Raw genomic sequence first — 235,219 nt, 5'->3', positions numbered from 1 at the left:
AATGACTTTTTAAAAAAAAGGGGTTACATTATGTTACTGAGAAAAACATTCATAGTGAAATTACATCTAAAAATACATTTAACAGTTGGAGTTATTGGTGATTTGATGATGATGACAACTCTAAATGTTGTTTGTAAGAAGTTTCTCACTTCTCTACAATTAACTGAAGAATGTTTTCAGCAGTGGCGTACCCAGTAAATTCTGAATGGGGTGGCCAGTCCTCGAGATAATGAGCACTGTTTTCATGTGAAAACGGGATAATTTATCTTGTAGTATTGTATTATAATGAAAAGATTAAGGTGAGCTCAAAAGTAGGCCTAAGTGTTACTATGTTACACCTGATTTTATTGATCAAAATAGACCCCATGACAGCTGGGGAGGGGCGTCATGGTGTATATGTGTAATTCTGTGAATGATTGATGGTAAAACTTAATTATCAGAAACGTCACAATTTCAACCTTTGTCCTACTTGATAGAAGTAAAATTGGATGTACTGAGCGATGGATGTTCCTCCATCTGATGTCAGTTTGCATCCGTTGCCGGCTTGACTCTTCTGAGGCCTTCCATTGACTATACTGGGATGGACAGTCGCCGTCTCCAACACCTCACACCGCCCCGAACACTGACAGCCCTGCAGAGTTCTTTGTGCGAAAGACTGCTACACCCAAAGTGTGGAAACCAGCACTGCTCCCAGTAGACCACAAACATGCTCAATAAAAGCCAGTATAATTTATTAATGTCCAAAGACATGCATGTTAGGCTGATTTAGTCTTTAAATTCTCGTGAGGAGTGATTGCGAGTCTGATTGAATGTCTCTCTGTGTTGGTTCTGTGATGGACTAAGAACAGCTCCAGCCCAATCGTGACCTTGCATTTGCATTTGTTGTTTTCTCAAAATAATGAGATAAATTATCCCGGTATAGAAAACAGTGTTAAAAAAAACATGCATGCCCAAAAAAATCTTCACAGACTTTTCTAATTACATTTGTTATTAGTGCTATAAAAGCATATTAAGTTATACTATGACTATTAAACATCTGTGGTATCATTACTAAATGAAAAGACACAAAAGAAAAGAAAAATCTGATAAACTCCAGTTTTTAATGCGCAAACATTGTTGGCCCGAAAATAAAAGTAATTGATGAGGAATAGGAACATAAGACTTCAGCAGCACATTTAAAAATGATTCACTTTAAACAAACTTTAAGATCATGTGTGTGAAGTCACTTCCTCTGCAGAAGGAGCAGAGAATTTACTCAATATGATGGTTAACAGTCAGAGCTCCTCTGCTCCTTCTTCTAGTTTAATTAACTACATAAAGAACGGTGAGTACCACACACACACAAACACACAAGCATCTTAAAAATAGTCTCTCTTAGCATATTAATTGGAACATCTCTCTCAGATTGAAATGACCATTAGAAAGGTGGAAGATCAGCGCTAATCCCTGCACACATACTGATTTGTAATTTGACTTTATAAAGTAATGGGAGAAAAATAGTCTTTTTACTATTATATAAGCTACACAATTTTAATATAGCAAATTTGCACAAGGGGTGCTGAGAGCAGTAACGAATGTAAGAAGTGGCAAAGCAGTGTCATTAATTTCTCACCTTTGGTAACCATTTTATTATGTTGTGAAATAAAATATTTGTTCATTAGACTTTTAGATGGCACCTTTGCTGTTCTCATAAATTATTACGTAAGTCATTATGAAGCTAGTTACATATAATGTATTTACAGTATGACTGAGTGTGACGGTCTGAGACATTTCAGTGCCTGCCAGCTCAGAGTTTATTTTTACTCTTTTCACTAAATTATTTATTTTGTGATTTTAAATGTTGGTCCTTCGTTTCTTCTAAATATTAGCCTATTTTCATGTTTCTCAACAATGAAACAAAAATCGCTCACATCATTTATAAATGATAAATATTTATTTAATTGACTTTAGCTGAGTTCAGTGAAGTGGTAGTAAGTCGGTATTATATGTCCGATTGTTCTGAAACTAAAACACCAGTGCATTTTTTACTGCTTTTGATATGAAGCTAATTACAGCTGTGAAATCCAAAATGGAACATTTTTCACAGAAAACTCGATAAATAAAATACAAAAGCAAAATGTAATAATGTGGAAAAAAAAAAGTATTTCTTTCTAAAACAATGAAATTACGAAATGGTTTGTCTGAATCAATATGTAATGTTTCCAAATGAAAAAGTATATTTTTTGCTGCTTTTCTGAATTAATTAGATACCTTAAAATTCCAAAAGAAGTCCTCAACCATGTTATCACCTAAAGACAGAATATTAACTTAAAGGAATAGCATTTAGTGTCTTACAGAACAATCCTTTAATTATATTGGATAATTTATTCTTTAACTGTAGACCTTCAACTCAACTATGCTGTAAGAAATGACAGCTAGCCAAGTTTCTGCACTACCAGAGGGGGCATTTTGACTCCTGCCACCATGTGATAAAAGACCTTCTCCTTGTTATTCATGAATGAGAAAACAAACACTATCAGTTTTCCCCACATCTCAAAGAGCCACGAAGACGCGAGGAAGATTCAAAAACCAGAAAATTCATTTACAATAGATTAATGATTACAAAGTGTTAAAGGAGTTCAGTTTACTTCAGGATAGGCCAATATTAAAATAACTAAACAAATCAAGAGAGTCCCTGTCCAAAAGAAAATAAAGATCTACAATTACATACCCTCCTGTACTAACAAAAATAGAAAAGAAGTGAATGAGATGAAAATGACAGCCCACCGACAAACTCAAGTTATCAGTGAATCAAATTACATCAAGTATCTCATATGTGGCAAACTGTGAGGCTGGTTGAAAGGAGAGGAAGAAGAATGAGTCATATGGCTCCATCTCAGGTTTTTAAGTTAGAGCTGTCATCCAAGAGCCAAACATCAGACTGATCACTGAATATATGCACTTTTATATCACACTTTTAACCTGGCCTTGCTTATAGAAAGTGCTTTAAATTGTGTTCTCATTCACACAGACACTTTAAAACCCCCTTTTTTACACTCTATTTTTTTTACTTACTTTAACAAGGAAAGTTAGTAAGAACAAATTCTTATTTAAAATGAGAAAGGCAAAGTCTTTAAACATGCACTCCATATATACTGCCCTTATACAGCTTTATCCTTGCCTTGTCCTACCCGACAGTCACACATGAAGTTACTGTTTCTCAGATTCAGTGTTGTGTGTTTATTTCTAAGAAAGAAATCACAACAAAGACAGACTCCCACTTATGGGAGCAAACAGGTCAGACACTGTTGTTTTGTTATCCCTATACGCGCCGTAAGCTTCTTGTTAGTTATGTAACCTGTCAGTGTTCTTTTCACTTGTACAGACACTTTTATGCACATTTGTATCATGATTTTCTTCATGCAGTTAAAAACTAGGGGGCACTTCATTTTTATTTCTTCATACAGTTAATGTGGTGTATATCCACACAATGTATTTATTAAGGATATCAAATATATGCATGTGAATGTTTGTTGAGTGTGACACTGTGTGACTGGATTTTTGGATTTATTACAATGTGATGTTTTTAAATGTTTCTTTAAAAAAAAAATCAATGAGAAGCATGAAAGATTCTTATTTTAAGTATATTGATGCTGTTTGCAAGAAGAGAGCAAGGACATGAGCATTTTCAGAACAGAAGGAGAATGTTGGCTATGATGTAGAAACAGCTAAATATTCCTGCACACCAACTGATCACCATGTGTGATGCCAAGTGAGGATCCTACCAGAAAATGATCAGTTAGGTGCTGGAAAATGCTGGAAGATTTCTCAGGTCTTGGCTTTAAAAAAACAACAAAATATTAATAATAATAAAAAACACAACATCTTGTTTCTGTCCTGGTAAGACCTAGGAGTCCTTTATTTAGATCCCCTGCAGTGGTGGAATGACAACAAGATAATGTTCCCAAAAATGAAAAATTTGTCCAGAAAGTCTTTGTAAATGGCTGCCATTAGTTCCACATCAGAGCATTTAGTACCAGCAGGAATGTGGTCACATGGCACCACTTAAGCCATTAATAGGCTTGTGTTTTGCCATGAAATCTCTCTGTTGGCACTGATTAGTTTTCACAAAAGCAAACCAATCAGAAACACATATGGTCCCATTCCTTCTCTGAAGTGCCCGATATTGTTTGTGGTTTGTACACAATACTGATTTTATTTGACTTTTTTTTTTTTTTAAATGGGTTGTTGTTACAAACATTGTCAAGTAGAAAAAGTGCCCTTGAACTTTTTGGGTTTGAGATGCCTCTTAAGGTTTCTTGCCTAATTGCTTTTGTGTTGATTTGGGTGTTTTTGTTAAAGGGGTTTGTCAGCTAAAGGCCTGCAATGTCATTAGTTTTATCTGTTAAACACTTATGTATCAAGCTGTCCTGTTCAAAATAAGTTAGCTAAATCTAATTTCATTGTGATTTTAACCTTTTTGTTGGCAAATAAAAAAAAAGAATTAAAAAAAAACTAACAACAACTTTTAATGTATCAACTTTTAATTTTAGTATTCACAGCATGATTTAGAGATTTTATATTTATTATTTATTTATTATACTTATTATTCTATTAAGATAAATGTTGTGTAATAAGGCATGTTTTAACATCTTTTTTCTTTACCTTCATCTATCTATCTATCTATCTATCTATCTATCTATCTATCTATCTATCTATCTATCTATCTATCTATCTATCTATCTATCTATCTATCTATCTATCTATAGAATTAAACACTTGTCAATGCAATAACACCTTTGCTTGTGTGGTCTTTGCTTTAAAGGGTATACATTTGTGTGAGACATTTTTAGATGCTACAAAACCCTGTCTCCTAGCAACTGTTTTTCTGTGTATATGATTGTTGTTGTTTTTTTCCCCCGGTTGCATAATTTATGTCTGGATATTGGAATGAATGAATGTTGTGGCCATAAGTGCTACACTTATTAATAGCAATATTGTGGGTATGAAGTGGTTGGTGTGGTATTTAGTAACAGAGCATCTATTCCTCTGAAGGCCTGCATCAATGTGGATATCTGTATGAAACTAAAACAGAGAGAAAAGGCTTTACTGTTAAAGGCAACATGGCCTTAAGGCACTTTACCACTATGTGTTTTATATTTTCGATTTACTGAGCAACTGAAATTGACAAAAGCAATAGCCAAGAAACAAAGAGATGGCCTTGAGGGCACATCTGCAAAGTGGAACTGAGATAATCTCTAAAAAAAAACAAAAAACAAAACAAACGAATAAACAAACAAGAGAGAGAAAAAAAAAGAACAAAATTTAATTTTTGGCTTAAGAGGAGCTTTAGGAGAAATAGACTCACTGATGTGGGTCTGTTTGTCATCTGGAATTTTCCCACACAATCAAGATTAGAAAAGATGAAGAAAAAATAAAAAAAAAATAAAGAGGATCAAGAATAAAAACAAAATAGCTATTCGGTTAAAGACAAATGTTGTCACACATTCAAAGGTATGTATCCTGTCACTTAATTAAATATACAGTACACACATACTGCATATACTGTACACTCACTGGCCTCTGGATGGATGGATGGATGGATGGAAGGATGGATGGATGGATGGATGATACACCTTACCAGTGCCAGGTTCAACCCCATTTTGCCTTCAGAACTGCCTTAATTCTTAATGGCATAGATTCAATAAGGTTTTGGAAACATTCCTCAGAGATTTGGGGTATATTGACATGATAGCATCATACAGTTGCTGTAGATTTGTTGCTGCATGATGAAAATATCCTGTTCCACTAAATCCCAAAGGTGCTCTGCTTTATGATCTGACACGTGTGTTCAGAGATGGTATTTTATGTACCTTGGTTTTAACAAGTGTTTAGGATTTCCTACAATTAAATGAAGACAAAACTGAGATTATTCTGTTTGGTAGCAAAGAGAAGAGGGTCAGCATTGACAAACACCTGGAGACTCGGGCTCTTAAAATTACCGACCAAGTTCGTAACCTTGGAGTGTTGATAGACTCAGACCTGACTTTCAGCGGCCACATCAAAGCTGTCACTAAGAAGCTTTTTACCAGCTCAGAAACATCAACAGAATTAAAAGTTTAGTCTCCCAGAAAGACCAGGAGAAACTCATCCATGCATTCATCTCCAGTAGGCTGGATTACTGTATTGTTTTTTAACAGGACTTCCTAAAAAGAGCATTAAACATCTGCAGCTCATCCAGAACGCTGCTGCTAGAGTTTTAACCAGGACTAAGAGATCTGAACACATCACACCAGTTTTAAAATCTTTACACTGGCTTCCAGTCAGTCACAGAATAGATTTTAAAACCCTTCTGATTGTTTACAAATCCCAGAATGGTTTAGGTCCAGAATACATCTGTGATATGTTCAGAGAATATAAACCTAGCAGAGCTCTTAGATCCAAAGACTCTGGTCAACTAGTCCAGACCAGAGTCCAGACTAAACAGGAGAAGCAGCATTTAGCTGTTATGCTGCAAACAAGTGGAACAAACTGCCAGTGGAGATTAAACTTTCACCAAATGTAGACATTTTTAAATCCAGGTAAAACATTTCTTTTCTCATGCGCCTATGCATGAAATCTGCATGTTTTTTTTTTTACTTATCTTGCTTTTAATCATTTTAATGTAATTTATTATTTTATTGTGATTATGTGTTGATGACTTTTACTATTTCTAAATATCTGTAATGCCTTTGTTTTATGTAAAGCACTTTGAATTGTCCTGTACATGAAATGTGCTATACAAATAAACTGCCTTGCCTTTATTTACAGTTTTTCTCAGTCGCTTTAGTGCATTTCTCACATTAGAATTTACATTCACATAACTATTAGTTCAAACTCAACGACAATTAGTCGTTTGAGCACATCAGAGTAGCATTTTCTCATTGCATTGATCATTGCATGTAGCATTTACTTTCATACAGTTCTCTGCTATTTCATGACATTATCATTTGCTTTGGTCATATTAGTCTAAATGAAATATACTTAGAGCAGCAGAATAGTCAATCTCCATAAAACTAATAGTCCTTGTTTCATTGCTTGCTTTTTACATACAAAAGAGTTAAACTAGTTATCAGAATCTGTCGAGCAGATTTTAAACATTTTGTTATAATAATCTCCGACTGTTCTCAGCTGGGCCACAGCTTTCACCTAAAGGTGGAAGGTGTACGACCAGCGTGCACATACTAAAACGGCTCTGCTAGCAGCCATGGACACAGGATGCAATGAGATCACAGTAGAGTAGAGGGGATAATTTATTCGCTGCAACGCAAGGGATGATATCTGATGCTATCTCAATAAAAATCTGTGGCCAGACAGACGGGAACATCTTGATGCACAGGAGTGCTTTGTTATGTTTAGACATACAGTACCATGTATGTACTGTTACAGTAGAGTACAGTAGAGTTAAAGCTTCCTGCTTTGCTGCCGTGCGGACGCTTCCTGCTCTGCTCTCCTTTCTGCTTGCATTTTTCTTCTTTTTTTCTTCTTTTTTCTTATCTTTACCGGCAAGAAATTTAGGAACAAGGACTCCTGGTCACTTATAAATCACTGGAACGAATATATTTTTTGATAAATTTAGTTGATTTCCATCGGAGAACTAGTGGAACGATGTCTCCTAACCCTGCAGTATCAGTGAGCTGCACTGAGTGTGAGCAACTTTCTTTGAGGATAACACAGCTGGAGAAGAGGATTGAAACACTGCAAGACATTCGTGTGAATGAAGAATTTATTGACTCTGTAGTAGCTTCTGTACAAGCTACTGAGTTGTCAAATGGATTGAGTCACATCTTCATACGCGAAGGCATGTCGAATGTGGAGCCTCCCGCTACAGACCTGGCTGATACACTTCCCTGGATGTGTTCAAATGACATTGGAATAGCTGAGGAAAATCCCAAACCGGACCATCAGACTGATCTCTCCTTCTGGAACACTGTTGGTGCCAGACCAAAGTCATCAACCCCGGCCAGAATCTGGTCTGATGTTGTTCGTCGCAGAGGTAAATCCAGCAGGAAATTTAAAGCTCCAGCACTCACTCCACCATCTGAAGTCTCACTGCATAATAAATATGATGTGTTGAGTCATATTAAAATGAATGATGATGAATGTAATGCAAGGATTTATCAAAATTCAAGAAATAGCCCTAAAACTCAGCCCAGGGCTAACCAGACCAGGAGGAGAGGCCAAAATCCCACAAACAGGAGGACTCGAGAAGCTATCGGCGCCTCCACACAAAAACAAATAGACACAATTCTGATTGGGGACTCTATAACACAGCATGTGAGGATGGCAAAGACGGAAAATCTAACACTTTTTGATACATCAGTCAGGGAACTGACAGAGATGTTGCCGACCATTCTGTCTTCACATCCAGATGGTATGAAGATTATTGTCCACACAGGGTCTTTTGATATTCTGAGGAGGAAAATTGGCTCTGAGATCCTGAAAAAAGACTTTTCTCTGCTGTTGGAGAGACTGTGTCAGTTTGGAGCACACCATGTTTACATTTCAGGACCCATTCCTACAGCGGGTAAAGGAATTGAACTTTTCAGTAGGCTTCTTGGCCTGAACACATGGTTATCAAACGCATGTATCACCCATGGGATGAAGTTCATTGATAACTTCAATATCTTTTGGAACTGTAAGGAGCGATTCAGACCTGATGGTGTGCATCCAAATCTAACTGGATGCAGATTACTTGGTGCACACTTGCGTCATGCTGTTGGGACGGCAAACCCAAACATGAGTGTACAGATAAGAGCGAAGGACACAGCAGAGAAGCGATCAACTGCCAGCTCTCCCCCCTCACCAGACCCTCTTCTCCACATCACCCAAGGTCTTAAAAGGATGTCTCTATCCAGGTCTGAACCCCAGCGACCACCATCTACCAAGAAATACAGGGCTCCCCCTCCTCATCCTCCTATTAGATCATCTGTCCTGACCGAGCAGGGCATGGGAGGAGGTTCCCAGAGCAGCAGAATTCACAACAAAGATAACATGCCATGATGCGTTCAGGGTCCTTGCTGTAGTTTTGCTACTACTGACAGCTGTTCTGAGATCAAGCCTGGACCCAGTAGGATTCCTGTGTTAGTTAGTAAAATAAGGAATCGAACACGGTCAGCTTGTGGGGTGAATCGATCTAATCTGTTAACTGTACCTTGTATAACTCAGAATACAACAGAGACCAGTGCAAACTTCATAAAGCTAGCTGTACTAAATGTTAGATCTCTGTCCAACAAGTCACTGTTAGTTAATGACTTCATCATTTCTCACAGTTTAGATTTTCTTTTTCTGACAGAAACATGGTTAACAGAAGACACAAGTGCTACAGTTCTTAATGAAACAGCACCCCCTCATTTTAGTTTCATGAATAAATGTCGAAACGGGAGGAAAGGGGGAGGAGAAGCTGCCTTATTTAAAGATTCATTCCAGTGTAAAGAAATGTCATTTGGTGATTTTACTTCTTTTGAATATCTTAGTTTTATTTTAAGGGGCATTCCTAAAATCCTATTTCTAATCATCTACAGACGTCCAGGACACTGTGTAAATTTTATTGATGAATTTTCTGAATTATTGTCGGTTATCTCTACTGATTTTAACCATTTCATCTTAACTGGGGATTTTAACATTCACATAGATAACATGACGGATGGTAATGTCAAGGAATTTTGTTCCATATTGGACATGTTTGGTTTATGGCAACATGTAAAAGAACCGACCCACATTCGAGGTCACATTCTGGACCTGGTTATTTCAAAGGGTGTTGATATTTCTTCTGTTGCGGTCACTGACTTGGCCTTGTCTGACCATTTTTGTATTTTGTTTGATTTACTGATCACTCAGAATGTTCAACCAACCTGCTTCTCCGTTAGGAAGAGGTACATTAATGAAAGAACAAGTGCTAAGTTTGTGGAGGCCATAGTGGTGTTACCAACAACCAGTGCAGAGTCAGTTGATAGACTCCTGGATAATTTCAATCTGAAAATCTTGAATGTAATGGATGCTGTTGCACCGATAAGAATCAAGAGCAACTTGAGCAAACAGAAAACACCATGGAGAAACACCACTGTGGTTACCAGCCTAAAAAGAGAATGCAGAAAAACTGAGCGGAAATGGCGGAAAAATAAACTTCAAATTTACTATGAGCTGTACAAACAAAGCCTGCGTAACTATAACAATGAGTTGTGCAAGGCCAGAGAGCTGCATTTATCTGAAATGATTAACAGGAATGTCAACAATTCTCGCACTCTGTTTGCTATGATTGAAAAACTTACAAATCCTCCTAAACAGATAAGCCCAGAGCTCCTTTCCACTGAGAAATGCAACCAATTTGCAAACTTTTTTAGCCAAAAAATTAAAACAATTAGGCAAAATATTAATTCCACACAGTCAAACAAGAAAATTAGTCTGTGTCTAAAACCCGGAAATAATTCTGATGTCATGTCGCAATTTAAAATGGTGAATTTAAAAGTCCTACAAGAAACAGTTTGGCATTTGAAATCAACAACATGCACTCTGGACATGATACCATCCGACTTTTTAAAAACAGTTTTTACCTCAGTAGAAAGTGATCTCCTACTGATAGTTAACAGCTCGCTGGCATCAGGCATTTTTCCCAAGTCACTAAAGATAGCTGCTATTAAGCCACTCCTAAAGAAAAGGACTCTAGACGCCTCTATAATGAACAACTATAGACCTGTCTCTAACCTCTCTTTTATTTCCAAGATTATTGAAAAAGTTGTATTTCACCAGCTTCATGACTTTTTAAATGAAAGTGGAAATCTTGATAAATTTCAGTCCGGCTTCCGACCTCATCACAGCACTGAAACAGCTCTGGTCAAAGTGTTAAATGACATTAGGTTGAATACCGATTCTGGTCAAGTATCAGTCCTGGTTCTGTTGGATCTCAGTGCTGCGTTTGATACTGTAGATCACAGAATCCTGTTGCACAGGCTGGAAAACTGGGTTGGACTTTCTGGAGCGGTCCTTAACTGGTTCAGGTCCTATTTAGAAGGCCGGAGTTATTTTGTTACGATCGGCAGCTATGAATCCGAACGAGTGGCCATGACTTGTGGAGTCCCCCAGGGGTCAGTCCTTGGACCTCTTCTGTTCAACTTGTATATGCTCCCTTTGGGTAAAATATTACAAAACTATAGCATTAATTATCAAAGTTATGCAGATGATACACAACTTTATGTGTCTCTGTCACCAGATGACTGCAGTCCAATAGACTTAATGTGTCAGTGTCTGGAGCAAATAAACACCTGGATGAGGGAGAATTTCCTACAATTAAATGAAGACAAAACTGAGATTATTCTGTTTGGTAGCAAAGAGAAGAGGGTCAGCATTGGCAAACACCTGGAGACTCGGGCTCTTAAAATTACCAACCAAGTTCGTAACCTGGGAGTGTTGATAGACTCAGATCTGACTTTCAGCAGCCATATCAAAGCTGTCACTAAGACAGCTTTTTACCAGCTCAGAAACATCAACAGAATTAAAAGTTTAGTCTCCCAGAAAGACCAAGAGAAACTCATCCATGCATTCATCTCCAGTAGACTGGATTACTGTAATGGTCTTTTAACAGGACTTCCTAAAAAGAGCATTAAACATCTGCAGCTCATCCAGAACGCTGCTGCTAGAGTTTTAACCAGGACTAAGAGATCTGAACACATCACACCAGTTTTAAAATCTTTACACTGGCTTCCAGTCAGTCACAGAATAGATTTTAAAACCCTTCTGATCATTTACAAATCCCAGAATGGTTTAGGCCCAGAATACATCTGTGATATGTTCAGAGAATATAAACCTAGCAGAGCTCTTAGATCCAAAGACTCTGGTCAACTAGTCCAGGCCAGAGTCCAGACTAAACATGGAGAAGCAGCATTTAGCTGTTATGCTGCAAACAAATGGAACAAACTGCCAGTGGAGATTAAACTTTCCCCAAATGTAGACATTTTTAAATCCAGGTTAAAAACTTTTCTTTTCTCATGCGCCTATGCATGAAATCTGCACGGTAACTTTTTTTTTTTAACTTATCTTGCTTTTAATCATTTTAATGTAATTTATTATTTTATTGTGATTATGTGTTGATTATGTGTTGATGCCTTTTACTATTCTAAATATCTGTAATGTCTTTGTTTTATGTAAAGCACTTTGAATTGTCCTGTACATGAAATGTGCTATACAAATAAACTGCCTTGCCTTGCCTTGCCTTACATTGTTTACAGCTGTGCACAACTCTACCCAAGCGCTGATACTCGCTTTAAGTTTGTTATATCTAAGTGAGTGTATGTTTTTTTTCATAATGCTGTGAAGGAATTACTATAAGACGGCAAAGAGCGTATGAAGTAAAAATGTGAAACAAATGTATTCTGTGTCATGTACTCAGTTACGCTACTAACAACAGTAATTTATAACTTTACTGTAGTGTTCTAATGGCTGTACATCTAGTGTGTCGTGCTCTCTTGGGCATTTTCAAGTAGTGTCTCTAAGATCTGAATTTTTTGTGTTCAGGAACATTTACAGACTTATAGATTCGAAATGAAAACATGACTAAGCTGTTTGAATACCTTGTTCGTACTCAGTGGTGAGAGGACCTTTCATTTTGATGGCTCTGACAGTTTTATTGACATAAATACTTACTTTTGAGGAATGAACTATCTATATTTAGCAAGTGGCATGCTTTTGGAGGTTATCCACCAGGTTCTGCTGTTTGTACTATTATTTTGAGAAAAGTTGCTGTGCAAATGCTAATTCTGATGTGAGAAATGCACCAAAGCGACTGAGAAAACTGTAAGTTAATGTTGCCTTTCTAGCATCTCCAACCAGTTTGGCCATTCTCCTCTGACATCACCAAGGCATATCTTCCAGAGAACTGCTGCTTGCTGGATATTTTATCATTTTTGGGCCATTCTCTGTAAACCCTAGAGGTGGCTGTGTGTGAAATCTCAGTAGATCAGCAGTTTCTGAAATACTCAGGTGAGCCCATCTGGGACAAACAACCGTGCCACGTTCAAAGCCACCTAAAATCTCTTATCTTTCCCATTCTGATGCTCAGTTTGAACTCCAGTAAGTCATATTCACCATATCTACGTCCCCAAATACACTGGGTTGTTGCTATTTGTTTGGCTGATTAGCTATTTGTGCTAACAAGCAATTAAACAGGTGTACCTAATAATGTATCCAGTGGGTGTAACAATATGAAATTATTATTAAATTGACTTCATTATACAAAACACCACACATTTTTTTTATTCTGTTGAAGATGTTGAAAAATGCACCTAGCCTGAAGGCATGATTAGTCATGATCTTCTCATCTCTTAAGGATCATTAGGCATTTAGTGTTGTGGCCCCAACAGTCTCTCTGATTTACCAGGCAGACTTTTTAGCTTTTAGTAGCACTGGAAATCCTCCAACAACTATCCAACATTATTGTTCATGTTGGTCATGGTCAGCTGTAAAACTATATAATGAAATGCTAACAAGCTACAGGAAAAGTAAGCACAAGCTGGCAGGAGAAGTTACTTCATAGGTTTTGAGCTTGTGATGATGACATGTTTTGTTTATGGCTGTAATAGCAGAAAAATAGACTTTGTGACCTTTCATGACTTACCCAAAAATGTTAAACTGCAACAGTAGCATATTCAGCCACTTCAATGACCTTTAGTGTTCCTTAAAAAATTAACTAAACAAGCTGATTTATAGCTGATGCTGTTCCACACAATAATCTGGGTGACAACACAACCATGAGCAGGCATATCCATTAACCATCAAGTTTATCTTTCAATGTGTTTTCTCTTGGTCCTAATAATTTCTAGCTCCTACTTTGCAGCAGTGAGTTGATCATGGGGCAGGCAGAACATCTCAAATGGCTCTTCCTCTGTGGTTTTATCAAACCACTGGACCCAGGCTTACGAACTCAGGTTGGTCTTTGTCAAAATGCCTCTCATAAGGAATGTGACAAATGGGGATGTCGAGAAGCTAAAGAAAAATCCCTTGACTTCCTCTAAGAAGAAGTAACAGTCATGAGAAAACGACAGGGAGGAGGTCAACGCCCTGAGACTGAAAAACGATGGAAAAGACAAAAGAATAGCATTAGTAGAACACAGGGTGGCTGACTTCGAACAACGCACATGAATGAATGATATTATTGTATCAGAGCTTATAGTTAAACCCAAGTTTAATGCCCAACATTAAGCAAGAAGTGATGATTCTGAACCCAATAGGATGGATGAACAATCAATCGAACAACAGCTCACAACTTTACTTCAATCAAGAGGAATAGTGGTAGATACAGGCAACACTGAGAACTGTCATACCTTTCCACAAAGAAAAACAAAGAGAAACCAGCCGTAATTATAAAGTTTACAAACAGAAAATATGAGATTATGCTGCTAAGACAGACAAAACAGCTGACGGCTAATAAGATCTATTTGAATGTGCAGAAATTCAGAAAATGCCAAAAAGCAAGATCATTGTGAAAGCACATCTATTGAACATGTAATATCTAATACATATTTCAGAAGATGCTTCTAAAGTTGATTTATTGAAAAGTGTATTTCCAACAGTCCCAAATGAGCCACTAATTGTCTATGTCAAAACAAAGTGATTGCATCATTTGTATGTGTGTGTGTGTGTTCATGTCTGTGTGTTTTAGTTAAAATTTGATTACTGCTGTGATCCCTTAAATCTGATCTGAGTTTTTTATGGCTGATTTGAAAGGCCCCTTTTGGGCCTTAAATTGGTTTTAAATTACAAGTGGCTTTTAGGATGTCTGTAAATGTGGCCCTTCTGAGCTGCAGACAGTTATCCTGGCATAAGGACAGGACAGGGCAGACAGGGAAGCTGACATAAGCTGGCCTGACCATCTGTATTGCACCGCTCTAAAGTGAAGGCTGAGTGGGTGTTGGAGAAATTTCCCTGTGTGGCAGTAAAAGATGGGAGCAGAGGTGGGTACAGATGAGTGTAACGGTGCAACAATATCCCTGGCACCATTATAAGGTCTGGTTATTGACAGATAAGGTAGACCATTAGATAAAGCTTTCCATGGAGGACTTGTGTGTCTTTTTTTATACTAACTAAAGGAGACCGGGTCATTATACCATCCTACAAAAAAGTGTAGTTTCACTAATTATTACCGTCACTGGTTCAGACTCAGCTCAAACACTTTGCCCAGCATGAGCATACACTGCCTACACTGCTTCTCAGAAAAATGCACCTAGCCTGAAGGCATGATTAGTCATGATCTTCTCATCTCTTAAGGATCATTAGGCATTTAGTGTTGTGGCCCCAACAGTCTCTCTGATTTACTAGGCAGACTTTTTAGCTTTTAGTAGCACTGGAAATCCTCAAACAACTATCCAACATTATTGTTCATGTTGGTCATGGTCAGCTGTAAAACTATATAATGAAATGCTAACAAGCTACAGGAAAAGTAAGCACAAGCTGGCAGGAGAAGTTACTTCATAGGTTTTGAGCTTGTGATGATGACATGTTTTGTTTATGGCTGTAATAGCAGAAAAATAGACTTTGTAAGCTTTCAAGACTTACCCAAAAATGTTAAACTGCAACAGTAGCATATTCAGCTACTTCAATGACCTTTAGTGTTCCTTAAAAAATTAACTAAACAAGCTGATTTATAGCTGATGCTGTTCCACACAATAATCTGGGTGACAACACAACCATGAGCAGGCATATCCATTAACCATCAAGTTTATCTTTCAATGTGTTTTCTCTTGGTCCTAATAATTTCTAGCTCCTACTTTGCAGCAGTGAGTTTCTTAGTGTTGTTCAAAGGATTATCAGGAGATTTTGCTCAGGCTTTCATGTTTCTATCACGATGAATTGTAAAAACTTTGGTCATTCTTCGACTGTAATTAAAATCTAAACTACTAACTTGTTTCTCAAGTTCAAGCTAAATTCATCAGTGTGTTACAGTTCAACCTGTCTGTAGACACTTTTTATCAAGGTGAACCTGCTGTATCTGTACTATCCTGTTTATCATGTTTAATGAGAGTTACTGGAACCCACAATCTGATTTGCTGAATGTGTCCATCACTGGCTACAAAAGTCCCTTACACTGAATAAGTTAAAGGACTAACATTACTTGTTTAATCTTGCAGTAAACCATCTGGATGGTAAGAGATGGCATGAGATTTGTCCCAGATATTCCAAGTGCTGAGGAATACATAAATAAAGGCATCAAGTTCTTCCTCTGAAACAGTGAATAATAAAGTGCTACATTGATAATTCATATAAGTAAAACTGGTGCTGCTCTGCGCATCATCATGATGGCAGATGATTGAAGAACAATCACTTCAGTTCATTAATATCTGCAGCTTTTACCCGTTTTTTTACCTCCGCCCACCTTGGCAGAGATCATGTATTTGGCAGCATCTGTCTGTTTGTCTGTTAGCTACATAACTCGAAAAGTTATGGACAGATTTTGATTCAATTTTCAAGAAATCTCACAAATGGAATAAGGATTAGATTTAGATTTTTTTATTGAGTAGATTGATTAGATTTTGGGGGTGATCAGGATCTTTTAAATTATTCTTTATTGTGGGGAGATAGGGATAATTTTACCATTAAAGCTTCTAACTCAAAAGCAATTGTTTTCAAATAACCTTTAATCATCAAAAGAAAAAAGTTTTCAGTGGAACTTTTTGCAGCCTCAAGTAAGCAACATCATCCTTTTCTATTTGTGACTGACGTGCATGCATTAAGTCAACTGATCAGATGAGATCATAGTTTAAGTCATCAAAATTTAATTTAGGCTGGCAGACAGGAGCCTGGATGAGAACAACATCTGATCAAGGAGATCGACAAAAGGAATGGGGGGGGAATTATGAAACAAGAAATCAGAGGAAAGAAGAAATTTGGTTTGATGCTATCAGTCTGCTTTGACAGATGGAGGAGAGTCTGTAACTGAATTTAGGAGCTTTTCCCTTTTCAAAAACTAAAGCACATGTGTGGTTTATAACACACATAAACTCATAAACTCACGCCACAGGTGATGGCATGGTATGTGTTTCAGTAAACGTTTGTTTATTAGGTTGTTTGCTTTATTACAATCAATTTAAAGAAAAGAGGAAAAATGTGTGTGGCAAACTTTTTGCTTTTCTACACACTGCAAAGATTTAACACTCTAAGCTGCCATGGAGGAATTGTAGGTGATGAGAAAACAAAGAGAAAGGACCCAAGAACAGGGCTTCAGACAGCTAAACTCAAGACTGACACAAAGTGATGCCATGCACGGCAGAATTAACAAAGTACATAACTAAAAAAGTGATGAGCATAAACTCGGCAATAAACACAAGACTGACTAACTGAGGAATGCTGAAACAAACCAGGGCATGACTGATGACCAAACAACAGAGTACTCAAAATAAACCTAAGACAACCAAGAACAGACTGAGGAAATTACACCAACATGAGGAAATGAAATTAGATACAGAAATCTAAGAAGCAAAGCAGAAACCAAAAATAGATCATAACATAAACCTCACCTTACTTGCTCAACTTAAAAGTCAGCAGGAAACAAAAGTTTTAATTTACACGGGATCCGTAACATGACACTTTAGAATAAACTTAGCAAGGAATCAAATGACACTAAACTATGAAACTGAGCATTTCTAATCACAAAGTGACCCATGTTGTAATTTTTTAGAGGACAGTATTCTGTCTCTCATTAAAAATGAATACTGTACATGTGCCACATAACACAAAAAAATCTGAATATACCATCAAATTTTGTGGTCTGATTAATTTTTGGCACTGCATTTGTGACACCTACAAATATAGGGTCACAATTTTTGTTTGATTTTTGTTCTTATCAATGAAGAAGGCCCCATCTCTTTACTTTATGTGCATTTATTTTACATTGTTGTAAGGCTAATGATGTTGTTTGCCAGCAGAGGAAGTTTCTCCTAAGGTGAGCGCTGGGTGTGGTGGTCTGCTGGGAAGCGGTCTATGCTCAGACCAGAGCCTGCCTGCCGACAGACCACAGCTCATGCGTGTTCTCTGTTCTTTCCTGCAAAAATACAGGACCCATTTGAGGCCTGTAACACATTCATTGTTAAGACTGTAGGAAACAGCTTAGCTATACATTAATGTAGATATCTTTTACAATGTGCCACACGCTTGCTAATATTACATTACATTGGTGATTTTTTTAGTTTTCATTTGTTTGGCTGGCTAAGTAATAACACATTAGTCATTGATGTGACTAACTCAGGAAGTAGATTTATCTCTGCTCTACTGCGACTTTAAGTCTTAAAACAGCAAAGATATTACTCTTCATTTTAGCTTTACTTAAAATGCAGGAAAATGTAAGTTTGTCTTGCCTCATCTCTGCTGTTTTTCCTGCATGCTTCCATCACTCCCCTTTTCTATATGCAAGGTACACAGTCACTCACTTGTTCTCTTGCTACAAGGAGACATAGTCAGAGCTGCTGAAGTGTATGTTTTCTCAAGAAGCAGAAGAAAACTCAAATCAGAAGATCCCAATGCTGTAAGATTTCCATAAGAGAGTATTAACACTTATTGCTAAGCTTTTACCAGCTGAGATCTTGTCAAGATTGCCCCTCTCTTCTGCTGCTCCTTGTGTAACTATTACCCCCAGTTTATGTTTATTTTGACATATATTCCTCAGACAGTGTGGATAACAGCCTTATTGTCTATGTGCAAAAACACTGTGAGCCCTTTACGTGATCACACCAAAGGCAAATAATATGTTGTTAAATTCTAATGCTACCAAGTATGTATCTATTTGCTGATTCTGACAAGCCTTATCCTGCCAATTTAAGAAACTGTTTTAGTTGGGTCCAGTAGTTTGGTCATTTCTTTTACTGATATGTCTTGTAGTAAATAAAACCATGACACAAACATGTTAACAAGATTTAAAAAACTTGCAATGTCAACATAGTTTACACTTAATTCATCCTTGATGGGTTTAAATATTGTGTGTCAATTTGGCATCCCAAATTACTGGACCAGTAATAGGTATAGGTACATGTATTGTATGTAGTCTGTAAAAAACAAAAAAAAAAAAGAAGAAAAAACTATCACCAACAGTGCTCATGCGTCATCATGATCATTTTACTTGGACACATGATATACAAAGACAATCAAATATACAAAGATAATCAAATAGTCACATTAATGGCACATGCATATTTAACATTGTATAGGGATGTTTACCAGGTAGTAAAATATCAAAGTGATATTTTAAATATGTTTCTGATTTTTTTGCCAGACCAATATGACATAACTTCTTTATTTCACCTGCCCTACATTGAAAGGAGAAAATTTTTCCACTTCAAAAGAATAAGCCCTGTGGCTACATTTGAACAAAATGAAAGCATGTTATTATTGGACCTCTAATTGAAATGTCCATTGGCACCAATGGTGGTGGTGAGCGTGGCTGTGAACGTTGCTGTAGCAACCGATTATTCACACCTGTGGCTCATTAGTGGCTGCAGCTTTAAAACATGGTTTGCAAGGCAAGTCAAGTTAATTTGTATAGCACATTTCATGTACAAGACAATTTAAAGTGATTTGCATAAAACATTAAAAGCATTACAGTGTTGTTTTGATAAAAGGCAGCAGATAGAACAGTTTTAACCCTTATTTAAAACTGCCAAGATTTTCAGCAGACCTGCAGTTTTCTGGAAGTCCCACACTGTTCCACATGTGAGGAGCATAAAAGCCGAACGCTGCCTCCATGTTTAGTTCTGATTCTGGGAACAGAAAGTAGACCTGACCCTGATGACCTGAGGGATCTGGTTGGTTCATAATGAACTAGAAGATCCTGAAAGTATTTTGGTCCTAAACCATTCAGTGCTTTGTAAACTAACAGCTTTTGAATTCAGTTCTTTGGCAGACAGGAAGCCAGTGTAAAGATCTGAGGACTGGAGTTAAATGATCCACTTTCTTGGTCTTAGTGAGGACTCGAGCAGCAGCTTTCTGGACTAACTTCAGCTCAACTTTTTAGGGAGACCTGTGAGGACAGCATTACATTAGTCCAGTCTACTAAAGATAAATGCATGGACAACTTTCTAAATTCTGCTGAGCCATCAGTCCTTTAATCTTCAATATGTTCTTTAAGTGATAACAGACTGACTTCACAAGTGTCTTAATGTAGCTACTAAAATTCAGTGCCTGTATTCCTGAAAATTCTGAGAATCCTCTCAGAGAGTTCCTAACTTAACCTAAAAATTCCTAGCAATGAGTTATAGCTTAGGAGTGATTCCAGAACATTTTCAGAAATAGTTATACTTATTTGCTTATATTAATTACCATGCTGGTAATTTTTGCACTTTCAACTTTCAACATTTCAACTTAATTTTGTATTGTAGTGAACTACTTGAAGCAGGTGATGTGGCAAAATAGCTGAGAGGTAAAAAGAGCTCCGGACGCCAGCTTGATGAATAATAAAAAATGGTTGATTACCAAAAGTGACATCTTAAACAGATCTGTGCATCTGTGAGGTCTCCAGGCCAATTTTGAGAATCCCACCAAGCATTCAAACCAGTGGACTTATATATGTTAACAAACAAAGACATTCCTGAGTTCACCTCTGGCACCTCCCCTAAGGCTAACCTTCCCTTGGGCTAACCTAAACTTATAGAGCATTTCCTATGGTTAATCGATAATTGTCCTTGCTGAGCTCAAGTGATATGTTCTACTCTGAAGGTCATTTTGTTCTCTAGATCCAAATGATACAGAAACATACCTTTATGCCTATATTTGCTCTTATATCTAAATCTAATTATACTACCTACACAATGCTAAAAATTAGACACTACAGTATTAACGAGCTTTCATCAATGTCTGTGATGCCTCTTGGTTGGCTTGCAAATCTACCACAAACCAGTGAACAGCAATGGAGAAGAAAAGAACAAGGAAACCCAACTGGACCTGAATCAATTGGTCAATGAGCATAAAAGTGTTTTGAGAGGTAAATTTGGCCCCAGTGTCACAGTACAAAACAAGAAGAATTTTGGATGATATTGCATTGTGGTATTGGTTTGGAGAAGTAGGTGCATCTCTAATGAGAACAACCACCAACATGATTCCTGCACGATCCAATCTGTAGCGTTTCATTAATTCATTGTTATCCAGTGTTTGGAGAAAATCTCTCCTTCCTCTTCCGTCGGCCATTTTTTCCTCTGCTTAGGGAACTCCTAGGCCACTTAAAAGTCCTCTATCCTGTTCTTAACATATCTCACCTTCGAAGCTCTCTTAAGAGCTAGGTTTCTTTGGGAATAGCTTTTATCTTTACTAGGATTTACTCTTCATTTTTAGGGGAAATTCTAAGAAAACATCATGATTCTCAGAATTTTCTTAGAATTTAGCCACTAGGAGCAATTCTTTGCACTAAGAATCTGAGTCCATGACAACTCCTTGATTTCTGGCTTGGTTGTCAGTTTTGAACTTAGCTGTTTGAAGCTGAGTACTGACTTAATTTTTCTTCTTTGGCTCCAAAAACTATTATTTCAGTTTTGTTAATTAGAGTTTTGGATCGAGCTGTAGTCTCCTGGTGAGATGGTTATGTAGATTTGTGTGTCATCAGCACAGCTGTGGTAACATATTTTGTTGTTTTTCATAATTTGAGTGAATGGCAGCATGTAGATATTGAACAGCAGTGGCTCTAGGGAGCCTTGGGGAACTCCACAGATTATATTGGTTCACTCAGTTTTATAGTTACCCATAGATACAAAGTAGTCCCTGTCTTTTAAATAGGATTCAAACTAATCAATTGCAGTGGCAGAAAGTCCTACCCAGGTTTTCAGCCAGTCTAGTAAGGTATTATGGTCGACCGTGTCAAATGCAGCACTGAGATCTAGTAGTACCAGGACTGAAATGTTTGCCTATCTGTGCTCAAGTGGATGTCAATAAAGATCTCAACTAGAGCAGTCCCACTGCTGTGGTGTGGCCGAAAACCTGACATCAACACAGTTATTTAGCATCAGGACCTTGTGTAGCTGAAAGACAGCTTTTTCTATAATTCTACTAAGAAAGGAGGTTTGATATGAAAGGAGGTTTGATATCAGCCTGTAGCTGCTCATGAGTGACGAGCTTAAGTTTTTCTATTTCAGTGGTCGCTTGATGACAGCAGTTTTTAGGGTCTGTGGGAAGACACCTGAAAGTAGAGATGTGTTTACAATTTTTAAGATATCTATTCTCGTGCATACTGAAACATTTCCAACTGGAAGGCTGTCAAGACAGCATGTCGTAGTTTTCAGATGGCCAGTGATCTCATCCAGGTTTTCAGGACTGATTGGAGAAAAGTGTGTCATGGTATTTATGTCTCTGAGCGGACACAGGGACATATGTCCTACCCTGGCATGGAAGCACTGACTGACTGCCTGATTTTCTGAATTTTGTCAGTAAAGAAAGAAGCAAACTCATTACAGGCCCAGTTGGATGGATGTTCTGGGATTTCTGACACAGGAGGATTAGTTAGTCAGTCCAACCTTATCTCCAGTTCCAATGTAAAAATATAATAAAAACAATCATAATTAACTGAGTTGATGTGTAGTCCCTCACTGACACTGAAAACTAAATATGACATGGTTTCCCATCAGCATCTAGTACCACCATATAACCAGATTAGCACTGCTACATAAGTTAATGCTAACATCAGGTTAATAGTTAATAATTCATAACATTAGCAGTTGTACATGCATAGGGAAAAACAAGAAATCTCTTCTAGAAATGTGCAGTCAAATGTCAATATTTTTCAGGGATGACTAACGAGGAAACCACTTCAAAATTTCCTTCAAATTATTGTAGTGAAAATAATTATTCATGCATGTCTGGAAAGGCCTTTCTCTCCTCCTTCTTTTGTCTTCCTCCTTTTGTTAAAGCTGTCAGTCTCAGCTTAAGGGTCCCACCTAACCTCATATCACAAGTGCTCTGAGCATGTCCAAAATCCATGCAGCAGCATGTCAGGAACCAAACAATAAGGCAGCAGGACACAGGAGTTTCATATGAAAATAGGTTTTTTGTTGTTTTTTTGTTTTGTTTTGTTTTTTTACCCCAGTAAATATGAAAAATGGTACCAAATCGAAAGTTCAAATAAACAGGCCAATAAAAGAGGTCAGCTTAATATAACTAGACTCAAAAACAAAGCTAAAGAAACTCAAACAAAGTAATGAACATAGACAAATTGACCTCATATTGATGAAAAATCAGGGAAACTTACCATTTTAGCAAAACCAAATGTAGATACAAAAAGGGAATCAAAATGAGCACAGTTTAAACCAACCACAAAATAAATCCCCAAACACCGCTATGGCGCTACAGCACACGGTTCAATCCAATAAGACTGGGAGGAGCTTCTCAGAATCCTCAGCCCTTGGCCATACCTTTGCTGCACCAGGAAGAAATGAAACCCAGGTAATTCATACGTGGCCTGTTGACATCCCGCATAGGATCTAGATCTGTTTTAATTTTGGATAGTCCACTCTTCCATCAGTGAAGACTATTAGAAACTATTAGAAAACCCAGGCCCCTCCAAAACTTCATTTAAACATTTGTGTAGAGAGGTAGATAGTAAGCAGGAATCATTCAGTTTTTGTTTCCCTTATTTAGATTCACAAAATTTAAATCTTTTGCTTTCTGGAGTGTGGATTATATTATCTTAAAGCAAAGTTTGTAGAATTCTTAATTTTGTAAATCATTTCCTTTCAGACCTCTTGTGTCAGTCTTGAAAGAAAAAGGCCGCCAGTGTTGCCAGATCTGGTGAGAAAAACAAGCAACCAGCTCGATGAAACAAGCCAAAAAAGAAGCAACTTGGCCCCCCAAAAAACAAATAAATAAAAATAAGTAAAAAAAATAATAATAAAAATAAAAATTTTAAAAATCACATTCACACTTCCTGTTGTGTAGCCAGGGGTTATTGCCTTCTTGTGGACTGCTAGGAAAAAATTAAGTTGATTTTATGTAGGAAGCAGGACAAGCCCAAATAGGCAACTCCATTTAAGAAAACAAGCCTAAAAACCCACAACCCACGACTGACAATGTTTCCAAGCAACTTTACAGAAAAATAAGCCCAAAGTTGCTTGAAACAAGCAGGCTTGCCAACACTGAAGCCTGCTTCAAAAGCAGGTCTCTCATGGGAATTTGATGTTCTTTGTTTTAATTGGATAATCAATGTGATGAAATCAAAGTTAGATAAGACAAACACTGAAAACTGTTCAAATTCTTTATTTTCAATCTGTTTGAGCTGCTAATCTATGGGCTGAGAAACATTTTAATGTTATCATGTTTTGCCAACTCATTTCTAAGAAGTCTCTGATTGGCCAATTTGAGCTAAAACATCACCCCATGCAAGTACTGCCAAGCAGTACTTCCCCATTCTGCAGGATTCTGGCTGCATGCCACTCTGACCCTGATTCCTGTTTTACATCACAGCACAGGTTTAAAGCTGCACTAGATTATGTTTAGCATCCTAATTACCAGTGTTGGGTATCGCGTTACTAGTAGCGCTGTAAATAAAGTAACTCAGTTACAGTTACCATGTGGTACGTTTGTCTGTTACTAGCTAAATTAATACATTTTGGCATCTTACAGCAGCTGCGAGCTTCTTCCTGTTTACATGGAAGTCCGCTTGTTGGGCTTGTGTTTCTGTGAAGTCACTTCTGTGAATATTGTCAATCGTGGGTTTTTGGGCTTAATTGTTGCGGTTTCTCCTCCTAATCTGAAGGTGGCAGCAGGGGTGGTATCAGTTGGTAAACTCACCAGGTTGGAGTTCTTTTGATGGTTCACTTCAGTTCCACTATGTATTTTCTGTTCTAAAACAGCAATGGTGTCCAGTACGGTTCAGTGTCTTTATTAGCTTGTGGAAGAAAACAAAGAAATAATTCGATCAGCCTCTTATCAACTTGATCCATTAGGTGTTGTTTTTAAAAATGGTGGTTACTACACAAATTCAGCGAGAAGATCCAGAAATCCGTAAACTCGTAATCCCAAATTGACCAATCCTAGGGAGTACATCCGCGTAACCGCCTGCGTAGCAGGGGTGTATGTCAGGTCTGGAAGAGGTGTGTGTCGAGCCTCTGCAGAGCTACGCAGCGCCTACAGCAGTGACACAGATGCCACGCAAGTATAAATCCACTTTTAGTTTTAACTGTAACACATTACTTTTTTGTGTAAATAATCAACAAAGTAACTGAGTTTTTTTAATAATGTATCTAGTAACTGTAACTAGTTACTTTTTTCAGTAATTAGCACATCACTGCTAATTAGTATTCTCATTTGGTCAAAGTCTAAACCTCAACCTTGATTCTTTCATTTTCAGGCACTCTGTTGTTCCAACTGTGCTTGGGATCATTGCTCAGAGTCAAATTTCAGCCAAACTTTAGATATAGCCTGACATTTGAATCTAGATTATTTTGGTATACAGAGGAGTTCATGGTCCACTGTTGTATTCCACATAGGCATGTGAGGAAGTGTTATGTTTGTGATGTTTTCCAGGTGACTTTAGGTGCTCCTCTTTCTACTAAGTGGTGGCTTCTTCCAGCCAATTAGTCAGTTCCGGGCCTTTATGAACACCTTTGCGGTTACACCATGTTTTTTTTGTGTAGGCCTTAGGTTTCTGGTTTTTTTTTTTTGTTAGAGGTTTATTGTATAATAAAGACGCATTACATAGCTTTTGGACCTTAAAACTGCGCGTTCTGGACTCCTTTGATGTCACATTGACAACTGTTATGGTATCACGAGAAAAATACAAAAGTTCTGTATAAATCTGTGCAGGTCTTCAGATATCATAACCTCTTCCCCTCGTTTTTCAGTGTAAAACAGCAACCAGCAGCTGATGAGGCACTGTTTTGTCAAAATTACAAAATGGATATCAAACATAAAAAGGTTGTAACAAGACCGGATTGATGCCCTCCTCAGAGTGTAATTTACAGTCGCGGTTAACAAACTTGTGTTTGTTCTTTAGGGTAGGACTGTAACATTACACACAGGAATGTGGTCAAATGTTGCTTTTCAGGTTATTCCAGGTGCTCGTCCTTATGCTAAGTGGTAGCTTCTCCCAGCCAGTCGGTGCCTGGAAGTGGCCGATGTGTTGCACTAGTGATGCAAATTCCTTTTTAACCTTTTTATTAATATCTTTTTTATATTCACAATAAACATGCACACTGTCTGCGGAGTTTCAGGAAGTGATGCAGAAATAATATAGTTCCGAAGCAGAAATGGACACAGAATGGGTCTTTTACATGGACAGTTAAGCTTTAAAGCTCTGCAAGATGGTTCTCTGGACCAGACTAAGGTCATTTTTATCTGCTGTCGATGTGAACTGAGTTACCCCCGTAGTACGTTGCACCTCAAATACCACCTGCTGTGCAGCACACAGCTGATTCAAAGAACCCTCCTCCTCTACAGACAGACCATGATGCTCCCAGCGGAGACGTTCTGATGATTCTACAAACAGCAACCTTTCAACAGCTAATCTGGATAAACTAAAGAAGCTGGAAACAGTGCTAGAACACTGCAGGTTATTTACTCCTGTTCATAATATTTTTGTTTCTAAATGAAGGTGAAACTGTCAGAACTGGTATGTGGTATGTTTTTGTGTGTGTGCGTGTGCGTGTGTGTGTGTACACAAAGTCATTTAACCTCAGGTGAGTAAATATAACAAGGAACAAAAGTACCTCACTCTATAACTGCAGGTACTAATAGGAGTATTAAAACCTAATAGATATTCTGTTATGGTTCATTTAGAAACAGAGAAAGAATCTGCAATTAAATTGCAATTAATTGTGAGTTAACTCTGGACACTTGTGCGATTAAACACAATTAAATATTTTGAATGACTGACAACCCAAGTATGTGTGAGTGCTTGGGTTTTGTGTGGGTGTGTGTGTGTTTGTAGGCCTAAAGTTTGTGGTGTCTGTTAGAGTTTTGTTGTAAATGAATCCTTGGTTAAGGAGATGTGTTTCCTTCATTCACTTGTTTATTTCAAACAGTTTTTCAGGCCTTGTAAGGGAGATGTGCTATTTTGTTCCCATGAGTGTCATTTTCTTCTGTTTGTTGAATTCATTTATAAGTTTGTTTCTTTTCCTTTTTTTCAGCTATGAGTTATCCTTTCTTAGATTTTGACTTGGCTCACCATGAAGCTTTGGTGCCTTTCTGTGTTTCTGACTGAAGCATGTTAACATTAAATGAAAGGTAAAGCTAAGACAGTCTTCTCATTGACAGCCTTCTGGAGTTGTGTTACTCCCTTTTTTCCCCAGACCTACCTAGGGACATCCAACCAATGACAGTAAGGTGTCTAAGTCAGTACAAATCATCAGCTCTCTACTATCATGACTGACAGTGTGAGGTGTTAGTAATATACTGTTTTTGGTTTTCTCTTGATGTGCTGCTGAACACTATGACCAAACATCTTCACTTTAATTTGATCTGTTCAAAGGACATTTTACCAGATGTTATGTGGTTTGTTCAGAAGTTGTTTTGCAAAGCTAAGCCATACTGTCATGTTTTTTTTTTCTTTTAGAGAGAAGAGGCTTTCTCCTGCAACCCTTTTGAACAAGCCATACTTGTTTAACCTTTTTCTTTTTTTTTTTTTACTATGAAAAACTTCCACAGTTCATTTAAGACCTGTAGAGTCTAAGGATGCATTCACACTGGCACTGTTTAGTCCAAATCCTGGTCCACTCTCACAGATAGTACGATTTGTTTGCAACAAGAACTTGCATTCAAACTCTGGTCCATTTGCAAGCTGCTGGTCTCAGTTGACTTGAAATTGAACCTTGGTCTGGTTTGTTTGCATTCACAATGCAAACACAGTGGACCATCCAGTGGACCTTGTCCTAGTGCCTTGTTCTCAGTATGCAAAACAGCCTTTGACACGAAGGACAGTTATTTTAAGGTTCAGGGCAACTTCTACCTAAAAATTGTTACTAGTCTTACTTCAGTTTCTGTTCAGGGCACAGGAGATTTTAAATGTTCGCACTAAGAAAACAAAAAAAAGAGAAAAACATTTCTTTGTATTTTTTTTTTTTTATTTATTTTTATTTGGACAATAGTAATAAATCAATGTTTTTTAACAAATAGTTGAGATACCAGTTAGTAATATAGTAACAATAGTTAAATTGTCAAAGCTTGAACCAGTAATTAAAAAAAAAAAAGCATTTAGTTTTTGGCTTCACATACCCAAACCAACTGGCAGATATAGCTCAGGCAGTTATGTTTCCACACATTTTTAATAAGATTCATTACTGTCAGTAAAAAGAATTGCTCTACTAAACGGTAGAGCAGACAGTTAAAACTTTAAAAGGCACTGGATCTCATATGAAGTTGCATATAGTGTCTCTGTTAGCTGAGATGCTTAACAAAATTTCCCACCTACACTGTCACAGTAATTAGTTATAGCATGCTGCAGTGGACAACTTGTTAACTGCACTCTAGTGTAATTTAATTACAGCATATTTTTATTTTATTTAATATGTTATTTAGTTGGCAGTTTTAACTAATGAAAACTGTGACCATTCCTGTATGAAGCTGCTTTGTTTTACTTGTTTTTTTTTCATTATGACTGGTCAGGAGCTGAACAGGTTCTCTGTCATAGTTAAAAAATTCAGACCTTCAGGCCTTGATCAGTGCTAGCTGAGCTATGGCTCTCACATAATAAGGAAAAGGCATGTCTTAAATCTCATAAAAATATTGGTTTCACTTGATTCATAGTGACATTATGATGCATTTTTAAAGAGCAGAAATACTGCGTGCTCTACATTTGCATTTTCATAATTGAAACTTGAGAAAACGCTGCAGTGTTGCTGACCCATTTTTAACAATTTTCTCTTTGAAACACTCAGAAGAAACAAGGAATGCAGAACAAAGGCAGACATCTACAGTGACTCTAACCCAGTATTCCTAAGTAGCCATTCCTTCCTTCCATTTTCATTGGTGATATGCTGCCACAAGGCAGTGACCACCGGGCCTCTGCAAGGCTGTCATATGCTGCACAGTGGGGTCATCAGGGAGTTCATCCTGGCCCAGTATCAGGCTTCATTACAGTGACGGCATCAGTCAGGGAGGATGGCAAGGCTCATCACATTCTCAGCAGAACCTTCTTATCAAACATTTGAATTCTCTTTCACACACTCCAAACCTTGATTCAGAACAGAAAAACATGCAGTTGTGATATCTGCCAGAAGCCCAGAACTTGACGTTTGAAAGTTGGAGAACAAAAAGATTCCCAAAGAGGGTTTTGTGTTAGAGAATTGGGTTAATATCAATCAGCTGCTGATATTCAGTGAATCCTGTTATCAATATTAAAACTGCATTTTTAAAGCTTTTTTTAATCTTCAGAAAGTCTATAAAGTAGAGCTCGTTTCTGTTCTCATATAGCTCCCTGCAGAAAGAGAACAAGAAGTCTTCATGCAAGGAGAGCTACGCCAGCAAATTTAATGTTTTATTCATGACTACTCCTCTTCATCATCTTCAGCACCCTTCTTTCCCCTCAAAAGTCTAGATCTCTCACCAAAAACTGAAGTGCACTTTTCTGACGGGAACTGAACCTTTTCATTTTAAATTTTTTTTATAACCAACCCTACCCCCCCATCCCCACCTTGTTCCACTTCATGACATATTCCCCTGTATTTGTATGCAGCATTGAGATGCTGTGATGAAGAAGAGAGCCCTTCCTGAAGAGGTACATTTTATGATACTCGGACCTTAAACAGCATCAGTCACAAGATGGATGACCACTATTTCTAATTCCTTCAGGGGAAGGTTGATATGGGGATATATTACCATCCATCCATCCATTTTCTATGTGACTTATTCCAATTCAGGGTCGTGGGGAGGCTGGAGCCTTTCCCAGCAATTAGCAGGCGAGAGGTTGCCAGTCCATTGCAAGGGCATATTACTATCTTTAATAAAGAGTTATTTGGTTTGAAAGCATAGTTTGTTTACATTCTCAGATATTAAACTCCTCCCCTTTAAAACTCTGCCCTCAAGCAAAAAAAAAATCCTTGCCTTCATGAAAATATGCTCTGATTCTCCACATCATTTCTCCTTTCTGTTATGTATGCACAAACACATTGGAGCTTTTCTCCTTGACCCAGGCTCTGCTCTCAGATTTTCATTTCTTTTACTCTGATCACTGTGAAACAATCCTGTCAAGTGAGTAACTGAAAACTCAAAAGTTTGTTCCAAGTTTAATCCGCTGTGAACTTCTCTGAGTGATGGCTTTTTATGAACAGCACCATTGCCTTGCAGCAAAAAAGATTTTTCCAGGTTGTGTGTGTATATGATTTTCGGTAAAGAAACACTCGGTACACAGCATGAAGTTTTGCATAAGTGTGTTTACTGTTGGATGAATGAACTGTTTTGATTGGTCAGCAAAACTATAAGAGTGAGATGTATAGATACCACTGACCAATAAATATAAATCCATTTTAATTATGGGTTTTAATGTAAAAACTAATGAAAAATGCCAGAGGGTAAATAGTTGACTTATTTTTGGTCACGTGATGCCCCAGTATTGAATACGCAGTGTTTCTTTTCAGCCCTGGGACACGGCAGGACAATGATAGTTCCAGGTATGTGCATAATGAATGTCAATTGGCCATCAAAACAAGTCAAAAGCAGTGTTTTTGGAAACTTGTGTAGTATTGTTTTATGGCAGCCCTGAGTGTTCATTCATGTAAATGATTGTTTTATGTTCCTTATAGTAACAGTATCTTGGTTGCTGTGTCAACATTAGTATCAGAGTACACTGCATCTCAAAGTGCTCATCTTCTAAATTTAAAAGTGAAGTTAGGTTTGAGGTCTTCTTTAGCCATGTTGCATCAAATGTATGATGCAATATGTCCTTACATCTAACTTGCAGCTAAATTTAGTATTATAATTGTAAAAGTATATGAAGGTAATGAGATTATGCTCTGTTGGACTAATTTAATCTCATGTTAGTGATTGCATTTGGGAGCAGGTAATTAATAATGTCTAACAGATTTAGTGAGGCCTGATGGCAGACCATTTAAGCTGCCGCAGCCAAGTCTGGAGCTATGGCGCCATGCTGGTGCCTGACCAAAGACAAGATTGATTTAAATAGCCTTCAGATATTACTGTAAACCCTACACAGCAGCTCAGCATGACTCTGTAAAATGACATAAAATAATATTAAGGTATTTTTGGCTGAGTGGGGTTTAAGATGAATTGAAATGGAAATAATTGAAAAAGATTGATGAATCATTTATGAGTGTGAGATGGGCCCAAAACTGCATCTCCAGGCTGGGACCGTTTTTGCATCAAGACAAGGCTGCAACACTGAGTGCAGGATTTCACTGTAATTAGTTGCCTCAGCTGTAGCCTGGTTATCACCCTCAGTGCCGTCATAAACTCATTGTATCCCACTGTTTGTAGAGCTGTTTCAGATCTGCAGATTATTAATTACTCAGTTTTCAAAAGACCAAATATAGAGCTCTAATAGCTTTGAATAGCATTTTATCTGCATGTCTTTTTTTCTGAACCCTGTTGTTGAATCTTTCATTCATACTGTTAAGATACCTCATGGGAAATTAGAAATTACCATCAAACTGTCAAATATGTCAGTGGATTCTTAGAAAACAAAGGTACATACAGTGCCTGATAACAACTTGGATCATCTTCATCCATATGAATTATGTAGCTGAGCTGTTAAAAGTTGTAAACAGGGATATGAATTGGGTTGGAACAGAAATAACATACAAGTTTATAAGAACCTGCAGTATAATAATTGTCAGCTACTAGAAGGAAAATTAGACTCCGAAACCAACTCAGCATACACTTCCTGTTAGAGGGCTCTAGCCATCTTAGTTATGCTGCCATAGGCTTAGACTGCTAGTGCACTGAGCACTTCTCTTTCATCCTTCTGCTCTTTTTCCATGTATACATTTATGACACTATTGATTGTTCAATAACTTGAGTTTCTCTTTTTTGTCTCTTGACAGGTCTCTCTGGCTGGGAGTTGCAGTGCTTGTTGATCCCTCTTTCCTGTCCTCTCCACCCCAAACCCGCTGAGGTGGATTGGCGCCCTTCCTGAATCGGGTGCCGCTAGAGGTTTTTCCTTCCCTTTAAAGGGGAGATTTTCCCTTACCACTGTCATCTGCCGCCCTGTGCGTGCTCATGATTGAGGATTAAATCAAAGTCAAGCTCCAATGCCGTCAGTTGGTCTTTGAAAGACCGACAACACCACCTGGGGTGTTAGGCCCCAGGAACTAGTAGGACGCAGGCTCGCTCCTGTTGAATCGGCAGAGACGTAAAGGTTTATTTAATAAAAAAAAGAATCTGTCTAAAACTGAAATCAGACAATTATTAAAACTCTATTCCAGCCAAAAACAATGGCTAAAGCTAAGTAGCTAAACAATAAGAGTAGCTGAGGCCACAAGTGGAGGGCAGCCTACAGGGAGAAGTGCCCAGGTGTGCCACCACTCAACTTGTGAACACAACAAACCTCATTGCCTCACCGCAAACTTAAAATGTGGAGCCCTCGTGTACCCAATACGACAAACCATGTACAAAGTGGGGATCCCCAACCACGAGTGCCTAGCCCATCCACCTTATGGCTCCCAGCAGTCTAAAAAAGGGAAAGCACAAGTTAAAACCACAACAAAATAAATAAATCCAACTTAGATCAACTTATACAGAAAAAGAAAACTACTACTAAATATAAACTAAACACAATTCTAACAAACAAACAAAGGAAACAAGCAAAACCAAATAACCAATACAAAACAAAGCAGCACAAAACAGCAGCAGGTAACCACCCTTAGAGGCAAAAGCAGACAACAAGGGCTCAAAAGGCAGCCACCACCACAAACAGCAATTACAGGGAGCAGAGGGAGAAAAGAGGTCAACAGGCGCCTTATATGCTGCTGCTCTAATTAAGGGGAGGAGCCAGTTCTTGAGCTACATGCAGGAAGTCATGTGCTCACCATTACAATCAGATTAGGACAGCTCAAATTCCACAATGACCCTGTAAAACCAGCTAGCTTGATATTTGATATGCTATATAATTCATCTCCGCATATATCAATCAAATACAATATTCATTAATGTACTTTTAATCTTTTCTTTAAAAAGACTGTTCCATGTATCTTAATTTGCTTTAAAATTGTATTTTCCTTTAGTGGATGTCAAATCCCACATTTTTTCAATATTTAATACACAGAATAATGTTAAAGTGTATTTCCAGAAAAATTTTTTATCATTCTTTCTTGTCAAAAAAGTTCAACTAAAGCCTAAACTGTTTTTTTACTGTTGCAATAATAATGATATGGTATCAGTCTGTGAAAAATACTGTGTTTTTATGTGTCATAAAGAGTAGACTCCACTAAGCTTTTCAAAAATAGATTGAACTCACAAAGTTTAATTGCATAAACATTACCATTACACTTTCAGGAAGCATTCTCAAGTGCGACATGGATATAATTTCAGTCCATTTAAACTCATTAGATACAGAAATCCAGTAATTTAATTGGCGTGGTAATAAGAGCATAGTTTATTAGTATGCATGAATGTATTTTTGTATTGAGCACATGCGTGCGCGTGCGTGCACACTTTCTTGCTTGGATGAATCATATGCAGAAGGAGTCTTTGAATCCCTTTCCGTGTGACTCTTCAATCCTCTGGAGAAGTGCCAAATGAGATCATGTGCAGTGAAATTCCTTTGCTTCTGGAGACACAAACACATCAATTACAGCATACATCTCTGCCCATCCTTGCTCTCTCTGTGATGCCTGCCAACCTTTCCTTTTCCCATCAACTCACAGAGCCTTTCTCCTCATCTTGATCATCTCCCTTAATAAATTGTTGCCTTGAGAGGAACCAGAGGGAATCATACCCACATTTGCATATTGCTCAAACAAGACTTTTCTTCCTGCTGTTTCCTATTAAAAGGACTTTAAATATGTTAATGATCTGTGTAAACATGAGAGTAGGGCGGTGTCTTTGTATGTTGAAACATGGCCCACATTTGTGTTTGCAAACATTTCACTTTGTGCAGTATTTTTCTGTTTGTGTTCACAAAACTCTGTGCTTTACATGCATGTTTGATATAACAGTGGTAATGATAATAATATAAATAATTATTATAAATGATTAATATAGTTATATAATGCATAATATATTATGCATATATAATAATGCAAATATTATTTTGAATATTAGGCATTATTATTAATTAGAACAACAGTATAATGTATAATGTTTTGCACAAATGTGAGGAAAATCAACAAAGTCATGATCACTGCTGCAACAGTTCTTCATTATAGTAATACTGGCAAATCTAGTTATTTGAACACCTTTTTAACACATGCCTGACTTCACCACAGTTGCTGATGAGAAAGCAAACTGATTCATTGTTAGACTGGTATACCTTTCGGCACATCCCATGTTAATTATATCCGAGATATTTTAGTGCTTAATGTGGAGGAACATACATTTACATAAATAAATATATGTGTAGCAGATTTAAGAGTAGGTCTGCAGCATTTTCCACCTACATGCTGTGCAGAGTTTATACAGCAGGTGGAGACAGAGCTGAGGGAGTAATAATCTGGATGGGGGCAAAGATAGCTTTAATAACTTAATATATTTTAATTCCTTTCTATATAATAATATATAATATTCTTAAATAATTATTTAAGATATTTATTGAAAATGTCTATATTTGCCATATACTTTACAAGTGTATTCAGAGCTACCTAGTATGTAATCTTTAATACAGTTACTTTGTGAACTGAAACAAAAACATCTAGTTCCTATTAAAGCTCCTGAAGCCTAAAACAGACTTTAGAGAACCTGTCACAGCACCCAAACTGTTCCCTCATACTGGGTGCAATGTTCCTGTGGTGCCAAAGCTTATGTTTGCATCAGTGTTTGTTTTGTTACTTTGACTTCAGTGTTTATATCCCTGCTGCAGAGCAGAATGCAGCCTACAACTGCTTCTAAACTGCAGTTTGTCATTGTTCCAAGTAAGCTGCCTAAAGCAACCTTTGCAAACAAACAAACTTCCCCAAACGACAAGTAACATTTTGCATAACATATTAACACAACAGTCAGCTTCAACTCCCAGTCTGCCATGGTGCACAAACTACCCCTTGTGACTGTTAAACTGCACACTCTACTGCAGTGTGAAGACCAAAGCCTGCATAAAATAAACATTCAAATATCTAATTAGACGCAGACTCAGACTATTTTATTGTCCATTTTATACACAAAATGAATATTGGTCTTTGGCTCTGGAAAAAGGATAGCTGTACAACACATCAACATAAAACAAGATGAAAAAAAACACCAATAAAAACAGAGAATAACAATAAATAAAAACAGTGAAGCAACACATGCTACTGATTTAAGTAAAGCAGTGAGGCAGAAATATAATAAAATGTTTTGAAAAATATACTATATATATATGTGTGTGTGTGTGTGTGTGTGTGTGTGTGTGTGTGTGTGCATGGACAGGCATGTCTGATAAGACCCTCTCTAGTCAAAGTTCACTGTTGCAGGGACTCCATCACTCGTGTATGGCTGAACCAGGAGAGAGCAGTCCACCGAATATTATATAGTGACCATACTGTAATTAAATAACAAAGGCTACTGTGGTCACTCACTGAGAGCCAGAATCATTGTTTTTTACATAATAAATGGCAAACCCTGCCAGAGCTCCTGGAGACTGGACAGATTGGAGAGACAGCTCTTTTCCTCACTCTGGAATTTGACCCAAAAACAGGTGGTTTGCCACTAAATTTATTTCCAGAACTGACACTCTTCCAGTCATTTCTCTGGGAGACACCACATATAAGAGGACATATTGTCCCTTTTTATCCTTCTTCCATTCCCAGCTCATCCTTTAAAGGAAAAAAGCCTTGAGGCCAGTCACAAACCATTTTTTATTTCAGGTGTGTACGTTATAGTCTGTGGCTTTTTGTTGGGTTAGTTGTGGTTCATTGCTTTTGTAAATTTCATGTTCTGGTTTGTGTTTAAAAGTGTGAAATTTGCATATACACCATTTTCAGCCTTATAGGAAACATGAAGTGGAACCAGTTTGTAACAACAAAAGCAGAGAGTGTGACCACTCATCCACAGAGTGGTCCCACTCAAGACAAATGTTAGTGTAACCTGGCTGCAGTCTTTCAGTTCCTTAGCATGTGTCCTTTTGGGAATTGATACTGGATATATGATACTGGATTCCTTCCATTGGTCAGGAACACCCCCAGAGTCTAGAAAGTGTAGAAACAGTACTTAGAAAACTCCACCTAGATTAGTGAAGCAGTCTTTGAGCACCCTGTCTCTGAACCTGTCAGGGCCAGAAGCCTTGTGTGGGTCGACACATGTGCAGTGTGCAACAGCTGCACATTGGTAGTGAGGGCTTAGTAGTGTGAGACTGGAGTTGGACAGTTCCAGTTGGTTGGTGTACTGCTGCTGTTGGCTGTAAGATACAAGCTAAACTCAGAGATGATGATGATGATGATGATGATGATGATGATGAATTGAAAATGAAAGTTAAACACATTGTAGTAATATTGATATGACATTAGTGAAAAGCTTATTTGAATGTGTGGAGAAATAATTTGTCTTTGAAAACAGGAGTTTTCCCAAATAAAATGGCAACAGACAAGGTCATACCAATATTTAAAGCTGGTGATGAACACATACTATAACTACCTGCCAATTTCTCTGCTTTCACAAGTCTCTAAAATATAAAATAAATAATAAATATTTTACGTAAGATTTGATAATTGCATTACTAATCACAATATTTTATATGAACAACAATATTCTATTGCCTTTAAAAAGGCATTTGATACAGTTATACATTTACAGTTACAGTAACTGATAACTAAGCTTACAACATAAAGAATAAGAAGAGTGGTACTTGGTTGGCTTATAAGTTATTTGTTGTTCTAAAAAATAGTGATACCTAAATAACAGAGAACAGTATGTAAAGTTCCACAAGATTCAGTTTTGGGGCCATTATTATTAGTTTGTTATTATTTAATTTAGCTATGATTAAAATGATTAGGGTTAGAAAATAGGAAGACTTGGTTGGTTGAACTAAACTCATTTTAAATTGAAATTAAACTAAATATATAACATTTGTGAAAAAATCAATCAACACAAATAATAAACTCTGGTTAAATGGTGTAAAAATTAAAAGTGTCTGAAATTAAATTCCTTGTAATAATTGGTGAAAGATTAAGCTAAACAAAAAGCATCAAATTACATCAATTTAAAAATATAAAAAATATAATTGCTATACTTTATAAATTCAAATACCTTTTAAATCAGTAATTGTATACTTTGTACTGCTCCTTCATTCAGCCATACATGACTTAATGTGTGGAAGTGTGGTGAAACAAATATAAGACAATAAAAATACAGTCATTCTTCCAAAGAAAAAAAATTTAGGAACCTGGTCAGTTTTAAAACTGTATAAATCATGCCAAAAAAAAAAAGAAAAAAAAAGCATCAAGTAACAGAGAACATACCATCTACAAAAGGGGTTAAATTATGAAATAGCTGCAGTGATAACATGAAAACATACAAATATCAAATAGGCTTAGTGTGTAATATAATGATTGTGATGTTTAAAATATCTTGATGGAAAAAAATTTAAATAAATTAAATCTGGTTCTCTCTTGTTTGCTTTCCTAGACAAGCTAAGTAGTCAAATATTTTAAAACTACAAAAATATTTGAATATATGTCATGCCTGAGGTTGAACAATCAATTGGACCGATAATTATCTGAATAACTTTTAATTTATGTGCTTTTAAAAATATGTTTAAACCTACACTGTTCTTTAATCCTGGAACTACATTGTGAGGTGAAAAGTTATACTTCTCCGCAGTCTCTGCTTTATACACGGGTGTAGCCTTTGATTTGGGACGCAGGTTCCCATGGAGACCCAGGGGAGGGGTTATAGATACCGGATACGGGTACCGCAGTGCCAACAGACAGCGGAAAGGAAGCAGATGTGATTTCTCTTTGAATTAATTTTGACTTCTGTTTTTTCAAAGAGTTAACCGGCTCCTGGTTGAGTCGCATGTCTCAGTCGTTGGGAATCAGCGGGGAGATATCCGGCAGCATGAGTGGAGTGATATGTGCGCAATTTGAGAAGGAAGTGGTTCGGAAACATCGCTCCGGCCTGGAGTAGGCTCCTGTGTGACGGACTGAGCGGTCCTGCCACCCCTCCCCTCCCCGCAATGATAAACCTTCCGTGTTAGCGAGAAAATCATCCCTCCTGACTTTAACCATGGAAGACAATTATGAATATCCTTAATCGGTATTATAGCACTGAGCCCGTAGTGTGACGGTTTCAGTATGCCCGACCGGCGGTGCTCCTTAAAGTTCTCTGTTGCCTGATAGTAACGGCACGAGCCTGCTTTTTCCATCTGGAAATTTCCTGGCAGGGGGGAAGCAGGCCAGTTAGCATAGCTAGCTTTAGCCCTTTCCGCGCTGCATCTCGCAACTTGGATGGAAGAGCTTTTTCCAAGACCACGCCACTGACATTTATGGCTCTCAATTCGAGGACATTTAACTCTTAAAAGTATTCTATGGGATTGATATCGGCGGAAGAGAAGCAGGCCTAAGCCAAAATGATGAATTGGAGGCGACTGCTTCGAATCTCCAACCGATCGTTCCTGGCCTTCATATTCTTCTTTTCTATGTCTACAACCTGTCTCTACTTCATTTATGTGGCCCCTGGAATAGGTTTGTACACACCCACTAACACTAAACGGCTTACGTGGTGGCAGTTAATGTAATTATGTCAGGATTAACATCTGCAGCCAGCAAGCATCAGCTTCTGCCGCTGTCCCAGACATCATTGCAGAAGGTGGCTAACAGCCTAGCTAGCCCCAAGCTCAGATTTTACCCCCAGCCACAATATGTTCCAGTCCTCTGGCATTTAGCCATTAGAGAGCCGCATGATCCCTCAAATTAGTTGGTTAATTAATATTATCCCCACGCCCTGGATGTGGGAACCATATGCACTGTAGCAGTTTAACGAATGAATAAAAGCTTGGCTTCAATGTTAACATGAATTTCTTTCTCAAACAAGATTTGTTGAACCTGCAGTAACCTTCAGTTTCAGCCTGTGTCTGATGTTAGATCTGCAGTAAATTTAAACCAGAAGTTCTCCAAATCTGTTGAGGTTCTAATAAAGTTTTAGTTGGGACATCAGAGCTGAATCTTGTTAGAGAAAATTCCTCAGGCATACTGATACTGGTTTAGCCGTCTGTGATATGGGATTCATGCACAGTACACACGTGGTATGTTTAGATTATGTTGTGTGATGTGTGTAAAAGACCAGATTTGATCTCGTATGTTCAACACAAAGCAAACTTCAAAGATTGGTGCCCGACACAAATCCTGAGCGTGGAAGTTAACACTGAACTATAGAAATGCAGAAGTTTGGACAGGATTTTCACATATGCAAAGCAGATATTATCAGGAGAGTTTGGTCTGGACATTTCCCACACTTGCTGTTGACACATGCTCTTCTCAGTGAGGGGGTTCTGGTGGACATCCTGTTTCACAACAGGAAACATGAAGGTGGGGCACACGAAGTGGGACATAATGTAAATGGTGCACTGGAGAAATAGCTGTATTTTGTTGACAACATGTTGAGGATGGTGGACGAGACTTTCTGATTGTTTATATTCTTACGACATGTATTAAAATGCAAGTGCCTTATCACTGAAAGAGTAGAACAGATTACACAAAGTCAACAAAACCTGCAGAATATGCTGCAGACTTTTGCTTTCTTTTGCTCACTATCACGTACCCTAAACATTTCCAGACTAAAGTCAATTTGTTAAAACTCTGTTATTATTGATTTATTGTGGTGATGATGGGGTTGTTTGTAGGAATTATTTTCCAATTGGACATGTTTCTGTTTTTGTGATTGTTATTATATCTGTAGTGTACTCAAAACTGGTCCAGAAACTACCACCAACTTCCAGGAGAAAAGCTTGTAGCCTGTGTCATGAAGGATGTAGAAAATTGGTTTTCAACCTAAGATTGCTGGTGGTATACAAGGTTTTTATTGCACAGAGGTTAGCAAAATTAGATTAGTAATTAACTGAATTAACGCAGTCTGTAACTTTTTAAACAGTTACTGATGAAGGCTGAGGGATTGTATAAAATATTGTGCAGGGCAAAGATGTTATTCATGCACAATCTGAAGTACAGAATTAGAAAAATGTCAAATGGAAAGTCACAACCTTTCCCACTGCAGATGAAATAGTTTGATGCCACTATGCTAACACCTTTACACACCTGACTTGCCTCTGAAACTATGAACCTGCTTCCAGAATAAAGTAAGTCACATTTTAGAGATGTTAATTTGTACTTCTCAAAGTTATTGTGTGTTAGACCTCCACATTCACACTGGATTGTGTGAAAAAGCTGAAATTTATTGACTTTTTACTTGTGTATGAAAATGTTTAAAGAATATATATTTAGGGTTTAAAAAACTTAACTTTTCTGGTAATAGAGTTTGTATCATGGTGCTACATTTTGCTCTGAGCTAGGGATGTCCGATTATGGCCAAAATGATAATCTTTTTAAATTATTTTACAATTATTTTAAATACTGAGATATCTTTTTTTTTTAATCATTATTAATATATATTTAAGTGAAAAGACTGCTTCCACATCTTCATTCTGCAAATGTACAAACCTTTCTACGATAAGAGATGCATCAACGTCATACAGTGCTGCTAGACCTCCTGTAGTATCCCGTCTGTACTGTGTGGCATGATTGTGCAATATTTGTTAGGTTCATGTGGAAATCATCATTAACCTCTACACTGTAGTCTACTCAATAATACAACTCACTTTGCGTGCTGGCATCACTTTGAAGAGCAACTAACTGGAGACCTTGGTTTTTTTTTTATTGAAGCCACTCTGAAACACAGGAGGGTGATTATGAAGTGTCAGGTGCGCACGTTTCTTTCCTTTCACCTGCTTTGTGTCACGTTGGCATTAAAAAATAAAAAATACTGTGTTTTTCTTTTCTGGCATTACGAACAGATAGTTCTTTCTTAATTCATTGTTACATTACATCAGCAGTTGTAATGCTGTTGAGTGTGTAAGCTATATTCAGTATTTAAAAAATGAAAATTATTTATCTTGACTGATTTTTAAAAGAAATGTTTAGATCTGACTGGACAGAGAAAAGCTGTCTCTAAAGCAACATTTGGGTCGTACGCTGATTTATGGAGGCTTGATTTGCTTCTGCTTTACATTCTGTTGGTGTCGCACAGATTTTAAATATTGAAAGATTGTGTTCATTTAATTGGAGAAAGCCAAAGTTGTGATTGAGATTTAATTTGGATTAATTGTGCAGCCTTATTCTGAGCCTGCAGGTCAGTGTTCTCTTCAACTGGATTTCAGCTAGAAATGATCGTGAGGATTGACACAAATGATCAGTATGAAAATGCTTAACACCCCTTAGTTTTAATTGTTGTATAAAACCACTTATGTTAATAAATTACAATGCACCATATTGTGTTCATATTTTGTGAGTGAACTGTGTGAAGTTCTGTGCAGAGAGCGCTAAAACATGAGGGCTTGTGTCCACATGGTGCTGGGAGAAAATTGCTTGCATGGCACTCTGGAGAACTTCCTGCTGGCATTTTGTTAAAAAAAATCTCTAATTTGTTCTTTGTTGTTGGTTTTTAAGTGTAAATACATCTTCACTTCATCAGTTTAACATTAATACTGGATATAAACCAAAACAAGAAGGTTGTTCTTTACATCTATTTTTTAATATTGCTTTGATTTAGTCAGGGTTGAGTGATGTTATTTGAGACATTCTTAAAGCAACAAGTGTAAAGTTTAAGAGCTTTCTGAACAAAGAAAACTCTGAACTGCCATTGCTTTACGTTTTGAGTTGAGTTTGAGGTTAATTTAGATGGAACAAAAACAAATAAAGCTTTCTATGTTTAATTCTCCTCAATCGTTGGCCTTAATCATTACATTGGAATTAAGAAAATGAATTTGGGAGGAAGATTGATGTGGAACTTTTTAATACAAAAGTGAAGTTAGGTGAGTCATAGTAAAAATAGTAACTTTTTCAGGTATTTTACATGTCTCTGTGTATTTCTTTTTTAGTGGCAGTTGGCAAATATAATAGTCAGTTATTTGATTAAAGAAAACTAGTGTTTTTTTTTTTGGTTTTGGTGTAGTATGACTTGGAAAACATCTTTTTAAACAGCCTGGAAATGTCCACCAACATATATGACAACTAGAAGTGGCAGCCACTGCAAAGATATTTACTGTTATCCATGTTTTTTCATTTATAAATCACCAGAATTATTGTTTACCACATTGTGAAAATAAGCACAAATCCAATATGGCAGATTTTAGTGCTCAAAATGGGTTTTGTCAATTGGGTTCTAGTGTAAAGATTAGATTAGATTCAGCTTTCTCTGTAGGCTGTCTCATCATTGTTGCTGATAAGGCCAATCATTGTGGTGCCATCCTGCACACTTGATGATGGAATTGGATCCATGCACATCTCTGCAGTCATGGGTAAAGATAGGGTGGAGGAATGGGCTCAGCACACTGTCTTGTGGTACACCAGTGTTGAGTGTGATAGTGGTGGAGTTGTGGCCTGACCTAACATGCTGTGGTCTGTTGGTCAGAAAGACCATAATCCAGTTGCAGAGGGAGGTGTTAGTGCCCAGATATTCAAGTTTAGAGATTAACTTGGAGGGGATGACAGTGTTGAATGCTGAGCTAAAGTCAGCGAAGAGCATATGTGTTGTAGTTGTCCAGGTGTGCACACAGAGTGAACACAGAGTGCAGCGCTATGGAAACGGCATCGTCTATAACAGAGGTCCCTAACCCTGGTCCTCAAGGCCCATTATCCTGCAGGTTTTAGACGTCTCCCTGCTGCAACACACCTGATTCAAATTAAACAGCTCTCTGACAAGCCCTGCACAAGTCTGCTAATGAGCCATTAATTTGAATCAGGTGTGTTGCAGCAGGGAGCCGTCTAAGACCTGCAAGATAATGGGCCTCGAGGACCAGGATTGGGGACCTCTGGTCTATAATATACTCCTGTTGCTGTACCAGGCAAACTGGTGTGGATCCAGTGTGGATGGGTGGGAGTTTTTTTAGGCATGTCAGGACCAGACACTCAAAACACTTCATAAATTTCAACTTAATCTAATTTTTACATGGGGTAAGAAGCAAAGTCTCTTAAATATTACATTTTGACTTTAATTGCAGCAACTGTGCACTGATATTTGGACTCATATTTCTTTAGCAGTAATGTGATTTCTAATATAAGTCTACAAATTATAAACAGGAATAAACTAAGTAAACAGGGATGGCTATAGAAGTTGCAACAAAAGAACATGAAACATGAATTTTAATCTGTCATTTAAACTGTCAAGTAAACTAAAATGAGTATTTCTGGTCTTCCCATCAGCCAACACATACTTCTTCATGGTGCAGGCTCAAGGCATCATGTTGAGGGACAATGTACGGACCATTGGCCAGATGATCAGATTGTACACCAACAAGAACAGTACACTTAATGGGACTGGTAAGTAACATGTACACATCCCTGTGTGGAATATATTTTGGAAGCTGATTGTGGGTAAATACATTTTTGAAGTTTCTACATAATTCATGGTGTTTAATGGAGTTCATTTATAGTATGTTGGCTATATTTTTTTTTTACCAGTTCAGCAATTCTATCATTTTCTGCTGATGAGGACTGGCTAAATTCTACCATACATGTTTTCATCAGACTTGGATCATATAAGTCAGGGCATTGTTAAGAACATTTAAATGTTTTCATGATTGCCTACATTTTCATTTGCATCATGTTTTTTTTTCTCTGAGCTCCCAGCAGGTAAAAGCCAGTCTGATGTTTACTTTTGTCTTGTTTCTTTCTCTTTCTGTTTCTCACTTTTTTCCAACAGTGTTGTCTTGTGTCTCTTTGCATGGTGTGTGTTCATTATATCCAAAGTGGTGACGGTGGTGGTATTTTTTTCCTTTTCTTCTCTTCATTTCTCTTAGATGTGTAGCCTTAATTGTTATGGAAGAAAGATAACTCAAAATCTCAAAACTGACCAGCCAAGGAAAATGTTTATTTATTCATTGGCCTCTGAAGTAACTAGAAACATGAAAAAAACATGTATTTTCAATGTGGCCCTCTGAGAAAAAAAATGGTTTCGTAGCCTTAGAATAATATTGATAATAATAATAATAATAATTCTACTAATCATTATTTATAGACCTCTTTATAGAGCCAACCTGATTTCCTTGCATAGGTTTTTCAAAGTCTTGGTGCCTGAACTCAGAAAGCTCCATCCCTCTTAGTTTTCCTTTAAGCGTCTGGAACAGAAAAAAGAGGATCACAAGGTGTGTGTACAGGGGTGTGAGGCGTTAAACGGTCAGAGATATAAAAAGGACAGAGTCCACAGAATGCTTTATATCTAATCAATAAATATCACTCTGGTTATGTGACTACAGCAGATACACTTGTGTAGTTTGTGAAGTGACGTGTGTGTGTGTTGCAAGGTCCAACCCACTGAGATTTCAGAAAAATATTGGGTCATTAGACATGATAAACACATTAAATTACCTTTAGATTTGTGGAAAGTGAAAGTTTGAAAGTGGTTTGAGTCTTACAACAAACATCCTATTACATAAATTCTTCCAGATGTTTTGTATTTAATGTTCAGACTTTTAATTATGAAGAAATACCTGATTTCTCTGTTTTTGTTGCAGACTATCCAGATGGCAGTAACTCCAGTGAATATCTGGCCCAGCCTACTACATACCTCCCTGAGAACTTTACCTATACCCAGAACATGCCCTGCCCTGAAAGATTACCTTCTATGAGTTAGTACATTACTATCTAACTAGAAAAAGTGGGGAACTTGGGGATCAGTTAATCATCTTTCAGTCTTTTTTTGTTGTTAGTGGTGTTTGACGGGGATTTCTTAATAAAATCATTCTTAAATTAAATCTACAGAGGGTCTTATGGAAGTGAACATGACAGAGATCCCCATGGAGGAGATAGAACTGAAGTTCTCTAGGTTTTTTGACATTCAATTTGGAGGCCACTGGAAACCAAAGGACTGCAGACCTCGTTGGAAGGTGAGTTTAAGCAAGTTTAGTAATTCATTATTATTATGTATTCATTTTAACTGAGACCGTCTGATGCTCCCCGAAGCTCTGTTTAACAGTTTGAGCCAGATAAATCCTGACTTTATCATCTTGGAATATGTCCATGTCATCATGGTGCTTTGCTCAAGACTGCTCTGATGAGGTTTTCAGCTTTTTGAGGCGGCTCACAGTTGCCTGGAGGATGCATTGGCCAGTATAAATCACTATCTAATTATATGTATCAGATATTGGCAGGTAGCATGTACATGATACTCTGTGGCAAACACAACTGTCACCTCTAATACTTATTGTTATTCATATTTACGGTATAAATTATTACCTTATATGCAATAGAATGTCTGTTTTTTTTCCCTTGTCACTCAAATTCATGTAGTTTTAGCTGATTGTATTGTCAAATCAGCCTAAACAAGAATATAATCCTAACAAGCCTTCTTCCCATGGATAATCCTGTATTAACTGGCTGTGCTTGTTTGTGTGAGAGGGGCTGAAACTGTGCACTACACACAGCTGTTCAGTAAAACAAGGTTTCAGTGTTTTCGAATATGAAGTATTATTAAATGTGAATGGCTTGCCAGATATGGGGTAAGATGGCTATCAGTAAAGATGTGTACCTTCCCTGACAGTACACCTCTATGACATGAACAGGATGAAACAGGATGGATGATTTAAAAAAAACTTTTAATAGGAAGAAATCTGACAGGATCAGACGTGGGTTGGGAAGGCGTCTGCCATGACTGAGAGAATAAATGAGCATTAAAGAACCACCATCACACACTGAGCTTCCGGTATCAAAGCCTCAGTGTTCTGTATTTATTTTGATTCTGATGTCTGCAGGTGGCAGTCCTGATTCCGTTCAGAAACCGCCATGAACATCTACCCATCCTCTTCCAACACCTTATCCCCATGCTGCAGAGACAGCGCCTGCAGTTTGCCTTTTATGTCATCGAACAGGTACAGTAAATTAGGGTGTCTGTCAACTGCTTCACAGCTGTAGTAAATTTGCAGTTACAGTTTTTGACTGATTAAAGGTTTTATGAGCTTGTGGTGTGTGGATTGAATAAAAGTACTAAACAGTAAAATACATTTTTAGTTAAAATCATTTACTGAATCTCTGTGCAATCATCACAATCTGTTTTATAACAACTTGGTGTTTCATGGTGAAGCAGAAAAAATTCAGGGGCTGTTGCAGCTGCTCCTACCAGTGAAAACTCAGGTTCTCAGTAACTTAATCACAAATGGCTTAAACTCATACTGACAAGTTTCACTGCAGTATGGATACTTCTACAGCTGCTAAACACAAAAAGGGAGCCACAGCGTACAATTTGTATGAGCTATAGTGTCAGGGCTGCCATTAAATGTAGCACTATCAAGCACTATTGCCGCTTGGGCCTAATGATTAATAAAAGATTAAAATCATGTATATTTAAAAACCCGACTGGCTAAATTCACTCAAAGTATGATTCATTCTGGGATTAACCATTAACTGGCTGTGTGATTACTTGTAAATATCAGTGTAGTTTTATTCAGTTACTCAGTTTTTTTTTTTTTTGTTTTTTTTTTTTTTGTTTGTTTTTTTCAGAGAATTTCAAAGCTATGCCAAAATAGATCCAAACAACCTAAAAGGGAGAGGGGGGATAGAAAGTCAGCAGACCTGCATGTGATGTGGTCAATGTCTTTGTTGGGAAAGGAGGTTATATAATACCACAAATTTTATCACTTTAAATCTGAACCTTCCTGTTAGTCCAGTGTTAATAAGCTTTTTAACCTGAGGAAAGGTGTCGTAGTTTACACCTCATGTTTGAATTCAGCTAAAGCACATGAAACTAGAAACATTTATTTCTGCTCTCTTTACTGTCTGAGTATGAAAGCTTGGTCTATTTCTTGCTTTTCTGAGAATTTTTTTTTGTTTCCATGGCCTGTATGTAATAGAAAAATGTTGAGTCTGACCTTAGATCTTCACATTTCTCTTCCAAACAGCCAGCCTTTGTTGTAATATTTTAAAGTCCTGAACAATAGTTTTCTAAACTTTCTGAATGTCTTTTCAAGTTTTCTTTGGTTTAGCTGCTGTTTCCTGCTCGTTTTTAGTCCAGTTCTTCTACCTGACATTTTCAGAGAAATGTGGGTTTGTTTGTCTGTCTGTTAAACTACTTAACACTCATCTATCAATTATTAATGCATCAATAAGTCTTACAACTCAAGTGATGAACCAGTGTTTCCTCAACACATAACAAACAACAGACCAATTTTAATAGGGTCTCTAGTCGTATCAGTAGTTGAACATTATATCACCATTAATAATAATAGTTTTCAAATATGTTTTTGACACTATCACAGCGTGAAAATTCATAGAGTTCAAGTTGATGTTCATTCAGTGAGCGTTCAACTGCAGTGTATTCCATCAGACCAGAATTGTTGAATATTGATCATTTTCCATCTAGTCAGATTTCTTTTATTTTTTATATATTTGCCAAAATCTGTGTTAGCTTTGTTTAAAGCAGCATCAGACTCACTGATATGTGAATATCCCCAGATCGGTAGCCAGCCCTTCAACAGAGCCATGCTGTTTAACGTGGGATTTCTGGAGGCCATGAAGGACTTGGACTGGGACTGCTTCATTTTCCATGACGTTGACCACATCCCCGAGAATGACCGGAACTACTACGGCTGTGGTCAGATGCCACGCCACTTTGCTGCCAAGCTGGACAAATATATGTACATGTGAGTGTGTTTAGAATGTGTTGATGTAGATTAGAAATATCTCATGTCCATATAATCATAATACAGGATTTTAATTTCACTGCTACAGATGCTGTGATTGATCATGATCTTGAACATCTCTTTAATTATTTTTTTTAGTAGTATTTCTTTATTGATTTATTAATGAATTTTCTTGTTTAGTCTCCCATACAGTGAGTTCTTTGGTGGCGTGAGTGGACTTACTGTGGGGCAGTTCCGTAAGATCAATGGTTTTCCCAATGCATTCTGGGGCTGGGGAGGAGAGGACGATGACTTATGGAATAGGTGGGTCCAGATAAATGGCATCAGTTCTTCACGGTTCATTTAAACTTTTTCATTTAGCTTATTTTCACTTTTTCTAAATTAAATTTAAATAATCCAAAACTGATAAAAAAAAAAAGTCCATCAGGTTCAAGATTGTTTAAAGAAACTGCAGGAAGATCAGGAGAGGACACACTTCTATCGTTTTCCTTACTATAGTTAGCAGAACATGACAGAAATCTTTGCTGTTGGGTAATATTTAGCTATTTTCACTTGTTCCCTAACTACTGTTTTACAACAATGCAGCATGATTTTTAGCTTGATGTGATCTTTTATGTTAAGAGAAAACTGTAACTGAGCAAGGACTTGCAGTTTTGAGTGGTGTCACAGCTGCTCCTCACACAATTTACAGTTCATAACTCAAGCTGTCACATGTGCTTCAGCATTGCAATGAATTAATCATTTCTCAGCAAGTTTCTACATGCAGGAAAGTCATTTTATATAGCACACTTCAGTCTGCTCTCACATGAACGGTGTCCCAGTGAGGATACATCGTGACTCTGAGTCAATAGTCAAGTTTCCATTCAATAAACAAATCTGAAGCAATGTCAAATCACTAAAATAAAGCTGTTTGATATCACTGTTGTTAGTGTTTGTTGTTCAGTAGAAGAAGTAGTTGTCCTGACCAAAAATCAAAATACAAGGAGGGAAAAGAACAACAATAAATGTGGTGAGCATCCACAGGAAGAAAATCAAGAAAGCTCGTCTTCAGATGTTATTTTTGTCTGTGTGAATATCTGAGGTACTCTTGTCTGAGAAGACGTTGGTCAGTCAGTGAGTTTTTTTGTTTGTCAGCTCAGACTGGAATCGGCTGCCGAGTCCTCATGTCTTCAGCTATCAATCAATGTCCAAATAAAACTACAAGGAATACTACCAAAAAGAACAGCGTCTGGATCACAGAATGCAGTCACATCTCCTGAACATGCTAAATGTTTTAGCTTTGGAATCATGTTTCCAGCTAAAAAACATGACTTTACATGATGATTTATTTCCCCTCAGGGTTCATTATGTTGATCTGAATGTCACCAGACCAGAGGGAGAGATCGGCAAGTACAAGTCCATCCCTCATCATCACAGAGGAGAGGTGCAGTTTCTTGGGAGGTGAAGCTGATTTTAGATTTTTATCTCACATCTACAAAATGATCCAAAATGTCTTTTGTTTTTCTTTAAAAATGTTATTAATATAAGGCAAAGAGTTTAGTCTTTTTCTTTATTTGAGCAACATTTTCATTGCAACTGAGTTTAATTTAGATGTTGTTCATTTTAGAAGTTTCTTATTTTACGAAGTAATAAAAATGAATTCTTATCCAGTCAAATTCAGGAGGTATTATCTATTTAAGTCCAGTTTTACCCAGATCAGTCCAGTTCAGTATGGTCCTATTTTATAAAATGTTCATCCAGCTAAAGAAATCAACTAATCACATTTAGTCTTCAGCTCAATTGAGTCTCTTATTCTGAGCATGAATGAAGTGGAGGGAAAGAGTCCCTGTTAACACAAACAGACCTGCAGCTGAACCAGGACCAGGAAGGGCTGCCACCTGCCTCATCCAGTTGAAACATAAGAAGACGGGTCAGGGTCACAAATAAAAAATATCTGGACAGGAACAACCACTACACAAGAGAAAAAGAGAAAAAAAGAGTACATGAAATTATTCATACACAAAGGGCTGGACGATACACAACAGAGAGAAGTCGCTGTCCATGTGACTCAGCTATATTTACGTAACATTTTATCAAACACACAAACACAATCCAAAGTTTTTTACAGATACGAAGAATGTAGAAGATTACATGTTAACAATAATTAAACAATTAACAAATAATAAAATAGTGATAACAGTAGCAAAATACTAAGAATATAAAAAGCAATAAATTAAAGGAAAGCTCTTTCTGATAGATACAATATTAAGCTTAGTCGCATAAGAGAGTAAAAACTTTAGATAAAAGAACCAAAACTGATGTTGGACTGATCGGTAATCTGGTTTTAAACATCTCCTCCTCTTCAGCCTGGGATGAAGAAATTTAAACATCAGGGTGTCATCTCATCGATGCTAACGCAGTCTTTCCTCTGCAGCCATGTTTCTGAGACAAAGTAAATCAGTGTGAGGACAACTAAGGCTTCTACTAACAGAGACAAGAGAGATACATGTTCATATTTTGTATTTTCATTATTTGCTCCTCTTGCGTAGACAGTTTGAGGTTTATGGAGTTTTGGCAGCAATTCATAAACTGAAGAGAAGCCTGTAAGATTTAATCCCAGCTCCCTTGTCTCAACCCTGGATTCTTATGGGTTAGGATGGCCAATAAATGAGAGCTGCTACATCCAAAGTGGAATGGATCCATTTTAATCTCCTCCCAAAACACCTTTCCAGTGTTTTATCTGTCCCACGTTATTTGTTATTAAAACACTTAAAGATGCAGGTAAACATGTCAGATCTCGTCTATATCAACATATCAAGGAAGTTGGTACTTTGGTGGTTGTGTTGAGTAAAAATGAATCTCTTCAACAGGCAGTTTCAGGTCTGTGAATGAGTGTCAGTGTGCAAATTAAACCAGTTAAACAGTTTTAAGATTCACACACATCTGTGGTGTGTGTTTGAACTGGTTATGTTGGATATGTCAGACGGATGAATATGGTGGATATTGTGAAGAGCATTAATAATGACATAACTGCATTTGTAGGTATAAACTGCTGAGGTATTCCAAAGAACGACAACACCTGGATGGCCTCAACAACCTCCATTACAGCCCTCACATCTCCCTCAGCAGCCTCTACAAGAACATCTCGGTGGACCTGTATCCTGACCTGGCTCCCATCACAGACTATTGAACGCAGCCAAACCTTCACTGGACTCCCCCCAGCTCAACCACCTCTTCCTGCTGGGGTCATGCTGCCCCCACCAGGATGTCAGACGTGGAGCTGTGGAGGAGGGGACGGAGACGCAAGTTAGGAGGGGAGTGCACCATGTGATGCTGCCAAGAAATCTTAATGTGGCAAAAAATAAATAAATAAAAAACAGATTTGGGGTTAAAAAAAAAACAATGAAACATGAAGGGACAGCAACAAGTCCCTAAAAGTGAACTGTTGATTGTGTTTGTCAGTGTGTGTGTGGGTGAGTGAGTGAGTGTGTGTGCGCCTGATGTGTTGCTGCATGTCTTTCTGCTCATTCTAGTGTAACTACAGTGGACATGAGTCTTGGTTTCAGTTGGGGGAGCAGCAGCATCTCAACACTGATGTTTACTGCAAAGCCTTAATGTGGCAGAACCACAGCTCTGCTCAGATCTGCACTGCTTCACTTCTGATCCATCACCGCCACCTTAAAGCCAACAAACCAGTTCTGCTTTCTTTCTATTATCAATCGTTTTATACATATCATTTTGATTGGTCGCAGTATTTCTTCAGGAAGAAAACAGTTGTATTTGTTCAAGATGTACATTTTTGTTTTTTTCTTTTTTTTTTTGTTATTTTTGATTTTCATACGTTGTATTTATTTTCTCGGATTCAGGACGTTTGAAAAGATACTCCTGTCTCTGTCGATGTATTTGCTGTTTGTTTTGCTGCACTGCTGCTGAATCCACATTAACATGTATGTAAATATCAACTTCTTAAAGCTCGAACACAGAACAGAGAGATGTAAATATGGGCCTTTACATGGTCTTACTAGTCCAGTGGGTTTGAATTTTGTTTTTGGCAGCTACATTTTGTTTTGAGAACTTAACAAGAGTGATGAGTTTCTTCCCTTATTAGGAAGATCTAACAATGTTTGACTCAAAAGTATCCAAATCTAAAGATATGTCATATTTTTTTGCATGCCTTAATTTATTAAGTTGACCTTTTGTTCCTTTCAGATAGGAAAAAAAACATCAGGTGGAGATGTGTATATTTTTAATGTTGCCTTTTGTTGTGCTTTATTTGAGGTGCACTGTGTGAAGTGTAGAGCTGCTACTCAGTAGGAGACGAGAGTGACTGCGTCTTTCCTACATGATTTTGTTAAAGGAAAAGAGTTGGACAATACAGGATGCTTTAGTGCCAGTTCATGGTCTCATGCCAGTGTATGTTTTTGTCTCAGATTTTTTTTTTTTTCTTTTTTTTTTATGATTTATTAAAATGGTTTTTAGTGCTGAACCATGTGATGAACCTCTTTATTGCAGCTGAAGGGAGTGTCTTGATTTGGACTGGATGCTGAGTGTCTGGACTCTAAGGAGTCAGAATGAAGGAGATGTGTGTTTGCTCCTGAGAGCCAACACTGCACTACTTCAATGTTGTGAGTGTTTTCTAAAGCTTTGAGCACTTGAAGGATGAAGGGAGACATTAAAAATAGGATGTTCTTTGTTCAGATCATCCCGTGTGTGGACTTTGAATTTGATCATGAAATATGTGTTTGGACATTTCTGAGATTTAAGTCATTTTTGACTTTCACCTCATTTCCTCACTGTTCAGTCTTGATCAGCATCATCATGGTTACATTAAACCTTGTTTTCCACTGGACATGTAAGAACTGACTGACATCTGCAGCTTTGCATTAAAGACTTTACTATGTAACTATTAGGTATGAGAGGACATGAAGTTATGAACAGCTAACTGATATTAGATTTTAATGAGAAATAATATTGATTTATTAGAAAAAATAAATTGGGAATGGGAGCATTATTGATACGTTACCTGTTTGATACCAAATCCAGTGATGCATAACCAAAGAGGGCTTTGTTTCTTGCTTAAATACTGTCTCCACTAACTGTTTCCTGCATTACCAGTTTCCTGGTGGTGGGTATGTTGGATCTTGTTGGAAGTTTTCCTAAAGCAGCTTTCACCAGGTGGAGCTGCCAGCTGGTGAACTGAATAGCCCCTTCTGGTGTTTGTTGCTCACTATCAGAACAGCTGAAGCTTACTCATACAATGTCTAGTATTTATTGTTGACAACCTGTAAACCTTACTCAACTGAAACATAATATTTATTTAATCTGAAAACTACTGGTGAATCAGAGGTGGTTAGACCGTCCTGTCTGCAGTGTTGAGATCAGATACAAGAGACACAAACACAAACTGAAACCAGGAAGGAGCCGAAGAAACTTTGCTTAGACTTCTAAAATCTGTTGAAAAGGTTTCCTTTTCAGTCCTCGAGCAGAAGAAAATAGTTTTGATCATGTTGTGTTGAAGTTAGGCCTGCAGATGGCAGCATAGTTGCATGATGAACATTAGGTCCAGCAATATGGCGACCGTCACTGTGGTTCACGTTAATCTCATTCAACTTTACTTTTCACGTCATCAGAATTTGTATGATGATCACAATATCTTTACATCCAGTTTCAGACAGTCAGCAATCAGAAGACAGTCTGTAGAAGATATATAGGCACCGCCCTAAACACCACACGATCCTGTGATCATTCTGTGTGAAAATGGACTCTAAAAGCGTCATTCAAATTCATTATTAAGGTATTAAAAGTGTTATTGTGAATATCAGAGGAGGAAGAAGTCTGGAGATTGTGGATTCTTTTTACTCTTAATAAATCCGATTAGTCCAACGTAGCTGAGGTTGTATCGGCATATAGCCTTATTCTATTTAAAGTGGCACTAGTAATCTTTGGCTGATTTTCACACTTTGACGACCCCTAACAAAGTCTGATTCAACATCCATCTTGCATCCTGCCAAGTCAAGTTTATTTATAAAGCACATTTCAGTTGACCAAAGTACTGTACAAGGCTAAACAAACTGGATATCGACACACGGGACATTTTAGATAAATGTTATGGTTGATTCAGCAAAGATATAGAAGCAGTGGCGGATCTAGAAAATTTTACATGGGATGGCAAAGGAGGGGCAAGATGCCTAAGCAGGGTTGCATTAGCTGCGTTTATGTGGAATACTTTTACGCCAAACAAAGGTTCAATCAAATCAGTAAAATGTTTACAGTAAAAAAATAGACTGACCTCAAATCAGTGCAGGATGATAGTACTAAATTGGCTGGTTGAGATACGGCTTTTTAAAATTACATTTTAATAGTCTAAATATTTTTTAAATTATTTTTTAATATAAGTATGAGCATTTTAGGTCAATAGGTCATGTGACCAACTGATCCAAAATCAGTGCAGGATCATGGTACTAAATTGGCTGGTTGAGATACACCTCTTTTTATTACATTAGCCTATGTATTTATTTATTACATTTTCATATCTATTTCACAGATATTTATTTCTTTATTTCTTTTTATTTTTTCATGTTAATATTAGCATTTTAGCAGAGTAATCTCCAGGTCATGTGACCCAGTTAAACAAAAACTGTGCTGGATAATACACACTGTACATTTAACTGTCCCCAATAACTCATCTTTTGTTTTATTATAATTTATCAGCCATCCCTGTGTTTTTACCGTAAAACTTACAATACGAGCACACTTGACCTTATAACACACCTGTAAGTTTATATCGAAAAGATGGTATATCATTAGTGTAACGTCTAATATCACTGCACTGCAGTTTATGCAGAGAATAAAAAAATGCCATGTAGACCAGCTGGAATAAAGGATTAATCCATTTAGACTTTTATTTATCTAAGAACTAAGACTTTTTAATTATCTAAGAATATGTTTGTTTTTGCTTGTTAGTTTTCCCCATCTTGCTATAAGGATGTCACCTGATTTATCAGCCTTATTGCTGATATAGATCCAACAGAACTGTCACTAAAGCATCAGCTCCTGAAACGAAGACTAAAATGTTTTCATATCGAAACTATTTAAAAACTGCTCTCCTCTTCACTGCGATCAAAACGACCAGGGAAATATGCACCAACAAATCGCACGCCAGTGAGTCACTATCGGCATTATTGACTCATCAAACCTCGATTGTTCGTTGCCTCCAGCAGCTCATTACACATTTAATTTAACTTCCAGTAATAAAACATCACTTCTTGAAACTGACTTCGGCTGGTGAAAGCTGGGCGGGTCCGTCTTTCCATTTCCAGGTTGCCAGGTCTCTGGGCGCGGTTCGATGCAGGGCCGTAACTACGTTTTTGAGGGCCCTAAGATTAAATTTATAATTATAATTTTTTTGTGAGTTAATCTTTTATTTCAGTGCTATGAAATGCTTTTGGACTTAAAGATTAAGTGTTTTTAGAAGTATAATTTAAAGAGAATGAAGATATTTCAGACAAGATAAAAAAAAATCCTCCACTAATTCCAATATTTGAGTTTTTATTAATGAAATATAAATTTCTCTCACAGGATGAAGATGAAAGCTGTCATTTAATCATAGCAAACATTTCCCAATCCCAGATTGCTGCAGACAAAAGAGAAATAAGCTTACATAATACAGAACGCCAATTTGGATAATCAGAGAATCAGCTTCTAACTCCATAAGCATTTTAAGTATTTATTTTGCCATTTTTTATGCTTGTTGCCCAACCATTTAGAGCATGCAAAAAGAAATATATTTTACAGCTACACAAGTTAATGACCAGAGTATCAAAACTTATTTGCCAGAGATCCATGCGTGTCTTTAATAAAGTAAACTAACAGTACATTTGCAATTTTTTAAGATTGCTTTTTCACATCTATCTTTTACATTTAGTCAATAGCTGATGTTTGCTGTCTGTCATTCATTTTGCTTTCTATGCCAGAAAACACTTAAGTAAAAACATTATTTTCAACAAAAAGTAATCCAGCCTTTCATCAAAGTACCTTTGAAAGAATTGGATTCTACAATGCTCTTTTTCCTTGTTCACTCTAATGCTGCACATAACTAGCAAACAATAATACACAAATCATGCTTAAAAAAGGTGAGAAAAAAATTATCTTTCATTTTATACTATTTCATCATCTACACTTTTAATATCACTGCATTGCTAATTTTAACCAGAGAAGCCAGAGTTTTGCAAGCACATCCATCACCAATAACTGTCTTGAATAACTTGAGTCTCATAAACTTCCCTTCACCTGCAGGTACAAAAAATAAATAGTCTTTGTGGTATCTGGGAAATGTTCACCATTGTACAAGCATCTCCCAATCAACGAACTTCTCTTGTCTCTTGCACCACAACTTTTCGGACAGTGGGGGTTTTGCTCACTTTGGTTGAAGAGGATGCGCTGCCGTTGCTGTAGACGCTTTGCAAGCCAGACACCTCACTCTTTTGGAGGACACCTCTTGTCTCCTGAATCTGCAGACCTCCACTGCTTGCTGACTCTCCAACCATCAGGACTCTTTGAGGTCCTGACAGTTCTCCTAGCTGTAGAGTGCCTTCCTGAACATGACCGGTTTGGATCCCCTTCACCACCTTCATTGAGCCTACAGGAACCTTGCTCTCAACAACCATCATAGGCTGGGAGCCAGAGAGGTTTGCTGTGTGAATCAGGTTGGTATAGCTTCCCTGGATCCCGCTGTTATTCAACAGCATTGTACCAGAGCCTTGGGCCTGTCCACTGGGCATAAATGTTTGCCCCTGAACGATAACTCTTTGGGTCGGCCCAGTCTCTGTGGAACTTACCAGTACCATGTCTTGAAGGTTGGTGGCAGGAGCTTCAGCTAGTATCATAGCATTCTGGAGCTGTGGCTGGACAACATAGTGCATTGGCTGCAACATAGGGGTGGTGGTGTAGTAAACAGGCTGTTGCTGCTGGAGTAGGAGCATCTGACTTTGATTTCCCAACTGACTTTGATTTACCAACTGGCTTTGATTTACCAACTGGCTTTGATTTACCATCTGACTTTGATTTACCATCTGACTTTGATTTACCATCTGACTTTGATTTCCCATCTCAGCTCTTGTTGAGGTCATCCCTTTCCTCACTGTGCTGTTGCTTTCCCTGACCACTTGTGAATGATCAACTACTTCATTGACCATGGTCTGCTCTGCTCTGGTGATGGTTGGCTGCCGCATGGGTGGAATGGGTAGTTGGTGGCCAGTTACCAAACTCGATTCTGTTATCAGAGTACTGGATGCAGATGCAGTGGGTAGTGGAGTGGGTACATCTTTCTCATCATTTTTCCCTCCGCATATCTCAGCAAGAGTCTTGAACTTTAGCCCAAGATCATTTAGAAACTGCAGGTCGTTGTCTGATTCGAGAAGGCTGCAGCAGCCCACTGAGCCAGCTGAGGATCCCTGTCCCTCATTGCCGTACACCAACAGACTATCCTTCACTCCGAGGTCCTCATTTCCACTGGTCACCTAAAGATGACATTAATGTTTTATCTTTAATGTCAAATAAACATAGCACCTTCAACAAGTCATAAAAAAAATCTTAAATTAAAATCCACAGTTCACAAATATTGCAAGTTGGTGGAAACACCAGACATGTGTTTATATAAGAGCCCCAAATCTATTCATTCACAGTAGGTTACTTAGTTTGAAGTGTGTAAACACTGCAAATTACAAACTTTTCTCACGCAACTTTAAATGTCCCATAGTTCTTTTGATTCCTCACCTGACTGTAGTATCCTCTCAGAAAGTAGTCTGGCAGAGCGATGCCATCAAAAATTCCTCCACCTCCTCTTGATTCTAAGCCATCAGACTGAGTGTACATGCCACTGCCCTCCATATAGCTCATCCCCAACATCCCATCTTTCTGGCCACTTGCATAAACATCTTGAAAGGCAGCACCATTCATTCCATTCATGGAAGCGACAGACTGCTGCATATCAAAATTTGCCCTAGGTGCCATTTCCAAGTTCTTATAAGCTGTGGCCATTTGTGATGGCATATTCAGCAGCGGCACCTCCTACAATAGAGCAGAGATCCAAATGTTAGAAGTGTTATTCTTAAAAGTGGTTGCAGAAAAATATAATGCAGCTTTCCAGCAAACACTGAGTAAAGTAGCACATAAAAGGTAAAGTGATCGACGTTTGTCTTACTGCATTGTCTCCCTGCTGCTCAGTGTGGTAGTTGATGAGGTGTGACTTTGTGTCAAAAGGCATCTCAGCAAAGACATCTGGAAAACTGGAAGCACCCCCACATTGGCAGAACAGCAGCAACAGAGGGATCACTATAAAAAATAAAAATAAAAGTGGTGTTAAGGAAGCACTAATTTTTCAGGGCTGTGTGTAGAGCTTTGTCAGGTAAAACAGACAGAACTGGTAATATTAGACATTGGGTTTGAAAAAGCAGTGGAACATCGATGGTGGTAACACCAAACAACGTACATCCAAGTCTCCTCACAGTTCTTGAGGCTACAGGTTTCTGCTTAACAGTGGTTGTAGAAAAAAGAAATAACACACTGCATTCTTTAGTGGAGGAGGAAGTGAATGTATTCGTTATATTTACATATAATACAACCCATGTTTATTTTTCTCTTTTGGAGCAAACTGGGAAAGTTGGAAGTGCAGACTTTTAAAAATTTCTGAACTCCATCATATTCGGTACAACAGAAAGGAAGCAGAAAAATCACATAATGCTTAGCAACCTCAAAATGTCACCAGGTTACATTTTTGCATTTCAGGATAAAGCCTGGTCCTGGTAGAAGTACAGCTGAGGTGGAAGGAGTTAAAACTTCTATCATATGACTTATCGTTAGAATCAGAAATGTGTCACACTTACATAGTAACAGTAGCAAGCCCAGCAGTAGTAGTCCAATGGCAGTAGGTCCAAACGCTGATCTTTTTTCTGGCTGACCACTGGAACCTCGTTTTCCACACACAACTCCATCCTCACAGGTGCAAACACTGACAGTCACCTTCTGTGGTTCTGAACAGGCCTGTCCCTGCTGGTCCTTCACCACAAGTTCCACCGTGTACGAACCAGGCCACATGGTGTTCTGAGCTCTAATAATGGCGGCAGTTTCTGCCATAAACAAGACATTTAATATTCATTATTCAAAGTCCACTTAATAGTCATTATAGTAAAAGTTTCATTTAAGAATGACCCATTATTTGTGAGGCTTAAAGCAACTCACAAATTACGAGTTGAATATTGAACTCAACTTTAACCCTTAAAAGACCAACTCTGTAACTTTTAAAGCCTTAAAATTCCACGTTCCATACTCGTTTGATGGCACAGCGACATCTAATATGTGCTTTTCTTAAGCCATTGCTGCCTAGTAGCATCCCACGGCTGAGAAACCACAATATGCAACTTTTTTATCTGGAACGCTGTGTGACATTAAAGCTGAGTTTCGCTTTGTGGACACATCACGCTAGCCAGAAGATGTAAACAAACCAGCCATTTAAAATGTGTACTGTGGCTGATTCAGCAAAGAAACGTTAGAAGACATTATCAGAGGGAGAGAGGAAACAAAAGAGAGCCAGAGACAAAGCAAGAGCTAAGACAAGAGTCAAGATAAGACTGTTTTTTAATGTCAAGAGAGAGCTCACAGTACAGATAGGATGCAAGGTGCCGAATTAGCCTACGATAGGGGGCTAATTTGCCATTGCTGAGAAAATGGCAAAAGTTAAGTAATACGTCTTTAAGCCCGCCAAGACCGCCTTAAAGGGTTAATAGTGTAACAGATCGGTCAGACAGTCTTTCTAAATCTTTTCAAACTTAATGTGTATTTGTATATTTACATCCAGCTATGACATATTTCAACATATTCTCCTCACCGTTGAGATGCTCCACTTGCCATTTTCCGTCAGTGCCTTCAGGGACGATGGTAAACTCAAAAGGAGCTCCATTAGGAAAAACATCTTCATCTACAGCACTAACAATAACACTATTCTTCTCTGTACACAGGCTCTGGAGTTTGCTGGTCAGTTCGGGGCAGTGATCATTAAAATCTTCCACCTGGATAGCGATGGTGCCAGTGGCTGTTTTAGCTGGTAGGTCTGTATGGAAAAAAAAAAACAGAAAAAACATACATTTCAGTCTCTTTATTTTCTAATGGTTCCTTGCCTTTTACAGGTTTCTTTATAAACATGGCTACACAGACATTCAGGTAAATTACTCCTATTAATAAAAAAAAAACTAGAATTTTTCTTTAACTGGATGACTAAGTTGAGATAGTTGTGAAATCCTGCTATATTATATTAATTTAGTAAATATATGCATTAAGTTGTAACCACATGGAGACATAATGATGACAGAAAATGAGGGTTTAAATATGGATCAAACAGGTAAACACAGTTTATTCACGAGTTGTGATAGTTAAATTTCAGTTTGACCTAGGAATAATGCTTTTGGTGATCTGCAGCTGAAAATGAGACTCTGCTTTATATCAAAGTCCTTGTAACATGCTTTAGTTAATAGGCCCCAATATCTTTAGTTAAAGGTGCTCTAAAGTGCTTACAAAAAGACTATTAACTTATTTAATTACTGTAACAAATGTAAAGCATCAATACTTGCATTAGTGCAATGAGGACATTTTTAGATAACAAGATACTCATTATCTTTGTTTATTCTTCATGAAGATTTTTACTGTTACTATATCAATAGAAAGTTATGCATGATCTAAAAACTTTTAAAAAATCAAAAACCAGTAAATCTAAGGTGGGAGCAGTGCCTTGATCATGCTGAACAATATGTTCTACTTTTATCAGGTATTTACTTGCTCAGCATTAGCCATTTTGGTTTGTTTGACCACCTTTTTGTTCACTGGTAATGTGTGATCCTGTAAAAACCACATGATTAATTGAAAGCAATTGAACCAAGTCCAGATTGTTTTAATGGTATGGTTATATCGTTTTTCCTCCAGATCCCTCCTCAACAAAAATGTTACAAAATTAAGAGGTTTAGTACATAATTTTATTAATGTTATATATCTATATGTACCTTCTGAAATGCAGAGTACTTGGGCAAAATATGTCCCGTTGACTAAGAATGGAGACTCTCTATCAGGTAGCTTGTTCAGCGAGATCTCAGCTGTCTTTGGGTCAATGGTTAGCCAGTTGTCAGGGTCAGATCCCTTGGCATACCTGAAGCAATAACACCATATGTCAGTAAGAAAGTGAAGATGACGTTGTAGTTTTAGCGATAAAGATGTGTGTGAGTGTGGGTGTGTGCAGACCTGACTTTTTCAGCTGGTTTCCCAGTGTCTCCGTCTAATGCAGGGTACTTGGCAATAACTTCCTTTATGTTGATGGAGTGGCCTCCTTCTGAGATGGGAATAGCTTTGACTTTGGGATCAAATTTTGCTCCCTCAGGCTGGTTCTTCACATTGATTTTGAGAGGATAGGTTTTGAATCCTCCACTTTGCCCAGATGATGATGATCCATGTATTCCTGCACCAGAGGCACCAGGCGCACCACCGCCGGTATTGCCACTACTGCCACTACTGCCACTACTGCCACTACTGCCACTACTGCCACTGCTGCCACTGCTGCCACCACCGCCACCACCGCCACCACTGCCACTGCCACCACCGCCACCACTGCCACTGCCGCCACTGCCACCACTGCCGCTGCTCGGACGTCCTCCCCCTCCAAAATTTAAGGTAGCTCCACCATTGGCTCCATCACCAATTAATGGAGCTTTGTTCCTCACTACAAGCCCCAAGTCAAGGTTCTGTATATTCTCATAATCCATAGGCTGAAAAAAAAAGAGACAACAACAAAAAAAAGGCAAGTTTTAACTCATACGAAACTTTTACTTATACAAAATCCAATGAAATGAGGGCTGATGCACAGAAAATAGAAATAGTGGTTTTATCTGCATCCATGTTTGGTCCATTTTCACAGACTTAATATAATTTATGGAAAGTAAACAATCACCAAAAAATGAAGGGTGCTTTTAAAATATAATGCACTTTTCAAAGTGGTAGGCATATCCTATTGATCAAATGGTAAAAACAAAAGCAAATATCTATTTTTATTCTAGCTGGAAGGCAACGAACAGGAAAAATAAAAAGTGGATGAATGCAGTTCCAAGGCACTGCGTTTGGTTTGTACAGCAGAAACGTGAAGAAATTTGTATTGAGTATTTCAGACCACATACGCTCTATGAACGACATGGAAATCACATGTTTTATGTTATTTTTATTTCACCATTATGATACTTTTTATTCATAAATCTGCATGTATGGTGCATTGATCCCCAATTTATTTAGGTAATTTCAATTATCAGCTGAACTGAATAAAACAGAAGTCAAGATTCCTGCAACCCTGATTTGGATTAAACAAGCATAGAAAATGGATGATTGGATGGACGGATAGATGGATAAATATTCTGGTAATACAATGTATGTAACTGCATGAGCCACAATCTTAGTTCTGATATTACATGTGTGTCCATGAGCAATGTAGTCTTTAACTCAACACTGGATCCTCGTGACATGTGAACTGCTGTCAATCCTCGTCACTTTCTTAAGTTCTATATTTGTGTCTTTTCAAAATTGGTTCAGTGCAAATGACAAGTGACTGAGCTAACAGAACATTTATTCTAATTAATAAAAATTACAGTACCTTTTCAAGCATGAGGATGCCTTCATTGGTGTTGGGGTCTGTTTTTATGCTGAAATATCCGGCCTCATTGCCTTTAACAATATCAAACACAGCTTCCCAGTTCTCTGTCCCCTGCTGGTCCAAGTCCTGTGCTTTGATTCTCATTACTTCCACACCGTATGTGTTCTCCTCAATGTTTCCTTCATACTGCAAATAAAACCCATTGCAAGATTAAAGAAATTGGGTTTAATACAGCAAAGTTCATTTGCAAAACACATTCTTAAAATAATTGCTGATATATAAGATCAGTAACATTATCATATCAAGATGTTACTGTATTCTTAAACACTGAAACCAACTGGAAACCTACATAAAAACATTAACTAAATGTACATATATACATAACAAAACATGTATATTTGTGTGTTCATTATAAGAAAGAAAACTACCATCTCTTTCTCCAAAGTGGGAGGATTGTCATTTACGTCACGGATATTAATGGTAACAGTGGCTTCTCCAGAGTTGCCCTCTTCTTTGCCATTTAAGTCTCGTCCAATCACCTTCAGAATGTATTTATCACAGCTCTGAAATGAAACACAACAATATCTACTTAAAGATTTTCTGGGCAGTGCAAAACTAGTTGAAAACATTAACTCAAGAATTTGTTGAATTTGTCAGTCAAATAGCTGAAATTATCAATAGGTATTTTATCAGAAAGCTACTCTTCCTGAATAAGGGGAACCTGCAAGGTTATTGGTCCAGACAACAGAGCTTAAAAAATAATTACAGTTGGAAATTGTAGAACTATCAGTGTCAGCCCTCTTTTTATGCCAAGAAGCCCTTTAGATCAGGTAAACATTGGGTTTTGAAATTAGTCTTAACGAATCTTAGCATGCTGTATTAGTTGCAAAGGAGGAACTGAAAACTAGTTTTGACTTCTCCTCCAATAGCACATTAGCTGTCAGTTCACCTGTCCGCAACTCTTTGGAGGTTTGTTTTCCTTACGGCAGTCTCCTATGAAAATTCAGTCTTTATCTAGGTACATGTACTAATCGAATCCTTCATTAACATTACACTACAACTGAAAGACTTCTTACAGGCTCTTCTTCTATTAATAGGTGTGGATTGTAACTGTGATGGTGAAAGAAAGAAACTGAAAGACACAGATACCCTACAGAACAGCAATTTAAGCAATAATGAAATAAAAAGGAACTGAGAAATGAGACAGACTCCATTCTGCCATTTCTAACTGTAAGAGTAACCATTTTTAAGTTTTTACTTTTCACAAAAAATGGTCTGACAGCAACTTCAGAAGCAAAAATTTGAAAAGTGCAAAAACTATTAAAGGGACATCAAGCTTTGGATATTCCAGAAACTTGGTATTACTGTTCTTCTTTCTCCTCGTGCCATTCTGCATGACCAGAAAATGAATGTCCAGTTATTGAATCCTAAAACCTGCTCCGAGTGTTGTTTCCAGTGTCTCATATGGTCTCTTTCCACTCTCCTTTTTCTAAAGGAATTGGTTGTGGCTGCTTCAGCCAGTTTCGTTGGCGATTTGGTCTAACAGCACTGACATGACTGGATGTAGAATTCCACTTCTTTGTTAAGACATAAGTATAACTACTAAGTACTCATTACTTTTTCACAGACATAAAAACACACCCAGTAGCCCATTTGTTGCGCTGGAAGTTGACACAGCCAGGCCCCTGGCTGCACCTGGGATACATCTCACACTGCATGTGACCTTAATTCTCCTCCATGCAGATGGTGAGCCCACATGGAGATGGTACTCTGTTGTTTCTCTGAGGTAGGAGGGAGACTTGGGAGCCAGGGTCAGCCACCAAGCACTCACCAAGAAGTTCCTCCTCCTCCTAGAGTTCCTCCTAGGGAAGTGCCCTAGGTTCCTGTATAGCCAAAGCCAGAGTTGTAATCACATTCTCACCACACAGTCTAAGTAGTTCATGGTCTGCTGGACCTGGCCAAGGCTGCCCCTTGTCACCAATTCTTTTCATGGTGTTCATGGACAGGACCTCAAGGCACAGTCAGGTGGATAGGGGTGCCTCATTTAGGTACCTCAAGCTTCCATCCCTGAATTATTCCATAATGTGGATCTATTTGATTCCTCAGGTCATTATCTGAGGGCGTACTGGGGCGGTTCTCAGCTGAGTGTGAAGCAAAGACAAGGCAATGAAAGAAGCTCATACATTCAGAGAGAGCTTGAGCTTGGCATGGAGGTAGTATGTATTCAACAAATGTCAGCTGAGGTGGTTCAAGTGTCTGATCAGGAAGCCTCCCCTTTGAGATCTTCCAGACACATCCTCCTGGGAGCAGATTCCACAAAAGACCCAGGACTCACTGGAGGAACTATACTGAACATCCCCTCTGGCCTGGGAATACCTTGGGATCCCCCAGGAGGAGATGGAGAGTGTCATTGGGGAAAGGGATTTCTAAGTTGTCCTCCTGAACCAGTTGCAGCTGCAACTCGGACTCATGGGAAGAAAACGGACAGATGGATAAACACACACACAAGCCACTGAGTCACAAATACCTGCTATAGCTCAATAATAAAAAAGAAAGAAAATTGCATGAATAAATAAATTATTTTAAAAGAATAAACAAGGAACTGCTGTCAGTATTATTCATACTTCTCTGTCCAATGTAGCCTTGTTGACGTAGATTGTACCATTTCGGTGCATTCCGAACATGTCATGAAATGGTGTCTGATCCAACAGAAAATAGGCAATTATAGAATTATTATTTCCTGGTTCATCAAGATCAGTTGCTTGGACTGTCATCACGGGAGTCCCTGTAAAAAAACAGCATTACATGAATCACTAGTAAAACTTTTTTATTCAGGCTCATGTTATCAGAAGAACAGCATGAAACTGTTTAACTGTAAAGTTTATCCAGAAGGCTTTGTTTCAGTTTTGTCTTAAAACATTACATTTTTTCCCTTTTATTCAACAAAAAAAATACACTTAAAAAATGTAAACTTTATTTTTTGCATGATAAACAGTGATCATTTTTAAATTCATGATTAAATCTATTTTCATTTGATTTTCTTTTTTATTTAAGCTTTATTTAACCACAAGTCACTCAGAAGAATTCTCATTCCATCACATATTACTGTGAAAATGTGCAGCACCAACCTATAGGACTGAGCTCATCCACGGCCCCCGGCGCGATTTCTCCAAACGTCGGTGCATTGTCGTTTTCATCTTCAACTTTGATTCGTAGGTCAATGCTTTGCTCAGCAAGGCTGCCATTTAGGAATCTAGCGACACCTGAGAGCTGAATGAGCAGCAGATTAAAAATGAGAGGTTATTGTCTTTGTCATTTGTCTCCACATAAACTGAACAGGGCATAGCCACCAAATATTTCTATTTCAAACAGGAGAATCAGCAATTTATGACGTTTGGAATAAGATAAAAAATAAAGTTAAATGAAATACCACAAAATATAGTTTGACACTTTAAAAAATAAACAAAATATTCATGCAATAATTTTCTAATCATTGAAACTGTAGCAGATTCTGGTGACAAAAGGGCCCAGAATGGAGAAGAGACAAACATAAAAGCCATGCTCTGGAATTTTATCAATTAACAACTGTCACAGTTGGATTTTAAACAGATGATCAGGAATTAGCTCTCCCTGAAAAAAGACACTCCTATTTACAAATTATGGGTTTGAATATAGAACGTTTGAGGCAATTTAGGAGAGGGACCCTCCTTAATCATAAATCTGCCAGTAGAGCCATGCACAATCCGATCAACTCAAACCAAACTGCCTTTTAGTCCCTAAGGAATCTAGAAACCCCTTTGGAGTTATAATGGGAGTCACATACTAATGGGTGACTCTCAGACCCCCCTCCAAACCCTCCTAAAAAACTACTATAATACCAGATCCCCTGGTGAAGATTTGCAGATTAGATATAGGACAAGACAGACATGTTACTTTTATATGAATCGACTTTTATGTAAATGTGTTTGTCTCTCATACAAAATAATGTACAAACAATATGTGTCATTTTTAATAGCTATATATATAAACTCACATTGTACATGGGGATATCCTCGCGGTCCAGGATTTTGGTCACACGAACATCTCCAGTTATATGGTCGACCACAAACACATGGAAGGGCATCTTGTTTGCTCCTATGCCTTCCAGGGAGTACCTTATAGGTTTTTCACTTTGAACATCTGAGCGAATCTGAAACAACAGAATATTTGTTCATTTCACCGAAAAAAAAAACAAAGCAGTCAGTTTTTTTTTGGTGCAACAGTCTGTTTTTTTTTAACTTTCTGACATTCTGGTAGCTGGTTATTGTTACCTTTCTTTGCAGATTTTTATCCGAATATTAGTTGCACAAGACTAGAGTTCAGAGGATCTGATGTCTGGATTTTAATTCCTGCAGATATGTGACTTAATCTGAGCTGCCTCTATCTCCAGATTTTAGAAGTGCTTACTTTTTGGAACTTGATTTCTTCCTATCTGTTCCTGTCCACTGAAAACAGTTTCTGTTTTCAGTATCTTCAGTTCAAAACATGACTTAGAAAATGTAAATCTCAACTTAATAGCTGCACACTAAGATAAAATTAAATCAACCTCAGTGACTCACCTTGGCAAAAGATTCCATTTTAGTGTAGTCCACATTTTCCTTTAGAGCTTTTGGAGGGAGAACCCATTCTCTTCTTTTTCTGATCAGATTGTTTTCGGAATTAGCCCTCACCTCAGCAACAACCTGGAGGTGTAATACAACACAAATTACTCCACATTAAAGGCACACCTGACAGGAAGTCAGCTGCACATCTTTAAAGGCTGAGACATCAGTTATCCCAGCCATGAGAACCATGAACACCAAACTTCAAAACTCATGAGCATGAATAAAAATTAAATTAAATCCTAATATTGATAAATACATAAATCGTAAATACTGATGGGTGCCTCTGATCCTGTTGTGTCTGTAGGATTTACGTTGTTAACTACACTTAAATCACACTATGCAGCTTGGTTTACTTAATGAAAGCTTTTCATTTTTCACTGATACAGACATTAAAAGGTTTTTAAGTATAGAGCTAAAGAGATATGGTGGTGTTGTCTTATAAAGGTTTTATTAAGTGTGACAAAGAAATGTCAAATTAGCATGAGAAAGCAGAGGATATTGTTTAGATAAAATGTCTATTGCACAGGTGTGATGATTGATGAGAAACTGAATTAAAAAATAATTTCACTTGTTCTTTGTTATAGTCAAACTAAAGCATTTTTAGTAGTGACAGTATAGATGTGCATCAGTGTCCAAGACATGGATTACTTCACATGTGTGATGGCACCACTGGTGCAGAGGTGGATTTTGGAACTTTGGAAAGACATTTGCAATTGTCAAGATGACGTCTGAGGGTATTTCAGCAGGACAATAGCAGACTTCATTCTGTACAGAGTGTGTGTGCTTGACTGATCTGTCTGTGGCCCAAATCTGTTTAATATTAAAATATATTGTCATATTTTGCTGTAATCTTTTGAAGTGGTCTTGCGCCACTTTCAGAGTTTTTCTTTGGACATGGTCTGATTTTTTTTACTTATTTTCTATCCAGTTCTAGTGCTGGACTATTTTCAGAGGAATGTGTTTTTTTCTCTTTTTTTTTTTTTTATTGTTGCTTTTTCATTTACTTAACATTTATGTATGAATCATTTATGTGTGAAGAGCCATGAAACAGTGACATATTGACATATATCAACTTAGCAAAGAACAGGTTTAAATAGGATCTTTAAGCTCTTTGTTACTAGCAGCCTATCGCAAAGAGACACTTTTTGTTCCCATAACTGATGATGACACCTATGAAAAATGACAAAGAAAGCAGAGTTTGACAGATAGAAAATAGTGTTTATACAGTAACAAACCTGGCATATCTCAACATGATGTGCATTGTGCCCTTAAAAAAATATGAGGGAACTGGACAAGAGGAGGACAAAAGAAGAAGTCAAGCCTAAAATCTACAGCAGATGATTAGTATCAGATTTGGTAAGTGATGCCCTTTTAACCCATAGGAGCCCGATATGACATATTTGTCACATACAGTTTCTGAGACATTTTGCTTCAATTTATGGTATAAAGTTTGCTCAAAATCCTGTTGAACACAATCTGATACTTTGTCCCAGAATAGATAGCCAGAAGCAGAAAACCATATTGTAATATTTTTAATATATCACATGGGAATAAATTATAGATATCCCCCCTAAAATATGTTAATTTTTTGTTACAATTTATTACAGGGCCTAATAAAGACCTCATATTTAAATAATTTGACTTTTTTTACTATTTTTTCATGGGTCGGGCCTTAACGGGTTAAAATAGGTCCAAATCCATCAAAGACCTGACACAAGCCTTGAGAGCTAAATTTGGACCATCTGTTGGCCAATGCCTCATCAGAATTTATCTCCACAGAAATGTGGCTGTCAAGAAGCCAATATTAAGGAAGCTAAACAGGTAGAAAAAGCTGATAAATAGTAAATGATACAAGAACAAGAGCAGTAGCAACATGTCTTATGAAGTGATGAATCATCCCCAGAGGCCAGACCTCAACATTATTAAGTATGAGATCAGAGAACAGAACAAAAGGCTGCCAACAAGAAGAGTTTTGGACAGTCCTTCAAGAAGCCTGGATACAGAGAGAAATGACAAGGAAGCTGGTCTAGGAGCATTCAGGTTGTGCTGAATAATAAAGCTGTTCAGAACAAATATTGGCTTTTAAACTCCTTATAATTGGATAAAAAATTTTTTCCTCATATACTGTATTTACATCTAGGTTTGCACGGTTTGATAAATCATTTAATCTATTTTCACATTTTTTCTAAAAGTATTTGAAAATAATAAAAAAAAGTATAGAAACATTTGTCCTACAGCTCTATGTGGTTCGACATGAAGAGGAGAACCAGATAATAATTGTCAGATTTCTGAAGGGTAGCTGAAATCTTGTATTCAGCTAGAAAGGACACCGATTCCTTGTGCAAAGCTGCTAATTTTAGTATCCTTAGTTCTCAACAACTGATTGGTAATTTAGCACGACTGGAAGCCAGTTTTTGTTGCATTAAAACAAATCCCATTTTCTGAAAATGGGGTTTGTAAATGGAACTAATTCTGATAACAACCATCATCTCGACCATGTGGGGATAAAAAACATAATTCTTTTAACAGGGTTGAATTATGTGAGAAAGGAGGAGTAAACTTTATATTGTCTAAGTATTCATCTGTAATTTACTGTGTGGCAGCCTGTGTGAACGAGAGGCCAACACACCCCAACTCTCCCTCAGACAACTATTTGTCTCCAAGCCAGCTGTGTAACTGTTCAGACAAGCTATTATTTTCTTCAAACTTACAAAGAAAGGAGTGGCCTTACAGTCGTTGAACTGTTAAATATTTCTTTAGCTTCTAGCTGTTTCCATTGTGGTATACAGAACTGGTGATTTCCGTAAAAGAAGCTACAGTAAAGACAGTTTAATCTGGAATTTTGTATACCTACGTCATGGTCTACACCAGGGCTATTCAATTCGGTCCTACAAGGGCCGCAATCCAGCAGGTTTTCCATGTATCCCTGCTTCAACACACCTGACTCAAATTAAATGGATCTAACAGCCAATCAAGTTCTGAACAATGACTAATTAATTTGAGTCAGGTGTGTTGAAGCAGGGATACATGTAAAACCTGCTGGATTGCGGCCTCGTAGGACCGAATTGAATAGCCCTGGTCTACACCTTAGTTTCCCACACACCTGATGCGTGAAATGTATGCCGATACATACCATAACAACTCTGACTAGTTTACTTCTTGTATGTCTTTATATGGAAATTATAATTCAAATACTGTATAATGCAATGATCATTGATAATGATCATTTTTTGCTGATATTATTGCTAAGAGTGGCAATAATGCTCATGCCTTCTTTGTTACTGATGACATGTGAACTAATCCTCCTGTGTCAGTAACTCTGGAACTTCCATCCAACTGGGCCTGTAATGAGTTTGCTTCTTTCTTTACTGACAAAATTCAGAAAATCAGGCAGTCATTCACCGCTACCAAGCCAGGGGCAGGACATCTACATGCTGCCACTCACTCAAATTGTGAAAAACAGCTAAATATATTATCACAGTTATGCTGATGACACACAAATCTACATAACTATCTCACCAGGAGACTATAGTCCGATCCAAACTCTGATCAGCTGCGTCGATCTAATTAAAGATTAGATTCAGTTAAATGAAGACAAAACTGAAATAACAGTTATTGGAGCCAAGGAAGAAAGATTAAAAGTCAGGTTTATTGTACTTTTTTAATGCTTCCTTCACCCCGTTGTCATGCTTTTAATGTTTTATGTAAAGCACCTTGAATCGTGTTGTACATGAAAATAAACTTGCCTTGCCTTGTCAATCTCCCTTTTGTTGATCCTGGAGGCTCCCTGCAGGTGTTAGACTCTTCATTGCTCTTACACATCCGATTCCAATTAAATCTTCTAGTTCTCCATATCCATAATATAATAATGGCCCAATAATCGGATCCAGACAAGTAGGGAAATATCAGAAATGTGCAGGGCAGGGGTCCTCCAGGAGACCAATTTGGACAGCCCTGATCTTAAACACTGCACACCGTACTAGCAAAAATTGTCACAGCCACAGTTTATTTAATAGATAAACTACTAATATCCTTGTTTTTCTTTTGTTTTTTCCATATATTACTCTTTTTTTTTTTTTGCTTTAATCATTTTGTGTTTCTATTATTTCGAATACTTCCATTAGACTAAGACGGTTAATGTTGAGGTCCACTGCCTGGTATGGGTTATGGAATGCTCTGCCTACAGGCCTTGAACGGAGAATGCTGGAAAAATTAGAAATGACCCTGTACTGTTGCCCACCTTATGACAGGAAGAATGGAAGAAAATAACTTTTCATCACTTGGTATCCTAAATGCCAGAACATCTTTAAAATTGTCAGGATAAGGAATGGAAACATTTCAATGGTAAAAGATTTACACAGTTTTTTGTTTTGTTTTTAATTTTTTGTTTGTTTTGTTGTGTGTTCCAATTAGTTTAAATATTAGAATTTGTGTATAATAACATAAGAGAATGGGCCTAAAATATAATCTACACATAAATAAGAGTGAAAGTGAATGTAAAAATTGTTAGGTTTTTTGTTTGTTTGTTTGTTTGGTTGGTTGGTTTAGTTTAGTTTTCTTAATCCACAAATAGGTATAAAAAAAAGAGAGAGAGAGAAAAGAAAAAGAAAAAGAAAACAGGCACACACAAAACATTTTCTTTAAAAAATAGTCAGATACACAAACTGGACTGAAAATGTGCAAAATAAGCTTTTCTACCACATTCGTGTCTTTCATATAATGCAGAAACAAAACCAACCACGTCTTGCTCTGCTTTTTTTTTTTTTTTTTATATATGCATATATACTTATAAACTGTTCAGAGAAAACCCCAACAAAAAACATTTCCTGTTTCTCTAAAAGCACTTAATAGGCTACTGTTTGTTGGTATCAGTGTAGATTATAAAATGAGAGAATGTCCCCAACAACAGAGGTGTAGATAGAGACTTCTATGGTAGTTAAACTGATGTGTTTACTACAACTTTCCTGTCAGTACAGGGAAAATGAATCTTTTCTCCCGGAGCAATGAATGTCAGTGGCTTAGGTGTCACATAAACGGACCGGTGTCTAGTAGGAACAGGACATTTAAAAATTCAGTAATGGTTTGTTTTTGTCGTTTATCTGACAGCGGAGAAAAATAATATAAAAATTTACATTCTGGACTCACCGCGAATAGCAGCAACACAAACAGCAACGAAGTAGCGCGAACCATGACGAGATAAAAGTCCCGAAGCAGCGACACTTCCCGTCTGAGCGGACTGGAGATGCGAGCCAGGTCTTTCACGGACAGACATCACACCCCGCCCCCAGGGCTTTACCGGGGAAAGAGCTAATTTACCGACATGCCTACACCTGTACAACAACCTAACAACAGACTAATAAACAGAGAAAAGCCATAACTTTTACCTCAGTTTAATTTATTTTAACTTTGTGTTCATCTTATTATCAAAATAAGTAACAAATTTGGGCAATATGTTGGACTGCCTATACTGGTGTCACTTTGTACCCTACGTCACGTTTTTGTCACCTTATTTTTACTTCATGTGACTCTATTTATTTACCTTAATTCATGATAGCTACTACACTTGCATTTAATACATGTAAGTGCTGCCGCGTCCCAAATTTCCTTCTTATTTATCTGTCATTATTTGATGTATACGGATTAAAACCCCATTTACATTTCTTAACTAATGTAACAAAGTGCTTCACAAAGCAATAGATTAAATTAAAATAAAGCAAAAACAACCAAAATACATAAAAAAACTACACTGTTTATGTAACTTAGAATCAGATAAGTAAGATAACAATGAACAAAAACTAGATCTATAAATGAAATAACCTCAGCCTCAGTTTCTTTGTCAGGTGATCAATACGTTAAATGAAAGACTTCCATTGATCGCAATTCTTCAATATGAATTCCTTCAGAAGATATAAGAGAAGGAAAATATGCTGGAACCTTCTTTTTATCTAACAACATAACCTTGGTTTTGTTTGCACTTAAAACCAGCCTGAGTTGAAGGAGCTGGGACTGGATACTGTTAAAGGCTGTCTGCAAGTGTTTAAAAACCATGGTAATTGTATGAGAACAGCAATAACAAATTATTTCATCATAAAAATTAACAAATACATTTATACTTTGTCCCACATTATTAAGATTAATTGCAAATAGTCAAAAATAAAGTTGTTGGGCATGAATCAAACAAATCAATACATAAAATCAGTGAAATCGTGTAGAATCTGGAAAGGCTGTCAGATAAAGATGTATAAAAGGAGACATAAACTCTATTGACTCCATCACCTCTGGTCTTAATATGTCTCTGAAAAGAATAAAAGTCATTTTCCAGAAGATCTAAATATCTGGAGGCTCATGTGGTTCTAAAAGTCAGATAAATAAGAGGGCGAAAGATCCTGTAAGGCTTTAAAAGCTATGAGTAAGATCTTAAAATGGTAAATGGACTGTACTTATATAGCACTTTGAGTACTGACAATACTTTTACGCTACATATCACATTCAACCATGCAGTACTGCTATTACTGTATACTAAATTAAACGTGCTGGGAAACTACAAAAGGTGTAATGTGCCCTTCCTGGTAGTGAGTTCTGTAACATCTGGAGCCGATTTATGGATTTTTGGTTGAAACGTATTATGGCTTTTAGATTAGCTGAGGTATAAGATGATAAAGTGTGTAAAATGGTTTATGTGTCTTTGAAAGAAAGAGTAGATCAAATAATTCTTAGTTGATGTAAACATGACTGCACAATATTTATGATGTGCCACAACTCAGAGTGCTTCTTCCTACTTTATCCGGCCTCACAAAACAAACCCTAACTAGCATGTAATATCTAATGAAAGGAGTAAAAAAACATACCTTTTTATTTTATTTATTTATTTATTTTATTTTTTCTTTGTTCGTTTTGTTTTGGGTTTTTTTTTTAACTTCCCATACACTTTCATTATAATTCAAGCACTGATTACACCAGACCTGATGAGTTTTTACTTTTTAAATAGCACCATATAATATGTTATATATCTTAAAAATGCATTTTTATTTGCTTTCTGCTTAAAATAACATTCAATTTGTGGGTCAAAGTAGTTTAGGAGAACATATAGGACTGTATGTTAACAGAGTGTTGCTTTTAGACACAGAGTATGAAAACTAGTGGGACGAGTGAGTCATAATAGCACTAATCCATTTTCATGTCGCACCCAGAGAAGACATGGAGCCTAACAAGTCTTCAAGACACTGCCGAACCACAATAACAAAAATGTTTTGCGCACACCCAGTCCAAGTTTCCCCATTTAAAACAAGAGCAGGTACAGGCAATGTTTTTCCATAATTAAATGTGCAAGTTTTCCATAATTAAATGCAACTGAAATGGAATATTTTATTGAATCAAAACCTATACACACCAGTTCAGGTTTCCTTTCATTACATGTTTCTGTTCCCAGAACTGATGTATTAGATCAGATCAGATCAGAAATACTTTATTAATCCCTTATTACCTGTTCTATCCAGTTTTATGGTTTTTGATGGTGTTTTTATCTAAATGTACACAGATAAATAAAGTCTCCCACATGTGAAAAGCAAACCCTGTTGGCCCCTTTCTGAACCTAGGCAGCTGAAGCAGTCATGCACCTTTTTTCTTGCTCTCCCCTGGTGTTGCTGTGTTTGACCTCTGGCTTTTCATTCTCCAACCAGTCAAACCAGATGGACTCTCCTGAGTCTGGCTCTGCTGGAGGTCTCCTGCTGTTAAAAATATTCATTGATTCCCTTAAATCTTTATGAGTTGGTATAATGCAGTCACAGTTAACTGGACTGAACTGGACAGTACTGAATTTTGTTACTTCATGTTTAAATTGCTGATAAATGACTTGATAAACCCACAGAATTAAAATGGAATTGCAGGTTAGTGGTTCTAGTGGGTCAACATGTTGTCTCAAGACAGGACTTATGTGGCTTTATGTGAAGCGTGAAATAACAGACATTGATCCAGTGCTTTGAAGCATCAGAGCAGCAATGAAAGTAGTATCGAATGCTTTCACTCATCAAGACGTCATCTTGGAACTTGCCAGTCTAACCAGCAGCGATGTCATCTATCAGGTGATTTCATGTCAATGGCTTTACGTGTGGCAGCAAACAGTGATGCAGGACTGTGAGACACCTCTGAGAGTAAGTGTAAATTACCAAGGAGGAACAGCAGCAAGTTAACGAAGATGTCTAGTTTCACCTATAAGGGAAAACTGATATGTGTAAAGGGCTTTGTGTGAAATTCCACATGTTTTGTCCCAATGGATTAATCAGTGTGTATGCATTCTTTCTTTCTTTGCTCTAGTTGAGCCTTACTTAGCACTAGTATGCGCCTCCGGACATCTAGTGATACAGTAGTTTAACATGTTGGACTAAAAATATGAGGATCTGGACCCATTTACTAGACAGATCACTGGTTCGAGTCTGCCTGGATGAGCAGCAAGTCAGCTGTTGTCTCTGTTTCACTTCCAGGAACACCTAAGCCTCTGCAGATGGTGTTTGGTGGAGGTTCCAGATTGTTGCTGGTGTTTTTGTTGTAGATTTTTACTGATTGCCCTTCATCATCTCTCTGTAGCTTTTGTGTGGAGTCTCACAAGGAAGCATACTCTTCTGTCCTGGTCTGAAAATCGGGTGTGGTGCGACAACAACCCTTCCAAAACAAGCTCCATGTGGTCAAACCGGTTTGCCAAGTTCATTAAACATTATTTGTCTGTCCAAGAACAAACTGATTTTTTCTCACCTGCAAGTACTAAGCCAACAAGCTACTGATGTGGTAGATTAGAGGGAAGATACCAGTTCACTGTCATGTTCGCATGGGAGATCTTGACCAACTGTGAAAGATACTGTTGTAACTGATATCCAGTGAAAAATGTGATCAATTTAACATATTAACAACATGAAGTGAAAATATAGAATATAGAATTAAATGTTTCAAACTAACCAAGCCAGTGATTTATAATATTCCAACAGGTAAAAGAAGTTTAAGTGAATTAAGGATCATGGTTTTCTATTTGACTTTTCAGATCTTTTACATGCACAGTAGCTACATAACTGGGAAAGGGAAAACCAAACCATGTTTGTTCTCATCTAAAGATTTACAACATGTATTGACTAAGGAGTGGCAGACAGGCACAAGCAAGTTAATGTTTGGGATGATATTTAACGTGTCTGATCATGTTTATTGGTTGCCATGTCAACAGTCTCAGAGATGAAATTAGACAAGATTTGTTCAAGCAACTGTTGTCTATTTGCAATAAACAACCTCTGGTTTGACTCCTTCAGGCAAACATTTAATATGAAATCCTTAATAAAAGAAAAAGTGATAATATGTTCTGTTAACAGATAACTAAGGTGTGGTTTTCTTCACCTGAAAATGGGTGTGTCTGTATGAGTCATCACTTCTGTTGTATTGCTGCTGCCATGTTTGCGCATGTAAAAAGGTTATGAAAGGTGACAGTGGTGTTACTGCCGTGGGAGTAAAAGTTCCTTAAGTAGATAAATCAAACAAAATCTCATCACTTATAGAAATGACAAGGATTACAGAGAATTTCCACAGAACCACCTGTAGATCAACGTAGATCAACACAGAGAAAACCCCAGTACCCCCCCCTATTACCAGTGTACATCCACGTACATTACCTGGTACCTGGGTAACTGGAAAGAAAGAAAGAAAGAAAGAAAGAAAGAAAGAAAGAAAGAAAGAAAGAAAGAAAGAAAGAAAGAAAGAAAGAAAGAAAGAAAGAAAGAAAGAAAGAAAGAAAGAAAGAAAGAAAGAGTTGAAAAGTGGAAAAAGTGAAAAAGAAAAGAATTACATTAAAGCATCGCAGTTCATATTATAAACAAAGAAGAGCAGTAAGAGGAAAATTCTTATTGAATCTACCCCTTTCTCAAATTTACGACATACTATCCACTGTAGTAAATTATTGTTATATACTTTAATTATTATAAATTAATTTTTCAGCATTAATTGCAAAAACATGAATAATTTTTTTAAAATTGTCACAATATCATTTTTCATTTAAAGACAATGAGGTGAACTTTAAAACTTGTTTGGCAAAAAAAAAAAAAAAAAAAAAAAATCCATAATTCAAAACAAACCACTGAGAAACCCATCCATTGTCCATAATGTTTAATATAAAACCTTTATGGTGAATATCCTCTGAGCTAAAGCAAACTATAGGAGATTATCTGGCAATACTTAATATTTTCTTTTGTATATAAGTCTATTACTCAGTTACATTTTTAAGTTTAAATATTCATGCCTCAACATTCAGTATTTATTTCTGAAAAAAGTAATTGTTTAGTCACAATATGAAAATTACTCAGAGCTTTTCTTTAATAGAATCAGTGGCAGTAAATCATCTCTGTGTTGTCCTATGCTCCCACACAGTAATTAAAATATAATAATAATTTGATAATACACCATTCTCCATGTGCTGCTATTTAACTTATTTTGGTATATTTTATGACTGAAAACTATGTTTTTTTAAAATGTGTCATTTATATGTGATGTATTACAAAGACTGTCACAAAGAGGAAAGTTTTCAGTCAGGATTTGGAGGTAACTAATATAAAAAGTGCAAGCACAGGGGTGTGTTCATGCCCTTTTGTTCAGGTAATGATGCTAGCTGCATTTTTTTAATTAGCAGGAAGTGATGGAGGAGTTCAGACTGATACCAAATTACAGTAACTTACAGTCATGTTGTGAAACTGTCGGGGCAAACGAGCCAGCAGGAGAAGACATACCTAAGAAGCCATGCTTTGGGTTTTTACATATCAAGAGGCTTCAAATTAGAAAATTAAAAAGATGACAGATTAGCATCTCCCAAAGAAGAATACATGACTGCTAGTATTTTCTTGGTTGGAGTAAAGTTTGAGCTCACTTCAGTGATTCATGAGCAAGTTTCAAGGGCCAAAATAAATTTTTATCACCTAAAGAATCAATAACTGTGAATACAGCAGGGATCTTTGATTCTTGAGACTCGTTTCCCCAAAACCAACTCTAAAAATTCAACTCCTGCTCCTGCTAAACTCCATTTAGAGCCTATGCTCTTTTCTTTGGTTCACAATTCACGGTTTTACTTTCATATTCAAAATAAACACTTCAGTAACAATAACATAAGAACTTTTATTCATTAAACGAACAAACCAGACAGAACCAAAACGTGAATCAACATAAGACTAAACTCACGTAAAGACTCAAACACTAACGATCAAGACGGAAACAACTAACAGCAACAAGCAATGAATAGACAGAAAAGGAAACCAGGAAGAAGATATACAGAGGGACTAATGACAAATCAGGAAACTATCACTTTTGGATTAGGAAGATACACACACACACACACACACACACACACACACACACACACACACACACACTGGCACCCGAGTTACACTTTCTAACTTTCAACCTTTCAACCCTCAGCAGCAGATGTCTTTGTCTGACTTTACTTGGAGGGCAAACTACATAATTAGTAAACTACAACGTGTAACGCTGGGGTGTCCCAAGTCAGTCCTCGAGGGCCGCTGTCCTGCAGGTTTTGGATGTTTCCTGCAGAACACCTGAATCAGATTGATGGGTCAAGATGCTTGGGCAGAACTTGACAACAACCGCTGATGAGAGCCATATGATTTGAATCAAGTTTGTTGGATTAAGGAGGCATCTAAAACCTGCAGCATTGCAGCCCTCAAGGACTGGAGCTGGACACCTTTGCTGTAATGCAGGGGTACTCAAGTCCAGTCCTCAAGATCTACTATCCTGCAACTTTTAGATGCAACCCTTCCCCAATTCATCTGAATCAAATGAATGGCATCTGCAGAGCTGAATGACATGTGGATGAGGGAATTGAGCCATCTGATTCAGGTGTATTGGAGAAGGGTTGCATCTAAAAGTTCCAGGATAGTAGATCTTGAGGACTGAACTTGGGCACCACTGCTGCAATGCATAAAATATTGTTATTTCATGCTCTGATAAAATGTTACCATGTTGAAGTCTTGAAAAATATGAATGTGTCTCCCCCTAGGTGTGAAGCATGAGATGATGACATGAGGAGAAGTTTTCCATGAAATGTAAATTAGGTAGGTTTTTTGACAAAACAAACGTGTTAAAGGATGATGTATGAACATTTCATTACATTTAAATGTTTTGTATCTACATTAAAAAAATCTATTAATTTTACACAAAAAGTTAACAATGACCAGCGACAATCAGTAGTCTGGGATTGCTGACTCAGTCAGTGCTTTGCTGAAATAGTTTAGGTCCACTTCTTAAAAGAGTTCAGTAATCAAGCTTGATGAAACACTATTAAACCCTACTAACACACATCACTGCAGATTTTATTTGGATAAGTTCAGGTGGCACCTGACATAAGGAAATCCAGCCCTAAAATTCTCTTTAACAGTAATTTAATTCACCAACTACCTTCTCCTCTTTGCATTTCTTTCAATCGTATCTGTTGCTGAAGACTTGAAAGGTCCCCAGTATTCTGTGAGGATCTTTGTTTGCGTTTCTGACCTGAGCTCTCATGTTCGTGTACCTCAGGCTCTCGTGTTACTAAGGAGTCATGTTTCGGTCAGGATTATCCTGAGAGTGGGAGGGAATGGGAGAATACAGATGAGGGCCACAATAACTTCAAAACTGGATTCTCAACACAGTCAGGACCTACCAAACACACCTTTTCTGTTATACAATTACTGCTCAACCATCCTGGTTTAACTAACTCACCATAACAGATTGAGCTATTGATGGTGCTACACCAGGTTTCATAACAGATGATTGTGAGAAACGTCTTTCCCCAGTCTTCTTCATGCTTCACTGACGTAGCAAACAGAGAGTAAAGTCTGTTATAAAAGTAGGGAAATTGTTAGAACTTATTTAAGTTTACCTTTGTTTTCAAGTTATGGAATTCAATACATTACTGCTTTGAGTTTGCTTTTGTAATGGTTTTTTTGCCCCATAAGTTGAATTCTTAATTAATTAAAATATATCTTTCATTTCTTTCATTTCATCTCTTTCATTTTTAGGCACACACAGCAGCAAGTCCTGTGATGGACTGATGACCTATCCAGGGTGTACCCTGCCTCTCCCGGCTAATTGCTGGGATAGTCTCCAGCTTCCCCGTGACCCTGAATTGGACTAAGCAGTACAGAGAATGAATGAATGGATAAATAAATAAATGAATGAATGAATGAATGACAACACCATTTCATCTGCAAGTGAACAGGGTAAAGGTGGATTTAAAAACGCTGGTTTAAAAAAAAAAATAAAAAAAATAAAGTATTACCACAAGGGGTCAGCGTTTTACCTGAAAAACACGTTTATATTTCTACCCAGGATAACTTTTTTGTTGTTTGTTTTGTGGTTTTGTGCTGTCTTAATGGCAACAATAGGGGAAATTAAACTATTAAATTTGTTGTTTGTCAATTAATCACTGGGTTATGTCATTTTTAGTGAAAAAAAACTTGTCATGATGAGACAACAGTTCACTCATAACTAATAATAAGACAAAAATACCCTAATTTTGATCTTACTGCTGATATACTGTGGATACTTTTAAATGTAGTTTAAATTATATGATTAGCTTTGATTTTTAGACAAATGTGGTTGTAAATATATTAATGCTAAGGCCCCTTTCACACATAATTAACACCTCATCGTTGCAAAAACACGTCTTTGTTAACATGATGCCATTCCTATTTAGTCACACAAAAAAAAGTGGGTAGCTCAACTGGTTGAGCATCCTCTCCAGCTTCTCACCACACAAGGTCTAGGTTTATGTCCTGGCCTGGAGCCCATTGCTGCATGTCATTCCATCCTGTCACTCTGAACCCTTTCCTGTCACTCTACTGTTACACACCAGATGGTCAGGGCATCAAAGCAAACATATTGACACTGAGATGGTCTAGGCTGGACCTCCAAAAGTTATGGTCAGTGTGTGTTACACCGATCAGGATGTGTTCTGGTATTCTGTCAGGGTTTTAGAAGTAAACTCAATGGAGTAAATAGAGAAGCAGGGATCCTGACATGATCTGCAGTTCATGCTGGACTGCCTCCAGGATCTCTAGTGCACACAGCAGCATCATCAGCAGGTTGGAAGGCTGCCTGTATTTATTCTGCACTGAACACACAATAAAGAAAACATGGGAGCCTGAAATTCGGAAAGACAATCATGCAATAAATAACATTGTAAATGTAATATTTTTTGTTGCACCCTGGATCGGTTGCTTGAATTTTTCCAAATGTCTTCCCATATTTGTTGTTTCCCTCTGGTTCTCTCTCCCAGGTCTTAGATTCTAAATTTAATTGAGGCTAATTTATGTACAGCAAAAGAGTAATTTGACAGCACTCTAAAACAGTATTACCTAGACTGAGGGAGTCTAGTTAATACTCTCAGGTGGTTTTGGGTTCTCCTGTCAGATTGTGGCATTATCTCTTTGGTTTCTTTATGTTACAATGGCTAATTTGATCAAGTTGGTGCTAGTGCCAACCTTGCAAACAGGACTTTTTTCATGTTGGCTCATAAATGTCAAGTTACCTGCTATCTATACTGAGGAATAAATATGTCAGTACATATTATGGAGCATACTATAACGATATAGAACTAAATGGTTTTTGACCAGACCCAATCAGACCTCAAGATGTGGCCAACTTGAAGAACAAAGTGCTTTTCACTGAAGAGTGGCTAGATGTTTCATGTCCAGGACATTGCTGTTGAGTTTGATCGAGCTGCTCCTCCCGCAGATTGAAGGATGGGAAGCTGTTATATCAGCACAGTCAGTTCTGTCAAAAAAGTTGCCTGACTTTCACACTGAGAAGGATTTTCTTGGAAGCAATACTGTGTGTGTAGGTGCAGCTTTATTTATTTATTTTTTTAACTTTAACCAAAAGCTGATTAATGTCAGTTAAAACATTTTCTTGGCTTTTTCTGTGGATGTGATTGGTTGTCTCGAAGGTAGATGTGTGACAACACCAGTTTCTTTTTGAAAGTTCAGAGATTTTCCATTTAAACTACTTGCAGTAACACACAGATGGTAGATCACGCTGAAAAATTATGTTGAGTCAACGGCTTTTCTATTTACATACGAAAAAAAAAAAATTTTTTAAATAAAACATTATGTGAGGACACAAGCCCATCATCTCACGAAGAGAGTGGCTGGATTTCGAGTAGTTAAGTCTTAACAAAATGGAGCAAGAAAGCAAATAATCAAAAAACTATATCAATCCAAGTAATTTTCACTAAATGCCAGTGCACTGAAAAGTTTCTAAAATGATGTCAGAATAACAGGAAGCCAGGGGTGCTAGAGTTAGACTTTTTCCCTCTTTCTGCACCATGAAAGCAGGCGAAGTTGTTCCTGAAACTCTCTGACTTTTATAAGATGTATTTCAAGATACAAAACCCATAAGGAAAATATAACTGTACATACAGTAAAAATGTGGTGGGATTCTGTCTTCCTACAGGACAGCTTTCTTCCTATAGGTACAGAAAGCATTTAATGTGTTAAATATGTTTTCTGTTTAAAAATAAGTGGTGAAAAGTCTTGACATTGGTCTCTTTGAGAAATTAAATTAGTCATTGCACCAATGACTCTTTGTATACAATGAATGTCACTGTGCTACCAAAATGAGTCAAAAGCAAACTCAAGAGTTTTAAGGTCAGAAACCTTGTATTGCTTTAAGGCACAGTGGTAATCTGAATCATGTTGTATGGAAACCAGCCAAACTTTGTTCACATAAACAAAATCGCTGATTCTGTGTCTGTTTTGCCACCATTTTTGACACAAGCTGACATGCAGTGTGTGGGAATTTTTCCACTTACCAGGTGTGTCTGTGTGAGTCACGATAACATTAAAAGAAGATCTCTGTGCTGCCTGTCAGTCTGTCTTGGAACTGTTGTTGCCACTGGCAGTTTCACGAATAAGTCAGTCAAGGTGAATTCTGGTTTGTATTTGTTATGCTGGACAAGAGTAATCACAAAAAAATCCGCACAAAGAACTGCTGTGAGGAAACAATATCTTGGGGATCTGTCCACACCGGGACCCACCATGACCGCAGAGGCCACCACCACCGTGTAGCATCCCCCTGAAGAAAACACTGGAATTAAAATATTAAAAGTAGAAAATCAAATAAGTATACATACCTTTATGTATACATAAGTATACATAAAGGAGTTAAAAAAAAAAAGCAACGTGCCTTGGTAGGTAAACAGAACTGAAAAATTTTTAAAAATTGGCATTTTTTAAATAAATGAGTACAGACTTAAATAATTCAAGTAAATAAATAAAAATAATAATAAAATAGACTAAACTGATTAAAATAACAATTCACTTAAAAGCTAAACAAAAAGGTAGTTCTTTTAAAAACAGCAGCTATATTTTTAACACATTAGGAGACTTGCTTACATTTTGTTTGATTGTATTTTTGGTTAATTTGTCATCATCTGGATAGAGGCTAAAATAATATAAAAGGTAATGATAAACCACTCTCCCGCCTGTATGGACATATGACAGAAAAAAGAAGTTTTCAGATCTTCTGAAATAAGGTGTTTGAATGTTGATAATCGTGAGAATTATTTGTGGCAAAAAGAGCTGCAGGACTTGACCTATGGTTACTGTTTGGTTTTACACTTTAAAGTAAGTATTTAGAGACTGTACAATTTCAGTGAGTATACTAAAACTATATTTTTTATTTTTACAATAGTAAGCATATTCTACTTAAGTAGAGTCTGCATGTACTTTTACTGTTTCTCCAAAAACCAAAAATGATTCATCTCCTTTCTTCTAACTTACTGATAGTCTGTCCTGTATAGCTCCAGACAACAAAGATTGCACAATGATTAAATATTCTTTATTAGAGTACCATTTTCTCATAAAGTTTGAGCTTTTTCTGCTGTGCATTCTACTTTACTGTCTTTGTGAACCTTCACACTCAACCCTGAGGCTTTGCCTTAAATTTTCAAATGACATGTCAACCACACCTGTCATAAACACACAGGTATGTGATAGTTGAAGCTGAAGTAAGGGGAGGAGGGGGGGGGGGGGGGGGGGGGGGGGGGGGGGGGGGGGGTTACTACTATAGTTACCTCTTTGGAGAGAAGGGAGAAGCAGAAGTGACATAATCTTTAGAAAAGGCTCATGTCACACATTTCCACTCTGAGAAACTGCAAGCTCGAATACACCGCAGCTCCACCGCAGCGGTTATGGCTCGGGTTTCCTTTGCAGAAATTCTCCTGCTTCTCCTGGTAGTGCTTTTCTTGGTAAGTACTTCTTTAAAGCTACTCATATTGTTCAGCTTAACAAATCGGGATTTACTGTAGTCCCTGAAAGAAAGTGTTGCAGAAAGAAATTCTTTTCATGTATTACACAGCATTGTATCAAATGCAACTCATCATAGGAGACTAACTGTGTTTTGCTCAACTTACATTAGTTTTGGAATTTAATACCTACATACACATCTGAATATAATATCTTGGTTTACAACACAGTGCACTGATATTCTAATATTCTAATATTCTTCACTGCAACTAGTTTGTGCAGCTTTCAGACGTGAGTGAAAGTAGTTTCACCAGTTCACCGGAACATGTTCAATGTCGTGATGGAACAGATAAACCACTGTAAAAATTTAACTGCTCCTCGCAGATACACCTAATTACAAAACCGTGATTAAAACTTGTGGCCTATATAGTAAAAATTGTCCTCCCACTCTTTGACCCATTAAACTTTAATTATATGTTGTTACATGTAGGTACATGTTGGCATGGATATTCATCATATTTATAAAACCCAAAACTGTTTAGAGAAATGGCAGAATTTGAAGACTGTCAAACATTGTCAAACATATTAGTTTATTTTAGATTTGATGGTGACAATGACTTACTGACTGATATGAAGCATGTTTGTTTAAATCAGATTAATGATCGTCTGGGGATGGCTGCACACAGCCATGTTCACCTAACCTGTGATTACTTGTCCTCATTTTATAAGCTTTTTTCTTTTGATCCACGCAGTCCAGGCAAGTTAGCTGTGCAGCCTCACCCAGCAAGACAGGATTAGTATGGACTTGTTCCTCTGCATATTTTACACAGAACATACAGACTGACTTAGCTTCTTTGATACTTTCAATGGTGCAGATTAAAAGCAGAAACCCTAAGCCATAGCACTGATGGCTGGTTGTGCTCATGCTGTGCCTTGTAACACTCCTTTAGACCTGCTAAAACGTTGACAATTTCCATTTTAGCAAAACAGACCTTTAACAACATTGAAGGTCAACTTTTAATGGTATTAAATCTGGAAAGTTGAACCGTGTGAAACATCCATATATATTATGTTTGATTAATTTTATCCTCCTTTTTGTATGGTCTTTAAAGGGATTATCCTTCCTCCAGAGTTTATTGAATTTCATTTTACTGTTTGGTTTATCTGTTTATTTTATCTCTACTATCACCTGCATTTTTATTTTAGACATCTTTAGCATCCTGTTTAGAATTTTAAAAATGAAAATTTAGAAAATCTTTGGATCACTGGGTCATTTTTCCTACAAAATCAACATCAAATGGTTCATTCAGTTACCAGACACTACATATTGTACAGGCCAACTTTGACCTGCACCTCACTCCCTCATTATTGTGTTAGCTTCTGTTTATTTGACTGCAAAAAAAAAAAAAAAAAAAAAAATTCAATAATATGAAGTTAAAAGACAACAGAAATTAGTTTGGGTTCATTTCTTTTCATTAATCTAAATAAGCAGACATGGAGGGTTTTTTTTTTCTCTGCCACACCAAGGTGGAGATCAATGCAAGGTTCTACATGTGGATGGGCTGAGAAACGAACTGCAGATAATCTCACGGGTTCAAGACCATACTGTTACTTGTCACTCACAATTGTCTCCTTTATGGTTTCAGATGATCAATGCTGAGGCGGCTGAGAAGAGGACAAAGAATGTGAGGAGAATGAAAAGAGAGTGGATCCTACCACCGACCAAGCTGAAGGAGAACACCGTCTACAGCCATTTGGATTTTATTGCAAAGGTATTTGGTTTGATTTAAAAAAAAATTTATTTTACTAAGACACATCAAAGTGTGTAATGACTTTCAAAACTTTCTTTTAAAAATTTTTAAATACACTGGCTGCTCTTCCACTAACCTACAGTGAACAGACCTGTTTCAAGTCTAAACAGTTTGTTGTCAGTTGAAACAGTCACACAGACAATTTGTCCCGAGGCGTCAAGCTGGCACACACTTCCAACGACATTTTGTTCAAACAGTCTGCCTTTTACACAAGAAACCACAAACATCCATCTCTGGAAAAAACCTACTGTACAAATAATTACAAATAAGTCATAACAGAGAAAAATGGAAAAAATAATGACAAAATAATGACAAAATAACACAAATAACGAAGAAGTTACACATGTCGATGTTTTGCAATGTGTAAAAGTAACTCTAGTCAAATGTAAATATAAGGGAAATAGATTAGAAGAGAAAAACAAACACACTAAATATATATAGTAGTAAATAACCATGACTATAACCTTATATTCATCATACTAACAAAATTTTTACTGAGGAATAATAATTATTATAATGACTTTTTAATGGAAATGTTTTCTTGTTGGGAATGAAAAACCTCATTTACAACAAGGTGGGGGAACACTATAACTAAGAATATTTCTCAAATACACTGTTTATGTTTACAGATTCGCTCTGATAAGGACAAAGACGAAAAGGTAGAGTATTACCTCTCAGGACCAGGAGCTGACAAACCACCCTTCAACCTCTTTGTGGTGGATCATGACACCGGATTTGTAAAAATTACTGACACATTGGACCGGGAAAAACACTCCACCTTTCATGTAAGCCATTTTTATTTTGTGTAAAACGTCAGTTGGTGTGATGATAGATGTCCATGTTAATTTCAGTTGCAATATAAAAATGTAGTCAAGCCATTAAGCAGAAAAAAGAAAAAGACAACATATACTAGATTGTGATTTACTGGTCTACATTTCAATCTAATTTTTTATACAAAAGACATTTAAAACAATGTCCTAAAACACAAAAGCTTGGAATTTTCCCACTGAGTATCTTGCCAAGCTGAGTTTACTGATGAACATGTTCACACCCTGAATATAGAGAGCTGTTGTAGAAGGTTAAATAGTAAATGATCCAATTTACACCTGTTTTTTTTCTTTGTTTTGTTTTTTTTTTTTTTTGTTTTTTTTTTTTTTTTTTTTTTTTTTTTTGCGCCATATGACACTTGGAAAATTAAGAACTATAAACAGTCTAATCATGTTCTGTCTCTTTGTGTGATCCCTGCAGCTAAAAGGCCTTGCTAAATACAAAAATGGGTCCATAGCAGAGGAAGAAATTCCATTGACAGTCATTGTCCTGGATGACAACGACAACCCTCCTTATTTTGAACTGCACAGTGGAAACATCACAGAGTCAAGCAAAAAAGGTGAGGCGAGACTTAGACTCGGGTGAAGAAAATAGGATCCCATGACTGCTATGAGTCATTAAATGGTTACCACCATTTACATTAAAATGTGATAAGAGTTGTGTTTTTTCTTTTCTTTTTTTTTTCCAAACTTAGTTTAAACAAGTAATAAGGAAAACAACTCTAGGATTGTGTTTGCTGATTAATAATAAGTTGTAGATGTTTGACGTTATAGAAGAGATAAAATGTAAGTATTATCAAACTGTAACATGAACCCATCCAAGGAGCCCTTTGGAGGAGGCTTTGCCTTGATCAGGCAGGTTTTCCTTTTGTAACATTTTTTTTGGGCTTGGGTGGTCACACCCCTTGCAAAAAAATGTTTCCCTGCGGTGGACAGTGTTATTTCAGTTCCTAATCTGCAGCCCTGCCCATAGACAGCCATGAACAAAAGTGTACAGTTTTTTGTACATAAACCTTTGCCTCAGAAAATATGATCACTCACACTTTGCAGTTCCTTGTGTGTTTTGGCTATAAAGTCAGCCAATATTTACTTAATCTTAATCTGCTTTAGAGTAAATAATCAAGGCTTTTCGGGCTAAGAACAAAAATGTCAAAAGCGGCATTCCCTCTACAGCTTATTGATATTAGCTGTTACAGATAATCATTGAATCAAACATCTGGGGCTAAACATACACGACTTAACAATTTATAGTGATATTATTAATGATCTCGAGGAAAGGTGGTGACTTCACAGTTGTTTGTAGCATCTCCCTTACCATATGACCAACAACATTTTTCAGTTTTCCATCGGAGTGGCAGCTTTAGCAAAGTTGAGGGCTGGCTGTCGAGGCTGTGCTCAGCCTGCAGGTGCTTCCTTGAAGGCTTGACATATGCAGGAGTGAATGAGAAGGAAGGAGGCAGAGAGAGTGGTCAAGGATTTCCTTCTTCTCTCTTTCTTACTTTCTTTTTTATTTTGTGGCAACAAAAAGTCATGGGCGGATTTGGGAAAATGTCAGCAGTAACATAGCACTTCTTTTGAGAAAGTAACAGGTAGTAGAGTAATAGATTGCTTGAATTAAAAAATACTAACCTGCAATGTTACCACAAAAAAGTCATTTGAATACTCTAAGATGTTTCACCAAATACTGTTTATGACCTGCTTAGATAACCTGGAATGCTGCTCAACAATTTTGCTCAGCAGTGGTATGTCTTTGGGTGTCTGCTCTTTATTATGTTCATTTGGTACTTCTTATGTGGTCTTTGTCTCTGGTTTTATTTGTTTTGGCATTCTTGACAGACATGAGAGATGTTCTGTTTCACTAGAATGTCCCAAAGGCCCTGGACTCCTAACAAGGAGAAAGTTCTCTTGCACCACAACTAAAAATATGTTTAAGTACATCTTCATTTTTCCATGTACCATCAGCTACAATCTTTGTTACCTCAGATCAGAGGTGGACTGACCATCTGGACATCATGAGTCAGGGAACAACTTTTAGGCTGTAAACATAATCTTTTATTATTACACAGGCCTTTAATAATGATTAACAACATCAGACTATGGAGTCAAGATCTGCACAACATGTGGATTGCAATGTGAATTGACGACCTCAGTAAAGCATCACATTTTTCATCAATGAAGTCAAGACTGGAAAACAATATTGTATCAGATATGTCCCAAGTTGTAAGTGCTGTGAAACTGATTTATAATCCAAATTTATAGCTGAAAATTAATGACTGGTGTGTCTTAGCAGCTGTACCCAAAATGCCTATAGCTGTATCCAAACATAAGCAATACACACACAGACACACACACACACAAAAGCACTGAGAAAGAGAGCTACGGTCTGCTGCAATTAATGCACTTTCATAAACTTATAATTAGATAAACACAGTATTGCAATAAAGGTACATTTTTTCTTTGCATTTATTTTGCTTATCATTGCATTCCTTATTTCTTTTTATTTGTTTGTTTGTTAAAACCAATTTCTTGCCAATGTAATTACTTTTTTGTCTCGTACTGCCTTTAGTGTAAACTGAATTGAGTTACACCTAGAATATGTTGATAATCCAACATCAGTGCAGTTCTCCTTTTCTTTGTTGTTGTTGTTTTTTTGTTTTTTTTTACACCATTTTAAATCATCCATGCTCTCTCCAACATACTTTTTTTCCTTCTGATCTTGTGGATTCTACTAAGATAATCTTTTTTGTTGTGATCTATTGCAGGAGCCTTCGTTATGCAGATTGAGGGTAAAGATGATGACCAGAATGGCACGCTTAATGCACAAATCTCCTACTCCATCATCAGTCAGGAGCCAAAGGGCACAGGTCACATGTTCACTATTGATGAAAAAACTGGGAAACTGTATGTTAAAGAGCCCACACTGGACAGAGAGGTAAAGCTTTCTGCACACTCAGTAAGACACGATGCACACATGCTTTAGCCTTTTAGTACAAAAAAATAAATTCTAATTATTTAATCAACAACTTAAATTTTTTAATTCATCCAGTTGTCAGTTTTATTTGTTGCAATCTTGTACAAAGTTTGAACTAGTCTCATGAAAAATACTTTGAATAATTTTTTATGCACTGATATTTTTTTAGACCACTATTGTTCCTGCACTGAGCTACATTTTTACCTTGAGAAGATTTTGCTCTTGTATTTGCTTGACATCTAATGTTTTCAGCTTTTCTCACAGGAGTTAGCATGAGGCTGTGTGTTGATGCCTTTTGTCTACTGGTTTTTTGGCAGACACATGACTTCTACAAACTGGTTGTAAAGGGAACTGACATGGGAGGGGCACCAGGGGGGCAATCAGGAACGGGAACTGTAGAGATCAAGGTCCTGGACATCAATGACAACATCCCCACGCTGGAAAAATCTGAGGTGACAAATTCAACCAATAATTTGTAGAATATATCAATGCAGCAAAAAGAGTTCACAAACCTGTTGTCATACCAAAAGAATTAGGTCCTGGACTATGGACATTGCCTAGCTGTGTGTCAAGGATCAACACACACGCTCATACCAAAAAACAAACAACACAGACTACCACACACACCACACGGGCTGCACAAGAAAAAAAGTGCAAGACACGTCAGTGCATATTAAATAAAACAAGCCTTCGTACATCAAACATTAGCATTTAAAAAAAATTTATATATATATATATATACATATATATATATATATAGCAGCCTGGGTGCTAATATCAAAGACAGATATTTGATAGATGTGTTTCTTCTCAATGTTTCTATGTTCTTTTTGTAGTATTCCGGCTCAGTGGATGAAAATGTTGCTGATGTAATAGTGATGAAAATTAAAGCTCTGGACAAAGACCTTGCACACACAGACAACTGGCTTACTGTCTTTACAATTGCCAAAGGAAACGAGGATAATTTGTTTTCCATTGAGACGGACAAAAAAACCAATGAAGGCATCTTAAAGTTGATCAAGGTAATCTTTTTATTATAATATATGACAACAAACATTTATTTTGAACTTTATTATTATTATTATTATTATTATTATTATTATTATTATTATTATTATTATTATTATTATTATTATTATTATCATCGTTGTTGATGTTGGGTCTCAAATTTTTTTTCACATTCTGTTATAATTTCTGTTCATTTCCCTCTGTCACCCATCTGAACCAAACAGCCAGTGGACTTTGAAGAACTACAAAACCTTGAACTTGGCTTGCTTATTGAGAATGTGGCTCCTTTTGTAGAGGGTGATGCTATACTTATGGATGTGGATGTTCAGGTTGGGGAAGGTGGAGGTGGTGGTGGAGGTGCAGGTGGAGGGGGTGCGGGTGCGGGTGCGGGTGCTGGGGCTGGTGTTGGAGTTGGTTTGGATGCAGGAGTAGACCTGGGAGTAGATTTAGGTTTGGATGTGGGGCTAGATGCAGGGTTGGACGCAGGTCTGGATGCCGGTCTGGATGCAGGGCTAGATGCAGGGCTAGATGCAGGGCTGGATGCTGATCTGGAAGGAGGTGTTGATTTGGGGTTGGATGCAGGGCTTCAGCCAGCAGGAGGGCTTGGCCCTGGAGTTGGGATCAAGCCTGGTGCTGGGCCTGGAGTGGGTGCTGGACTTAAGCCAGGCGTCAAACCAGGACCAGGACCACGGCCTAAGCCAAAACCAAAGCCAAAACCAAAACCAAAGCCAAAGACCAAACCACAAAGCTATCCAATTAAGATAGCAGTAAACAATGTGCCAGAGGGTCCATCATTTGTACCCAACACCAAGGATGTTCCTGTGTCTGAGGACCCAAATGAGATGCCTGAAGGTGGCGTTATTGCTGTGTTCAACGCTATTGATCCAGATACTGGGAAACCAGCTGAAGATGTCAGGTTAGTGAAGTTTTAGTGTTAGTATTATATACACTAGCAGTTCTCTGAAAGCATTGATGTTTGACATATTGTTATTTGTAATGTTTACCAAATTCAACTTTTAAAATTAATGCACTGTCATGCTAACATTTGTGACAATTAATGATCGAGAGAAATGTCATTGATTGGTAAATATATATTTTACACCACCAATATATAAAAAGTTTAAAATATGAATGATTTTCCCATTCCAATAGAAACAGTGATGGGAAAAAGTTAGCATACCTCATGTAAATTGTTGACCTTTTCAGTCATTCAAACAAGCAAACAATCAAAGACACAGACTTTTGATAAAATAGTTTGCTTAGCCAAGTGAAACCTCAACTGCTGCATAAAGAAAGCATGTAGAGTTTCTACCTGATCATACCTCTGCAGGCCATTGATATAAGGATATATGCTATATAATATTAATAATGGATTAGATTTATATAGCACTTTTCAAGGCACCCAAAGCGCTTTACATTGTGTATCCATTATTCATTGACACACACACTCACACACTGATGGCGGAAGCTGCCATGCAAGGCACTTAACCACGACCCATCAGGAGCAATTAGGGGTTTGGTATCCTGTGCAGGGACAACTCGACATGAGCTTGAAGGCTGGGCGTCGAACCAACAACCCTTGGGCTACAGGATGACCACTCTACCCACTGAGCCATGCCGTCCCTATATGTGTCCTTTATGAGATTACTGTGTATGCATCAAGAGAAAGTGACAAACTTGATCCCAAAAAAGGCATGGTGGACTTACTTAGTGCTACGTATGGTTGGAAATAGCAATAAAAATAATAAAATCTCATATCATTTGCTGACTCCTGAATTTAACTGTATCAAAAAGTTTTCATAGCAGAATTTGTGATTGTTGTTCATTTATATATGATATTGTATCCCTATCAAACATCGTTGGTAATTTCCTTGTCAGTGTCATTAAGCTGTTTTCTCTGGGTGACATTAAAACACAACCATTTCATTATGGCAATGGGTGAAGCACATTTACATTTGGTTCAGTACTTCTATTAGGTGTTATTAGTCTTCTGTGAAATGCTGCACTAATTTTGTTTGCACTGACAGAAAATTACCAAAGATGTATTATTACTTGACATTACATTACATTGTAATGTAATGTAATGTAAATATACAGTAAATATAATGTAAATATACAGTTTCTGAGACCTGTTGCCACCTATTCACCATATGGAAAAAATGTAATAACCACTATAATCAGTAACTTAATACCTGTTGTGTTCAGTGTAATTCTTGCCTTATGCCCTCTGGTGGATATCTTTTGCACTACAATAATTCTTATATTTTGTTAATGAATTTTCTGTCCATTATTTCTTGGGTCAAGAGCTAAGCAGAATGTTATGGTCCTCATTGTTTATTGTTCATGTTCCTTCAGTTATGCCAAAGCCTACGATCCAGACAACTGGTTTACTGTCGATGAAGAAACAGCAGAGATTAAACTCAACAAGCAACCTGACAGAGAGTCACCATTCTTACAGAACGGGGTCTACTATGCTAAGATTCTGGCTATCACCAAAGGTAAATACTACTGTCAGAAATACGCCTTCTTCTGTATAACATGCTCATGAGAGAACGTCTTCTTTTCTGATGAGTTATGACTTGTCAGCGCATGAGTTGCATGAGGAATTTAGCAGTATACTTTGTAAAGAGACGCTATAACATGAAACTCATAAATCATGACAGAACCTGTCAAACCACTTGGTTATTCAAACAAGTTTCCGCCTTTAAGATGAGCTGAGGCCCTGCAGCACATTTGACATAATTTTCCAGTTTTAACATATGTTTGAGAAAAACAAGACAAAATCAAGACTTTAAGAATCATCCTGATATTGGTAATAGCTATGTTGAAAGAAAAAATACTTTAACTTACAACAGGCTAAATTTAAAATAACACTGGGTTTGACACTAGAACATACTCAGTTTATTATTCACCCACAGGGTGAATGTTTACTGGTCACACATACACTTAACTCATGGTGCAGAACAGAACAGGGAGCAACACAAAGCAGTATGAAGTTTTTGCAAACGACCCGTCCCCAGAAGGCCAACTATCTATCTTCTTGCTATGATTGTTATTTTCCCTCTAAAGATTGCTGAGTCATTTGCATTGGGAAAAATGCTATATAATGTTCTCGTTAAAAGAACATTTTTTTCATTTCCTTGGGACAATATGAGAAAGAATCAATGGATTTTTTTATGTTGTTTTTTTATAGAAATGGTTGAGATGCTACTTCATGGTTAAATGACGAAAACTTGAAGAAGTTATAATTGCAAAAGCTTCATTATAGTAATTAAAAATGTGTTTTATCAAACAGTACAGAAGGACATTCAAGTTGAAGTCAGTTCAGTAGGGAGCAAAACTTCACCATAAGCTTAGCCTTTGTGGTAAAGACAAGATACTAAACTCAGTCACGCACTAATTTAGCTATTGTTTTCCTCAGACATGCCATCCAAGACAGCCACGGGAACAATAGCCATTCAAGTCGCAGACTCCAATGACCACTGTCCAACTTTGACCACCACACACACCAGTCAGTGCTCCAATGAAAGAACTGTGTATGTCACCGGCTTTGATGAAGATTCCAGTCCAAACGCAGAACCATACTCTTTCAGAATCATACCTGATACTACACAGGGCAAATGGGATGTAGAGCTCATCAATGGTAAGAAAATCAGTTTGAGTTCAGAAAATAGAGTTAACAAATACTTTCTATTTGCATTATTAAATTCTTTGACTTCCTTTAATTTAGAGGACAATCAGCCATTGGTACTACTATTTGCAATTAAAAGAAAATGATAAACACGTAGATACAAGCAATGATTACAGAGATATAAACATTATCTTAAGATGTTTTTGCACAGACTCAGATCTGCATTGACTCTTTTGCTTATTTCTTCTGTACTTTGTAATTTAATATAAAGCGATACCATTACTTGAGCTGCTTACTTATTACACAATCTCACAGTGTTCAGCTTGTCATCTCCTGCTTTATCTGAAGAAAATACTGAGGGAAACTAGGAATGATCAGAGGACCAACAAGTGCAGTAAATCACCATTTCAAGCACAGTCTCCCTGTAGCTGAAATTATTCATAAGTGTTAGTGAGCCTTTAAATTAATTCATATTATGTTAATACTGATCGTTACTTTATTTGTCCAGAGGTTAATTAATCATCAGTACTGAGTATTAAATTAATACAAATATAGCTATAATTTATGAAACCCATCCTTAAAGAGCAACCAGTTGTGTTGAACTGGTGTTTTTAGGCTTGCTGTAAATAAAAGTGAACTGAATTAATAGTAATTTCACCAGTAATATAGCTATTGAACTTATAAGACTTCCAAAATTACAGCTAATATTAATATATTAATTAATATTAGTGTGTGTTTTACATCTGTGTTTTTATGTCACCAGACACGACTGCTGCTCTTCATTCTCATGAGGAACTGTGGCCAGGCTCGTATGAGCTGCATGTGGAGGTGTTGGATGCTCAGGGTCTGTCCTGCCCATCCCCTGAGGTTTTTACTGTGGACGTATGTACCTGTGAGGAAGCAAAGTACTGCAGCATAAGAGGATCCAAACTTGTCTCCACATCATCTGGCCTCTCATTATCACTCATTGGCCCAGTCATAATGGCTACGTGTTTACTCCTGTGTAAGTTCATCTTAATACTATTAGCACATACAAAAATATACATAATTTGTGCATTTTTAAATGCACTTTAAAATAGAATATGCATCCTTAATTATTTATCAGTTATAAACCCTTGCCTCAGTGTCTTAGAGAAAAATCTTTCCATCAAAGAGAATGCTTTCCTTCGCTTTGCAGTCATCCCTCTTATCTTGCTGTTCTGCCAATGTGGAGGAGCTGGCACCATTTTCCCTGACCAGTTCACTGATCTGCCATTTGACACTAAAGAACAACTGATATCCTATCACACTGAAGGCATTGGTGAAGATAAGGTGGGTTAACTTCTTTTTTCTTCCATCATATGGAAAGAAAATAATACCTTGTTATTGTTATTTTGGCATAATGCATCAAATCAGTGGTGGGGAACCTTGACCCTCATCCTGCAAGTTTTAGATGTATCCCTGTTCCAACACACTTGATTCAATTACTGTGTCGAATTTGATAGGCTGTTGGATCTACTAAGACAAACACAGACTGAGTAGTTGTTCAGGTTATTTGTTTCATTCATTCATACTTTTCATTCAGATATTTTACTAGCTGTGATTGCATTATTTGTAATAATTTTTCTAATTAATCAAAACCATGCAAAATACTGCTTGCATAATGCATAATATTCTCTCTCTCTCTCTCTCTCTCTTTCTTTCTCTCTCTGTCTTTCTACGCAGGAAGTACCACTTTTAAGTGCTCCCATTATGCTGGGTACCAAGCAAAGCATGGAGACAACAGCAGCACCACATTTTAACAGCCTTTCCTCAGCTATCACAGAAACGTATCAGACACCGCTCTATTATGAATCTCTGCACAAGTTACAGGACAACAACCAGAAACTAATGGCTGATGGCACTTATAGGGTTTCAAGGGAGTCATACAACGGCATTGATATTACTTCATTGAGCAGACAAAAACAAAGTTTTGAACAAACAGCAGCTCTGTACGAGGAAATTGCTCTTCCTGATGCCTTACTTAATGATTACTACTCACAGGTAACATGTTGGCTTTGCAGGTGTACTGCACACATACGCATACTGTAAAGTTGTGTTGAAAATATTTTTGTAGTAATGTTTCTTCTCTTTCTTTGCCACAAACAGAAAGCAGCGTGTGCTGTGCCAGTGACAGACACTCTGTTGGTATATGATTATGAAGGCCAGGGCTCATCTGCTGGCTCAGTGGACCTCTCCAGCCTCCCAGAGTCTGACCATGGTCTGGACTTCCTCAATGACCTTGAGCTAAAATTCAAGTCTCTGGCTGAGATCTGTTCCCCTTCCCCACCAGTGGAACTCAAATCCTCCCTGATACCTAAACCAACAGGTGTTGTCAAAACTACAACTGATGTTGTTGAAAAGGTTATGAAGCCCAAGTTTCCGCCAGTTGTTGAGACAAAGCATACTGACGTGAAGACAGAAAAAGTTGTATCATCTACTAACATGTATTCATCATCATCATCATCATCTGTCAGTACAGTAAGCCCTACTTCACCATCCATGACTTTTCCTCACTCCAGGTTTTCTAATATGAGTCATTCAACTAACATTAGTGATTCTACTAAACTGACTTATCCAGCTCAGACAGTTGTATTACAACAGCAGCCGATTTATTACACTACCAGCTCTGTAGTGCAACCCCAGCACTATGTAGTTGCACCAAATCTACAGAGCACAGTTCTGGTAGAGGGTGGATCTCAAGGAACCAATTTTCCAGGCCTATTTCTAATCAATGGTCCCCAAAGTCCATCTGGACTTGTAATCAGTGGAGCCCAAAGCTCTCTTTCAGGGCTGGTTATCCAGGACACCAAAGGCTCTAAAAGTCTTAAAAGTCCTGTAAGCACTACAAGTCCAATCGGATCCACTGTGCTACTACCTAGTAGCCCAACTCTGACCCAGGGCTCTGCTCCTTTGGCATCTGGTCCTTTGGCAGGCTGGAAAATAATGGGACCAAATCCCAGTGGTAACTATATGTTACTAATGGATAAGAGTCATCCAGGTCAGGTAGATGAGTCTGACCCAGGTTCATCTCAAAGCATTTTGCTTAGAGATGGTATCCTGGCAAAAGGGGCTGCTCCCCCTCAGAGGGTGATAGCTTTGGCAGCCCAAGGGACTGTGTACACTAGCTTGTCCGGTCATGCTTTTGCTAAGCATAGGGGGATTGTTACATTGATAATTCACTTGGAGCAGATAGTGCAAATTAGTTTAGAGTCATTCACTGATCTGAAATTTCTTGCAAGACAACCTGGTGTGTGGAAAAGCCATGTGGTGGTAGTTACCTCAGAACACAGACAGACGAATACTTGGTCTGTTTGGATAAATAAAGTTCATCCTATTCAGGTCAGCATTAACTATTTCCAAGGAAATTATTCATTACAGCCAATTCACACTAGTTATACTCCAAAGCCATGTAGGCAAGAATTTAAAAAAAAGTACATGGTAGTTAAAATTTTGAGAAAAAATGGAGGTAAGAATATTTCTAAACCAAGACACACCATTAAGATAATGTGTCTTTTTTTTAGGTGGTATATCCTAAATAGATTATTCATAAAATCCAAACATTGTGAGCAGTGTGAGGTGGGCTTTTCTAGCATCTTAAATAGAGACATTTTAACTTGTGGTGTTGTGGTTTAAAGATCATTTTAACTCAGTTTTTTATCTTGATGTTTTCTCTTAATACTAAAGAACACCCAACCCCTGTTTTCTTTTCAACATTATATTTTTACTAATTTCTCTTGTCTTTTTTATAATCAGGAATTATTCAGTCCACTCTTTGTATTACAACCTATAATTAAAATAAGTATATTCTGGGATTTTATGTAATAAAACTACATTTAATTAAGAACTGCTGCTGCCAGTAATGTGCATGAGGTCCACCAGTAGTTTAGTGTGAAATCTAGGAGTCATGCACCCTCATATTATCAATATCTGTTGTTATAAAAGGCCCCAAAAGTCTGCATCCTTCAACAGCAAGCAGCATAATGAAAACCAAGGAGCCCTCCCGACATGTGATGAAGTACAGACTTGGGTTGGTTTATAAAAAAATGTAAAAAAAAAAAAATAAATAAATAAAAAAAGAGAGAGAAAGGGTTGCACATATTAAAATCTGCATACATATATGTCATATTGCTTTTTAAATTTATATTACTTTATGTAATCTTCTTTTATGGTTATTGGTGCTTTTATTTTATCACCACTTTTAGTGAGATACAGTGGTAATGGGTTGGTATTGGGAAAGCAGCATTGGTGATCCTTTAGTAATTAAACACTCATATTTTTTATAAAGCATCAAAGGTCAGAGCCAAAAACATCATGTGTACAGATTCTGTAAGAAATCAAAAATAATCCATATGAACCTTCTGGAGTTTTGTGCAAATCATCTTTAACAACTGTTGCATTCTTTCAAATGAACTGATGTTTGTTGGCCAACCTAATCAATAATACTTATTTTTCTCTTGTTTCTTTATTTTGTTGTGGACAGTTGTGTTTGTCATGTTCAAGTTCTGGAGGGAAATGTTTGCTTGTTGATTCCATATTATACAATATAATGAATAAAAACCCTTCACTGTTTTCCTTCTTTTTCTTGAAATGCTGCTAAGGTTGAATGCTTGTGTTCTTTGTGAGCCAGTTTCAGTATAAGTCATTACTGTAAATAATCAACAAGTGATCAATAAAAGAGATCCCAGGTGGCAGGGACCAGAACTTCTTTTCAACACACTAAATGATATATTTTTGCTTTATACAAACATAGTAAACAAAGGAAGAAATGAGTTTGTCCAAGATTATCCTTACTAACATTTCAGACCTTTAGGGGCTTAGGGGGAAAGCATTTTTTTTTTTTTTTTTTTTTGACAAAAATGTGTTTTGAATGCTTCAGAACATCCAACAAATAGTACGAGAACAAGTAAGGTGTCGCTCAGAAAAATCAAAATCTTCAATAGAAGATTTTTGGGCATAGCTTGATCTTCAATGAAAGCATGTTTAGCTCCTCTGCCCAAAAGGTTTGTAAATGGGGACATTCCCATAGACAGTGGATTAAAGGACCTTTAGTACCACATTCAGTGTATACATTGGGGGTATTAAATCAAATTTGTTCGGCAAGGTAGGAGTCACATAGGTTTCCATTAGCCATTTATATTGGATTAGTTTGGAATGAGAGTTATTAACTGTTTCTGGGCTTCCAAGCATGCTACCTCCCAGTCTTCAACAGAGATTTGACTGTTTATGTCTTAAAACCTTGCCTGCTAATTTTTTTTTTTTTTTTTTTTTTTTTTTTTTAGGAGGCTATCTTTAATTGTGTCATAAAAAAGGGATATTAAACCCCTCTTACTCTGGCAGTTTATTGCTATTTCTTCTAGGGTGGTAAGATTTGGAAGGTTAAAAGATTTTTGCGTTTTGAACATAAAACTTTTGAACGTAAAGACTGGATATCATATTTTTGTCTCAGGCCTTAATAAACACATGAGTGTGTTTTAAAAAAATAGATCTGCAGTTTCACAGAGACTTGTCTCAGCCCACTGTTGACATCCCAAGTAATTTTTACCAGGTGTGAAGGCACAGTTGCCCCAGATTGGCAAAAATTGGGACAGTGATGGAATTTCATTTTTATGTTTGTGAATCACAAATCTAAATTGTATTTTTGACAAAAGAGTTTTGTGAATTCTTCTTTAGTTCTATTAGTTTACTTGAGGACAAATATAGGTTAAGTGGTAGGGAAGATGTACTAACCTTTTTCATTTTTACCCAGGACAATAGTGTTGCTGTTGAAAACCAGCAGGGTGCAGCAGAGAGTCGAGACGCCCAAGAGTACCAGAGATTTGGAAGACTAGGGCTTCCATTGTCATAGGGGAGAGATAGTAAGTCTGGTCCGTTTGTTGTTGCATATAAAATTGCAAAAAATAGTTTTCGTTTTTGCAAAAAGTTTGGGGGGGGGATTGGAAAAGATAAAGAATATTAATACATCCAATCATGGAAATAGGTAAAGCTGACCACCTGTCAGCTGATTCTATGGCTGATTTAGTTACATTGTCGTAATTTGCAGAAACTAAATTACTTCTTTTAGGGGAAGTTTTTATGCCAAGATTAAATAAGGTTGTCTGTGGCCACTTTGAATGGAGTTTGAATTGGTGGTTTCTTTTTTTTTTTTTTTTTTTTTTTTTCTTTTAATGTCCTGTCCAGCATCATAGCAAGCAACATGAAGCAAACTTCCCTCTGGATGTTGAGCCTCTAGTGGCATTAGGCACCACCGCTCCCCTGGAGGTCCCCCAGGGTAAGACAGGCCAGGAGAGGCTGCCCCCCATGACCAGGCCATACAGGTACTGCAGCCAATGTGCCGCCACCGACCGCAGAAGGTACCCACACCCCACATCCCCACATGCCTAACAGGGAATGAGAGGACGGGGAAGACAGCGACAGAGCCCAGACCCACAGCACACCACCCCCAGACCCGCCCAGGCCCCCCCCACAGGTGCACTTGACCCCCTTCCCCCCCAAACACACACAGTAACACACGCACACACCTATATCCTTGCACACTTCCACTCATCCTAACACACACACACCTCCTCACCCACACCCACACAGTATAAACACACACAAAGCATACAAACCTCCCAATCTCACTCCCCAGCCACCCCTAACACCCCTCCTCCCACCATGCCCTGTGGGAGACGTCCCCGGCGAACCAAAGAATGGCAATCCACAGATCTGGCCCTCACCGCCATCCTCAGCCACCTCCTACCCAGATGTGGCCGACCTGGCATCCCACAGGATCAGCAGCCCCCCATCAGTGCAGCCGCCCCGGTTTCCTGGCCCCCAGGGCAACCACTTCCCCCCACCCGCTCCCAACGGTGCCCAGGGAAAGAGGGGTGTGAGGTGTCCCCATTGTCCTTCTCCTCCTCCCTGCTCATGACTGTTTGTGGTGAGTGTGTTTTTTTGCAAGTAAAACTGAGGGGCAGTGACCATATCTTGCTGGGAGCAAGGTTATATTAGTAGTCCAGCCCTCATGCACTACATGACACGCCCCCCAGAAGTTGTTTGTGTGTTGTGTTGTGTTTGTGTTTTGATTTCTAAGTGTAATTAAAACTGAGAGGCGAGTTGCCACTGGGTGCAGCTAAGGAAGCCACTTGGGTGTCTTGCTGTCTTTCTCCTTTTTCTGTCCCCTCCAGTCAGGTCCAGCAAGATTTTAAAGATTCCATAATTCAAAGCAAATAAATAACAGTAAATAAATAAATAAATGAATAATTTTATCAAGAGGAGCCTTATACCCATAAACCTCCCCCTGGCAAAGCAAATTTGTTCAGCACAACACAGCAACCAGACCGTAATTCTGTTTGCTACAATGCTAGACAGGGCATGTTTAAAAAAAGATATTGCCTGCAAATAGTTAAATTTTGTTGTGTCATTTATTTCAATACCAGTAATGTTCTGGTCATTTCTCATAGCGAGAGCCAGCAGCTCAATTGCCAGCACAAATAACAGGGAGAAACAGGACGGGATAAAGCACCTACCTATTGGGCAAAGATAAGTAGATATTTTGTGGTGGAAAAAATTTAAAGGAAAGTTGAAGAAATGGCACTGGTTATTACCATGGATGTCTTATAGTGGCCATTTCACACTTTTTATTAACAGTTTGATAGCTTCTACTTCATGGCACCATTTGACTGTGATATGAGACAACACTTCACCAAATTTATTAATGAAATTACAAAATATTATGTAGACATGTTGGGGATTAATTTGTTATTAATTTGAAGAACAAATTAATAACAACTTGGTGATTTATAAAGTTAAAGTTCCATGTGACTTCCTTAAAATTGAGAAATAGATCATATTAACTGAAAACAAATTTAATATAGGAAATTTCTAAATCATATTTAAATAATTAGTTAATTAATATTTGATTATCATGTGTTTGTGCCAATTCAATTTTTGGTTCCCAAATTATTTAAAATGTTCTACCTTTTACCCTCATGTTGTAAAAAAAAAGTCTAAAAGTTTTGAAGACATCTCTATATTATGCAAAATATCCCCAGAGAAACACATTCATGGTCAGTAGTAACAGAGCGTTTATATTGCAGATTTTTCTCCAAACTGGCTTCTCTTCTAGAAAGTTGACATTATTGTTTTCAGTCACTGGAGGTGCAGACTGAGAGGTCAATCCGCTCAGACCACAGAGCCACATAAGAGTTCTCTTCCAGGTTGGCTGAGGCAAGCTGTCAGTGTCAGAACTGACCGAGTTCATTGAGTCAGGAGGCATCTGGGGATCTGTGAGATCAATCCGTGGCTCAAGGCTGTGTCTTGACCACCAGGTCAGCCTGTACAGCTATACGGGGTAGAAGGAAAATAACAGGAATAGAAGTAAGTGACATGGTTACCTTCAAATCAAGGACACACACAGATTTCCATTCTACTGTTAACTGCTTTACACATCCAGGAATTTCTTTCAGTGCTGCAGATGGCCCAACAGAGGATGTCAGATAATTCTTAGAACAAAGACAACATCTGGTGTCTGGAATATAGTCCAATTTATTTATTTCTCATGAGAAATAACAGAAAAGAAATAGTTGACAATATTGTGTCTATTGTTTGGCTACCAAACTGCACCTTCCTCTGTTGTGTTTTTTTTGTTACTTTCTTCTTCTTTTTTTTTTTTTGCAATACTTTAATAAATAATTATGCAAACATTTTCTTTACTTGATTTGCTTTGCAACTGGAATTTGGCAATGAATGATCCAAATTAATGTCATGTAATGGTATGCTTCTGTGAGTATAATATACTGAATCATGGAGCTATTATTGAGGGAAGCTGTCTAGTCTGACGTCTTTACAGTTTACACTGGCATGCTGTTGTGTTCAGAGTATTGATGCATTCCTAAACAAAAACTGAAGCACGAGTTTTCTCTTTGCTTCTGCATTACTTGATAGGATGGCGATACTAGCAGCCTCCAAACTCAGGCGAGTTGCAGTGCTGGAAAAGTATTTCAGTATTCATCATCTCATTTTAAATATAATATTATCAAGATAAATGTATGATATAGTCCTTACATGTTCTTTGGGTACAGGGGGAGTTGCCAAGCTGACAGCAACAATTACAAGGCAGGTGAGGACCATCAGTATGAGAGCGAAGTAAAGGTAATGCACATCTTTCAGGACAGAAGGCCTGTGATCAGTCTGACCACAGGAAGGAGGCATATAGGAGAACTCCAGAACCATGCGGATCAGTCCAACCACCAGGCCAAACATCAGACCCCAGAATGCACCCTGAGACACACATACATGGACAAAAAATCAGAAAAAAAAGAAAAACAGCTTTTGCATCTGCATTGCTCAAACCAACTCAAAATCTAGAAATTGAAATACAATTTGAGACAATTTTATCCAAGAAAGTGCAACAAAGTCTAGAGACTGTATTAATATATTTGCTTGGGATCATTATAGAATACAATAAAATCCTCATTTTTCCCAATGTTACTGCCAACTGTCCCATTACCACTTTAGTTAAAGTTTCAAGCTTGTTCAAATTTAGTTAAAACCAGAAATATTTTTTTACTTGGAAACAAAAATCTGACTGCACACTCCCTACAAACATGAACTGATAGAATTTAGTCTTCACTGGAACAAAGTAATGTTTTTAGGGGTAGAATTTGGTTGGCACCTCCCTGGAGTCAAGTCTGGGTGTATGTGTGCCAGTAAATGCTTGCCAGTGGATAAGCCTTGGCTTCTGGTCTCTCAGTTGGGCCAGAACAATTAGTTGCTTTTGGGGAGAGGCATCAGGAGTGGGTGGTGGGGATACCCAGTTTGTGCTTATGCACAAAACAGCAGCTCAGAGTACAGGGTGTGTTTGTGTGTGGGTGTGTGTCCATCCTAATATTACCTTCTCATTGGCACGAGGCCAGAAGATTGCCATTAGGAAAACAGCAGTAATGGGTGGTGCTAGAAAGCTGGTCACAGACTGGATATATTCGAACAGCTGTCCACTATTAGCTGTCTGGATAATTGGAATCCATAACAGACTAATACACATCAAGACAAGGATGAAAATCCTGGAAATAAAGAAAATAGTATTATTTTAGGTAAGGAAAGTTTCAAATGGATGTGCTTGACAACATTACTTGCAACCAAAGGACATGGGATTACAATCATAATTAATTAACTAAAATGTCCACAGTGTACTTAATTGAAATTCATTGTAAATTAACTGAAATGAGCTAAATCCAGCTGGGTTTTTAATTAATTTGTTTATTTTCTTTTCAAAGTTATCTGAAACAGTCAGCCAGAGCAGGTAGAACTAAGGACAAACTGCAGAATGGAAAAAGTATTTAAGAAGATAGATAACTGCCACTTATTCTTGTTTTTGTTTCTTTTATATGAATTTGGTGTTGGATTTAAATCGGTAGAGTATTTTTGTAGCAGAATTAATGACTTGCATTCCCAATAAAAGCTGGTTGATCTTTTCACCCATACCTTCCAACAACCATGAGCTCCTTCTCAGAAGCTCTTGGCCTGGCTCTGTGATAGAGGTCCATAGTGAACAGGGTGGAGCTGCTGTTAAAAATGGAGGTCAGAGAGGACATCAGTGCAGCTAAAATTACAGCCAGCATGAGGCCACGGAGACCTGTGAGGAAGAGTTCAAAGGTGACTGCATCATGGTAAATAGTTAAGAGAATTATTTTGAAGATGATTCAGGTGTATTCTGGTTATTTTATTAATTAATAAAGCAACACATAAAAAAAAATTTTGATTGCAATACAAAAGAGCATTTGCAAGGTTTTTCCATTTAAATGTATCATATGCTCTGTTTCTCTACAAGTTACAGTGAATGAGGACTTTGAGCCTTCTATGCAAAGTACGACTTCAGGATTAACTAAATCTGCCATAACAGCTTGGCTGTTTGTTGCTTGCAGTGATTTCTAAATTTTGAAATGCATGTGTTTGTATTTGACTTACCCACAGGCATTAGTTCTACCACTAGTTTAGGGTAAGCAATATTAGAGCAGCCGACTGAGGCTCCACATATACTCTGACACAGTGCTGGATCCACACAACCAACCTCATCTACAAAGACAAGACAAGCACAGAGAAGGGGTGAAAAATTTAAACTTACACATAGTTGTTCAAGGGGGAATTACTTCACAATCAATCACATTTTCTGACAAAAAAATTCAGATCAGACTATGTCTTTGTTTGTACGGATGCTACAGTTATATGTCCTATTTCCCTGATACAAACAAACTTAATGTAGACTCATTATTGGATTGCATTAAATTATGTGGATTATTCCCAAAAATGATCAGTTGTTAATAAATTAAGAATAAAATTGGAATTGTATTTGAGTAAATATTTCAATTAAGGTAAATTAAAGTGTTTAGATCAGCAGGATTAAATGTGAGAAAGGATTTGACAAGACAGTCCTATAGAAGGGAGTAATCAGCCTTACTTGGGAACAGCGCTCGGCTTATCATGCCAGGCATCACAATGAAGAACATGGGCAGCACCTTGAGGTAGGCTCCCAAAACACTGCCTGCTTTAGCATGAGACAAAGATTTGGCTGACAGAGACCTCTGGACTATAACCTATACATACAGACACACAGCCACACAATTATCAAACAACTCTGATTATTATGATGTTCATCATATCCATCATTTATACTTTGATTTCATCTCTTCATTTCAGTGTAGTAAAAAAATGGTAATTTTACTGGGAATTTTTATTTTATTTTATTAAATTTACAGAGTTTACAGGGAGAAATGAGGTTTTTGTAACAACATATCATACACTAAACTAGCATTTTACTGAGTATAATTTTGGAAAACTTAAACTGTTTAATAAAGTGAAATGTAATCTTTAAAAATTATGATGTTGGATTTGCTTTTGTTGTAATTAAAAGTAATTTATAGTCATTGTGTATCACGGAAAAAAGGATATTGTTTGAAGGTGTGGATGTGTGTGTTTTATGGCCTTTATCCATGGTTGTGTTGAATATTAGAAAAAAATGCTATTGCTTTAATTCCCTGCTTTGATCTGCAGCTTGCACTATGAATGACACACACTGGTGAAGTTGCAGAGGAGGGTCAAATCAGATTGTTTTTTTTTACAAGATATCGTAGAAAATTTTAGCTTAGAATGCCTTGCAATCCTATGTCAGATAAAACTTTTTGCAAAGTCTTAATGATTTTCAGTTATCCTAGATTTTACACCTCTTGGGCAACATCATATCACACTAGGATTTCTGTTAGACTCGGTGCAATTGGGGACTCGGTTCAGCTGGGGGGTGCAGTATTCTTCCACACTGAGGCTGCTTTCACACTGCACTTCTCAAATGAATCAGACTTTTGAAATAACGTGTTTCATGCTCCACTAGGGGCGGCGCTGGATCAAGAATTACTGAAGAAGAAGATGAGACCCACAAGAAGAAAACGCTTTCATCTATTAGTTAATGCAAAACAACTTTGGTTTCTACTACATAACAGCTAAATATGGAGCTGCCTCAGATCCTAGCGGTCTAGGGTTGATCAGGTTTCTATCAGAACTTTTACCGAATTCTTCCATGTCAAATCATGAGCTATTTCTCCCAGCCAGAGCTGCCTCTCATCACACACACGCTTATGTTTTGGTTGTGTTTACTCACGACGCCATGCTCTGAACCCACAGTGCATTTTGTTTTGTAGTCTGCTTCTGGCATTTGTTCCACTTGAAGCGGACCAAGACCCATGTTTGTAGTTGGACCAAAACTTTTGATCCAAATCAGATTCTGTTTGTGCATTGACAATATCCAAACGAAGCAGACTTTCCATGCAAATGGTCTAGAAGTCAAACCAAAAAGGCTGTTGCGAATAGCCCTTAGTATCTGGAGGATAACCTCATAAAAGTCTTAATGGTTACATAGTTTATGTACCACCCATACCTCCCCCATGTCAAAAACGCTGTGGAGAACCATGCATGAATAATGTTTGTTAAGTTACCTGATCTGTGCACCAGCACCATGTAGCCAGTACAGTAAGCCCAAAAACTAGACCTGGCCAGGGTAAATCCCCTGTCACAGGATCTCTGAACATGTGAAATGCATCATTCCGGGGAATGTGGCAGGTAGTGTTAGCAACTATCACAGAGGGAACACTTGACATGTAGCGATCCACAAGGCCTTCATACCAGCCAACCTTGGAAAAAGCTGAAAAATATCAAAATACACACAAAAACTAATTCCATATATACATTTTGATGATAGATTAAATTTTATACGAACTTGTCAGTTGTGTCACAGAAACTGTTGTCTCTCATTTAAAAAATTTTTTCAGATATAAGTATGTGCTTGTTGATATTTAGTAAACTAACTTAACATTTCCGCTCATGTGACCATACAACATGCATATGTTCATACAGTACTATCTAAAATGTTGAACCAGTATCCGTTTTTTCCTATTTCTCTTGCTGCCAGACTTTATTACAATCTTTCAATGTTGTATTCAACAATAGTTCTCTGGAATTTTTGAAGGTCATTCAGAGTTTTTCTTTTAGCAATGAGTGCTTTTTGATTCATTTTCAGTCCAGACCATAGTCTCAAACTGGGAAAACAACAAACCTGAGAATAAGTTGTCATCTGCAGCTGCACATAATTGACAACTTAGCAAACAACCACATTTTTCTGGTGGTCTACAGAGAAATAAGAGCAGCTTAAGACTTTTAAACAGTACTACAAATAAAAATTTAAACTCTATATTTGTGTACGTGTGCTTGTGAGTGTGTGCGAAAGAGTGAGAGAGAGCAAAAGAGAGAGAGAGAGAGAGAGAGAGAGAGCACCTTACCTATGAACATTAATGAAAAGGCACCCCCAACCATGATCACAGTTTGGAGTGCATCAGTGTAGATGACTGCTGCCAAACCACCTAAATACACATAGATTTGTATGTTAAACCTGTTTAGACAAGAGATTTGCAAATAAAAAAAGAATAATGTTTATCTGTCTGTTAAAACAATGTTATTCAGTGTTCCTCTGGCTTCATTCAGACATGCCTGTTGTAAAGACAGATAGAATAAGCATAAATAAGCAATATCACAATCAGCTATCATAGGTCAGTTTGTTTAAAGCATTTGCTGTCTGCTTCACTGCAATAAAGAATTATAATGTTGTTTCATAACCATGATTTGAATTATGGGTTTTTTTTATTAGTTTCCTGATGTTTCTTAAAGAGAACAGCATTAATTTGTAAGCTTTGTGTGTTCATTCATCTGGTAAATGAATTGAATAATAAAAATTTCCAGACGATACAGCTGATCTTTTCCATTTCTTTTAGCGCCATGACAGCAGCATTGTTTGGTCGTTCTGTGCCGTGAGCCACACAAACAGCAACCACTTTCCATCCCTATATGAGATATTTCTGACCATATCAGCAGCATACAGTGGCAGCAGAATGCTTTTGACAGTAGCCATGTTTTGACCATGCTCATAACAGTCAGCAAACGGTTTCAAACAGTGTGGTAACACACCACTGATGCAACCCCAACACAGACTTTTGCAGCTCTCTCTGCTAACCACAGGACAGAATTTTTCTAGAAGAGTTGACATCCAGAGAACTTGGTGTTTAACATGAGCATATCATATTAGTTGCTTGTTATTTGTCTGAGGCAAAATTGTAACCCCAGTAAACCACATTAAAATCTGATTAAATGAACAAGTAAAGCTTAATACTCATTTGTTGTCATTTATATGCTAAAAATAAATGTGGAACAGTAAACTGTGTCTCCTGGCATGTCTCTGTGTGTGTGTGTTTGTATGTGTGTATACCTGCCACAGTGTAAGCAGCAGTAACCAAAAGCAGGATGCCTGTAGAAAGGTAGAGATTCCAGCCAAATGACACCTGGATGAACAAAGCACCTGAAAAGATATCTGTCTGCAAAACAAATACACAATTCATGCTGTGATTATTTATGTGTCCCCTACGACAAAGATTTGCCAAATAAGTAAATTTTATACATCTTACTGATATCTTGGTGAAGATGTAGAGTATAAGTGACAGAACAGACATGTATAAGCGTATCCTGCGGCCTCCAAAACGTTTGGCCAGATATTCAGGCATGGTTACCACACCAGCAGCGATATAAACAGGGATAAAAATCCAACCTAGAGCCACCAGAGCCCATGCTGCCTAAACAAAAATACATGACAACATATTATTATGTCTGGCTCTTTTTACATCATGTCATTAAATTCAGTCATTCACACTGACATATAAATAAGGTCAATGTTAAAAACACAAAATGCTAATTATTAGCATTATTTACAAAAAGAGTTAGTCCAAGAACATCAAAGCTACAAATCATTGGTTTCAAAACAACAAATTTAATGGTGTGCAGTGCAGGTTTGAAGTGGTAAGATTTAGTTTGTAGTATCAAAACAAAAAAAAAAAAACTTCTAAAATCTTTGTTATAAATATTGAGCATCGAATTGTTTATATCAGCTTTCTCCTCAACCCAGGCTTTCTTTGCCAGTTTAAGGGTCTAGCTGTGGCCTCACTTTTCATTTATGTCTCTTCCCCTTTTCCTTTGCGTCTTGTCTTTTTTTTCCTCCTCAGTCTCTGCTTTTCTCTTTTTATATAGGGATATATTACTGCTTTTTAACCAAGAGAGTAGTTTTTCTGTTTGAACACGTTTCTTCATTTTTTACTCAGATATTGTACTACTCAAATTTCTGCTTTCACATTCAAAAAGTTTCTGTTTGTATTTAAATATGTTGCTCTTCAATTAAAATCTCTGTTCCTCTCAGTTTTGGTGCTGCCATGCAGAGGTCCCGAATTCAAGCTTGCTATCCACTCAGACTTCTCTACTCTCACCAAAATGTTGGCCTTGTATTTTTTTTCAGCTTTTGGGCTGTTGTGAGTGGTTCCTGCAAAAAATTGATCCAGACAATAGAAAACCAGATACATTGCTGACTAATTAAATCATCACTTATCTACTTTTCTATATTTTAACTGATAAGATTATGATGAAAAGCAAAAGGGGAAACTTGGAAAAGTGGAGGTTCATCTCCTTGAAAGTTTAGAGGGTCACATTCTGATGTCCCTGCTGTAGATCCTGGTGGTGTTGATCAGTAGTGTGATGTCTTACTCGCTCTTAGCATGTGTGAGTGTGTGTGTGTGTTTGTGTGGGGGTGTGTGTGTGTGGCTGTACCATTTACCATCATGTATTGATCATATGTTAAACATACCCAAATTTACAAATTTTTTCATTAGACATTTTATTGATTTGATTTAAGGCCTCTTTTTCTTGCACATTTAATATATGGACGGTGTTTCTTACATTCCACTCAAATCCCCCAACAGCAATACCTCCAGCAGCTCCTGTTCCTGCGAGACCAATAAACAAACCGCTTCCAACATTACTGGACATCAAAGAGGCCCCAATCTATAAGTGAATACACAGTACAAACCATGCTTAGTTTAATGCTTTCAAAAGTGAGATTCTCACCATAAATAATGTATTCTGGCTGAGTCCTGTCCTTTGATAAAGACAAAGTTAAATTACCAACATCTAGTCTCACTTTCTTTCTTAAAATAGGGACAAAGTGTGGAAATTAATCACAATGGCTCTGAATGTTCAAAGCCTTGGGGACCCCCTGTGCTTATTGAGGGACACCTGAAGGGGTCCCAGACCCCAGGTTGGGGACCACTGCTATAAGAAATATGTGGGATAAATATAAATTATGTAGAGAACAGGTATGCTTGTAGCTGATGTAATACACTAAATTAGCTCATTTTAGAAAATGCGTGTTTCTCCTTGTCTGTACATTTGCTATACTTAACACAAGATACTGACATACTGTATACAGTGAGTTTAAAATGTTTTCCTCCAAATCACATGGTGTTTAATTCAGTTCTGTTTCAGGACTAGGTGATAAAATCCCTTGTTTAATTCTTGAGATGAGTGGGGGATGATGAAGTGTAGTGTATGTGAGGTGAAGGTTCAGGATTGACGAGGGATGGGGAACGGGGTGGTGAAGTGTGTACCACACCAAGTGGGGGCTGTGGTGCTGTGTGCAGGGTGAGGAAGAGTTTCAAGATTCACTGGGGTCATCAGGTGGGCACCCTCCTTCACCAATGTTTCGATGATAGGCCCACAACACCTCCAGAAGGCTCATCGGCAACACCTGGCAGTCCAAGGTATGTCCCCCTCAGCTTCTAACCCTTCTCAGGTGCTGCTGTTTTCTAGGGGCCCAGGAACTATCTCTCCTCTTCAAAGTAGACATAAAACTTTGATCCACTCCCAAAACTCTACTATCTCAATGAAAAAATTTAAAATCCAAAACTGACCTGTTTGAGAGTAGACAGATTATATGTGCTGCTGCCATGTAAGGATTCAACTAATGTGTAAATCTTAGTTTTGTTTTTTTCTAATTCTTCAGCACAATATGATCTTTCACACAGAATGACACTACATCTGCATTGAGGCCAAAGGAGGTATGAATGCTTGTATTTAAGAAAGAAGAATTATGTTTAATATTTCTGATTATTTTCTAACTATCATATTCACTGACTGAACACACTCGAAGGGGTGCTCAAGTTTGGTAAGTGCCCATAAACTGTAACCACTTAGTTTGTCTTTAACATGAAAAATGAATCTACAGTAAAGTATCATACTTACAGGCCACCATGTCATTGAACGTCCAGCCAAGAAGTACCCCCCCACAGTGGAGCGATTGGCTCGCACTGATGACTATAGAAGAGAAAAGTTCAAATAAGGTCACCTGTACACTTAAAACAGCAGAAAAAAAATCCCCTTTAAAGAGATTCTGTAAGTGCCAAAGGCAGCAAAGTCTCTGCAGTGTTTCCTTAATGTCTCACAAGGCAAAACTGATCCCTTTTAAACCTGCACAGAGAACAATTCGTCGGCATCTGGATTTTCCTTTTAAAAAAAAAAAAAACTACATAAAATCATAAAATAAAGAGTTAGTGACATCCTCATTTATGTGTATCAGCCAATTCAGTTACTCCACTCCACTTAAAATTACAGATATAAGCGGCTACAACGGATTTCTACATTGGTAGCTTGGACTGCTCAGTTTTTCTCAGTAAATCCATCATCATGGATTGCCTGAAATCTCACCATACGTTGCACTGACAAGATAAGAGAATTTTGTATCCAATATACTGAGAAATTGTCAGCTTCTGATGCTATTTCTAATCATTAAAGCTTTGAGATGTAATTTCTTTTTAATGTGGCAGGTTGTAAAATATCACTCCCCCCCATCAGTTGTCCTGTCTCATTGTCTTATTATTATTATTTAGGGGAGGGTGGGACGCTGGGGGTTATCATTCCTTTTACACAACCTGCCAACAACCTGAAAGATGCCACATATTTGAAACAAATAACAAATATTTGATCAATTCCCTGTCCTCCTTGCCTTGTGAAATATGCAGTAGGTATGAGGAGAATATTTAGATACACTCAATGTTTTTGTCTATATCACCAGGCCAGAGAAAATTAGGAAAACTGTTAGGAAAAAAATCTGAAATAATAATGTTTTCCTCTTAACATAACAGCAAACAACCCTAATAATGAGAGAAAATAATGGAAATTATTGTGTTTTCTAAGTGTGTGAATAGATTGTTCCAGTTCTTACCCAGATTCCAATCACCATGACGACGATAAAGTAGACAACAACCACTGCAATGTCTGCAATGTCCACACGGAGACTGGTATTTGTTTCTGACATATTCATCCCAAAGGAGCTCCTACCTGTATGTTAGAAAGTTAAGAGAATGACATTATGGTTGTCTTTAACAGACACATCTCATATATTCCAGAACACCATATGTGCTCATCATAATCACCGGTTGTGCAATTAAGAGCAATTCTAGGTCAATTTATGCATGGAAATTCAAACAAGAAAAATTTTGGATATCATTACATCATTCACACAAATTGGGGGATTTTCAGTAAAGGACAAGGAAGCAAGTCTAAGCTGGAACCAGAGCCCACTGATCCTTCAAACAGTATTGCATTGAGGATTCATCAAAGAACCACATGGAAAGTTTTAAACATATTAAATTTCTTTAGAACCAAAATTGAAAAGAACACAAACAATGCCAGTTCCTAAGTTCTATATATTGTACCATCTATCCATGCATTTTCTACCACTTATCCAAGGCCGGGTCATGGGGGCAGCAGTCTAAACAGGGTATACATTATATTTCACAACATTCTGACAAAATGAGTTTATGGTAAAGATTTGGGGAAAAGAGTAATGTGAACAAGCAAAAACTGTGTTGGAGCTTCAGGTCTGTGTCTGACAAATATGGACTGTATGATGTGTGCAATGAAAAAAAAGCTCTGAGTGTTGGGTTTTGGTTTTTTATAGACCTTTACAAGCATAAACGAAGACTATAGAGAATTGGGCAAAGCCATTCAGGGAACAATGTTTACATTAACTTCAATAGTTTATTAAAAATAAGAATGATTAAGAATAATTCAATTCTTGTTATTTAGTTAGTTTTTTTGTATTTAATTCTTGAGACAAAACAACAAAAACAAACCAAAAAATCATTTAAAAATAAAAGCTGATTCTAGTTATTCAACTAGAAGCAAAACAAGGAAACTTAGGTGGCATTTCCTCCAATAGCTACCACATACACACATTCACACACAAACGCAGCGTGAGAAAAATACCCTCATAAACTCATAAACAATATTTGAGGACTTTAAACAACAGCCTGGTTTAGATCAAGTTTACTTTCCATATTACTAAAAATGACCAATGAATCTGAAAACAAAAGTAAAGAACAGATTAAGGACAACAAAATTTTTGGAGTAGGAGGTCCTGGCAGGTTATGTGTTACCATTTCTGTTAAAACTGCTGATTAAGCTGTTTTTTATTTAAATACTTGTCTCATTATAGCTTTCATTTATACTTAAGTTTGTGTTTTCCATTTTTTATAACATGAAAACTCATAAATGAAACAGAAGCACTGAAACATACGTGAAACGTGTCAAGATGAACTTGAAGTAAAAGCAGTCATGCGTAAAACTTGCAGATACAAAATTACAGTGCGTGTGTTCAGACCTTTTGTGAGCCCGGTATCCATGTTACGTGCAATCTTCCAGATTGTGCCGGTTTTGTATATTTACACTCCTTTCGGTTTTCTCCTGTGTCCGAGCTCTTCCCACTGCATAAAACACAAGACTAATCTGCTGATAAACCTGGCAAAGCAATGTGCAACTAGTCAATGATTAATTAGTTTGTTATTGTGACAATTAAATGTCGCTGGTTATCCATTAGCCAAAGCTACTATCTGTTTGTCACAAAGAATTTAGTGAGAGAGCCATAAATTAATCAAAATCACATCTTAAAATGGTATAAATACAATCTGAAGAGGGCCAGCTGCAGCATGAGTAGCTCCATTAAAGCAGAGGTTTTGTCAGTGCCACGGAGGAAAGGACTCTGCAAGGATATAGAAGCAACAGTTGCTCCCCATCAGTGAGGGAAGGATTAGAATTTCCTGACTTATTGGACAGATTATTAACAAGTGGAAAACATTCTGCCAATCTTTGTATGTGTTGATGTCTCAGCAAGTTCAGCACATTAGATTGTGCACTGCTCAGAGAAACTGCAAAAATGCTGCATCTCAGACTCTACAGGCCAGTTTAATGTTGTGATGTTAGATGTTAAAGTTTAAGACAAGAGTAAGAAGAACAGCACTGAGGCTAAAACATGCAAAGTTTCTAAGAAGTGTAAGGACGTTGAGAAAATTACGTTTGGACTGATTCTGGGAAACGGTTCTGGGACTGCAGAGCCTCCCGTCAGAGAAGCTGAACAAGATTTAGCTGCGACGGTAACTGAAAGTGTTGTTCTAACACCTGTTGCAGACCAGGTTCCAGAACATGGAGAAACTCTTTCTGAGCAAGCAGCTGGATCCAAAAGGCTGTACGGGGTCCCTGCAGAACTGTATTTTGAGAAACCAGTTGCAACAGGAGATCAAAAAAAAAAAAAAAAAAGAAACGGTGCAAGAAGAAGAAGTATTCATCTACGGAGCCTAACTGGCAAATGATGTATGAAGCGATGTTCGAAACCTATGATGACTATGGGATTTCCTTTCCAACCAAAGTTGTCTAAAGGCCCATCAGCTTACCAGGAGAAAGGTGAGTCTAACTCTGGCATTTTCTTGAACAGTGAGGAATTCCCTGCACTGCAGACAAAAACGTCTGAAGATCAGGAGAGTAAGACAGACGACACCACAGCTGATGTTTACAAGGTATCTGAAAACCTGGAGAATCTCCAGAAAATAATATTTGGAGGCCCGGGATCAGAAATCCCCACTGAACTCCTTACAAACACAAACCAGCCCACCAAGACTCAGAAACATTTTAAAATCTAAAGGAGAACCTGAAGAAGATCAAAAGAAAACTAAACAAGGTAAAGTCAGGAGACGTGAACCGTTGGACCCTATCTTTGAGGTGCCCTCTCCTCAGGCACCAACATTTGCTGAAAATTCAGTGAGATCTGGAAGCCTGAATCCCCCAATAACATGTGGAGGCCCAGGATCCGAAATCCCAGCTGAACTCATTGCAGAACCTTTGGTTCTAATAAAACCAACACAAGTTCGGCTTGAGGAACTCTCCAGTCATCCACCATCAGAGACTGAAGTTGCTGATGCTCTGCGTGAAAACCTAAATCAGTCCTGTCATCAGGCAGAGAGTCAAATAACTGAACATCCAATAAATAGGAGACAGAAAGACAACACAAAGGCTGAGCTGGAAAGTCTTGAGACTGTTTCATTTGCACAGCCTCCAGTCAAAGAACCCGAAAAAGATTCATCTGTAATGGAAACCAACAGCGTTGTCAATATGTCTGTTGCAGACCCGGTTCCCCAACCTGGAGCAAGCCTGTCTGAGCAAGCACCTCTATCCAACACGCTTGCTCCAATCCTGTACAGCAGTCTGTACAGACTTCCACCAAACCAGTGTCGGAGAATGAAGCACCCGTTCAACAAGAAATAAAGTCTGTCATCGAGAAGCCAAGGGCAGCAGAACAACAAAGTAATAGAAAATGACACAAGAAATGTAAGAAGAATATAATTTTTGCGCCTGTCTGGAATCAACCATTGGAACCCACAGACATTGTGCATTGCTGAACACTCAGTCAGAGAGTCAAACATCTGAACATCATAGACAAGACCCAGGAAGACCTCAAGATTCCTGAAAACCTGGAGAATCCCCAAATAACATCTAGAAACCAAGGATCAGAAATCCCTGTTGGGGTTCCTTCAGAATCTGTGGATCTAATACCACCAAAGGAACCAGAGCCTGAGTCGATCCCTTCATTGCCAGCACCTCCAGCCGCAGATCCACTTCCAATCCTTAAACTTCTGCTGGCCAACAAACCAACAAACAACCAGTCTGTCAACATGAACCATGTTGATGAACACAGCATCCCTCACAGCTGCTGATCATCCCAGAACTCCAGTTTCATCAGACCTTGGCTGTAAAGGATGAAAAGATTGCAGAACTTCAGAAATAACACAAGGTCTTGCTGAATCAGCTAAAGAAACTGCAAAATCAGGTCCACAGAAGTAACATCATGCAGTCATTAGCGTCTAAGCAGGTGCAGAAAATGGAGGCAGAACCCAATGAGGAAAAACAGAAAAAAACAGATTTCGGTATCTGAGCTGCAACATCAAATGGACAAAGCCAAAACTGAACTGAGCCAGATTCACATTCAGCTCCAGGATCAACAACAAGACACCAGCGATGAGAAAACGGCTCTCATGACTGAGGTGGAGAGGCTGAAACAACAAATGAAATCTCAGAAATCCGTGTCTGAGAAGGAGACGAGGCGGCCATCCTGTATGCTGAACTGAGGAAAAAACATCTGCAGCATGCAAACGTCTCCAGGAGAGTCGTCCAGTTGGAAGCAGTTCTCACTGCTGAGAAGACCAGAGCATCGAGAGCTGAGACCTGCTTGGCCCAGGAGGTGGAGGAGAGCTCTAGAATAAAGTCTGCTCTGGTGAAAACCCAGGAAGAACTGAATGAGCAGAAACACCAATGGGAGCAGCACAAGAACCTTCTCTTGGTTGAGTGGGAAGAAACTAAAACCTCCACAGAAAGATCCACGATGGAGTTGGAGAGAGAACTGGAAGACCTTGAGAAGCAGCAGCAAGACGAATAAGTCAGAGCTTCTAGAAAAAATAATCTCTCTGAAAAAATTTCAAGAAGAGAAAGAACGAGAGAGAAAAAGCTTCAGAGAAAGCATACTGAGGAGAGTTCAGAACCTAGAAGCTTTGATGTTTACAGAAGAATAAGCCCGAAAAACATCTGTGAGCCAGAAATCCCTCAATGTTGGACGCTGAGGAATTTCTGGCATGAAGACCTACCTCTATTATTTTATATTTGCCTTAAATCTGCTTATTTTCTCCCTCTAACCCTGTCCTTTCACCCCCACTGAACATGATCTGACTGAAAAGACATAAAAAAGACATCTCAATTGATTTTAAGATCTCTGTCATTGTTTATACTTTCAGAAAATAAATACCTTATTGTACCTTCAGGGGTAAAATGGATTGTCACTGGTGTGGTACCCTCAAAGGTGCTGCTGTTCCCTCAACAGTGCAGTTTTTACCTTATTAAGACCAGATGGCCCCCAGAGGAACAGTATTGCCCTGCGTGAGGTATAAACTGTGCTGTAGAGGGTACAGCTGTACCTTTAAGGGTTCTACCCCAGTGATAATCCTTTGTACCCTTAATGGTATAATTAGGTATTCATTCCCTGAAAGTGTAGCTGTATAGTTCAACCGAAATTTTACAGCCACACAATGACAGAGACGATTGTAGCTGAGAAATAGCCACAGTCATCAAAAACTCAATTTTCAACCAAACATCAGTGTCTCGTGCTCTCCTTTCTCCTTTTCCCTTTACTCTTAAACCTTTAACCATACTTCTTTGTTTCACTTTCCTCCATTCCTATCCCCTCTAAAAACAAACCCAAAACAAAACTATGTTTTTGTTCAATCCTTTTTTAACTTCTTTGTGTGAGTCTTAAAATGTAAAACATTATAAGAAAACAGCAGAAAAGCTTTTGTTGTGAAAAATTAAGGTTAGAGATTTAACAAAGGTCATTTACCATTATACTATTAAAATTATTATTATCTGACTGCTTATTAAAACTACTTAAACAATAAAACAAGCCTCTTCTCTCTAAAAAAGGATGCAGCTTAAACCAAAGTGCTTCACATGAAGGCATAAAATGAGTTAGATTTGATGAATGTTTATAAGAACACAGGAATGAAGTGTTTGATAACTGTGTCACAAATTAATAAATACTCTATCAAAAAATATTTAAGAAGGGGATTTAAGTACACTGACAAATACAGGTCAGAGATTACACAGAAGCTGCAGATTTTTAAATTTTGTATTATTTAATCAGGAGTTGAAAGAAATTATGTAATTTGAAAGAATGTCTTGAATTGGTGGAGAGAATGCTAAGAAAACAGTTCACAAGCTCAAACCCCCATGATCAACTTAAAATCACCAGTCAACATTACATGCATTTTTAAGACGAAGCCAGAATGCCTAGTAAGAACCCACACATGCAGAGAGAACGTGCAGATTCTACATTGAAAGAACCAGCATTATTTTATTTTATTTTATTTTATTTTATTTTATTTTATTTTATTTTATTTTATTTTATTTTATTTTATTTTATTTTACTTTATTTTATTGTTTCACACTCCAGTCCAATAGGTGGTGGTAACTGTCATTAAACCTAAAGGAGACGAGAAGAAGGAAAAGGGGGTGAAGAAGAAGCCTTCCAAAGGGCACTCCTACGGTCCCTAGTTCCTTCGGAAGTATTCGAGGAATTAAGACTAAATATCTTGCTGATATTAAATTCCGGATCAGAAGCAAGAGGATATATGTTGAAAGCAGGCAGATATTGGGGAAACTATATAAATCATGAGGTCTATGAGCGGAGTAGGATTGTGTAGGGACCGGATTGGAACTGTGCCATAGTCTGACAAGCGTCACCTGACCGGCTCAGTTTTACACAGGAAGAGAATTGTTGATTTCAACATGGCTGCTGCCTGCTGATGTCGATGAGTTGCTTAAAGCGATAATATAGTCAGACTACCTTCAACTATCGAATAGCTGACATAGTTCGGTCTGTGAGAAGGTTTTAAAAGTTGCCCAATATGGCCCAGTGTGTCCAGTCTGTACAAGAGTTTATTCAGGACTCGTTTGTCCCGATGATAGCCGTCCTGTGCAGTAAAGAAGCGGAGAGAGTCACTCGCAAGAATAACCTGAATTTTGCTGAGCTGCTGAGGCCTTTCTGTAGACTAACATCTGAAGGTAGGAAATTTAACTTTAACCGTTTTCCCAGCTGTTACAGTTAGCTTTAGTTATATAGCTAGCGTATCTACGTTACTTGGTTACAGTTGACAATAGCTGTTTGGCAGCGGTTGGCTGGGTTGTCACTAAACAGCTGACGAGGACACTGAATGCCTGACACCGGACCAGTTCCCTTCAGAGCTGGTTTCTAGTTTAACGTCTTAGTGATCCAGTAAACATTTCTGCCTCTCTTGGATTAACAGAGAACAAGAAATAGCTGAAGCAGATAGCAAGCTAATCCACATCTTAATTCTATTAGTTGACATTTACGTCCGGTGGAACGTCATGAACAACAGCTGATTTTGCTTTAACTTTTTTTTACATTTTAACATTTATACATCTACACCAGACAAAATGTCATTTTAATATTAAATTTCATATTTCTTTTTTGAGCAAACTGCCATTGCATTAGGCTTTGAGTTAAAGTGGCGCACAGAGGTTCAATGATTCAAAAATACAACACAACAAATAAGCAGAATAGGGCAGAAAGGATGATTTTGATGAGGGTTTTTTTTATGTTTCTGTTTGTGGGGGAAAACACCAGCATATTAAAAGGGCTTTTGTCCAGAAAAGGTATGTGAAGGAATATTTTGCTGGATGAAACTTTAGTTTATTAACAAGAGTTTGTGAGGCAGAGATCAAACCTTAACCAAAGGCATAATGTAACATAAGGATTTGTGGCATTTCTATTTGGAAACAAATTGCTAACAACTGTTATTTCACAAGATGAAGAAACACAAGTTCCCCCCAAAAATGTGTTACAGCTTTATGCAGTATTACAGAAACAATAGCTCCCCTAATCAGGAAATATCCCATGGCTAGAGTAGAGAAATTCAAATATGAAATCATCCTAAGTGGCCTCTGCTTATGTGGAAGGACTGCACTGTTTCTGGACTCATCATCAAAGATTTATCTAAAATACACACAGTTGTCTTCATGCAAAAGAGCCTAACAGTGAGACAGTAGAAAAGTCACTCCAGCTTTTTCCATCCTGTGTTCTGAGACTGTGTTATTCCACTGCAGCCACAAAATGAAGAATAAAGTTATGGTGTACTTTCCTCCAGGTCACATCCGGGATCCAAACAACCAGCTACAAACTGTGAAAAACCTGCGTATCTGTGTAAACAATGTGGTGACAAGCCCGAGTCCAACATCTGCTGCCCTCAGTCCTGCTCAGAACAGACTGCTCGGTGAGGTTGTGTCATCCTGCCAGCCCCAAGAGGGCGCTGCAGCCACTGTTATGAAGACAGGGGACTATAACCTCAACTTAAGTGGTAAGGAGGACTAAAGTTAGTATTTCTAATTCTTTATTTTTTCCGCCAAGGCAGAGGTTATGTTTTCGGTGACATTTGTCTGTTGTCAACATAAAGTCAAAAGTTATGGGCAGATTTTGATTAAATTTTCAGGAAATTTTAAAATGGAATAAAGTAACAACTGATTACATTTTGGGGGTAATCTGGATCACCATCTAGATCCAGGAATTTTTTTAAAGATTCTTTACTGTTGGGAGATAGGGATAATTTTGCCATTACAGCTTCTAACTCATCAGATAAAGCCCAAAATCATTGGCCCAAAAGAAAAAAATTACAAATTGCCATCATGGTAGATGTTATAATCCAACATTGATTTATCTGGATCATGTTGATATCTTGATCTGGTGATCCAGAAGGTTCAAAATATAGGGAATACTGTGTGGGCTGTTGGGCCTTTTGGGGTTTTTCTTAGGTGAGAGACCCTATGGCTTGGCTGACGTAGGCGCTCTCTGGGTGCTTCTAGTTTATTTATAAGATTTACTCATAGTTACATAAATGAGACACAAAGATGTCTCATGGCAGTCCAATACAGGAGAACATGTCAACCTGTTCTTAAATAAGACGAGAATATTCCAGGTCTGATCAAGTGGAACTTCTCAGAGTGGATCTGGTTGTTTTTTTTTTCTCCACATGTAAAAATTGCAGCAGCTTCCTGACCCAATGACAGTGAGTGGGTAGTCACCATTATATTAGGCCCCCATGGCAACCCTCCCAAGAAGGTCAAGTTAATTTTAGTTAACTGCACAATATCTGAAACACACATTCTGAACTGGATTATATTTCTATTTTAACTTGGTAAATGATTAATTGGGTAATTGTTTTTAAGGATATAATTAGCTGGTTGTTGTTTGTTGGATGAAATCATTAACTCTTTTTCTTACTGTATTTCTAGTAACCACCCCCTGGTTTGAAGCCTACAGGGAGAACTTCCTGCAGTCCATGCCTGCCGGTGACCATGAATTCCTCAATCACTACCTCGCCTGTATCCTTTTGATAGAAGAGCTGGTGCTGATCCAGTTATCTCACCCTCTTTCTCTTTTCAAGTAACACTATGCAATAACAACATTAAATTTCCAGTATGGGAGTTCTGGTATCAGAATGTATTGCTAATAGATTTTCACATTTTCAGTCTTGTGACCTTTCTGCTTATATTAGGAGTTGACAGGTAAAATTAAGATTTAAAAGCTTAAAATGTTAAGAATCTGCTTCCTCTTTTACTTCTGAATCTGCTTCTTTGGGTTGTTATACTTATTGTGAAGCTTCTGCTCCCATGCTGCAGGTCTGTGGGAGGAAATGTTTTCTATATTTGGTCGTTGTGTCCTTGACATTCTGGTTTTGACAGGCTTGCTGGTGGTGTCCTCCACTGAAGCAGTCCCAGTGGAACAGTTCCTCAAGCTATCCCAAGAGCAGCACAGGATTCAGCACAGTGGCGAATACACTAACCCCAAGTGGTTTATCCCTAACACACTCAAGTACTATGTCTTACTTCATGACATGAGTGAGGGAGATGAGCAGAGGTATTGAGTAAATCTTCACTATGTACATTTACAGTCATTATTGCTCCTTAATTTAACATATTCTCAAAATGAGAATGAAATGTAATGAGAGCATTAACTTAGTTACTTTAGTTGTGAACTGCTAGGGTTAATAGTCCATGTGTGTCATTGGCTGAATGTTTGGTGGTTTAGCAGTAGTTGTCCTGAAATTATTAAACTATGGTGCCAAATGTTCAAACTGCAGAACTGAAGAATGTTTTGCTGTATAAGGCGTTGTATCAGATATTTTATGGATAATAATTATTCTTCTATTTTTTTACAGGGCTGATTCTGTTTATGAAGACATGAAACAGAGGTATGGTCCACAGGGCTGTTATCTATTGAAAATTAACTCCCACTCCTCCTCAGCAGAGGAGGGTGAACAGATCCCAGACCCCTGGAGTCAATACCTGCACAAGAATAACCTGCGTAACCAGGTGAGCTCTATAGTCCATCAACTAACTTAGTCTTTCTAAAAAAAATAAAGTTAGCCAGTCATTCAGCAATGAACAGCCTTTTAATTGTCTGCAAGGTTTGACTGGGCTCCTTGTTGTATTGTTTTCCATTGTGTTTACTACCTTGCAAATATGTGTTTTAGAAATAATCAGGAGAGCAAATACCACATTCATAGTGTGGAGTTTGTTGTGATCAAACTGGTTAAAATTGTGACTAAAATGCATTAAGCTGTTGCAGTAGGACACATGTAGTGATCTCATATAGATTTTGTTTTGTGCTGTGTTAATGGCATGATCCATGTTGCAGGAAATGTTTGATGTAACACCATCTGCTGCTGAGAACAGTGTTGGTGCAGTTGAGGCGGACTCCAGTAACCCAGCAGGTAAAGATGACTTGATTTAAGAGGTACTTTTTTTCTACAGGGTGTGTGTCATTGTGCATATAAATGGTGTCACAGTATGCTGGGATTCATAATAATCATATTAAAATAATGAAAAAGGGATGTGTTGAAGTGTGCTTATCATAAATCCTGTTCACAAAGTGCTTGAAACACTTGCAATCCACTTTTCAGTATCCCAACATTCAGTTTGAAAATGTTTCCATTATTAAGGTTTTAAGTACAAAATTCCAGCTCCACCATCTTTTCCTACTATTGTTACCTGCAGCTCAAAAATAGAAATCCAATGTCTAAGTCTAATTATACACATCAAATCTGATCAGAGCAAACTGAATCTGATTTAAACTAACCAAATGACTTTCTGCCCATTTTTAGTGGGCTTCATTTCTTACCCCTTGGAAGTTTAATCTAGACATTTTGTGCTGTTCTATTAGTAATGGTTTTCTTCTTTTGTCTGTCAGGTGCACAAACAGCAAGTTGCATGTAGCTGATGATAGCAGATTATATCGTACAAATGTGTGTGGGTTTCCTGATAATATACATATCTGTGTATAGATGGACAGGGAGTGTCCAGTAGCCTGGAGACCCATCCCCTTCAACTTGATGCTGACAGCAGCTCAGCGAGCCTGCAGACTCTTGGTGATGACAACGCGGACCTAAAGAAGGGTGGAAGGGAATCAGACAGCCTGGGGTCTGGAGCTGGGGGCCACGGGGCCTGTCTGACCCTGAGTGACCATGACCACATCAGACAATTTGTCCAGGAATTTACCTTCAGAGGCCTGTTGCCACACATTGAAAAGAACATCAGACAGCTGAATGACCAGGTACACACCTCCAACTTTGGGTTCATAACAAAGTCTCGAGCTCTCTTTTCAGGCACTTATTAAACCCTGAAAAACTAGAGATATTCTTTAAAAATGTATATTCAGAATAATGTTAAATGGCATTAGCAGAATCCCTACATCCCAGGCAATGCTGTAACTCTTAAACTGCACATTTCACATTTGGGATGGGGATCTGGTGGTCAATCAGACCTGCTGGTTAACAAGTAGGGGCATGTTAATGTGCACATGTGAGAGACGTTAATTCTGTCTGTTAAAACTTGACTAAGCAGCTTCTGACTTCAGTTAACTGAGAATCCCACTGGAACCCACTCTGGAGCCGGTTCCAAATTTTCCAAAGCATTGGAATCGTGCGCCACTGGATGTATTTATGCCTGTATTGGTGCCCATAGGTGCTGGCCAGCTTACTGACTATAAACAAACATTGTTGGACATGCAGGTCTGTTTGTTGCTGGAGGTGATCTAGAGCATGGCAACATTTCATTAAAAACGTGACGATGGTACAGGCTCTAATATCTGTATTGGAAAGACCAATAATAGTAACAGATTATACGACAGACCTATATCCTTGCAATGAAGAGTTTGTAGCCTGATTGCTAGTCTGCTCCCCGCTCCTTATTGTGAGAAGAGTAGCTACTCGCTGGAGGTCTGCCAGATGTATATTTTTTCTTTTTATTCAGTCCAGTAGATAAATTAATGGAATAACTTCCAGAAGGCAGAGGAAACATGACATACAGTCATGTAAATAAGACAAATAACATTGTAAAATATAATAAAGTATAAGCCTACACTAACAAAAGGTTTAAAGACAGGTGGGGTGCCGTCTTCATATAAAATTGAAACAGGAATTGATAATGGAATCGATAAATAACTGAACTGATAGGCAGAATTGATAACATCATTGATATCAATAACCTATCAATAATCTTCTAAATTCCCATCCCTCCATCCCGGTACCTTTAGCTTTCTGTGGGTTAATCTTTCTTAGTTGCGCACAAGGTGGATCAAGCTCGACTTTCCCAGGTTTATCACCTGGGCACCAGTGCTAGCATGCAGTGAGCTCAGTTTAACTCTAAGGCTGATTTCTGCCATGTGCTCACTAAAAATCTCTGAGCAGGAATTGAGAGAAGAATGTTTTAATGTAATGTTCTCTGGAAGGCCAAGAAGTCTTGAACTAGCTCTTCTGTTAATTGTCTGCTTGACATTATTCTACTGTTGCAGTCAGTTGTAATTCCATTTAATTTAATTAAAATCTTTTATTGTCATTGCATACACTGGTAGAACAAAGACTTCTCTGACTTAATTTAGATAAAATTAATAAAACAACAATAACACACCAGCATTCATGTCTCAACAGTAAGGGCAGCATTGCTACATCAAGTTCTCACATCTCTTAATATCCAACCTGCATTTGGTTTCATGATCTTCTCTGTCCACAGCTGATCTCCAGGAAGGGTCTGAGTCGGTCACTTTTCACAGCAACCAAGAAGTGGTTCGGTGGAGGGAAAGCTCCAGAGAAGAGCATCAGTGAACCAAAGAGTACATGTGGCCTTCTGTAAGCTCCATTACTCCACATTATCTTCACACTGCACATGAGCTGTTGTTGATGTGACTCCACCCTCTTGCGATGTCAGGTATCCCCCTGAAGCCCCTGAGCTGCAGATCAGGAAGATGGCTGACCTGTGCTTCCTGGTGCAGCACTATGAGCTGGCTTACAGCTGTTACCACACAGCAAAGAAAGACTTTCTTTCAGACCAGGCTATGCTGTATGCTGCGGGGGCACTGGTAAGAATACACACTCTGCACACACCTTTCTGTATATCCTTATGAGGACCCTGTTGTTAATAACATTAATTTGTCAGCCTGCATCTGTCTGTGTTGCTCCTATGCAGAGTGAAAGATAGATGATAAATTCTTTAATACATACACAAAGGAAAACTATAGCATTGCAGTGTTTTTATTTAGGAAAAACATCAAGCTTTAAGTGAACAGCTTCAGTCATTTCAGTTTCACAGTAATCTAAAAGCTACCAGAAACCAGTGTTCATAGCAGACAGAGTAAGATTGGCTCAGATTGGACTGAACTGAGAGGTGTTTTACTTTATTGTTGTTCAGCTTTTTAATGGTAAGCTGAGCTGTTCTCATGTTTTTCCCCTAAGATGTAACTCATTCTACCTTCATAATAAATCCTACTGGAATCATTTCTCAGTTCCTCTGTTTCATCCCCTCCCATGTAGGAGATGGCTGCAGTGTCAGCTTTTCTGCAGGTTGGAGCTCCCAGACCTTATCCAGCACACTACATGGACACAGCGATACAGACCTACAGGGATGTCTGCAAGTATGATTGACTGTCTAATTATCTCTCATTCTGTCTGTCTTTTCTGTTTTAGGACATTTTTACATGGCAATCTACTGATCTATTGCAGTCTAAATCCAGAAACGTCAGGGTTGCCAGAGTGTTATTTCATGCAAACATAACTAAATAATATAGAAACAAAGTAAAGTACTGAAGAAGTCTGATTCCAACTAAAACTCCACTGCTCTTTAAACAGTAAATAAATGCAACATATTAACTCTGGATGTCTCTCAGAGAAAACAGATGGAGAAGGCTACAGGACCTCTACCTGTACTTGGGAGGGTTCTTTTTGTAAATTACTTTGTAAAATGTTTTTGAGCATTTCTTTTGAAACTGAGTAGAGAATTTAGAAATCCAGGAAAAAAACATGTAGCTAGCTTTGCCTTCAATAATAATTTTATTTTGCTTTATTAGTCCCACAGTGGGAAAATTCTGTCTCTGCATTTAACCCATCGTAGTTGATTCCAGCGCCTGGGGAGCAGTTGGGGGGCTAAGGGCCTTGCTCAGGGAGCCACAGTGGTTTTTACCTTGGTTGCCAGCCCGCGGACTTGAACACAGGTTCTCCAGACCCAACCCACCTCTGTAACCACTAGGCTACCACTCCTAGCACTACCACTACCACTTCTAGCTGCACTTTAGCAGAATAGCTACTATTTGAGATGTAAATAGTGCTGGAACAGTAAAAATTAATCAAATGAACCATATATCTGTAATTAAATGCTGTTTCTTCTACAGGTCATGGCACATCTGTGACTAAGAAGGCATTAACCTCTTAGTCTCTGCGCAAAAAATTAATCGTGGTGTTTAATCCTGCAATTAGTTGTGAAATTAAGAAATCACGACATCCCTAGTTTGCTCTAAACGCCTTTCTGATGACTGTGATTGAGACTGTCATTGTAATAAGTATGTCATTACTTTTCCTTGTTTAATAATGTTTCGTCTCTTTTTTCCCCCTTTTCGTTATACAGGAACATGGTGCTAGCTGAGCGCTGTGCGTTACTCAGCTCTGAGATTTTCAAGAGTCAAGGAAAATATTCAGATGCTGCAACTCTTCTCATTAAAATGACCAGTGAGGTAAGAAGATGTCCATCATTTTTTGTCTTGTGGTATGTTTAGAAACGAAGTAGCTGCAGAATAAATCTTCTTGTAATTCTGCAGGACTCTGACCTGCGCAGTGCTCTGCTGTTGGAGCAGGCCGCCCATTGCTTCATTAATATGCGAAACCCCATGGTGCGAAAATTTGCCTTCCATATGATCCTGGCTGGGCATCGTTTCAGCAAAGCAGGACAGGTAAGAGTGTTAAGCAGCTTTCTCTGATCATGCAACTTGGACATATCAAGGTCTGCACAGCTGTTGATGAGTGGAGGGATGAATGGCAGAAGGGAGACGCACAGCTGCATCTGTGCAGAGAGAAAAACCTCCTGACAGATGCAGCTGGGCGTCTTAGGAGAATGTGGTTCAGAGTATTACATTTTTTTAAAACATTTTTTTCTCTTTATCAGAAGAATTGCAGCTGTCTTTTTCTTTTTTACACCACCAGCTGTTCTATACATCATGTGTCAGCACAATCACCTCTTTCTTGACATCCATATATCAGAGCACTGTTTGATTTATGTTCTGTTTTCAGCTGCCTTAATTGTGTCATCCAGAGAATTATCAACCAAGTCAAACATTTTTTTCTAGCTTTCTCTCTGTGATGAGCACTGCAACAATAAATCCTGCATTGAAGATTAACAGCAGTTAATAGGAGGAATGTGTTGGAATACAATGACCAAGTCATTTTGCCTTTCAATTATTTATTTTTATTTTTTCCTCTCATCTCTCATTATGGTTGTCATATGTTAACCCTTTCTCCTTCTGCCCCCCTCACTCTTCTTTTGCTAATGAAGAGGAGGCACGCATTGCGGTGTTACTGCCAGGCCATGCAGGTGTACAAGGATCGGGGCTGGTCTTTGGCAGAAGATCACATCAACTTCACAATCGGTCGTCAGTCCTTTACTCTCGGCCAACCAGATAATGCCGTGATGGCCTTCAGACAGATCTTGACCAATGACAGCAGACAGACAGCCACACAGCAGGCTGCCTTTCTCAGAGAGTACCTCTATGTTTACAAGGTAACTTCAAGCCTTTCTATTGTTTTCCCTACTCACTTCTGAATTATGGGTATTACCAAGACTGTGCCCTCCTTTGTCTCCTATATCTGCATGTTTGTGGTTTACCATTAATAAGTTGTTAAAAGAGCTAAATTCTAACTTGACTTTTCTGAAAATTAAAGTATAATTACCATAACACATCACAGCCTGAAAATTATATCATGATGAGTTTCCTTTTATTGACACATGATAGATGATTGAGAACATATTAATGTATTTAATCACTCAAACCAGTTTAAAGTTTTAATGTGAACAAAAGTTAACAGTTTAAAACATCAGGCAATGAAAAATAAATTTGCCTTTGTTCTGTTTTTCCACAAAATTGCTTTAACTGATGCTCCATAATAAATCCACAGATGTGTTTACTTTTAACTCTGCAAAACAGCATCAGGTTCCGACATGAAGGTTGATTTCCATATCAAGGAACATGATTGTCATGGGTTCTGTTTTGAGATCAGCCTGATGGCTGTTCATTGCTTGCAGAAAACATAATAGAATACAAAACAAGGCACAGAGAAACTTAAATCTTCTAGAGACTAGTTAGTTTTAAACATAAACATTTGAGATAGACAGTTCAGACTTTTTCTGCAGCTTCTATTCCTGCATATGTTGCAAGGTAGGAGGCTTTTTGCTGGAGATTTGAGGGAGAAGGTGCAGTAAATGAGCAGGGTAACGGCTACCGAGAGCATGCAGGAGGAGTTTTGTGCACGTGTGAGCCTTTGTAATATATATGCAGGTTATTGTTTGTCAGTGTTATAAAATTACACCTAAAATTATTATTCCCATTGTAGCACCCTGCATAAATGTTTAAAATAAGTTCAAATGACAAGTTTGTGTATTTTTCTTAGAGTGTGATTGAAGGCAGTGAAGTAAGCCTTCCCCAGCTGCCGCTGCCCTGCATCCATAGCTCCACCACAAGGGTATACTTTGGACATGAACGCCGCCTCGCAGAAGGTAACAAACTCTGTAATTTGTGATCTCTCCTGCGTCTGACATGCATTTTAAAGTCAGGCAAATTCATCCTGCAATGCCTTGCCACAAGTTTTCTGCTGCATGATGCAAACGGGGAAACTCAAACAGCTTTCACGATTAATCTTGAAAGTATATCTGATAGTTAGACATGATTACACTGAAAGAGTTGTTCTTGGTCAAACTCTGATTTTCACAACACAGACATTCATGTAACATATTGCTGATTTTGCATCCTAAAACTGTTGCAGACTGTATCAATCAACATTTGCAGGACACCATACGTTTTGTTGCATTTTTCCAAGTGTATCTATTGATATACAAGTTTTTTTTTCACACTGCTTTGGAAGCTGTGCTGCTAGAGTAATTTCTCATACTTTAAACATGTTTCATATCTGTAATAAGTAACCATTCCAACAGAAGGGTTGTTTACAAGTGAGATCAGCTAATTGAAGTCTTCTAAACCTAACTAATAAGCAAAATAACATACTAAATCCCACATGAGTTGAAGAAGAAATTAGCTGGATGCAGGGCAGGAGCAAGATCAAAAGATGAAAGTGTGCTGCTTAGGCTTAGACGGTATGGATGTATAAATATTCCTGCAACTGCAATGTAATAGAAGTTCTTTACAATTTACTAATAAACAAATTAGCTTTTAATTATAATTTGTTTAGGAGAAAAGCAGGCAGCCACCCATGTGTCCTTGGATCAGGAGTATGATCAAGATTTATCAGCCATGTGGTGTCATCTGGAGGAACAACTTGTTGCTTCTGCCAATCGGGGGATTGTTCCAATAAATTTCCAGCCCACTCAGTGCTGCCTCAACAGCCAGACAGACAACCTGCGTCACCCACTGGCTGTGGTGGAGGGTAAGATGTCTTCAGCAGAGAAAGAGAAAGTGTATTTAACATGTTATTTACACTTTGACTCTGTTATTAATCAGTTATAAATCATACCTACTCAGCATTTGGTTCTTCTTACCGTCTGTTTCTCTACAGAACCAATCATAGTGGAGGTGACATTCAGGAACCCTCTGAAGGTTTCTCTGGCTTTGTCCAACTTGTCACTCCTCTGGAGTTTTAGTGCTGATGGTCCATCAAAGACAGAAAAGCAGACAGGAGAGACCATCACTAATGAGGAGACTCGAGCCTCAGAGGTGGGTATGCTGATAAATTTCCTGATAAAACTGAAATCTTCACTTTGATATTTAGATGCATTCCTAAAGACTTTCTTTAATGTCTACTTCACTTTGTAGCTAACACAGAAAGATGACATCGTAACAACCGAGGTAATCAAAGAGTTTCACATGGGTCCAGAGGAGACTAAAATGGTGAGGTGCTTTCTGAGGAGGAGCTACAGAATTAACATTAGTGTCTACTAGCAGGTTGCAGAAAAAGTAATTAAATTGTATCAAGTGTGTGATCAAATGAAGAACATCTGCTGCATGATGCAGGGGTCAACAGCTTTTTGAAGCCTCTGAATCTCCCCTTATTGACAGCAATAGGTAGTTGTTACTGTTAGAAAGCACTAACTGGACAGATTGTCAAACAGGACACTGTAGCAGAGCCCTCTTGTTTTGCTATTTTTTGTCATTTTCTACCGTGTTGCTTGCCCTTGTTTTGTGCAACTAATGTAGTTGCCTTAGGTTCTGTGGCTTCAGTCGGAGGTCCCTGCAGCTGCAGTTCAGCATGACACGTTCACTGCCAACAAAAGGTTACTCATTTCCACGAGAAAGAGCTACGCTCACTTCACATTCATTATTTTAAAAAGGCCTCTTTCAATTAAAAAATTTACTGAAATTCTGAGTGCCCTTCATTAGCATACTTGTCATAATGCATTCATGCTCAGTACTGCAAACAGAGATAGTTTGGGATCTGTTTTGGAGGTCAGCATGCCGATAGTGAGAAAGGTAAGCATCACTTAGATCACTGACTTCAACTGTAGAAGTACCATGTGAAGACCTGCTGTGCTCAGACGCTGTGTGCACTTTGATAAGTAAGAGGTTAAACCTGTTTTCCAATAGTTATTGCTGCTATGTGTGCTATGAAACTACTATATGCTTGGATTATTGAGACATAAATGTGAATAAAAATGTAGCTGTGTTGCTCTAACAGCCTTCTCTTTGATCTCAGGTCCGACTTAAGCTGCTGCCTCACAGAACTGGTCAGCTGAATATTGTAGGAATCATTTACAACCTGACCTCATCTTCTACTGGGGAACCCACTCTAAACACTGAAGGTAAGAGCGATGCCTTTTCACTTAGAATGTGCTTTTGCATATTTTAGGTGCATCAGTTTACACATACAGATTTGTTTTCTCAGGATCCCGCACAGCCATACAGTAGATTCAGAAAATGGGCTTGCTTAAATCTCAGTGACATTTAATTCAAGATATTTTGTGTTGTGATGCCAAAGAAACACTGATTATGGATTTCGTCCCATCTCCAGGGCAACAAATGTTGAATTTGACAGTTCGGGGCAAGCAAGACCTCAAGATCCAGGGTCCTAGACTCAACCTGACCAAAGAGGACAAGATGTTGGTGCGACATGGAACTGATCGACGTCTGGATCCCATCATAACACCTCCCATGCCTCTAATGGAGGTAATGGCACCAGCCATGTTTATTTATTTATTTATTTTTTGGGTACTACGACTTTGCCTTAACCTCAGTACTTTAAAGTTTGGTTTTACACATTTATTTTTTAAGCTAGTTTTAGATGTGTATTTTCATTAAATATAGTGGTTACAAGCTTTTTTGTAATTTCTTTTAGGTAGTTTTCAGGACTAGATGTCCACGCTTCTTAAAAGACTTTTCAAAGCTCTTCTCTGGAAGAGCTGTTGGCTGGTTTTTGTTTTATTCTCTGTCAAGGTGATCCCACACTGCCTTAGTAATGTTGGTACATTAGAGAATTTTACCTTTGAGCACACTAGTTGGTTCTTTTAGCTGTGTCTGTGGAGTCAAAAGTGACAGGTCTATCTTTTTTATTAATGATTTTGTGTGTGTGTGTGTGTGTGTGTGTGTCAGGTCTTTTTCCTGCAGTTTCCTACAGCTCTGCTATGTGGCGAGATCAGGAAAGCCTACGTTGAGTTCTGTAACGTCAGCAGTGTTGCTTTGTGTGGCCTACGAGTGGCATCCACACACCCGCACTTCTTCACCTTCGGCAGCCAGGCCACTACACCCTTCACACCTCCTAGTCCAGCCTCGGCTGAAAGCTGTTCTGCCTACAAAACCTTTGCTACACCCCTCCAGCCGGGCTCAGTGGCGTCAGAGGTGTTGGTGTCAGCAGAGGATTTCAGTCAGCCCTCTGGGGTGATGGAAATCCCAATAAGTGGCAGCATGCTGCAGCCAGGAGAGTCCACTCAGCTGCCTCTGTGGCTCAGAGGACCAGACCAGGAGGGAGTCCATGAAATCAACTTTCTGTTCTACTATGAGAGCACAGAGAAAGGTCTCAAAATCAGGTAAAATTTTATGTGAACTGTATGATGTCGTTTCTCAGTATCAATCTGTAACCTTAACAAATATCCTGAATTACAACATTGAGATAATGCAGTGGTAAGAGCATGTTTCAGAGAGATGTATTCCATCACTTCAACTCTGCACAAAGTAAATCCTGCAGAACATGATCACACAGAAGAGCTGCTGCTGCTGCATGAAACTGACTGAATGTTGTTGTTTCTTTGTTTTTTATTTTTTAAATCAAGCAATTTAGGCTGCAAACACTTAGGACCACTTTTGGAGACAGTGTGATAACACTCAGCTTAACACTGAATTGGATATATCCCCTCCATCATTTTAAAAGGAGAAATGATCTATTTAGTGAAATGACAGAAGAGCTTCAGTTATAAACATTGTAAAAATGGACCTTCAGAAACAATATTCAGCTCAGTGGAGGTGACTGATGTGTCAACCTAATAAGCACTCAGTATCTACTCAAAACAAATATATTTCTTCCATTAATGTAATGAACAGACATTTTAGCTTTTTATTTTGTTTGTCTTATAAATTACAACTCTATTCTGTAAATCATTTATTAGCAATGCAATCATACCTGAAAACCGTGAAGGTGTTGCACTAAAGACTTTAGAGCTTCGAATGGACAACTATAATGTTGGAGCAGACTTTTAACTTGTTCAATCCTGGGATCATTGGACTGTGTTTTATTCCTCCTATTCTCTCTTCATATTAAGTCATCGGGTGCTGCGTCACACAGTGTTTATCTGCGCCAGTCGGTCTCTGAGCGTGCAGGCGTCAGCCTGCCACAGCAGCGCTCCTCCTCATCACTCTGTGGATGACACAGGCAGCGGTGGAACACTAGTCTTCATCGATGTGGAAAACGTGAATACGGTGAGATGCAGCACTGCAAACACGTTCACTTGGGTTCTGCTGTGCTTAGCTTTTTACTGTCAAGCTGAACAACACGTCACTGCCTCACCTTTGTTAAATTTCCTCCTGTTGGCTTTCAGAGTGAAAGTGGCGTTCGTGAGTTCCACATCATCCAGGTGTCCAGCAGCAGTCAACACTGGCGGCTCCACAAGTACATCAATCCAGAAAAGGATAAAGGTGTGTCTGCAAAACCTACAATTAATAATGTTTATAGAAAACCCGTACAGCTTTGATTTAAGTCAGTTTGTTGTCAGGAATTATTAATTGCATCAACAAAGACCATCACAGAGCAGCTGTTGCAAATAAATGGTCAATAATACATTGTTTTACACTGTTTTCACAAAACAGTGGTGTAACATTGAAATCCATATTGTTTTGCAACATTTTTAAAAACAAAACTGGTGTTTCAGGATTCATCAGCACCTTAACCTTAAGCTTAAACCAAAGCTGTCATAAAGCTTCAACATTTTAAGTTGTATTTGTATTTTTTGAGGACACTGAAAATCAGCTTTTTTATTTTTTTTTTATGGAAATATAAATATGTCATGTAAATGTCTGTGATCTTATTGAACAAGCAGTATACTAAAGCAGCATGACCATGATACATGTTGAACACTAATGGATGGATGGTTTGAGTCTGAAAATGAAAACTGTTGATTGTGTTCTGATAACACAGTGAAGGATTGGTGCATGACCTCTTATAAACAGATAGTGTGTGATATTTGCTCCAGTATTGATCTGTTTGGTGTCAGTATCAATCAGAGTTTCTCTGTTTTCCCTCTTCTCCTCCAGACTGTAAGCTAAGCAGCAGAGAAAGAGCCAAGCTTTGTTTTCGAGCCACACGATGCAAACCTCATAAAGGTACCGAGTCTGTAGCATGTCAACTGAATTTCATTTAGTCAAATTTTGACTGAGCACAAATTTGACTCTTTTTTCTTTTTCCTCCAGCTACCTTGGACACCATACAGAAATACACCTTCGCAGACTTAAGTCTTGGGAATGAACTGGTAAATTAGTAGAAATAGGTGATTACAAATTAAACTGCATGGACAAATGTAGTGTTCCTCAGAGGTCAATGCTTGGTTAAAAGTTGTTTGTATTATACATAAATCACGTATGTAGAGTTTAACAAATTGTCATTAAAACTGAGTATACAGGCTCCCGTACATTAAGTAGCTATATGTATAGATTGCATAAATGTATGCATTATAATATATAAACCATTATATATAAATGAGTTAAATTAGAACGGGTTTAAGTAAGCATTAGCTTCCTCGTACTCCTTATTGAACATAAAATAGTCAAACTGTTGTTAAGAAGATATCAGTCCATGTAGTTTGATGTGATTTAATATGTTAATTTGAAGGCTTTTCTTTTATTTTGTGTTTGTTTTTATTGGCCTAATGTTTAAAAATTCTATATTTTCTTCATGTTAAACCAAATTCTAGCATGATTCACTTCAGGGTGTTTGACATTAAGTCAACAGCCTATTGTAACAGAGAGAATCCAGCAGCTTGGTTGAGTCCATGCACGTGGCAGCACATCCAAGCCTGTTAAATGCGGTGTGACATAATGTTACCAGGTTTTACAGAGAAAGATGTGGTGTTTATACGGTCATGTGAGCCTTTGTCCTCCCCTTAACCTTTTCAAACTCTCTCTGCAGATCATCAGTTCTTCCACCCCTTGTGGAGACTTCTTCTTCCGCAGCACCCCAGAGCTTCAGCAGGGAGATCTGGCCTCATCCAGCAGTAAAACTCAGGGTTCTGCACCCACTGACAACAGAGGCTCTGACATTACCAGTATTGCCAAGAAGTGTAATGAGCTGGATCTCAACATAATTGTCATTTGGAAGGTATGTATCATTCAGCTGTGTTGTCTGAAAGTTGTCTGATATGTGTTGATACAGCACTGGTTCGTCCGTCTAGTTAGGAGCCTTATTTATCGGTCAGTTTAAGTGGCTTAATAACCAGATATTGCTACCATTGCACCATACAGTACATATGGTATTTTAAAATACAGTGAAATAAATTAAACTCTTTAATGGATGATAACAGCTTGTGTTTCTCTTTGTCTGGACAGGCATATGTGGTGGAGGACAACAAACAGCTCATCCTGGAGGGCCAGCTTCATGTAGCCCTGCAGACCATCGGCAAAGAGGCCAGTTCTCTGACTCCAAAAGAGGTACAACGAGCACACGTTGAGTTTTATTATCTGAAAACCAAAACTTGTTCATGTGTACATTAAGTTATCCACTGTATGATGACTGTTGCAGAACATTAATATTGTACCATCTCATATTTGATCTAATATGTATTAAGGACCTTTAAAAATCAGCTTTAACTCCTTCACTAATGGATCATGTCAGATTATATGTGGACTTCAGAGATAATTTACTCATAGTTTGCTGCTGATGACACAGCTGGAATTATTAAATTTGATCATTTTACCATTGTGAAACAATATTCCTTGGAGCTTTAATGGATTGTGTGACTTCTTTTGCATGTTTGTGTGTTTTCAGGAAGCTCAGGAGATGGTGTTGCTCAAGTTTAAATCAGAACTGCCTCCTCCAGTCATCATGCCCTTTCCAGAGCTTTCCCAGCTCATCAAAACAAATCTGCACTACCCAGAAACCTTCACACATGCATTTGTCCAGGACAGGTCAGACACCTTTTTAGTTTTGTATTGGTTTATTGTGTAAATAGAGACTAAACTAATATGTCTCTTTAAATATTTGTCTGGAATAGTGTTACACGGCACATGATGTTTTTTTTTCAACAATGCTGCTGGTTTGGACACAGATTACAGGCACATAGATAAATGAGGGCTTGTTGGACCTTTGTGCTTAGATATAAAGCTTTTCATAGATTGGCTCACACATCTGCTCACCTAATGAGTTGGGTTCCTCAGAAATAAGTTGTAATCTGAATGTAAAGGATAAACCTGACCAGGTCACATCTGTTAAAGGAAGTAAAGATTTCAGCTAATGTTTCACATGGCTGCAGACATCAGACTGAACAGCTGGATTCAGCAACCAAATACAGAAATGTGAATAATATCACACTGGGGGTTTGAATCTGAAATTTAATTTAAAAAAAAAATCGGTGATGGAGCTCCTTCTTGAATTCTGTGATATTTCTAAGATGCTGAAGAGGAGGCTTGAGAATCTGAACACAGCCTAATGTGAACTGGCTGCTACTTCTGACAAACCAAACCTTTCCCTGTTAGATGTTGAAGCAAGGCTTTACGTCCTGTAAGCTGAAATCATTTAAAACCCATCAGGAACTTGACGGCTGCAGTCAAAAACTTAGCAAATAACTAATGAATGATGTGATTAGACCAAAACTGAGTGATGACATTTATTTTAATTTAAAAATTGAAGGGCTATGTAAAAGGCTATTTTTCCTACACAGACACTCAAGAAAAGGCCAGCTTAGATTGTTTGGATTGAGTTTGATACTGTGTTCGAATTTCTGCTTAAAAACAATGACAATAAAACCGATTTTCTTTTTTCCCTAGTCTCTGCTTGGTGCCGGTAACTCTGACTCTGTCCAACTGCTCGTTGGTTCAGATAGACGTCCTCATTGACTTGAGACACAAAAGCACCTGGTAAGTTTCTCAACAGGTGATGTAATCCATGTGATAAGTTAACTGAACTTGATGTCTAAGAGGTGGAGCTTCTCACTTTCACAGGCACACCTTCAAAGTCTTCACTGCTTCCCAAAATAAATAGTTAAGTTTTCTTGAACAACAAGAAATCCTTTGCTGGAACGCTCTGAAATTCTCTGAGATGTATCCTGCCTCTGTTTGCAAACATTACTGGAGCTAAATGAAATGCAGGAAAATCCCAGTGCAGAAAGAAACCAGCATGAGTAAAGTGTTAAGTTATTTGATCTGAATTTGTTTTGTATTTGGTAGTTAATTACAGTATCTATTTTCATTTGGTTGAAGTTCTCATAATTCCTAAGTTCTGTTTAAATTCTTGTGTTTTCCAGCCCAGACTCTGTGGAGGTCTACAGCTCATTTGCCTGGGTGGGTCAGTCCCAGTACAAGCTTAACCTGAGACCTCAGGAGGTGCTGAGCCTGGCTTTACGAGCCTGTTTCTTCCGGGCAGGAGTCTACAACCTGAACACACCACGAGTTTTTGCCAAGCCGGCTGAACAAAGCGCTATGTGTGAGTCAAGTCAGCAGACAGCAAGTCCTGCTCTCATAATCATCAACAATGCCTGAGAGGACTTGGTGGACCCAAAAACACTTGGCCCACCAGCTGTCACACCTGAACGTGACCCTGCTGGTTGAAACTGGATGGCAACAAACTTATTTTTTGTAACAGTTAGTAAAATAAAGTTTATTTTAAAACCATTTATTTAAAACAGAGACTAATGGGCTGATAGTGCAGATGTGTTTCATCAGACTTGTTTTAACCATCATCAGCTCCTCTAACACCCAACTGTGTTTGCTTCCTAACAAAAAGCCAAGTGGCAGACTCATGCTGGACCAGGCTTAAACTGTAAACAGAGGCAAACTGCTGCTCTTCTGTTCAAACATTGTGTCCACATTTAGACGTCACTGAGCCGGACCGACCTTCCTGAAACTGGACTGAAACTTATCTGCTTACTTCATTCTGCATATTACTAAACTCTGAGGGATCCAATCAGAGCAGTTGTCATGGTGACAAACACATGTTTACAACAGAATATTTGACAACAAATTGTCTCCTGTCTTTTGGAGTGTGCAGCTCTTATGGAAGCTAAAACTGAATCCCCAAATCACTGCCTCATTACAACAGACCAACATTTCTTTGTGCATGCATTTGATGATTTTTTTTTTTCTTTTTTTGACCCAAAGACCAATCTCTCAACCTGTGCACTTAATCTGCCCATATTGTAATCTAACCTTGTTTGCACGTGCCGTCTTTTCAGGAAGTTATCTTATTTATATCTGGCAAATTGGTTGTAAATAGAAAATAAAAATGTAACTAAGCTAACTGTGTTAAAACAGCTGACAACAAGCTAAGGCTTCAACATTCATCGTCTTTTTTTTGGGGGGAATTGTGAAGTTCCAGCATTCGTCATTACAGAGCTGAATAATTATGAGTGATGGTTATGAACAAAATCTGTATTCAGACAATAGAAAAAACTATAGAACCACTACTCTGAGAATGTTCATTCAAGATACATTTAGTATTTGTTGCAAGCATTAAAATGTCCTCCGTTTGTTCTCAGCAGCGAGGAGAAAAGTAAAAACAGCATTTTTCTGTAAGAGACTCCAAAAATGTTAGTGCATTTATGTCTCATTGTCTCACTATGTTACAGTAAAGAATCTAAAATGGCAATTAATTGCCAAATTTAAAAGCCTACTAAGTTTTTAAAAACTAAATGCTGTTATTTACATTTTACATCTTTAAAATATTAAATCTCTTCTCAGATACTGTGGTCTGTAAACTTAAACATAAAGAAATTGATAAAGCAGCGTCATCAGGAAATGCTGTTGCTCATTTTCTTAAGATGCCGTTCATCAGAAGATCAGTGATGTGATTAAGGGAGAGAAGGTCTGTGTACATTTTGTAAAAATCCAATTGAGTCTAATATGCAATTAAAGTCAATCTATAGGATGTCATTTTCAACATCTGCATGAATGAATGTCACATACTATGGTGGCTTAATCTGCACTCGGCTTAAGTAAGGGCCATGTGGAGGACACAAATAACAAGGGATTTCTCTAATTTCCACTTTGTCAAAGACCCTGAAAGTCAGGCATTCATGAGAACTATAATTATCCTCTGGTCTAAACCTGATCAATAACGTGATTAAAAGATAGAAGCCACATGCTAATTAAACAGTTAAGGGGAGAGGATTCATTCATACTATGCAACCATGGTTTTGTAAGATAAATCAATGTGATCGTCACTAAATATGTCATTGACTAACGAAGACTTGGACAATTCTGATATTCAGGAATTTACATCTAATTGTTTTAGATTCTTTTATGTACTCTTGATTTGCCCCACTTATTTCTAGATATGAGTGCTACCTCATGCAAAATAGGATGGTTCCCATCTAATAAGACCAGGTTTCCCTCAGTTATGTAAATATAGTCCAGGATGTTTGCTGAACCAGTGGCTGAAGGATGGCATGAAGCTTAACATGTTAAATGTCCAGTTTCCTCTGTCTTGGATCTGGTACCTGTAGACCATGTCTGGAATACTTACATACATATATATCCTCCGTAATCTAGCCTCAAGACTTGTTCCAGCTGACTGTACATCCTGACTTTAGAATAACAATGCAGTAATGGCATCAGCTACTCCGTCAGCACAGCGAACTTGATGGATGCAAAAAGCTGCAGCTTCTGATCATGAATCATGTCCTCACGCTGATCTTCAGCCTCTTTGAATAATAATGTGATGGTACACTGAGGAAAAGAGTCAGAGGATGTAGAACAATGTAACATTTTATTAAAACAATCTTTAAACAACATTATTTTTACATGAACAAGATCAATATACATTTTTTTTTGCATTCAAAGAGAAATCAGAAGTAACAGGATATCGTACTGTGGAATTTCTGCTTAGTTCAGCATCAAGCAAACCAGCAGCACCTTTTTTAAGTAAGCTAAGGCACTGTAGTGATGTGCAAGAAAGATTTTTATTTTACACTTTTGGTCTAGGATCTTCATTGCAGGAAAAATAAGATGTGGGTGAGCGGACCCAGAACAAAGAAAGGAGGGTCGTGTTGTGTGTCATAATGTGACAATTAAGTTTCTTCTTGAAGACAAGTGCAGTTTAATTGTGGTGCATCATGGGTTGTCATCCCACTTTAATTTCAGAAGTTTTTGGAGACTACTGTTTCTTTTCCTGCCACAGATTTTCCTGCTTTTTCTTACCTTGTTTAACATGCAAACTAATCAGGATATTTAATCAAATGGCCAAAGCAGTCGGAAGATTCTAAAACAAATGATAATAACTTAGTGGTGATCATAAACACCATCAAATGTGATGTCGTATTCAATAAAAAGTGCATTTATTTGTTAGATTTTTGGGGTGGCCTCTATTAACCAAAACGGTGTAAGAAAAAAAGAAAAAAGAGCTTTTCCTGAGACAAATTTTGGGATGGGTGGGAAAGTCACTGAGCAGCTGAATCAAAATCAGTCATGCTAATCCCGTTTCCTGCTTTAACTTCAGACAGGATAGTCTCTTTATCAAAGGCACGTGCTGGTGGATCAGATATGCTCCACGTGTCAGTTCAGGTCAGCATTAGTTGTCCTGTTGCTCTGAAACGGCTTGATAGTGGGCCGGATGTCTATAGAGACAGTAGTGCTGAGCCATGAAGAGGATGTCGAACACCACAGAGAACAGACCCAAACCAAACTTAGTCGGATCACCAAAGACCAGCCTCCACTCATCTGTGGATGGACACACATCACAGTTAGTATTAATGTCACTACATTAGGACGATACCATAAAAAAAACAAAAAAAAAAAAAACAAAATCCCAATATTGATAACATAGTTCCATCCACTAAAGTAGAACCAGGTTACTTTTACCCTACTGATGATGTGTTGTTGCAATAATAATCCTGTTATAACAACAATTATCAGAACCTTGTGATGGAGACACAGATGAAACCACCTAACCTCTGCAATGCAGAACACTGTGCTGTTTGTCACAAACTTGTTGCACCGAAATCTAAAAAACCTCTCCAGAAATCAAGAAAAATCAGCATTAAAGAACCGGCATGAAAGAATAACTAGTTTTACACATCAATCGTTCAGCCAATCAGCAGTGTCCTTAACAAGGTTTTGTAACAGCTCCTGTATTGTTGGGACTATTTATTCGCAAACACGTAACAAGTCTTCTTAATAAGATGAACATCAGCACAGTCTTGGCTACTTCTGCTGTTGTCATTTAAACAACAGAGTTGAAGGGGCAACAGACGGAAATTCAGCATTTCTATATTAAAGAAATAAATAAATCGCTATGTGGAAAAACTATGACGTCATACACCATGTCTCTGTGCTGATCTCCAGCCCCGTGTTTACCAGCCGGTCCGGCTGCACGTTGATGTGACTCGCCTCCTCTCAGAGCCCTCGGCCCTCCCTTCCTATAAAAGGCTACAGCAAGTGGGAAACGGCAGGGTATATTTTCAAAGCTAAATGGCTGAGTGCGGAATGAAACGTTCACCAGAAAACAACCAGGATCCGACAATACCTCTAAAGAAACAACGGTTGTTGGGGAAGAAGTAGTCAAATAGAGAAAGGTACATAACCCAGAATAGCATCCAAAGAACAGAGCACTTTGAGAGCTAGAGGCTACTAGCTACTAGCTCTTTCTCATGGACAGGTAACAGGGCTGGGTCAGTATGAACCAAATCTTATATCTCGATATTTTTTAACTGAATCACGATATACAATATATATCTCGATATATATATTGTTTTGTCAAGTAACCAAAGAGACAGTTCTAATTTACAGCCTTCAGTGCTAAATACACTTTTATTAAGGATCAGCAGCACATGTGCATTAAAAAAGCTGACTGAAATTTTAAGTACCTTGCGGTGAAACAATTTAGCTTTTATAGCGTACATCCTTAAGTGAGAAGTATTGATGGCATTGTGCAACCTGACCCTGCAAGCTGAAAGATGCCAATTATTCTTTCCACACAAACAGCACTGCAAGGTTATCCAAACATCTTCACCTTGGAAGAGCTTTTTCTGAAACTAAAAACCAAATTATAAACCAAACTACAATATTTACCATTGTTGTACGACTGAATGATCATCTGTAGAATACTGAGGGTTCCACCGGTGAAGTCCAGCAGCACGTTTCCTATGCTCCATCCCTCTGTACTCTTTCTCTTGTAGTTCATGTAGGCCTGGAAACAACCAGCAGAAACATTTCACACACAATCTGCTAATTGGACTCATTTTCCTGAATATTTTCACTAAAACAAACTCAGATATACTGCAACGATGACCTCAACTATACACAGACTCTGTGAAGCTATTAAAGGAAACAAAAACCTGAGAAATATGAAGATATTTCTATTTTGAATAACAGAAAAGATCGTTTTTACTACAAGCTCAATTGCCAAAAAAGTTGGGACACTTAAAATGTAAATTAAAAGTAGAATACACTTATTTATAAATCCCAAAACACATATTTTAAAAAAAATTAAAATGATTCAAAATAAATAAAAGAAATGTACCAAATATCAAAAGTGAGATAATTTGATCTTTAATTTGATGTCAGTAACGTCTCAAAGTTTAGATGGGGCAACAAAAATCCGAAATAGTAAGTGGTCGCTCAAAGAAACAGCTGGAGGAACATGTCGCATCTAACCGGGTTAATTACCAACAGGTCACAAACATGAATGGTTGGAAAAACACACCTCAGAGAGGCAGAGTCTCCCAGAAGTAAAGATGGAGAGGTTCAGCAATCAGCAATGAATTCTGTCTACAAACTGAGCAGTAAATCCAGAAAAATCTCTCTCAGTGTAAAACTGGGAATGTTTTGAATATTCTATGATCTACAGAACATTATATCATCTTCAGCTTAATTTCTGTGCTGTGAACTCAGGCACAGCATTAAAAACAGACAGGATGCTGTGGAGCACTTTCAATATCCAAAATGGGCCATAAACAAAAGGAAAATAACAAGTAAAAAGAAAATAGAATAAACAAAAAGAAAGGAAGATGAAACACATGCCAACTGAAGACTCATTAACCATACCATACATCCGGGGAATAACGGAACCGATACAAAAGATCATGAAAAAACACGGAGTCAACGCAGCAGTAAAAAGAAGTGGGTTGGCAACTCAATAAACCGGGACAAGGGGCCGTACGTGCTCTCACATACCTGGGATTCCCTATTTCAGAGACCACCACACGGCAGTGGGGCATGGCCATCCCAGCAGATCTGAAAGGTTTGCTGGGACGGTCACACCTCCGGAAAACAGCTGTTAACACGTCAGCAACGCGTCAGGTATGTTACAACATCCTACTACCCTTGTCTGAATAGAACTGTTAAATTTCTCACTTTCAGAGTTTTGATATGGTGCATTACGAATAACATTTGAGATTTGCAGATCCCTGCATTCTGTTTTTATTTGCATGTTTCCAGTGTCCCAACCTTTTTGGAACTGAGGTTATCCATGTCTGCAGCCTTTTTAGCATCCTTCTGTACAGCTCACCTGTGGTATATATTTGATGAGTGTGACAGCGAGTTTAATGTAGGAGAAATAGTAGAGGTAATCCAACCAGGAGATTTGTTTGGCTACAGCAAGAAATAAACTGATCAAAGCAAATCCCCAGCCAATCAGCAACAAGATCAGGGCTGTCCATGAGACTTTCTGACCCCCCCTCTGGAACAGAAAGGACATAAAAATTTGTAATTCACCGTGGTTTTAATCATCCAACAATGTTTCAGGTCCAAACAGTGAGGGTATGACAGAAGTATGATACAACTATAATTCCTCCAAGTTCCTCCTGAAGCCTTCACCCTCCTCATTTATGTCAAAATCCCGACATCAGGGACACATACCTCATAGACAGCGGCCTGGATGATGTAGATGACACAGAGCAGGACAGCATGAAGACTAAAGAAAACATCGTTGGCATTGACAGGGTTAATTCCATTAGGGTTCCTTTTTAGAAACTCCTCCTACAGGAGAAAAACAACACACAGCAGCTTAACAAGCAGCAGGCAAAACAATCTACATATGCATCACTCAAACCTGCTGCAGCTCCAAACAAGGACAAGGTGAGCATGATGTTAGCCATCGAATCAAAAATCATACAGTTATAAAAATATGAATACGTCAAGAAAAGCACAGAACTATATTTGGTCATATTTTGATGCCTCCATTAAAATACATGTGACTGGAACTGTGCTTGACTCAGATCGGAGGCAGAGCCTTCATTTGTCAGGCTCCTCTGCTGAGAGGAGTCACCCCCTTCAACTCAGGAGGTAAGATTTAACATCATTAACCTTCTCAAAAAAACTAAAGCCTGGGTGAATTTACCTTTATATAAGGCACCCAGAACAAGCCTATGTTGAAGACACTGTAAGCGATGAAGCCCGTGAGGTTGAGAGCCAGGAAGTCAAAGTTCAGACCTACAACACTGAAGGCAGACATTAGTTTAAATGAGTCTTGAGTCCTCCTGACTGCCAGGTCACAAGGACACACTGTGACCCATACAGCACAGAGGTATCACCACAAATATATTCATAGGCCATTTCTAAATAGAACTGATTAAACTCAAACTATGGCACAAACTTCAATTTTAGTTTTGGCCTCACTTATTTACATACATATATATACATACATACGATATATCTGGTGTTTAGAGGTACTATTTAAGAAATGATCATGAGGTAAAAATACTGTGTGACCTTTTTGATCCCTACCTTTTCCTCCTCCAGTTTTCACAGACTTGTGGATAAAAAGACACTGACCAGGCCAGAAAATAAATCCAGCCTATCACCTGACTGATGACTGACAGGATGTTGCTGTGGATCACCATGAAGCGAATCCTAACAGACAAACTAAAGAAAGAAGCAGGATTATATAAAACACCAGACAGTGGATCAACTGGCTTCAACTCATTTTTGGCACAACACATGGTTTGGTTCTTGTCAGTGGTTATATGGTTAATCTAAACTCCAAAAAAAATGTCATTAGTTTGCAAATTCTGACAAGAGTTTGCGGGACAGATCGCACATTTTCACAGCTGCTCCCAGAGTTTCATGCTACATTGATATTTACACCCACTAAACTATACGTGTGAGGCCGCTGGTAACTCCAAGCAGCTTCCTGTAACTTCATCATGCTGGTTTGTTATTCCAGTGGGCCCAAAGCTGAATTTATGAAGCATTTATGATGTCAGCCCATGTTGCTTTTGAACGCACCTGCTGAGGTCTGTGTTGTTGCTAATCAGGAATGTGGTCACCTGACCAACATCGTGAGCCATCACAGTGAAATTAACCGATGTGGACTCCACTGGCAGCAACACCTGAAGAAATACAGGAAGTAACTCTGATAAACAAACTAAGAGGTTTAACAGAAATGTGGAGGAAATGGAGAGTGGAGCTGGTAAGCGAAGTCCATTAATACCTCATCTACAGAATCATTTCAGCCAGTGACAAAATCAGGGATGACTGAACATAAACTTATCAAGTTTGATTGCACGCTACCTCATCAGGTAGTGTTATTATACAGGAGTAGTTTGTCTTGGAGCTGTAGGTTACATTTATGTGAAACACTGCTGACTGGTTGACAGCTGAACTAGGGAAACACACAAACACACAAATTAGCATCCAAACACGGATTCTGACATAGGATGTAAACCAAAACATAAATAAATAAATAAAGAACATGGAGCCTTGTTTGGTCTTCTCTGGTGTGTTCAGGAGCATTTCTGTGATTACCTGGAAGTTAGAGTGATGACGGCATTCGAATTTTCCTGAAGTGTGACAGCATCAGGTGCAAGCAGAGACACAGTGGACTCTGAGGACGAAGGGATATGAATTATTAATACCAAACTAGTAGTATTAAAAGGTTTGCAAAGATTTAATTTTTCATTAAGACAGACAATCAGACATGAGATAATGTTATGAAAAAAGCTGAGGTTTCTGTCAGTTAAGATCCCCAAACCTCCTTCCTCATATCGGCAGCAGGAAGCCTCCTGCTGGGATGGAAAAACGCCGTATCAAACCATCCAGCTTTTCACCTGAACATCTCTAGTGTTGATGTGTGAAAACAACTCAAAATACTGGGAGGCCGACTGACTGCAGACTACGAAAGGAACAGAGTTTCAACTGGATTTAGCATCTCTTCTCCTCAGTTTTCCCACATTCACATTAGTAATGAACAATAAAGTATCTTTGGTTGTGTCCAGCCAGGAATTTTTGTTTTGATTTTGCTTAAAGTTTAAATGTTTCTCAGAAATGAAATGAAGAAAAAAATAGGTACAGTGTTATAAGAAAACAACCAATTCCTTCAGTGAGGAGATGGCATCTCACTTCACACAAATGGAGATCTCTCCCTGGTTATTCAGTGTTTATTTCTTTTGGTGAATTTATTACAAAGCCCCAATAAAAAGCCAGAATAAACTGAACAGTCACCAGAGATGTTGGTCAGCAACCACAAGGCCAGCAGCTGAGCAGGCAGCCACTTCATCGCCATCTCTGCAGAATGAGTGCAACCTGAAACCAAACAAAAGAAACGGAGCATGCCAGCATGAGAGCATCCTCACTTACATGAACCTACGACAGCATTCTGCAAACTGAGAAAGCCAACTTTCATTTCTTTATTTACTGTCAAGAAAACATAAAACAGTCCAATTTATTAAAACAAATATAGATTGTACAAAACTAAACAATATGTGTGCTACTCACTGGAAGTGGCACTGATGTGTCAACCAAATCATTTATTTTAAGTTATCATGTATTTTTATGCTGCAACTAAATAATGCAACTAACTAAAACAAAACTAAAAGGGTTAAACATGACAACTCCACCTACATCATCTACACTTTTATTTTAAATCATCAGCTACCTAGTTTCAGATAGCACCATTATGTCATCACTTTTAATCTCAACAATATGCATTTTAGCAGAAATACTTCTAACATTTAGATGTAGAAACCAAGGCCTGATCCATTTTTTTAGTTCTTACAACAATGTGAACACTTAGAGACAACAAAACCATAAAATTAAGATTTCAGTCAGAAAATGAATCACACATGGATAACATCTGTAGAAACGCTCTGAATAGTCCTGTGAGACCAGAACACCATAGCATCACTAGATCTATAGATACAGGCTCTGGGCTGCACCTGTGTGGTGAATATTAATTAACTGAATGAAGAAGGTGAGAAATGACTGTAGCGTGATAAGCTGAGATTCCCTTCCCCCTGTGGTTGTAGGTCGTTTTCATCCTTTAATCCAAAACGGTACTAAGAAAGCATAAAGAAATGCACAATGTTGAGCTGAGTGGTTACTGAAGAGAGAACGAGGAAGCGAAATAATCAGGAAATAATCATTACATGCATCAACAGTTACAGCAACACGCTCAACACGTAAGTTCTTTCTGGTTGATAACTTTTAGATCGTGTACCACAGTGTACATATACAATTTACAATTTTATCAAACATACTAAGTATGAAGCTGAAACAGTTTTTGGTTGCGGTCAGACCCTCGGCTGCAGGTGGTGACTATTTTAATTAAACACACTGATTCAGTCAGAATAACAAGATGACAAGCTAATAATACCACTAGACACAGAAAGTCGCAAACAGGGCGACCATTTGCGGAAATATTCGGGTCAGAAAAAGCGGGTTTGATTTACCTGATGTGTGACTTCAGCTACAGGTCACGAGATGGTTTCTTTTTATATTCTTTCTTCGTTTCTTCCTCGTCCAGTACTTCTTCCTCTTTATTGCGTCTAGTGGAGTTGGCATCTGTATAGTTACATTAGCGCCATCTTGTGGTTGTAATTCCACATGACCAGTTCATCTCATCTGAACAGTGAAACACTAAATCTACGTTTTATTTGTCTCACTTATTTACAGGAACTTCAAATCTACATTTGCTCGGATAATTTTTTTAAACCTCGTATATGTTATTAAAACACACCAATCAAATAATCCAAGCAGAATCCAACATAATATTTTAATAATAATTTAATTTCCTTTCATTTCTTTTAGTTGACTGAAAGTTTTTAAATACACGTTTTAGTCCATTTTAACAGCGGCACAGGTTCATAACAGTACAGTCATATAATTTTTACAGCTCAAAAAGGGTGCAATACCATGTTTACCATATTGAACCATGTTGTTTGTAACAACTGTAGGTGAAAGAGGCCCTTTACACTCTCCATGTAAGAATATATGATATAACTGGTCATTCATTCGTGGTTCTCTTTCTTTCTCAGCAGGTATCCTGGTCTAGAGTTGTGGTGCTCCTTGATATATATTTCATATTGTCATTCTCAGAGCTGATCAAGACAGCCGCCCTTCACTAGTCTGTTGCTGCTGGAAGTTTTTTTCCTCTTAAAATGTGAGTTTTCCTCTCCACTGTCACCTAGTGACATTCAAGATTACTGCAGTGCTGTGAACATCCATACCTCTCTTAACTTTACTCACAATAATGCATGCTGGCTACATCAGCAGATCAGTTCCGTGGCTAGATAAAAATCCAAAATTTTAAACAGTCCGTTGTACAGTTTGATGAGTAAATTAATAATGAGAAACCTTACAAACGGGGCGCTCCATCCAATGCAAGCCCTGATCTCAGACATGTCGGAACCAATGTGAGGCTTCTTCTGTTTCAGTACGACCTTTCATTGGTGACCGCCTGCGTCGGTCGACCTTATTTATTATTTTAACTTCACGCTAGCCATCCCGTTAGAGCACGCACAGCTAGTGGTACCTGGTGTGACCAAGTCAGCCTACCTCAACTCTAATTTTAGGAAACATTCAAAACAAATCCTCCTCCCACATCTTTTCCTTCTATCCAGTGTCGCGCGGACTTGTAACTCCTAACCTAGGACACAGCAGCACTCAGCTGTAAGTTAGCAGTCTGGCGTGGTCCGCGATGGCTAATATACTTCTGAAGAATTTGTATATTCCTATTGGTCTGGTCACACGGTAAGAAATACTTTCTCCTCGAGATCAGTTCTAGCGACTTGTACAGAGCTTTGCAGCGCTGAAAAAGGCTTTACATACAGTTCATTAGCAGGTAGCACTCGTTAGCTAAGTTGTGGTGCCTTGACGGATAATGTACCTGTCATATAAGCCACGCTTTCATTCGAATGAACTGTGGTGCATTCTACAAACTAACTTTTGTGTTTATATGTTTGTCTGTATGTGAACAGATGTATGTACCCCGCGTTGTCACGCGCAGGTTTCCAGTTGGTGTCACCACTCGGCCAGGCTGCACTCCTCCACTCTCAAACCGCTCAGTTTAACTCCAACAAGACGTCAGTGGTCCGCTGTGGTCGGCAGAAATATGAGAGAATGTACCCCGTGATGCTGGTCCGTCCTGATGGCTCTACAATTAACATCAGATACAAGGAGCCCAGGCGCATCCTCCTGGTTGGTATACTACACTGGCTTGTAAAAGTTAAACTTAAAGAATGTTTTGGAATACATAAATGTAAAAATTGTGACTTCTGAGCTTTATATATACATTTTTAAGTTGCAGCAAACTGCATAAATGTAAAACTTGATATTGTGATGTGTACAGTCAACATTCACATCTACATTTGTGGGGTTTTGTCTCAGCTCCTCTCCACCAGTTATCCATCATCAGCATTGTTTACTCTGACAGGCTGTAGCATGGTGTTATTCTGTACTCTGTATTCTGTAAGAATATGTTTCAAATGAGTCTATCATGACAGCTTTAATTAGCAGTGTGGATGTGTTTTGGTTTCACACAGAGGATTGAAAAGCACTAAGCTACACTAGTTTGCTGTCTGAATCTTGTTGATTAAGCAGCACTGAAGTCTTGACTGATCAGCTGCTATGACAACAGATAATTTCCGCTCTACCACTTCCAGCCTCAGCTGTACATCACATCTTATATCCACAGAACGCAGCCCGGTTTCTAACAAATGTCAAAACTGTCTAGTCCTATAACAGCTGATCTGCCTTACTGCACAACTTTAATGGGTGAATATCAAGAACTGCAAGGTTTATCTGCTGCGTGAAGAAATCGAAACCATAATCCACTAATATTTTTTCCCATCATTTTCTAAATTTTATTGCCAACAACAAAGTGACTTGCAAATGAATGTGTCAACAGGTTAGGGTGTATGGGATTATCTGTCTATAGTCCACAGGGATGCAGGAATTAGTTTGTGGAAATCACAGATTTCTCTGAGTTAAGAACGGCAGAAAAGACTGATAAACTGATATGGCATATATTTGAGCAAATCCACAAATGGAGGGAGTGAAAGCAGCAAACAAGTTGTCAGAAAAGAGCATGAAGAAGCAACTCGTACCATCATGCTCACTCGCACACAAGGAGTAAACCCTACCAGAAAAAATTTGCTGCTGTGTTCGTAACTTGTCTCACTCACTGATCTAGAGAGTTTCCTGGGGGGCTGAGTGGAAAATATTTGCAAGAAATCAAAGTGAATGCTGCAGACATTTCTATTTGCACATGCCACCATTCTGTAACATATCCTGAACATTTCAGTTCTCTAGTGGATGTGTAAAAGAGTTACCTATTAGAGTGGTGCATCAAATCTTCCAATCAGTGAATAAAAATAAGTCACTGAATTTGATGTTTTGGGCATCTTGCTCTCAGCTATGGTTTTGTGCTTTATTTCTTAAACAAGGAAATGTGTAGGGAGGTGACCTAGATCTTTATTTGAATACTTTTTTTTTTTTTTTTTTTTTTTGCATATCATAATCAGTCTGTAATTTCAGCTTTTAAACTGATGTGCACTGCTTTGTGTGTTTTGACAGATGCCAGTAAACCTCTCCACTCTGTCTGAAGAGGAACAACGAATTCGACAGAAGAAGAGAGAAATAAAGAAAACTAAAAAACAGACTATAGAGCATTATGAGGATGATTTCAAAGTGGACACCTACAATCACTTATGGAAGAAATAGCTTATTTATATATGAATTTCAAATGTAAAACAAACATTTTAGAAACAAACTTAAGCTTCTGTCTTCTCATACAGCATCGTAAAAACTATATACATGTATGTAAATATGAAACAAAGCAAAAAATAAAGGTGATTTTTATAGTGTGGGTGCCAGATTGCCATCTGAAACAGGCTCATTTTTACATTAAAGTTACTTTCCTGGCAATGAAATAAACTACTTACTTTTAAGTTGTGGATGTGTTTATGGCCGAACTTTGCTGCCTTCAAGTTGTCTGGTGAATTTACCGTGCATGTGATGTGGCCATTCAACTGAGCTAAAACGTTAACTCCTACTGTCTAAAATGCAAACATATGTTGGCTTGACTCCAGATAGACTGAAAACTGCTTATCTACTGGTTGACCAACTGAAACTGACATACTTGACTACTGACGATGGAAATACAAGTATTCTGGTTACAGAAGCATAATTTAAGGTTGAAGAAAAGATTACATTGATGCACACTTCATAACTGTCTATGAATACAAAATAACAGCTGAAATGAATTATTTGTACTAGACATGCATGGTATTATTGGTATCGGCTGATATTGGCTTCAAAATTAAATATCTGATATCGGCTTTCTACTGATATAAGTAACTCATAAAAAAACAGGCACTGGGAGAACATAATCCAAATCTGTTTTAAGTAGGCTTGGATGCTCATATCTTACTTTTTTTTGTTTAAGAACAATTGTCATTATTAAATTTGACATTTTATACATAATATGGGGTTAAATATTTTTTCCTATTTTGCACAATAAGTAAACATTACATATTTTTCAGCATTTGTAACATTGTTTTTGCTGAAAGAGTATGCAGAATAACATTGTATTTTAGTTCCACAAGAGAGGAAACTAGAAAATCTCTGTGATTAGGTGGGGGGGGGTATCCATGTTGGTTATTGCCCAAATGAGTTGTAAAATACCGGATGTGGACCAAAAATCATATATCATGCATCCCTTATTTGTACCTCTTTTAATAATTATATAAGGAAGAAAAATCAGTGTCATAGAATATGAAAGAGAGGAAAAATCGTTGCCAATTGTATGTTTTTTGCTGTACTCTACTTTCCTCACACTCCTGACCAGCAGGTGGCGATAATGCACAAATTACGCAGCGGAGGCACTCAACAATACTCTCGCGAGATATTCAGTAGTGACCTTCCACAGATCAAGATGGGGTATTGGGATGTACCCGAGGGTACAGATTGTGTGGAGAAAACATGGATTACCACCAAACTGGCCACGGCTTTGGGTAAATATGATCAGGCAGGAAATATGTGGGAGAAAATATGTGCTCACTGCAGGGCTGTGAAAGCCAACCAGCTGAGCTAGCGTGAGTGTTGTAGTAAATGCTAATGGGATTCTCTCAACACTGGTACTGAAGGAGATGTGTTAAGATTTAAAGAAAGAAAAATGACTTAATCTATCGTTAGTTTGTATTATTTGCTCTCAAGTTATTATTTGAGTGTTTTTAAAGTCATAAACATCCAGTGTCGTCTTAACTGCTGCTCCAGAGATTAGCAATATGCTAGCTAGCTGTGGCTTTCAGCTAGCTAGCATATATATATATATATATATATATATATATATATATATATACACTAAATAGTTATTTCAGCTAAGTGTCTGTATATTTATAATGGCTAATAGACCTTTTCAGAGCCTACTCTTCTACATTACAAAATAAAGTTGCCACTAGTTAGTTAGAGTTAAGGTAATGTGTGTTGTTTTTCTGTCCTAAGTTAAAACTTACAGATAGAAAGAAGCCATTCATGCATTTCTTTGATCACCTGGTTGATCGGGGTTTCATGCAGAATTTCATATAACAACAATTTAATTCTCTATGGGAAGTCACAAAAACACATCCTGTCAGATCTTATTCACATTAGACTTTATCTACAATACATCTATATATGATTTTGTCCACAATTTGAAATGATTGGAAAATGTCACGTTAGCCTGTTAAAATTCAAGTCCAGATATTTGTAATCGATCTGACCATGGTATGCTGTTAGTTTGCAGATGTCTAAAAATAAATTAATAAATAAAAACAGCTCAGCCAGCCATCATATAATTTAAGAGCTGACATCCTGCTAACCATTTAAAAAAAAAATAGATCAATTATTTTGACTGCAGACCCTGTTTTAGTATTTAGTTTAGTGCAGTACATCTTAAAGATTAAGCAGTACATCATTCACAAGATTATTTGATTTGTTCAGTTGTTTTTTATTTACCCAGTAAACATTGGTGTAGGAAATGCATTACCTTCAGTGAACTTTTAAATCTTCGCAGCACATTGCAGCTGTTTTTTTTTCTAATAACTTTTTAAGTTAATGTAAATCTTTGCATGCTTTGACATCAGCTACTTCTGTTTAAGATGTTAAAAAAAATAAGAGATGGGTGTGTTTGTGTATTATGATGCTCAGATCAATTTAAAGAGGCAAGTGGAGTAAATGTATACAGACACCATATGGCAAATGAATAATTAGACCTATTAAACTATAAAATCACTACAGGTTTCTTAAAGTGGCCAGTGAGATTCAGATGATTAGTTGATTATCCCACCTCTTTATTGTGGAGGACACTTGTTTTCCGTTTCAATGCCTCTTAGGCTTTGCGTAGCATCATTTTTGAGCCACAGGCTGAAGTAAAACTAAGTAAAAATTACATTAAGAAAACTTTACTGAGTATATAAGTGTTAGTAGTGTTAGTATTTGTGTGATAGATGTCGGTTAGTATCTCTTAACATTACTAGTGAAATGACAGATGACTGCAATGGGCACTAAATGGTACTTTCTGGGTGATCATCTTGCTACTCAAATGATCCCCAGCAGTTGAAGGGTTGGTGACCACCACTATTTCATCCTTGAAAGAAAAGAGGAACCAAATCTCTTTAAAACAGAGGTGTAGGGCCTAATGGGGAGACGATGGCTAACCAGCCAACAATTTAAAAAAAAAAAAAGACCTGGAATTGACTCCACCATTTGTTGAAAAGACAAATAACTTGCCGAGACGTTACTATTTTAAATTTTCCAGTCCTAATTTATCAAATGATAAATTCAGATAGTTTTACCAAATGATAGCTACATTGGCAGCTTCAGTAAGAATGCTAGGTTAGTGTATACTAAATATTAGTCTACAATTAAAGAATAAAGTGTAAGGTAGATTTAAAAGATTAGTTGCATAAAAGCATCTAAAGTCACAGTTTGTAGACTAATGAGAGGAATTTACAAGATGCTGTTTTTTTATTAGTCCTGTAGAAGCATTGTGGGTTATTTTTATGTTGTTACCACGTTTGTCTCTGTGTGTTTCAGGCCTGGTTGGTTCAGCCTATCACATAATCGCATTCCAGCCTGAATCTGCATTGGCGGCTCTACAGAGGGCTGGGGGTGCCACCCTGACAATGGGTAAAATGCTGACATTGAAACGTTCAGACATCCACATGTACATGAATACGACTGTTTTTTCTGTCAGAAAGCTAATTAATGTCACTTCATATTTCAGTCAAGTGATACAACACTTTCTTCTCACAGAGCTCTGCTTTGCTTTCAGAGCGTGAATGTGTCAAATCAGGAAAATTTTTTAATGGGTTTCTTTGTCTTGGCAGCCTCATTGGGAGCAATCTTTGGGATGACAACGTGTCTCAGTGCTCAGGCTCGAGACGCCCCAGATGAACCACTGAATTATTTCATTGGTGGCTGCGCCTCAGGGATCTTCCTGGGAGCCAGAAGTAAGTATCACAACTGGCTTTGCTGAACACTGTTCAGTGACACAGACCTAACTTTAGGCTTGCCAGATCATTTTTTGGGACAGTCCAATAATAAGGAATTTCAGTAATCCAGTCTTTAAGTGACAAATGTATGGACTAGTTTTTCTTTATCTCTCTGAGACAAGATATTCCATATTGTAGCAATATTACATAAGTGAATAAAGTGGGTCTAGAAACCTTGTGTTCTCTGTCAATTAAAGGACAGATCCTCGTCCACTGTAACTCCAAGGTTGCTCACTGTAGTACTGGATATTTCTTATATAGCTAGACAGTGTCTTTCTGAGGTTTTCAAATCCAAAAACAACTTCAGTCTTGTTTGAATTTAGAAAAAGAAAATTCAGTGTTATGTTATATACGCTACCGCTCAAAGTTTGGGATCACTTTCCCGTTGGATTTAATAGGAAAGTGATCCCAAACATGCCTCTGTGACAGAATGTTGTGAATGATGGTATTGAATGCAGCTGAGATCCAACAGGACAAGTAAAGACAGGAATTTGTTATCCGAGCCCATGAGATCAATGATAACTTTCACCACTGCTGTTTCTGTGCTATTATGTGCTCCTCATCCAGACTATAAAAAAAAAAAAAAAAATCTGCTCCATTTATTAGACAAAGCTGATCTCAGAAGAGATTTACTCATTAAAAACAAATCTGTGATGCTGCGGTCTAAGAAACTTTAATTAGACTGACAGAAATCTTGATTATTGCTTATTAAAGCATTTTCACTGACTACTGAAGTAAAACCATGTTCTCTTCGTGTGTGTTCGTGTATCCCCAGCCCACAGTATCGCCACTGGTACATCAGCATGCCTCGGTCTGGGAACACTGGCCTTTTTCACAAAAGTTGGCAAAATGGAAGGATGGAAGATCGCTGGTCCTCCTAAACTATAGGTGGAGAGTGACTGTAAGATTGAATCGATATTGTAAAAAGACTTAATGTAATAAATTTCCTGTGAGAAAAACAGTACAGAGTCTGGTCTGCTTTACTGAAAATGAAGAAACTTAATCTATGCAGCTACGTCAGATCAGTCGCACTGATAAGCCTCAAATTAAATCCCCGATCAGCCTGAGGTCCATAAAACTTACTTATTGTTCAGGAGGCTACTTATGCATCCCAAAGGTCTGTCCTGCAATGAATTAAAAGTTTGATACCTTTAGTTCACCCTAGTGGGGGTACATGCTACCTTTATGATTGCTAGAACAGCAGAGGCCCCATGGCATTCTGAGCCATCTGTGTGGGTCTCACTGTGAGTTAATTATAGTCTGTAACAGGTTTCAGTTGTTGATCCTAAACAGAATATTAACTTTTCTATCCTCAACATCAGGCCATCTGTTCCTTCGCGTGGCTTTGAAACACCACAAAGTTGCTTTCATCTGTTTGACTCACTTTAATGCAATGTCAGCAGCACTGTACAAATCTAGTAAACACAATTTTATATTTTGACACATACTGATTCAAAGGCAAAAATGAAAAAAAAAAAAAACATTTGCTTGTTCCTAAAACTGCACATACTGCTGAACATTGAGGCGCTGTGCAGGCAGCAGGAGGCACATGTGACACAGGAAGTTTTCCAGAGGGAATTATTTGATGTTACGTAAAATACGGCGAGCGTGGCTCGTTTTCAAGGCAGCCAAAGCAGCCTCCAGAGTGGAGATCAGGTGCAGGAGGGTGCTGGGATCTGTGTGGAGAACCCTGCTGATACCTGAGCTTCCTGTCAGGTGCAGACGCATGATCACCATGGGAATGACCTGCTGTCGGACTGAACGACTCGCCAGCTAGGAGGAAGAACAGAGGGACGTAACAAAAACAAAGGGAAAAAGTCACCCTGAAAATTTTATCCTTCATAGCTTAAAGTGCCAAAAACAGAGTTCATTCGTTTTACAGTTAGTGTGAATTTTCTACCTCCTCTCACATCTGAGCCCAAATTCTAATGATACAATTTAGAAACATTATAAAAATTACACAATTTAATCCAACATATAATCCATCTGATCCCCTCACAGAGGTTAAGTAAGGATTTAAAATGACTCCAAGAACCTCCTCACCTGAACGTCCAGTCTCCATTCCAGGTTGTGGTAGGTGGGCTGAGTGGGGAGCAGCTGGTTCAGGGTGCTGCGAATCTGACTGTGATGCTGCAGGTAGAGCTGTAGCAGAAAAGGGAGATGAAACCTCCAACTCAGCAGATACAAGGTCTATACTGTCTCATCTGAATATTAGAACATTAAAAATCACCTGCAACAGGATCTGATTAAGCTCCTCACTGAACCCCAAAACTAGCACAGAGTCCATGAAGTCCACCTCAGAGATCTACACACACAGACAGATGTAGCTCACTTAAAGTTTATAACTGATATTTAATACAAACTGAACTGAATAGAATTAGCTGTTAGAGAGATGAGAACTTTGTCACAGATAATGTGCTTATCAGATCTCACTGTGGATATTAGCTTCCTTGTTTTGGACTGAGATTCTGCTGCAGTGGACCTTTAAAGTCGTCTTTTTCCTACATGCACCACAACATTGTGAAATAACAGTTGAGTGTGCATGTTGAAAATGGCACTGTGTGGGACAAATCCTCATCTGTATGAACATGAAATATTTCGAAGAGTGAGAATTATCAGTGTTGTGCTCACCATGTGTTTGGAGCTCTCTGTCATGAGGAACATTAGGCCTTCCACCCCATGCTGGACCATTTCTACAGGAACACTTAGCTTCCCTGCAAACGGTGATGTTGAATTAACTTACTGTGTTTGAAGGAGGCCAATAAGCCTCATAATACATATCCATCCATCTATTCATAGATATATTAAATGTGTATATAAAATATAGCTGCAACTCCGGGCTTATGTTCCAACATGATGGTTGAAATCGGCCACTGCTTGGAAAGATGTATCAGTCTTACTGGCTGCGCCTTCATAGATCTTGGGACTTGATCCTTTCCTCAAGAATTCCAGCGCTATCCGACCAAACTCTCCAACCACTAAAACAAGGAAAGATTGAAAAAGCACAAAACAATCATGTTTTGAAATATAAAAATAAAAACACGTTCACACAGCACTTGTGTTTAACTGCAATGATGAGTATTTCTCATGGAAATATTTGTTCTTCTTAACGCGCACCTTTCAAACAACAAAATGACTAAACGTGCCTCATATCACAGCCATAACAAAGCTAACATGATGATGAAGCAGCTGCACACATCCAGAGTGACACAAACTGTGTCACGTGCTTCACTTTTCCTCAACAGCTGTTTATCAGCTGACAGTCACGGACACTGAGGAATGTGGTCCTCTCGGCCCAGCAGGTTACTCACCGGAAGCATCAACCTTGGACAAGAAGGAAAGATGTTCTTTGTGGTCTTCCGACAAAACCAGCAGCATCCTGAACAGTAAACATTCAGGACCTCCCTAGTGTACAGTCAGGTAGCAGTATCCATCAAACCCGGAACGGTATCCGCGTTTTCCTTCTTCATTGGTATCGTCCTCCAGTCGCTCTCAAAATAACTGCACACTGCCCTCTTGTGGACGGCTACTTGTCTGCATCTGCCTCTGCATTTAGATTCCGGTTAAAAACATTTCTCCTCATCTAGACTTTTGCTTGCTTTTAATAATTTCAGTTTAGTTATTTTATATATTTTTTTCATTTAATTATGTCGTAATAATTTTACATTCTATTATATAAAGCACATTGTGACAAACCAAAAGGTGAATGCTGCTCCTAGCCTTAGACTAAGGATTATTTTCTTTAAAATAGTCTGATTTCATTCAAGAATTATATCCAGATAGTCAACAGTATAATCTGCAGCCAAACAAATTCTTTAAACTTATAAGCCACACAATAAGTTTTACAGCTGCCATTAGTGATTAACTTAAAACCCATCTTTTTTTCATTGGCATTTCACCCAGTATGAGAGTTGCTTTTATTGCACTAGTTCTTTTAGTATTTATTTTATATTTTGGTTTTTATTTCTATCTGATTTTATGTCTTTTATTGTTTTATGCTCAGCAGCTGCTGTTGTAAATTGCTTTATAAATAAAGTTGGCTTGACTAGCTTTGAACTTGCCTATATTACATATATTTCCCCAAGAGTAGTGATGCCTTTATTTTGTAAAGCACTTTTCAACCACATCTATGTTCAAAGTTACACTTTACAGTAAGATGATCTTCTCATGCATTTATCTGCAGTACTTTTCCTTTTATAATTATACACATATTGAGGTGGGATTCAGTATGTTCGGTAAAAAATTTCAGTACATGGGATCAAAGAACTGATTTCTGAGCCACAACTAGGGTGGAGAAATGCAATCTGACCTTGATGCTTCCCAAAGACTTTAAAAAGAAGTTGTCTAATTAAAGAGTCTGGTAAAAAAAAAAAAAAGGTTGGAGAAAACAAAATGAGGTTTAATAAACCATCATTTTATGTTGTAATATAAATAGTGTTGCAAATATTTTATAAGCATTTTCATTCATTTACTCATTTATTATTCATTTACTCATTTAAGCATTCTTATTCATTTATTCATTTACATTTTATCCTTAGATTTTAGTAACATGCATTAGGCTCTGCTTTTAATTAATAGAGCTACATTATTATATTGTGGTTGTTATTCCTTCACAGCTCACAGATAATGCATTCACAAACAGGACACAAACTCATATAGGGTTACTGAGTTCAATACTGACAAAAGAGCTAAGAACTAGCGGCCTTGACAATGTTCTGGATGGCCAGTAGGGAGTAATCGTAAATATTGTTAAAATCTCTTTGCTTATCTATTTACTCCTAGCAGAATGGAATTTCCTAGTAACTCAGAAATCATTAAAAAGTACAGCCTTTGTGTAAAACTGTGGGAACAGGTAGAAGAAAGTCAGCAAAAAAAGGCAGACAGATAACAGGGCAGAGCGAAGCATCTTCTTTCCTTTCAGCTCTGACGTACCCCAAAAGGAGGACCTGGAGGAATCAAATTCCCAGAAGAAGGAAGGACCACCTTGCAAAATACACATTCACATGAATGCGCACCACATGCACGCACATAGCCACAATGCATTGTATCAGTATAAATGAGGAGGATAATTTAGGTAGGCGGGTCTTTTGGCTGAACCGAAGGGTCCCGACACTTTGTGTATTAGTGATCAGAAGCTAAGCTAACAGGCCTCCTTCTCGAGAAGATATGTATTGTTTTCTTATTACTGGCTTAACAAAGAATTGTCAATTCTACTCAAACTCTGGTGTTTTTGCCTTCTTTTAAAAATGTGGATTTTTGAACACTCTTCCTTCTGATTTACAGGTGGTGAACAAATCTTTAAAGCCAACAAAGAATATTTTAAAACTTCAATAGCAATAGGTTCCATCTCAAGTCTCAAAGCCAAAACCCTTTGCAGCGTAGGATTCACATTGACCTTAAGCAACAATAAAAGGGGTATAGAAAGATCTTTTGCAAATATCCACCTCCATTTTTCATGATTACCAAGATAAACCAGTGGTAATAATCAAATAATCAGATGTTCTTTACCAAAAATCTACAGTACAGCATCAGGCTCATAACCACCTGGCCATTCCTCACTTTATTTGAACAAAACAATTCATACCAAAAATGTATATGTAAAATGTTTATTTAAGTGTACAAAATGTAGTTCAACAGGTAATCATGAATGGAAAAAACATGACTGGCAGACCATGCCCCTACAATGAATACACAGTCTCGGATTATTAAAACTTTGGAATAAAAAGTTCTTAAAATAACTGATCACATATTGTAGAGGAACCAATCAGATCCAGATCACACAAGTTTATCCAGGATCTGAAGCACCACATGCTCAGTTATGGTTACCAACAAGCTGTTGTTGCTTTCTTTTTACATGAAGTTGTTCACATGTCCTTTATTCAACAAATGAGATTTACTGGTACATTCCAAGGATAGTGTCAACTACTGTATTGTGTAAACCAGAATCTACATTAAATCCCACAAATGTTTTCTGCTCTTAAAGTAGGGGGCTTATGACCTAAACCATCCCAGATAATCTAAAACACAAAAAATTATCAGTGTTTCATGTTAACAAACTGGTTACATAATCAAACGCTAAAAGAAGTCTAGCAATGTAAAGCACAGCAAAACGTAAAATAAAAACTAGGTTTCCCAAGAATTCACATCAAAGTAAGTCATACAGTGAACTACAGTAAAGTACGGATCAGCTCAGTGTCTAATGTCTAAAATGTTGCTTTCCCAAAGATCCTGGATCAAGTCTTTGTCATGGCAGACAGGCTTAATGTGGTTTTGTTGGGAACTAAATGTTCTTGTTATCTGTGTCTCCAAAGTGTCTAAGATGAAGATCCAGATGGATGTGACCCATTAGATGTCCACATATAAAAAAAATACAAGTTTTATACTCCCAGGAAAATGGAAACTAGGACCATCTCTTGAAGATAGACCTGAGGGCATAAAGTCAAATGGTCCACAGAACCTGGACAGTCCTGCCCAAATGGGTCCTCTGGAGGGACCAAAGGGTCAACAAGCTTCATATCCATTTTAACTTATCTGAGTCTATTTGTTCTAAATATTGATGGAAGACCGATTTAAAGACTGGCTGCAGAGAAGTCTGCATTTTCTCTAATCCCACCTCTGAGAGGAGGTAAGGAATGAGTCATACTGGAACACGTCAAAGGCCTCCACCATGGAGTCTTCATGTAGCTTTGGTCTAAGACTGCCTGTCTTAGTCTCACAGCTGCAACTCAAAGACTTGCTGGTGGATGCCGGAGGTGAAGGAGGTTGTCAAGTTCAAGGACAAGTAAATGTTGCAGCAGCTCTGAATGCTGAAGCAGTTTGTGGAGTCAGAAACATCTAGAGAGGCTATTAATGCACTCCTGAACACCTGGGACTTGTCCCTGTAATGCAGTAAGTGCACCTGGAGGCTGCAGGGATCTGAAAGGTCACTCTCTGGAGCTGGAGTCATTGAGGTAGTTCAAAAACTCCACAGTAGCAATTCTGCATGTGGACAAGATCTGCACAGGTTTACAGAAGGCCCTTAACGTTCTCAGGCTGGATGACAAAAGTATTTGCATGGACCTCAGGCACAGTGCCTTGGGACAGGCATACTAGGGGGGGGTGGTCCCAACTTAAAAAAAAAAAATCACATATTTCTTGTTTTACTGTTCAGCACTTTGTTTAAAGTGTTCTATAAATAAGGTGGGTTGAATTGGATGGAGTGTTTCCCATTAACTGGGATTTCATAATCCCCAGCCTCCTGTAAATGCTTCGCTGAAGGTCTAGAAAGGAAACTAAGACTAACAGTACATCTTACTCTTAGCTTTTTTCCTTCTTTTTTTTTTTAATCTTTACAAATGATCAATAATTCAAGGGGGTTTGTTAATCCAGTGTACATGTATTAAGTAGACTTGGATAAGGCTCCTAACAGCAACCCCCAGGATATCATGTAGGAGGTGCTTTGGGAATAACCAGGATGTCAAACAGCTTCTACATGCTGTTAGATTCCTGCACATTTGGAGAAAGCTGTGTATATTTACTTTACATTAAGGCTATTAAAAAAAATAAAAACAAAAAAACACACAAGCACACTTCCTGATGAAAACTGACACCACCCCCATATTTTTTAAGTAATAAAGAAATGAAGTGGAAAAACTAGCAGGATGCAGGACTTGCCTTAGGAATAAGATCAGGATTCTGCAAGTAGTGTCCTTCATGTCTGCAGGTCAACTGTGGTGCTCTAAACCCTGACAACTGGACTGAACCTAAACTAATATTATTTACCTGGCAATGAAACATAACTGCCTTCATTATCTCTACAGGCGTTTTACTACATTTGCATTATGCAGATCAAAAGAATATATAAATGAAAAATACAGAGGAAGATATATAAGAGGTGAAATTCACCTGGTTTACCACACCGAGAAATATCATATATAAGAAACACATTCAGAGTAGCCTTGATTTTGGAGCGAAAGCTAAGCTGCGTTTACTTGACACTACATCTGCTTAAGAGATGAAACTGAATTGCTTACTGGCAGAATAAAAAAGACAATCAACTTAATTAATTCTTCACATACACATTAGGTTTTTGTTGATACTGGAACACCACCATTTCCCCTTTGGATCCATAACTTTGTGTAATCATTGATTATAGGACTTGTCAATATTCAGGGAAAACAGAGCTCGATTATTCAAAGATTCAAAAAACTGTCTGTAGTCATAAAAAACTAAATGTGTACTGGATAAGATCCTATCAGAGTGGCTCTTGTAACAAAAACAAAATAAAATAAAATATACATATATATGAGGGGATCAAAGCCATGAAATTGAGAAGACGACTTCACATGATGGCGCACTCTCTGGATGACACTCTGCCCTGTTAGAAGGGAGGGAAATAAATTTATTAATATTTGGTGAGCATATAGGATGAAGATGATAATCTTACATTCTACAGTGAAGATTCTATGATACTCTATCGGCTGAAAGGTGGAGTTGTTTTTTTTTTCCACATATAATTATCAAACTCTATATCTCTATAATATCTATATTATATACACTCTATATATTGTTAAAATATTTTTCTACCCAGATACGGATATGTCTACCTGGAGTCAACGATAATAAAAATGAGAACCTATTATTTTGGGAAACAAAAATATTTTGTAGAGTCTGGACAAGCAAAGTTGACAAGTAAATACAGCATATTCACCCTTTGTGCCACCTCCTCTTCTTCTCCCTCGCCATTTTCTATCTCCACCTGAGTCTTTGTTACGCTCCTTCTGGCCACCTCCTGCAGGTCAGCCCGCCCCAAGGAGAGACAGAACAGGTAAATATCAGACAGGTGTGACTCCAGCAAAGAAAGAGTTACAGATACCCGGGTATAAATAAGTTTACCTCGCCGTCAGAGTTGATCAAAGAGGTGACAACAACAGTTCCTGTTCCCCAGGAAGCCTGGCTCTTCCACAACAGATCAGATGGTGGACTGTGGGCCACGCCAGCATCAGCAGACCAGACCTGTAAACAAAATTCAGATGAAGGCAAATAAACTGATGCAGCCAATAAGCTTAAACTGGTAAACTACACTGCTGATGTCGGTACACTCCATTTAATAGTTGTTTGTGAAGTATTGTGTCTCACCGTGACCGTTTGTCCAGCCTTGAGGACATATTTAGGTGAGAACTTGTAAATAAGCTCCTCTCCATCATCAACTTGTCTCTTCAGTCTCCAGTTGCCCAGAGGCTGATCCTGCAAAACAAGTTGAAAAGAAACAGGAAATTCAGAAACTTCTAGTTGACTTGGTTGCAGTAAATTCACATCTCCTTGGCAGCCACCAAATATTATTCCTTATAACCTCAAATCCCAGGTACCAGTGGCACCAGCAGCCATTATTCTGCCATTTAAAAGACTCCCCATCATAAGAAGAAATTGTGACAGAGTGGTTTGTTATTTAATAACGCATTCATACAATTAAAACTTACTTACTGGCTGCGTTATGACGCAAATACATTTGAATGTCAAACAGATGTAGAGCTTGTACCGTGGAGGCACAGCAATATAAAAACACCTGCCTCCTGATGCTTCTTCCAGGCTTTAGGACTGTCTAAAGTCTTTAAACCAAACAAAATCACTGTCATAAAACTTCTAACTATGGCTGCAGAACAAGCCTTTTACATTGTTTGTAGATATATCTCAGGAACACAATGACTGATAAACACTCAAGTGGGCTCACACTGATACTCATCCATCATGGTACTAACATGGACGCAGATGATGTTCTGAGACTTTGATGCTTTTTTTTCATATAGCAATTTATTGTGGCTCTAATTTAGTATAATTGATTATATGGTAAATGGTCTGTATTTATATAGCTTTTCTGTACCTGGATGATACCCAAAGCGCCTTACATTATACATCACATTCACACACCCATTCACACACTGAGGGCAGAAGCTGCCATGAAAGGCGCTCAACCACGAGCCATCAGGAGCAATTTGGGGTTTGGTGTCTTGCTCAGGGACACCTCAACAGGCTGAGGATCGAACTGGCAACCCTCAGGCTACAAGACGACCACTCTACCCACAAAGCCACGCCGCCCCATTATATGACAAACTGTCATTTGTTATTCATTGTCTAGTTTAAATCATGTTTAAAAGGAATAACACAATCACAACCAACACCTAACAAATTCCCTGTTGGCATTATTTTTTTACATTTAAGATATTGTTTGTAATTTTGTACTAGCTAACAGAGTCTGTTCATTTAGAGGATGAAGCACGATATCAACTTGGAGAACGCATGACATGCTGGATGTAGTTTTGTTCCAACAGCCATCAGCAGCTGGTTACGTCTCTGGACTTGTTGAATCTTACAAACCTGCTCAGTCTCATTAGTTAGTGTCACTGCGTTTCCATCCATGTCAGTTGGTGATATATTCACTGCTCCACTAGCTGTGGCCTCCTCCGACACCAGCAGCTGCTCTTCTCCTCTTCCCATCTCCAACAAATCCTGAGCCTCCACCTCCACCCTCTTCCTCTTAGTACGTGATGAGGAAGATCCAGTTACCCTGGAAACGGTCACTCGGGAGGATGGACTGGGAGACAATTTAAGTCTGAAAAAAGCACATGAGTTCAAGGGTTGACTTGGTGCAGCTGCTGATTGCATAAAGCCCTGGCAAAGTAAACATCATATTATTCATAAGAACCAGAACATTTCTCTGAACTGTTGTGGATATGTGTCCTAGCTGAAACTAATTCTAGTTAGACGCAATGGCATAATCTGCAAACATCTGTTGAATAGTGTTGTCCTCACAGAAGAGCACGTCTAAAAGAAGCCATGGTACTTCTCCAGCGGTGTGTAAGTCCCCAATTCCAGACATGAGGAAAGAGGAGGTGAGATGATGGGTTGTCCTGTTTCACTGCTTTAACATGAAATTTTGCCCATTTCTTTAAAAATGTATGCATCAAACCCAACCAGAATAAAAATAAAATCCTAATGTTTAGGCTTTCAAAACACACTATCTTTATAAAAAGGGTTATAAATAGTTACATTTTTTGACACTGCCATGTACAACATTTAGTAATGTTAGAGTATATACAGTACTATATAATCTGTTTGTACCTGTGTTCCTCTCCCTCCAGCAGTTTCCTGTATGCATTGATCTCCATATCTAGAGCGAGCTTCACATCCAGCAGCTCTTGGTATTCACTGAGCTGAGCGTTCATCCTGTCTCTTAATTCGGCCATTTCTTGCTCTTTTCCTTCGATGGCACGGCGATGCTTGTCTCGCTCTGCTGACAGAATTTCCTCCAGTTCTCTGATACGGTCCTCTGAAGCAGTCACCTGTCATTATAACCCATGATTAGGAGAATCAAACACCAGTAGACTTCATGGAAATTAATGTGAAGATGTAGAACAGGTCAAGATCTGTGTGTATATGTCACAAAGCAGTACCTGTTTCTGCAGAGCACTAAGTTGATATCCAAGACTTTCTATTCTCATACGAGACTCCTGCAGCTCCTCCCTTGCTGCGCCCATCGCCTTGTCATTAATCTCTGATGACATCTTGGCATTATCCAACTAGACGAAGATCAAGACTACAAATTAGTGTTTCCCCTACAAAATTTTGCAGCTGTGGTGGTACCAATGGTCAAACCAGGGAGGTAGGGGGTTGGGGTGTCACATACCATAACATATAGCACTGTAACTGATGTTTTATTATTAACACAGATCAATAATACTATATACCACGTACCAATTCTAAATATCACTCTTCCGGTAACTGATGCCAATGTTTTCTTTTTTGTTATTAACAGACCAATCAAACGACAGGCGCCATAAACAACAACAAATTATGATTCACCAAGTAAGTTAAATGTGTCAGTGACACAATTTACATTCTGGCTGTTGGCATTTTATTTTATTCCATTGTCTCTTACACCACCTCACCTGTGTCACTCTGTTCTGCACCTAACCCCTCGGCTACTCTTGCCTGACTAACATTACTTAATGGAATAAGTCATGTACAAAGAGCTTTCATTTCACATCAAAACTCTAGTATTAAATTATTTTACATTGTTCAGGTATCCTGCACGAACCTTGTGGCATTGATGCTGTTACCTGACCAGAGCTCTCTACCTCGGTTGCATTTTGCCTTTTTGAAAAATATTTTAACAGGCTCATGTAAAATTGCAACCAGTGGTTAATAAATTATGGTGCATAAATGGCATCCTATATTGTTTAAGCTAACCAGTATGAACTTCATTAGCCTACAATAGCGCTAGGACCAATTACTCAATGTTACATTGCATTGTGTTTGCTGCTCATCAACAGTATCTTTTTTTTAATGTGTATTCAACTTGTAAAATCTAAAGCAACTTGTACCGAGCAGAAGTCTGACAGCAGTCTAGCCTACCACTGCTGCACTTCTGGAGACAGCAATACAGGTTCAATTAAGAAATTCTGGCATCCGTGTGAAACAATTTAATTCTTGGCATTTTGAATTTGTCACTGTAACAATAGAGCTGTGGCACCGTGGCTGAGTCAATGTAGGGAAAACACTGATGTTAGAATTAGAGTACCAACAAACAAGCAAAATAAATGGTTTATCTTTTACCTTGGCCTGGAAGGTTTGCTCCAGTTCCTCCTTATAAAGAGAAACTTGCTCATCATGTTGCCTCCTTAGGTCCTGGTGGAACAACAGAAACCAAATCAACAGAACTTTCCCTGTGGTATGTTTGAGGCTGCACTTACTGAAACTTGACAAATAGGAAAATTCTGCAGCCTTTTTCAGGATTTAACAGTTCAACAAGTTGGACATGGTTAAACCCCTGCTTGCTGTGATTTCAAAATCTCAAGGCATTATTCCTCAGTGTGGGCCCTGAGGCAGCATTACATTAAAAACAGACATGATTCAGTCATGGAAAACACTGCATGGACTGAAGAATATTTCCAGAGATCACTGTGACACAATCTACAAATGCAAGTAAATTCTTGATTTAAAGGTTAAATTCAAATGTTGCTTTGGGCCCAAGAGGCATTAAGCTGAGTGAGCAGTCCTAACTGTAGGTAGATCTGCCTTCTCCTCCAAACATACCTGTAAAGCCTGACCCAGTTTGAGCTCATAGTCCTGCCGGACTCCAGAATCCACCTCCACTATTCTCTGCTCCTGTCGATGCCGACTCTCGCGCATCTCCTGAAGGTATGTACAATAACCATTACAATAGGTGCCTTGTAAAAATAAGTGTTTGTGCCGGTCTGACAAGATGCTGCAAATTGTACGGAGCACCCCTACCTCTTCAAACATGTTCTTCCGGAACTCCAGCTCTTCACTTAATGACTGACAGCGGTTTTCCAGGTCTACACGCATCAGCGTTTCTGCCTCCAGCTGGCGCTTTGCAACAGCATGGCTGTCTTCTGCCTAAATGGCACATAAAAAAAAAAAAATAAAAATTAGCACAGACAGACTCAGCTAAAATTAATTTACTTACTGGCAGATGTGTCCTTAAAATTTTAACCAAACTGAAGTTCACTGAAACTTTATCAGTAAAAACACGTTATTGTGAATGCATCTACCGAGTTGAACATAAACAGTAATCAGATTAGCAAAGAAGGCTCATCCATACAAGATACTCTACATTTCCAGTGGTTTTCCTAGTGAAAAATGTGTTAGATTTTCAGGCAATAAAGTCTAATATACCGAAAAGTAAACAATTACGCAAAAGGCCATATTTCTCTTTCACCAGCGTAATATTCCTGTTTCGTTAAAGAGAGAAGCCTACGGTACTCACCTTGGCAAGAAGACTCTTGACATCAGCTAGCTCTGAGGTCAGTGCAGCATTCTGACTTAGAGCTGTAGCAAGAGATGCTTCACTCTTATTTAGCTGGCCTTCCAATCCATTTGCCCTTGACACGGCCGCAGCAAGATCACCTTCCTTCTTCTTGACACTGGAACAACAAAGGAGGGATAAAGTGGTTATTGTTTGCAACTGACCAGTGACGTTGACTCCAAATGTTTAACTTTTTTCTAACTTACTTGATCTCAAAGCAACTAGTATTAGAATAAGATTGTCTGCATTTACCTGCGTGTTGCTTCTTCTAGATCAGCTTTAGCCTTCCCAAGGTCAATCTGGAGCCTGGCTCTGTCTTTAGCAGTTTCATCCAAAACCCGCCGAGCATCAGCTAACTCTGCCTCATACAGAGCCTTCAAGCCTGTTACCTAAAGGGTAAATTAAGTTAATTATTAAATGTGATCATCAAAAGATATAGTGGTACTAGCTGTAGCTTGCAAGAGGTGCTGTGCTGACATGCTGAATTCTATTTACAGATTTTGTCTTTAAGTTTCTTGAATGTAGACCATTTCTGGAACGAAAGTCTGAGAATACTTGCACTAACTGCAAGCTGACATACAGGTTTAATGAGCTACTTTCAGCTAGTTTCTGACAAAAAAAAAAAAACTGGGTCTGGTGTTTTGGGGGAGCCTTTATACAGTCACTCACAGACTTGATGTAAAATGCAAAGTTGGGCAGTAAAAGGTTCTTCACATATAGTGTTACGTATATGTATCAAGTGTAACACAAGCTTGGTCTCTGCAGGAAAAATGCTAAAACTATATTTTGTAAATGTAATGAATTTATTAAAATATTGTTTGTATTTGTATGTATACAGTTGTGCAGAAAACACATTCTTGCTGCTCATAATAAATGTGTTTATCCAGATCTTACTAAAGAATCTGAAGTAATGTATTGTGTAAGATAATCTGCTTTCACTGCCACAACATTTTATTACTTCAGTTATCAGATATGTCAGCTGTACTGTCATTGTTTAAAACAAAATCATGAACTTGTAAATAAGCAAATTATGATTAGTAAAATTATACTATTCTGTCTGTTTTCTACCAGTTTCACTCAGATTAAAGCAGCAAAAAGCAGAAAAAAATGTATATTGTACCCTTAATTTAAGAGATCAACTTTAAGGTATTTGATGGAATACCCCCCTCCCCCTCTTAATGAGCTTAAAGAAAGAGGTTTAGTTTGGCATGTGTTTTTACTGAAGGACACTGGAAAAGTGGAATATGCCTGATGTTAGGTAGAGAAAACTATAAATAATTACTCTGATTCGGGGTACCATCTGTTAATAAAAACAAAAAACATTGAGTTCTTGGCAAAAAAAAATGTAATCTTTGTTAACAAATTGTTCACAACTGCAAACGCATAATGACTTAAAACAAATTCACAGAGCACTCAGTTTTAGTTTCAGTATCTCTCAGATGACTAAATAAAAACAAATATTTAAGAAATACATTAGACTAAATAATTTTCACCCTAGCAGCGAAAGTATAAGACCCCGCCCTTTCAGTAATTCATCATCCTCCCAACCGAAGGACAAAAGTAAACTTCACAAACTAAAACACTGCGGGAATCAGTTAAAACTTTTAACTTAAACTTGTTTTTAACATGTTTTATAACTCAATATTATGTATATAACTCAAATAAGACCAAATAATAAAATTATTTTTAGGATTGGCGCGAATGAGCTCCCGCTGCCGACGAACTCACAATAACATGCAATATTCCTTTTTATTGATATGGTGATTACAGCCGCCATGCGTTGATAAACCTGATCTGAAATTACACGTGCAGGAGTACAAACACAGAGCAACTATTTTATTATACTCACCTCTCTGGTAGTCACCTCCTCCTTCTCAGACACTTTGACCATCAGTCGGTCGTTCTCCAATTCCAGTGCCCGGACTCGGTCGATGTACACGGCCAGCCTGTCATTTAGATGCTGCAATTCTTGCTTCTCCTGCAAACGAGATATCCGGGTCGGAGAGAGAGGCGTAGAGGCCGCTGACCGGCCAGCTTCTCGGCTTGGAGTAACACTAGCTGTCGCCATTACTGTTCCGTCAACAATCCTGAGTTTGCTTCACCACTAAGTAAGTGACAGAAAACAAATCACTGTCTGTTTCTTTGTATGCAAAACAGTTTGCCTTCTCAATTAACGCAAAAATCTCAATCAATGAACTGTACTACCGCGCGACTAGAGTCAAGCCAAACTCAGTGGTGTGATTTCAAGATGGCCGACACCACTGTTAAGACCGCGCCAAAAGCACCGACCGCTTCCTGTGTCACAGGGGCTGATAGGAGGGTGGGGCGGGGCTGCGGTCGTTAAAATGAGAAGAGATCTATAAATGAAAACTGGAAATTTAAAATTTTACAGATATAGTGTAAAATTTATTATCACTTATTTATTTTTAACACGTTTAAAAAAACAGAAAACAGAAAAATGCTTCAATATGGAGAAAAGAAAAAGAAACAAAACAAACACAAAATTAAATTCAAATTAAGAATAACTAAATGACCAGGAGTTACTAAATCTGCATTGTGTACAAATGCAGCTAGATGGCATTTAAGACTAAATACAATTGAGAGGACAGTACAGAATATACATTTGAGTTTTAAAAAAGTAAATGTTATATTTACAATTATCAAATTAATGGTTAATAAAACTGCAGTAACAGTAACTTGTGTACTTCCTCTTAGATCTTAGATCTCAGCCCAAAAAACTTCTAACACTGAACATTCTCTACACCATATGTCTATGAATAATGGTAAAACAAGTAAACTAAAAAGTTTGTAAAAGAGAATGCTTAATCTGAAATGGTTGAATGTATCAGAGGTTTTAAAGACTATAGACTGCCTGCTGTAATCTAAACACATCGAGTGGCATTGCATGCTATTTTGTACATTTATTTCAGTAGCTCAATAATAGTTTAAATTATACAGTAGTTTTCTATTGTACTTTTTAGAAATTGTGTTGTTTTATAATTCACACCACAAAAAAGGTTAAGTGGATTTCGGTAAGCGCTAATGATTGAAATAAATCATAATGTAATGCCTGTTTTCTGTAATATTTCTCAGCTAATAAAAAACTGGTTGCAGACTCTTCCCTCAAAACAGAATAACTGGATAGATTTGGTAATTGACATGCAAAATAAAAAAAATACCTAGGCGGTTAAAGTTGTGTATTAACAAGTAACTTGCATTACTTGGAAAATTTGATAATAATAGAAAATAAATAATCTCAAACTATCTGCTATGTCACCTGACAATTATTCTTATCAGCATATTATTTTATATGGTTGTGTAGGAGGCCAAATGTTTGTTCTCCTTTTTGCTATTGTCAATAGGCTTCAGGTCTGTTTTCCTTTTTGTGTAATGTCCCCCTTCACTGGTGTGTGTGTGAGTGTGTGTGTGCCAATAGAGTTGTGGAATTGGCTCTGATTCTCTCCAGCAGGTTTCCTCATGCCGCTGCTTCTCACCATCTCATCAGCCTGACAGTATATCGTCCCTGGTTGAACCACCAATTCTCTCTCCAAAGGTAAACATGTAAAAGAGCTTCAGTTGTCTGTACTTCCCTGTAGTCATCACACTTCTTGTCTTCAGAATTCCTGCTTGGCTGAAGCTGTACGGATTACTCACTCATCAACTTGGCAACCTGCCTGCAGTTTTGTTTCTCTGGTAACCCATTTGTTTAATAGCCTGCTATTTCAGTCACTGGTTCCTCACCCTGTAGATCTAAGAGGAAGTACACAAGTCTGGAAAATCCCCATTTATTGAACTAACAAATTTCTTGTGGGGTAACATCAAACAAATTTCCTTCAAACTTTCTCTGTTTCCAGTCTACTTTTGGATTTTGAAGTCTTGTACTCATAGTTTTTGTTTTGTTTCTTCACTAAAAATGAAATAAATAAAGCAGTGACATGTATAGTTTGGTAATGTATAAAGTTTTGAAAAACTAACTTATATAAACGTCTCTAATTCCCTTTAGATATGTAATAAAAATTAAAATGTTATGAATTTCTGATCTAACAATCCTCAGCATTATAGTCAAGATATGGAGACATGACATGAGTCTTGCTCTCCAAAAGCAGAAGAAATATCTGAATCAGTTTATGTCTTCTTGTTGGTCATTATCCCGACATAGAGAACTATATAAGATATTATTTGATTATATGTAGCTAGGCAAAAGAAAAAAAACCAAATTCCTTGTGAAAGAAACCAGAAGCACCAAGAAATTGGGTAGTCTTGGATCTCAGTGTGTGTATTTTTTAGATTAAATGGACAAAACAGTTTTACCCAAGCAAGAATTTTTTTCACAAAAAAATTATTTAGCCTGGCTGTTAAATTATAAACATAACATTTCAAACATTCATATTAGTTGCTCAAATGAGAAATGCCTTGTTGTCATATTCCAAGATTCCTCAAAACAACAAATTACTTTCAGGTACTGTGTTTGAAGAAATTCCTGTAGGGTCTCTTAAATTGTCATATAATTATTCTTTCACAAAGGAAAACACTGATCAAAGATTTTTATTGGAGATGTTGACATTCTGAATGAAACATGCAGTAATAAATGTATCAAACATGAACTGACATTAAATTTACCCAGTCAAGGAGATGCTGAAAACATTGCTGGTGTCTGCCAGTCAAACAAAGAAACTATTTTTCGTGTGTGATTTCACAGCATATATTTAAATCAATTTTGGCCAGATATTCTGTTGGATTAACATTAAATTAGGTATTGATGTTCTAAACCCTGAATTTACTGGTTTACTGCAGAGTCATTATGATATCTCAAGTGAATATGTGGAAGATTGCAAAGCTTTTAACACAATCTAGTAAAAATTTAAAGACAGCTCATTTCCTCAGAAGTGGGGATTTGGAGATTTAAGTTGTATCAAACCAAAGTTCTCAAACCTGCCAGTTGGAACATCACTAGAATTTGGGTCATTTGGGTCAAACCAGACCAATCCATTATCATGTAGCCTTGTGGAACTGTTTACATCTGTTGTGACAGACATATGAAGTAAATCAGCAAATCAAATCAGTATTTATTTTCTACTTCACTGTATTTAGAAAATTTAACCAAATACTAATTTTGATGTGAGCTACATTTTTAAAAATGTTGGAAGAGAAAAAAAAAGGACACAAATATTCATATAGTATACTAGTGCTAGTGTTATGGAAGTTTCTACAAACAGCATTAATGTGAGGGTGCCATGACTGGGTGTAAAAAGGAAGATCCACTGAAAGCTTAATCCTTCCAAGCAAGGATGAGCCGTGGTTCGCCACTCTGTTCCAAATGCCATCAGAGAATCATCAATAAATTACAAAAAATACCTCAATGTAATTTAGTAAAGAATTTTGGTCTTTTAGCATCTGTTAGCATCTGTTACAATCTAACATTGTAAAAAGATTCAGGGAGTCTTGGACAGTCTCAGCCACCATGGATTCATACACAGTGCATGTAGCTTGACCCAGCCCTTTAATTGGACCTCCATCTTTGTCCCAGTACACATTAACAGGTGTCTAATCTACTTCACAGAAGTGTAATCTGATGTCTAATACCGCAATACAGTTTATTGTAATTAATTAATTAATTAATTAATTAAACACTGTTTATGACATTTTAATTTTTTCTATGGAAGATCATAGTATATGTAAGTACAGCTTAATTCACTGCAATGTCATCTTTAAGTTACTGGAAGGTGATTTTCTCAGAAGATGAGGATTTTATTAGAGCAGAGCAACTATAATGATCTGAGTGACTGTGAGTCGAAAATAAATCTTAAAAGCCTCTTATACACTAAACTAGTGTGAAAAACCAGCGCAGATGGTTGCCCTCAGAGTCTCCTCAGATCGCGAATGTCTGAATAAACAAAACAGCTTAAAATTAAATTGCAAGACAACTTCCAGATGTAAGGATGTTCATTCTACATCTATGCAAAAAGACACAGTTTTTAATGCATAAAAGGGCAGCAGAATGTACGTTATACAGTAAGAGGAAAGGAAGTGACCATGCATATTTAGAAAAATTAATTAAAAAAGCAAATAGCAGCATCCCAAATTTCCCTGAGGGCTCTCCGAAGGGATTAATAAAGTATTTCTATTCTATACTATTCTATGTGCATTGTGTTTTTCTTTAATGTCAACACAGGTGGTCTTAATAATCATGATTATGGTCTTATTGACATAGTTGGCAATCCAAAAATGTGTGGCATGTTTCATAAACATTTAACTAGCTACAGATACCAATAGTTGTACACACACAAATACAAATCATTTTGCAAACATTCATAACTTCCTATGTAAACAGTAGATTCACTTCATCCTAAACATTCAGATGACTGATGTTGTTTGTGTTTGCAAGCTGGAACCACTCTATGAGCAGCAGTTGTAAAAGACTGAAGTTAACTTACTTTGACAAATAAAAATTAATTAGATCTACCATTAAGAGTATATGACGAATTTCTTTACTCAAAGTAATCAGTGAGATGTACCATGCTTTCTTTTGAAAACGTCTGCCATCCAAGGATTTTTCTTAGTTTAATAACCTGCTCACTATTGCCGTTTTAAGGCAGCAACAACAGCTTTCAAAAATGTTGTTTACAGATGTGAAATATCTCCCCCCACTGTACATCCAGAGCTCTGATTTATATTTTAAAAATGTGATTTGAGGCCTTTGCTAGTCAGCCAACCTCGCAAAAGCCTTAAAAGCCACTGAAGTATGCTGCTTAATTGAAGTACCAGGTCATGTACCAGGTGGCCAGGTCATGTTTGTAAATGAGAACTGGCTCTCAAACATTTTTTTTACCTGGTTAAATAAAGGTTAAATAAAATTGAAGTCAGGGAACATGGTCTTGGTGTGACTTCTTTCTGTACCATTGTTTGAACTGGCAGTAGGTCTGAAAGTAGATTTTAAGTCCACCTTCTCATTCAGAATGATAGCAGTCCATATCAGTACCCTTTGTCCTGATATGGGCTTGCAGGTCTGTGACGCTGACTGGGAGTGGAGACGTGTGTATGTTTCAGTGTTGATCCTTCATCTTCTCCATCATTAGGTGTATCTCTGTCTTCATCTGTCTACACAACCTTTGGTAAACCCGTCTTTTCATATTTCATTGAAAAAAATAGTTAATAGACTTTGTTAATGGATTTCTAAAAACTTAAAAGTTTCTGAAGCGAAGAATTAGGGTGTTTGAAATCCTAATACTTTCAAAGGACACTTTCTCATCAGAACTCCATCACATATGTTGGAAGACTGAATTGACACTAGTATGGAATAACTTATAAGAACAAACAGCAAAACTGCAGAATGTCATCAAACTGACAGACATGAGTGCATATAAACATGTTTGGGCATATCAATCAATAAAAATCTTACAAAGTCTGTATTTCCACTGGACCTGTTAGAAATTGAGGTTGTTTGCAAATATGGCTTTTACCAGTTTTTACAAAATTGGTAACAGTGTGGGAGTAACATGATTATATATGCACCACATAAATGTCCACATGGAGCATGGGCCTGCTATTTCAGTAAAACTTGCAGTATTAATATTTCTTCTTCTTTAAAATTTTATTTATTTATTTATTTATTTATTGCACTGTTGACTGCATAGATGTAAAATATGAGACACTTTGGTGATTTGACTCATAGCAATGAACTCAGTTTAAAGATTTATCATCGTCTAATTTAAGTAGGCCAAACAGCTGCTCAGTGGATTAATAGTAGGATAAGCAATTGCTCCTCTGTGCACGTAAATACATCATAATTATATACACAGTTATGTTGTCACGGTGGTTGGTGAAACCCAATTAAAATGCAGTAACTCTTCCAAGCCACCTGTGGCGCTACTGGGCAGTTGTATGGTCACAGTTGCGGCTTCCGGGTCAAGTCTTTCAATATCCGCCTCTTTCAACAAACAGCCCTTCCGGCTTAACCGCCATCACCGACACCAGGTAGGATTTTTAATGTCGATTAGAATGAGCTGAAATCCATCTCAGATCTTCGCCATCCACCAACGTTGGGTTTAGACGTTGATGTTAAAGGTGTCCCCGGACTTAACTTGATATGTTGTCACGATATTGTAATATAATTTTTCACGGAATTTGCAAAAATATAGTCGAGCCACTGATTTGGTGTTTTTCACTACCAACACAACATAGCAGACTTTTAGTCCCAGAAATACTGATGAGTGGCCGATTATAATTGCAATCCGCATTTTAATACGAACTACAGGCTGGACAATAAGCAGCAGATAAGCCGTCATTATTTCTCAAACCCGTAAAGAGCAGCATTTAATTGAATACACATTCACTCCAATACATCCATGGTGTACAGTGTTAGTACCGTGGTGTAGAAACTATAGTTGAATGAAATCCGCCCACGCATTAAGTGGCATAAATGTACAATTTTAATCAACCGCATACATGTTGTAAAAAAAAAAAAGTCTGAATCTGAGGGCACTTCTGAATGTGGGAGGAGTGATTGGATCTCGATAAAATTATGAATCTTGGAGCCACCCGCATATATCTGCACAGCCTGGAGACACGAAAGCAAATCAGTTTATGTTAAAGCAGGACATAATATGTAATGTTCACAGGTCAAGTTGCAGGTTGTCTCAGCAGGACCTTGCATGTAGTTGGAGGGATTTACAAAGCTGTCAACTTGTTCGCTTCTCCAAAGATTGATTATTATTATTAAGTCAGCATTTCATGTCCACTCTGAAGTGATAAATAGGACATTTTTGTGTGGCAGACAGTGAATATACCACAAAATGATTAAACCTTTCTCTGAATTCAACTTAGTTCAACTTTTTAAATCTTGTTGCTTAAAAAAAAAAAGTGCACTTATCCTTGTATGTTTCTTTTGCAGACATGGCTATACGTTATCCAATGGCCATTGGCCTTAACAAAGGTCATCCAGTTACCAAAAATATAACTACCCCCAAACACAGCCGCCGACGTGGGGTAAGTATCTGCTCATATGAGTTGAACAAGAGGTCGTTTTTATTTTCCTCTATTTTTCAAGTGTTTGAGATGAGTTAGGCCTTTTGTCAATGTTGTCATTTTTATTGTATGTGTAATATGCTAGAAGTTTTTATTGATTCCATCTCCAGATAGAAGTTTGTCCATAAATTGTTTTGTGGTGTTTGAAACACATAAATTTACTGGTGTTTTAACTGTTTCTGTGCAGCGTCTGACCAAGCACAGCAAGTTTGTTCGGGACATGATCCGTGAAGTTTGTGGTTTTGCTCCATATGAGAGACGAGCCATGGAGTTGCTGAAGGTGTCTAAGGACAAGAGAGCCCTCAAATTTATCAAGAAGAGGGTAAGCATCATAATGAAAAAATACCACCTGTTTCCAGTGGTACCTCAAGCCACACAAATGTTCCCTATTATGAACTTCATTGGTTGATTATTACCCTCATGGGATAATAAAGAGTCATTGATTTTTAATTAGAACCCTGTATCTGCTGGTCAAAATACCACATTAACAGCTGCAAACATCTGGCTCTGTGCAGTATGAAAGTGTTCATTGGACCCTGCTGTAGAAATGGGTTTTAATTGGCTCAGAATCACTGGTAACATTTATGTCCATTGAGAAGAAGAATATATATAGCATCTTTTTTTTCCCCAGACATGCATATCTACTGACGGTAATGTGTCACACAGAGACTCCATACTGACACGAACAAATTGCTTTGAAACAAGATATTTAAAAGGGTTAAGGTAGAGCTATAGCCACAACTCAGCTGTGTGTGTAATAAAAAGCTGGCTGTGCTTTTGAAAACATTTTTTGGCTGTAGATCCACAGTTGACAGAGGGGCTGGTTGACACATATTTGATGGCGTTAACCTTAAGTAAGATTAGTACAGCTGAACTTTTTGCATTAGCTGACACAACAAGAACTACAGTCAGCGATGATGGTAGTGACGGTACCTCGATAGTGCTGATCAGCTTCACTTAACAGCTGTTAGACTTTAGAGACATTTGAAATTTGATTTTTTTTTATTTACTTTTTTCTGTGAATCCTAAATGGAAACGCTTTCAAGTGCAGTAACTAATAAGCTCCAAGCATAAGTAGTTTTATTGATTATTGATCAGTGCCTAGTCAGTTTTCAGTCTTGGTTAGTTTATTTTTCATTATTACACTTAGATCTTTATAATCCCATATAACTGAATATAGCCTGAAGATCAGGGCTATGCAACTCGGTTCCTTGAGGGCCACTGTCAACAAACCTGACTCATATTAATGTGGCCATTGTGCTAAATGTTGACAGCTCTTTGATCTATTTAATATGAATCAGGTGTGTTGGAGCAGGGAAACGTCTCAAACCTGCGGAACAGTGGTCCTCTGGGGACCAAGTTGAATAGCCCTGCTGTAGATTATTGTGGTGTTTGGAGCAGCAGCACCGTGTAGGAGAACTTTGTGGTGGTTCTCATCATGGATTCTTTGAATCAACAAGGTTCAACAGATACCATTTAAAAATTCAACCTTTTTTCCACAGATTTTGTCATGTAATTAGTTACTTAAAAATTTGGGGGGTAATAGACGATTTTTCCCCCACTACGTTGAGGGGCGTTAACAGCCTTATGTTCTATTTTTCCCTGTTCAGGATTGGATGTTGAATAAAATGCTCATCAAACTAATGAGCTACAGCGCCTGAACTTCATTCTTGTCGTAAATCCCTTGGTAATGTTGGTGTTTGTGTTTTTCCTTCAGATTGGCACTCACATTCGGGCCAAGAGAAAGAGAGAGGAGCTGAGCAACGTGCTGGCTGCCATGAGAAAGGCTGCAGCCAAGAAGGACTGAATGGTCACTTAAATAAAGTTCTGTTTAAGTACAAAATTCAGCCTTGTCTTCTTTCTGTTTTGGTTTTGCTCATTGGGAGCAGGTCCTTCACTAAAAAAAGAAAAAACAATATAATGATACAAGTGTGGTTCAAGCAGAAAACTTTAGGAATATAATAGCTTCCAAAATACTTAAAAAATGTCCAAACTTGACAGCAGAGTTTTGTTGCAAGTCAATTGTTTTAAAAAGAAGTGTCAAGTTACAGAAAATGGTTCTTAACATTGTAAACCAACAAAGCAATGAAGTTATTGTCTGTGATTCCTTAAAATGGCAGTGTGTCCGACAAGTGTCTTGAATCTGATTGTAATAGTTTCATCTGTTCACAAAAGGTTATAACCAGCTTACAATATACTTTATTGACAGAAATGGAAGAGTAAGAATTATGAAGCAAGACTGAAGGCAAAAAAATAAATCCGTTTAGTATGCTGTTGAAGGCTCAGCATCGCTTTACTGATATGCTGTACACCTGCATACAGTTGGGAGGCTAACAGAAACTTTACATTCAAAATATGTTAACTCCTGCCAGGAAGATTCCTGCCGTTGGAACAAATTATTGCAGATAAAAATATGGACTGGGTGATATTGATCTTGTGGAAAGATATTTCTACTGACAATGACAAGATTTAAAAAAGTAATGACCTGCATTAATTATTTATTTTAAAACTTCTTTATTGAAAGGAAACTTATGTTTGTCTGGGATGTAGTCTCACCTGTATTTAGCCTGTCTCTTTCTGTTTTCTGATAGTTTATCCTCTGCAAAAACCAGACTAGTGAACGATGACCTCCATCAGTTTACCACATTTACCACCATACCATTTTCAATGCTTAGTTATGTGAGGTTAAAGAATATTCTGCAGTGAATGTAAATGAACTATAAACTGCACCATCTTACCTGGTCTATCCTATTCTGCCTTCTCTCTTCCTACCATCTTCTTTACCCTTCTGCTGCCATTCAAACCATAAACAAAATTCTATCGAAAAGGCATAAATTGTCATAGTTTTAAAAATTTTTCCAGATTAATGCTACCATGTGAAAATCAGTCAGGTAATGTCTCTCACCTTTGTTCATTTTTGGAAAACTGAACATTTCCTTAGAGGTTTCAGGATTCAGTATTTGAACTTAAAATTTTGTACATTAAATATTACAGACTACACTCATTGTGACAGCTTTTACCAAAATAATATTTTAATATTTTAACTTAAAAAATATTTATCAAAAAGAAGTGTGCTCATAAATGTCAAATGATAGTCCATTAATCATAATTCCTATGTGGAACCCAAGGACAGTCAAACAAAATCACAATACAAAATTTGCTTCACACACACACATACATATATATATATATATATATATATATAAATTAGGGCTAGGCAATATGGGCTAAAAATAAAATCTCAGATTTTTTATAACCAAATCTGATTTCAATCGCTTTTTTTTCTTTTCTTTTACAATGCCGGCAAAAATAAATCCGTGATGTCTTTCCATCTGGATCCTTATCATACATGATCCACTGCAGAAATAATTCCCCTGATGAAGGTTGTCTCTTAACAAGGGTTTGTGGGTTAGGTTGACTTCAGCATCTCATAGAGCGCAGCATTTCTCACTGCAGCCATATGCACAGCTAAATCCCAGGCATGAGTGAAGGGTCACTTCACTGAAAATCTGTCAGACAAACAATGTTCTGGTGTGGAGGGAGGGCTAAATCTGCTGTTAACTATGATAAAAAGCACGATTTTCATAAAAATAAATCTCCAGAAATGGAAAATTCAATTTATTGACTTTATAGATTAATCGCCCAGCCCTAATATATAATATGTGTGTGTGTGTGTGTGTGTGTGTGTGTGTGTGTTGATAGATAGATAGATAGATAGATAGATAGATAGATAGATAGATAGATAGATAGATAGATAGAGCAGAGAGGGGAGAAGAGGAAGTGTACTCACCCTTCTCATTTCTGACAGAGCAACAATCTCTGATCCCACTGGAGTCATGTATCCAGACACACTCTGCTCCCAGAGACGGTAACTTTCGTGGAAATATCACGTCAGGTAAATAAATTATAAGCCACTCTAGCAAACTGATGGTTTGAGCCTCATCACTATTTCAATCAAAACCAAATCCCTATTTCGACGTAGTCCTCGAATGCAGCATGCAATGTTGTTTTTGTGTGACATTGGAAGTGGGGAAAGTCAAAATTGCGTCATCGCGCTTTAGAAAATTTGTCTTTGTTCGTGCTTTATTATTATTATTATTATTATTATTATTATTATTATTATTATTATTATTATTATTATTAATGGCAAATCACCAGTTACACCTTTCTTATCAAGTGTTTCATTCGATGAATAATATTAAAGGGACATCAAAGAGTCTAAACTTCGTTTACTCTTTAAGTTTCCTTTTTGAGGAAAATTCGTAAAACGCAGAAGTAGGAGTTGAATAACTTTACCCAAGCCACCTGAGAAATACCTGTCTTTTGGCGTTATTATGTGTGTCTTATTAAAGGTTCGAAATTTTCGAGTTCCCAGTTTCAATCGAATGCAGCATTAATACATCTGTAGTGAGCGGAGAGTGCGTACCGTTGCCACTGGTGACGCGTCTCTATCAGCCATAGTTCCGCCCATACTTCTTATTCTCCCTGTGATTGGCTCCTGGGAGTTACCCTTGCCAGTGTGTGGCTGTGGTAACTATCTGTTCGCTAGCGAGGTATATTTAGCTGATTGCATTATTGGAATCGGATTTAGCCTGGAGTCCAGCTATACTGGGCTAATTGCATATTGCATGCACTATTCCAGGCAAATATTAACTGTGCCGTTATTTAGCTGGCTAAACTAAAGTCCGTACCGGTTTTGTTATTTCAGCTAATTCTGGATCGTCGGTAGAATACGAAAACAAACGATTCCTGAAATGTCTTCAGACGAAGACAGGGCCAAGGAAATTTTGAAAGGCTTTAAACTGTATCCTCTTCTTCTGTTTGTTGGTGGTTTTCTGCGGAGGTTTGACATGTTGTAATATGCTAACTGTGTTTATTACTAGTTAGTAAGATAACATTTTCCAGCAGGACTACAGTTGTAGCATCTTGTGACGGACGGTTAGCTGCTGTGGCTAACCAGCCATTGGACGTAAGCTACGTAGCGGCTATTGGTGATTATTTGATGTTATGAAACAAAGATTATACTGTCTATAAGAGGTGACGATCCACAAGATAAAAAGAATGGGCTTTACCTTGTGGCTGTTTTCCATGGAAAAACAGAACAAGAATAAGCTTGTTATGGAAGCTACGGTAGGAAGAGACTTGTGAAATCCCACGAGGATAATGTCATTGAATCATCTACTTCACGTTTGTTGTTTATCAGTCTCACCTTTAGTCGATAGTTCATTTTAGCCTATTTTGAAGGTGTTAATATATATTTAGGAATGCTTATATACACATTTTCATTAACGCTGTCAGATGATTAATGTTCTTAGATTTGTGATATTATGGTGTGTATGGCGAAATTATAAACAAAGTCTGGAGTGGTTTTACCAGCTTTTTAAATTTATTGGTCCTGGATTTTATGGAGTGTTAATCTGTTTAAGAGGTAGGTCCTAATAATATTTTTGGCATATCTAAAGAACATAAAAATACCTTTAGGAAAAAGTACATAATAATAAAGTAGTTGTACTCATAACAGGGCATAAACTCTGCAGTCAAATCTGGACAATCATGAGGGAATATATTTTTGTCACTTCAGCCCATCTGTGTTCAAACAAGTGAATGAACATGATTATGATAATTATGCAAACATGATACTTCAAATAATTGTGATTACATTATTTTTTATAGTTATATTGTTTATTTAAATTCAAAACGACAATCAGGTGCAGATTAGGGTCCAGTATTATAATGTGGAGTCTACATTAGAGAGGCTCTACTTATGTTACTCCAATCTTTTACATTCAGAGTCAGTTATTATCTTTGCTGTTGAAGTGTGTTGTGCTGTTATACTAAGATGCAAAGAGAGTAATGTGCTCCTAAATGTTTGTGTTCATGTTCTGATAGATTTGTGATGGTTTTGGGTACTTGTTTTCCTTGCAGGGGTTCAGATGATCACTAGTGTATCCATAGTAAAGTTTCACTGTAAACAGTGTCATGTACAAATGGTGTACATTTAAAATGACTGCTAGTTTGTTGATACCTCCTGGTGTGATATTGTGAATGTCTGCAGTCGCAGTGAATTTCAGATATGTGCCACAAAAATGTCCAGAAAGGATTTATTTTCTTGGTTTGTAAACCCCGAAGTGTAAAATTTAAGCTATGGAAATATGAAGTTGCTTTCTACTGTGATTTTTCCCACTTTGTAATGCTTCTACAATGAGCAAAACATAGCAAATGTTCATTTGCTGGCTGCAAGAGCAAATACAAGAATCTTTGTGATATATTTTAATGTCTTAGTCAGTATATTACCTGCAGTAGAGAGCATGCTGCATTGTATCAAACAATCAAAAAGTGGTGGGGAAGGTCCAGCATGCAGATGCAGTGACACTTAAAAGCACATTTTGGAGCTCGCAACCAGCAGAGTATGCTGGACCGAATACTCAACTATGTGATTGGTGACTATGGAAGATCCAAAAGCCTATTAGTTTTTAGTTTGTCCCTTCAGGGCATCTGTAGAAATGTTTGGAAAGATAAGCAGGGCAGCCTACAGAGTCTATGAATGACTCATTCTTCTAATAGATAACCCTGAATGTTAAATAATGGAAAATTTAAAAGTTATATAAATCCGTTTAGGATATTTTTTACTGCTTACCATGCTGTTGGAAATCCATTTCCAGCTTGGTATTCAACCAATACAGTTTTTTGAGTCCTCGAGCCTTTTGGAATATAATGTAGCTTCATTCCCTTTTTAATGACTTTGCAGCTTGCAGACACTAAGCTTTTACGTCACATCAGCGAATGAAGACAATTACTACATCTTTGTTTTTCTATATTTAGAATTTAACCAGAAGTAAATGTTGTAAGCACAGTAGTTTAGTGAAGAAAAAGAAGATTAAAAACAAAGGAAAAAAAGAAAATTATACAATAACCCAATGAAAGATAAACCAATAACTGAATCCTGCTGTTAATGTTGTAGTTTAAATTGGTACACAACATCTGAAAAAAACAGATTGTGTCTTGAACTGATTGAACTGAAAGGTATTTTTTTATTTTTTGGGTTGGGGACATTGTTTATTTTGATCCATTAAGATGTAATTGTAGATCAGTGACAGCAGCTTTTAACAGGGAGATCATAATGTTTGTATTTTCTGATAGATTTCTCTGGATTACACACCTAACCTGCTTATATTATTCAGCGTGAACAGTACATGTAGGTGATGTTTTTTAATCTGTTTATGAATTGGCTGACCTGGTGCTTAAACATTAATGAGAAAATGCTACTGCATGGCCAGGAGTGTTGTGGAAGGTTTGATGGATAATGAATTTGATGGAGATTAGATTTAGTTACACTTGAGGAGATTAAAGAAACCTTTCAACTCAGCACACTACCAGGAGGCCAAAGGATGAGGTGGGGGATGGTACAGGTATTACATCCTGCTGTCAGTGGGATCTAACCCACGAGGCTTTCTGAAGGCAGGTGCAGTAACAGCAGATGTGGATTACAACAAGTGATGTTAGATGAGTTCTTAATAGTTTTGTGGCTTGCAGAGTCTATGTTCTGAGACAGTTGCTTGTGGCAGTGAAGTGGGCTAAAAAAAGGGCTTTATAGAAGTTGTAATGTTTATTATGTGACACTAAAGTTATTTTTTCATATGAAAACAGATTTTTTGGGATAATGTATACCACATATATATGAATGGAGCCATAATATTGTTCAAAAGAGCATGAAAGAGTTATTCTTACAGCATGAACACAGACTACTGCAGCAAATGCTCTGGAAGATTTATGTTCACTTGTCTTAAATGAGCATCTGGAGATTTTACTCATGAGCTGGCTGAGAGATCTCCACAAGTCCGGATTAAATGCTGCAGACATTTGGATTCTCACATGCTGCTAATCTGGAACATGTCCTGAAAACATTTCAGCTGTGTGAAATGTTAATCTCAAGCCAATTTTCGACCTAGTGTTCCTCCAGCTTCATCTCTGATAGCGGTGCACTGTTAACTTTTTGGAGGACCATCCTCAAGCCCATCTGGGTTTGTTAACTTCCCATAATCCTTCACTGTTTATGGGATGAGAGCAGTGCAGGCAGAAATACATGCATCACCATGAATCACACAGTGAATAGTATCTGGGCATGACACAACATCCGGTGATTAATCTGCCAGCGAAGAGGCTGTGATTTAATGAGTCAGATTTTTTTTATATATATAAAAGGTTGTGTACAATACTTATGAGTAATCAGTGATTTCCTGCAGCAGACCGCAGCCAGAATTCTCTCAGTTTGGAGAATTGGGGAAGGGAACTAACAAGCAAGTTAAGCTAACAGCAGCTCAAAACAAGTGCAGCAGCAATAAGTGCATCTAAAACATCTCAGACCTCAAAGTAACAAATATTCAGGCAAATGCTATACTGCGTATCTTTACACTGGTTTGACCTGAGGCAGGTATCTACATTGGCACTTTTTAGGTAGCGTCTGCATTGTGCTGGTCTGAATATTCAAGCAAATATTCAGACAGTTTGGTTTAGCATTATGGCTGGGTTCTGTTGAGCACAGCATATATTTTAGCACATTCACAATAGCAAGCACAAGTGGAAGGAAGCAAACTGGTCAGCAGAAAAAGGAAACAGCTGCAGCTCACCATTCACACTCACTCAACCATCTCAGTAGCAGCAAATGCTCCAGAAGGTTTTATGTCATCCCACCTGATGATGTTCCACAGAGTTTACTTGGCAGCTGGGTGGAAAATCACCAAAAGAAGTCCCAAGTAAATGCTGTGCGCATTTGCATTGTGGAACATCTCCAGAGCATTTCAGGGCTCCACTGTCACACATGACCTGAAATGTTCTGATGTAACCGAACACCGGTGGTGGCAGTCAGCAACTGTGACCTGGAGTCCAGTAAGTCAAAAACTGACCTGCAATCATTTTTTTCTACGCTCTTTTTAACAACGTCATGGGATAACATTACAGGGTTATGGAGAAATGGTAGGAGATATTCTTCAGGACTCAGCAAAAGATGATGGTGCTGCAAGGAGAATCCAACCACACTGTCACACAGCAGCTCTGAAACTACAGATGTTCAATATTCTATCGAAGACCTTTAAATACTTTATATAATGCCATTTGATCTGTGTTATGCTTAGTGTGGATTATTTTAAACATATTAGAAAAATACTATAAAATTTTACCTTATTATAAAGGTTTCGTAAAGAGGAAGCAAAAGGGTCTTAAACTAAATACGTTGTCACAGACACCCTACTGTCTCCTAATTATCCACACCAGCTAGATTTAGTAAAATTGGATAAACATCATACAGCAACACTTTGAAAGCTGCAGCTGCAAGGAATTGTGGGACAGAATGATCTCCTTTTTAGACAAAGGGCACTCTAGTGTTTATTATTCTAAAGGAGGTCCGGGGTTCTGGCCTCTACTTCATCACTGGCATCTGAATTTTACATGTCTGATGTCTGAAATCTTTTTCTGAATTAAAATAAGATTGTTGCCGCTGTCATGAAAAAAAAAAGAATACAACTGCTGATCATGCACAACCCTTACTATGTTTTTTGTTTTTCTGACTTAACCATTTATTAATTCGTTTGTTGTTTGTTGTTCAGTTTGTAAGTAACATTAATCGTGCTATTAAATCTCTGGTTGTAAATTGCTTACTAGAAGAATCTCAGACCTCATGCTGTTCCATAAATGATATGTTTTAGTATCAGAACATCTGGAGTTTTCCTAAACCAGCAGGTGGGAACATTAGATATTTATTGGTCATCATTAACTTGTGTTAACCCCAGGAGTATCACTTGCAGCAGAGGTAGAAGACAAAGTAGACACTGGAATTCCTTTGTTTTTTCTTTTTTTGTTTTCCTGTTTGTTTGTTATTACTTAACATTGTCTTGGTAGAAACTGGATGAATCTTCGGGATGCAGAGACGGGAAAAGTTCTGTGGCAGGGAACAGAGGACCTCTCTGTACCGGGAGTAGAACATGAAGGTACCTTTACTCACCAAGCTCAAGTATAAACACACAACAAGTTTAAAACAGTTGAAATCTAACCCGTTAATCCCAATTATTTAAAAACACAATGAGTTGCAGCCATTCGTTATAAAATTGTTTTTACTATACTTTTTGTTTATCTTATTTGATTTAGTGGATCTTTCTCGTTCATCTGTAATCCACTGTTCTTACTGTAGTTAGGACCTTAAAGCATGACAAGGTGTCAGGAGAGTCAGTGAATGTAAAGAAAAATAATTTAAAAAATATATAAATTAATGCCAAATTGCTTGAGTGATTTATTTCACGGTTCTTTTTAACATATCTTCCACATGACTTCCACAATTCCCCTTAACTGTTTAATCTTATTTGTTGCTATTAGACTGGAAATTACTGGTTTGAAGAGAACAGCTTTAATATCAGATGGATTGATGTAGTTTTTAAGTTATGATGCTGGTACACTCATGTCTTTGTGCTGTGAAAGTTTTATCATGTTCTTCTCTTTAAAACAACAGCAGAAAGAATTCTCCTTAATCTGAGATTAATTCAAAGGTTTTCAAGCGAATATTTGCGCAGACTGGTAGGATAGGATGATCTTGATGATGCCTCAGATAAACGAGTCATGCATAAAATTTTAAGGTGTAAATCCTGTTTGGTTTAGATGGTCATGTTAAGGTTTGGATTAATGTGTGTATGGATATAATTGGACTTTTATTTTCTCTAAATTCCATGAGAAGAGAAGACAATGTAAATATAAACTATTATAGCTTCTATAAATATGTGATGTTGAATATTTGGGGGATTTCTAATAATGAAAGTGTTGCAGATTTCTGTGGTTATTTCAAACATGCCCATAAGAAAGTGAAAATTTTAATTTGTCTGAACAGTGATGTGTTTTCGGCAGGTTGAGGTCAATTCACAAGGGAGCTTTCAAAGCTCAAAGGGCTAAATTAAACCTAAAAACACTCCAGCTGGCTTTGATAACTCTGGTTACTGTTGATCAAATAACCAGCTACAATTCTGAAATCAAAACTGTGCTGATAGTATCCCAGGCTTACCATCAAAGTTTATTGTCATTTGTCCCTGTTTCCTCAGCCCGTGTCCCAAAGAAGATCCTCAAATGTAAAGCCGTGTCCAGAGAACTGAACTTTTCTTCCTCGGAGAAACTGGAGAAGTTCAGGTTGGAGCAGAAAGTTTACTTCAAAGGACAGTGTCTAGAAGGTAATGAGCTAAAATACTGACAAATACCCCAAACTACTTCAAAACCTGAACCTGAGTATCTGATTGTGCTGTACTTCTGTGATGTCACACTACTTCACTTGTCTACTCTTAACATTCCTCACCAAACAGGTTTATACTTTTATATCTTTTGTTTTTTAAAGAAAACCATAATTTCTTTAGATTTTCTTGAAGGCCTCAATGAAATGGCTGTCATCCTGTTACTTTAATGGCAGTATACATACAGTTGTTGGACATTGTGGAATAATTCATTGTATTCTGGGGCTGAGACTTATTGAAAAACATCAGACTTTTCCCCAAAAAGCAGTGAAATCCTGATCCCATAGAAGCTTAATGGGAGGCACACTGGTTTGTTCTTTCTGTGTGGACAATTTGCACGTTCTTTGTGTGGGTTTTCTCTCTAGGTTCTCCAGCTTTCCTCTCACAGTCCTAACATAGATTATTTAGTGATGGTAAATCAGTTGTAGTGGTGAGTGTGTGGCTGTTTGTTTCTCTGTTGGTCCTGTGATGGACTGGCAGCCAACGTCAGCATACTGCTCTGGTGAGATCCATTATCATCCTAAAAAAATGAGACCAGCTTGACCAAACTTTATTTTGATTGATGAAATAAGAAAGTGTCAATAATGTCAGTGTCCACCTGTGTATTTACTGTAGAGGTGATGACTACCATTCTCACTGGTCCTTTAAATGTCATCAGCCTCATTTGACTGGTGATGGTGGAAATGTGCTTGTTTTCTTCATACAGTTATCTTTCTATGTTTCATTTGACCTTCACCAAACCAAAGTTCCAGCATCATCTCCTTGTCTAAAGCAGATTGGCGATTCAACACTATATATTATCACCTTTATCCAGTCATCCGAAATGTATAACGATTTACCACAACCTTGTTGAATTCCCTTCTTGCATGAGTTTGTATTCCTTTCCAATGTTTCCACTGGCAGCTCTCTTCAGCTGTTAAGTGAAGCCCATCTTGACTTTTATGTTTAAAAAATTGTAATGATAATAAAAAAAATCTTCCTCTCCACCATAACCAGACAGTTTTCTGCGGGAGTCCAATATGTTACTCCTATTTGGATAATTGCATTTGGACTGATAATTATGTCCAATATATATACTATGAATTCAATGTCACCTAATGAGGAAACTGGTCACTGATATGGGCGATACAGAGCGGGAAATTTCTCCCCACATTCTGGGCAAACAGAACAATGCAAACCTGTTAAAACATCTCTGATCAATTTCTATGTAGTAGAATTTCTATGTTTGCCTCCTAAAGGAAGGTTATAGAGGAGCACGAGTATCAGCTCCAGGTAGTTCCTCAGAAATCTCAGTGGTTTCTACATGTTTTTTCCTTCCATGTTTCTGTTTGCAACACCATCCCCAGGGCCCTCCTGGAAAGAGTATACAGGTGGTCCCTGGAGACAACACACAGTCCGGGTCATGACAACATGTTGCAAGTTTCCAGTAGACATAAGAGAAGGCTGTGAAATACTGTTTAAGCTGCAATGTGCACAAACACACGGCATAAACCCAGGAGTGATTACAGTTATGTTGCTGAGCTCTTTGTGTGCGTCTCTCTCTACAGAATGGTTCTTTGAGTTTGGTTTCGTCATCCCCAACTCTACCAACACATGGCAGTCTCTGATAGAAGCAGCTCCGGAGTCTCAGATGATGCCAGCCAATGTTTTAACGTGAGTCCCTCAAAAACTTGTCTTAATTTTTCTTCCTAATCAGCTGCTTTTCTCTGCGTTAATAGCAGGAATTACATTTAGTAGAGCTGCAGCTCTATTATTTTATAACCTGAAATACAACCCCAATTTAAAAAAAGTTGGGAAACTATGTAAAATGTAAATAACAACAGAATGCAGTGATTTACAAATCTCAATAGGACATGGACAACAGATCAGATGTTGTAACTGAGACATTTCACCACTTTATGTGAAATATTATCTCTGGGAAGTGTGGAGACCAGTTGCTGGTGAGGTGAGGAATGTTATCCCATTCTTGTCTGATGCAGGATTTTAGCCCTGGGCCTTCATTGCAAGGCACCAAATGTGATCTGTTGGTGAAAGATCAGGACTGGAGCCAAGCCAATGCAGCACTCACTCTTCTCCTGTGAAGCCATGCAGTCGTAATGGATGCAATATGTGGTTTAGCATTGTCTTTCTGAAATACACAAGGCCTTCCCTCAAAGAGATATTGTGTTGATAGGAGCATATGTTGCTCTAAAACCTCTGTGTACTTTTCAGCATCACTGATGCCTTCACAGATGTATTAACTGCCCACGCTATAGGCACCAATGCAGCCCCGGTTTTTAACTGTCCACTGATAACAAGCTGGATGGTCTGTCTCCTCTTTAGCTCACAGGACGTAGTTTCCTTGATTTCCAGAAATAATTTCAAATTTTAATTAATCTGACTACAGTACAGTTTTCTACTTTGCCTCAGGCCATTTTGAATGAGCTTTGGACCAGAGAGAACAGCTGCATTTCTGGATCATGTTCACATATGTCCTCTTCTTTCCATGGCAGAACTTTAACCTGTATTTGTGGAATTAATGGTGAACTGTGTTCACAGATAGGTTTTTGAAGTGCTCATGTCTGTTTTAAATGCAGTGCTGCCTTAGGGCCTGGAGATCACAAGCACCCAGTTTTGGCTTTCAGCTTTGTCCCATGCGCACAGAGATTCCTCCTCTGATTCTTTTGATGATATTGTACACTGTGGATGTTGGGATCTCCAAAGTCTTTGCAATTTTATGTGTATAAATATTTGTCTAAAATTGTCTCAATTTTTAGACTAAGTTTGTCACAGATTGTAAACCTTGCCCATTCTGTGCTGGAGCAGGTCGTCCAGCCTGAAGGTTGGTGGTTTGAATCCTGCTTTTTTTTTATTATTATTATTCATGCCAATTACACTTTAAAGCCCTTTGTTGCTCCTGTTCCAACTTTTTTTTAGCTATGTTGCTGCAAACATATTCAAAATGTGCTAATATTTTCTATGAAATGGTAACATCTGTTACGGTGGCTGTGTGCTATTGAGAATAAAATATGGGTTCACATGATTTGTAAATCTTTACATTGTTTTTATTTACGTTTTACACAGCGTCCCAACTTTTTTGAAATTGGGGTTATATTTCTTTCTGCACTAACCTCTTTTAGTTTGTCCTGTGAGGACATCACTGTGTGAGGTCACTTTTAAAAATTTACTTGGAAATATTGTGGTTGTTGTTGGAAGAAGTGGAAGCTCAAAATCAAAAGAAAACAGCCTCAGCTGTATTCAGCGGAGGTTTCTTCAAACTGTGCTTTCATACCTGCAATCACAGCTGTACGTTTTCATGGTTTACTATGTTCATGTTGTGGACATAGAGTGGCTCTGCAAGTGTAATACATAAGCTGACATGTATTTTTGTTTTCCAGTGGTAATGTGATTATAGAGACCAAGTTCTACGATGATGACCTCCATGTAAGTACTTCAAGGGTGCGGCTTTTCTACGTCTGACCTCTGACTCTACCTTCCAAAAAATGCTGACATCCTGCCAAGGTCAATAACCCACCATGGTTAGTTATATTTGCAGCCGTCAACGACTTCCTGCTGGTGTGGGATCAGCATGTTTGGGTTCAACCCTTCTGTGGTGCCACCGTCAGTGAAATGAGATTTGTGTTTCGGTCCCCTGATGGAAAACCTGGAAGAAGAGGAATGAGGAGGAGAGAGAATTCTGTTGTTTCCTGTTCCAGGATCATCTTTCTACTGTTCATCTCAAGCCACCCCATGTTTTTTTTAATTCATCTCATTGTTAAACTGCATAGGGAGCATTAACTCAGGAACAGAACATCAGAGCTCTAGCCTTATGCGATTGGATCCTTTTTCTTTTTGAGACTTCACTCTGCATGTGTCATCTATTTAAAGAAGGGCTGAGGGAAGTTGAATTATAAAATGTTCCCAATACATAACATAAGGGCTTTAATTGTCCTTGTGAACCACCTATCAACACTTTGGACACACCTTCCCATTCATTTAGAATAGGGACAAAGAGTTTTGTCCAAACTTATGACTGGTTCTGGAAGTAGTACAGCAACTTTTTCAGCAACTCTCAAATGAAATATCTACATATATCACAATAATTTTAATAAAACAGTAGATAACTGTGATTTTTTTTCTTTATATGTGTCCCATTTCAGAGGTTTCCTCCCATAAAATTTTTAAAAAAGCCTTTTGTACACATTTAAGAAACAAACATTTCACCTGTGTTCTCTTCTTCCTCTGCCATCTCTCCAGATCCTTTGTACTACTCACTTTTTATTTGTTTAATAAAAACATTGTTCTAGTCATACGATAAATTGAAGATTAACAGATTTATGTAGAGTCTACATAACGAGTCAGACTGACATTGTAGAGAAACTTCCATTATCTCCCAACAACATAACTCTTGTGCGAGTGGAGGACTGGATGTCTGGATGTCTTGTTATTGGTGGTCTCTGTGAGGCCAAGAACTGAAGCAGCTGACGTATCTGCAGTCCTCTAAAGGACAGAGCTTTCCAAGCAGCCCCTGGAGTGGGACACATTTCAGTGACCAAACCCTTACTCAAGACTCTGTAAATCAGTCAGTGGAACAAACACATTCTCTCAGCCAGATCTTTGTTGCTCTCTGATGACCAGAACTAGTGTAGAACAGTTTGCAGTGTAGAACAACAGAGAGCCAGGAGCCGGTTTTTATTGACTGCCAGCATGCTGTTCACGATGATCCTTTTGAAAAGTAGTTTGTGGGACATTCACCAGCAGACAGAATAAGGGTTTTATGATGTGTATTTATGCTTTGCTACATGACCATCAGAGGTTAGCTTCATTCCCATGTTAAACTGAACCAAGTCAGGTGTAGATGAAGACATGTACCATTTATCTGTAGTTCAGGTAATTAGTTTATCCCAACCAGATGTTAATCCTTCAGCTTCGCTCTGTACATTCTGACTAGATCTGGATTTTCCATCTATTTCACTGTGTTCATGTCATTTGTTTTTCTTAGCTGCTAACTGAACTGTGTAAAATAGATTTGTGTTTTAATATGACGGGAGTTGTGGATTAAAGTCATACAATGTTGTAATAACCTGATGTGTGTGTTGTCGTTATTTTATCCCTTTCAGAGGAAGTTTGTTATGTTGTGACCCCACAAAACCCTTCATGTGTCAAACATCAATTTCATTGAAGCAAATGCTGACTTCATCCTAAAATTTCCAATCCCCTAATAACTCTAAAATTGTATAATTTGAAGTTTTTGTCATGAAAAACATCTGAGCTGTGTGCCATAGACACAGTGTAAAGTTTAGGAATAAACCAAAATGTGACCCGTCATCTTCTATTGAGCTCTTTTCTTTTATGTCATTGGTCTGCAGCTATTTTGCAAAGAAATATTCTACAGAAAGAGCTTTCAGTATTGAATACAGTCTCATCACAGTGTTATGCTCAAGGTGGATCACATCATATTAGTATAATATAACTTTTTCTTAAAAAAAAAAACAAAAAAAAAAACAAGGCTTGGTAATTTAAAAGGTAAACAAAAAGGCCCCAAAACTTAATATTTGAGCGAATATTGGACAAACAACATTCAGCATCTCCTTTCTTTCATAAAGGATACTGGTGATCCTTAAGCAGATAAAAAAAATTGGCGCTTCTCTATGTTTAGGACAATGAGACAGCTCTTATGGCTGCGGTTCAGATACTTGGCAAGTTAAGAAAAAAACAGCTCAGGAAAAGACAGTAGGAGGGATTTTTATTTTTTATTTTTTTTGGTTTTGTTTTGCCATGATGGTAAAAGTAGTAATGATGTTTCCATACCAACAGGAGGCGGTAATGTACTAAACCTACACAAGGTCTGCCGAGAAAGAGAGAAAGACCGACAAGGTGAACTTCATATCCCAGCAGGCTTTGCGCTCCACGAGGAGTAGGACCAGTACGGTGTAGGACTACCTTGTCTGTCGACCTTGAATTTTGTTAAGCAACATGGCGAGCAAGGAGCCCAATGTAAGTTTTGTGAATTAAAATTATTTACAGTGTTGTGTGACGTGTTGCTAATTAACTTTTAAGATTGCCGAGCAGTGGTAATGAGTTAACCACACCTCGATTAACCAGCTATTTGTTAGCAAAGAAGTTAGCATGGTGCATCAGCTGCTTTGCTGGTAGCTTTCTTTACTGTGTTAAACTTCACTACCTGCAGCAGATAATAACTGTGGCGGTGAAATCAGTAGCTGTATAAAGCCATACTTGCTCCTCATGACTTGTTATTACCTGGTGTATTCTTTTAAGGATTCACCTTGACTGCAGCGCACGTGAGTGAACCGCATACACATGAGCTATCCTTTGAGCTTTGGTTTTGGGAGGGTTTCTAATTTATTGACTAGACGTATCTGAAAAAGGGTTATTATTAGTAGTGATATTATATATGGAGTATGCGTAACGTCTGCAGTGAAGTTAAATAAACAGCAAGTCATTCATTTCATTCAGGTGTGTTACAGTAAGGACCTGGATTAAGAAACACTTAAATTACCTGAGGGAGCTTCATTGCAACAACTGAACAACCCCCCCCCCGGTCTGCGATTAACTTCTTTTTCCAATTAAAAGATTACAGGACAACCAGACCAGACTGTCTCCCCAGACCCAACAGACCAGTGCACGCTGAACAACAAGAATCAGAATGAACAAACACTGGTTTCACAAGTTGAGCTACAAAGAGAGAGTGGAAGGAGCTAGTAGAGATTCCTACAGAGTTTCTATAAATCTTATTACTCCATAAAGCAGAAAATGCTGGCTAAACTGTATGCTAGTGGAATGCATCAAAAAGATGTTGTAATCCGTACGACATCTCTTGTTGGTTTTTGCTTTGATTGGGTGTCCTGGGGATTGCCGGTTAGGGCTAGGGGTGAATCAATTAATTGACTTTTACTTACTCTTAAAGTCACTAATGCTACATCTTCATTGTCACAATCTTTTCACTAAAAAATTGCAGCGCTTCCTTCAGCACCTGAGGGATCTGACTAGTCGGATGTCTTCATCTGGTGGCAAAGGGGCAGGACTAGGGCTGAAACTTATGCTTGGAGCTGGAGCTTTGGTATATGGCCTTAAAGAAGCCATGTACACAGGTAAACACATTTTCAGTACTTTAACACAAACTTTCAGTTAAAGCACCATCACCATTTTTAGACTCATACCAAGAAAATAGGATGCTCGTAGGATGTTGTAAGACCCAGACAGACCAATCTCATAATAAGAACAAGGACTGACAAAATGCTCCCTCAGTGAGCTGTGTTGGAGAAAAAGAAAAAGCACATCACCAATATTATACCACAACAGGACTTTTAATTTCAACCCACAGAGGTGGATATAACGCTCTAGTGCAAAAGGGATTTACTGGCATCTTGTATTATTAAAATTAAAACAGGAACAAAACAGGTTTTGCTTACTTACAACTAGATTCCCCTCAACTGTATTTACTTGCAGACTGAATTAAATGTATTTTTTTTCTAAGACAGTTCAAAAACACCTTGAGTCTTTTAATTAAGCATCTGTGTAAGCAAAGCAAATAATCTCAGAGTGCACTCTTAAAGAACTTTGGTTACACAGGCTGGACAATTATTGTATTCTTACTGTTTAAATATCATTCTTTAATACACAAGAACCTTTTTAAATGCAATTGTGTGTTCCTCACTTCATTTTGATTTTTCCATAATTTACACTGTACAAATCGATATGCAGGTTAAGTTATGTGTAACATGTTTTGCATTAATTGATGTTGGACAATGATACAGATTCTAGGAAACCAATTTATTGCCATATTTGGAAGTGAGAATCATATTAGACCCTTGACCCAGTTGTATACATTGGAATGTCTCTTTTACCAGACTGAGTATTGAAGAGGTTGTGTTCTGAGTAAATGCTCCATCATTACAACGAGCTGGTAGTAAAAGGGTTACATTAATATAATAAACAACGGTCTTGTATAAGCCAGTGTTCAGTTTAAACAGCAGAAACAATGTTAAATGTTTGTATGAGTGCAAAGACTGTTGTGTTTATTAGGTCATGAAAGTTTTATTCTAAGACTTTTAGAAAAGTTTTTACGTCAACACGAATTAGTTACATTTTCACTATTAACTAAAATGATCTATATGTAATCTTATATTTTGTGTGTGTTTTTGGATGAGCAGTGGAGGGTGGCCACAGAGCCATTGTCTTCAACAGGGTTGGAGGGATGCAGATGGACACTATTCTGGCTGAGGGGCTTCATTTCAGGTAGATTCAGCAGACTCATTTATTAACCCATTAAATGATTGATGATCTGCAGACCATCAGAGGTTTTATTTACATAATTTTGCTGAGGTGTTATGTTTAAGTGGTTGCACATGCAATCCATTATTGCAAAGCTAAGGTTGTTATTGAGAATGCTATTGAAAGCATTTTACAACATGACCACAGCTGTATTCATATTGTGCATTTTGTATATTCTATATAAAATGAAGATTTTATAGTAAATGATCAACACTATGTTCTTGAAATATTGAAAATACCTTTTTAGCTTTTGACATATCACTAAAGGCTGCACCTTTCCACATCATGACCACAAGCCACATTTTCCAAGAAGAGTGCATGGTCCTTTTCTATTGGGATACGCTGAGTAGCAGTAACTGAGCTTATTGACGACTGATGCATCAATATGTAAACAATTACGTTCTAAAAATCTCTTTACATGTGGGGCTGCAGCAAACCATTATTTAGGATTGAGTTTATTAATAAAACCAGAAAAGGTTACAACTCCTCGCAACACACAATGACCAGCAGGACTTGTGACCTTCCTGCAAACCACATTGAGGAGGTTTTATCCACAGCTAATCACAACAATTAAGCCCATGAACTCAGGCACTAAAACTCAGGCATTACCACTGCAAGGGCAGTGAAGATGTAGAGGAGCATAACTGTTTAAAACATTTCTACCACTGATTATTTAGGCTTTGCTACTACGTATTACTAAAAGCACCTTTAGCACTGGTGTAGGCTGCTATGCAGTTTGAGATTTTCTTGTGTAAACAAGCTTGGCTGTTTCTTGAAATGGGTTCTGTGTTTTAGGATCCCATGGTTCCAGTACCCTATCATCTATGATATCAGGGCTAAGCCCAGGAAAATTTCATCTTTGACTGGGAGCAAAGGTACTATACTCACACATATGTTTATATGTTTCTTGGTTATTTGTGACTACAACAGCTGCAAGGAGTTGGTCACAGGACGAAACTTTCCAAGGGTGTTTTGAGGTTTCAAGGAGAAGTTTGATCAGATGGAATAAAGTATGGACAGAGCTAATTAATGAAACAGGGTTTTACAACAGGTTCAGAACAGAAAATAGACACAATCTGTACAGGGAGTTTATTGAAATGTAAGGTACAGAAAATGTGAAAGCTAAAATCAATGCTTTTAATTAAACATGGCTGACTTCCTGTTTAGTTCAGCCCAAGAGTGACCAACTCCTTAAGAGCCGTTGTCTTGCAAGTTTTAGATGTTTCCTTGTTTCAAACCACCTGATTCAAAGTAACGAGTCATTGTGCAGAAGTTCACAAGCAGTTGGAGATTAATTACGTTTGAATCAGGTGAATTAGAGCGGGGATAAACCTAAAGCCTGTAGTTCTCGAGGATGTTGCAGGTGTTTGCCAAAATTAATCTATGTTGGGTAAATTCAAGGCAGGGCTGAATGAATTAATTATTACAGTAAGTGTTGCTGTCGAGAAAATTTCTTCCAAACATGTACAAGATGCCTTTAAACATGAAAGGACGTGTATTCCCTTCAGAGGTTTTTTTTAATTTTTTTAATTTATTTTTTTTTGGAGCATGTTGTGACTGCCAAAAATATGATTAATTTTACATAAAAATAATAAGAATGTTAACATGTCATTAGGCTTTTGCATTTTAACCTTCATCACCTTTAGTGCTTGGGCCTATTAATGGATGAGGGTAAATAAATATCTTAAATATATTAACTTTCATTCAAATTTTGGATAATACTTTGAGGTGTAGCAGTCCACAGTTATTTTTTCTGCAGATGAAAGCTCAAAGTTTTTAAGTCCACACATCCTTTGCACTAATTGACTATTGAGAACCTATAAGACGCTACAGGATACACACACTGCTTCACAGTTTTAGAGGGTCTAAGACTGTGTGGGATGTGTCTCTGAGTGTATGTTTTCACCCTTTTAACTGCAAAAAAATTAAACGAGTAAATGTTTGTGTGCAGATCTGCAGATGGTGAACATAGCTGTGCGGGTACTGTCCCGACCCATGGCATCCAACTTGCCGATCATGTACCAGCAGCTGGGGAAAGACTACGATGAGAGAGTTCTGCCTTCTATTGTCAACGAGGTTCTGAAGTCTGTGGTGGCAAAGTTTAACGCCTCGCAGCTCATCACGCAGAGAGCACAGGTGCCACTGTCATATCTATGCATTCTGCTGGGATTGGTTATGCCATTTATCACATTTTGAATCCACAATCTTAATAGATGAAAATAAAAGTCAGCTGTTTTAGCTCTAAATGCAACAGTTCCGCTAAATCATAAATCATGACCTGTACTGTTAGCTCAGTATGGGCAAACAGTTAATTTCCATAACAAAGTGAATATTGCTGATCTGTATTGTGAAGGTATCCCTGCTGGTGCGTCGGGAGCTTTTTGAGAGAGCCAAAGACTTCAACATCATTCTGGATGATGTGGCCATCACTGAGCTGAGCTTCAGCAGCCAGTATACTGCTGCTGTGGAGGCCAAGCAAGTTGGTAAGGCACAAAAACCAGTCGGGCAGCACAACACCATGTCATCTTGCAGTATTTTATATTGAGCTTAAAACATAAATGAAAGTGGTTAACACTGTGACTAATAAGCCTATTACACCAAAAAGGTTTTTTCATATACAGTACACATGACTGTTCATAAATCACTTAATTAATCTTCTTTTGTTCTATTTTAGTTACAAATGTGATTAAAGTTCTGCTCAACTTTCTGGTTAACTTGGCTCCTAGAAGTTCATTCCAGTTTACGATTTGCAAAAGCTATGAGTTGGATAACAAACATACATATAATAATGGTGTGTATGTGTGTTTTAGCCCAGCAGGAGGCCCAAAGAGCACAGTTCTATGTGGAGAAAGCCAAACAGGATCAGAGACAGAAGATCATCCAGGCAGAGGGAGAGGCTGAAGCTGCTAAAATGGTAACTGACTGGGGTGTGGAAACCAATGTACTACAGAATGAGATTTCGGGTTATTGAGATATGATGTTGAAGCCAGACTGTATTAACCCAGCTCAGTACCACAGCCCTATAAAGACTTGAAATGCTGACTTTGCATATCTAAACAGAACTGTAAACACTACTCGTTCATGACCGCATAGTACACTTTTGCTTAGTTTATGTGAAGAGAAACATGTTGACTAAATCAAAACCGTTTGCATGTCAGTTGGGTCAAGCTGTGACGAAGAACCCTGGTTACCTGAAGCTGAGGAGAATCAGAGCAGCACAGAACATCGCTAAGACGGTCAGTACTGCTGTTTCTGCCATGACTTTGTGTTTGAACTTGTATTCAGTGCAGTGCAAGTGTGTGTGTGTGTGTGCCATCACACAGTGAGTTCTCTGAATGAGCATCTATCATCAGTGCTGATGAAAGTTTTTGCTTCCAGGTGGCATCGTCTCAGAACAAGGTTTACCTTAATGCTGACAGTCTGGTCCTGAATCTACAAGATCAGACATTTTTCAACAAGTAAGTTAACACTGAATGTCTGTAATAATATTCAGCTTTTGCTATTGGCCAACATCCTTCCAGTTATTTTAGTAACTGAAAAATTTGGTCATTCCTGAAAACTTCAAATACTCAGCTTAGTAAATATAAGCAGTTTACTCCTTAATGACAGTGATGAGGTTCAAACTGAAGACCATCTACTGCACTTAATGTTCCAGTTTCAACTAATGGAGTACTCTGTTGTTTTCCAGTTTATCCGCCATGCAGAAGAAATGAAGGAAACAGTGACCGTCATCTGCTTCAAAAAAAAGTTTTTGTTTAGCTTGTGGCACAGAAATGTCAACATACATGACTCTGGACATTGATGACTGAACTGTGAACAAGAAAGCAATGTCCTTTTTTTTATTTGCTTCTTTCTGAGATCTGGGATTGGCTTTTGTTATCTCCGAATTATGTTGATCAGTTGGAGTTGAGGAATTACGCAATGACCTCTCAGAATGTAAAAACCTGTGGTTTTAGCTCCACATCCAAGAAATCAGTAACACATTTGTCAAATTGAAAATACAACATGAACATGGTGTGAGAATTTTATGTTTTAGATCATTTTCCATCAGGATGGGGTTTATGTTAAAGAAATTTCACTGTTGTATTTGGTTTTTAGTTAATTTAGCTGCATTTTGTCCTCCCAAAGTTATCCATGTAATCAGAAACTGTTCAGTGAAATCCGATCTTTATGTCAGTATTTGGCAGGGCTCTATTCTTCTATCTCTGTCGAGCTGATGCAACAGATGTTTAATTTTCTGTGTGAATTGATACAATAAACCTAAATTATGCAGCCACCATTATTGGCACACTGAGTTATTACAACCTCAGTTCTTAAAAGCTATTTTTTTTTTTTTTTAATAAAAGTCCTTGAATTTTGATTGATTACATCAAGTAAAAGGTAAATCCTACATCGTCTAAATACAGCTAAAAGTTTTATATTAAAAAGAAAAAAGTTCAGATTAAGGTGTCAAAACTTTACAAGAGTTCTGTTGGTGTCCATTGTCAATGAGTGATACTCCATTCACCGCTCACTCAGCTGCATCCTGGTATCCTTTTCAGTTCTGTTTTCAACAGTGCTGGGGAAGTTCAATTTGTACACAAACTAGTTGAAAGTTCAGTTAACACATTATAAAATGAACTTGTTCAGTTCATAGTTCATAATTCGATTTTTTAAACAAAGTTCACAGTTCTAAAAATGAACTATAGTTCATAGTTCTTTTTCCCCCAATATGTTGCTGAGAGCTATTACCCTCAGAATACTGGTATTTTCTTATTGTTGCCATCCGTTCAGTCCATGCTCGTAGCCTGCAGCTCTCACTCCTACAGTTTAAAATCATGAGGAAAAACTTGCTTGAATGGTCTTTTTTTAATCAGGAATAATTAAACTATCTGAGGTAGGAACCAGGCTGAAGTAGGAACCAGGATGTATCTATCGAAGTGTTTAATTAACGCTGTTGATTTTTTCCTTTAATCGCGCATAAAGGTTTTTTTTTTTTTTTTTTTTGTGTGTTTTTTTTATTTGCTGGCCGCTGGCTCTGATCACAGAAATACTTTATGTACCTTTTCTTTGAATTGTTTGTTGTCTTAACTGTATTTGGTGGTCATAGAAATGGTTTTACTGAGCTGTTAGCTGAGATTCTGGACTTTCTGTGGATACCACACATGCTTATAGTTACATTTACACATCTGACTCTTCACCCCTTAACTCCCGGTAGCGGAGCTGCAGGTGCAGTCAAGCTAAAAATAATAAAAGTGCAGGGGTCTGCAGCCTTTCCAGTCCCCCCTTTCCAGACCCCTGCACTAAACACAAACAGATTTAGCAGCAGTTTTCTCTTTAAACAGCGACAGTTAAAATATTTCTTCATATATATTTAAAGAATCAAACATTTATGACAAAGAAGGATGAAATGTTCAGGATTTACTAACTAAAAGTAAAAAGTCAGTAGGATGAATTTAAAGCTGTGAAGCTGCTTCCTTCTAAACACAGAAGGAACAATATGTGATGAATATCAGCATCAGGTGAACAGACAGAAAGCAGGATTAGAATCTCACAGCTTCTAGATGGTGAGGAAAGAGAAATATTCACAATATGCATAATCACTTCCATCCATGCACCTTTAGTGCTTCACTATCCAGATTTGTGGCCTATAAATGATCTAAACTTTAATTTTTTACAAAGGAACTCAAACAATACCTCATGACAATAAAACATTAAAAAAATAAGAAAGCTCTCAAAACCATTGACTTATGTCTGCTGTTTGACATCTATTGAAAGATTTATATCCCTTTGTACTTGACCACTTGCTATTATTGATATTATTACTAGTCTTTTTATCAATATTCTTGTTCTCGCTTCTATGTTGTTACTGTAATGCTTGTAATATACAATTCTCAGAAAAAAACAAGTTTGTTTTACTACCTCAATCTAATAATTTAGGCTGATTGATTTTATTTATGTATTTTCCTTTTTTCTTTTTTACCATTTTTTATTATGTTAATTGTTTTGATTCTACCCTTGTTCCCTCTTAAGCTGCTACACTACCGTTCAAAAGTTTGGGGTCACTTTGCCATGGGATTCAATAGGGAAGTGACCCCAAACTTTTGAACTGTAGTGTATGTTCATGCGCTGTTAAGTGTTGACAAATATTGCAGATTTGATTATGTATTTGCAGAATTGTGCAATAAAAAAAAAAAAAACAAAAAAAAAAAAAAAACTTGTGGTATCCACAGAAAGTCCAGAATCTCAGCAAACAGCTCAGCAAAACCATTTCTATGACCACCAAATACAGTTAAGACAACAAACAATTCTAAGACCAGGTACACAAAGACCGAAAAATATGTAAACACAGATGATGTCTCCCTATGAACACGAACAAATGGCTCCTCTACTGAAAGCTCACATCTCACAGATTCCACAGCTGGAAGTTTCATCTCGCTATTACCAAGATTCATCGAACCAGAGGCAGAAGAAGACCCGATTTATGCTTTACCACTATCAGCCACTTCAATCTGTCTGTGCTGTATGCCATGCACAGTGCTTAAAGATAAAAAAAAAAAAGCCTGAGCCTGAACTTTTTTCCAGGGAGCGGAGGTGCAGTGGATCTGATGCATACACACTATAGGCAAACAGCCTTTGGCATTGTGCTTCACAGGGCATAAGATGACCTAAAGTTTAAATGTGAATTTTAGAAAGTAAAGGTAATAATGTTATAAGGACATGTAAAACTCAGTCGGGCTAATTAATTTAAATGATTCATTTAGCAGTCATTTAATTTAGTAAAGGGCCATTTATGCAAAAAAAAAAAAAAAAAAAAAACAGAGTAACAGTGAACTTTGAACATTGTAATTTTAAATTGCAACATTTCCATCATTTTGTTCAAAACAATATCAAATTAGGTTATAGAAAACACAAAATAAACAAATGCAATTTAATACACTAAACTACAAGTCAGTTTAATTAACAACAGCAAGAACTGCATAAGAAATGGATTGAAAATAAATAGTTTACTTCAGAAACTGAGAACTGCTAAACTGAAGCCTCCAGTGCAATCACCACCGCTCATTGACACGTTTTTTTTTCCTTTTCTATTTCTTCTTTCTTTTTTGGTTGGGCTGGAGATCCGGCACGGTGCTGGAATACTTTAAGCCCTGCATGCAGCAGTTTATCCATGATGTCTCCTCTTCAATGCTGGGTTTCAGCTACCTGAAACATTCACTCAGCAGTTCATCAGTGATGACAATCTTTCTGATATATTCTTGGATCTTTTATTGTTTTGTGCATTGCTGTCATGGTATCAGTGCCTTCCATCTCCTTCTTTGGTCAGACTTAGCAATTATGAACAAATGCTTTATTAAGATGTAATTTGCCCTCAGGTGGTTTCAGGTACAGTTGTAGGCATTAGAAAAACAGAACAACCTAGACTATTGCAAATTAAAGTCAACATCATAAGCTGGCTTTGTACAATAGAAAAGACATTAACAAATTTTAATATCAAACAATTTTATTGAAATATAATCTCATTTAAAATAAAAAAAGGTCAGGATAGTGAAGCCGCCCAAGATGAGTTGAGGGGTCATGTAGGTATGCGGCTGCGCAGGTACTCCAACACTGCATCAGTTCCTTTGGCCACGATGGCTGCTCTCGGTGTGCGGAAAGGATTCCCCTCTAGACTGAGACACCTGAGGGCCAACAGAGAAAGTGGCATCACTTTAAAAGCAAACAGTTCTACAATATACAGACTGAATTCGCAAGATAGAGTCATCTGAGTCGCTCCTCTCTGCACATAAACTTAGTTGAGTGATTACTGAGCTCTTTACCTGAGGCCGGTACAGAGGCCCAGTTCAGGAGGAATGTTCAGCAGGTCATTGTTTGACAGATCCAGTGTTGACAGATGAACCAGTTTCATCAGTCGACCAGGATCCACCCCACACACCTGGTTGTTACCAAGCAACACTGTCTCCAGAGAGAGGATGTCATAGAGGACTTCAGGGAACGATTTGAATCTGTCATGAGACCAAAGACACAAATAGTAGGGCTAAGTGTTTCTTTAAGTCAAAGAAGGATCATTAATAACTACATTTCCAGGACGTGACATTATAAAACTAATTTTGAAGTCAAGAAGCCTTTGAAGGACTTCGTTCTTCAATCCGTGAAGAATGCAGTGCAGAGGCTGGTGTAACGCGCATCTACATTTTTTTAAATTTGTCTTCACAACAGTTGTTGTTACAGTGAAGTTGTTGGCATCAGAATGAGTTTTATAAATGGACAGAGAAACAAACTGTTAGGTAGTCAGCCATGTCAGTTTTTCAGCTGGTGTATGTGCATGTGTGTGTTTGACAAGAGGGCTATTGCTGTGACTGTACCCACCTCTTAGAGCATTTCTCTCTTTTTTTTTTTTTCTTTTTTGTAAAAACCTCTAATAGTTAAAATGATCATCTGAAATCAGGGAACTTCTAAAATGTTCAGCAAAGTTCCTAAAGCCATGAAAACATGAAAAAGAAATCAATGTTTTTAACATAACTATCAGTACCAAATATCTCAGGATTTTGTGCTTTTGTACTGACTGAAGTAGCGTGTTACCTGTTGTAATTGAGAACAATAGAGCGCAGTTTAGTCATGTTCATCATCTCAGGAGGTAAATCACTCAGCTGGTTATTCCTATAACAATAATAAAAAAAAACAAATGCAATATTAACTGTTATCTTGTTATACAGACCTTTTGTATGATTGTTGATTTGACTTGTTAAATGGTTTACTACAGTTAAAAACAGAACTTTCCTGTATGGAAATGTTTTGTCATAGTTCTTCATGCAATGGGACAATTACAGGCAGAGCTTCAATGGCTTCATGTTTTCTAAAACATGGAGCCAGATGCATACATGATAAATGTGCGCGCACACACACACAAACCTCCACACAAACTGGTGTTTGTATAGGAAGAATGTGCACACCTTGCACACCTGTGCATGGTTCCTCAGACCATGTACACATGTTTTACAACAGTGTGATCCTGAAATGAGGGGAAAATTAAAAAGTCCACATCATGAACATAAAATAATTCCAGTTTCTCAGTATGACTCTGATTTCCTGCATTTCCCCCTCATTGTTAATTTTACTATTATACTTTTTTTTTTTTACAGTAATTGTGGGAGCAACAAATAGCTGCAGCTGTGCCATCACAAAAGCAAAAAGAGCCCATGAACAGAACAAAAAATAAATAAAAAATACAATATACAATCTGTCATAGCTGTCTTGGTCCCTGAACTCATCTACTCTGGTTATTTAACAGCAGTAAAAACAACTATAAAAAAAAAAAAAAAAAATACCAGCATCTTAATTTCTTCTTGCCTCTATCCTCACCACATGCTAAAGGGAATGCCATAGAGTGATTTCCAGCAGCATCTCTCTCAGATATGAAAATTCCTAAACCTCAGACAGAAAGACCCTAAGGAAAGTGGCAAGGACTGCAAAGAAGTGTACCGGGTCACGCAACCTCCTGCTGAGGACCTGGCAACATACACATACTGGGTAAAGTAACCAGTGTCTTGAAAGAACCCATCCTGTCCGAGATTGTTCATTGTCATTGCCACGCTGCATTTCTACCAGCTGTCATCAGACTTCTAACAAAAATCTGCTGGTTGAGTCATTCATTTATCTTTTTTTTTTTTTTTTATTCATCTTTTTAATTTAATATTTTAAGCGAGTCCTGCAAATAAAAGACTTAATTTACTCTGCAAAACAATGCACATGCACATATAGTTTTAGTCCTGAATCTACAGTTTTGTGCATCTGGCCCTTTGTATGTGAAAAGAATTGGTAGCATTGCTGAGATGATTTGCAGAGTGAACACGGCAAGCGAACAAACAGCAAACTTGTTGAATGCAGCACTGACTGGGTCTGGCAGACGAGCTGTGGACATGCAGATGGACCTCTTCCCTGTTTGTGACGGCTGGTGTGGTGAACCATACTACTTTGGAAAGTTATTTGTTGTCTAAATCTGGGTAAGCTAGGTGGAGTGATCACCTCAGCATTTGTGAAAGGTTCACTTTTGACAATGCAAAGTTTAGGTATTTAAATTAGTCATGCAACATAATTCATTACAATAATTAGTTAACAGGAAATTTTGCAATCATTAACAGAGAACGTATGAGCCCATCTTGTGTAAAGGACATAATTGCAGTAGCTGCTCTTAAGAGGAAGCACTGCTAAGAATAGTCAGCATAATAAAAGGGAGATAAATCCTTCACTGGTGTTAATTTAAAGGGCAACAAGAAAACCTGATCAGAAAACTGACTGTGAAGGCATGTTATTCTTAATTTACCATAAGAAATCTCAAACCTGGGATCTTGTACTCTTACAGTTCAGTCTTTCCCAAAACAAAGTAAAACCAGTTAAGGCAATAAAATGAAAATAAGGCTACAGGAGCAAACAGGAGGGAGCAGTTGACAATAAATTCTGCAGCATACTTTTCAACGTACCATTGAGGCATCAGTAGAAAGGACTTCACTAATGGCTTTGTCCCTGAACCTGAGGTTGCCAACAGAAACAGGTCATAGGCATTAACATTCATAAAGAGCCTGGAGACTCTTGAAGAACTTACTGCCTTAAAAAGTTGGATGGCGAGTGCAGGTATGACTGGCCAAAATGTTTCATCAACTGATTAGGCTTAATGTTTTCAATGATTCCCTTACTTGTCTCCATGACCTGGAATTATGACACTTGAAGGTGGTGATCTGTTAACAGCTGTGACCCTCTGAGCCACAGAAAAAAATGTTCTGATTTACAAGAAAGAACTGCAATACCAAGGTGTTCCGCTAAGGATTTATAAGTATCCCCACACTCATCCAAAGCTGCTACTTTCCAGGAGTTTGGTTTTAGAGCTGACGCTGCATTGAAATGGGCCCAACTATATGTAGTTGGTACTGATCCACTTGTTAAAAACCGTTAAAGTTCAAGTGACCTACAAATGTGAGTTTAATGTTGAAGCTGATAAGCCCCGCCCCTTTTACAAAAATCCACAAAGAACAGGCAGATTAATGAATAAATGGAGTCTACAAATGGGAAAAACTGTAAATCTGTTGCCTCTCTATGTACCTGAGATCGATGTGTGTCAGCTGCAGTAACTTGCAGATGTCAGGAGAGAAGCAGGTCAGTCTGTTGAAACCCAGATTGATATCTGAGAGAGAGGACTGCAGCTCCAGCAGCCTGCATACAGTTCAGTCTGGTTAGTCTTTGTGCAGGATCATTTGTTACACAGTGGTAATGTGATAAGCAGCTTCATTTACCGGGGCGGGATGGAGTTCAGCTGGTTCTTGCTGAAGTTAACGGTGACAATGCCTTTATGTGCTGAAGCATCGAACAGTTCATCTGGAATACTGTCTGCCTGCTTGTCACTGAACAAAAACACAAAAAAGTTTCACTGCAGTAATTTTGAACAGGAGTGTAACTAAAACCAACTCAGCAGTTTTTCATTAACAAGATGAAATAAACTGGGAATAAACAGCTGATTGATACTTCATGAAAAGAACAAGATTTATAATTTCTTTGTTCTTACTTTCAGACATACAGGCAGAAATCAGCTTTACTACCTGTACTCCAGTATCTTGAGAGTTTTAATGTTATGCAGATTGACTGCAGCCTGGGAGGGTAATGTCATAGCTGTTTGTCTTTCATCTGGTTTCTCAGGCTCCTCTATAAATAAAACACATAAAGCAAAAAGCTTTATTATTATATAGCAGACAAAATAAAATTGGTTTATATAACTGTAAGTAAAGTTAACAGGTTAAGTGATGTCAGAGAGTGGATTAGATTTTCAGGCTTGAAAGGGTTAAAAACTCTAAATCAGATGGGTAATAATTTCTGTTAAGGTGGATTTATTTTTACAATACCCAGGGGACCCTTGTCTTCTGTTACATCCACACCTTGAATCAAATAAACATCCAAAATACTGAAATTCAATTTCTGCTAAAATACAGGCCTCACCTCAGATCTGAGAAAGATACAGTAGCTTCAGATTTATTTAGACATTACTTAGACAACTGAGCCAAAAGGAAGTGAAAAAAAAGTCCACTCTCTGAATTCTCAGGTTTTAAATATCAGGACATCATAAAAAATTTAATAATCAGGTCATCCTCAGGTCTAAAAACAAAATCTACCCTTACTGCTTCACACACATTAATCATGTGCTGCTGACCAGATACACTGGATGAAGTGATCATCAAACAGAACTGAAACAGGGTGAACTTCTTTTCTTACAGGCAAATCTCTGAGTCCTCTGACTTGGATGCTGCAGACATCTGTGTTCTTATATGCAGTTCTCCACAATTTCTTAAACTGCAAACTGATGGAGTGTATTTACACTTTCTGAAATGAGCACTCTTGTACAAAATCTGAATTGAGACTCAAAACTGAAACAGGACCTTTATTCACGATTGCTTCGGTGTCCGCAGCAGAATAGAAAAATATTTTAACTTGGTCAATTAAACTTTTTAAATCTTCTTTAAAATATTCTGTAAAAAAAAAAAAAACATTTGGACATCGTGTTTTAACAAAAATTTTTTTAAAAAGTTTCATTAAGTGTTGAACCCACTTACAGCCATCATTTACACAGAAACTGTGGAATAAAAATGGGCCAAATGTTCAACAATGTTTCTGAGTGGTTCTTACTGCTTTTTTTCAAAGTGAAATGATCTTAAATGAACAACAAAATCTGAACTTAAACCCAATTCCAGGTCCACCTGCTCTTTCAGTCACCATCTACAAACTCCTGGTCAGTGCTGAGATGGGCATTATTAGACTTAAAGCTCTACTGTGGCCACTTTCCTTCTACTTTTTAAATCACATCTTTTTATTGCAAAAGCCTTACATGTGAATCACAATTTCAAGATCTTGATTTTTGATCACAACTGAACTCTATGTGGCATGAGATGTTAATGGTGGCTCTCAGAATCACTGTCTGTGTCTGTGAACAGGTATGTTCAGGTTTTTTATGGTCTTGTTTTTTCAGTCATCACAAAAAACAAACTTCACCTTTAATTCTTCCTCTGAGATATTTCAGAAGTTCATTGGTTCCTTTCTGTGATGGAGAAAACAGGTTAGTAAGCAGATAATAATAAAAGTTTGTCCTTATAAGTAGTAGGTTAACATGAGCTACTGATTCAGGGTTTTAGATGGAAACATAATTCAGAGATTACCAACCACACAACTACCTCTAAACATGCCACATCTGCGTGATATGCATGCCTATACTGTTGTGATTCATAGTAAGTAAAATGGCATAATGACAATGTACAGAGGAAACACGGTATTAACAGGCCTGTGTGTTGAATGTAGTTAACAAAAATGCTTATTTTGGCCCATTTCTGCCCCCTGTTTTCTCCCCAATACTGAGTGGGAGGAAATGAAACACACTGAACTCTTTTCCACAGTTACTCTCCAACTAAAAATTCCATTTCAAGAAAAAAGTTTTCTGGAATTTAACAAAGCCTTGAATCTGTAATTTGTTCATGGGAAACTTTTACAGACATAGCTACATAAAAGTCATACTTGGTGACAGATGGGGATGCCAGGATTGGGAAACAATATCTAAATGCAAGTTTGTAAAGAACTATGGTCTTTCAGCATCTCCAGAGCAGAACAGAAAGGACAGAAATTGCTACTGGATGGCTGTGACCTACAAATACAGGTTTCATCTGGTTTGGGGGAAAACGCTTGCATCTGTGATGACATCAGGGTGCATCAGAGTCCATGGCATGGAGGCCTTCACATTTGGAGACTTATACTATCATCAGGGTGTTGTCTTTCCCAAGGAGCTCTGTGGTTAATTGAGGAGGACAAAGCCAGAGCTTATTCTGCATAATTTCCAACATCATAAAAAAACAGTGGGTGCTTGACTGTGCATGGCTGAACTCCACATCTGTCTTCTATTGAAAATGAATGAAGCGCCACTAAGAAGAGAGTGCTGAGAGGCTGAAATCTTCTATTGACATAGATCAGGGGTGTCCAGCTCTGGTCCTCGAGGGCCACAATCCTGCAGGTTTTTGATGTGTCCCTGCTCCAAAACCACCTGACTCAAATTAATGAGTAAATATGCAAAACTTAATAGGCTGTTGGATCCATTTCATTTGCGTCACATGTGTTGAAGCGGGAAACATTAAAAACCAGCAGGACAGCGGCCCTCGAGAACCAACTTTGGACACCCCTGACATAGATTCCTCTGAAGAACCCTAACCCTGAATCCTAAACCTGCACCACTTAGGATCTTTACTTTCCAAACTATTAAAAAGTCTAATTAAAAAGAAGCTGATGGAAGACAATGGAAACACGACTCTCTGAGTGTATTGCAGCAAATTCTACATTTGTATATTTTCTAAATAAAATGAAGTTGGTCAATGAAGACAATGGAAATCATTTATTTAGACTTTCTATTAAATAAAGTTTCAAACCAACTAAGTAAAGTTGAAGTTTCATGTAAGAGTCCTTAAATCTGAGAAACTTAAGCTTTGTTAGATGGATTTTCTTGTAGTTTTGTTATGGTAAATGACATCTGTAGAGGTTTTACATTTGTATCATGCAACATAAAAGTTGTGGATTGAGGACTTAATTAATCTGTCCTCCAGAGTTTGTGATTGTGTTACCTACAGTGAGAAGGTCTCTTCTGATTCCTCGTAAAGGGTTTCCCTCCAACAGCAACACCTTCAGATTGGGCAGCAGACTGAGACAAGCTGGAAGACTAACACATACACATCATAATTTACATGAAAATCTGATAGGAAACATCTCGGTGGAGCCTGTTAACACTTGATCTGGAAGACTACAGTGTTTTTAGTTCAAACAGTGTTTCGGGAACAGCTCTTCATTTCTTTATATACTTCCAAGAAACATGCAAACATGAATGTAAATACAGTATATGTGGCAAAAACAGTTTTTCAATTCTAAAGAGCTTGAAAGTCAATATTGAGAAGTTTTATTCTTTAAAAGAGCCTGAATCCTCTTACACAAGCTTTCTTGTAATTTCTTTAAATAGAATAGTTCTCTAGACTTCTTTAAGGATGCTCTGAAGCTCTTCTTTTGATGTTGGCTACCTTTTGCTTTATTCTCTGTCAACATGACCCCACACTGCTTCAGTAACATTGAGATCTGGACTCTGGGGGAGATTCATTACTCCATAAGGCTTGTTGTCACTGATTTTCCAGTTCAGTTCTTGTGTCATTTGGCATACTTCAGCCTTTTCTGTCCATTTACTGTCCTGTTTCTCCAAATGTTACAGGATACACTGCAAACAATGCTGAGATATGTCAAATGTCAATGACAATGTCAAATTTATTTATATATTTAAAAATAACAGTTGGCTAAATAACATCAGCAGTAAATATATAGCAAATAGAATAAAACAATAAATTAATGAAACAGAGGAATTAAGATTAAAAACAATTTAAAGGTCTCACATCTGGCCAGAGAGAATAGATGCCAAGTTGTTTGCTGAACTATTTCACAACACTGGTTCATCCTAGGGGGCTCGATTATGGCAAAAATGATAATCACGATTATTTTGACTGAAACTGAGACCACAAATATTTAACACAATTATTTATTATTCACTTTAATGTGAATTTTTATTCACCCTCACCACACTCATCATACAGGGCAGGGAGAGACACTCCACTAACATGGAGACGAGATGCCAATGTTGCTGTTTGTCCAAAGTGTTGATGAGTTTTTTAAATCCCGGGTTGTTCACTGTGTTAATTGAGCACTGGTCTTTGGCGAGAAAAAAAAGTTATGTTTGTTTATGACGTTTGTTACCTTTTTGTGTCTCTAGGAGCTGGATTATTTAGTCGCGACTCTTCAGTCTAACTTCATCCTTAGTTAAGGACAGTTCATCCTTATACTATAAACAATACATCATTTTAGAAATAAACTATTTACAGATGGTGTTGTAGTAGACATGTTCATGTTTACTACTAACCATTGCAGTTATGTTTTATATGATGATGGACATAAAGACTTTACTATTTTGGTGAGTATGATGTCATGATGTTGAAGACTTACGTGCCGATGTCATTGTTTGTGAGGTCGAGCCGTGTCAACGTGTGCAGCAGAGTGATTTGTTCAGGAAGAATTTTAATCTTGTTGTCTCTCAGCTCAAGAAGAGAAATGGCTGTCAGGGAGGTCAGCTGCTCCGTCTCCAACAGCTCAATTTGGTTGTTCCCAACATACAACTCCTACAAACACAAAGGCAAACAGAACAAACAAACAAAAATACTTCTGACACTAAATTACATCTCAGAAATAAGACAGTCTCCAGGTTATTCCCTGTGAAAGTTATCTCAGTAAATAAGGTCCCAACACGTTATAATATCAGCATCACACAGACCACAACGGAGCTTATGCAGTTATGCTTACCTTGAGCGCAGGCGCAGGAAGCTGTGGGAGTCGACTGAGTTTATTGTGTCTGAGATAAAGCTGCTCCAGAGAAAGCATCCCTGACAGGCTGGCAGGGATGTCAGTCAAGTGGTTGTTGCTGCAGTCCAAGAGTTTAACATCTGCCAGATCAAGTCAGCCAAAGACAGTCAAAGAAAAGCTGAACTGTGATGTGGTCTCACTCATATGCATAACCATAACCAATACTATTGTTTTTTTTTTTTTTTTAAATGGTGAAATGGTAAGTTGTCCGCATTTCAAACACTTTTTCACTATTCGTGCAGTGTTGTTCTTACTTGTGAGCTGAGACAAGCTGTCAGGCAGACAGTTGAGCTTGTTGTGACACAGGCTCACTTTCTGCAGACTGGTGAGACAGCCGAGGCTGGCGGGCAAACACTTCAGATGATTGTTGGAGAGATCCTTTCAACAGTCATAAGACAGGACACTTCCATCAGCCAATCACACAGCAGAAAGAGCCTCATGAGACCAAAATGCATCACCATGCAAAAACTCTGCATCAATCAGGTGGTAAAACATAATTGAAAGTTTATGAGCTATGATGAAAATGTGTTATTTTCTTAGATTTTATTTTTATGTTCCATAGTGTGAAATCTATGTTTTGTTCACCCTATATTCATATCAATTAATTTTGTTCATATTCCTTAGTTATTAAGCCTCATTTTGTCTGTCCCGAGTGTCACCACCAACTCCATTAATGACGACTTGTACAAGTTCCCCAAACTCTGTCTAAGTTCCCTGGACAGTGGACGCATGCTGTATAACAGTAGTGGCCAATGTCAGTCCTTGAAAGCCACAATCCTGCAGGTTTTCCATGCATCCCTACAACGACACACCTGACTCAAATTATGGATGCATGGAAAATCTGCAGGATTGTGGCTCTCGAGGACAGACGTTGGCCACCCCTGCTGTATAACCTAGCAGCGCAAATACTCATACAAAGAAAATCACACATTTCCATCACAGACCAGAACGCAGGATCAACAGCATTATTCAGTTCTAGGGAACTGTGGGTTTCTCCAGCTGCTGAGACGTCATGGTGTGAGCAGGCAATTCCAATCAGAAATTCCTGCACTCTGTAGCCAATCTAAAGCCAAGGCAAAGCTACGGGAGAAGCCACTACCTGTGATTCACAAACTTCTGTGACAAAACTAATATACACACTATGTACACCACTGAGATGGGTCACTCAGACACCAGTACAGAAAAGATGCAGTTTTTACTTTAAATTTTAACCACAGCTGTCTGGTTCTATGAGGTCAGTAGAGATATGCATCTCTATACTTACCAGCTCTGTCAGGTTCTGCAGCTGACCCAGTTCCTCCGGCAGGTTCTCCAGCTGATTCTGCTGCAGCGTAAGGCTGCAAAGGTTCCTCAGAGTACACACCTCAACAGGCAGGGATGACAGCTGGTTGTGACTAGCCACAAACACACAAAAGGTTTTAGTTTATAATAAGATTCTACAGGTACACTGCCAAAATGAAGTCAGCACATGGAATAAACTAAGACTGCAATGATCTGAGGTCACTTCTGTTGGCCAGGTCCAGGTATAATGTACCCAAAATAATTAAGTCAGCTGACTGCCTGGTTATTCTAAATGAGTTGGTTTGTTCCTTTGATTTTTTCTTCACTGATGGCATACTGTATTTTCTATGGCTTGGTTTCTGAAATATTATGAAAGAGTGCTTCAGAGAGCAGCAGACTTTATTTTCATACATGTCTTGGCTGCCACATAGTTTAGACTTTAAACCTCTGAGAATCTGTAGGATGTTGTGGAGATGAATTTCCTCAGCAGTCTCACTGTCTAATCATCTCTAGGGACAATGAACAGAGCGGCTGTGAGTGCAGCGTAAAGGTTGCAGATCCTCTTCAAGGGATGAATGTTTACAGTTGAGCCTTGCAAAATACTGCTTGTAAAATCTGGTATTTTCAACTAACTCGTAGGATTGCAACGTGAGGGAAGTGACACACAAGGTATGGGTGTGATATAGGGATTGCTATCTTTTTTTGTTGTTTTATTTTAAGCACAACACTTTTCAGGCTTATCTGTAGGATACATTGTGATGACCTGATGCTGGATGTGCAAAGAAAGTAAAGAAAATCAGAAAGGTTCAAATTTCAAAGACATGAGGAGTCATGAGAATTTACTACTCTTCTAAGAAATATCTCATAACAAATACAATAAAAAAGATATTATATTTGTATGAGTCAACATTAATATGATATCCTGGCAATAGACTACTTTGCCACAGACTGCTCTGCAATGTACTATGGAAAAAATGTAGGCTTTTTCTTTTTATGTACAGGAATTTGGGCTAGTATCACAGCTAATTCAACTTACAACAAGTGTTAGCCTTTAGCCAAGACTGCGTGATCTGAGACAAAAGGTGTTTCCTGAATAAATAAGTTCATGTAAAAGAGGCAGCCAGAAACACCAACAGGGCTTTAATGAATTATGTAATTAACTTTTCACACAATGTAAGTATAAAGGATCTAAATGAGAATAAGAAACTGGGTGAAGCACAGCACTGGTCCATCTTTTAGCACCATGAAGGACAGAATGTGATCTCATCTGTATTTTAAATGTCCGTCAACTTTTTTTAAATTTATCGTTAATGAACCTGCTCTGAATGCGATACAGATACTGTTGTCTTTATTGCTGTGATGTAGACTCTGTCATCCAGTTATACAGGAAAAAAAATACAGAAAAGCAACCTTGTTATGGTTGTCCTTGTAGTTGCTGGTGTGTACAACCCCTACTGGTAATACCCTTTATGTTGCCCACTACAACTGACTGTCACGTGCAATCACAAGTGGACAATGACACACATCTTAATACACTTAATATCAGGTGAAGAGTAAGACACTTGTGATCAGATCGGGACTCATATTGGCAGCAGGTGTAAACATCTGCGGAGTCAAATTGGCTGAAACACCAGAAGTGTTTTTCAAATCTCACTCCCTATTATTTTAGTAAATATTATATTTTCACAAAAATAACAATGTATTGATATTCAATATAAATGTACAAATATTTAACAGACTATTAAATCAAATTTTACACCACAATATAAACACCATAAATGTGTGTTTTAATCCACTGAGAAGTCTGCTTTGTTATGAACCCTAACTTTGCAAAAAAGAGCTTGAAATCGTTGGGATTTTAATCTGGTTGAATAAAGGTTTGAAAAAACAAACAAACCAAAAAACTATTTAAAAAATACTTTTTTATAAACTTTTTTAAAAATCTTATTGGCCTAGGTGTTGAGGGAAAACGCCTTTCATGGTCTGTGTGTGTTTGTGTGTGTATATATATTTACCCAAGTCTCAGTTGCTGGAGCTCCTGTAGTTCTCCGAGTGCACCTGGTAAACTACTCAGCTGATTGTCATGAAGCTGCCAGAACAAAATTTAAATTTTAAATAATCAGCACTTTGGTAATTAAAACTCATGTTAACTGACAAACAAAGTCTATAAATAAGAAAGTTACTCAATGAGTTAATGACCACTTTCATAGCTGGTTTAATAACTGGGATCTTGGGCTTGGACCACATTACCGGGTCTCAGGGTAAATTAATGCCAAGCAACTCTTATGACTCATCTCCATTTCCTGGTGAGCTTTAAGCTTAAAATAACTGTTGACAAAACAGCAACTTTGTTCTGGATTCAGTAACAATGAAATATTGAAATAACTACAGACATGGACTAAATTGTTGGCACCCATCTGTTAATGAAAGAAAACACATAAAAGTGACTGAAATAACTGAAACTGGCTAAAGGAATAACAAATAAAAATGTATTGAAAATTTAACCAGTGGAAATCAGACATTGCTTTCGAATTGTTCAACATAATCATTTTAAATCAAATTCTCTAACTGTCAATGGGGACTTCTGCATCTGTCAGCAGGTATTTTGGCCTACTTCTCATGAGCAAACTGCTCCAGTTTTCTCAGGTTTGAAGGGAACCTTCCCCACACGGCCCGTTTCAGCTGCTTCCACAGATCTGCAATAGGATCTAGAGCAGGGTTCATAGAAAAACACTTCAGAATAGGCCAATGTTTTGCTCTTAGCCATTCTTGGGCGTTTTTAGCTGTGTGTTTTGGGTCAATTGTCCTGTTGCAAGACCCATGACCTGCGACTGAGACCAAGCTTTCTGATAATAGCCGGCTTATTTTGCTCCAGAATGCCGTGATAAATGTGAGATTTCATTGTACCTGCACAGATTTAATACACCCTGTTTCAGATGCAGCAAAGCAGGACCAGAACAAAACAAGCCTCCTCCATGTTTCACAGCAGAACACAACAGTGTTCATTTCTTGGTGGGCTTCTTCTGTGAAGATAGAGATGATTGGCCTTGCCAAAAAGCTCCAGTTTAGTCTCTTCTGTCCAAAGAACATATTCCCAAAAGCTTTGTGGCTTGTTGATATGCATCGTGGCAAATTCCAGTCTGGCTTTTTTATGATTTGCATTTAACAGTGGTGTTCTCCTTGGCCATCTCCAAGGAAGTCCACTTTGGCTCAAACAGCAATGGATGGTGCTGTTTGACGCTGTTTTCCCGCGACCATTGAGTTCACCTTTAATGTATTTGGAAGTCTTTGTGGGCTTATTGGTTACTATTCGTACTATCCGTCTCTTCAGTTTGTCATCAATTTTCCTCTTGCAGCCACGTCCAGGGCTGTTGGCTACAGTCCTGTGGACCTTAAACTTCTGAATAATATGTGCAACTGTAGCCACAGGAACATCAAGCTGCTTGGATATAGCCGCTTATAGCGTTTACCTTTAACATGCATGTCTTTGGTTTTCTTTCTAATCTCATGAGACAACTCTGTTCTTTGCTTTCTGTGGTCCATATTCAGTATGGTACACCATGTCACCAAACAGCACAGTAACTACTTGCCAACAATTTTGTCCATGTCTGTATATGTCAGAAACTGTGTGTAAAAGCACCAATGCTCATGATAAACAGTCAAATAAATGTTAAGCACAAGTAACGCTTAAGTTTCCTAAACGGAGGATAAAAAAGATGCACAATACTAAAACAATGTATTAGATAAAATGCAACCACAAAAAATTAGGGTAAATGCAAAGCATCACTTTCCAGACATGTTTTCCAAAACACAACAAAATGTATATTCTGTTATCTGCAAATCAGCCTTTATTCAACAGAGAAATGATTTTCCATATCTTCACTGACCAACTTTTTTGCTTTATTTAGACAATAGAAACAAAAATAAAAAATACCTGCAACAAACTCAAAAACTGAGAACACTAACTGTTGCGGTTAGTATCCTCTATTTCAGAGGAATATGTCTTGGCTCCATTTCATGATGCTTCAGATTTTCAACCTAACGTCTAAGACCCGAGGGGTGAACTGCACTTCATCAAAGGCGACATTGGGTATTAGTCCTAACCTAAAATCTCACGTTCTTTGAGCAAAGCTTTATGCTGACAGGGTAAAGGGTACTTACATCCAGAGTGATCAGTCCAGATAAAAGTCTAATGTCATCAGACAACTGTGTCAGCTGATTGGATGACAGCAGCAGCTTCGTGAGGTCGACCTGTTCCCACCAGCGATCAGATGCTCCGAAGGACACGTTCTGCTGGGCCTCCTCTGGTGTGTCAGTGTTCAGACGGTACACGTTCTGGGGGACTGAGCCACATAATAATGAGGTGACAGTCATGCAACGCTGCACTGATTGACACTGCTCTTCTGAAGACTTACCCTAACCATAACTATCATTTGCCTCATCCTAACATTAAACTAAACATTTATCCTTAAATGCAGAGGTTTACTTTAAAAGTTGTTCTACAAAAGGCAACATGTCACACTCACAGCTGCATATGTGCGTATGAAACTTAAAAATTTTATTCTTTATTCTTGGCCTTATAACACTTAATGGACACTCTGCCATATTCTTAATTTTTCAAATACAGAGTTAAGTCTGAGGCTCTGCTCTTATCTACCTGATTTCTTTTTCATATGGTGAAAAGACTGAAGTGGTCTCCAAGCAACACAAAATATCTTGTAATCAGTTTCTGTCAAGACGTTGTAGAGCTATCTTCAGAGAACCTTTCAAAACATCAAAAATCTAAATAACTTAGGAAAGTGAGAGAAATTCAAACTAACTCTGTGGAGAAAAAAAAAATATTTCACAAATTTTAAAATTACTATGAACATGGAGGGAATACAGGAAAGATCTGACATTATATATAGCTTTGAATTTAAGTTTCAGAAGCATATTTCAGCTGAATGACATTGATGTGGTGTACATTATTATGAAGTGAATTTAGTCCCAATAAGTTCTGAACAATCATCACCAAATAAACTTCACACAAAAAGTAAGGAAATGTGTTTTTGGTGGATTATTTCTTTGTTATTACAATGTTTCTTGGCAATAACTCTTAAACAACTGGGAAGCCTGTTTCTTTCACTTTAAAATTATGCCAAATTTGTAAGGAAAATGCATTTGTCGGATGAGCAGCAGAGCTGAGGGTGTAGGCTGCGCCCATTATAAACTTGCCAAATCTTCTCTGCCAATGTGAAACAGATTATTATGCTATTGACTTGTCTAGTGTTTTTCACTGTACTGGGTGATTGAAGTCTAAATACATAAGACATATTTGCAATTGAACAATTTATTATATTAATAATCAGGGGCTTCAGTAGCATGTGGAGGAACCATACTCATCCAGAAAAGCCTGGCACCACTCCTCATGCTTGGTCACACACTGCTGTGGAATGGCATCCCATTCATCAACAGCATTTGTCTCATGCCAGCTAATGTGTCTGTGTTGGTCACTCTGGTATAAACAGCACACCTAGTGATCACACAACTGTTCAGTGGTGTTGAAATCAGAACTGCAGGCTGGCAATTCCATCCTCTCCACTCCCAAACTCTTAGGGAAAGTCTCTAATTGAGTATTGTCATCTTGAAGGATAGCGTTTGATCTCAGACTGTGAATATATGGGATTAATACTGACTGTAGAATCTTAATACGGCATTTCTTCATTAAGATTGCCTCCAGTGATGACAAGCCTTGTTTTGCCAGTGAGGGAGACGCTCTCTACACCATCACACTACCTCCACCAAAAGCAGTTAACCCTATCGGTGAAGCAATCAGCATAATGTTATCTGCACCTTCTCCTAACTGACCGCTGTAGCAAGGTTCACGCTCACAGGCGCCAAGATTGTAAGCATTTGGGATTGGCAGAGAAGTCTTTCATGGTCTCAAGCCACACACTGAACTCTGACCCCACACATTTACTAAAACATGTTTACTTATTGTTTCCTCAAACGTTTCTTCGGTTTTAATAAAATATCCAACAAATAATCGCCAGAAGAAGCATTTGTTCTGAAAGAACCTCTACAATTTCCGGAATGCTGCTTCACGCGCAGCAGCAGAAGCGATGAAGGCGGGATGAACCGCTGTCCCAAGTTAAGGCTCTCTTTCTGACCCCAGTATAGTCTGCGGTGGTCACTGAACGTATACACGCTTGCCATGTGCTTGCTAGTAATATAAAAGATAAAAACACTACATCTTGTGCACTAAATGTAGCAAAACGTAGCGTTTAACTGAACTTTTACGTCACTTTATGTCTCTCTACATGTACATGACAAATCCTTAGCTTTGCCAGAAATTCGTGCGCTACAGTCATAAATTCATTCGGTAATTGTAAAATAAATACCTTCTGTCAGCCCTCTGCCGGACAGGTTGAGCTGGCCGCTTTTTCTGGCTGCCTGCAGCAGGCCGTAAGGGACAGTTGGCTCTGTGTTCTTCGTCCGGAATCCCGCCAGGGTGTCTGCATTATCCTTCCTTTTGAACCTGGACATAGTTGGGCTTAACAGTGAGCAGCCAAGTCAGTTACAGCAACACTCCAGTTCAACATCCACACCCAACCTGAACCGGTCCGTTTCTTCCAAACAACAAAACTTCACTTCCGGCCGGCTCCTCCAAAATAAGAGTCATGTAGCCGCAGCCAGATGGATTAGCACATCTAATCTAATATGATTGGGGGGGTCTCCCATCTAAATAAATAAATAAATAATTGAATAAATAAATAGTACTAAAAAATAATAAAATAAAATAAATAAAAACATTATTCTGAGTTTGGTCCACAAATAACCCACATCATTTTTACATTGGGGCAAAGACAGAAACTCCAGTAGAGGGCAACAAAGTTGCAGGAACTGACTTTTTAAATTGTTACAAAATGAGTTATGACAGAAGTCCAAATTTCAGTCCTCAAGGGCCATTGTCCTGCAGGTCTTTAGATGTCCCTGCTTCAACACACCTGACTGAAAATAAAGAATCATTCCCGGCTTGCATACAACTTGACAAGTTGTTGAGGGGATCCATTTCCTGCAGGATAATGACCCTTGAGGATGGGGATTGGATAATCCTTATTTATATTAACAAATTGTTATAATATAAGAATGTTCGGTAAAATGAACAAGCTGAAAATACATTTCCGTATCTGTACAGACTGCACTTCCAAAATCCATATTTGTACAGAACATTGCAGAGCACTGTTTTCTTAGGAGGGACTCTCTTAAGAAAGCTGGTCATATGTGTATGATTTACACAATGCAATAAGCCATTTTAGAAGGCCTGTCGATGATATTAAGTAGGCTATAACTATTTTATCATTGGAGGGTGTAAGGCCTATAATGAGATAGAGAATTAAACATAACCAGGAATGTTTGAGTTTGAGAATGGTTGGCAATGCTCTGGTAAAAGAAATGCCACTAGCAGGGAAAAGCAAACTGATGTGGTTAAAAGTCATTCCACAATTACTGTTTATTGTTCATATCCATGGATTCTACAAAGTGTTTTACAATGTCCTCATCTCACAGTAACACATCTTCATTCAGCACTTGTGTTCTTTAAATGCCACATTTCTTCTCTATGGCGCATGATTTATACTGACAAGTGCACTATGGGCCATTACTTTTTACATTCTTTGTAAAGCAATTTGATGCGCCTATCGGTTGAATTGTGCCATATAAATAAAATTACCTTGCCTTTACCATCATATACTTCACATAGCTCTACCTGCAGCTGTTCTGCATGGGCCTGAACCACTTTACCATGGCATAACAAAGAATGGTTATCGATTTAGAAATGGATAGACTATGAACTTCCTACTATATGTAGATGACATTAAAATACTAAAAGTGAGAAAAACTGACTCCTTGATTCACTAAACCAGAATTCAGTCCAATTTATTTGTGCACAGTATCAGTTTGTGTATGTTTAATAAAATCTGAAACATAATACTAAAATACATAACACACCACAAAGGATCATTTAACACTTGAAATAACACTGGAGACATATTTAAAAATATGTCATTAAATGGCCACAGGCCTGGGTTTGAACATGGGCCAACTGCATTCAGGAGTTGTATAGGAAATAGATGACCATCAATACACACACCTGAGGTCACATTAAAGCTGTTCTGATTGCTTCCATAATACAAAGTATTCACATATTAAACTTGAATGAAAACAAGACACTTTTTGTTTATCAGAGGTTGTTTCTCTCTTCATCAATAAAATATGTTTGAAGTATCGATCAAAATGGGATAAATAAAACTGGAACGTTTCTTTTCACATGGTACTCCTGAATTTTGTGTGTGTTTATCCAACACAGTCCCATTTTCTAAAACTGACTCAAAAACAGATGTTTTTATTTTTAATTAGATAGATGCTTTTAATTTTAATCTTTTTATATATTTATTTAAATTTTATTCTTCTTTTTTTGACAAGCAGATACAAAAACCCATAGAGATGTTTGCACAAAGAAGAATGCTGTTCAAGCTGGTTGAGAATACGGTATTATGGACAACACTGCACACTTTACACAACAATGTGAGTCTTCTTCATTCCTACCCACAGAGTTACACCCATGTAATAAGTAAATTTCTATTTATATAGCACCTTTCAAGATGGAAATCACAAAGTATTTCATTATGAACTAGAAGCACTCTGGAACTAGAGCGCAGACCTCCAACAAGCCATTAGGTCACTCACCTGAGAAAAATCCCAAAAGACCCAACAGCCCACCTAGTATCACTAATATTTTGAGACTTCTGGATAACCAGACCCATAATATCAACATGATCCAGGTCAAACAATGTTGGATTACAACATCTACCACTTTTTTCCAATGATTCTGGGCATTAACGAATGAGTATGAAGCTGAAATGGCAAAGTTATGTCTATCTCCCAATAGTAAAGAAACCTTTAAAAAACCGTCCAGATCACCCCCAAAATGTAATCACTTGTTCCTTTGTTCCATTTCTGACATTTCCTAAATATTTAATTACTGAGTTATGTTGCTAACAGTCAGACAGATTTTATATATATATATATATATATATATATATATATATATATATATATATATATATATATATATATATATATATATATATGGCTGGGTTTAGGCATCATTAACTAGAATAAAGCAGCAGCAGCATCATGGCACCACCAGGTGTCAAATATAAAAATACTGAAATCTCCTACTATAATACAGTACTTCTAAACGTGTGCCTTGCTGACTTATTATGTTTTATCAGTGCAGTGTATGCTGTACTTTATATGTAGAAATCAAGACTGAAAACAGTCAAATCTAATATCTGGAGCTCCTCCAGTCCATGTTTATGTGGCATAAATATAGGGAGTGGCTGAAAACTGCAACTAAGTAATAAAACACACCACACACCCAAACTGTCATGACAATGTTCCTGTGGACTATGAACTTTGGCCACATTTACAGTGTGTGAGTTTCTGAGCAGTCCAGTTGAGCTGAAGGCAACAATTTATGTTGAACAGACTCTTCAGGATGGATCTACTTGTATTGGGTCTGCTGCTTATGGCCACCAGCTGCTCAGCTGAGCAAGGTAAAGCATTTTTCTTGTCCTCCATCTCTCAATATGTAATTAAGAAATCATACATGTTCTTGGATTTCCTAAAGAAATTATCTGAAATTATTTGTTTCTTTGGTATCATGCTCGTTCAAAGAAAAACCTTCAGAACGTCTTTTTTTTCTTAATCAAAACATTAAATTGTTTTTGTCTTGTTATATTTTCTCATGACATTATTACTTCTCTCACATATAACAATATAATTTTCATTTTATTAAATTTTAATGAACAAATAATAAACAAATAAAACATAATTTCTGCCAGCAGCAGTTTCAGTGACTGTTCAGCCCTGGTTGATCGGCCTGTCAGCCGTCGTTGGTTTCCTTGCCATCGTCTTCGCCATCTTGATCCTTCACAGACTGCTGAAGAGAAACAGGTTCAATACACACAGAAACAACCCAGGAAAACACAACAGACTCACTACACTGGAGGATGTTCATTCAGCATTTTCTTTTTCTAAGAAAAAAAAAAAGATATGAAACAAAACACTCTTGCTTTGCAAAACATGAAAACATCTTTATTAAACTGTTACATTTAGATTTAAGAAGTAGACGAAAAACAGGTTAAACTGCCTTGTTTTTTTCATTTCTAAAACAAATTACCATTTAAAAATCAATACAATAACCAGAAAAGCTCAGCACTCAGATATAAATGTTTTATAGCTTTAATTAGATTAATTAGGCAAGCTTGTGATATTCTACGTTATTTTCTTGCTGGGAATTAACATAAATTATCTTGACAAACGCCTTGTTATCTCAGGATAACGAGACATTTAGTCATTAACTCAAGATAAGGATGATTGGTTGATAACTGACAGCTTTTGTCAGGGTTTTATTCGAACTGTTTTTTGATTTTGTAGTCCGATGTTTTTTTTTGTTTGTTTTTTTTTAACCTGTCCTGTCCAGCATCATAGCAAGCAAAATGTTAAACTGGTTGCTGTATCGTGCTGAACAAAATTGCTCTGCCAAGGGGAGGCCTATGGGTAAGGCTCCTCTTGAGAATCTGATTCATTTATTTACTTTGAATCACGGAATCTATGCAATCCTGCCGGACCTGTGGTCTGATGTTTTTATAGTTGTGGTGTGTTGGGATGTTTTGATATAGTGTATTAAGCCATTTTTAAATGGCTACTCTTTTCTTGCGAATGCTGACATTTTCAACTTACATAAAGCTTTTTTTTTCCTTATTTTGTTTGATATTCTTTCTATCACAGGTTGAGGAGAATTTCAAGTTGAGGATGGAAAGTTTCCTCTCAATATGTAGCTATGTGAGTTTGCAGGTGTAAAGAATATTGCTTTTCATAGGTGAAAATGTAAAGAAATTCAAGCTGTAAGAAAACAGAGGAGATGAAATAAAGAACTAAATGAGAGGTTTTGTTTTGGCCATGATTTTTTTTCTTTTCTTTTCTCCACTTTTTAGATTTTTTTACTTGATCCAAGAGATTTTTTTGTGCTGGTCCTGTTACCGTGCTGCTCAAGAGGTTTCTCCTTGTATATTTCCTTTTTAAGATCTGTTATGACGAGTATCCATAGAAATGGAAAAGCTGTTGACCTGTATCTGTAACTGATTAAGCTCTCCAAACCTAAGTTAATGTGTCAAATACTGCACAAAATCCCACACAAGTGGAGCAAGCCGGAGGAAATTCAAACAATTTCTTCTGTTCTGATGGGAAATGTGGCATTGTTAACAAAACAGATGCTGGAAGCACTAGTAAGAAGGAATTCAGAGAAAGCAGTCATAGCTTTGTGTTTCTCTGCAGGAACATATCCCGGACTCTGATATGTCTTTATGATATTTTAAGACTGTGAAAACAGACTGAGACAACAAAGTTAGTGAGAATGTCCTGTAGTGGTTTTTACTTTAAATATGCCACAGTAAAGAAAAAAGATCTGCACAAGAGAGATCGAACTGTTAGCAGTGAGTGTTTGCCCAAATGATATTTCAAGAATCACAATCTTGGCTCTGTGCTGGCGACTGATTAAGAGTAACTGAAGCCCATTGCCTACAGTAACATCACCCTTCACCCCCAGAACATTTAATTGACAATTATTTCTTCAAAAAACAAAACAAACAAAACAAAACAAAAAAATTTACTAAAACATTTCCCATCAAGGGATTCATAAAGTACTCTTAAATTTCATTCATTGCTTTTATGCAAGAATTATACAATTTTCTAAAAAAAAAAAAAAAAAAAAAAAAAAAAAAAACAACCAAAAAAATAAAATTAATAATAAAAAAAAAACATTTGATATATTTTTTGAAAAAGCAGATTGTTTAAATATTAAATTAAATAGTTTTTAGGAAATTTTAAAACTGAAAATCAAAAAGCTGAATGATCATCCTCCAAGTTTGGTGATTCTACTTTTTTTTTTCTTTTTTTTTCCAATATCTTTATAGTCACTTATTCATGCACAAGCTGAGAACTGATCCAACAGCCACTCACTGTTATGCATTTCCATATTTCTTTCAGCATTGTCTTTCATTGTTTGGTCTCATGTGTCAATTTATTGTATACAGAAAAAAATAATCAGTTTCTTCTTGGCTACCCACAGTCTGAGCGTCGTTTAACTGGAAGCTGGGTAGTGTTAACTAGAGAGCTATTCCAATAACCTGCTCACCAGCCTGACTTTGTTAATCAAACTGAAATTAAATAAGCTAAAAAATTGTAATCTCTGAAGGAGTTCTAGTGGTCAAGGCATTCAAAATCTCAGTTTTAAAGCAATCAATTTTCTGTTTAAAACTGTGGGAGGCCGCTACTTTAACTATAGTTGACAAAGAAGTAACCTTTAAAATTACTTTGCATAGTGACCGTCATGGCACCTGAAGGTAAAACAGACGAAGGGTTAACAGCTAACCTATCTTTTTGTTGCTGCCTTGTGTTTTTACAGAGAGGATGAAGAAGATGAGGATTGTCACAAGACAATTGAATTGGATGAAGGTGAAATTAAACAAACCATTCTGTAGTAACCTGCTCTGCCAACAGCTGGAACCATATTACCTGGGACATATCTAACAATGACAAAAAGTATGGCAATTAAATTACAGTTATGCTGACTTTGATGAGAGCATTTTTTTATTTTTTGATGTCTTCTTTTACATTTTTTTTTCTGTTGATCTTTATTACTTCCTTAGAACACAGAAACACTGTTTAATTCATCATGTATATGTAACAGTAATGGGTTGTTAACCATGCCAAGGCTCAAACTGACCACAAACCTGGATAGTTTTAATCTACGGGCAGCAGTGAAGCCTACTGGATGATCTCTATAATGGTTTGCATAGATCCAGTAGTGTTTGCATTCATCCAGCTCTTGTTCAAACCCACAAAGATTTGTCTGAAACTTGAATAAAATCTCCAAAGTGTCTAAATATTCCAAATGTCTTTATTAAATTAAATTAATCCCAAACAGAAAATAATACTTCAACAGTTTAATTGAAGGGAGTAGCCATACAGTTTTCTCATAAGGTCTGTCTTTCATCCTGTCTGTGGCTCTCAGACACTATAAGACAGGTCAGTGCTTACTGACAGAGACAGGTTAGTTTCCTGAAATCTGTTACTTTGTGTTATTGTGACTTTGGATGATATTGACCCTAATTGTACAAAATTGTAAAAAAGTTGTTTTGATTATATACTGTATGCATTTTTATGGGTTTTCTTCCACTCTAAAGATATTAACTTTAGGTTCTAATAGGAACATAAAATATCAATGTCTTGCCCTGTGTGTGCTGGTATAGGCTGCAGTCCCTCCTTTCACCACCATGATCAAGTTTCTAAGAAATTTTCTATGTATAAAATGTAATCACACCATTACCAGGTAGAAAGTTGGAGGCTCATGACAGAAACAAGCTTCTGGCAGAGTTTTAAAACTGTTCATAGAAAATCTTGAGCTGTAAATCTGTGAGAATTGACAGTGAATTCAAGACAGAGGAAGAATTAAAAAGCTAAAATGTGCATAATCTGTGACTGTCCTCATGATGTAAGTAGCTGTTAATTGTGAAAGATGTTCCACCAGCCATGTATGCATGACTCCAGTAAGCTTTTGGACTACTCCTCTTTAACACAGAGCCCCAGGTCTATGCAGTTAAATGGCTTTATTCCCATCACTTTGATCCTTACTTCTCTCCATAGATTCTAGATGGAAATCATGTCTTGACTCTGTTGTTGGTATTGTTTTCTATTTTACATTTCTTGACCACTTTGGGCATATGTTTAGATGTTAAGATAAGTCTGGTTTGATGGTGCAGTACTGCTGCAGAAGTTGTATCAGTTATTCAATCACTGTGATGATAAACAGATACTCTGCCATTTAGGCATTTAGATATTTCCATGAGTATAATTCCCTTTGGCATAGATGTCACAATCTGTGTAGTCACTGTTTGTATGCAAGATCTACCCATAAAACAATATATGTAAACAGTTCATGAGTGAGAACACTTATGTTCATTGTATGTCTTCTTTTTTTAGTAACTTCGCTGGTATTTAATTTCTAAATGCACTGGGATGTTGCAGCAGTTCTGATATCTTCATGTCTATCTTCATCTTCTGTTTTCATCATTACTCAGTAAAAATATGTTTTTTCATCTATTTTTGTTAACGGCGTCTCATATATTGATTCAAATTTTGTCCAAACTTAATGGTTAATGGAGCTGAGATGTGGTGACTGTGCAGATGATGTCATCTAACATCTAACCGTCTGTGATTGTGGAGATTTTTGAATGGAGGCAATGTCATGCTGGAAAAGATTCCTCCTGTCAGACTGAAATCTTTCATTTGATCCATCCCTCTGAGAGGAAACATGAAGTCATGTGCATAAGGGTGAATGAAAAACAGCACACAAGAAAACAAGCTAATTCACTAACAAAACCAGAAGATGAGAATGAGCTGAAAGAGGGGAGATACCAGGTGTTTGTAATTCTTTTAGTTTTATTAAATGGGAATAAAGACTTTATTGTTGGATAAACTGAGATTTAAAAACATATTAGCTGAAAAGCACCTTAACATATCTGTCCTGTAATGACTACAGCTTATTTTTACTGTGATTCTTTTCAGTGAAACGTGTCAAACATAAGCCTTATAGGGTAATTATCAAATTATAATATAATTTTATTGTGGTTCATAAGATGAGAGCTTTACATTTTACTGACTAAATCTAAGTGTTTGCAGAAAGCTCAGACAGTTTTTATGATGGCTCAGAAATTTGCAGCTCTGGATATAGACCAAAGAACAGAAGAATAACAGCAGATCTTAAAGTTACAGAGAAAACAGGGTTGTTCTGCTTTGTCATTCAGTGTGAGGTCTTTTCCTGGGCTCGGATAGTCAGCGAGTACACACACACACACACACACACAGAGATGCAGCGTATGACCTGTAATTTTCCCTCTTCATCTCCTGCTGCTGCTCTGGACAAACACTGCTGTGTTTAGGGCTGACTGCTAAATGTTTACTGCTTTGAGAGGTTAATTGTCTAATTGGGAGAGTGAGTGGGAACCTGTAGTTGATTGATTGGGCTACTAATTACAACATTGTTTTCAGTTTAAATTTCATACAGATGTGTGGTGAGACATGGGCTATTTCACATAACTGAACCCTACAGCAGCATTCATGATGGGAGTATTCACTGAAAAAAAAACACAATAAGGACCAGCTCCACAGTAACAATAAATGGCAGTTAAAGGCTAGCCTAAAACAGCAGTGTGACATTTGGTGGAGGAGTCCTGACCTTCTCCATGCTGGCCTGTGGTTGGTCTGATCCACAGACCTCAAGCCATCAGCTGTAAGTCTCAGGCTGTTTGGGCTTAAAGAGACACTAAGTCAACCACACTGTTACCACACCCTGAAAAACCACTGTTAGGCAATCTCTGCAAGAAGAAAAAGCTCAGCAAACTGGTTAATGGGTACAAGAACTGGTTGTGTCTGCACAACTATATTTCAACATGTGTGCATGTTCTGACCCTAATTTTAACAACACAAAATTCCACTTATAACGTGTACATGCGATATAGATAGGATTTTCCTTTCATAGTACCATTTACATGTTAGGGAGCATATGACAATTAATGACAGAGGCTCGCATTATTCTCCCAATATACTGTAAACATTTAAACTCATCATTACTTTTATATAAATCAAAACAATTTTATAATTGAAAATAAAAATTTTAAAGTAATAGTTTCTTTCAAACACATCCATCCGGTTTTGCTAAGAACTCTGCAGAGGCTGGCGCTGCCAGATCTTATGAAAGAAACATGTAACACAACATATATTAACAAGCTCAAAACAAGTGATAATGTTTTTACGTTGACGCAGAGTACTACAGAATGTAAGAGCGTGTCAGTGGATATTTTGATAACTGTGGCAGGATGTAATATTTTCATTAAAGTGTGTACATGTCCACATAGTGCAAGTGAGGTCAACATACTCCACATAGGTTAATTTGATTATTGCTACTGTGATCAGAAAAATGCTGTTTATATGGCAGCGTTATTGTCTCTGAAGTAATGAGGAGACATGTTTAAGGTGTAACAAGAAGAATTGTCAAAGATGTATCCAATCATTTTCTCTAAAATGTTACTGGGCTGGAAGTCTGTGTCAGTCCGTTCATCTAATAACAGATTTATATTTTATCCATTAAAATTCACAAATCTAAACCCCACATCTTGATCATGTCATTTAAAGAAATGGCACTGGAACAAATTCAGTTTCAGAAGATGAATCTTAAATTAATCCTAACATTTCATAGATTTATTTTCTTTAAAAAATCCATTAAAATTAAGTTAGCATCAGCGTGATGACTTGATGAAAATCTGAACTGGGGGTGAAATTAAAGAAGGTAAATATTTTGTGAAGTGGACTTTTAAAATTCTACTGCATATGCATTTGGGTTTCCATTGCATGCATACATGTAGAGGCAGTAAAGGAAGCTTATATGTTAAGCTTAGCTTAACATAAATCCTCACTTCTTAGCGTGACATAATCTTAGTTTAACATAAGGACCTAAGACAGTGACTTCCTAATTGTGAATAAGTTAGATTTAGGCATAATAAGATGCTGTAAATTCAATGATGGCATATAGTGTAATTATAAGTGGTAATTTAGATTCTGTTTGATTCATAAATAACATGAAGAGGACTTTTCTTGATAAGAAGAGTGAAAAAGGTTGAATTCCTTCTTGAATGGTTTTATGCACTGGTTCTGTTAAAAAAAAACCTTCATCCTCAGAGGACAGAAAAAGGGACGGAGAGACAAACAGAGAAAGGTCAGTAGCATAATTTTAAAATGGGGCCTGAGTCACAGTGGAGTGACACGCAGACAGACCATTTCATGATAAAAAAATAAAAAAAAAACTATGTTTTTTATTCCTTTATAACTATTTTTGAAACATTGTGTTGATGTTGTGTGTGCTCAGACAGCTGGCAAGTGTGTGTTATTGTGTGTGTGTTTGTTATCCGCCTCTTCAAAGAGACAGCCCACTCTGTGGAATAAAGAAAGGGGTGGCTGGCATGTTGGGCTTTTTTGGTGAATACTGCTTTTTGTCACTTGACATCTGGACTTTGATTGGACTTTTGAACTGGAGTCCTTTAAAGACGCAACTGAACTTGTACTGGAGAGGAACTGGTGGAATCTGCTGAAGACTCATAAAATATTGCCCATTTTGCACCAAAAGTGAAGATAAACAGGAAAGGATCAGACACTGACTGGAAGTGATATTTGTGTGGAGTGGTTTTTTTTTTTGTTTTTTTTTTGTTTTTGTTTTTTTCGGGGGTGGGGAGGGGGGCTCATTTACTTTTATATCAGCTGCTGTTTTAATTTGCTAAGGCTTCTGTGGTCTGTGAAGGATTTACTAGAGCTTGTGGGAGAGGAGAAAGCCAAAGCTTAATGAAGCAGGCAAGAGGCTCATTTTTTATATGAAGACGGAAATGCTGGACGATGAGCAGTGGACCTTGATTAAATAGTGGACTGGGACTGTAGTGAGTTTAAGTCCAACAGGAATTTGATTTTGAAGTTGTACATTTTGTTTGTTTTCCCAATCATTTGTATTAATTTATTTGTTAGTTTTCCAGGCTGCAGTTCAAATATCACCGAATGATATAACTTCTTGCATGAGAGTAACAACTCATTACATTTCAACAAATAGTTACAGAAACATAATAGTTCTTTAGATGACAGAAGTTTGGCAAACCTTTTTACTTTACGGTAATGCAGAGACCTTCAGTTTCAAAGATGCTGCAGTGCTTCGTCATTACATCACTGTCTTTGGGAACATCTTTGAAGATCCTCCACTTTGTGTAAGAAATCAGGGCCAGATTTCATCTGGGATCTGCAGGGACTGGAACTGAACTTGGAAACGACTGAGACGTATATTCCAGAAACAATACCTTTCACCTCTGGGTTCTTAAAAAAAAAAGTCATTATTTTCCAAAGTCATGATTTGACATTTGGACTGCTCTCTTCTGTCGTAATGGCAATGTCTGCTACATCAGGAGGTTGTGCTGATGCCGACAACTCAGTGAAGTGGCAGCTGTGTTATGACGTCACTGCTAAGACATGGTGGATGGTGAGTTTAATTTTTTACTTTTTTGACCCAAAAAGCTCATCTGACTGAGGGTTTATACTTATGTGTGTTTTTCTGTGGTGAGCTGATTCTAATTAAATGTTTTGAATTAATTGGCTAATGTAAACTAAAATTCACAGCAGAGGTCTGACACATTTGACGGATGTTTTACTTTCCTTTATAGGTTCACAGATATTTAGTCTAAACTGAATAAGACTGAATCAGCATCAAACACTCCTTCCATGAGTACCATGTATCCTTGCTTCTGATAGCTGTGTTAGCATCCAGAAATTCAACACTTCTTACCTGATGAGTGTCGATGATCCATTGTGTTGCTCCATCAATGTTGATAACACTTTTGTACAAAGCTTCCCCCTTTTTCTTAAATATAAATGATTTCTAGGTGTACGTTTTACGGTTGTCAAACAGGTATTTTTGTATCATAAGCGAAGATAGTAAGCAAAATATTTTCACTGACAGAGCAGGATGTCTGAAGGCTAACATGCTTTTTAAGAAAACACTTAAAAAAAAAACACACACACACACACACACTCATACTCTACACTACCAGCATGTCGTGGCATGAAAATTAGAAAAAAAAAAAAAAAAAAAAAGAAAAACAGGCTTGTAGTTGTTTTAAGTGTATTAGATGACATAAGCTCTGGGTAAACAGCAGCAGGAGAAGCAAATAGCTTGTCTGCCTTTTTCAATCCCCATTCTCTGTTTCTGTTTTAACTGGATGTGGTGGAAATCTTTAGGTGAAAAAATAGTTAAGGGCCATTTATTAAAATTAAATCCAACTATGAAAATAGCAAGATCTTAAAATTTAGTTAGAAAACTAACATTTAAACAAATCCTGTGTGGAAAACAAGTTCCAAATTCCCACTTCAGCCCACTGTATTCACAGTGACTCAGTCTTCCTGTGCAATAAAACTTTTCTGTGGCTTCCAGGCAAAGGGATTTGGGTCTGGATTACCTGCTGATGACTGTTATACCGTTTTTCTGCCCTGTTGACATTTACAGTAAGGT

General features: G+C 37.7%; 14 protein-coding genes and 1 long non-coding RNA gene across 19 annotated transcripts; 9 read left to right on the top strand and 6 right to left on the bottom strand.

Annotated features, from left to right (window-relative positions):
• Positions 1-31,966: 31,966 nt before the first annotated feature.
• On the top strand, positions 31,967-52,355 carry b4galt6 (UDP-Gal:betaGlcNAc beta 1,4- galactosyltransferase, polypeptide 6). Of its 2 annotated transcripts, none has more exons than XM_042006821.1 (9): positions 31,967-32,061; positions 43,461-43,577; positions 44,771-44,884; positions 45,018-45,142; positions 46,007-46,123; positions 47,703-47,890; positions 48,071-48,193; positions 49,229-49,330; positions 50,912-52,355. In XM_042006821.1, exons 2-9 carry the CDS (start codon positions 43,478-43,480, stop codon positions 51,057-51,059), a joined length of 1,017 nt encoding a protein of 338 aa, XP_041862755.1. In that variant the 5' UTR covers positions 31,967-32,061; positions 43,461-43,477; the 3' UTR covers positions 51,060-52,355. The 2 variants fall into 2 exon arrangements, with proteins under 2 accessions (XP_041862755.1, XP_041862754.1); XM_042006820.1 differs by lacking the exon at positions 31,967-32,061 and adding an exon at positions 37,946-38,729.
• Positions 52,356-55,404: 3,049 nt separating this feature from the next.
• Positions 55,405-72,460, bottom strand: LOC121653441 (desmoglein-2-like). The gene is made up of 14 exons (XM_042006925.1): positions 72,335-72,460; positions 67,145-67,267; positions 66,580-66,735; positions 65,675-65,816; positions 65,171-65,331; positions 62,975-63,109; positions 62,547-62,732; positions 61,154-61,674; positions 60,919-61,061; positions 59,754-59,975; positions 58,753-58,995; positions 58,071-58,201; positions 57,644-57,937; positions 55,405-57,387 (listed from the first exon to the last, which is right to left on the bottom strand). The coding sequence occupies exons 1-14, from the start codon at positions 72,377-72,379 to the stop codon at positions 56,230-56,232; spliced, it is 3,660 nt and encodes a 1,219-aa protein (XP_041862859.1). The 5' UTR covers positions 72,380-72,460; the 3' UTR covers positions 55,405-56,229.
• Positions 72,461-84,284: 11,824 nt separating this feature from the next.
• Positions 84,285-99,288, top strand: si:ch73-74h11.1 (desmoglein-2). Its single transcript, XM_042007367.1, has 14 exons — positions 84,285-84,452; positions 86,097-86,222; positions 86,891-87,046; positions 87,510-87,648; positions 89,851-90,020; positions 90,377-90,511; positions 90,896-91,081; positions 91,292-91,983; positions 93,423-93,565; positions 94,489-94,710; positions 95,462-95,701; positions 95,876-96,009; positions 96,403-96,720; positions 96,826-99,288. Exons 1-14 carry the CDS (start codon positions 84,396-84,398, stop codon positions 98,350-98,352), a joined length of 4,245 nt encoding a protein of 1,414 aa, XP_041863301.1. The 5' UTR covers positions 84,285-84,395; the 3' UTR covers positions 98,353-99,288.
• A 2,877-nt stretch (positions 99,289-102,165) lies between these two features.
• Positions 102,166-114,854, bottom strand: slc5a9 (solute carrier family 5 member 9). Its single transcript, XM_042005238.1, has 14 exons — positions 114,776-114,854; positions 113,336-113,451; positions 112,357-112,428; positions 111,016-111,120; positions 109,701-109,865; positions 109,505-109,610; positions 108,525-108,605; positions 107,685-107,890; positions 106,157-106,292; positions 105,667-105,774; positions 105,184-105,334; positions 104,594-104,762; positions 103,765-103,980; positions 102,166-103,042 (listed from the first exon to the last, which is right to left on the bottom strand). Exons 1-14 carry the CDS (start codon positions 114,795-114,797, stop codon positions 102,734-102,736), a joined length of 1,962 nt encoding a protein of 653 aa, XP_041861172.1. The 5' UTR covers positions 114,798-114,854; the 3' UTR covers positions 102,166-102,733.
• A 4,650-nt stretch (positions 114,855-119,504) lies between these two features.
• trappc8 (trafficking protein particle complex subunit 8) lies at positions 119,505-140,110 on the top strand. The gene is made up of 29 exons (XM_042006371.1): positions 119,505-120,051; positions 121,155-121,364; positions 122,296-122,385; positions 122,746-122,920; positions 123,222-123,375; positions 123,701-123,776; positions 124,347-124,615; positions 126,073-126,188; positions 126,268-126,418; positions 126,870-126,970; positions 127,957-128,062; positions 128,147-128,278; positions 128,878-129,102; positions 129,990-130,095; positions 130,785-130,979; positions 131,109-131,266; positions 131,366-131,440; positions 132,243-132,348; positions 132,558-132,712; positions 133,136-133,569; positions 134,299-134,455; positions 134,575-134,671; positions 135,287-135,355; positions 135,443-135,501; positions 136,158-136,346; positions 136,574-136,675; positions 137,013-137,152; positions 138,011-138,100; positions 138,487-140,110. The coding sequence occupies exons 1-29, from the start codon at positions 119,895-119,897 to the stop codon at positions 138,719-138,721; spliced, it is 4,329 nt and encodes a 1,442-aa protein (XP_041862305.1). The 5' UTR covers positions 119,505-119,894; the 3' UTR covers positions 138,722-140,110.
• A 991-nt stretch (positions 140,111-141,101) lies between these two features.
• On the bottom strand, positions 141,102-148,944 carry ctns (cystinosin, lysosomal cystine transporter). The gene is made up of 11 exons (XM_042006265.1): positions 148,843-148,944; positions 147,617-147,697; positions 146,921-146,999; positions 146,687-146,777; positions 146,402-146,505; positions 145,901-146,038; positions 145,515-145,614; positions 145,034-145,153; positions 144,684-144,854; positions 143,246-143,363; positions 141,102-141,895 (listed from the first exon to the last, which is right to left on the bottom strand). Exons 2-11 carry the CDS (start codon positions 147,675-147,677, stop codon positions 141,747-141,749), a joined length of 1,131 nt encoding a protein of 376 aa, XP_041862199.1. The 5' UTR covers positions 147,678-147,697; positions 148,843-148,944; the 3' UTR covers positions 141,102-141,746.
• Positions 148,945-149,423: 479 nt separating this feature from the next.
• mrpl55 (mitochondrial ribosomal protein L55) lies at positions 149,424-152,265 on the top strand. Of its 3 annotated transcripts, none has more exons than XM_042006268.1 (3): positions 149,424-149,552; positions 150,370-150,589; positions 151,967-152,265. In XM_042006268.1, exons 2-3 carry the CDS (start codon positions 150,374-150,376, stop codon positions 152,111-152,113), a joined length of 363 nt encoding a protein of 120 aa, XP_041862202.1. In that variant the 5' UTR covers positions 149,424-149,552; positions 150,370-150,373; the 3' UTR covers positions 152,114-152,265. The 3 variants fall into 3 exon arrangements, with proteins under 3 accessions (XP_041862202.1, XP_041862201.1, XP_041862203.1); XM_042006267.1 differs by lacking the exon at positions 149,424-149,552 and adding an exon at positions 149,821-150,142; XM_042006269.1 differs by lacking the exon at positions 149,424-149,552 and adding an exon at positions 150,157-150,233.
• Positions 152,266-153,236: 971 nt separating this feature from the next.
• Positions 153,237-156,886, top strand: ndufa11 (NADH:ubiquinone oxidoreductase subunit A11). Its single transcript, XM_042006266.1, has 4 exons — positions 153,237-153,405; positions 155,468-155,560; positions 155,761-155,883; positions 156,701-156,886. The coding sequence occupies exons 1-4, from the start codon at positions 153,252-153,254 to the stop codon at positions 156,811-156,813; spliced, it is 483 nt and encodes a 160-aa protein (XP_041862200.1). The 5' UTR covers positions 153,237-153,251; the 3' UTR covers positions 156,814-156,886.
• A 409-nt stretch (positions 156,887-157,295) lies between these two features.
• commd2 (COMM domain containing 2) lies at positions 157,296-159,397 on the bottom strand. Its single transcript, XM_042006372.1, has 6 exons — positions 159,237-159,397; positions 158,826-158,903; positions 158,557-158,639; positions 158,156-158,230; positions 157,969-158,067; positions 157,296-157,698 (listed from the first exon to the last, which is right to left on the bottom strand). The coding sequence occupies exons 1-6, from the start codon at positions 159,301-159,303 to the stop codon at positions 157,504-157,506; spliced, it is 597 nt and encodes a 198-aa protein (XP_041862306.1). The 5' UTR covers positions 159,304-159,397; the 3' UTR covers positions 157,296-157,503.
• A 2,120-nt stretch (positions 159,398-161,517) lies between these two features.
• On the bottom strand, positions 161,518-172,003 carry lmnb2 (lamin B2). Its single transcript, XM_042006334.1, has 13 exons — positions 171,579-172,003; positions 169,982-170,118; positions 169,691-169,847; positions 169,195-169,320; positions 168,997-169,095; positions 168,517-168,588; positions 167,355-167,480; positions 167,023-167,243; positions 166,279-166,513; positions 165,043-165,150; positions 164,800-164,919; positions 164,615-164,695; positions 161,518-164,281 (listed from the first exon to the last, which is right to left on the bottom strand). Exons 1-13 carry the CDS (start codon positions 171,795-171,797, stop codon positions 164,246-164,248), a joined length of 1,737 nt encoding a protein of 578 aa, XP_041862268.1. The 5' UTR covers positions 171,798-172,003; the 3' UTR covers positions 161,518-164,245.
• Positions 172,004-177,619: 5,616 nt separating this feature from the next.
• On the top strand, positions 177,620-180,596 carry rpl36 (ribosomal protein L36). The gene is made up of 4 exons (XM_042007196.1): positions 177,620-177,703; positions 178,620-178,714; positions 178,941-179,075; positions 180,471-180,596. The coding sequence occupies exons 2-4, from the start codon at positions 178,622-178,624 to the stop codon at positions 180,558-180,560; spliced, it is 318 nt and encodes a 105-aa protein (XP_041863130.1). The 5' UTR covers positions 177,620-177,703; positions 178,620-178,621; the 3' UTR covers positions 180,561-180,596.
• A 2,627-nt stretch (positions 180,597-183,223) lies between these two features.
• On the top strand, positions 183,224-194,283 carry pde6d (phosphodiesterase 6D, cGMP-specific, rod, delta). Of its 2 annotated transcripts, XM_042006646.1 has the most exons (6): positions 183,224-183,306; positions 183,462-183,557; positions 188,648-188,736; positions 189,832-189,957; positions 191,562-191,667; positions 193,392-194,283. In XM_042006646.1, the coding sequence occupies exons 2-6, from the start codon at positions 183,508-183,510 to the stop codon at positions 193,471-193,473; spliced, it is 453 nt and encodes a 150-aa protein (XP_041862580.1). In that variant the 5' UTR covers positions 183,224-183,306; positions 183,462-183,507; the 3' UTR covers positions 193,474-194,283. The 2 variants fall into 2 exon arrangements, with proteins under 2 accessions (XP_041862580.1, XP_041862579.1); XM_042006645.1 differs by lacking the exon at positions 183,224-183,306 and having other exon boundaries at positions 183,313-183,557.
• Positions 194,284-195,871: 1,588 nt separating this feature from the next.
• Positions 195,872-202,564, top strand: LOC121652908 (prohibitin-2-like). Its single transcript, XM_042006024.1, has 10 exons — positions 195,872-195,990; positions 196,973-197,105; positions 198,168-198,252; positions 199,084-199,163; positions 200,240-200,424; positions 200,642-200,771; positions 201,099-201,202; positions 201,447-201,524; positions 201,667-201,746; positions 201,977-202,564. The coding sequence occupies exons 1-10, from the start codon at positions 195,970-195,972 to the stop codon at positions 201,999-202,001; spliced, it is 921 nt and encodes a 306-aa protein (XP_041861958.1). The 5' UTR covers positions 195,872-195,969; the 3' UTR covers positions 202,002-202,564.
• Positions 202,565-205,254: 2,690 nt separating this feature from the next.
• On the bottom strand, positions 205,255-222,626 carry lrrc40 (leucine rich repeat containing 40). Its single transcript, XM_042006023.1, has 15 exons — positions 222,396-222,626; positions 220,177-220,358; positions 218,031-218,104; positions 215,999-216,128; positions 214,989-215,112; positions 214,675-214,814; positions 214,321-214,493; positions 212,911-213,001; positions 211,300-211,345; positions 209,859-209,961; positions 209,556-209,663; positions 209,365-209,475; positions 206,851-206,928; positions 206,088-206,273; positions 205,255-205,949 (listed from the first exon to the last, which is right to left on the bottom strand). Exons 1-15 carry the CDS (start codon positions 222,538-222,540, stop codon positions 205,844-205,846), a joined length of 1,797 nt encoding a protein of 598 aa, XP_041861957.1. The 5' UTR covers positions 222,541-222,626; the 3' UTR covers positions 205,255-205,843.
• Positions 222,627-225,497: 2,871 nt separating this feature from the next.
• Positions 225,498-229,129, top strand: LOC121653464. Its single transcript, XR_006012790.1, has 3 exons — positions 225,498-225,614; positions 225,906-226,014; positions 228,527-229,129. It is a non-coding gene; the product is annotated as an uncharacterized LOC121653464 (long non-coding RNA).
• Positions 229,130-235,219: the final 6,090 nt, after the last annotated feature.

This window comes from Melanotaenia boesemani, chromosome 14 (genome assembly GCF_017639745.1).
Source record: "Melanotaenia boesemani isolate fMelBoe1 chromosome 14, fMelBoe1.pri, whole genome shotgun sequence".
Taxonomy (NCBI): domain Eukaryota; kingdom Metazoa; phylum Chordata; class Actinopteri; order Atheriniformes; family Melanotaeniidae; genus Melanotaenia; species Melanotaenia boesemani.
This window is presented reverse-complemented; position numbering and strand designations above follow the sequence as displayed.

Bases quoted from the DNA above. Each gene is read 5' to 3' on its own strand.
- ndufa11 (XM_042006266.1), top strand. From the start codon at position 153,252: ATGCACAAATTACGCAGCGGAGGCACTCAACAATACTCTCGCGAGATA. The intron at 155,561-155,760 runs GTAAAATGCTGA...TTGTCTTGGCAG, and splicing joins GGGTGCCACCCTGACAATGG to CCTCATTGGGAGCAATCTTT. The intron at 155,884-156,700 runs GTAAGTATCACA...GTGTATCCCCAG, and splicing joins GATCTTCCTGGGAGCCAGAA to CCCACAGTATCGCCACTGGT.
- mrpl55 (XM_042006267.1), top strand. From the start codon at position 150,090: ATGGCTAATATACTTCTGAAGAATTTGTATATTCCTATTGGTCTGGTC. The intron at 150,143-150,369 runs GTAAGAAATACT...GTATGTGAACAG, and splicing joins CCTATTGGTCTGGTCACACG to ATGTATGTACCCCGCGTTGT. The intron at 150,590-151,966 runs GTTGGTATACTA...GTGTTTTGACAG, and splicing joins AGCCCAGGCGCATCCTCCTG to ATGCCAGTAAACCTCTCCAC.
- commd2 (XM_042006372.1), bottom strand. From the start codon at position 159,303: ATGCTGCTGGTTTTGTCGGAAGACCACAAAGAACATCTTTCCTTCTTG. The intron at 158,640-158,825 runs GTAAGACTGATA...CACCGTTTGCAG, and splicing joins GATCTATGAAGGCGCAGCCA to GGAAGCTAAGTGTTCCTGTA. The intron at 158,231-158,556 runs GTGAGCACAACA...CTGTGTGTGTAG, and splicing joins CAGAGAGCTCCAAACACATG to ATCTCTGAGGTGGACTTCAT.
- ctns (XM_042006265.1), bottom strand. From the start codon at position 147,677: ATGGCGATGAAGTGGCTGCCTGCTCAGCTGCTGGCCTTGTGGTTGCTG. The intron at 145,154-145,514 runs GTAAATTCACCC...TTTCTCCTGTAG, and splicing joins TCTGGGTGCCTTATATAAAG to GAGGAGTTTCTAAAAAGGAA. The intron at 143,364-144,683 runs GTGAGCTGTACA...GGTTGTTTCCAG, and splicing joins TCATCAAATATATACCACAG to GCCTACATGAACTACAAGAG.
- b4galt6 (XM_042006820.1), top strand. From the start codon at position 38,615: ATGATGAATTGGAGGCGACTGCTTCGAATCTCCAACCGATCGTTCCTG. The intron at 47,891-48,070 runs GTGAGTGTGTTT...TTTCTTGTTTAG, and splicing joins CTGGACAAATATATGTACAT to TCTCCCATACAGTGAGTTCT. The intron at 49,331-50,911 runs GTGAAGCTGATT...CTGCATTTGTAG, and splicing joins GAGGTGCAGTTTCTTGGGAG to GTATAAACTGCTGAGGTATT.
- lmnb2 (XM_042006334.1), bottom strand. From the start codon at position 171,797: ATGGCGACAGCTAGTGTTACTCCAAGCCGAGAAGCTGGCCGGTCAGCG. The intron at 170,119-171,578 runs GTGAGTATAATA...TTTACCCTTTAG, and splicing joins AGGAGGTGACTACCAGAGAG to GTAACAGGCTTGAAGGCTCT. The intron at 169,848-169,981 runs GTAAATGCAGAC...TTGTTGTTCCAG, and splicing joins CTAGAAGAAGCAACACGCAG to TGTCAAGAAGAAGGAAGGTG.
- slc5a9 (XM_042005238.1), bottom strand. From the start codon at position 114,797: ATGGATACCGGGCTCACAAAAG. The intron at 109,866-111,015 runs GTAAGAAACACC...ATTTTTGTTTAG, and splicing joins TTGGGGGATTTGAGTGGAAT to GCAGCATGGGCTCTGGTGGC. The intron at 105,335-105,666 runs GTAAGTCAAATA...TCTTCCTCACAG, and splicing joins GGTAGAACTAATGCCTGTGG to GTCTCCGTGGCCTCATGCTG.
- pde6d (XM_042006646.1), top strand. From the start codon at position 183,508: ATGTCTTCAGACGAAGACAGGGCCAAGGAAATTTTGAAAGGCTTTAAA. The intron at 189,958-191,561 runs GTAATGAGCTAA...CTCTCTCTACAG, and splicing joins CAAAGGACAGTGTCTAGAAG to AATGGTTCTTTGAGTTTGGT. The intron at 191,668-193,391 runs GTGAGTCCCTCA...TTTGTTTTCCAG, and splicing joins ATGCCAGCCAATGTTTTAAC to TGGTAATGTGATTATAGAGA.
- si:ch73-74h11.1 (XM_042007367.1), top strand. From the start codon at position 84,396: ATGGCTCGGGTTTCCTTTGCAGAAATTCTCCTGCTTCTCCTGGTAGTG. The intron at 87,047-87,509 runs GTAAGCCATTTT...TGATCCCTGCAG, and splicing joins AAAAACACTCCACCTTTCAT to CTAAAAGGCCTTGCTAAATA. The intron at 91,984-93,422 runs GTTAGTGAAGTT...ATGTTCCTTCAG, and splicing joins AAACCAGCTGAAGATGTCAG to TTATGCCAAAGCCTACGATC.
- lrrc40 (XM_042006023.1), bottom strand. From the start codon at position 222,540: ATGTCCAGGTTCAAAAGGAAGGATAATGCAGACACCCTGGCGGGATTC. The intron at 211,346-212,910 runs GTAGGTAACACA...TCTCCATCACAG, and splicing joins TCAGAAGAGACCTTCTCACT to AAAGGAACCAATGAACTTCT. The intron at 209,962-211,299 runs GTGAAGTTTGTT...TTTTATTTATAG, and splicing joins TCTCAGAGGAAGAATTAAAG to AGGAGCCTGAGAAACCAGAT.
- trappc8 (XM_042006371.1), top strand. From the start codon at position 119,895: ATGGCCCAGTGTGTCCAGTCTGTACAAGAGTTTATTCAGGACTCGTTT. The intron at 123,777-124,346 runs GTAAAGATGACT...ATCTGTGTATAG, and splicing joins GGACTCCAGTAACCCAGCAG to ATGGACAGGGAGTGTCCAGT. The intron at 133,570-134,298 runs GTAAAATTTTAT...CTTCATATTAAG, and splicing joins GAGAAAGGTCTCAAAATCAG to TCATCGGGTGCTGCGTCACA.
- LOC121653441 (XM_042006925.1), bottom strand. From the start codon at position 72,379: ATGGTTCGCGCTACTTCGTTGCTGTTTGTGTTGCTGCTATTCGCG. The intron at 67,268-72,334 runs GTGAGTCCAGAA...TTACACCTCCAG, and splicing joins TTGTGTTGCTGCTATTCGCG to GTTGTTGCTGAGGTGAGGGC. The intron at 65,817-66,579 runs GTGAGTTTATAT...CTGCTCATTCAG, and splicing joins AGGATATCCCCATGTACAAT to CTCTCAGGTGTCGCTAGATT.
- rpl36 (XM_042007196.1), top strand. From the start codon at position 178,622: ATGGCTATACGTTATCCAATGGCCATTGGCCTTAACAAAGGTCATCCA. The intron at 178,715-178,940 runs GTAAGTATCTGC...GTTTCTGTGCAG, and splicing joins AACACAGCCGCCGACGTGGG to CGTCTGACCAAGCACAGCAA. The intron at 179,076-180,470 runs GTAAGCATCATA...TTTTTCCTTCAG, and splicing joins TCAAATTTATCAAGAAGAGG to ATTGGCACTCACATTCGGGC.
- LOC121652908 (XM_042006024.1), top strand. From the start codon at position 195,970: ATGGCGAGCAAGGAGCCCAAT. The intron at 195,991-196,972 runs GTAAGTTTTGTG...AAAAAATTGCAG, and splicing joins TGGCGAGCAAGGAGCCCAAT to CGCTTCCTTCAGCACCTGAG. The intron at 200,425-200,641 runs GTGCCACTGTCA...TGTATTGTGAAG, and splicing joins TCATCACGCAGAGAGCACAG to GTATCCCTGCTGGTGCGTCG.